At 44.5% G+C, this 225922-nt stretch overlaps 3 protein-coding genes across 7 annotated transcripts; 1 reads left to right on the forward strand and 2 right to left on the reverse strand.

The window, feature by feature from the left end:
- The first annotated feature begins 16917 nt into the window (after nucleotides 1–16917).
- On the forward strand, nucleotides 16918–119506 carry C8H1orf21 (chromosome 8 C1orf21 homolog). Of its 3 annotated transcripts, none has more exons than XM_030953607.1 (6): nucleotides 16918–16980; nucleotides 60330–60535; nucleotides 78590–78684; nucleotides 107564–107640; nucleotides 111370–111430; nucleotides 118729–119506. In XM_030953607.1, the coding sequence occupies exons 2-6, from the start codon at nucleotides 60442–60444 to the stop codon at nucleotides 118765–118767; spliced, it is 366 nt and encodes a 121-aa protein (XP_030809467.1). In that variant the 5' UTR covers nucleotides 16918–16980; nucleotides 60330–60441; the 3' UTR covers nucleotides 118768–119506. The 3 variants fall into 3 exon arrangements, with proteins under 3 accessions (XP_030809467.1, XP_030809470.1, XP_030809471.1); XM_030953610.1 differs by lacking the exon at nucleotides 16918–16980 and adding an exon at nucleotides 17335–17472; XM_030953611.1 differs by lacking the exon at nucleotides 16918–16980 and adding an exon at nucleotides 33265–33344.
- A 6206-nt stretch (nucleotides 119507–125712) lies between these two features.
- Nucleotides 125713–151475, reverse strand: EDEM3 (ER degradation enhancing alpha-mannosidase like protein 3). Of its 3 annotated transcripts, none has more exons than XM_030953475.1 (21): nucleotides 151227–151475; nucleotides 149486–149531; nucleotides 146163–146263; nucleotides 143675–143714; nucleotides 143131–143243; nucleotides 142360–142513; nucleotides 141738–141872; nucleotides 141243–141348; nucleotides 140396–140493; nucleotides 139029–139154; nucleotides 138236–138319; nucleotides 137204–137287; nucleotides 136897–137021; nucleotides 136217–136382; nucleotides 133796–133950; nucleotides 132870–133023; nucleotides 132176–132370; nucleotides 131268–131433; nucleotides 130697–130882; nucleotides 129876–129890; nucleotides 125713–129215 (listed from the first exon to the last, which is right to left on the reverse strand). In XM_030953475.1, the coding sequence occupies exons 1-21, from the start codon at nucleotides 151385–151387 to the stop codon at nucleotides 128806–128808; spliced, it is 2820 nt and encodes a 939-aa protein (XP_030809335.1). In that variant the 5' UTR covers nucleotides 151388–151475; the 3' UTR covers nucleotides 125713–128805. The 3 variants fall into 3 exon arrangements, with proteins under 3 accessions (XP_030809335.1, XP_030809334.1, XP_030809336.1); XM_030953474.1 differs by having other exon boundaries at nucleotides 129843–129890; XM_030953476.1 differs by lacking the exon at nucleotides 129876–129890.
- A 588-nt stretch (nucleotides 151476–152063) lies between these two features.
- On the reverse strand, nucleotides 152064–206100 carry NIBAN1 (niban apoptosis regulator 1). The gene is made up of 14 exons (XM_030953683.1): nucleotides 205951–206100; nucleotides 180565–180695; nucleotides 179374–179505; nucleotides 178510–178624; nucleotides 176923–177087; nucleotides 165075–165190; nucleotides 162642–162746; nucleotides 162385–162547; nucleotides 161404–161591; nucleotides 160996–161157; nucleotides 158871–158981; nucleotides 158217–158324; nucleotides 157223–157334; nucleotides 152064–156251 (listed from the first exon to the last, which is right to left on the reverse strand). Exons 1-14 carry the CDS (start codon nucleotides 206003–206005, stop codon nucleotides 154603–154605), a joined length of 3312 nt encoding a protein of 1103 aa, XP_030809543.1. The 5' UTR covers nucleotides 206006–206100; the 3' UTR covers nucleotides 152064–154602.
- Between the last annotated feature and the right edge of the window lie 19822 nt (nucleotides 206101–225922).

The raw sequence follows: 225922 nt of genomic DNA on the forward strand, positions 1-225922 counted from the left end.
GCAGCTGTGACTGGTGCCATTGGATCGTGGTGGCAGCTCTCCATTTCAAATAATTACTTTTGCTTCATGAGATCAATCCCTTCAGTAATTTGTTTTTCTGCCATTACTCCAGACAGCAATGATCAGAATATTTAAAATATTGGACTGCAGCTTTCCTGTAGTGGCCAACAAAAAGTAAATCTGGAATACCAGAAGGTGATGGCAAGGTGACTGGATATTAGGGTATTTTTGTGGTAGGCAGAGTTCATATTCCTGGCCATGATTTGGTTTATATTAGGCAGGGAAAATGAAGATTTAATTTAAAATTTGGAGGATTTGTGGTCTTGAAAGCTGAAAAGTTTCTTCTAACTCCATCTACCCTGAGAAAAGATATTCTCCCCATGTTTTGTGTTCCCTGCCCAAGCAGACAAATCTGAAGTTACTCAGACCATGATCTTTGTAACTGCCTGTGGCAGCAGATGGCAGCCCAAAAGCAGTGCTCATCCAGGGAGATGCACCTGAATAATTTCATTTTCTTTGGTCCTATCTTTGCATTGCAAAATTATCCAGTCTCGTCTATTTGTGGTCTAGGGCTTAACATGGCCCAAGTTTATATCTGAGTAATTACCAGGATTTGCTCTGTGAAGCAGAGGAGTTCTGGGCAGACATTTTAATTTCCATCAGCTGTCATACCCTGGGAAGATAATTAAACACTCTTAATTTTCCATTTTAAATGATATACAAATGCCGGACATTAAACCCAGAGAGCTCTCCAAAAGGGAACATGTGGGTAGCTTCAAACTTTCCTTTGGCACCCAGCCACCGGCGAGGGTCAGCCCAAGTTCACCATTTCCCATTGTGTAAGGCTATTTGTTTAACATTTCTTTTGTCTGAAGTGGCCTTGTCAAATGAGATCTCCACATAGTTTTCATTTGGCCCTTCACTCACATCTGAGCTGTCACTCCTGTGGAAGCAGTCTGACTTTGAGCTTAACAGGAATGCAGGCATAAGTAGACAAAACTTTAAGAAATTAATATAATTTTTCAGCTTAACCATAAAGGTATCCCTAAAAAAATGGAGTAGGCAGCTTCAGAATCTCATGGTGTAAAAATCCAAAGACACCTCCAAGGACCAAGGCTCGGTAACTTGGTTCACTCTGCTGTCGTAGACAGGCTGGCCCAGGTTTTGCAGCCAAATTTCAATCTCTGTATTTTGACTAGATTAAAAAAATAAGCCTCACATTGTTCTGAGTGGGGGACACATCCTCCTTCACATCCTGTCCTGCACGGCACTGCTGAGCAGGGCTGAAAGCTTCCCCTCCTGCAGCGTGAGGCCACCACGTGTCACAGGTGCCCTCAGGGTCCCTGTGACACACTGCATCCATGTGTTTGCTCCCTGTGATGCGAGGACATCCCCTGGAGCAAATTAATGTCATCTCCTGGCGGGTCTGTGCTCCAGGTTTTAGCTGGGGGCTGGAGCTGCCGTCGCTGTTGCCATTCTAGTTAATCCTCCTGGGCTGCAGCTGTGTTCCAGGATTTCCAGCTGGGCTCATACCTGCTCAGGTACTTGCTCACCAAGCTGCTACTGAACAGGAATGGTGGCAATTTCTCTTGTTTTAAATCTAAATGAAACACAATATGGGAAAGGATGTTGCTGAGCACTTTTATAATTACAGGTGATATCGCTGAACGCTGTACAGATCCACCTCTAGTGGTATTTGATGTAGAGATGAAAGAGACCACATTGCTGTTGGCACAGAACCACACAGGTTGGGAAGGGCCTCCAGAGGACCTCTACTCACTCCCCCTTCCTCATCAGTGCAGGCACAGAGAGCTGCTTAGAACCATGTCCAGTTAAATTTTGGATATCTCCAAAGATGGAGCTTTTACAGCCTCTCTGAGCAACTGATGTCAGTTTTTTTACCCTCATGGTAGAAAATTCTTTTCTTCTATAGAGCTGGAATTTTAAGCTGACACGTACAAGAGGAAAAAACATCATCTCTAGCTGCAACTAGAAGCTACACTCATTTCTGGTGTGGTTTGTAAACCATTCAAAATTTCTGCTTCCTCCTTAGCACTTTCCCACTGCTAACAAAATAACATTTCTCTAATCATCTCCATTGTCCATATACTCCATTTGTGTCCTGGAAACTGCCAAGGTTGTGTCTCATTTCAATTTCTTGATGGCCTTGCTCAAAGGCCAGTTGCCATTGTATGGAAGTCCAGTATATTTAAAATAATCAATTACAGAAAATGACACAGTTCCAGCTGTCTTCCAGAAAGCTCCTTTGGCAGGAGCTAAACACTGCAGCAGGAGCACATACAGGGCTGCCTTCTCATGGTAAATGCATAGAAATTTGAGAGTTAAATCAGGAATACATATTATTTCAATGAGATTTTTAAAAGACTTTTTCTAGTTAGTCATGGCATTATGGAGGAGCTTTGAACAATCCCTTCCCCACTCTAAATCCCAATCACATCTTCCAGACGTGATGTGGAGTAACAAGGATGATTCAGATTTCAAAAATCTGAAATTATCATTGAAAATGAAAGGTTTTATTCTTCACTTTTTTAAATGGGGAGAATAAAATACTATGCTAAAGCAAACCTTTAATGCAGCACATTTTTCATTTAACAAGAAAAACCAGGCAATAATTTCCACCCCAGTGGAAGAAGGGCAGCTCTCAAGCAGGCTCCCTCTGTGTTAACATGCACCACAAGCTGTAGCTATTTTGATGATTTTTAGCTTCAGCATTCCTACATGTCATTGAAAACATCCGGCTTTCCACTAAACAAATCTGTACTTTATTGAGGTATCTGCCTAGAATACATATTTCTTCCCATGCTATCAGATAGGAAGTTTGGAAATGGAACAATAAAATACACACAAAGCAGACCAAAGATGAACATCCTGCCTCCATGGTACAAGATTCTGCTTATGCCCAGTGTGCAAACTGTTCCTTCTCTTTCCACAGTTGTTTTATTATTCTCTGCCTTTTTTCAGGGCTGATCATAGAATCTGATCACTTCCCTGGTTCTCTATCTATGTGACTTTGCCTTGGGGCCGTGCCCATTCCCTGAGGAGCCTGGGCAGTGCCTGCCCAGTGAGGGACTGCAAAGATACCAGGGCATTTACAACATCATTCAAATTTCCAATGCTGCAGCAATAAAATCAGCTAAATGTGTAATTTTATGAAGAAATTCTCTCTTCAGGTCTCAATATGTGTATGTCTCTGCCAGTTCTTCTCTTCTTTGCAAATGAAATTTTAATCTTTGCATCGGTTTCTCCCACAGTTGGGTTCCAAAGAAGGATGCTCAGTTATCTAAACACTGAAGCTGGTTTGGGCGCTTGCCAGCTTTGAAGGCATCATGTTCACTACCCACTGGACTGCTTTGAAAGATGCTTTTCTTCTAAAATACTACATCCTTTAGAGGTATATTTTATTTCTATTTTATTGGGTCTTTATTTCTTGAAGTTTCTTTCACCCCTCACTGGCATCCAGAGGAAATTTTGTGGCAGGGATGAGGTAAATTAAAACCAACTATCAGAAGGGAAGGATTATTTCTGCTAATGAAATCAGCAAATGCCTCTGTCAGGAAGGTGTGGATTCCAGGAAGGACAGTTGATTCACATCAAGCAGGAATACTGTGTTTCCTTAGACAGCACATTTTAACCCTTGGGCAGTGGTCACAAGAGATGCCAGTGGACAATAACAGGGAGAGCTCAGGACACTTCTGGTGTGGCTCAGAGGAGATGCAGCATCCTGGGGCCATGGGAGGCAAGACTTCCTTGTTTTCCCTTTCAGCTGAAGATCAAGAAGCAGCAGCACGTTGCAGCCCCAAAGTGTGAACAAACACAGGCAGCCCCCTCACACCACGGACACAACCGAGAGCTCATCCACTGCAAGGCTGCCAAGGGAACTGCTTGAGCCAAGCCACCAGCCTTCCCTGCAATGAGCCAGAGCTGCTCTCCAGACTCAGCTGCCTGAGGTGCCCTGTCCTGAGGATTTACATTTGCCTCGTGTTCTGCTCTCTGCAGCTCAGAAGAGCTGCTGTGAAAGCATCTCTGCTCCCAGCCTGTAGCCCACTTGGGGACAGGAGCTGTCAGAGCTGTCCGCAGGGAAAACGCGCCTGCTCACATTTCACTGGGCTCTACTCATTCCTGTGGAGTCCCTGCTCCTCTGGGCACTGCTCTGCACCAAGGTGTCTGCTCTGCCAGCAGCTGGAAGGAAGGCACAAGTATGTTCTTCCAGTGCTGGGTGATCCAAGCCTGGAGTTTTCCTCACACCGTGCAATATTTCTTCATTAAGAGCACTGTGAAATATTTCTTCATTAAGAGCACTGTGAAATCCTGAAGCCAGTGAGAAAACAGTTGCTGAACTAGATCATTGATGACAGGAAATTTTCATCCTGTGCCTAAGACACGTTTTTTCTTTATTTTAGGAATGAAGTTTTTTCACTACATTGTGTTTTTCACTAGTTTTTTACTGTGTTGTTCACTATGATGTCTTTCATGACATCAGTGTGGATTACAGAACCTGGGGACACTGTTTCAAGCTGTGCCAAGGGAAATATAGGTTGGGTATTAGGAAGAAGTTTTTTACAGAAGGGTGATAAAGTTCTGGAATGGTCTGTCCAGGGCGGTGCTTGAGTTCCCATCCCTGAATGTATTTAAAAAAGCCTGCATGTGGCACTCAGTGCCATGGTTTAGTTGAGGTGTTGGGGCATGGGTTGGACTCGATGATCTTTGAGGTCTCTTCCAACCCAGTCATTCTGTGAATTCTGTGAATTATCCAGGAACTGAGTAGGAGCATCAGATGATGCAGAGGTCAAAGTGTGTTTTGGTGGTTGAATACAAAGATTGGAGTTAAGAGTTGAAATAATCTTCCTGGGAATTGTTTGCCTGGGAAATATTTGAAAAGTGAAAAACTACCATAGATGACTGATAGACTTTGTCCAGTGTAGATTAACTTTCTGAAATTCATATGAATAATTTGTGTCTGTAATTTTAGATTTCACCTAAATCTCTGCCACTATGCAAAAAAACCTGAATGATAAAAATGCTTAGGAACATGACAGAGGACTATTTTGCCATGACTTTTAAAGATAGAAAATATCAAAATATGTGAAGTAACATGAACTTAAGCCCAGTAACATACAACAGACAGAAACTGGCAATGGTTACTGGCTAGAAATGGAGAATTTTCAGTAGCAGAAGAACAAGTTCTTTCTTGTGACCCTGTCTAGCAACCTCTGCTGTGAACAGAACTATTGATCCAGGGAGGGTGTTTTGCTCAGGGGCTGGAATTCAGCCTCTCTGTGTGCAGGCAGCTCTGCTCCCAGCCTGCTGCCCAGCAGGGCTCCAGCCAAGTGGAGATGACCTTGCAGTTCACAGTCTCTGTTTTCTGGCTGATAAACCCAGGCCCAGCCCAGGCACTGGTTTCCCTTTCAGCTGCACATCTACAGGGGCTTTCTTGTGCATCATTTCAAAAAGGCAGCTCCTCTCCCTCACATTGATCCAGATTTCAGGCCAGCTTTCACTTGCATTTCAACCTTGCTATCATCTGCAGCTGAGTCATCTCCCACGTTTCCTGTAGTCTGGATTAATCCCTTCTTTGGCAGATGGGATTTCCACTCCCACTCTTCCTCCACAGACGACTCCTTGAGCAAGTCATCTTGCTTTTCTGCCTTAGTTTTTCCATCTCTAGCATGGGAATCAGGACACTTTCCTCCCCTGGACCAATTCTGAGAACAAATCCACTTCTGTCTATAGAGTGCTGTGATGACTGCCCCTGAAAACTGCAGCGTAATCAGCATCATCTATAATGTGCTTTCACAAGGGTACCCATGAATAAAGAAATCCACTGTGCTCCTCTTCCCAGCTAACCACACCCTAGGAATGGAGAATTACAGTCACAACTATATTATTATAACACAGATGCTGAAGGACAAGTATCAGCTGTACCACAGACAGGGGTGGTGTGGCAGGAAAAGGACAAAAATGGAGCTCTCCATGTGCAGCTGAGGATTTGTGGGGCTCAACCTGAGCACACAGAGAAGGAGGAGGAAGAGAAGGTGCTTAATGGACCAAGCACAGACATCTGGTTTCTGGGACAGAAGCAACAGTGATGGAGAATAAAGCTTGGAGGGCCTTTTAGCATCATTCAGGAGACAACCTGAGATTTTAGTAGACAGCCCTATAAGTGTCCTTCCTCCACAGCCTTGGTCACACTCTGGTGACAGAAAACAATCTCCTGGGGAAATCCACAGAGCTGTAGAGTGCTGAAGTTAATGAAAACATCATCCAGCTCTCCACCTGTCAATATTGACCAAATGGCTGATGATGTTAAACAGACTCCCTCTCATTTGAAATGCAAACAGGTAAATATTAGTGCTACCTCTAATGAGACTTGGAGAACGCACACAGCAACCCCTGCTCGTTACCCTTAGGCACAGCCTGGAGGGTACAGAGCAAGGGAGAGGCTGTGCTCTCTCACAACTCACTTAGACCCAGCTGGAGGAAAGCTAAAAGCAGAAAGAGCTCTCAGCTTATGCTGGACAAGAGCTCGTGCATTGGAAATTATTCCAGAGTGCTCTGTATTCATGTTTCATCTGTATTTTATCTGCTCAGAGTAAGGCCTGAACAACTCCTCCTGCAGTCAGAGGTGTGTGAGGACACTGCAGGATGGATGTGCCTGAGGAATCTCCCCATGGAGAGTGGGACCAGAGGTCACCTGAACTCCCTTGGCTTCCAGTAATGCTTCAATTTGTTTTCACAGCCACACCAAACCAAAGAAGACACAGCCCTGTACACCCTTTGTATACATTCTTTGGACTCCCTCTTTGGAGAGTAAATAAAATATTTACAGTCTATAAATCTAGGAAAATCGTTTCTCTTTCAGCAGCAGATTGACTTCCCTGGCCTGCTGCAGGGCAAATTGTGTACCAGTCTCCAACTCATCACCTTGCCTGCAAAATTTATGTATTTTTAGAGCATCTTGGAAAAGATTCTTGTGATTTACATATGATTTTTTTTTGCCAGAGAGGATACTAGGGGCTTGTCCTACAATACAAATTATATTCTGCAACTATTGTTATGAGAGTCTTTTGCAATACAACTTTGTAGGATGCAGACTTTCTTTTGCAGGCTTTATTTACATCTGCTGTGTTTTATGGGCTCTGCAGCACTCACATTTCTGAATCATTTGCATTGTTCCTCATACCCTTTTGGCTGAGAGCAGCGCTGGGTTTTACACAGCACTTTACAAGCAGGGCATGCATGTTGGAACAAATTGTAATGCTTGGCATTTGTATCCTTAAAGTCCTCTTCAAATACAGCCAAATACAGCTTTGCACCACTGGGGTAGGGAACCAAGAAGAGTTTATTGCTGTTTTAATGGAAATTGAGTAGCCAAAGTGACACTATGTCCCCACAAACCCAGTACGTGCCCAGGTGGGACACCAGTGCTGGCCCCCACCACGCCGAGGGAAGAACAGGCTCCTTTTATTTTGGAAATGGTTAGTCACACTCAAAGGAGACCTAATGCTATTTTGGACCATAGAAACACAACCTTTGGTGTATTTCCATGCAGTCTCAGAAGTTACTGGGCTGATTTCCTCCCTGTCCAACACCACAGAGTTGGGCGAGGCTGAACCTCCTCCAGTGTTTCTTTGGTTGTAAACACAAATACAGAATGAGATTATGCATGGTGTGCAGGCTCCTCTCTGGTCACAGTACACAAAATATAGATAACACTTAATCCAGTTAAATGGAATAAGATTAATGGGGCAGTTATTTTCCAAAAGGAAGTACAGGAGTGCAGGTGGTTGCAGAGATGAATCGAGTAGTCAGATTCCCCAGCTACTGGGATGTGTGTTGGGACATTTAGGAGCTTCATTTGATCCTCATTGAAACAAAAACAGAAAAACAGTCATCCTCTGCTTTTTTGATAACTGGAATGTGCTCAATCTCTTAGTTACTCTGTTTTTTCCTTCATTTAACTGCTCCACCACCAGCTAAAGTCACAAGCATGGGCATCTGCTAAAAGAGTAAAATAGGTGTGGCTTCTTCCTCCACCTTCTGCACATTAATGAACTAATGAAATACAAGGCCCTGCTCACCTAGACTCCTCAAAGCCTGACATGGAGTAGGCCAGCCTAAGGAAGATGTTTGAGGGCAGGCTGACACCTGCTATGACACCAGATGCCACTGCTGTCAGATGCCTTCAGACCCGTGTTTTCAGCTGGCCTTTACACTTCAGATTCAATCAGGCTTTGCACACCACTCAGACATATCTGGGAAAGGAGATGCACAAGGAGCTATGAGAAAGGTTTCCAACAAAGCTGATGGGACAGCGTTCTTCCATTTGTGAAAGGCTTTGCTGGACAGACACTGGGTACTGAGAACTGCCTTCCCTTTTTGGCTGAGGGCAGAAGTCACAAATGGCATGAGCTGTAGGTTCAGGTTTGCCCCACACTGGGGCAATGCCAACAGCAGGTCACAGAGGCTAGTACAGCCCCAAGGCCACCAAGGGAGGAAATAACACTTTGCATTTCCTTACCATAGTTGTGCAAAGATGGGAAATCTCCCTTTACCATTGCACAGATGATGAAAATCAAGGGTTTTTAGAAGCCAGATGAAGTGGTCCACCTCTGAACATTAGCAGAGTCTTGTTTAAGGATCTTTAAAGTGTTTTCTTTTACTGTGGTTCAATCCCACTTTTCTTTAGCATGGCACCTGGGCCTCAGAGTCACAGTGAGCTCCAGAGACTGGCAGTTCTTTCCTTCTCTAAAAAGCACACACACACAGACTCAAAACAAACAACAAACCAGTAACAGATGTTTGCATGGTCTCAGATGTAGCATACCCATAAAAAATGACACTGCCACAGTCCTTGGAGGCAGGTTAATATTTAGTTTAGCTTACAGTGTCTTCAGACTCCCAGGGCAAGAGTAACCTTAGGGGAGATGCCTCCATAATTTTTGGAGCCTGAAGCACCCCATCCCAGGAGCAGCAGACTGCAGATGCTATTGGAGCTGATGCAGAAGGGTTGCAGCTTTCCTTTCTTCTCCAGTATCTCTGTCAGTAAGACTTTCATCTCTTATCCCCAGCCAGAAAAGGCTGCATTATCTCTATATTTAGCTGGATCACCTAAAACACAGTCATGTACCCAACTCCTGCCTCTGCTGTGGCTCAGCAATTTAGGGAAGTTGTTGGTGACCCTCAGCTGGTTTTGTAAAACTACAATTAACATGGACTGTCACAGGCTCAGACTGTGGAGGAAATGTCTCTCTCTTTTATTCCTAAGGTCAGATTCCCTTCCAGTCCCCATGGTCACTGGTGACTGACATTCTCCTGGGTATCCATTGTCTTTTTGCCATGAAAAGCACCATTTGACCCACAGGCAGATTTGCATCTCTCCTACTTGCAGAGATGTTTTCTGAAGGGGGGACAGGAGATTGGCATCCTACTCAATGCATTTGGGACCCTGCTCAGGGATAAGGGACATCAGTAGATTTTCTGTGCAGTTCTTCAGAGACAGGTTGTACCAAAGCAGGCTCAGGGAGGGCTGGGCAAGATGTTCAGCCTTCTCCACATCATCCTGTGAACCAGTCCTGGCTTTCCCCTCAGCTCTCTTTATTGTTCAGCTGCAGAAGAAGCTGGTGAGAAGATCCCACTTCACAGAGGTCTTTGGACTTCAAAGAAAGAAATATAGTTGAATTTTGTGAAAACAAATAACACAGAACTGCATATTGCTACTGCCCTTCACTAGTTTTATAGTGGCCAGAATGTTTTCATATCATTTTTAACCAAACAGTCTCTCTCTCTCTCTCTAGGATGTATAAATCTTTGAAATGGACGTTGAATCTGAATTTCTCCGTCCAAAATGGTCTGCATTGCCCAGACATTATGATGGAAAGCACATTTGTTCATTCTGCTTAAACAAGCATAAATAACACCCAAACAATGTGTCATATATTGACACATTTCAATTTAAACACTTATTCTGACTTGTCCCCAAACCAACTAAACTTACCTGGAATGAACTCTTAAGTGATTTGCAACTTTAAATCAGCTTGAGTTTCTATTATGATTTTATGGAAGACTTGCCTTTTAATGTCTCCTATTGCCATCCCAGTTCCCCTCTCTGTGTCTAACCTACAGAGATGATTAAGACAAAACTGCTGGCAATACCGTCCCTGCATTTTATAAGGAACATGCTTCTCTACTAACTTTTTCCTTCTTCCTCACAGACAGAACCTTTTGAGCAGCCTAGGGAGCAAGGGAGTTTGTTTTGATAACGAATTGAAACCCCTTTTTTCAGTAGGTACTGCTGAAGTGGGAGCATTTTTACAGATATGCAAGTTGAAAATGACAAGGAGGAAGAAGGATAGATAGACACTAAAAATATAGGGGAGAAAGAAAGGTGAGATTTTTGATATGTTTATTGAGAGAAAGCTCCCAAAAATGATGAGGAAATTACTGTCTTCCTAAACACCATCAAATTGATCAAGGGTGGATTCACCTCACATGGCTTAGACATCAGGATGTAGGTGTCTGTGTCTGTGCCAGTTATCCCAGCTAAACACAAGGCTCTGGAAGGTCATTCACTTCATTTCAACACCAACCAGCCTTTGGAGGTCCTTGTTTCCCTTCACTGACTCTAAAGGGATCCACGGAGGAGTTGCTGCAGCACAGGTATCTCACCCTGAGATGTCAGGAGAAGGCAGGCAATTCCTAACCCACAGCTCTGTACCATCACCTGTATGTAAAAGCTATGATGAAAGTGCATTTGTGATTAATCACATATCCTTACAAGTTGGGGATTTCCATGCAATAGTTCCCTTATGAACCATAACACACACTTCCTGTCAGCTTAATGTTTTCTCTAAAGGTGTGCAGCAACAATTGCTCCAGAAGAGCTCAGTGTTTTGGACCAAGTTACAGTTTCTAAGGGAATCATAACTTTGCCTTGATTTGAATGCAATTAAATTCTCTGCCATAATAGCAGCATAATGACAAGAATATTTTTTCTTTATTTCCTCAGCTTGGAAATTAAAAGGGAATAACACACATTGGTGCACAAGGAAATAGACCTTCAATTCCATGCAGACAGCAGTATTCTTAAGGCAGTGTGTTCTCCTTTCTGCTATGGAAAGGGATGCAGGAAAACCCAATTATATATTTCTTTTTAATGCCCACTTCCTGTTCATGAAAAGGAGGAAGTTGTGCCAGCAGTTAGGACATGGACTCAGCCGTGGCTTGTAGCTTTTCTTAGCCCACTCTGGGCTTTAGGCTACTTAATGAATCCCTGTTTGCCAGCCTGAGATGTTGAGACCTGAGACTTGATCTGATAAAAGCTGTGTACAGGTTTAAGTTTGCACATGGCACGCAGTCCCTGGCTGTGATGCTGATAAATGCCCTGGGTAGAGCACAAATGATGACTCCACCCGTGTCAGTCCTCCTGCTCAAAGCCATCCTTCAACTAGTTATCAACTTAGCATGTTGTTTGTTGGGGGTTTTTTTTGTTTGTTTGGGTGGTTTTTGTGCATACAATGCATTTTAAAAATCCCCAAATTCTTCATTACTGTTATAGTCACCTGTTTTTGCTTTATGTTCTTGCAAGCAGTGTCTTTATGGGCCTCTGAAAGACTTATTTACATAAAATTTAACAGTGTTTGTCTTCTAATGTAGGAGACACAGTTGAGATCACAAGAATAAAATCGCTGTTATTGTTATAGGTTTTCTTTTTGTCACTTAAAACTGTGCTTTAACTTAAAGCTGTGTCTATTCCTGAGGGAGGTGAGGAGTGGGAGTGGTTCTGTGCTTTGCAAACGGCCGTGCCAGAGGAGAAATCACCAGTGGGCAGCGTCCCTCCCAACAGGAGATGTGCACCTCTCCCCAGGAGGAGGTAGAACAGCTCACACAAGTGTTCTCTGTATAATTTAGTGTCAGGATGAGCTGTGTTAAAGCATAAGAGGCTTAAAGAGAAAGTCATGCAAGCCTAACTGGTACTGAGAAACAAATGTGCAGCCTAGAAGAAAACGTTCTTGGCTTTTTTGCTGCTAACCCAGGAAGGAGCAGAACTCAGCCTGTGCTTTGCATCCAATTCTGCACCTTCAAAGGCAGAGGCACCTTCTGCTGGTGACCTGAACAGGACCACAGCACCCAGTGCTCACCTGCTACTCCTTCCCTGGGTTTTCAGACCATATATTGTCTGTTTAGAGAAGTGCCATAATAAAAGGGGGAGGGGTTCTGGTGAACTGGACCTTCAGGCACACAAATAAAAGTCGATCTTGGGAGTTGGATTTGATGATCCTTCTGGGTACTGCATGATTCTGTGGTTCTGTGATCTTCACTGATTTATCTTATTTTAGCACAGGCACATGGTGATTGCAGTCCCAGCATGAAGCATTCTTCAGGCTAAAACCCCAGTGTATGACTTTGGCAGTATCTGTGCTGCATCCAAATGTTGAACAGTTGACAATTAAAGTTCCTGCTTAGTCTTTCCTCTCTCAGCCCTTGCCTGAAACTAACAGACAGCTTTGCTAAACTGTTAATCTGGAATTAGAACCTCAGGATTGGATGCTCTGCCACAGACATTTTCTTCTTGTTTATACAGCTTCCAAAATGTGGGTGGTTTACTGGAGGGTTTATCTACCTATTTTGTCTTATCTTTCCTAATTGCAAGTTCAGGTATAAACAGAGTAATTGAATCTGCAGAGTAAATAAACAAGCACTGCACACAGAACTGGGATCAGTAAAGATTGCCTGAAAACTCCCAGATGTATCTGTAGGTTTCTCCTACAGCTGGGCTTGCTTTGTGTCCCAGGGTTTTGATGTAGGTCCTGTTCTGTGATGATGAAGTTGTGAAACAGAAAACTCTGGAGAATTATGCAGCGTTAAGTGACACAGAATAATCTTTGACTCTTTTAAAATATCTCATTCTCCTTTCTGCCCTCTGAACAGGTGTAGTGCTGGGTGAGGTGAATGAGAGCAGTTCCTACTTCCAAGGGCATTATTTATTCAGAGATAATTATTTATTGGTTAAAATGCATTCTCTTATATGCCCAGAATTTGCAGTCCATGTTTCTCTGTATTGCAGATTAACATCCATTTCCATTTTAATAATGACAGTGAATGCAACAAGCAGGGCCAGACTGTGCAAAACAAATGTCTGCTAATTTGTAGTCTTTTAAATATGTAAAGCTGGTCTTTGATGTTAATACACCATTAAAAAGGAGCTGGGAAGTTCACAAGTCTGTTCCTGTGTCACTTGTCAAGCAGCAGAGCAGCTCAAAGAGCAGCTTGTTGGTTTGCAGCATCAAACTCACCTCAACAACTTTGGCATCCTATAAAAAATTTTGGCACCTGACATCTTCAGATTTTATAGGACATGCAAAATCCATGGGAGGAAGCTGCATCTGCAGGGCTCATGCCTTTCTGCGCCCTTTATGCTTTCTCCAGCAGCAACAGCAATGTGAGCTCTGACTTGGCTTCTCCATGTGAGCTTGACTGGGCTTCTCCAGCAGTCCTGGGGGATGGAGGAATAGCCACATCACCCTGGCAGTCAGAGTCCAGGCACAGTGACCATACTGTCCTACACCAGGGACTTTATTTACAAAAATCCTTGAATATCAACGCAGTTAGGAAACTGTTCAATGGTTTGGGACTACAGTACTTGAAGGGAAAATGAATTTGTCATTGTGAGCTTTGCTATAGCCAGGGTCGAGGTGATAACAATTAATAAAAATCCTTAAACTGTTTCTGGCAGCAGCTTGTGCAGCATTTTAGTTTTTCTTCTGAAATCCTGTTAATTGGGAAAAATTTGCAGCAATTTCACTTATTCTTCTATAAGGTGAGCCATGACTGCTCTCATTTCTCCCATTTCTGAAGGGAAGAGCTTCACTGAAGTATCAGGAAATCATCAGTGCCTTTCAGAAAATAAAACAGGGTAACTTAGGCATTTGAAACAGTTTTCAGATTGAAACATAGTTGTGCTGATAGCAGCTACCTGATCCAAGAAATGGTCTATTTTTCACCCATAACAAGTAGGACACAGGTACAATACATATACTTTTGGCATAAACAATGAACTGCATTCCCATTTTTAGGGGAAGTCAGACTCTCATTAGCATTGCTGTACTGATATAACTGAGGCAACATGCAAGGCATGCACACACTGATTGCACTGCAGTACTGTGATGAAAGCCAAATCTTTTTTCCCCTCATAAATAGGCCAAATTGGTGCTTCTACACCACTGTTCTACCTGCTATCTTAAGAGGCTTGTTCTTTTCTTTTGGCACAGAGGTGGAGCTGCTTTCAAAAGAAGAAAACCAATCAAGGCATTGACTCTCCATACTCAAATATATCCTTATCTTTCCTCTTCCCAAGAGTTTTGAGGGGCTTATTATTATAAAAATAATGATAATTTCATCTTTGTAAATATTTGTCTCTGGCTACTTTTAGTCCATGACTCTCCCAGATCCGAGTCAATTCATTCCCACAGCAGCAGAAGAACTGAAGAAGGAAAGCCAATTTCTGTTTTCATGTACAAAAAAGTCAGGATGAAATTTGTCCTCCTCTTGCAGAAACAACCCCCAGCACTTGGTTTTGATATTAAACCTGTAATTTATTTGTGAGTTAATCAACAAATACCTAGTTTGAGCATCACTAGGCAGGGACAGAGCACAAGGCCCAGCTAATGGTACTCTTAGTATCAAAATTGTCCTAGATATCAGAAATTGTTTACACTGTTTATCATTTTTCAGCTTCTAAAAATAACTCTCCAGCATGCACTGTCTCATCTCAGAAATGAGTAAAACAAACAGCAGAACTCAGGGAAATAACTATTTTCTGCTTTTAAACATATTGTTGACTACATGAGAGTGGCAGACAAAGACTCCATCAACAAATTTCTGCATAAGGAAATGGATTTTCGTGTAAATCATTATTATGAATGTTAACTAGCTGCACACAGCATCAGGAAAACATCAGGGAAGTTTGTTTGTGGAGGCTAAACAAAATATGTTTGCTTCCTGCTGTTCTTTTATGTGCATTTTTATTGGAAGCAAAGTTTATAGAGGCATAGCAATCATATATGTTTCACTGTAAAAGCACCATGTTTCTTTGGAAACAGTATCAGGCTCTCTGCAGAAAAACAAAGTTGGCCAAACTTCACAGTTATCAACCTAGAGTTGAAAATATTCCCTCTTCTGGAATGTCTTGATGTTGTTTATGTGCACCTTTCTGGTAGTGATTTCCAGTGCAGGGAAAAATAATTAATTGCTAGAAAGTTGAAGGTAGAAATTACTTCAAATGGGATCTTGCCAAGGATTTGGCAAACAAACTGTTATTTATTTCAGCATTTTCATCATGGTGAAGGAAGAATGTCCTTAGATGAAAACTGATCTGCCTGGTTTATTGGATGATACTAAAACTGTAAGTGATGAAAAGGCTGTAGGCTTGCTTTCTAGTTCACATGGTAGCACTTCCTGGCAGGAACAGTCTGAGACAGCTTTTATAACCCAATCTTCAAAGAGGCCTCACCTCCATCTCCAGTTTTTCAGTTGTTTTCATGAAAATCTCTGCCTCTGTGAACAGAAAAACACAGGTTTCCAGTGAAATTTTGGGTGCATGGTGCCATAGAGCTGATAGGCATTGCATTCCCGGGAAAACAGCTTCCATGCTAAGGAAGAGAAGCACTCTTCTGTCCCCCTGCTGAGTGGGGCATGGACACCAAAGGCACAGGGGGCTGTGTTTGAGAGCCACATAAACATCTCAGAGGCAGGTGCCAAGAGGATGGTGCCAGACTCTTTCTGGTGGTGCGCAGTGGCAGGACGAGGAGCAATGGACAAAAAGTAAAACCCAAGAAGTTTAGCAACATGGAACCAAGGAATATCCAGAGTTGGAAGGATCCACATGATCCCCAGTTCAGCCCCTGGCCCTGGACAGACACCCCAACAATCCCATCCCTGGGAGTGTTGTCCAAACCGTCCTGGAGCTCTGGCAGCCTTGGGGCTGTGCCCATTCCCTGGGGAGCCTGGGCAGTGCCCAGCACTCTCTGGGGAAGAACCTTTTCCTGAGCTCCAGCCTGACCCTGCCCTGGCACAGCTCCAGCCATTCTCTGGGTCCTGTCCCTGGGCACAGAGATTGGAGCTTACTCTCCACTTCCATGGGGAAGAACTTCTTTCCATGGAGGGTGGCAGAACCCTGGAACAGCTGTCCAGGGAAGGTGCAGAGCCTCCAACTCTGAAATATCCCAAACCCACCTGTGTCACCTGCTCCGGGTGACCCTGCCTTGGTCAGGGGTTGGACTGCATCATCTCCAGAGGTTCCTCCTACCCCCACCGATTCCATGATGCTGTATTTGTGCATCGTGACCTCACCGGGCGCCTGCTTCCTCCTCGCTCAGAGCCCCTGCCCTGCGACACCGCTGATCCGCTGCGGGATGAGCATTCCCGGTACCCGGGATCCGTGTGCGGAATGAGCGGTGCGGTCCCCCGGGATCTGTGTGCGGGATGAGCGGGGCCGGTACCCCGGGATCCGTGTGCGGAATGAGCGGTGCCGGTACCCCGGGATCTGTGTGCGGGATGAGCGGGGCCGGTACCCCGGGATCCGTGTGCGGGATGAGCGGTGCCGGTACCCCGGGGTCCGAGCACTCCCGGTACCCTGGAATTTGAGTGCGGGATGAGCACTCCCGGTACCCCGGGGTCCGTGCGCGGGACGAGCATTCCCGGTGCCCTGGAATCAGAGTGCGGGATGAGCACTCCCGGTACCCCGCAGCCCGCGGGGACCCAGCGGGCGGGCGGGCGGCTCCTCCCCGCGGTGACGGCCCCGCTCCGCCCCGCCCCGCCCGCTCCGCCCCGCCCGCTCCCTGAGAGGCCGCTCGGCTCGGCTCCGCTCCCCGCCGCCGCCGCCGCACACCGCCCGGGAGCCGCAGCCGTCCGCGCCCGCCGCCCGCTCCGGCCCGGGGAGCCGCTCCGAGCGCGGCTGCCGAGGTGAGCGCCCGGGGCCGGGGCACCGCGGGTCAGGGGCCGGGTGGAGCCCCCCATCCTCCGCTCCCCTTTCCATTCCCCTTATTTCTCGTATCCCGACCCCCCTCGCCGCCGCCTCCGGGCGATGTTTTATTCATGGCCCGGCGGGCTTTGTGCGGAGCGGGCTCGCCGGGAGCGCCGGACCCGCGGCCGCGGCGGGGAAATGGCTGCGGGTGGGCGGCTCGGAGCCCCCCCGGCGCTGCCGGGCCGGGGCCGTCGCCACCGGGGGCTCGGCTGCGGCTCCACGGCCGGGGCGGGAGCGAGCCCTGCCAGCCGCTCTCGGCGGGTTTGTACGTATAGCTGTGTGTCAGTATCCGTGTCTATTTACGTTCTCTTTCGATGTTCGGCAGCAGCGTATTGCAACACCGAGCGCACCGTGCGCCGGGCGGCACTTACACCATCGCCGAGTTAACTGTAGATGTCAGACTGTGCTTGCTCTGGGGTGATGTCAGATTGGTAATAACGCGCAGAAATGGGGATTCGGTGCGGGCAGAGCGTGATGGGGACGGCACGGACCCAGCTGGCGCGGGCAGAGCCGGCGGAGCCGCTCCGCTCCCGGCGCAGGGCCTGCTGCGGGGGCAGTGCCCCGGCGCGGGCGGAGCGTGGGGGCACGGCGATAATTGGCGATTATTTGTGGGTAGCTGCGGACTCGGAGGAGCAGATATTTATGCCTGGAGCGGAGATACTTGGCTGGTTTTGCCTTATGAAGGTATTCAGGCGTATTTTGGTTAGAGAGTCGGCTGATGCCTGTCTTGTCTGCCAGTTGTGCCATAAGGCAGCCTCCTCGGCTATCGTCGGTCCAGAAGAGGAATTCTGCTGTGTGCTGTGGAGAGCTGGCTGTGATCAATAGGCACTGTAATGTTAGCTCCTGATACCGCCTCTTGATTTCTCCCAAGCTGATCATGGACCAGTGAACTAAAGCTGAGAGATGCTGAAACACGTCCCTCACCTATTCAGTTCCCCATTCGCCTGCCCTTCACTTTCCCTACGTCCTGGTTGGTTGGATTTCAATGGAAAGATTCTGATTCTGGGCCTGTTCAAAGAAGTCCGTGTGTTTTGATTTTGCTTGTCTAACTTGCTGTTTAATAATAGCTGTGAGGCTGAGGATCCCCTTGCCCAGGGGCTGGGGGGTGTTTGTCCTTCCGTACAAGTGAAGTTAACCGATACTGCTTGATGCTGTTTAACCTTGTATTATCTTAGGTGTCATATGATGAGGCAGCTTGATTTGTTTAAGGCTTTGTGATGATGCAATGCCATAATAATTATAAATCTTCTCATTGTCTGAAGAATCTTTAAATACTACTCTGTCTTGGGAGGTACTTCATGTGTGTTTATTCCCAAGAGGCATGGGCATGGACGAGCAGATGATATTAATCACGTTCATTTTGGGGTGGGAGCAGTTTTGGCACAGGTGCTTTAAGTTGTAATTTATGGGTGTGATGTCATGTGCTAGATAAGCTTTCATAGGATCTGCCGTGTAAATTACAGCCTTTGTTTATATACGTGCAATTTCATGTTTTGGAAATCCACGCTGTATGGTTTGCTCGCGAGCCTGCGCCCGAGCTGTGAGTGAGCTCCAGCAGAATGTGCTTCAGTTGCGCAGTGGAGCTCAGGGCTTGAGAACATTTTGCTTTGCCTTGTGCTCCCAGCCCGCTCCAGGTGTGAATGTGCCCCGTGGCATCTGTGTGCTGTGATGTGTCTGGTGGTTGGCTGTGAAAGCAGTGGCCAGGTACTTGGTTTGTTTTCTTCTTTCTCCATGATCTGGTCTGTTCCGTGTTTTAGAAGAAGCGGGGTGCTGAAATGACTGATTTCAACTAATGTGTGCTGGAGAGAGCAGCTTGGTTATTTCAGGCTGCTGTGGTTTGTTATGCAATCAGATTAACAAAGGCTGAAATGATCATTCAGCCTTGGGTAAACACGATCTATAGAACAGCGTGGATTAGGGCAGCTGTTTACATCGGGCAGATCTGCCGCACTTGGTGTATTGCAAATACTGGGTGGAAACACAATGAGTGGACACAGTAATGCACTAAACAAATTTTCAGCAATCTCTTTGGGATTATGATGTACTTGCTATTGATTGTTAGTGCTCCAGGAGCTTCTGCAGCGCCTTAGGTGCTGCCTGCATGCATGGGCAAACTTACTTTGGGCTTCATTTATTGACAACCCAAGGCCTCATGGAAAGGCTTTGTGCACAGCCCCTGGTGCCTGGGCTGCTGTGCAGCCTCTGGGTTACTGCAGTCCAGGGGTTGGGTCAAGCAAGATGACTGATGCTCAACTGGAAGCTTCCTGAATTAAACAAAAAATACAATTCCAGCCATGTTTGCTGAAGCTGGCAGCCCCTCAACTGGTCCATTATTAGCTGGCTGTTTCTTTTCGCTGTTGTGGCAGTGGCATTGCTGCAGGAGAGGTTCTCAGGGCTTGTCTCCCTGAATCTGCTCAGCGAGCAGGCAATGACATGCAAGCATTGCCACCGTGCTGGAGGTGGCAGGAGCTGAGAGGGGAAGGGGCAGGCTGGGAAGTGTCTGGAGCGTGGGGAGGAGAGGGAGGTGTTGGTCAGCATGGACCTCTCCATAGGTGTGTGCTGGGACCCCCATCTGCAGCTGCACTGTGATGGGCTCACCTGGGCTCTGCTGCTCCAGGAGGCAACTTCTAACCCAGAGCCCTGGCTAAAGTCTGCTCAGGGCTGGGTCAATACTCCACTTAAATCCCTCGGCACTGGCATCTCTTCACTCCAGAATTACCTTCCTTTGAAGCAAGCAAGAGGGCAACTTCTGAAAATACAGGGTGTGATGGCATTGAATGTTTGGGGGAAAGGAGGAGCAAGCAACTCCTGCAGTCAGTTTTCCAGAGGCCTTTGTGTTGATGTGGAGCCTGAGCCTTCCAATCTTCCCCTCATTCAGGGAAAGGTAAGGGACCCTAAAGGATGCTGCTTTTCATCCTCTAGCAGGGGATGGAACAGGGCTGCATTTTGAATACATGCCCAAAAATGCTCTGGAAAGAGTTTATTATTATTGTTGTTGTTTATTTCCTTGCTGGCTGTGTTTAATTCTATACAACCAGGAATGTAATTGCAAAGGGATTTCACAGGCACTTGCAAATGTCTGTCACTGTGCTGCTGGCTACTCTGTGTGCTGTATAACATTTGTGATAAATGTACCCAGGCACATTTTGGGTACACTGGAATCTAAGGAGGTACTTCAGGGAATAGGTAATGCTATTAAGGCTGTGTTGTAGGATGTTCAGAGGAGGCAGTGTGGAATGTGATATGCAGTCAGTCATGTTAAGGCTATTTCTTTCACTGGTACAAGTTTACTTCAGCTCTGATTTATGAACAGGTTGCTCTCTTGTCATCTTCAATCTTGTGAATGAAGTAAGAGCAGTTACTCTCTGACAGACTAGAAGTCTGTCTGGCTTGGTAGCTCTTCTGATGGGACCACTCCCAGGTGCATAGAAAAACTGGAACAGTGAAGTTCTCCTCCTGCTAAACCCTTGTAGCAGTCACCACCCTAGGAAACCTTTGGGCTGGCAAGCTCCAGGGAGGAATTAAACTGTGTTTAATAGCTGCTGATGGATTGTCTTCTCTAAAAAAAGGTCTTAATTAGTTTTGAAAAACTTCATGGCATTAGTGTTCACAACCTCCTCTGCTGGTGAACTTCTGGTCCAGTCTGAAAAGGATTTTTTAATTTTCATTTTACAATTTGATCTGAATTCTAGAAGAATATATTTCTTTTTAGATTTTCACACAGAAATTAACTCTATGTGGGGATGCTAAGTGATCTTAGAAGGTAAATGAAGATAAAGGCTTTATATTTGCAGTGAGGTGTAATCCCCGCCCTGTTTGCAGTCACATTTCATGCATAGGTACCATTATGACTGTCATATTTAGGTGACTGTATGCAAAAAATGTTCAAATACAAGAAGTGATTTCTGCAGCTGTGCATCCTTGACATAGATTGGGGTGAGTCTCGACTCAGAAATGCTCAGATGACAAAAGAGTTGCTGCAAGCCAAGGAGCAACTTCAGCAACATTGTTGGAAGATTTACCAAAGTAAATCTTAGCGAGGGATCTGGTGCAACATTTTAGGGCACGCGTAAGAATGCAGAGAACAGAATTTAAAAGTTGTATTAAAGAGCTTGAAGTTTAGTAATACAGAATCCAGTTAGTGCTGCATGATGCAGAAAAAGCAGTAGCTCAGTCCCTGAGCTGTTCTATAGGTTGGCTTCCACCACACCATCCTTGACCATTTCAAGAATAGATGGGTGGTAACAAAGTTGTGGTTTAAATTCCACTTTTTCTTTGTGCGGCAGGGAAGCAGGAGCCTTTGGCTGTCAATTGACCTACAGTATTTATTTTTGTGCTGGTGGTTCAGGAGTCTGTCTGGATTACAGGAGCCCTCTGGGTCCCAGACTTCTGGATACTGGTGGTAAAGTTGTGTTTGGTTTATTAAAAAAAGCTCTTCAAAGGTTGGTAATTTATTCAGGGTCATACAAAGGGTATCCTGAGCTGGAAGGGACCCATCAGGAGCATGGAGTCCAACCCTGTCCCTGCACAGATACCCTCCAGTCTCACCCTGTGCATCCCTGGGAGCATTATCCAAACTCTCCTGGAGCTCTGGCAGCCTTGGGACTGTGCCCATTCCCTGGGGAGCCTGGGCAGTGCCCTTATTGTGGTGGCTTCTGAAATCCTGTTGATAAAAAAGGGTAGAATTTTTGTGTTTCTAAAGCAAATAGAAATTCTTGATCTTGTCATTTCTACTACTTTTCCACCCTTAAGCCTGTAAATTTATGATTAAAGTGGGTGGAATTTCAGCCTGATGGTTTAGGGGTGGGATAATAGTAGAGACTGACCAGACAAATGTTTTGTTTTAAAAATAGAGAGGCTTACATAATGATGCTATACACAACAACGGTATATGGATATGGATAAGATCTCTAGAGCAGTGTTAATCCAACAGCATCCCTTGCCTACATGTCTGCTGTTGCTTGCTCAAAGGAAGGTAATTCTGGAGTGAAGAGATGCCAGTGCCAAGTGATTTAACTGCAGTATTGATCCAGTCCTGAGCAGACTTCAGGCAGGGCTCTGGGTTAGAAGTTTGGAGAAACAGGTTTTTAAACCATTGTGAGCTCCTAATTTGTTACCTGAATGAGAGAAAATTATTCTTCCTCTTTTTTTTTTGTGGAGCCCTGTCTGTCTCTTTGTGTTTTGAGTTGTTTACAGAGATTCGTGTCTTAATGTGGGGCATGTGCTTAGGAAACTGGAGGCCCTGTTTTGAAGAATGAAAAAAAAACAGTGAGCATGTCTGAAAGCATCAGGATGGGCTTAGAGGCCTTCCTCTTGCTATGAAAGTGGCCTCAGTTTCTTCTCCTTCTGTCTCTGAATCTCTAAGAGAAAAGCACAGGCTTTATCTGTCAAGTTTGGAAAAAGATAAAGTTCACTTGAAATCTGTGTTTCATAGGGAAAATTTCCCAGGATATATATATACAGGTGGGCATTTTCCCAAAAGTATGTTAGGTGTTGAGGCCATAAAAATGGTGCTGCTAACCAAAATTCTAGCCCTGAATGTACCTATAAATACCATAGCCTCACCCCCTTGGCTCTGTGCAATTATATGTAGCTGGAATAATTTCATACATCAGGACATAAAAGGACCTTGGTGAACTTGTGCTTTTATAATAAACAAGGAAAAGTTTATCTAGGTTGCCCAGTTTATTCACACAAAGACAGCTCTTTACTCGGGGAGAGGGAGGTACTTACCTCTTAGACTTTCCTCCTTGGGATTTTTATCTCATCCTGTCCCAAGATTTTATTAATAAAAGCAAAACAACTTTAATGTTTATGCATTTAGACAGACAGAGCTCTGCGTTTTGGAGTCGTAGCTAATTAGATTTGTGGAGCCTGTGCAGTTTTGGACATTGGGCAGGGAGGTTGTTTTTGCAGGAAGACACAGAGGAAGGAACGCGTTGCTCGTATTCCCTTTCTTACCGTGGCAGCAGCATTTTCCATGCCCTGTGCACGTTCATGATGTCGGTCTGCTGTTCGGGAAGCAGGCTTGTTGAAGTTCACCTCTGTGTTTGAAGAATTCCTTTTAAATTGCTATTCAGTAAAGCTCTGAGTAGCAGACATTTGCACTTCTCCAGTGGGAAACAGTCTGAGGGAAGAATTGACTGGTAAACCAAAACAAATGCTGTCTTTCTAAGGGCTGGCAGTGGGCTGTAAGCCCATTCTGCTTCAACTTGGAGGGATGACTAAGATGTTTCTGTGTTCTGGCAATATCCACTTAGGATCCTGCTGCTTCATTTCATCTACAGGCCTGCTTACCCCAGCTGCCTCTTGAAGGGAGCACAGCTGATGTGCAGCAAATGCACTGGCAGGCTGACTGCAGTGAATGCACTGACAGTGTGCAGGAGCTGCTCTTTTGTTAGCAGTGGCTGTGCCCAGCTCCAGGGCGTTCTCTGAGCCGGGCTGTTTCAGGCTGTGGTTTGGGCTGCTGAGCATGGCCAGCCATGTGATGCTGAAGGACAGGCTGCTGCTCTTCTCCTCCCGGTGCAGCCTATGTGCGTGCAGTAGTTGTGGTCTGGTGGATGCCCAGGGGCTCAGCTTTCCCTTCTGAGCCTTTCTTTTTGCAGGAATCTGAAATAGCGGAGCTGAAGCTGCTGAATAAGCCAGACTGAATCCAGGGGAGCAGATCTGGCTCTCCCCTTCGTCTGCCACAGAAATGTGTAGAGGAGAAACTCCTGCGAGTACTTCAGGGAATTGTTTGATTAGTGGGTGAAAGGAAAGTCAGCCAGGGTTTTCTAATCCCATCTCTATTTTTTTTACCACTCGAAGCTCTAATGGATATAATTGTTTTTTCTTATGATTTATGTTTTTAAATTACTCCCTAGTTTTCAGGTGTGGCAGTCTATCAGCCAGGGCTGCTGAAATTAAAATCAAAACCTCGTGATGAACAAGCTCCTGAGATGATCTCTGTTTAATAGTAAGAGGGAGCTGTATTCTTTCTGCTTTGGTCATGTTGGATAAGGTGTATCTTTGAGATTAAAAAGTCCTGATGCTCATGGGAGGAGGGGAGCGCTTCCTTCTTTTGTCTCCAGCATTGCAGCAGAGATGCTAATTAAGTACCAAACAAATTGGATTTGGGCAAGTTTGCCTTTGCTATGGCAGTGAAAATGTTTTGTTTGGGAGAGCTGCGCAAATTACACCGGCAGGCGTTCACACAGAGCTAAATCAGCCCCTGGCTGCCCCAAATCTTCCTGCTTCAGTCGGCAGAAACATGCCAGAGGAGCTTTGGGGATGGCAGGAGTCAGTGAGCATGTTCTGGAGCAGATTGCGTAGGGGCACAGCCCCGAGCAAAGACATCACAGCGAGGAGTGACTGTGATGCCAGCACAGAGAGCCTCTGTCAGCGGGACAGGCAGCTCCAAATGGGGGGCTGCTCTGCTGCTCTTCCCCAACAACAGGGCTCTGAGCTGGGTTTTCCTGGAACTACCATTCTGAGCTGTTTTCTGAAAAATCAGACCTTAAAACGTGGAATAAGTTTTAAGGCTTTTACTTGGGCTTAGTAATGACGTTTAGGAGAATAAGAAATGCTCAGCCTCGTGAAGCCGCATTTAGTTGTACATTTATTTGGGGATTTTTTACAAGCATAATGGAAAATTATGCACTCGACTCTTCTCAGAGTTGCCGTGGGATTCAGGGGACCTAATTTCCCTAAGACTATGAAAATCCCAGGCTTTGCCATGTAATTTTTGTTTGCCTTTACACTTCTGTGCTAGTCTCTGAGCCTTCTTTCATCCACAGCAAACGCTTGGGTGCTGCAACAGAAATAGTTTGAAAGCCAATGATTTGAGAGAAAAAGGGCTGGAGCTTCTTAGATGTCTGGGGAGTGGATGAAGTAGGATTAATCTGGCATTAAGGCAGAAATTTGTGAGAGAAGCGTGGTCAAGTGACTGGCTGGAGAGAGGGGGGATTCATGAAGTCAAAGTCACTTCTTCAGCCAAAGGGGGGATCAGGCTGATATATTTCTGACAGGGTGTTTTGCCTGGCCTTTCCCACAGACTCTGGGTAGCTGTCACATACTTTCTCTGCAATTGCTTGGTATTCTGAGAGATCATGCCTTAAAAAAGACTCTCAGAGTGAGCAGCTTTCTAGAAGGTCATTGGAAATTTAATGCTACAGTGTAATGAGGTTTGTGAGTTACCTGTAACACAAATAACAGTGCTGACGAGTTGCTTTTCAATTATTAATTCTTGTACAGTAAGCTGTGGCCATTAAGATGGGTTGTCTATGCAAAGTGGTTCCATAAAATGCAAATTATTAGCTTCTATGTGGGTCAGAAAACATTGCATACTTGGTGTAACTTGTAGTTAGACTCCTTTGCTAAGCAAATAATTTAAGCACTGGTTACTCTCAGCATCGTCAAAAACATACATGAGTTCTTGCTGAGTGTAAATAAAAGGGTTTCAGCTTTGAATGATGACTGCAGGATTTGGCTTAAAAGCTATTTTTGGGCCACGGGCACAGCCCAAAGCCGGGGGACGTATGTGGCTCTGCTTCTGGAATGGCGTCAGGATGGAGGATGACTAAGTCACCCCTGCAACTTCCTGCTTGCTCCAGAAAGGTGGTGATTTATTGCAGCTCTGTGTCAGCAGTAAATCGCTGTCCACCCGCGCTGATTCAGCCGCCCAACTTAGCTGGGAGTGAGGGCTGTGCCCCGGCTCCTTCCCACCCAGCAGCTGCCGGGGTGGGGATGGGGCCATCGCCCTTCCTGCCCTGTGTCCGTAGGGCCAGCCAGGCCCTGACTCCTGTCCTGGCGCAAATGCGGGATTGGGATGGCATTCCTGCCCACTGAGGGAAGATTGGCTGGGCAAAGCCTCGGGGTTTTGGGCTTCTGAAGGTGCTGAGGTTGAAGCAGTAGAAAATGTGGCTCCCTCCCAGCTCCTTCCCACCCAGCAGCTGCCAGGCTAGGGACAAGGCCATTGCCCTTCCTACCCCGTGTCTGAGCGCCAGCCAGGCCCTGACTCCTGTCCTGGCGCAAATGTGGGATTGGGATGGTGTTCCTGCCCGCTGAGGTAAGATTGGCTGGGCAAAGCCTCGGGGTTTTGGGCTTCTGAAGGTGCTGAGGTTGAAGCAATATCAAATGTGGCTCCCTCCTGGCTCCTTTCACCCAGCAGCTGCTGGGGTGGGGACGGGGCCATCGCCCCTCCTGCCCCGTGTCCATCAGGGTCTACCAGGCCCTGTCTCCTGTCCTGGTGCAGACATGGGATTGGGATGGCGTTCCTGCCATGGCGTTGGGATGGTGTTCCTGCCCAGTCAGGGAAGATTGGCTGGGCAAAGCCTCAGGGCTTTGGGCTTCTGAAGGTGCTGAGGTTGAAGCAATAGCAAATGTGGCAGCATCAGCACATAGCGATGTTGCTGCTTGGGGAAAAGTTGGTCCAAACCCTTCCAGGCCCTGCCCTGGCTTTCCTTTGTAGGCAGAACAGGTTGGGCAGCAGCACAGGGCTAGGGAGGCTGCACAAAACAAGGGGGAGTTCACTGAAGATGGTCATTAGGTGTATCATGCTGAGGGCTACTGTTTTTCTGGGGTTTACAATGCCTCCAGTGCATGAGGACAGATTTCTTTGCTCCTGTTGTGATGAGTAAGGCAAGTAGTTGTTTTACTGCTGCCTTTTCCCTCCTACCTGCCCTCCGAAAGAAAGCCCAAGGTGCAAACCCCCACCAGTCTAAACACCTAGTTTTGAAATAAAACATTTCAGGTACAGGAATGATCTGGCTGTGATGAAGACTGATGGCAATGCCTCCTCTCTTCTCTTCCACCCTGCTCTCCCAAGAGCTGCTGCTATCCTGGGAAAGCACATGAAGAACCCACTTGCTCGCTCTTGTCGTCACAGCCCTTATCTCTTTAGTGGAGTGTAAATAACCAGGATAATTGTTGTGTTCCTGTATGTTTTATGCCCTAAGCCAAATGCAGAAGAAACAACTCTTTTCTGGGGAGGTTTTGCATCATCCTGTGCTTTGAAAAGGCACAAACAGGCTGTTGTTGGCCACAGTCAGCATCAACTGCTTCCCGACGTGTCTCTGGCCAAGGCAAGTTTGATGCAGTCCTGGGCAGAGGCGGACGTGGGAGGGAAGATCCCAGGTGAATGAACCATGCCATAAGGATAAGGAAATTATCCCCCAAAATCTGTGAGCTTTCCTAGAGTGTGGGGTCAGCGCTGCTTTTGATCTTGGTTGTGATCGAATATTCTCAGGAATAAAAACTGCAGGTAAGAGTGGAGGCAGCTCTGAGGACTTCTGGATTTCTGTTTCATGGTTGCTACCTGGTGAATGGTGCTGTCTGGTTTGCTGATGGATTCTTTTAATTGGTAAATTGGTGACCTCTCTGCTTTCTTAAGTGTTCAATTTCCCATTCTTTTCCTCATCTATAGTTTTTCATTCATTACCTGCTGCCATCTCCCCTGACATGTCATGAACATGCCAGAATTTTTGTGTTGAAATGGTTTTATTGCTTTCAAAATACTAAGTGTGACTGGGTGTAAAAATGAAAGTAGCATGTGAGCTTCAGCCTGCTGCTTCAGTGCCAGTGAAATCAAACTCTGTGAGCTTGCATCCATATCCATAAGGTTTTTTCCAAGTGCAGACTAAGCTGTGGTGCTGACTGTGGGAATGCTGACCAATGTTGAGGGAGAAGAACTCCAGCACTGGAGGAGTGCAGGGACCTTTCTGTGTCATCAGACTGCAGGACGGGTTTGGGACCTTGATTTAAATGGCAAAGAAGTGATGGAAAGCAGAAGATGGGAATGACTTTGGCCCTTAAGGGCCTGGTGGTGGTGGGGGTTGGAAGCTGTCTCCAGTCCCTACCTGGTCATTAGCCATCAGGCTGAGTAGGTTGAAGGATTTGAGGTGCTCTTGGACTAAGTTTAAAACTGATGGAAATTACAGTGGCTCAGGGGCAGTGCCTTAGACCTTCAGTTGTTTGTGATTACCTGGAAATGTAGGAGTGCTGTGTGTATCTGTCTTTGGCAGTTCCCCTGGTTTCTCTCCTGTTTGCTGCTTTGTTTTAGGGAATATTGGGGGAAAAAGAGAACAAGCATGCACTGGTAAAACAGCTTCAAAGGCTGTGATAAGGAGGAGAAAATGGATGTGCTTCCAGATGTTGCTGGAATAGGAGAAAAATGACATGGGGTAGGGAATGGTGCCCTGGGATGGGAGTTGGGAGACCACAGCTCTCTTTCCCAGGGGCTGTGGAGCTGCTGTGATGGGAGTTGCCCAGCCAGGCTCTCTGCAGCCACAGCAGTGTCTTTGTGGTAAGGCTCTGAGCTTGTTCTGTGCTTTGTATCACAGAAATAAAAGTGGTTATTTTTCTCTCTTTTGAAGTGTTTTTGTTGGGGTTTTTTTTTGATCCAGAGTAAAATCTGGATTATTTTTCAAAATCCTTTGATCAACTTGAACCTCAGTATCTCAATTCTGTTCTTATAACAGATTTGTTTGTCAAATACTATTTTTAAGGTCAGAATTACGACAGAGAGTGTTTCCTCTTGCTGTGTATGACAGGTACTAATGCTCAGAGTGCAGTCCTGGGGCTGGGGTGTGCGTCCCCATTTCCTGATGTTTTTTGAAGCTTCACCTGCCTCCGCAGGGCGAAGGCAGTGCTGATGGACTGCAGGGTTGCATTGCTAATAACTGTAAACAGCAATTCTGACTCACTGGTCCTGGAAGACAGAAGTACAGTCATATATTGTGGCTATGTTAATTTGTTTACAAATAGGAAAATTTGTATAGATGAGGTTTAGCACATGTCTTTCTGGTTGCCCTTTTTAGAAGGTGTGTGGCTCCCCTGCACATCTGGTGTTTGGTTGTCCCCCAGCTTCAGCTCCCACCACCTTTCTGCACTCCCTACCTACCTCATACAGACTGGAGTCTTTAGGTACCTTGGGCTTAGCATGCACTAAAAATTAACTTTGAGGAAGAAGTTCAGAGTAATGGTTGGCCACCATGATGCCCAGCAAAGGAGATTTCACAGATATTCATAGCATGGCCTGGGTTGGAAGGCACCTTGAAGATTATATCATTCCAACCCCTGGAATGACAGGGACACCTTCTGCTAGACCAGATTGCTCCAAGCCTCATCCAGCCTGGCCTTGGGTATTTCATTTTGACTGACTCTTCATTTTGGGGTAAAGGCAGAGCCTGAGCATGTTGTGTTTGGGTTGTCACCATCCAGAGCTGGTGTCAGTGACCAGAAAAATGACAGGGAGAGTGGGAGTATAATGTTCATAAATGTAATGAACAAGGAGGTGGCAAGGTGGAGTGCTGAGATGGAATGTGAAGAGCTAAGCAGCTGATGGCATGAGGCTGGAAACGTGAGCAGGAGAAACTGAGGCATGGCCTGGCAAAACCAGAAGGAGGTACTTGGTGTTGGAAAGGACATTGTGTAAGGGCACATGTGTGCTTTGCATTGCTGTCCCAAGGTGTGTGGTCAGGGGCAGAAATGATCAAATGCTTCTTTCTCCCATCCTTCATATGGTGTGTGTTACGAATAAAAACTTTCTGAGTGAGTGCTCAGGGCCAGAGTTGATTTCTGTCGGCTGCCATGGCTTTGTGTTGCTGTTCTTCATTGTGCACCCTTCTCTTCTAATGGGTGACATAGAGTTGGGTTGGATCCAGACAGCAAATTTGTCACTGGAATCATGCTGAACAGCACCACTAGGTATGGGCAAGGCAGAAGAGGAAAGACTTGGTTTTTCTTCAATTTTGAAATACTAGAGATCAGCCAAAAAGCTTGTAAATATTCCAGTTGTGAACTGCAGTGATTCTGCTTAATGTGCTTTACTGATCTTCCTGTCATCTCTTCCATAGGGAAATGTTAATATTCCACTTAGGAGCAGTATTTCTTTTGATCTCTGGCTGCACCCCTTGTTTGTTCCCTAACCCATCTCTCTTTCTACCACAAACCACTTAGATAACTGGTGTTACAGCAAAATAATCACCACTTGTGTTAGTTCCCTGATTCTCAGTGGTGCTGCTTTGTATTCTGGGATTTGATTGCAAGACAGACAAGTAGCTAAGTAAGTAAAAGGCAAAGCAACAGCAGCAAGAAGAAAAAGGAACTGCATTTCATTAAAATGAATTTTACTGTGGTACCTTAACTGTAGCTAATCGAGCGTGTGTTTTTGGGGGAGAAATGAGGATATAGGTGAAATTTAATGGATAAACCTTCACTTGTTAAACTTGGGATGGGGTTGATGGAAGAAATCAGTCTCATTGTGGGCGCACTGTTGGGAAAGAGGGAGCACTAGCTGGCTGTGGGAATACAGAGATTTGTGATTCCAGTAGCTTTGCCTGGTTAAAGGCCCGGCTCTGTAGATGGAGGCTCGTTGGAATTTCTGGTTTTTGTCCCCACCCGTGCTGTGTGGTGTTGCAGTGACCTGCAAAAGCCAGAGCAGCACCAATTCTCGTGCAGTTTCATGTTGCCACTTGTGCTGGCCCACGGGATGTTTGACAGGAGAGGTCCTGGCAGGACACCAAGGAACAAGAGCTGGCTTGTCAGCAGAGGTAATGGAGGGAAGGCACAGAGGTAAGGGAGCTGCAGCAGGGCCTGGTGTCCAGGACAAAGAGCGCCAGTGCTGGTTTTGGGCAGGGAACCTCATGTGTGTGCTGTCTGCAAAGTCTTAGGCAGCATAAGGTTGTTCCATGGGGGTCTTTTTTATTGGCTTAAAATTTTAAGGTGTTTCTAAAACGCGCTTAAGAAATTCCTTGGTTAATTTTGCTTCCAAGTCTGGAGTTTCCTCTCTCCAGCACTGGCACCATTTCCCATTTCCTCTTCTTAAATTTCCCCTCACCACATTACCAGGTGTGTTACATTGGTGCAAGGAAACCCCAGATGAGGTCAGGTGTTGTTCTGGGAAGTGCAGTCATGCCTTTCAGCAAGGAGTTTGGTTTTCCAAAGCTCACAAGGTGGGGAAGAGGGAAGGAACGAGGAAATGGACAGGACAGGCCAACAGCTGTGATGGTCAGTCCATGCTGACTTGCTGCTTTGCTCTTCCTACAGCTTTAGCTACTCTTTGAGGAGAGAAGAGTTGCCCCTGTACTTGAGCTGGGGTAGGAGGGAGTGTTGCTACCTGATGGTTTCTGTATTCTACACCATTTCCCATGTATCTGCTTTTGGTTTCCCTTGAGTGCAAGATGAAATGGACTTCACAGACTGGGTGTAGTCGTTGGGAATAACTGTATTGTCAACTCACCTTCAAAGTCTTGGGTGAACTTGTGGGGTCTGTGTAGGATGGCTGGAGGCATTGGGGGATTCCTCTGAAGGCTTCCTAAGGAAGGAATTGCTTCTTTGTTTCTCTACATCCTCATCTGAGCTTTTGGGATAACAACAGTTTGGGAAAGCAAAGGAATATAATCAAAGTTTGCCATCAAATTTGAAAATGAAAAAGGCCTGTTCCTAAGAGCAGAGGGATGGAAAGGTGGAACTTTCTTTTGCCTCTGCTGTGCTACTTGCCCTTTGCTTTTCTGTCTGTGAAATGGTGTCAAAATGCCAACCAGCTCTGCTCAGCACAGGGGAATGAAGGTGTAAAGTGCATTCCCCATTGATGAAAAGGAGCAACTGTTCTGTTGGGTTTGGAGCAACAGGGGGGGTTGCCTGTCTTTAATTTCTTTTACATTGTTTTCTCATCTTCCTCTCCGATGAGTGCTGAAGGAAGTGCTGGTATTCCTGCAGTCTCTGAGGAATGATGGATTATCATCTGTTAAGGGACTGACAGTCCAATCCAAGTGGTGAATTTTGAGCACACTGTGAGTGCACTTGTTTCTTGTGTGTTGTTACTCAGTGTCTGTGGGGTACAAATGTTTGCTAGTGACAAAACTCACTTTCATGTTTATAGACTTAATGATTTGTTTTAGTGAAACTCCCTTAATTTAGTCTCTTTGAAGCCAGTAGAAAAATTCATTTACTTTCAGAGTTGGTCACTTTTTTTAAGATTGCATTTTTCCTCATGTTTTCTGCCTGCTCAACTATGCACAGCCAATCAGAATGTTTTCAATCCTACTATAATTTGTATGGTAAATAAGCAGTTTATGCTATTCTGCATCAGATTCCAGTATAAAATGGCTGAAGTGATTGGGCAGTGACCCTAAGAACAAAGGGTTTGCCATGTCCAGTCTCCTGAAGTGCCTCTGTGCAGATGTGGGAGCAGGGATGGTAGGAATGCACCTGTTCTTCTAAAGGAACTCTAATAAAAGGTGCAAGCATCCCTAACTGAAGGTATATTTGTAACACTGATAATAATAATCTATATTATTATGTAACTAAGCTCTTAAGTACAGTTTTAGAGTCACTGAAATTTGAAAAGAACTTTAAGATTGAGTCCTGCTGTTCCCCGAGCACTGCCAAGCCCATCACTAACCCATGGCCCCAAGTGCCACATCTACATGTCTTGTGAATGCCCCCAGGGATGGTGACTCCATCCCTGCCCTGGGCAGCCTGTTCCAGGGCCTGGCAGCCCTTTGAATGAAGACATTTTCCCTGATAGTCAATCCAGTATCCCCAATCTAAACCTTCCCTGGCACAGCCTGAGGCCGTTCCCTCTTGTCCCATCCCTGTTCCCTGGGATCAGAGCCTGACCTGTCAGGGAGCTGTGCAGAGCCAGAAGGTAATAGGGATAAATAAGAAAGTAATAGGGATAAATAAGAAGGTAATAGGGATAAATGAGTAGCAGGAGACATGCAGAGACAATGGGGCAGATTGCAGCATAGGACAGCTGTCCAGGTAAGCACCCAGTGTCCCCTGATGACCCTGAGATTAGGGTTGGTGACGGACAGGGACATTATCTGTGATTCTGGGTTGGGTACCTTCTGCGTGTTCTGAGTTAATTAGTGATCTGTGTGCAGATTGGATTGGGTGGCAGTAATTACTGTGGTGCCTGTGCCCAAGGAGAGTGTACAGGTCTGTCAGGATTTTGGGAGGGTGGATATTGTGCAGACAGACCATGGCAGCAGGAAGCTCTGGGTTTAGGTCGGGTTTTCTGCTGACTGCTTGGCACCAAAGCCTTACTAACCCCTACCTTTCACTCCCCCCCATTTTACATGTGTTAATTGGCTTTAGCCAAAAGATGTTCCTGCTGAACTTGTTACAAGTGGAAGCCAATCTAGACCACGTTGTGGCATTGTACATATTCAGGCAGTGGCAAATGTGCTGGAGCTTTGTCTGGAGGTGTGGAAATCTGTCCTGCCTGTGGGTTTGGTGTCAGCAGTCACCCTGCTCCTGGTGGCTTTCCATTCTCCTTTGTCAGCTTTGGGAGGAAGCAAACTTGAAGCGGGAGGAGAAGGTAAGCAGAGACTGAAATTAATATTAAGCACTTCTAGATTAATTTCACTGACAAAATCTCTGCTTGATTTCTGTGGGAGGAGCATTTGCCAGAACCTTGCCAAATTATCCCAGAAAGCAGCTAGAGAATGTTAAGCAGAAACCCCACAGCATTTCACAGGAGTTTATTCTGTTGTTTGAGTAGTGACTCATCTCCAGAATGATCCATCCTTTTTGCTGTGTATATGTGGGGGTAAAAAAAACACTGACAAAAGTCTCAGAGCCATCTCAGAGCTTTACAAAATGCAGTGTCCTGTTCAATTATTAGTTAAAACATCTGGGTGTCTCAAGCCCTTAGGCAATTTTGAGAGTTATCCTGGCAAAAGATGTTTGCAGTCAAAGCTGGTTCACTTTTTGTTAAACATCCTGAATTTTCTTAAGAATGTGGAATGAGGCAGAAGTGATAGGTATAGACAGAGGAGAAAGTGCTAGATGTGATTCTCTGAATGGACAGAATTGTTGTTTTTGAAACCTGAAGGATTGTTAGAACATCACTTTTTCCTTTCTGTACATCATGTTTTTAGCTAAATGACCTGAAAATTAAAGATCAGCATTCCAGTGTGTTTGTTAAATGCTTTGCTTCCTGAGGTTGCTGTTCAGAAAGCTGAGGGCTCTCCTCTCGATTTTTCATCCTGCCCCTGCTCAGCATCCTCAAAAGGCAACAGTGAGCACAAAAACAGGAAAGGGGAATGATAAAATGTGGGAATCAAGGGAATGCTGAGTTAGCAGTGCCAGGAGGAAACAGCCCTAACCACAGCCTTGCTGCTAGTGAAAAATAAGTGGAGGTGAACTGACTTAAAATACTTCTGAAAATGGAGTTTTCTTTCTTGTCACATTTTTCTGTGACTTCTTCTAACAATTTTTAACACAATAAAGTAGAAAGCAAACCTGTTGTAGTGACTGGATGCTGGCATTAGTGTTTTAGCAAACACCTACACAGCATGTATATGGACTAAATTATCTAAAGGGCTTGTTAGCATATCATCTGCATGCAGAAGAAAGTGATGGTGGTGATGCATGCTGCTTAGAAATCTTGTGAAGGATTCTAGCTCCGTCTTGCTTTCCTTTTTCTTTTCATTGTTTTCTCCATGATAAAAATGTCTGCTGCATTTGAGGAGGACTTTTTCTCTCTGTCATCATTTTTTGTTGTTGTTTTGAAGGCCTTGAGACATTTTCTCCTATTTTATCATAGGGAAATTTTGGAAGGTATACAGCCAGTGCTTTTGTGAAGTTCATAGAGCACATGAAATAGTGGAGAGCAAAACCATCTGCCAGTGACAGTATTTGATCTACAGAACAAGCTATTTCTGAGGGAAGTTGAGTAATGCTTGACTTGGTGTTGTTTTGTTTTGCTTTGGTTTCTTGGCTTCCAAATCAGTGTTGAAAAATACCTGCCAACTGTAATTATTTTACTGGAAGTTTAATGCAAGATCTAATTTTACTGGAAGCCTGGAGGAGAGGAGGAGACAGAGCTGGAGAATGGCATCTGATGTGGAGCAATGGTGATGTCAGGCATATTTAAGATAAGTGAACTTGCTGTTAATAAAATAAACACACAATGCTGCTTTTGGCCCACTATGGGCCATGGAAGTACTTGTGGCAAGCTGGGCACTTCACTACTGGAGCAAAAGTCTTGGCTGGTGGTTTTGGTTGTCTTTCACCAGACCCTCTTGGCACATGTGTAACTTTGAGCCCTCAAGCTTCTTGTGATTGAAGTATGTGTATGTTTGAAGTGCTTTGGCTGAAAAGAAAATCAGTACTATTCTGATAAGGAGATGGGAAATATTAAATTGCTGAAAATACTAGCTTTTCTCATGGGATTCAGGTTTTCTGTTAAAAACTCACTATTGTGCTGGTATTTTTCCATCAGGGAACCTTTGAAGCAATTTCAGCATTTTGAGATGGATCTGCTAAAACCTTCCTTGTCCAGCTTTTCTTTTAAGAAGGACAGAAAGTAAAGAGAAGAGAGAAAAAAGTGAATTTTTAGAGGGAATCAACATAAAGAGCAGGCTGTTTGGGGAGAATCCAATTTCTTCCACATTATGTGATGCTCCATGGTAGAGATTCCCAGATGTGCAGGCACTGATGTGTAGCTGGTGTGAGACAGGTGAGTTACACCTGGTGGCTTTGCATTCAGCAGAAACCCAGGGATTTGTCTTTGGTCCCAAAAGGAAGGATTTAGAGGAAACATCTGTTCCTCTTAGAACTTGAGGCTTTTTGATACAATCCTGGTCATCCCTCTGCAGTTCTCTTACCTGTGTTCAGAGTGAGCTGCATTCATCTTGTGGATCACTTATTTATTTGTTTATTTATTGAGTGAAAGATCAAACCCCCCTTTCAGACCCCCCAAATCTTTCATTTAACTTAGGTTGAGTAGTTGTACCACTGACTTCTGGTTTTGCTGCCCATCACAGAAGCATGTGAGGAGTTTTAACTGCAGGACTGATGCATTTCTGAAATTGGAGAGGTGATAAAGGATTGGTGGTTCAGATGTGCTTTGTGGGAAGTGTTTACAGAGCACAAGGGTTGTGGCAGGAGCAGTTAACATTGCCTTTTAATAATTTAGGCCAAGTGTTTGGGAAGAAAGCAGTGGGAAACTATTTTTATGTTGTTCTCAAAGGGAAAATAGAGTCCATCCTGTGAGTGCTGGGCAGGACAGTGACAGTGCTGGGCACAGTGCAGTTTTGTAGCTCACTATGAAAATGAAGAAGGATGAAGGGAAAGGCGATTTTCCTCCCTCACCTACTTTTTCTTCAGGGAAAAAACCCAGACCATAGATTTTCTCAATTTGCTGATTGAGAATAAACTTTTAAAGGTGTTTATAAACCACATGGTTTATGTGATTTTTCTGGTTAAGCAAATCAGCAGAATCTGCTTAGGCAAGGAGCTAGGGAGGGTATTGCTGCCTTTCTTTTAAATTTCAGGTAGAACCTTAAAATTAGAGGTTGCTACAAGTCCCTCCAGCGTGTTTCAGATAATTTGATATTTACACACTGAAAGCTTGTCTAGACTCTTCCCAGTTGTGTTTGTTATGTACAGCATCAATCACTGCGTGTCTCTCCTTGTCAGTTTGTGTATATGAGATTCATTATTGTCTCTCTCCATCTCCCTTTTCCCCATAAAACTCTCCCCAAAAGGCTTTATTCCCCTTCTCCCATAAAACTGCTCCTGTCAAGAGCCCAGCAGTGTCCTGAGCTTTGGTTCAGTCTATGAGCATGGAATCCAAACCTCAGCACTGTACCAGCTACTAGGGAGAAATTAACTCTCCCCCAGCCTCAGCCAGGACACCGTCTTCTAAGCTGAGGGTGATTCATTGTGCTCACAGGCTGAGGGCTGATCTATTTTTATGCAATTATGTTTAGGTGTCTCTTTGCACCTATGTAAGATGGGAATTGTGGTACCCTCCATCTTCTGTGTGGTACCCACCATATTCTGAAAACTTGGCCTGGTGGCTGGAATGAGCAGCATTTTATAGGGGCTGGGTGATAGTAGTTATAGTGTTTATTTGTTCATTGTTGTTTATTGTTAAACCCAGTTTGAGTTTTTTGTGTATACAGAAGTAAAATTAGTTTGAGTAGGACTTGCAAATTGTCTTCTGTGTGACCTTGTGTTAGTGTTTGTTTATCTTCTGTTTTATGCTTTAATCGCAGGCTTTCTGGGGGAGCCTGCTCTTGCTCCATTTTACAGTGTCCAGCACGGAGGGATTCTTTCTCATGCTGCTCCCACATACCACAGAAGTTGAAGTAATAATGAAATTGCATGCAGCTCTCTTTCCTCTCCTCCACAAACTGCTTTAAATTGTTCAACTCCTCCTTTCTTATCTGCAGGCCTGTGAATTGTGCCTAGAATTGTTCTGAGCTTGTCACAACTCCCTGCTGCCTGTTTGGTAACAAGGGACACTCTTTACTTGCATGGTGGTAAACCCTTTCTGTTAAACAGGAGCAGAAGCTGTTTGCTATGTTCTGAGGAATTCAAGAAATCTTGAGCAACAAACAGTTTTTCCTGTTTCTTTTCTAAATGCTGAAATATTTACTTCTTGTCTTAATCTTGCAGTGACATCCTTCACAGAACATGTGTTCAAAAAAGAAGCAAATCTGAAATTCGTAGACAGGAGATTAGAAAGTCAAATCCCAGTTTGGAAGGTAGATATATTTATTCTCTGTGTTCACACTTGTTTACAGTAGATGCAGCATTTGGTTTTGTTTTGTAGGTTTTTTTCCTATCCCTTGGTGCTTCTGCAAGAATTTTGCATATTTAATTAACAGTTTCACATTTGAATTACTCCCCACCAAATTTTTGCTTCCCATTATCAGTCTCTTCCCTTCTGCTGTCATCTGAATCAGTTCTTTCAAGTACAAGAATCAAGGGAATGCTGGAGCTCCTGATTCTGCTGAGGTGTGTGGATGCAGCCTTGAGAACATTAAGGGCAGAAAAAGTGCACAGAGTTCCTTGTCAATAATTGTGAGTGTGGGTGCTGGTCCTCCTGGTGCTGCAGGACAGAGCATCTTGTCCTGCACATCTGCGCAGAGCCTTGGCAAAGAGCTCCTCCCATTTCAGGTCTCACTCACCTGCCTGGCAGAGCTTCTTGTCTGTAGGATTGAAATGAAATCCCTTATTGCCAGATTGCCAGTGCATTCCTGTTGTACAATATACCAGAATTTGGGTTTGGTGAGTGGCTGAAAACGAAGCCTAATACTGAGAACTAAATCAGATCATTTTTTCATTTAATGGAGTTGTCTTCCTTCCTTTATGTATAAAGAAAACACATGCACATGGAAGGGGAAGATTTCATTGGCTTTTTGGGGGCTGGAATGCTACCAAAGCAGTGATAATTTCCTTTATTGACTTCTTTTCAATTGATTGGAAACAACACAATTTTTTTCCCCCCCTGATATGTTCACACTGTGCTCTGTGAACATTACATGACCTTTTTCTTCCTGACCCATGGTAGAGCAGATATCTCTGTTGCTGGATGTTTTCCCTGGTCTGTCCTGCCTTGCTGTGTCCCAGCCTTGGTGCAGTTTTCCTGGTCCTTGGTGCCTTTCAGGGTCCTGGTTCCAGCTGTGCAGTACCGGTGGTTTGTGGTAACTATTCCTGTTTGTGCCAGGGTCAGGATGCTTGGAGCATGAATCCATGTTCCCAGCTAGTCTGGAATTGAGACTTCCAAGTGCAGAGTGATAAATGTGTCATTGTGACCTGCATCTCTGCATCTTCACCTGGAGTCACAGCTCATGAAACTGAACTCAATTGTTAAAAAAAAAAAATTTAAAAAAAAAGTGGAGTGAGGAGTTGATAAGGGATACAATAAGCTGTTTCCCCTCCTCTCTGCAGGGAAGGTATCTTCACAGTTGTGGAAAAGTCTTGGTCAAAGCTGTCTTGTGTTTCTAGAGAAAAATTCCTGCTGAGGATGCAGAAACTTCTTCTAATTCAAATCAACAGGATTCTGGGTTGTTATTGGTATTTATCGACAGGACTACCCTGCAATAAAATCCTTCTGTAGATTTTAAGTTAAAAAAAGGCAGAGCACAGAGTTAAGGCTGGTGGGTTAGGGTTTTCTCCTCCCTTGGATTTTAATGTTGCTGAATGATAATGGTATCCATTTTTAAACCTGTTCTTGCAGCCTGCAGCCAATTTTTTTCATTGAATTTCATGCAGGTGGACTACCTATAAGTGCAATATTGTCATTAGTGATATGAGTAGCGTCCTAAATATCCTCATACGTGGTGTTTGCATGTTAAAAATGGTTAACCTTCACTTCAGTGGTCTGATGTTTCTTCAGCAAGAAGATAATTGAATAGTAGAGGAACATGCTCCTGCTAAATGCTGAAGGATGCCCTGTTGTAAGAGAAACTCGAGTGCATGTTAAACAACTGTAGGCTGATCTATTTTGTAATTTAATAGAGGAGCTCATTTGAATGTTTTCCTGAGGGAATGCCACTTCAGTGAGCGTGCTGGTTGGCTTGTAAGTACTAAACCACTTGCATCAGAAGGGAAGCCCTGTGGGATGTCGTGTTGAGAGGGGATGTTGAACAGGGTGAGTATTTGAATTTTTTGGATATGGATTCGCTGTCACAGTAAAGTTTTGGATGAGGCAGAAAATGAAGGTAATCCTTGGTTCAGGCCCAAAGCCCCTCTCCAGCTCTCCTGCAGCCCCTTTAGGCACTGGGAAGCATCTTTTCCGCAGAACTTTTTCTTTTCTTGCTTTTGCTTCTCTGAGCAATTGGGATACAGGAAATAAGACCAAAATGTTTTTTTCTTTTTTTAAAGCAAGTTAGAAAGTTCTTAACATTTTGCCCCTGTGCTTTGTTCCCCAAACCCCGTTCCTGCTGGCAGTGGGCACCTCTGGCTTGTGCCTGGAATCCAAATTCTGCCAGCTCCTACCCCAGATTTGAAGGTGGCTTCAGGAATCTGAGAAGATGTTAAATTTGCTATTTCAATTATCATTGTCTGCACAGAGCTTTTATTCTCTAGTCTATCTAGCTGTTAAATGCTTATTTTTTACAATTTGAACACCTCTGGCTCTGCAGTTGAAGTTAAGGCTGTTTGGTAGAGGAGGGGGGAGTTGGTTTTGTTTAGGCTTTTCTCCTGAAATACAAATGATTTTAAAAAGTGGATAATGTGCTGAAAAGTGCTTGTATGCCTCATGTACAATTTTATCTGTATATAGGGCAGGTTAGTAATGTTTGCAGAATAACAGCTCTGAAATCATTGTCATTTCCTGTAAAAGTGCTTTTTTATTCCATTAAGAGGTTGTGCCCCTTACGTGTCAGCAGTGATCACCCTTTAGGTCACTGCACTCCTGGCAATTGTTGGCTGCATAATCTCATACCTTTTGGTTTATGAGAGGTTATTCATGAAGCTATCATGATGCCTGGCAAGTATAATTTTTTTAAGATGCAGTGTTAAGATGCATTTTAGTGAGTCTGCTAAAATTTCTCTTTGGAAGGGTTTAGTGTTTGCATGGCAATAGCATTAAAACCTTTAATGCTCCTTGACTCTTTGCTTGCCTTCAGGAATAGTCAGGATTTTGCAAACTGAATAGGACATGATGCTTTTCCCCTGAAAAATTTCTGCTACAAGCTTTTTTTCTTGGCAGACAGCCAGCTTTTTCTTAAAAATTATACCTGCACTTAAACAGTGAAAAAAGCAACAAATTTTTCTTGATCTTTTTGTCCAAGTACTAATTATATGATTTGTGTAAAACCCTCAGACTTCAAATGCAGCATATCTCCATTTTGAAGGATAAACCTCAGGTACTGTTTTTTCCAAATGCCATTAAAAAAAGCCAGAAGTGAAGGTGTCTAACAGACACAGTTCTGTCAGAACACCATTCCAAGGATAGCCAAATCCCTAAAGCTTTAAGCTTCTCTTTGATCCCAGGGATTAGTGGAGGTTTCTGCTTTTGCATGGCAATTTTTTGGGCTGTTAGAGATGCCCAGAGGAGCTGTGTTTTCCAGGGAGATGAGTCAGGGAGGATCAATATTGCTCCCAGTCCTCCTCCAGTGCTTGGTAGAGCAGCTCCAGATGGGTTTGAATATTCCACCTGTGCTTTGTTAAAGCCAGGGATTTATGATGCAGCTGTTGATGGGGTCAGGGACAGTCAGACACATTCAGGTGGCATTGCCACACCGGCCCCATGTCACAGGCTTGGAGCAGAGGCTTTCTGAGAAAGACAAAGTTCTTCTTTGACCTTGGGTCAAACACTTGCAGTCTTTTTGGGTAATATAAGAGAATACATAGGGAATGTTTAAGTTCTGGTGGAATGATTCTCTAGCCCATGCAATAATACAATAATAATAATAATAATAATAATAATAATAAAACTCATGCTTGGGTAGGTGTGGTTGGTCTCACCTGTGAGGATGTTTCTAGAACAGGCTGCTGATGAGCAAAGGTTGCAGAGAACCAGGAGGGGATTTTCAGGTGCAAGGAGAAAGCTCTAAGGTGATATAATAACAGATATTCATGATATTTAGAAGATTATTGATGTTCTGTAGGCCAGCAACATCTCTATGTAAAAGAAGGACTGATTTGTATCATCCATTTGCAGTCTAAAATTAGTATTTACAGTATAAATACTGAAATGTGCTTGTAGCACCTCTTGTGGTGACAGTCCTGAGCAATGCAGGAATCCTGTTGAGTGGAGCCAGGGTTCAGCTGTCTGGGTGAACTGTGACTTCTCTCAGGCCAGAATGTTATAAATTTAAACCTTATCAATGACATAGCATCAGGCTAAAGAAATGCTCAAATAAAGAATGGGAGCTGTCTCAAAGGATTATCAAAACCATCATGTGGTGTTGTCCTGAGTCCTTCAAGAGCTTCAGGAGCAGCGTGGCTGTGGTCGGCTGTGACAGGGCTGCCATGCCAGGCTGACTCCTTCCTCCTGGGGTGACTGTGTGAGGGATGAGCCAGGTGGGTTTGGCTACACAGGAGTTTTAATTTGGGCTCACTCAGTGGTACAGTCACTCTTATCTTTACTGCTCACCCCCAGCTCAGCACCCTTGGTCAGACTCTCACTGGTGCAGTACCAGGTGAAATGAGACAAGTTCCTTTGGCAGCTGTGGTTGTTCAGATCCAGTTTTGTAAATAATTCACTTCTAGCAGGGCCTTGCAGCCTGAGCAGCTGCAGGTACGAATCGAGGAGGCCCTTGGTGAATATTTCATCATTTTTTGGAAGGGCTGTTTTTGGCTGGAACTAAAGCAAAGGAATTCAAGGTTGTAAAATATGTGCACTCAGAGACAAATGGTTTTGGGTGTAGAGAGAGGTCATGTGACAGCATCCTATCAAACTCCCAACTGTGTTTTTGTTATCTGAAGCAAGAAAACAAGATTCTGCTCAGCAGATGAGAGTAAAATTTAAAGCAGGTGTAAAACCAAGCAAGCAGGAGACTTTTAATACCTTTTTATGATTTAAAGTTGTACCATTCTCTTGTTGTTTTGATAGAATTATCTGTTTCTTGGTTTATCTTCTGCAGGGGATAGGATAGATCATGTTTATGAATGGCATGAGCAATTTAAAAAATTTATTTTATTTTTCATGTGTGTTGTTTCCCGTCACCATAGTGTGAAGCTCTAACAATAGAAGCCTACAATTATGAAAGGATTTTATTAGTATCTGAAGGCTTCTGACACTGTTCTTTATTGTAGGTTTGTCAACATTTCTACTTCGTCCTTGTCTCCTGCTTTCAAGTTTTTAGTAGTGTACAGCATGAAAAGCTTTGTTTTGCATAATAAGAATATTGTCAGTGCATAACAACTGCATTGTTTTTAGTGAAAAGCCCCAAACCCACCCTGAACAAAACAATTTCCAAGTGATGTACTTTCATAGCAGCTACCAAACTGACACTCCTGGAGCTGTATTTTAATTAAAACCTGTATTATTATTATTATTTGTTGCAACCAGAGATGTTTGCTCTGTTCCAAGACACTTTACTTTGTCCTGTGAATCTGCTGCTCAGCCAGACACTGAAAGTCTGAACATCTTTATATTTGTCATCCTATGTTTGGGAAGCCATGGAGAGCAGAGCCATTTCTTTGCTTGGCATCTGGAATTGTGCTGTGATTTCCTGGCTTATTCTAAACCTGAGCCATCAGAGCACAGCTCAGCAGAGGCTGCTGGCTGTTGCTTGGCATCAAGGAGAAATTACATAAATCTGGAGGCTGGGGCTGTTTCTGTCAGGAGTGAAGGCTCCCAGCATTACTGGAAATTCATCTGGAGTCCTTGGGAGTGCCTTGGCTTGGGGAGCTTGACATGCATGTGTCACAGGGGTGATGGGCCCTTCCTCCCCACCCCATCCTTCCTCTCCTGCAGGCAGTTCTTCCCAGCTTCTTGGAGGAGAGCTGCACAGTCCCAGAATACACTGCTTTTAATGTAGAACTTCCATACAGTGTTGTTATTTAGAGGAGGAGGTCTCATTTGGATTAATATTAATCAGCACCACTTGAGGTTTAGGTTAAAGGCAATAAATAAATGCAGCTTTTATAATCGGGGGAAGTATTTGCAATGGTTTTGGAAAATGTTTAAAAACCCAGTGTTGGGATAATTAACTGGAAAGTAGTTTTAAAGCTTGCCTTGCAGCCCCTCTGGAAAGCAGTTTTGATGTTTAAGAGGATGAGAGATGTTTTCTGTCCTGGAAACCAGTTGGCAGAAGCTCTGGCACAAAGTGCTCTTAAATCTGTGTGAGCTGAGAGAGCCTGGCACCATGGGGGAGGAGGAGGTAAGGACTGGCATTTTTAGGAAACCTGGTTTTGAAATGCAAAGATGTGTGTATTGGTGCCTTCTAGATGCTTTGTTTGCCTTTATGGGATATACACACATATTTATATATATATATATATGTATGTATGTACATATACTTTTTATATATATCTGTATGGGCAGATACACCTTTGTGACGTTTTCATGCCAGAGGGGAAGATGTAGGGGAGAACAGGAACACATATTCAGAGGTGCCCTCAGCTTGTGCTCACTTGCTCATTCATGACTTGTCCTACATTTGCCTCATTTACCTTGGGGAGTTGGAAGGTACAAATTCTGCTCTCTGAACCCAGGAGGGTATCTAGAGGAGCTGAAGGTGGCTGGGCTTTCCCCTGTAGCCAGCAGTAATTTGTTTGAAACATCTAATGAAGTTTCATAAAATGTCTAAGGAGAGAGGAAAAAAAAAGAAAAGCTCATGTAGGGTTTTACTCCAGAGGTAAAAAAGCAGTCCAAAATATATTATGGCAGCCCCAGCTGCACTGTGACAGAAATACTCCTTGAAAAAAGGAAATTCAAGTAACTCTTAGTGTGAGACGAGTGAAAATGTACGGACTCGGTGTGTGGGACCAACAGGAAATGATCCAAGTGGGAAGAGTGCATTGCCCTCAGTCTGGGGAAGTGGGAGGAAATGTGCCAGCCAGGATTGTTTTTCAGCTCTCCTTCTCTGCTGTTTTGACTGAGCCTCCTCGTACAAAATACTATGCTTCTTTACAGGGAGGGAAACATCCATTGACAGGGCAGCTGATGGAATGGGATGCTCAGGGTTGAGCTGAAGACTCAGTGAAGGGCTGTTGGCAAGGAGCTGTCTGGGAGCATGAGCTGCCTGTGATGCTGCTCTGGAATACAAATGCCTCCCTCTTAGGGAAGGCATCGGGGGCTGCATGTGGAGTCTCTCATGCTGAGCATGAAAATTTAATCTGGGTAAACAACATCCCCTGGCTGGTGGAAATTAGGGGAGAGGAGCTGCAGCTCATGGTAAAAGTGTCCCAGCAGTGAGGGGCTCATGGGGCTTTCACCAGAGATTGTTTGAGACAGGCATAATCTGCAAGAACTGCCTGGTGTTTTCTGATGCCACATCATGACACCTCTCCAGAGTGTTTTCCTGACTAGAACTTGCTGTGAAATGGGGCTGTGCATTCAAGAGGGCTTTTTAGAATTTGTGAGAGATCTACTGAATTACAGTCTATCAGGGTGAAGCCTTCTGCTGGTGGAACCAGTTGACTGTTGATGTGCATAAACAAAGTCTGTGTGGGGATGACTGTGAGATATAATTCTGATCACCAAAATAAAATGTGAGTGTCTGTTACTGCTCATCTTGTTATACAAATCAGTACACATGTTTTGCTGTAGCTTTTAAAAAGTATTTAAACTCAGTATTCAGAATATCCTATGGTAAATAATGAAATGAAGGCAAAAACCCAAAATACCACAGTGCTGATCTAGCTTTGTGTTGTTTTTTATCAGGTTTTCACTGCGTTTTCTGAATCCCAGTGAAACATTGTTATTAGTTGTCTACAGTAACACCCTCATCACAGTTGTACATTATTCCTTCTAATCTGTGTTACCTTGTGCTTGTCAAGATAAGTTTATTTCAAGTTCAGGCAGCTTAATTGTCTGGCTGCTCTCTGGCCCCTTGGGATTTTGCCAGTTTCTCTAGTCCGGATGAATTTGCAGTTTAGCACCACCCATGATATTCAGCTCTTCCTTGGCCACTCCTTGCAGGAAATGTGTTCTAGCCCATATCTGTATTCAAGGATGAATGCTGCTCTGGGGTTTTGGGGTGGTTTTTTGTCACTGAAGTTGATTGCTGTGGGATTGGAGTGGGATTAATGAGGACTAGGGAGGTCATAGGGCCACTCACCAGGCCCAGGTCAGGCTCTGGAGTGTTCCCAAAGGAGTTCCTCACTTACACTGACATTCAGTGAAGCCTTTTGAGGGTGAACTTGCTCTTGTAAAAAGCTCCCTCTTCCCTCTAGCAGGCCAGGTAACATTCTGGGGTTCCTTCCAAGCCACTTCCCAGATGTCTCCAGTAAAGCTCCTTGAAGTCACTGTCCCTGGCTTTTGAATGTGCAAGTAACATGACATTTTCTTTATTCCAAAAAACTAAGCACACTGACTTCTCTGACTGAAGCTTAGAATTTCTTGGTTTAACATCTTCCTCTAATTGCTTTCAAACACTATCATTAATTAATTCTGATTTCAAGCAAATTGTAAGGCTGATCAATCTATATTTTCAAGATCTTTCCAGAGTGTTTTCCACTCTAGCTGGCTTGGATGGGAAATGGAATACTTTTCCCAGGTAAATTGTGAGTAAAACCAATAATTTATGGCTTTATATCAAGCAATCAACCATGTTCTTGCTAAGTGGGGAGCAGGGAAGTGTCAGGGGCACAGCCTGCACCTCGAGCTCTGCCTTAGTGCACCCATTACTCCTCCTTGTGCACTGGGTGAGAAGGGACCAGGGCAGTGTATTTACCTCATGTCTTTAGTTTGATTTGCTAAAATAAACAGATTTTATTGCTGTACTGTGCTGGCCTGTTCTGGAGCCCCTGGTGTGGTTCCCAGTTGTCCCATCCCATGTCATTGGTATTCTGTGAGGGTGTGTGGCAGCTTGCAGGGAGAGAAAGAAGTGCTGGGGGCTCAGGGGGAAATTGCCAGCCTGGGCTGGCTTTTCACTCTCAAACCATTAAGGGAAGCTAAGTGCCATGGTGAAAATACAAAAGTTTGGGATTTTATCATGTCAAATTGGATTACCTACTCCTCTCCTTATGAATAAGTCTGCTGTGCTCTGAAATACCTGTCTTGGTTTTTATACACTGATAAAAAAAATCTGTTTATGTCCCTCTCTGAGGCTGTACTTTGGCTCATATAAAATCAGATCCTTCCCTCCTCCCCCCTCATAAGGCACTTAAACAACCCTAAATTAAGATTAATGTTCCGTTACATTTTATCAGTTATGTTATAGACTGAAATGCACTAGTCACATGCAGATTGATCCTCTGTGTCAAATAATAGCAAAAATCAATGCTTTTATTTTTCATTTTAAACCACTGTAGCTACACAAACACTCATTTGCATCAAGTTCTGTTGGATCTCAGCTGGGGGATCTGTGTGTTGCCCAGGCTGAAGCTGCTGGAAAGCCCAGCTTTGAGCCCTGGGATCTCTGGGCACCCACATCATTCCTCCTGCCACGTTTTAACTTAAATTATCATTTGTTCTTGGAATTCAGAGGCCTCTACAAGACCTTTTTATGGCCTAAAAAGAGAGGATTAACTGAGCTGTTGGGGTTACAGCCTCTGTTCCAGGTGGTGCTGGCTGGCAAATGCCCCATCCTGATTTGGCATCTTGGCTGTATTTAAAGTTTGATCTCTGGTGCTTGCTCAGAAACTCACTTTTTGGGCTGCTTGGGAGGAAGTTGTTGGCATTTGGGTATGGAAATCCAAGTGGCTGCTTTGTGTAGATCCTGATGCTGATCAAGTCTGCATTCCCCAGGTTTCTGCTGCTTTATTTCTTCACTGGGTAGCTGCTGATTCCTGTTATTTTTGCCCTACATCCACAACTGGCACAGGCTGATTTAGCCCATCTGAGTAATGTGACTCAGGTCAGCTGAGGACCTTTGGAGGAAACAAAATTTCTATGTTTAATTCCTTTCTTTTCAACTTCTTTCATCCAACTGGCTGTCAGAATAAGAGAGTTGCTAAGCAACTTCTTCCCATCTTCCCATGGCATTTCTCTCCTTCCCTGGTGTTTTGGTGGACTTTAGAGGGTCTCTTCCATCTCAGTAAGCAGTCACTTGCCATCATCCCACTTTGAGGGGGCAGGATGATACTGCTGCAACACAAAGCTGATTTCACCTGATTTCTTATCAGAACTGCTTCTTGTGCTGCTTGGATTCCCTGTGAGCTCCTGTGGCAGGTTCCAGCCAAGCCCTGGGTCTGGCTGTGTTGAAAAAGCCCTTCCAGGGGTGCTGGTGGTGCTGTCATAAATAGGGAGGGCTCAGGTGTTACCACACAGCAAAGGACATGAGGGAGTGGTGAATTACAGAAAGCTGCCTATCAGAAAGCAAAGGGAAATGATTTCTGGGCAGAATATCCTGAGGTTTTTTTTTAGTTTTGGTTTTAAACAGCATTTTTTGTAAACCAGAGCACTTGGACTTTGTTTCTCTTTTAGCCATGGGGAAGTAAGGAAAAAAAAAACCATAAAATTTTTAGTTTTAATTTCAACATCTTTTAAAACCTGTCATAGAGTCCTAGAATAGTTTGAGTTGGGAGGGATCACATCTCATTCTACCCACTGCCATGGGAGGGACATCTTTCACTAGCCCAAGTTGTTCCAAGCCCTGTCCAGCCTGGCTTTGAACAGAAACTGGTTGTTCTTGATGAACCAGAGACAGTGTTTCTGTCCTTGCTGTTTTTTAGCTTCAAGCTCTCACAATGACATTCTGGATTTAGCCTTTGGAGTTTTGAGGATGTCAGCTTCACCTGGATGCAGTAAGGGGTTTTTATGAGCACTGACATATGTATTAAATGATTCACTGGAGATGAGAAAGTAGTGGCTCTCTGTCACGTGATTTTTAATTATAAAACATGCAACTGAAGAGGAACAAAGTCAGGAGAGAAGAATCCAGTTAATATTTCTGGGGCGGATGCTCCTCTGCTGTCTTGAGGATGTGTTTTGCAGTGGGATAAAGGCACCTTTAAATAGTCTGTTTAAAATATCACTGGGAAGTGCTCAGCTACAGTATTATAATTCAGTTGCACAGAATTTGCTTATGACATGGGGATGGAAAAATACAGTAATAGTGAGAAGGATTTATGGTGTTTTGGTGCATATTGGTCTGGACGCTGATTTTCCTGAGCCTGGCTTTATCAGCTGTCTGGCAGTGGATGATTTACAGGTGCTATAAATGACACCAGCATTTACAGTTGTGTTGTTTTGAGTTAAAGGCTGTTCCAGGAACTGGACTCAGTTAAATGGTTTTTCTTGCAAATAATATTGAATCAGCTTCCAGCTGATTGTGCTCCTTGTACAGTCATGACCATCCCAGCATGGGTTTGGGAGGGAGGTGCTCAGTCTGCAGGACCTTGCACATTGCACTATTGGCTCTCCCATTTTCCTTTTTTCCCCCTCCTTCTTCTTTTTAATATCCAATTCAACGTTTTTTGAATTTAGTCTCAGTATTGCTTTCCTAACATAATAAAAGTGTATCTAAGAGAGCCAGCCTGACTCAGCCTGCATAAACTTATCTCTTTTTCTAATTTTAAAAAGGAATCCTCCTCACACTTGACCCTAAAAGAGGGAGAGAAAGCCCATAAAGGGATTGCAGAATTGACTCTCAGGAAAGCAGCTGCTATTTTCATGTGCAGAAAGCTAAATGTGGGAGTGAAGGGGCCTTTGAGCTCGACAGTTTCCAGCTGCTGGATGGCTGGCTGCCTTTTAACAGGGGATGCAGCTGTGTCCAAGTGTCTCTGTCATGGGGAATCACAGACCCTGGACAGTGGAATGGTCCTGCTGGACCTGCAGAGCTGGACTTGGAGACCTCAGGTTACTGCTGTTAGTCCTTGCTGGACACAGGGAGGGAAATAACAACAAGACAGTGAACAAAATATAAATGGAATTTAAACAACAGTGCGTCACTTCCCAAATTCATAAACGTGACAGGGTTAAAAAAAGCTTTAGAGACAAGTCCCTGGGGAAGGTTATGAAACCTTGACAACCTTTTTGAGAGGCTTTCAAAAATACTGAGCTGATTCTGTGCTCCTGAATCACAAAATCCCAGAACAGTTTGTATTGGAAAGGACCTTAAAGCTCATCTCATTCCATGCCCCTGCCATGGGCAGGGACATCCTCCACTAGACCAGGTTGTTAAGAACCCCATCCAGCCTGGCCTTGCACACTTGAGTATAAGCACCTTTGAAATGTGATGGTTTTCTGCCCAAATTATCAGCAGGCCAAAGTACACAAGGTTTGAAGGCTGTTGAAGGTGAATTCTTTATGGCTGTGTGGGTAGTTCACAGAGGTACATGTTCCTTGGCCCCTTCCCCAGTGACATTATGTAATAACTGGCACTATAGAATAACTAATTGAATTGGAAAAGCAGCAGTATTTGAACATTTGAATAATAAAGTAATTGTGAGGAGAATCCTTGTGGGCAGAAGGACTCAACTCCTAGAGGGTCAGCTCGGTTGATCCCCATGAAAATGGAGATCTGCTTGGAGTACACTGGAAGAACTTGGGAAATACTTTTGAGACAGTGTTGTCCTCAAGATGGTGAAAGCAGTATGGTGGGTGAAATTTTCACTGGCCTGTGGATGTTGTCCTCTGTTCTCAGGTATGAGTGAGGGTCCCAGGGTGGCCAGCCTGGGGGATGCATTGACACTCTCAGAGCCAGTCCCTGCTCTGTCCCTCCTCAAGCCAAACAGACTGTGCGCTCACATTGTCCTTGCTTTTCAAAGTTGCCTCAGTCTTTTGCAATCCATATTCCTGATTTCTTCAGGGGCCTTGTATAATTTTGTCCCACTGTCACAAATTGAGCAGTGTGGCATTGACTCTTCTCCCCATCAGTTTTCTCTTCATGAGGAAACTGCAGGAGCATCTGCAGAGCTGTGGCGTGTTTGGATGCCTGCTCTGGCCTATTTTGACCTGGGTTTTCCGCATGAATTATGATCCTGTAGCCATCTGTATTGTTCTGACACTACAATTCTTTAAAAAAATCCTATTGCATTTCAATTCCTACTGATTGTATTCAATGGTCTATGGAAGCCTTTTCAATTATTTATAATACGTTTTTTTTCTCCGCTCTTACAGCTGAGCAGAATTTGTATTTTTTCCCTGCTCTGTATGAGTTTTCTCCTTGCTTTGACTGCTCTGAGGCTCTTTCCAGCTGGACTCTTCCCCCCCTTCTATTCATGTGTTGATTTGGCAGGAAAATGCCACTGTGGTCTGGCCACAGTGTGGCTGTGAGGGGGCGTGGGAGAACGCTCCGTTTGTCCTGTGCTTTCAGGATTGTTTCCTGCAGCCTGCCCCTGCTCAGGGATGGACCTTTCACAGGCAGCCAGCGCTTCATCTCCCTGCAGCCAGAAGCTGGACTGACGTGGGACCCCCTGCTCCTTCCTCAGTGGGTTACTCTCTGTGTGCTGCCTAAAGGGAGTTGGAAGCAGGACCCAAAATAGTTTTGGGTGGTTCCTGCTTGCCAGGTCAGCTCCAGTTTCAGTTTCTGGTGATGAGCAGCCCAGATAAGTTTATACCCCTCATGCAGAGATGTGAAGGCACACACACACTTTGCAAGGATGGCTTACATTATTTAATGCCTTCTGCAGTTCCTGCATCCATGCTATGCATGCTGGAAACCCTGGCATGGTGTTTGCATGCAATGGGGCTGAATCTAACTCAATATCTAACCAATATCTAACAGACCTTTCCAAAAGGATGCTGTGTGCCTTTGCTGCATGGGTTTTGCTAAGCTGGGACTCATGGGTGAGGTGTAAATGCACTCAGGGTGGTTCTTAAACCTCTTTATGTACCAAAAATTGCTTCATCATTACTATTTTGCATGGTGTTTGGTTTGAATAAATTCAAGTGGTATCCAGGAAAAGTTTACACCATCAAACAGAAAGTTGTGCTTTATACACAGTTGGTTCTAAATGGTGGTTTTTGAGTTCAAACAGATGCTTAAACTGTGGCTCAAAGCTGAAGAGCACTATGCAGGTGTATGAAATGCAGAAAAGGGCCCAGCTCCCTATACACAGAAAATTTTCACTTTTGGGAAATGCAGCATTAAGTCAAAATACAGAGACAGGATGCTACCAGCTGGAATAAGATGTAGGTAGTTAAAAAAAGACAGAAGCTGGTTTCTGTGTTTTAAATCCTTGTGAGGGCTGTTGCTGTCTTGGCTGCTCCTTGTCATCAGTGGGAGGAGAGATCTGCAGCCCTCCCTGCTCCTGTGCCACTAATCCAGTTCTGCCCTGCCTGGTTGTGTTTGAGTTCTAACTCTGTTAACATGAACTGAAAATACTGCAATTGGTTGTGGCTAGTCTGCTGCTCATTTATTTGTGTCATAGGCTGAAACATGGTTTAGATGTTATTTTGTGAATATCTAGACTTGGTTATGGATGTATCCATTCAGCATCTCGCCATGGAGCTGTAACTGATGATGTTCTAAGACTTTTTTTAAAATAAAAGAAAAAAAGGAGAAATGCTGGGACTGGAGTAAACTCCTAAATCTGTGTTAAGGAACTGTTTTTCCTCCATCAGGGGTGTCCAGAAGCATCTGTGCCTGAGTACTGCATGGGAAGATGGGATAAAAATAGGGAATGTATCACAACAGGTTTTACAGGAGCAGAGCCTGGTTCCTCTCTCACCTGTGTTTTTCCATCTCCCTGTTTTGGGCTGGAGGTTTCTGAAGCCCTGCTGCTCTCAGAGCAGCTTTCTCAGCTCCCCTCCCAGCTGGGGAATCTCAGGGATAACCTCTGGGGTAGGGTGTAAGATTGAATAGAATATGGCATAGGGCTCTTGGATCAAACCATGCCAGCACAAACATTCAGGCACTGTGGCCTTCAGCACCAAAAATCCTGTGTTCTCCTTGATGCTGAGGAGTTATCCTGCCAAGCAGGAGGGAGCAGTCAGTAAGTGTCATTCTGGGAATGCAGATTGCAGTGTTCATCCTTTTCATTCCTGCTTGTGCCATTTCCACGGGACTACAGTTAGGAAATCATAAAAAAAACCCCAAAAAACAGGAGAAATACTATGCAGTTGTTCAGAAGAGCTAAGAGTGAAGTGAGCTGCTTTGTTAGCTCTTATCCTGAATTTTACCTGCTGATTTTTAGCAAGATTGCAGCTGCTGGTTGAGCCACGGAGGAGGCAGACGTGCATGGAATGGGTGCCTGTGCTGGGATTGCTCCTCAGCAGCCTGGATGAGTCACCTCCTGTGGTTTTGAGCAGCATCTCTGCACTTATTCTGTCATTTAAGTGTTATCAGGTTAGTGAAGAAAGATTTCTTATTTCTCTAGCTCATCTGCCAGAAGAGGAGGCCCCTTGAAGCCGCTCCATCCCCTAATTGCACAGCAGCAGCAGACGTGCATATGGCAAATGTTTCCTTGCTGACACATTGGCAGCAGGTCCCCAGCATCTCAGCCCCTTCAGTTGCTCTGTGTTGTGTTTATCCTCAGTGGCACATAAAGTAGCTCCTGCTGTAGCTCTTTGGATGAAAATGCCTTGGAAGTGAGCTGGGGGTGGGTTGTGGGCTCTGTGTGGGTGCAGACACATCCAGGGACATCCAGCCACCCCTCTCCAGCTGCAGCTGCTTTCCTCTTCCTCTGTGGGCAGGAATTTGGCCCAGATATATTGTTTGGCCAAGCTTACCAGCATGCAAGGAAAGGTGTCCATGTGGAAGCTGGAAGCTCACAGCATAACTGGAGAGTGTATATTCAAGGCAGAGTCAAAGCAGTTTTGTGAGGTGGGGTAATTCTGTGCTGGATTTTAGAGCAGAGAGGTGACTTGCTGCTGTGTATGAATTCATCATTCATTGATGGAGCTGGAGATGCCAGGGTCTCTCATCACATTTGTGAATATTTTAAAGAATTTTCTAGGGAATAACCAGTCAGCTGACTGTGGGGCTTCTTGTTGTAGAGCTGTTATGATAAATCAGTGGGTCTGAAGGGAGGTGAGACCCTGCAAATGTGCAATTACAGATAATTGCATTGGACCCATCTCAGAGTGGTTATTTCTACCTTCATGGTGGCGCACAGGAAAGATTAAGAAGTAGTTGGGGAAGGAAATCAAAGTGTGAAAGAACAAGAAATGAAAATCAGACATTTAAAGTTCCAGGTCTTCACTACCACACTTAGTGGGTGGTATTAGGTCCTTGATGCTTTTCCTGTTGAAATAAAGAAGTATGTGCTTCACATTTTTAGGAGAGACCTGTTAAACCACTGCTTTTTGTGGGAGAGGGGCAGTCTTTAAAAGAGCTCAGCTCCAGGCCAGAGTCAGTGTTGACATTTGGAGATTGATCCCTCAGCCCTGGTGGGAGGATGAGAGGAATTCAGGAGAACAAGGCTGTTTTTTCAGTGTGGTAATTATCCCTCAAGGTTTTCCTCCAAAGCAGCAGGGTCTTGTTGATGAAGCAGCTGCAGCTTCTACATCAATTATTTTAGTGTGGTTTGACATGATTGTGGTGACTGCCTAGATGTAATGGTTGCATCTTTAAATTATTTTATTAAGGCAGAGCAAGGGGAGTGACTCTTCAAAAGGGAGATGATGCTCAGACCTGTGCTTGGAGCGTATTAAATATTGTATAAATCTCTGTTCCTGTACCTCAGGGCCTTTTACTGTGTCCTGCTCAGTAAAGCACATCTTACTCTTAAACCATGAAGACAGAAATAAAATTAAATGGGAGAGCTTATTGCTTGCTTTTTTTAAACTTTAGAGGTGCTTGAGCTACCTTCCCATTACGGTAAATGCTGGAGATTATTCTTAGATACACAAGAAAGTCATATACTGAAAATGGAACTGGCTTTTCTGTAGTCCTGCCTAGTGTGTCACTTCACATCAGCCTGAGGTGCCACCACCAGCACTGCATTTTCAAGATCCCTTTGGAAATAAATCACAAAACAATCTTTGTTTCATGACACTGGAGGTTCAGGAAGTGACCTCAGGCCACCTAACATCAGTGGAAAGGTCTTGTTGCTTTTAATCAGATCCCTCACGGTGGTTGCTGGTGGGTTTTTAGTTATCTGGTGTTGACTGTAGTCTTTTTTAGTGAGGGTCAGATGGGCTATTGGGAAGGAATTGTTCCCTGTGAGGGTGGGCAGGCCCTGGCACAGGGTGCCCAGAGAAGCTGTGGCTGCCCCTGGATCCCTGGCAGTGCCCAAGGCCAGGTTGGACAGGGCTTGGAGCAGCCTGGGACAGTGGAAGGTGTCTGTCATGGGAGAGGTGGGATGGAATGGGCTTTAAAGTCCCTTCTCACCCAAACCATTCCATGGTTCTGTGGACATCTCTCTGCCATGTCCTTCTAACAACCACAGCAATCTCTGCTGTAGAAGCAGGAAGTATTTAGGTGTTCTCTGCATATTGTCATATAATCTTATTTTTTATGAAAACATCTTGGTTTTTTCTGAAAATATTGAGGATAAATGTCCTGAATCTTTGGAAACCTGATTGAGTAGTACCTGCTTCAGGCAGCCTTTGGTACTGCTGCAGGTTTGGAAGAGGTTGTGCAGATGAAATATGTTTGCAAAGTTTGGGTTCTCACCTGAAACAGGCCATCTCTGTGTGCAAACTAAAACTTCCCAGCCAGTTAAATCTCATCTATCTTCAGAATTTTGTCTATTAATTCTCACAGAGAGGGGAAAGTTATTAAATATTAGAACTGCATTCTGTAATGGTGGTGGTAATCTTTGTATCACTACTCCTAAAGTATTTGAGGGTAAAAGAAATTCAGAATGAAACGTAATTAATTGTCTTTGGAAAAATGGTAAGTTGTATGACTGACATCTCATGTGCTGTTGGTCTTTTCACACTGATTTTACTTTAACTCCACCCTGTGTGAATGAAGAGGATGATTGCAATGCAATTCCCTTTCCCTTCCATATTTGTATTTTACTCTGTGATGTTTGAAACCTTTTTCCATGGATTTACTGGTGGTATTTGTCCTCAAGAGTCTGAGCAAGGAGAAGATGCTTCCAGGAAGTATCATGATGCTGTTGAGAGCTTTTCTATTTGGAAATCACTTGTTGCTTTAATATATCAAACCCCATGTACTGGATCAGCAGAAATCCTGCTTGCAAGCAAAAGAAAATGAGATCAGCAAATTTGGCTGAAATTGCGATAAACACAGGACTTGAGCATCACAGGGGCAAACCTTTCATAGAGGGGCAGAAAATGCTTCATTTCCTGGCTGTTTGTACCAGTGGCTGAGGGCAGCACGTTCTGTCCATGGCTCCCAAGGAACAGAAGTCACCACTCACTTTGACTTTTCTTTTCCCCCTCGTGCCACTGGAAGATGTTGCTCCAGAGTGTTTGCACCACTCATTCTGCTGTTCATATAGCCCTGCTTGTTTAGCAAGTCAGTGGGTTAGTCAGTCAATATAACTGCACTATTCATGGCAATTTGAATAATTTGAAGAAGGAGAAAGAGACCTTACTGAACTTTTTTTATTTTTAATATTTTTTCCTTCCCTCCTTAGGCCATTGGTGCACTTCAAAGGCAAAAGTGATATCTTTTTGGGTCCAAAAATGCCTTTTGGCTGTTGAATAAAACCCAAGAAAAGCCATCTTTTGTGGTGGAGGGTAGCTGAGGTAGAGAGATGTTGCAGTGGAGAAGTCCCAGGTGCTAACTGTGAGCACCCCTTGTGCAGGACAAATTCCAGATTATTTTCTGCTTTCTTCTTCTTGGGAAAAAAAATGAAATGGAAATCAAACAGGCCTATTTCTTATAGGAAATAAATGTAGTTAGTAGCAGTAAGTGAAATCCTCAATTTCTGCCTGGAACAGGTTGTTTCATAGGAAAAGCCAAGGATGGCTTTTGTAGCTTGGGGGTTTTTCATGGTTGCATGAAACTTGTTGCTTTGATCTCTTGAGCACTGTGAAATTTTAACCTGATTTCCTATGTGGTCAGCACGGAAAGAAACTTGTGGATGTATCTGCAGCCTGAAGATGATGCAAGATCAGTTATCTCAATGCAATAAAGGTGAAAACAAATACACCTGTTGTAATGGAAGAATTAACATGCATTTGTTGTAAAATACTGGAAGTCCTGCATTTGTATGAAGTGTTTGTGGAAGCAAAACGTGTTTTGTCAAGGATGCAGCCTTTGACCATCAGAAATAATAGGTGAGGGCGTAATGAGTGGATTAATGAAGTGTTGACAGAGTTGGTAAAAGAAAAAACACATCATAGACATTGCTCAGAAGAAAGAAGAAAGGAATTGCTGAGGGTTTCCAAAGGTATTCTCTATTCCAAGAGTTGAGCTCCCCCATTTTTAGCTCAGAAGAAACGTGGGGTACAAAGCACAGCATCTGAGAGTGCCTCTAGTCTTCTTCTGACCCACGTGTAAGATGTTAATCCTCAACCTGCTGCATTTCATTTGGGGGTGGTGTAGACACTTTTGATCTGCCTGAGAGATTTTTCTCACCAGTGTTTTGCAGATTGGAGCCTGCAAATTGCCTCTCAAATCTTGATAATTAGTGATGGTGGGTGGTGAACATGAACTGCAAATGGTTTGAGGTTTTCTTCTTCTTTTTATTTTTGGCTTCTGAAAATTTGTGTGCCCCCAAAATGCTCTGGAAGACAAAAGGGAAGATTACATTTGTGCAGAAGTGGGGGAGGAGGAGGAGGAGCGGATGTGTTGTTCTGGTGCCCTGTGAAGTGCTGTGTTTCACATCCCCAAAGCTTTGCCAGGCATCCCACTGAGTGAGGACCAGCACTTCTCTTCTGAGTGATTCCCAGACCTCATTCCTGAGGGCTCTGGTCCTCAGGCAAGGGAGGTTTCCCAAGGCTGGGGAGCATCCTGCTGTCCTGTTCCATGGATTTCATCCCCTGTGAAATTAATGCTGCTTTCCTCCCACTCTGTTCTTGGTATTAAATCCTCTGCTGTCCCTGGGTTGTGTATAGTTACCTGTGTCTCACAGCACTATGTTAACAGCAGTCCAAGGAACATGCCTGGAAGTGTGTGTTAGACTCACCTTGGCGGTCATTTTTCAGTAGCTTTCTCAGCTCAGTTTATTGGCACCAGGAGAAGTTTCCCTCCATAACCCAACTGTTAATTGTATGGCTTTTTCAGGTGCTGCTGTGATTGCTGTTCTTTAATGTAAAAGGTAAAACTTCCAGTTCTTGTATCCCCATCTGTTTCCTTTAATCACAGTGTGCCTTCAAACGTGACCATATTTTAGAGGTTCATGTGTGCTACCAAAATGCTGCAGGAGAGATTTGACAGTGGATATTTTTCCCTTTCTTCCCCAAAGAGCTTTATCCTTCTGCATTCCTGTTCTGTATCCCCTTGTTCCTGATTGTTCATGCAGCTCAGTGATCCTGGGACCATCACCATCCTGGGCACTGATCAATAATTAAGTATTTTGCAATTTGTTGTGCTGCATGCTGGCTGTATAAAGCCTCATAAAAAATCTCCTTCCTAAACCCATCCCACTGCTCCTTTGTGAAATACATTTGGGTTTTATTACTAAGCAGCTGTTTTCCCTTTTGTAAACAGTCCCTGCTGAGAGGCAGAAAAGGAAACAGGAAAAATAATTGAATATGGCAGGAGCATAATTCATTCAACAGGTTCTTCTGTGCCTGCAGTTCTGCTCAGAGAGGCTGGGCTGTGGTGGGCAGTGACTCCCCCAGGACAGCCTCCTACCCAGGTGTCACCCAAACACCTCCACATCCTTTCCATGGTTACATCAAGCATTCCCTTGCTCCTTTTCCTATAGTTGGCCACACCCTTTTCCCTGGAATAATACTACTGGTTGTATTTTAAACCAGAAGTCAGTTGGTCAGTCAGACAGCCAGGCTCTGTTGGTCATGTTTACCCCCTCATTTGTTCCAGCTGGTCCATTAAAAGCTCTTGTCTTTAACCAGATTTATGTCCTCTGGGAAGATAAGTCCCTGTTTCATTTCCAATCCAGGTAGCAGTTCCCTCTCCCAGTTTGCTGTTTCTCCTCCATCTCCCACACCTCTGTGTGTTTACCTATCTCCAAGCACAGCCTGGCTGATGCTTTAAATCCTTTTGGATCCTTGTTTCCCCCCCACAGTGAGATGAAGACCTTAGTGCAGGCTGCCACTTGGACACAGGAGAGGATGAACTGTCAGCTGTGACCCTCCCTGAACTGCAAAAACTGAGGGACTTCCCTGGCTTTATAGTGACTTTTCCTGTAAAATCTGCATTTTCTGGGATGGGGGAAATTATGTAACCATATAGGGTTAAAAAATAGCTGCGGAGGGGTATGCTCACTCCCTTCCACTAACAGCAGCAATACCTGGTGTTAGTTGCCCAAAACATTGGCTGCCCCTGGGTCTCTGGAAGTGTCCAAGACCAGGCTGGATGAGGCTTGGAGCAGCCTGGGCTAGAGGATGGAGTCCCTGCCCATGGCAGAGGTTGCAGTGAGATGAGCTTAGAGGCCCTCCCAACCCCAACTTTTCTGTGATCCTATAAAATCCTGTGCTTTGGAGTGAGTAATTACCTTTGTCCAAGGGGGAAGAGAAGGATGGGGGAATGAGAAATTCAGGCTCAGGTGTGCATTTATAAGAAAAGGAAAAAAGGAACATAGCATGTAGGGGGATGTACTGAGATAAAACTAGGCAAGGGTGACTGCTGGGAGCAGGGGTCAGCAGATACACATTGTGTGTTCTGGAATGCCCTTGCCAAGTGGAGGAGAAACACTGCTCTGTGGAGAGAAGGGGGAAGCTGCCTGTGAGTAGGAGTTAGAGGTGGTTCTGCATCCAGACTCCTTCCCCTTGCTTGCTGAAAGCCATGGTCTGCTGAATGGAATCACTCTGAGCCTGGCTGCCACATCCTCATGTCTGTGGCTTTGGGGATGGGCAGGAAAATCCCTGCAGAGGCAGGAGCAGAACCCTCCTAGACCGTGTGCTGGTGTGTCACTGAGCTGCCCAGTGCTGAGTGCTCAGGGAAAGCAAAGCCACCATTTCCCTTGGGATTATCCATTTCTGCTGGAATGGGTACTGCTGTGTCACAGAATGCTTTGGGTTGGAAGGGACCTTAAAGATCATCTCACCCAGCTCTCCTTAGGTAAGAGTACTTGTCTGATGTTACACATGAACTTGTGGTCAGCATGGAGCAAAATGAGCCACAGCCTTGTAAAGTACATGCTCAGAAGTAATGAATTAAGAAATGGTGTGTATGATCTTATGCTACAGCTGAGCTAAAAAACTTGGCAAAAGAGAGAGTTTCTGACTTTTCTTCCTTCTGAAAAGTTTGGCTGGTGGAAAGGCAAACCAGGTTATCTCACCAAACTTTGAGGTAGCTTTTGTTCCAGTGCAGAACCATTTAGCAATAAACAGTTCATTAATTTAAATTTCTTTTTAACGTAAAATATTACAGTTCTGGATTCCATTTTTCTTTTCCCTTTTGTTTTATGTGACATCTGGACTGTTCAGGGAGTGTTATTCCATCTTAAAATGGGGGTGGTTGTCTTTTTGAGCGATGGAGGTTTTATGGATTGAGTAAAATAATGAACACGTAGAGAAAAGATAATACAGCTGACTATCGCCTTTCACATCTGGGAACATAAGATCTTTAATTGATTTAGAGAGGTTATTTTGTCCCAACACTTGCAATTAGCAGCTCTTAATCAGTAAAATGCTTTTAAGAAATCTGGCTCGATGGGTAGATAGGTAAAAGGAGCAGGAGTAGCAGATATTGATGTTTTTTATCTCCTCTCCCAAAACCCTCTGTATTCTGTGAGAATAGCTGGCTGGGTGGGAAACAGATCTGCATGCTGCTTTCTTCAAGCCATGGATTAAAGAATCAGGCTGGAGGAGGCTTTGAGTTCAACTGCTCTGTCCCAGGGCAGGCTGGAGGCACCTTTATCATGACAAGCTGTAATGGAATATGGTTTTAGCAGCCTAAAGCTGTGCCCTTGTGCTCCTCCTCACAAACTCCACTTTTTATCTCCTTGAAGCTCATCATGTGAAGGGTTCCCTGTGTGAACATTTTCCTCTCTCTCTGGCCGTGTTTAGGTGGAAGGCACGCGGGAGCCGAGCGGGGAGGTGGATTCCTCCTGCCAGGATGAGCGGGTGTCGCTAGAGATGATCTGTGGTTCGGTGCAGCTGGAGCTGTCTGAATGAAGCTATGGGCTGTGCCTCCGCCAAGCATGTGTCCACTGTTCAAAACGAAGAGGAAACTCAGAAGGGCAAGAACTACCAGAACGGAGATGTGTTTGGGGGTGAGTGTCGCAGGATTGTCTTTGTCCCAGTACCACAAGTGTCCTGGAAGGTGTACGAGGGAGTCTTAACCTTTCACCAAACACAAAGCAAAATGCCTGTTAAAATATGCCACAATGGCAGAGCAGTTGGCCCATCTGGGGGACGATATCATGACACTTGAAACAGGTGAAATCCTTAGTGAAAAAATAACATTTTAAGTGATGTACTGTCTTTACCTCCACAAGTCCTGGAATAGCTCAAAGACAACAAGTTGCACAACTCTCTCATGTATTTATATATATCTTTATATATGTATTTATATATATCTTTATATATGTATTTATATATATCTTTATATATGTATTTATATATATTTTAATATGTGTTTGTATATATATTTATATATATATTTTTACATATATATTTATATATGTATTTTTACATATATATTTATATATGTATTTATATGTGTGTGTCTCTGTTATACGTTTATATGCCATTGGGTAATAACATAGTTTACTCATTTCCTAAAAATTGAAAATCCGTTTGGGAGGAAAAGTAATTCCTCACTTCTGTAAAGCAATAAAACATTAGTTCTGAAGTCCTGTAGCAAACAGGGTTTGAAGGGACAGTGAAACTAGAAACTGAGGGATTTAGTGGTGCTGGGAAGCTGGGAATGTTGGATGAAAACATCTGGTTCACTGTGAAGACTGGTCTGTGATCCAGGTCTTGTGCATCAGGAGAGGTAAAATGATAGGAGATAAAATCATAGTCAGCTTCATGGTTTTTTGTCTGTTTTTTTTTTTTTGCCCCAGGTTCTGTCAGTATACACAAAGTTTTTCTTCGATAAAGATGTAAATCTTTCAATACAGATTTTAAAATGTCAGGAATTATCTGAAAGACTGTTCAGAAATGATATTTCTAGATCTGTGCAGATGTCTGCCTGAAAGTTAAGTCAGCTGTGACTAAGTTCTTTGGTGCTGTTATTCTCAAAACTGGTACCTTGGTAATGAGTACACCAAACCTCCCTGGTGCTTTTTCCAGCCTTTCTGAGGGCTGGCTTGGTCTCCCACTGGATCCCAGAGTAAGAATTCCCAGAGGTGTTACCTGAAGAGAAAGCAGTTGTTGAACAAATTTCAGGACTGTTCAGCCCTCTTTCTCATCCCTGGGAGATGCTGGGTTTGGAATTGTCAGCTCAGTACATTACTTTTGTTTAAATAGGCTTTAAGTGCTGTCATAAACAGAAAATTCTATCAGTTGCTCAGAGGAATTTGAGTTTAGATTTTAGCTTATACTTAGGGAGCAATTTTTGGCCAAATGTGAGTCTCAGTCTTTTTCTTTTTTTTTGGTGGTGGTTTAACCACATGCTGTGGGCCAAAGATCATAACTTCAACACAGGAAACTTAAAGTAGCTTCTGGAGTCAGAGGATCAAGAAGATTGAAGGGATTTTAAAAAGCTCCCATTTATAGAGCTGGACTGGTGTCAGCAGTATCATTTAGGTATTCTGGGATCCATTTGAGGGCTGTAAATCCTTCTGTATTGTACTGTGAGGAGTGCTTCCTGCTCTTAACCATTTCCTGGCCCATGCTTTAGTTTAGGTGTTGGATTTGTCATTCCTAAGGATCTGAGTCCATGACTGATTCCTTCTTAGCAGAGTTGGAGTCTGACTTAACTCATTGATTGGTAACCATAGAAGTCACATTTTCCCCTTGCTGTTGAAAGACAGCTTCTAGGTCAGGAGCTGGGTGCAGGAGGAGGTTGAGCTGGAGTTTTTACAGATCCTCCAGTGCCACCCCTGCCATGGGCAGGGACACCTCCCACTGCCCCAGGGTGCTCTAAGCCCCATCCATCCTGGGCTTGGGCACTTCCAGAGATCCAGGGGCAGCCACAGCTTCTCTGGGCACCCTGTGCCAGGGCATCCCCACCCGATGCTTCCATTCTTATTTTTAGGAAGGGACAGAAGTGTCTCACCCAGCCAGTGGCCATGAGCAGAGTATCTGTGCTGCCTCTGGGCATTGAAAATCCCCTGCAGTATGAATAGGCAGAGCTAAACCAAGGTGAGTGGTAGGGAAACAAGGAGCCAGGAGGTGATGGAGAGGGAATTAGAGGTTAGTTCTTGGCAAGGAGGCTGCAAAGTAAAGGAAGCAGAAGTCAGATGGGGTTGGAAGGTGGCTGATGTGTCAGTAACACCCTGAGAATATCAGTGAGCATGAGCCATGCTGGGTATGGGCAGGAGCACAGGCAGGGTTGGCACCTGGGGACCAAGGGGACATCAGGTGCCTGTGCAGAAGCAGCAGGGATGAGCCTCATGGCTGTGATGGCCACATTGCCTCAGATGTTTCACTAGGGGAGGAAGTCCTGAGGGATTTGCACAGCAGTGAGAGGATTAAAGGAAAAGAGCAGAGTGCTGGTGCTGCCTTCCCTGGGCAGGCAGTGGGCTCTGAGGGATGTGGCTGACAGGAAATTGCCCCTCACTGTGTGACTACACCCCACTGGAAGCAGCTCACCTTCCTTCCTCTAGCACCTGCCCCAGACAAGCTGCAGGCAGAAGGAGTCAATAGTAAGGATTGTACTTTCCAGTTAAGCAGTGTTTGGATTTTTTTTCCCCATGAGTAGTTTCTACTTGACTGACATTGAATCCAGAGAGAATTTTCTGAGCTTCTCAGAGTGGTGCAGTTCTGCTTTGGCTCTTCCTCAGAACCTCTGGATCTTTCTCTTCTTTCATGGTGGGATTGGTTGCAGTCAAGTGTATTGACTATTGGGAGATCATGGCTTCTGAGAGATTTCTTTTTTTGAACTTTTAGAAGTCACTGCAGGTTAAGATTGATCTCTAGTACCCTATTTCTTCCCCAGCTTTTAACCTTTTATTTTAGCTGAGCAGACACATTGAGCCAGGTGCTTGCTGTGAATTTGAAATCCTGGTGTTCAAAACCAAGAAACCCATTGTGAAACCCATGAATTTCTGTAAGGACAAATCCTGGTAAATGAAACCAAAACATAAAAATTTCCACCCTATCCCAAGCTGTAGAAGTCATGCTGCATTTTGCTGTAATATATATTTAAATAATTGAGTTAGCAGGCCTATCAAAGGAGATGTTCTAGAGAAGATTGAATATAATATGATTATTATGTCTGTTGGTCTCTAATGACTTTAAAATCCCTCTAATAAGGATAGTAATAATAAATCTTCATTTATTCATCATTCCACTTCAAAGCTGATTTCCAGGGCAATACATAAGAACTGTAATATGTAAATACCAATGAAGAACAAAATGCCATGATAGAGCCTTAAGCATTGTTGATTTCAGCATATGTTTTAATAATATAACATCTCCTGTAGATTAATTTTATTTGTGCCTTTATAAAAAATTATGGGATGTTCCGTTGAGGAGGAGGTCATTGAAGTAATTCTTTCTGTAAGAAAATAAGTGGTAATGTGATTTGGGAAAAAAATAAATTCTAGAATGTGTTCATTAGTCTGAGAGGCTTAATCCAGATGTTTCCATGGAGCTCCTTGGTGCTTTGCAAAAGGGGGAGTGAACATGTCAGGTCAGAATTTCCTGACAAAATGGGAATATCGTGGTGGGATTTCTGTTATTAGGAGCAGCTCAATTGCTAAACCTGTCTAAATAAAGCTGAACCCAAAGCACAATCGTTTATAAAGCAGTTTATCTCAGAACAGCTGAGAAGGCTAGGAAAGGAAATCTTCAGCAGTAAAGTATTATAATGAGATTGAAAAATTGATTCATGCACAAGGCCAGGCTGGATGGGGCTTGGAGCCACCTGGGCTAGTGGAAGGTGTTTGTGCCCATGGCAGGAGTGGGATAGTCTTTAAGGTCCCTTCCAACCCAAACCATTCTGTTGTTCTGTGATTCTCTTTCCTTGCCTTGTTTAGCAATTTGTTGATAGTCTGCTTCTTATCTAAGTAAACGGGGCAGCTCTAAACAAGTGCTTCAGGAAATGAGAGAAAGGAATAGAACAAAACCCTACCCACCAAGGTTATATTCTTGTGGGAAATGTAACAAAATTGCATGTGTTATCTGGGTTTATGATGTATTTATGATGTATTTGTGTAACTCTGAGAACACCCTTGGTAAGTCAATAATTTACTATTTTATTACCATAAGGAAGCAACAGAGTTTAAAGAAAATCAAAACAAAACTAAACCGCACCCCCAGGTTTTGTCTGGTTATGTTTTCATGATCAATATGTGCAAAAAAAGCATTTTCCACGTGAATTAAAACTGTATTTTCATGTACAGAAGTGGCTCATCTTTATAGCTCTTGGGAAAAGTGCTGCATTTGCAGAAGAGGGAAGAGGCTGCTCTGGACTATGGGTTGGCTCTGAGTAGTAACAAAACAAGCTCTTCCTCCCTCTCCAGCACAGAAATATAGATATATAAAGATTACAAAAAGAGCAGTCCTAGGCATGGCAATGAACCAGATCCAGGAAATGCAGTGAGGAGCACCAGGAGATAAGGCTGGAGACAGGAGAGATGGGAGAGAAGATATCTACAATGTGGGGCTGAGGTCCTTCCAGGAGATGGGACCAGATCCAGGAAATGCAGTGAGGAGCACCAGGAGATAAGGCTGGAGACAGGAGAGATGGGAGAGAAGATATCTACAATGTGGGGCTGAGGTCCTTCCAGGAGATGGGACCAGAGGCAGGCAGACCTGCTCTGGCAGGGACTGGAGGCCCAAGTCTCAGCAGAAGCAGAGCTCCTGGACCATGGGCAGGAGATGCAGGTGGGCTCTCAAGGGGCTGGTTGTGGCCTCTTAGTGCACTCAGGACTGACAGGGACTGACAGCAGCTGTCCATTAATTGTGGTCTGTGTGTAATGATGGTGGTTGAAATAGTTCTCCCTTCTCCTACTCTTTTCCCCATTTTTTCCCCCTTGGAAGTGCAGAAACACTGATCTGGTGTTCCTTTGGGGTGACATCCACGTCTGTGGAAAGGTTCCTACCGGCTCCAAGAATGTACCTTGCCTCTTTTGGCAAGATTGGTTTTCAGTGTCTATTTTCATTGATCCAGCAGAGAAGAAAACCAGTTCTGAAGTGATGGGAGAGTAGCTTTTTATATACCTGGGTGCTGGAAAATTACTTAGCTGTAAATGGTCCAGGCAGTAGAGCAACAGTGTTTGAAGATATTTCTCGGTGCCTATTTGAAAAAAGTAATTAGAAAGACCCAAAAAGAGATGTCTTTCCTGAATGGATAGAAGATCTTTGCCATGGAAAGGTTGCTGAGGTTTTCCTACCTGAAAGAGACCTGGGCTTGGAACAGGTATCCATAAATTAGACAGCCCTCACACTCTATAGTGACCTTCTTCTGGTGGTTAATCTTCTTGGACTGTTTTTACAACCCCTTGTCATGGTGTTAGATGAGGGAATTATTCTGCACAGTCATTCTCCTCAGTGGAAGGGAACTGTTTTTACCCAGATCTTTGCAGTGCTGGGTTTGGAACGATGCACACACAGTTGGACTCGCCACTTCCAGTGGGGATTTACAGTGCAGAGACAGAAGGTGAGCCAAGGTGGACAAACAGTTGATATCCCTGTTTTAGGAGCAGAAATTAATCACAGGCAGTCTTGGGGGTCTCAAGCTTGTCTGAGTGACCACAAGATACATTAGAAAGTCTCTTTTCCCAGCCCAGTGCTTGAAGAAGGAGCCAGAGCTCTTCATTTCTTGGTCTCAAGGTTGTTTATTGTTCCTTATCTATAAAATTCTTTCTCCTGTCCAGCTGAGGTCCGCTCAACAGGACAGTCAGAGGCACTCTGCCTGCCCTGGGGTGGTGCTGTCTTTTTATACAAAAAACTACGTATACAATATTTACAATAACTTTCCAATACCTATCACCTATGTTAGACAGTGAGCTTCTACTCTAAACCAATCTGTAAGTGCCACCATCACAGCAGAAGATGGAGGCCAAGAAGGAGAAAGGCTGGACATGCCCAGATTCCTCCATCTTGCCCCCTGAACCCCCATTCTAAAAAACCCATAAATCTATTTTTCACCCCGTGATAACTTCACTATCATTCCACTTAAACTGTTGTGGCTTGCAGATCTTCATATAAGGTTGCTAATTTGCTCCATGGGTCATAATCAAAACCACAGGTGTTTTGGGCTCTGTGCCAGGGTCTCTGAGCCCCCTGGCAGGGGTCCTGGCAGTCCAGGACAGCCAGAGGGATGTCCTGAATTCCGACAAGGCAGGTCATCACTTCCTTGCTGCTTATTTTCATGTGAGCTTTCCCCTTTTGCAAGCTCTCCATCAGCATCAGAGCACCCCAGAGGGCTCTGAGGGACCCCGAGTCTCTGCAGTCCCTGGAGGGAGGGCAGAGAGAACGTGGTGTTATTCTAGGAGTGACCTTTCCTCCAAGCTGCTTACCCCATGGAGAGTCCATTCCCAGCCCACAGAAATGGAGTGCAAGGGGTGTGGATTTCACAATTGCATTAGTGGGCTATAAATAGGGCCATACATCCGCCTTTGGAGCTGGCTAGGAAGGAGCCGGGATGTGTTTTCTGGCAGCCTTGGTGCTAAAGGAAATCCGTTTTGTTTATGGTACAGACACGCTTAGTTTTTCACTTAATCTTTTCAAGACGATCTCTGGCGTTCATTGCCTACCTGGACATGCAAACAAGGAAAAATCCTGGTAAAAATGCCATTTACTTTCAGTTACTGCAGTGTTCCTTTAGCCATTTTCCAAGTGTTTTATTACTGGGCCACAAATTTGGAGAACTAAAAAACCAAGAGAAAACCCCAAAGCCTGGAATTTGGGCAGAAAAGACTCACTCTAGGGAATAATTCCCAATTCCCCAGGTAAGCCTTGTGTAGCTGTATGGGTGTGTATTCATTTCAGCAACACAAAACTGAAATTTTTAAGGCTGTAATGTTATAGTAGGAAATATCTACTGGTAGAAATAGCTGTTAAATACAAAGAAAAGGTATGTAACCAATAAGTATTTGTGTATCTTTGGCACACACAGCCAGAGGTGCCTTTATAGGATAGAGGAATTGAACATAGAAGGCGTTTTTCCAGTAGGTAATTCTCAAAACCACTGTGCCATCATGGATATTTTCAATAAATATTACAACCAAGTGGTCTCATGTTCTCCTTGTGGAGAGGCCCAAGACTGACAGTGCTCTGCCTTGAGCTAGCACCAGAGAAAAATGGGAGCAAAATGGAAAATGTTAAGACTTTTTCTTCATGTGCTTGTGAAAAAAAAAGCCTGGCTTCTACTGAGGGCTGTCATTATTATGCCCTGCCATGCACTTTTTCTTCTTACCTGTATGAGTGGGGGCTCTGGCAGGAAGGATCAGGGTTAGGGTGCTTTTAAATTCTGTTTTTCCTTTCTGCTCTTGCCACAGGAGCACTGCAGGGGCTGTTCAGGCAGCTCGGGTGCAGAGCACTTTGTGTTCTGTGGTGCTGGAAGGAGCATGCAGTCACCTTTGTTCCAGGAGTTATGGCTCCATGAATGATCTCGAGCTATTCAGAGGAAAAAAGGGGGTGTAGTGGGTTGGGTTTTTTCCCACTGAAGTCACCTGAATTGTGTAATGCTTGTAGTTGTTATATTGCATGCATGTTATCCCCTGTATTTTGTTGTCAAGTGGTCACAGCCCCCAAGGCTGCCAGAGCTCCAGGAGCATTTGGACAATGCTCCCAGGCATGCACAGGGTGGGATTGTTGGTTTGTTTTGTGTTTTTTTTAGCTATTACTAAACTCTTTTCTTTCAGACATCAGTATTTTAAAAACTTTCTTTTAAAAAGCGTTGCCCAAAGGGAAGGGAAGAAGGCATGGAAAATCTGTAACCAGAGTAAAATATTAATCTTTCCAATAGGTTACTTTTGGAGCTGCTAGATGGTCTGTAAGTAAAATAATGTAATTAACTTCTGTATCTTTTGCATCTGCAAATGTGTGCTGTATTTTGTAAATCAAGTTTTCATTAGATCTCCCCTCTTGGTTTAAAGAAATACTGACAGTGAGGAGATGTTGCTGGTTCAAGGTATTTATTCAGTCCCTTCCATATTGGAATTAATAAAAATTAAATAGCTGCTGATTTACAAACACTCTTGGAGGCCCATGAGCATGGAAAATTTGATAGCCCAATATTAATAGGAAAAAGTTACTATCCCAGAAAGGGTATGAAAATCCATTTCAAGTCATACGTTGCGGGGCAACAATCTCATTTAATAGCTGACTGATTGAGAATGGCATTGCTTGTTAAGGAAAGAGGAATTGGCTTTTTTATTGACAAGGAAACTGAAGGCGCCTCATCCTGTGTTTGCAGTAATAGGAGATGTGTGATTTCGAGGGTGTGGAGTGGTAATGACTTATTTCCAGGGAATGCTTGGGGCAGCTCCGTTCAGGAGTTGCTTTTGGGTGGGTGGATAGCTTAGAGGGGCTGTAAAAGGCACAGCCTGCAGTGCTGCACGAGGGATGCTCACAGAAATGGTCAGTTAGGTGTTTTTCCTGGAACTGGATAGTCCCTGACAGGTTCTGTGCCAAAGTGAGGAATGTTCAGTGGAGTACGTAGACTGATGGGGGTGAAGGGAGGGTCAGCAGAGACTGGGAGTTTCATTAATGACATTGAAAAACCTGAAAAGAATTAAGTGTTTTGTGCTTGGTGGTTTTTTTTAAACTTACTGAGGGAGAATTTCAAACCAGAGCAGTGAAATGGAGTTGAAGGAGCCTTTCCAAGCTGGCCATGCTGTGCTGTGTTCAAGGCAGCCTGGATCCAGACACCCACCTGGGTACTTCATATGAACAGTCGTATTTTCAAGGCACAGACCCCTTGTTTTCCTCCTGTCCATTCCTTTAGTTAATCTCCCTGCTGCTTGTTCCCTCCCCGCTTTCATTTCTCAATTTCATCTTTTTAGTGGGCTAGATAATTGCATTTACTGGGTATCCTTCCTGCCAAACACTGTGGCTGTAATCTCCTCTACCTGAGAAATGGTTTCCTTTAAAAAAACCTAGTGTCTGCCTCGAAGTTGTGTTAATTAAATGAAAACAAAAAGGTAGAAAAAAAGTGTCTGTGTGTGTATATATATATTTATATATATATATGTATATATGAATTATATAGCTTCAGCAAGCAGAAATCTGGGTAGCTGAAAGATAGTTATGAGTGCACACCACCAGCACTCTTCTTTGGCTTTGTAATTACAGAGGAGTGCACAAAAGTCTTTAATTATATGATCACATGGCAGGTTTTTTCAATACCATCTCACATACGGTGTTTCCTCAGATCCTGAACACAAAGACAGTGGAAGCAAGGCAGAGATTGTGTGTTTAGCATTAACTGGATTTGGGGATGTTGAGGTTGTATTTTCAAATCTTCCCTGAGATAATGAAATGGCCTCTGAGGCTGTGGTTCCTCTGACCTACCTACAGCTAAGGTAGACCTGGCAGATACAGAGCAGTGGGGCTGTGCCCTGGTGTGAGGTTAGTTAAAACAATCCTTAACTCATAATGTGATGGAAAATTGTATGTACAACTCCAGGTTTCACAGGGCTTGGACTAGATGACAGCTCAAAACATAGAGTAGCCCTGGGTCTCGGGGTCGGCTGCTTGTTCTCTGCCCCCGAGGTGAGTTGGGTGGTCCAGGGAGCGACCCCAGGCTCTGAAGAATGAGACTGGACTCTTTGCTGTTCGGTCTTCAGGTTGTTTATTAAGTCTTATCTACAAAATTTTCTTCCTGGCAGACAGAGGTCTGACCAGCAAGGCAGCCACGACGCTCTCCGACCGCCCCCAAGGCTGCTCCGTCTCTTATACCACAAATTACGTATATCATATTTACCTTTACCTTCCAATACCTATCACCCATGTTGGACAGTGCACCCCTTCCCCAAACCAATCCCTGAGTGCCATCACCACAGCAGAAGATGGAGAACAAGAAGAAGAAGGAAGAAGGATGAGACACGCCCTGTTCCCTCCATCTTGTCCCCATTACCTTTATACAAAAATTTTTAAAACTTATATTTTCACCCTGTGTACACTTTATAAAAACACCCTTTAAACCTGTGACACCTTCCAGCCCTCATACCAAACTGGCAATTCATTTGCAGGATCGAAATCCAGCCACCAAGTGTTCCGGGCATCATGCCAAGATCTCCGAGCCCCCTGACGGGGTTTCGGCTCTCGACATGGTCTCGGGGGACTCCTCACATCCGAAGTGATGTGCAGAGTTCCCACACTGGGGACTTTTTGACCAAGAAGAAACCAAGTGGTGGAAGGAACCAAGAAGAAAAAACAAGTAGAGGGAGCTAAGAAGGAACCAAGTGAAGGTGGGAAGCAAGTAACCCCCTGCTTGATTTGGCTGCACATCTCCTGCTGTGACAGCTGATGTACAGTGATTTGTTTGTGCGAGTCACGTGCCAAATTTGAGAATTAAACCTATAGATTTAAACAAGGGAGCTGAATTATGGCTTCATCATCACCTGCCACCTTTAAACTGGGGGGAAAGTAATCAGAAAATGCAAGATAGACAAACTGAGGCACCCGAGGAGCAGCAGCAGTGCAGGGGTTGGTACAGCACCTTCTGCCACAGGCAGGCATCAGGCTGGGAGAGGACAGAGCTACCAAGGGATGGAGAGCTGTGAGCAGCTCTGGAAGCTGCTGACAGCACTGGGGAGGGATGGGGGGCTAATACAGAAACATGAGGGGTTGTGCTTCTCCAGCAGCAAAGACCAAGATCATGTCCAGGACAGTTAATGGAGCTGTGTTCTGTCAGACCTTTCGGCCTTAGGGATTGCTGCTGAAAGATGCCATGGCTTGGGCCTGCAGGAGGGAGGTTTGGTGAAGTAGAAGGGAAGTTGCTAAATTTCTTCAGGTAGGCATCACCCTTGAGGGAGTTAATGTTTCATGAAGCACTGGGTATGCCATGGGGCTGCTGGATAGCTTAGGAAAGAGTTCCTCTGTCTTGCTGAATGCCCTTCCAGTTCTGCAGGAATCCTCCACTTAGGGACTGGCTTTTGTTGCACTGAGTGTCTCAATCCCTTTTTTCCTCCAAAAACCCAGCCCTAGTGGCCACATCTGCAGAAGCAGTTGTTGGCATTCCTTGGGTATATGTCAGGGTTGTGTAGGAAGAAGGGAAAGTGCTTGAGGGTGGTCTTTGCAGATGTGCTGTGATCTGTGTGGTGTGTTGATTTTTAAAGAGCTGTTCTGTCAGAGGATTTGGATTTTGTTGGCAGAATTGGTGTGTTGCTCATGCACCTGTTCTCTGTTTAGTATCTTCTGGTGTCCACTGCCTCAACTCAGAGCAGTGGCTGTATTTTTAGATTGGATTAGGGTAAGGTAAATTAATTTGGGAAATCTGAATGAGCATTTTCAGATAATCCTTTGAGAAAAATGGGTTGGCTTATTTCCTAAGCTATTTTTATTATTCTATTCATGTTAGTAAAACCATGATCACTTGGATCAGGAATTGCCTGTGAATTGATAGCTTTGAGGGTTGGCAACAAGGAAAACAACAGGCTGCTCACCCAATACTGGTTGATCTCCAATGAAATTTCACTCCCAGCCCACATCCAAGTGGATCAGAAACCCACCCCCACAGCTGAGCAAATGCTTTAACCCTTTAGACTCAAATGAACCACAGAGCTGCTGCTTTCTGTGAGTGCTTGAAGCAGGACCTAAGAAGATAACTTAGATATCCTCCATTTCCTAATATTTAGTTCAAGAAATATTAATTTGCAGGATTTTTGCAACTACTTTCTCTGACTGTTGACTTTTTTGGGGGATTTTTGGCGTAACTTCTCTGGTATCTGGGCAGTTGATACCCACATACATAACAGGGTTGGAATAACCTGAGTAGCTCATCTCACCCTTCCAGTCCTCCAGACCAGATGCACATGAGCCCGTGGCACTCCAGGCTGATGACTCAGGTGCTGGAAGCTGCAGCCACCCAGGCAATCTAATTCTGCTCCTTGACTCTCCTGGTGCTCTGTGATTGTGTTTTTTCCCCTGGTGTGTAGCCTGGCTCTCTCTAGAGCTGGGCCCACCACTGCTCGTGTCCTCCCAGTGCAGCTGTGGATCTTGGAGTGTTCCTCCTTCCCCGTGGCACTGGGGATGGGCTCCAGGAGAGCTCGTCCAGCTCCAGCATCCCAGGACAGGGAGCTGTTGGAGCCAGTCCAGAGGAGGCCATCAAGATGATCAGAGGGATGGAGCAGCTTTGCTGTGAGGGAGGGCTGGGAGAATTAGGATTGATCAGCCTGGAGAAGCTTCAGGCCTTCAGTGCCTGTAGGGAGATGACAAAAAAGATGGAGTGACTGTTTACAAAGGATGGAGTGACAGGACAAGGGGGAATGGCTTCCCACTGCCAGAGGGCAGGGATAGATGGGATATTGGGAATTGTTGCCTGTGAGGGTGGTGAGGCCCTGGCACAGGGTGCCCAGAGAAGCTGTGGGTGCTCCTAGAAAATGTCCCTGCCCATGGCAGGGGGTGGAATTAGATGATTTTTAAGGTCCCTTCCCACCCAAACCATTCTGGGATGTTTGGCATGTTCTGTGCTCAGCATCTAAGTGGCTCACCTGCTGCTTTATGTTTCAGTTAAATTGCATCAAAATCTCTTACGGTTCTTAACAAATATTTTTAGAGAAAGCAATTCAGTCCTTTATCTAAATATAGCTTTGAGCTTTCAAGCCTTTGGGAGAGGGGAGCACGTGGAGCTTTGATCTGTGGCATTCACAGCAGTAGGAGCACTTTCTGCACCTGGCAGAACCAAGTGCAGTGCAGATGAATTTGTTAGACAGAAAGCTCCTATTTTACAGAACAGACCTGTGGTTTAGCAGGGATGGAGGATAAATCCTGGCATGTCGTGTGATAGAAAGGCAAGAGAGACTGCAGAAAAATATGTGGCACAGGGAGATAGATGAAGGTGTGTTTAGAAACTTCCCTCTTGGTGGTATCGCTGAAGTACCACTCACCTCCTGCCTGATACTTGATATTGTGCTAAAAATAGAGAAGAGGCTCACCCATCGTCCCTCTTGATGACAGCGGAACCAAATCTGTTTGTCCTTAGATGTCTGAAATGGGAATCAGTGTAAATCAGCTTTCTATTCATTTACTTATTTAAAGGCTTGCTGTTTAACCAAGTATTTCTCTGAAAGTCACAGTGACTCTAGATATATTTGACAAAGTTATGCTTTTCTGGTGTTGCTCTTTCCTTTAAACTGAGCTGGAATTGATGTCATTGCCCATATTCCTGTGGTAAAGGCACAGCCATGTCTGGAAGTGCTGAAGACATTTTTCTCATGGGAACCACCACGGTTTTGTGCCCCCCACCCAGTAATTGTTTCAATATTCTAAGTTGATATGCTCATTTATCACTGAAATTGTTATTAATGAGTGCTGTTTTTCTTTGTCACATTGCCATGGCAACTGGGTGACATGTTTGAGTGGAATTATCTGTTTCCAGATGGAGATCTTCATTCATAAGATTTGCCTGCTGAGAATTTTTGCAGCATATTCAACTTCAAAATTCTTCCTCCCTGTGCCTTTCCACAGTTTGGAGCTAGAAGCATTTCTGCTTTCTGGTTTATATCCTGTGATTTTGTGGTGGGTGTTATGCTTGCAATATTTCTGTCTTTTGTGGTTCATTTATGTTGTTTTTCTTTTGATTTAATTGAGTTGCTTCTCTTCAACTCAGGATTTGCTGTGACAGTCCTGTAAAGCCATTCCTCCCCCATATGAGTTATTGAAAATTTTCTCATTTTATGTAATACACCACACAGTGGAAGAGAGGACTTGATTTTGTTTTTACTCCTGAAAAGGAGCATAAGGATGCATGATATATCACATTCTGAGTGATAGTGTCCTTATTTTTTTAATCATATTCACTATTTGATTTTTAGTTCTATACAAGAAAGAAGCATGAACATGTTTCACTTTTCTTTTTGATATAAAACTGTATTTAGGGGAAAGACCAAGGTAAACACACATAGAGTACAGATTTCCTTGATCCTGAATGTCTTACAGTTTTAAAGGTCTTGTTGGCTGCCAGACTTAATTAGGTCCTGCTGGATCTCAGTCAACATTTCAGGATTTCTCTGGATTTGTTTCTGATCACTCACATCAAAATACCTGAAAATGCTGTGTTTGCTTCAGTAGGAATTAGAAGGTAAAACTTAAAATATGTTTTTTATCATCCTTTACTTCTTCGACTCCAGGCTACTCTTAACTTAGTGAGCAAAACCAAGTTAGCAGTTTTTTGCACATACCTACAGGAAAGGCATTAAGGGCCCCTTCATCCAACCCGTCTTTAATCCAATTTTCATATTCACTTCAAACTATTAATGACCATACACCTCATGATCTGCTTCAAGGTCTGTGTGTTGTGTAGACATCCCTTTTGCAATTGCAGAGCTTTCATCCTGACAGTAGGTTTAGAACAAGCACAAGCTCATAAATAGCTCAGAATCTGTAGTTTCTGAACACTTTGCCTTATGTGTAAAGTATCTATAGAAGACAAATTTTGTCTTCACCTAGTCAAAAGAAGTCTGTGTATCATTGTGTCCTCCCAAAAATAACAATGCAGTGCAAGACCCATCTTCTGAAAATAATTATTTTATTTTAATTCCTCTATTTAATATATTTGAAATAAAGGATGTTGTCTTACCTGTGAATAAGGTTCTCTGTTACACCAGCAAGCAGTGTCCTCCCTAGCTGTATAATTCTGTATAATTACTTAGCTGTTCTTTTCCCTTGCAAAGTGAAATCATATCTATTCATACCTCCCTCTAGCCAGAGACTACTCAATGCTAACAAATATTTCCAATGTATTATACCACTGCTCCTTGTTTTAAGGAAGGGATTTTGCCTGTGATACAGAACTAGGAGAGCTTATGAGTAATGATGTTGCTTCAAACATAACAAATCTCTGATCTGCTCCCTTCACTTCTGTGTGTAGCTGATAAAACAGTTGTTATGGCTCACTTATTAACCAAAATGAAGTTGATCCCTGCCTTTCCACAGGCCAGTGCTGCATTTGCCATTTGGTCTCACTGTGGTGTGTGCAGAGAGCCCCTGGATTGCTGGAGCTGGAGCTGCCTGGAGCTCTGGGCTGTTCATCACCCCTTGAGCCACTGGGAGCTGAGTGCCAGCCCCTCAAACCCTTCCCCAGTGGGTCTCACCCCAAGAGATAATCTCTTGGCCTTTAGGGCAGATCCTCAGCTTCAGATTGTGTCAAAGCTTTATTGCTTTTTGAGATACAAGCAGAGATTTCTTCTGCTCAAAGACAGACCATCTATTAGAGCCAGGACATTTATATTAATTTGCTAAGACATTTTCTATTACTAGGCTGATTCTGCCAACATCTGCAGGGGCTTCCTGATTTTTGTTTTTATCTTTATCCACAAAATCACAGAATGGTTTGGATTGGAAGGGATCTTAAAGCCCATCCAGTGCCACCCCCTGCCATGGACAGGGACACCTTCCACTGTCCCAGGTTCCTCCAAGCCCTGTCCAGCCTGGCCTTGGACACTGCCAGGGATCCAGGGGCAGCCACAGCTTCTCTGGGCACCCTGTGCCAGGGCCTGCCCACCCTCACAGGGAACAATTCCTTCCCAATTTCCCATCTAACCCTGCCCTGTGGCAGTGGGAAGCCATTCTCCTAAGGAGAAGTTGGATTTCTCCAGAGTAAGACTTGCTGTGGTGGATTCAACTTGTCCAGAAAATGTTATGACAAATTACTGGTTTATTTTTCAAAACCACCTTGCTGCTGCATATCTTGGGTGTAAATTATTCAGTTGTCTGCACTCCTGCTGTTGGTAGGATGGAGGGGACAGTAACACCAGCTGTGCCAGAGATAATCGAATACTTCTTGTGTCATCAGGAAAGTATTGACGTTTACTAACACTGTTGGAAATAGCTGTGGAAATATCATAAGAAATCTGTGCAAGGTTTTCTGCCACCAGTTCAGAGCTACTTAATGCATCTGGCAAGTGATGCAGCATTTGAAGGATCTGTGCCCATGTCCATTGTGAATTTAAACTTTTTGATCTCGAGAGAGACTCTGTCCTGTCCAGGTGTATCAGAATTTCACATGTCAGCCTGATTATCCTGCCTATCAGTCAGGGACTCCTTGGTGCCCTGGTTGAATTGCTCCAAGGGATGATGTGTCCAAGGAAGCACCATCCCCACAGGATCAGCTGCTGCCTGGATATGTGTTTAATCACAATTAATCTCTTGGAATAAGCAGCAGACACATTTCAGGGTTATTTTTGCCATGGAACATCAGCCTCTCCATGCCTTCCTCATTTTCCACAAGGCTGGGCTGAACTTCCTCTCTCCTCCAGTGCCCCTGGACTGGCTGTGGGTTGGGAAATGTCCTTTGTGCTGCTTTCTCTTGCTCATCTGTTTCCCCATTCAGATCCCTGCGTGCCTCTGTGGGAGTTTGATGCTTTTTCTGCGTGTGGGTTTTATTGCTAATCACAACACAGAGCACTGAGGCAGAGAGGAAAATGTAAGTTAGATAATTGCAGTCAATCAACTATTTCTAATTCTCAGGCTTTATTGTGTTCAACCCTTTTGGGCTTATGAATTGTCATCTCCAGACTAGCTGAATTACACTGGGAAAAAAGAATAAAAATAAAAAAACCTCAGAGTTGTTCACATTTACCAATCTGATAATATTGTCTTAAATTCTTCCATCTGATTTGAGGTTCTGTGTCTCAGATGCTTCTATTTGATAGATTCTATAATAAAGAAAATGTATAGATGTGGACTAGTCCAAATGCAAAACCATGATGTATTTTAAAAAATAAGATTGTTTTTTGAAACAAGTTTATTTTTAAAATAAGCCTTACTTTTCAAAGCAAGGCTTATTTAACTTCTAGACTCTGTGGTTAACAGTTCCCTGAAAACAGCTTTGTCCAGACAATATTGATTCTTTTTTTAACAACACGGTAACCCAGAAAAATCTGTTTGTGCTTTGTTTTTCCCTTAGTATAACTGAGAGAAATTGCTTGAAAACCCAAAGAAAAAGAGCAAAGTTGGTGCAGTATCTTCTAATTTGCCATGGTTTTGCCCTTTATTCCAAGTGTACTGTGTCTAATTTCACTTTGTATTAATATTTTCCACCTTTGTGGGATGGAGTTTCTCTTCTGCATTGTTTACCCTGGATGGAGGAGGGTGGATGCACAACTCTGGCTGGTTTTTTCCAATAGACTCACATGCTGCAAAGATAAGCAGAGCAAAAAGTGACTGAGCAAGGGCAGTGTTGGTCCTGCAAGAACTGGATTCACAGGCTGCAGGGAAGAATCATTCTTTGTGAAATCCAATCTTGTCCTACCAAGGGAAAAAAATCCCTTGTTGGAGCTTTGGGTTTACTGTGGTATAGCACCTGTATGTTAGGTAACATTTCCATACTGGCATTAGAGCTGGGAATTCTAGTACTTGAAGAGCTGATAAATATTGAGGACAAACCAAGAATCCTACTTTTCCTACTTATTTTCAGGCTGAATTTCTGTCTGGGTAACATTTGTGTGCAGGAAAAATGGTGGTTGGTGGGGGAGGTGGGAAGAGGAAGATGGTCAGCATGGGGCCTTTTCTCCAGAAATCATTCTATGACTGTGCATTGTGTCAGTAGGAAAAACAAAATTTAAAAAAGGACAAAGCGATTATGGTGTGGGTTGGCTTTTTTCCAGCTTTTAACCTACATTTTCAGTATGCTCTATCAGCTTTGCTGTGCAGGGAACACCCATGAGCAGCCTTCTCTTGAGTAGCCACTGTGAGTGAATATCCAGGGATGGTGCAGGAGCAAAGAACTTGTTTGTATTGAACATAATAAAGAGAAAACTATGGATTTGGGAGAGACGACACACCAAACATCCCTGTTTCCTTGTGCCATGGCTATACTAGACCAGAGAGTTACTGAAATTCTTACTGAAGCTTTAGGCAGGAGAAACTTCCTTTGCATTAGTCACATGTAAGCTTTTGACAAGATATACATGTAATTTTTAGTTGCTTTGCTTAACTAGGGTCTATTCTAGTCAGCTGTTTTGGTTTTAGTTTGGTTTTTATCCCAGCTGCTGAACTACACTGGTTCAATTTTTTTTCCTTTTTTTTTTCTTGGTGCTCAGATGAGTATAGGATCAAACCAGTGGAAGAGGTCAAATACATGAAAAATGGGGGAGAAGATGATCAGAAAATAGCAGCCAGGAACCAAGAAAACTTGGTAAGGATTGAACTTATCACTTCTCTAATGAACTAACGTGGCTCTGCTTTTGTAATGGAATATGCAGCACCCTCCAGCTCTGGCTTGTGCGCGGCAAGAGGATTTTCTCCAAAATGTCACAACTCCCTGCAAAGCTCTCATGGAAGGTGCAAAATGCAACTTTTTCCTGCTGGTTTTTCTGAATTAGACTCTACATGATCTTGGAGTGAGTGCCTCCATGATTTTAAGTCACTCCTCTTTCTTGCAGATCCGAAAATACTCTTTTTTTGGAAATACATGTGTCTGTGTTACAAACGAGCTGGAGTAAAACAGCACTTCTCTGCCATTAAGAAAATGACCTACTTATGTAGATACTTGCTGGTTTTCTGTATTTTAAAATTCCCAGGGAAGGCAATTTGGAACAGAAAAAAACAATATATTCATAACACAGCAGTCACAAAAATGGTGTGTGTTTCTTTTGCCCTGATTTGAGCGCTTTGCCAGCTCGTAGTTCCATTAAGGGAAGGCAATCACAGGCAAACTCTTAGGACTACTTGAAATAACTAAGATGCTGTTGAAGCAACTTAAAAATCATGGTTGAGTCACTTCTGGCATTTCTGAGAAGTTGTTTCTTCTCTTCCAAAGCTGAAGGGACTGTAGGTTTTGTTATTGGCTGGCTGGGGCTTTGACCAGTCGAAGTTTTCAAAGACATCCCACAGTTCTTGTAGCTGGGTGCAAGTTTTCACATCTGGTTCCACTCATTCAGTGCAGTTTTTCTTCACATGGAATGGTTGGGTTTCCTCCCCTCCAACTGTAGGTCCAGAGGGGAAACAGCAGCAGCAGATTCCAGTGGAACCATAACAATTATCACTACCTGAGGATTTGCCTTTTGCCATTATTGGGCAGCTGTAGAAAAAGCTGCTGTTTGGGATTTTTTACTTTTGATGAAGATGTGAGCTCCAGCAACTTGGCTACTTTATATTTCCTCTCCTAGACACACATTACACAACTACAGGTGCATTCCTGTAGCAAATGAAGTTTATTTTGCTGCCCTATCCTGTGGCTGAGCAGCAGGCAATATGATTTCTTCTTCAACCTCCAGATCAGCCATTTGCTACCTGCAATTTTGCATTGCTGGTGCTCCAGTGGGTGGTGCAACTTCAGCTTGGAGCAGGATTTAGAGGTTTTTAACAGATTGTTGGGGAGCCCTTTGCAGGGCTGGGAGTTGGAGTCAGTGATCCCTGTGAGTCCCTTCCAGCCCTGGTTATACTGTGATTTTGTGTTAGATTTTCAATTGAGCTTCAGCTGTAGTTAAATGAGAGTATTTGGAGAAGATCCCATGTCACTGCAGTGACAGCAGGGAAAGCTCAGATCTGCTGGGATGACACACTTGCTGAATGTCTATTCAAAACTAGCTCGAGCTGTTTTGCACTTTGGTGCTAGGTGTCTTGTAGCACCCAAGTGTTCACCTGATTAAATGTAGGAACAGCGCAGTGTTTCTCATTTTATTATTGGTGGGTCATGTGGAGCAGTGAGTTTGTTGGAAAATGTATCAGTAAGGATTTGGAGGCTAGTGTAGCTCTTCTGTCGTGTTTATCAGGAGAAAAAAAAGGCAATAACACAAGAAAGTCTTCAGCCAGACAGGATGGATATGCCTTAAAACAAAAACTGTCTTGCCCACCAAAAAGGCTTTATTTTCCTTTTCCTCATCTTTCTGTAAGGAGATTACCTTGTCTGTAATATATGCAGCTTTTTAATCCTGGGAATTGTCAAGTCCTCATCACTTCTGGTTTTTTTAAAGGGGTTTCACTATTTGAGTTCTCCTTAGTAAACATGTTTTAGCTCACTGCTTAGAGGATGGGTTAAGCTGCCCATCACTGAGGCTTTAATTTCCTCAGTGTGTGAGAAGTTGGCAAGCACTTACATAATCCCATCTTCTCATCAGCCATTTCCAGGCAACTGAAATTTTAGGAACAAGAAAAGGCGGTGGGAGAATCGACTGGCCCTTTTTCCTCCTCTCTTGTTTCTTAACCCCACATTTCTTTATTGTCACGGGGCTGCAAATTCACATTCCCTTCAGGAACACAGCCCAGATGAGATGTGTAACCTCAGTGTCTGGGTGGGTTATCTTATCCCCTGATTCTGCTGCTTGAATTGTGTTATTCAGATGCCATTGAATTTTTCAATCCCATGATCATCTCTGTTACTTTTTTAAGGTATTTTGAAGTCTTGCTTAAAAAAAAAAAATCGGCTCAAGTGAAAATAAACCTGCTTCCCTTGTATCTTAGGCTCTTTGATGTGCTGCCATCTCTGCCTTTGGTGCTGCAGTGTTTCTGAGTCAGGGCGATGAAGAGAATGGGAGGGCATGGCAGTCATCAGGGAAGCTGTCATTTCACCCTGGGTGCTGAGGCCAGACTCCCAGGCTTTGATTCTGCTTGAGGGAGAGCCAGAGAAGGGCTGGTACAATGTGGGTATCTGTAGGAGAGATGAGGCTCTGTCAGCGAATCACCACCTTCTCAGCTTCAGACTGAGCCTTAAGCAGGGCTCCACACTTGGGCAGCTCTGGCACGGTGAAGCAGAAATGCTCCCAAGACACAGTGCCAGCAGGAATGGCTGTGCTGGGGCTGCCTGCCAGGGGAAACACAAGATGCTCCATGGGAAGACATTTTCTGCTGGAATCAAAGGCCCCTTTGGATTAAAATGTAGACTTTTGACAAGGGGGAAAAAATAAGAAAATATAAACGAAGCTTGTTTTCCTGCTGTTCCTTTGTATCTGTAGGCCTGACTCACTTCTTTAGTCGGGTTGTTTCTCCAGTTCTCCACCTGCCACTGGGATCTCTCTGCTCCTGGTTTCATTCCAGGTACCTCTGACACCTTCCAGAGCATCTCCACCTTTAAAACAAAGCCAGAGTCATTGCACCTGAGCTGGCAGTCCCACATCCCATCCAAATCCCAGCCTGCAGGGTGGGAATGGGATGTAGCAGGATCAGCCACTGCAGAGCTGGGGCTACACTGGATGCTGTCACTGTACCACGTGCTTTGGTGCTGCTCAGATAAACCAGGAATGTTTGGAGTCAGAAGAGTGAAGATCTAGCAGATAGGTTGAAGACAGAAGTAATTAGTACTACATATTGTATGTATTTTGAAATCACAAGTGTTGCTTTGTGCATATATAATTTTTTATTTATTTTTTTACCCACGTGTAAGAAAACATGGGAGCTGTGCTAATTTTCATGTGAGATGATGCATGGAAGGTAATGTGTGTGCTGTGCTATTATTCCTGGAGGTAAATGAGCTGCTGGGATGGTTATTTGTGAGTTCAGAAGCAGAAGGCCTGCCTGGGATGGTTTGTTGGGATGCTGGGCTTTGTCTCCATGCCCAGCTTGGTGCCAGGGTCCCACATGTGGTGCTGAACTCCACCTTGTGTTAAAACCAAACTTCAGCTCCCCAGGACTCCACAGGGGCTCTACAAAACCTCTCCTGCATTTCCCCATCTTCTTGGAGGAAGGTTTTATGCTAAGCCTTCCCCAAAACAAAGGGAGTTTTGCCACTCAGCAGATCTGGATGGGTTTTTTTGGGCCTAAGGATTAGCCAGATCTTAGGGTGGATTTGTCACTGTGAAAGCTAAAATGCCAAAACTCAGGCAATATTAATATTTTACAAGCAGGTATGACCAAAATAAATAACATATTCATAAAGAACTGTTCACTTTTTGTTTGGAGGGGACTGTTTAGCTCTTATACCATCATGTTAAATATACAGAGTACAATTACATAACAGCCTTATTAATACTCATAATAGGGCAGATTTAATTGTCCTCATTTCCATACTCTCACAGCGCTCCTGGCTTTCCATTGTAAAATATTACTGCCAGAAGAGGTAAAATGAAAAGGTGTGTGGTATTCCTGCAGCTTAGCATTGCTTTGGCAAACTTCAGGAGCTGGATCAATTTTCCTCTGAACTGGGCTGTCATAGTACAGATATCCCTGAGAATACCAAATGCCTAAAGCTGCTTTTCTTTTCTGTTGGGTAGTTATCTTGATATTTATTGCAGTTCAGGTTTTGGATGTTTTTATAACTTTTATTCATCCTTTTCTGGGCTGTACTGGCACAAAAGGCCACTTACTGGGATTTTTATGCTTTGTTATCCAAACCCCTAAAACAATTAGATATAATCCTGTGTTTCATCCTGGAGCTCCGTGGTGAAATTGCATGTTAGAGCTTGAGATGAATTCCTGCTGGAGCTGGGAGAAAATTGCCTCTCTGTTGCTCTTGCTACCTCTCACTCCACCTTTAATAACAATGTTTTGCTTTTTGTTTTACCCAATTTCCACAAATTTCCACTCCACTTACCTGCAAATGTGATTTTTGTCTCTCTTGAGCTTCTCAGCCCAGCTGCTGTTCTCCCATTTATCACCCAGCTCCACATTACTTGGAATTGCAAACCCCCTGCCTCCCTGACTCTGTATTCAACACCAGTTATCATTTTCTGTCGTGATTTGTATAAAGTAGGCAGTAATATCTGATAGATGAAGTGTGTGAAATTAAAAGCCCTGCAGAAAATGCAGAATGAAACACCTTAATAACCATATAAAATGTAATATGTGAAAGGGAAGACCCCTATATTAATATATATATTACACACAAGATGTAAAATGCATCTTATGGATACATCAATCATAAATATTTTTGATGTGCAGTGCCAAGATTGGTATATGTTGAATTCCACATCAATTTAGGAAAATACATTTTAATTCTATTACCAACCTGCCAAATCTAGGTGCTAAAAAAGCTAAATAAAAAAGAAATAAGCCAGCTAAAAGAAATGGAGTAGCCACCACTGAGTTTATCAGGGATATTTGTGGTGTTTTCCTTTCTACAGATGTAAAATACCACAAGGGCAAATTTAAGCATGGAAATATAATAAATTTGATACTTTAAAATACTTAAAGCCAGTGCTGCTTATTACTGCTAGGTAAGCTTTGAATTACAGTGTTTTAAATGCATAACTGCATTTTTATTTCAGCACTGGTGCAGTACATCGGTGAAGAGCTTTTTAAAAACTGACGTTAGCACATATTAATGCATATTCCAGTGTGAGGATTTCTCTTCCTAATGTCCTAATTATTTATTTCAAACCATTGTGCCGTGGCAGTGTTTCAGAACACACAATTTCAGGATAGAACTTGCTCATGCTCTGCTTATAAGGGGAGAGAAACCAAAAATGCCTGAGAGCCTTCAAGCCCTGAGAAAGAAGAGGTTTTCCTGGGTTTTGTCCATCCTGAAGAGTTGGAGTGTGTTTGCTTTCCTTGCTGCTTGTGACATTCTCCAGGAGCCCTGTTCCACCAGCGCAGGGTCAGCTCCAGTTCAAGTGTTGGGAAAACTTCATCCTGTTGGTTCATTATCCACTCTAAAGGATGGATATCTAGAAATATTTTTTCTATATATAAAGGAGAGGCTATTAATTTCTCTGCATCTTGCCCCCCTTATTTTCCTGTCTGCTTTCAGATCACAGACTCCCAGGTTGGTTTAGTTTGGAAGGAACTTAAAGCCCATCCAGTGCCACCCCCTGCCGTGGGCAGGGACACCTTCCACTAGCCCAGGTTGCTCCAGGCCCCATCCAAGCAGGCCTTGGGCTCTTCCAGGGATAGGGCAACTGTGCCAGGGCCTCCCCACCCTCACAGAGAGGAGTCTCTGCATACACTCAGCTTAATGAAATACTTGGAGATGTTGTTGGCTCTTGCATCGGAGTCCAGGCAGGGTGAAACCCACAAAAAAATGCAGCTTGAGTCATTGTGGGAGGGGAAAAAGAAATTGAGACACCCTTTTTCTTTGGGTCCTGGGGCATAGGAGTGCTAAAAGGACAAAGTGAGCATCACCAGATCCCTGGAGGTGGGATCATGTGCAGAGGTTCCTGTGGTGTTCATCCATCCAGCTCCTGTGCTGCTGAGAGTTGGAGAGAGCAGGAATGGAGGGCTCCGAAGCCAGCCTGCTCCCCAGCACGTTTTCCACAGGGACAGGCATCCACTTTACCCAGGTGCTGTGTCAGCCAAAGCCCAGGGCCTGGGGCAGCTCTGTGGGAACAGGTCCCACAGGTTCCTCACAGCCCAGCATGGAGCTGCTCCGCATCTGGACTCTCCTCCCTCCACCCAAAGAAACAAACCACAAAACAAAAGCCGCCGCTGCAAAAGCGCAGCTCCAAAATCAGTGAGCAAAGGGAAACTAGGGATTAAAATTCAAAAGTAAGGAGGTGCAGGAGGGAGGGGTGTGACACCAAGCTCCTTCTGCCCGAGGTGGCAGGGTTCACCCTGGGATAAAGGAGGTGGGTGGGTGGGCACCCCTGCCCCGGGCACCTGCAGGGGCAAAGGTGGGGATTCCTCCAGGCAGAGCCACTCTGAGCAGTGCTGGGACACAGAGGGCAAAGCAGGGCTGGGCCCCACTGGGGGCAGGTGTATTCCAGACCCAGGGAGGAAAACACCTCTGTTCTGGATGCCTGGTACCCCATCCCTGGAATTGTCCAAGGCTGGGTTGGACTGGGCTTGGGGCAGTTGGTGATAGTGGAAGGTGTCCCTGCCCATGGCAGGGGGTGGGACTGGGATGAGCTTTAAGGTCCCTTCCAAGCCAAACCTTTGTAAGATACTAAGTGAAATTTGGCATTCTACTTTTATAAGCTGATACCCAGAAAACTCCCTGGGAATATACAGTATTTTCCTCTAGTCTTTGTTGACAGGGCCTGGGTTGGCACATTTCACACTCCATGCCATCTGAAGTTCCCTTTCTCAGAGAAATGAGAATTGTAGAATCATCCTTCTGATTTCTTTTTTTCCCCAGAGCCTGAGATCCTAAATGAATGCTGCCCTATCACTATCAGTACTAAGTAATTACAGCATTTCAATTTTCATAACCCAGCCTCTCCAGTGTTTTTTGCAGCTGAAATAGAAGTGCACAGAAAGGACATTGCTACTGGAGCCAGTTATTTTAAACGCTGTGCAATTAGCTCATTTCCATATTGCTCATTTCATTTCAAATTTGCATTGATATTCTTCAAAGAATGGTTTCTCATAATGAATTTATGACAGTTTTAGCTCATTCCACTTACGGGTCACTACATATTATATAGACATCAAAGTAAACGATTGCACTGGGTATTAATATTCTTCTTCTGGATTCCATTAAAATGGTTCTGGTGAGGAAGTATTCATTTTTCCTCCAGTATTTAATTTTGAAAATTTAGAAGATAAATGAACATCATTAATAAATATTTTTAGCAAGTCAGAAAATCATACAAAAGTTGTTGAGCTCCAGGTGCACTGCTTCAGACCAGACCTTGTTTCCTTCTTCCCCCTTTGTTGAATAAATCTGCACAGTGCCCTGTGGAGAGGTGGAATGATACGATTTTTCAAGTTCTTGATGAATGTGATTTTAAAGTAGGAAGCTTAAAAATATGTAATTCTATTTCTTTCAAAGTGTGTTAAAATAACAGTGTCCAGGAGCAACATGTAGTTGTGGGCTTGATGGTGGAGAAAATCTATCACTGATGGGCAGCTCTCAGGAACATGGTTCAGGACCAGCCCATATTGCTGGTGGAAAGGATTCTTGCAAAACCTGCAGAGACATTCCCACTGTCACTTGTGGAAGCAGGTAGTTTTCCATACAGCTTCAGTTGTTTCCATGCCTGTATCAATTTAACAGGTGAGTTTCTACCTGGGATTTCCCCCCCTCCTCTCCAGGAAAGCTGATGCTGTTGAGTAGGATGGACACAGGGCTGTTGGTGAAACAGAGTCAGCAGTCATGGCAAGGTGTCAAGTTCTTTTGATTTAAGAGTTTCTTCCATGATTGTGAGTTCCAGGAACCTTCAGCTTCTTTTTTATTCTTATTATTTTTTTTAAAGAACATGAGCATCTCCACACTTGCAAAATTGAAGCTTTAAGAAAGATGAGCTGTAGGATTTTGCAAGCTGTCAGCAAGAGAAGAGGATACAGAAGCTCTCTGTATCCTCTGTTTTGGTGCTTGCTATTCAGCAATTGCCTAGTAGCAATTGCCTAGTAGGTGTTAATTATTAACTCTGCTGTTTTGGAACAGAGGATGAGGCAGAATGGATCGTGCAGAAATACCTAAAATCATGAGAAGTCACTGATAGAGACTAAAGCTGTAAATCCAGGCAGCTGCTATGGCCTGAGAGTCTGAGTTTGGAGCACTCCTGGCCAGTGGTGAGCTGGGATCTCCTGACCTCCTTGTGACAGTGGCAAAGTAATTCAGCCTTTCATCTCTTCACCTATAATTACAGATATCATGTGGTCTGCTCACACTTTCTTTTCAGGGACTCCTTGAGTCAAAGTGGTTGTGGTGGAAATGTAGGGTCTGGGATTTCCATGTCTGGTGAGGTGCTAATTTCAGACTGTTGTAGAGCATGGAGATAACAACAAATTCATCCCTAGGTGCTTCATTAGATGTTTACCCCTCCAGCCTTTGTGATCTCTCAGTTTCAGTAGTCACTGCTTTGGTTAACTTTTCATCTATTAGGCAATTTTATGCTCACATCATGCTTGAGCAGGAGCATTCCCACCACTGCAAGCTGGAGTTTTGTGTTTGCTTGTTCCATGTTTTGGTGGTGCTTCACCACTAGATGTGAGCAAAGGTGGGAAATGTTTCACATTTGTTGTGGAGAAAATGGTGTTTTGCTCAAAATTACTTGAAACTGTGGTGAACATTTTTGAGTGGACTTCTTTTCTTCTTAATTCTCCCAGGGAAATGCAGTGGCTGGGCTACCCAGGCTGAGGCTTTTTGGGATGTGAGGGCACACATCAGCAGGAAAGGTCTTGATTTAATGGTGTCTTCTCTAGAGAAAGGAAAAGAGACCTGCTGGGGAAGCTCATTAGCTGCATTAACAGGTCCTTTAGCTCTTTAGCCTTAATTGCTGTGTGCTCAGGGTGACAGGGTTGGCAGATCCAGGTTTCCCCAGGAGCTGGTGTGAACTCTGGTGTGTTCTTGGAGCTCTGGGAAGGGCACAGCAGCCTCACCACAGCCAGCCCAGGGCTGCAGCCATGGCATGGCCCTCAGGGAGCTGGTGGGTGACCCAGGAGGGGGAATTTATCCCTGGTGGTGGATTAAAGCAGGATGGGTGTGCAACCCCCCCGAGGAAAAAGGAGCTGCTTCAGCCACCTCCAGGAATAAAACAGTGAGTGTGTCCATCCTTCTGCACTGTGTATTCCTGCAGCAGGGCTGGAAGGAGCTCAGCTTTGTCTGTTTTTCACTATAATTGAGCTTTTGGACTTTGGTTGTTTCCCTTTGATTTTGTGGATAGCCAAGACCAGCTGCTCTGCAGGCAGCTGGGAGACTCAAATGAGTGTTGGAAGGGATTTCTGCATTTCAGCTGGTGGAAACAAGAGTAAGAAATTGGACTGGGAGGACAGGAAACAATGTAAGAATATAATATTCAAGAGTTCAGGATTTTTTTTAAGTAAGAAAAAGTCAGGGATGGAAAGAAAATCTCTATGGAAATAAGTTGATGCCAGTAAAAGCAAGTACTTAAATATTCTGAAAAAGCTGGGCAGATAATTCAGACTCTTGTGTGTACAGAGTTTTGAATTACACATAGGTATGTTAAAAAATCTCCTGAATAATTCATGAATAATTTCTGATAGAAAGCAGTGGTTTATACAGATACCAAAGTAATACTGGCCTAAGTTAATATGCAGCTTCATGTTTGTTCTCACTGAGAAGAAAATCCTTTTTTTTTTCCCCTTTAAATTGTTTGTTCCTTGCACTGGAAGAAGCAGTGTTGGAGCTCAAACAGAGCTCTGGGTGCTCTGCTTTCATCTCCCACATTTGGTCTGTGTGGACCACGTGCTGCTCTATCTAATATGTAATCTTTCCATGAGATACCATCAAAGACAGGCAGCTGTAGAAAAAAAAACTAAGCCAACAGATAATCTCTGCATGGGAACACAAAGCCAGTGCTTCTTAATAAGATAATCATATTATAATTGTGTGTGTGTGTATGTATGTATTTAAATGTAGTTTGTATTGCAGCAGCACCTGAAGGCAAGTGTTGGGAACCAGAAGCAACTGCTGTGCCTGCAAACACAGCAAGAATGAGCCTGCATATTACCAGTTCTTCCCCAGAATTTCATCCAAACGAGTACTTTTATTCCAAAATCCTTGTACTTCCAGGACAGTGTGCTGGGGGGAGTTTCCAGAGCCCAGGGTGTTAAGAAAAAAGCACTTGGTGAGGGGAAAGTTCTGTGCCACAGGGGTGTTGTGCTGTTCTCTTCCCCCAGTATGGGCCTACAAGAGAGAGGGACCTGGCACTAGGGTCTGGTGACAGAACTGAAGGGGAATAGCCTTAAACTGCCAGAGGGCAGAGTTGGATTGGATAGTTGGAAGAAATTCTTCCTGGCACAGGTTGCCCAGAGAAGCTTTGGCTGCCCCTGGATCCCTGGCAGTGTCCAAGGCCAGGCTGGATGGGAACTGGAGCACCCTGGGATAGTGGGAAGTGTCCCTGCCCATGGAGGGGGGTGGAATCAGATAGATTTTAAAGTGCCTTCCAACCCAAACTCTGTGATTCTATGGACATTGGGATGTTGGGCTCCATGGTGCGGAGGGGCAGTTTGGGAGGGAGTGCCATCAGGCTGCCCTCTTCCCTTGGTTTTCTCCTTTCCTTTAGCCTTTAAAAGAAACAAAGCTGCTGTGGGAGAGAGGAGGGGCAGATTTGGCTTTCAAGTGTGGTGGAACACAGAGGGTGTTGTGGTTGGAGCAATGCTGGTGGTGTGGCACTTCTGCTGAAATGCTGTGGGTTTGCCACATTGCCCTTTCCTTTTCATGGGATCGTGGAATCACAGACTGGTTTGGGTGGGAAGGGACCTTAAACATTGTATAGTCCCACCCCCTGCCATGGGCAGGGACACCTTCTGCTATCCCAGTTTGCTCCAAGCCCTCTCTAACCTGGCCTTGGGCACTTCCAGGGATCCAGAGGTGTCAGCAACTTCTCTGGCATCAGCAACTTCCTTGTAGAGTTGGAGAGCTCGTTTCCTTAGACAAGCAGTCACCTGAGCTAGGCATAGGAAATCTCAGCCATCTCAGCTGACTGGTGGGGCTCTGCAATAACCAGCTTCAAGTTGCTTCACAGTGTCTGAGAGTGAGTCAAGGTCAAAACGTGCCTTGCTTTTTTCGTTAGAGCTTGGCTGCGTTCACAAGTTTAGCAGCTTGTATATTTGTGGGATTTGTTGCTGCTGGAGATCTCCTGGCTCTCTAAGTCACTGCATCCTGCCCAGCTTTTCCAAAGAATAACATCCGTATGGGAACGCTGCCTCTGAAGTGTTTACACTCATTTCCTTCCTGGGGAAAACATTCAGCCCTGAAACAGGCCTTGGGTGACAGCGAGGAGACAGTGGCACATCTTTCCAGAGTACAACTCGTTCTTACTGCTTCTGTATGGAGTTCTCTGCATCCTCTTTTCCTTTTCTTCATTAGGAAAGCAAGCAGAAATCTCTTCCCGAGCTAAGGCATCGCTCAGCCTCGCAGCAAACCCAGCCAGGGCTGGCCACCGGCCAAGCCTTCGCTCGCTGCAACCTGCACACCATGTAACTCCTCTAAGAATAGCCCTGGTGATCTTAAAAAAAAAAAAATCACAACATCAAAAAAAGGGCTATTTTAGCAATGTATTATCTTCATCCCTTCTGTGAAGCAGTGGAGTTTGGAGGGGATTTTTTCCCCCACGCCCGTGTCCGTTGTTCCTCCCGCAATGAGCTGTCGCTAATGCCGAGAAATATTTTCAGACTTAATGCAGTGAGTCAGGGCTTAGCTGTAAATTGGTCATGGGATGGGAGGGATTCAGATTGTCTGTTAGCCAGGGTCTGCTTTCAGCCGTTTCAGTAACATGAGCAGTGTCTCAACTGACGGTAATTACACTCATAACTCTCTCTGAGATGATTTAAGGCGAGGATTAATTATAAAAGTTTCTCGGTGTTAGAACATGTTTCTTTAGTTAAAGTTTGGCATGCTTTCGTTTTGTGATGGGCCTGAAAGAATGTTCCTCTACTTAAAATCTCTAAATGCACCATTCTGTCATGCTATGTAAATACCCATATTTGTGAGTTTATCTAAACAAATCTCTTAAATGGGAAAAATACATAGAAGGGCCAAGAGCCAGTTCAAGGGCTCGTGGAGTAGACTTGCATATTCCTGTGGGCCTGCTTGGGTTTTGGTAACTGTTTTTCTTTCTGGATTTCTCACTAAAATATACAAAATACAGTAGTTTTTTCTATCTTCATTGAAAGATAAGTGACCTGAATACCCTGATGTGCTTCTCCTTTTGTCTCCATAGATAGGGGCTTTGCCAGGCCCAGCTCAGTGGCTTCTTGATGGAGTTGGGGATCCAGTAGTCCAATGTCAAACCACCTCCTTTGGTTGTATTGCCTTAAAAAAAATATGTAAAATTGTCAGGTGTGAGAAGAGCCAGTTCACATCAACCTCGTCAGTCTGCCTTTTAGAAAACCTAAATAAAAGTGGTTGGATGGGATTATGGAAGGCTTGGCTTGACTTGATGGCATTCACAAAAGGCTAGATGCTATGACACATCTTTTCTATGCTCCTTATTTTCCTGGGGGTAAATTCCAGCCGATTCTCACAGCATAATAACAGAGTATTCCCAGTTAATATTTGAAAAACTTGTCCAAGTTTTCATTTTGTTCACTTTTTTTACTCATAAACCTATTTTCTTTTGATTCAGTCACATAGCCAAATAGTGATGTCATTTTTTTCCTTTTTGCTATTCTACTTCTGTGAGTACTTTTAAAAGATAAGAGATCCATATCTGGCTCCTTGGCTGCTGTGTTTGAAGTCTGTTTTTCTAGAAAAACACTGTGTTATTAGCCTGTCCTTCAGCTCCAGGAACAGAAAGTTGTTGAGGGGTTTTTGCTTGTAATAAATTTAGACTTAGATTCATATCATATGTTAATGTTTTTAATAACCTGACACTCCAGATCTCCCTTGCTTTATGGCCTGCACTTATGACTCCTGCATTATGGATGCTGATGATTACTATGAGCGTATAAGTTATTGAATTGATTTTATGAATGGTAGCATAGAGCATGAAGCTGAGTTCGCTTGAGGAAATAAAACAAGGCAAACAGACTAAAATATTAACAGTGTGTTTTGTGTCATGGTGGGTGGCTTGAAACCCTTTTGTGAAGTGGTGCTTCAGCATCACTCACCCTCCAGTTCCTAGTGTCCCCAAACTCAGCCCAGTTACCTTTGAGACCAAATGTATTGGATCCACTTTGAGTTTACAAGTGGTGACAGATTAATTTGGAAAGACAGATTGCAAACATGCATCATGGGCCCGGCCTGAGTCATAAAAATGTAATGTATGGCTGGTGCAGAATGATAAAAATTCATATCAGGGGAACAGCTTAATTAACTATTCTTGATTAAAGTAATACAGTATGTGAATTTAATAGCTTGCCTTCAAAAGCAGAATGTGAAATCACTTATTACTTTGGTGTATCTTGCTGGCAAATAGGGAGCTGCCAGCGGTTCTTCGTGATTAATTGAGTTTAGAGGAACTTAACTCTGGGGTGGGAGATACCAAATAATTATTCTGCTCTTGCTTCAAGCTCATTGCCTTACATGAATAAAGAAGTTGTCAGGAACAAAGTTGTGGGAGTGGACTAGGAAAAGGATCGAAAGTGCATGAAATAGGATTGATAGCTAGGAATAGGATTGATAGAGGAGGGAAGGCATGTTGGGATTGTGAAGAATACAGTGCAAGGGCTGGAGCTCTGCCACCACAGTATTAGTTAAACACTTTGCCATCCAGATCCCTGAGTTGCTGACCATTTGTTGGTCCTTGGGGTGGTGGTAGCTATGGATAGCAGGAGAACATTGTGTCTCGCTGCTGTCACCTTGGAGGCTGAGGAGCTCTACTTCATGGAGTGTTTTCTCCCCTTCATGTGGAGCCATTGTCATTCTTCTTTGACACCTTCCTGGTGCCTGTAGCCAAGTCACTCATTCTGCAGCCATCCCAGCTTCTAGATGCATCAGGATGAGGCCTGGCTTGTTTGCAAGAGCAGGATGCTGATGGCTAGTGTCCAGCAAGCTTCTAGATCCTGTCCAGCAGAGCTACTGCATAAGCTACTGCTTCCGTGTTGGCAATTTTATTATTGATATATCAATGTGTTATTGTACCCTGTTGGTTATTTCTCCTGGTGTACTACCTAGGACTCAGCCCTTGTTGGAATGATCTCCTGACGTTTTCAGGACATCTCTCCAAGTTGTCAGGATAACTTTGAATCCTGCAAAACCGAGCCTTTCCTGGCTTGGTGCTCTCTGGGGTTTTGGAAAGCAGTTGTAGTCTCCAGTTCATTATTATTCCAGTCCCTAGTGAAAATCCATCTCCAGGACAGATACCAGCAAAATCCTCCTTGATGTATTCCTCCATTTAAACAATGTTCCATTGTAAAGTACCTTCTTCTCAGCCAGCTTTGTGCTTTGGTATTGGTCACAGCTTAGATTCAGCCACTCTGATCAATTAGCACAGACGTGTAAGTAGTGAACTTTTGACATCATTATATTATGTCAAAATGAGCTTGGAGAAGGGTTTTCTCACCCTCTTTAAAATGGTGCACATATCCTGCTTTACATTTCTTCCAGAGTCAGTACCTTCAATATATTTACACATGGACTCATCTGAAGAACTTTCCTGATTCCAGTCATTGATAGTTTTCAGGGCATTTTTTTCACTTTAAGTAGATAAATATTCTAGTTGGACAGCTGAGCATTGCTGATGCTTTACAGTATGCTTTTACCCACAGGGAGGGTGAAAACAGGATCTTAGAGCAGCTTTCCTGGCTTGGAGGCTGGGCATCTGCACACCTGTGACTGAGCCAAGGTGCAGAATTCCAGTTTGGTCCTCATTTTTTCCTGATCCAAGATGAAGAAATAGGGTTCCTAATGTTTTCCTAGTTTGTTAGGTTCATACATGGGATTTACCTTGACTAGTGTTACTGAATGTCTGGGTTCTGAGTTACACAGCAAAGAAGTTTCTTTGGGAGACACTCATTCCTGCTGGTGTCTTTCTCCCGGGAGCAGGGCTCACTGCAGCAGGTGGGCAGGCTGAAATGAGAAGGACTGCCTGTGGCTGAAGATATTGTACCTGACAGTAAGGAAATACAAAGCCCAAACTTCTCAAGGGCATGTCTATGTCAACACATTCTCCTTGGAGACACACGTGTTGCAGAAGCTGCTGCTGCAATTACACCTCATTGTGAGACACCATGTTTTTTGTATTTTATGAGTGCTTTGAAAAAATTAGCAAAGTCCATTAATAACGTGGCCAGTGAACTGAAATTGCCTGACGATGCTGTTCTGTGCACACAGTGGAAAAATCGATCACTTTAATCCAAGGTAAAGCTGTCTGGCTCTCCAGAGGAGGAGGCTGCCTCGGTTGCTGAGGGCTGGAAATCTTTGCCTCACGCTAATTGAGTAACATCCAGCAATTGTGAGGCTGAATCTTCCAGACTGGTTTGACTCACGGGGGCTGAGTATCTAAATGAAGTGTATTTGTCATGCTGCAGTCCTACAGGATTAAGAGTACTTGGATTTGTTTGATCTGATGCATTCCAACAATATTAAGTAAGTCCATTTTTTATTGTCCTTTGCGCCTTGTCTTTTTCTGGCTGTAAAAGTCCAGCATCTTACTTTTTGGAAACTGAGCTGTGATACGACAAATATTTCTGGCTAGTATTTGTAGCTCTGGCAGGGCTTGAAGAATTCTTGGCTGGCTTTTACACTAGGCTGATAGCTGGGACCAGATATAACAAGAAGCAGAGTACTGCATGTAGAATTAAATCGTATTACTAGGTATTTTATTCGTTTTCTTGTCTTGAAATTATTCACTGTTCTCTGTTTTTTGTGATAAATAGTAACTCTACAGTGTTTAAAGCTATACTTTGATGTTAAAGAATTTTAAACAACACTTTGAGAGATCCTTTTGTCTTTCAGCAAGATAATTATGCTGCAGAATTTTCTTTCCAAATTCATTTGGGAAGTCCAGCTTATTGAATGTCTGGAATGAAGGACTTAGTCCTGATATATCTGTGGCTTCTCCTCTGCAGTCTTCTTTGTTTAGTGTCAGACCTCAGTCAAATGGCCATGAATTGTGGCTGCCCCACCCCTGGAAAAGTGTCCAAGGCCAGGTTGGATGGGCTTGGAGCACGCTGGGACAGTGGAAGGTGTCCCTGCCCATGGCAAGGGTTGGAACAGAATGAGTTTTAGGTCCCTTCCGACCCAAACCACTCCATGATTCCAAACTGACTGTGAAGTTGCACTCTTAATGAGAGAGGGACCTGCTGAGAGGAAAATAAATACCTTTAGATATTGAAAAATATTCTCAGAACACATATTGTGGTGTTAATGCTGGCCAGAGTTTCTGGTCAGTTCAGGAGAGCATGTGCTGAGTGTCCGTGGGGGTGGCTGTAGGGCCCAACATGCCTCATATAAAATTAATTGAAAGCAATTTTAAGCCCCAGGAATTTGAGGCTTAAACTAAACTCTGAATTTGAGGATTATGGAAAGACTAGCTAATCATCTAAGCACTTGTCTTCCCAGATAAGCCTTGACAACATCCTGAGCATTCCCTGCACCCCAGCTGCTGAGTGAGCTGCTTGATGTGGCCTTTCAGAAGTGAGGGGATGGGGAAGAGAGCTGAGGACCATCCCAGTCTGAGGCTGCATGGTCACAGATTGCTCACTTGGTGCTGCCAAGCAGCAGGAAAGTCCATGGGAAGGCTGGAGAAGAGAGTCCACAGGTGCAGGAGCTCAGGTTTGAGGCAGGAACTCGGGTGAGCAGCGCATGGCAAGGCCTTGCAATGGCTGAGGCACAGCAGCAAGCCCTGTGCATGGGAACAGAAAGGATGTAATGACCCTAGAACTTAATTAGGACAGTGCAATATTACCACCTGCTTATTTATAGCTGTAAGTTTAGGCCATGTGTGACTCTTCATTTAGAAAAAATGAGTACAGGAGCCTTGGCTGAAAGGAACGAATTTCCTTCTGCTCATTACACTCAGATGATCACTGTTGTTTAAGCGAAGTTTAAACATCATAAAATGTGCCCTCATCTTGTGATCCCCATCTGCTGCTCGCCCTTTTTTTCTCTGCTGAAGGTTATTTCAGCAATTTTGCCAGTGGCACAGGATGCTGTTCCTGGGGCGGGTTGTTCACCCATCTTCCCCCTCAGCCTTCCCTCCCTGCAGGCCTTACCCAGCTGTTCTAAACAGAGTCCTTCCAGCATGGAGTCATTCCTGTCATCATCCTGTTTAATGACTGCCAGATAACTCTTCAGCACATGCTGGAGGACTGGTGCAGGGCATGATTCAGGAGAGCAGCGAGTGGGCCTGTGCGCCATTGACCTACAGGGGATTTAGGCACCTCCATGTTTAGGGACGTTTAAGGACCTCTGGTCCTTCTGGTGCTTTGCAGATCCAGGAGCAAAGTGTTGAAGTTCACATCAGGAAAACTGTGAGCAGTGAGTTTAGGCCTGTTTTGTTAAGGACATACTCCACTGTATCCCAAAGCCTTGGTGATGTGGAAGGCTTTGCTCTTCGTGAAGAGTGAGGGAATTAGAGCAGTTCTGCATTTCACTGGTGGGGGAGACACACGATCCTCACACACATTTCGTGCCTCTTTTTTTGTTTGTTTCAAAAGTGCTTTTGCAGTCCTTCAGTTTGGGAAGATTAGGGTTTGTCAGATAGATTTGGCTGCTATGAGCCAAGCATGATGTTTCCAGTTATCTTTGTAAAGTTACGTGATCTGTTTGTTGTTGGTGTTTCTTATGGAGTTGAAGAGCCTGCTGGAAGGTCAAGTGAGCTCCTTGCTGGGTCTGGATGTTCTGGGTTTGGTAGGTCTCTGGTCTGGTTTTGAGTGTTTATGAAGCGTGAGGCATGGAAGGGCCAAGAGAGGGATTCATATCATGGGATCTCTGCTGTGGGTTGTTCAAAAGGTGAAAGTTCTGCCAGAATGAATGATCTAACCAGGTACTTGAACATACATACATGATCTCCAGAGAGCCTCGATCACCATCTCTGCTGCTCTTCAGTTTGCAGATAGATGAACAAGTGAGAACTATTAATCACAGCCAACTGATTTTGATTTCAAAATAGATTTTGTTAATCTTTTTAGTGGCAATCGTGGAAGATTCTTGTCCTGATGCATCTGCTGTGTTTTTATATGAATCACAGTGTTATAAAAAGGAAGAGGAATTATGGGGCTTGGGTGACTTAAATAAAATCTATTTTTGCTGTTAGGATCATAGCATTGACATGGTATATGGTTTGAATTAAAGTTCTCATTATCACATTAAGATTCAACAAGGAGTTAATTAAGTGTAGGGAAGTAATTGAATGCTAATAGTACAACATTGCAGTGAAAAATGAGGCCACATCTCCATACTAAACTCTAGTTTTTTCCTCATTTTAAGTAGTATGCCTATGACCATGCATTGGAATTAATTTCTGACTCAGGCAGAGAGCTTTCTTGTTTGGGACATGCTGGTCCATCCCTTTTCAACATTCCTGTGATGGGACAACCCTTTAAATTTTAGAGGTGCTTATCTTTTCACTCACCTCACTTGAAAAGAAAATAGAGCTTTTGTTAAAACTTGATGTCTGCAAATGGCTGGAAATCAACTATAGACTTGGAAGCCAGTTTTGCTTAGATAGGAAAATTGAAATGATTTAAGAACACCTGTTTTGCATGTTGCACGTGATTTTGGTTAATTTTAAGGAGACCTGATGAACTGTGAGTCATAGAACATGTGGATTTTTTACTTCCTGATATTTATGTTAGCACCAAATTGTTTTGTTTAATATGTCAAGCATTGAGGCAGGAAGACAGACCATCCCCACCAACTTTTTTGGTGTGAGAGACATCTTGAGCACTGTACCACAAACATTTTGTAGCCATTAGAGAAGGTGAGCTTAGCTAATTTCTCCCTCAACATTCTTTTACCTTAGGTTTTTTTTAGTACGAATGCATAGTTTACAGGTGCACTCTGTATCTGTTGTAGGTCAACCTTGCTTGTTTGAGGTAATGAATTAAAAACAGGAATTAAAAAAATACATATGGCAATGCATGCGATCCATCCTGACTTCAGAGGGGCTTTAAATACTGTGGCTGAAATTGGAAATGCGCACAGTAGAAAAGATGTGGGCAAATGGGGAAGAGCCAGAGGGGAGTGACAAGAATAGGACACTTAGTAAATGTAAGCTGTAATGGAAGATGGAAGGAATTGATTTGTTTAGCCTAAAAATACAGAAGGAAACGAGTCATCCAGTATAGGAAAGGTTGCTTTAAAAAGCACCACAATCGTATTTTCTCCATGAGAGAGGCAGGAAGGCACCAGGCAAGGATTAAAGCTGGGTAGTAGGTTAAACGTTTGAACTTTCAGGGAAGTGGTGAAATGAAAGACAGACTCTTGGGAAAACCTGTGGGATGGGAGTTTGGAGAACAGGTTAGACAGAAATCTGTTGAAGTGGTTTGGGTCCATGCCCTGGGGTGGTGCAATTGGGTGGTATTTTGAAATATCTTACTTTTGTGATGGTTGATACCAGGTGAAGATCTGAGGAGACTGATCTTGTAGGGTTTCACTGTGCTATTTCATGTTCTGATCAAGAGAGACATTGAAATTCTGTGGGTGAACGATGGATCCCTCCCTGCTTGCCTGATCTTGCACAGCATGGTGTCTTCTTTTCCATGGCTGGTCGCTCCCAAGGGAGCTGACACCTCATTCTGAGCCTTTCCTGGAGGAAAGATTTGCTGCCTTCTGGAAGAGGAGGGCAGAGCTCATTTTGAGTCTCCTCCATGTCCTCTCCCACCTACGAGGAGTGGTTTGGGGAAGAGGGGATGAGGTGAGAGGATGGAAAAGCGGAGTGGACATTAAAGGCTATAACAGGCATACAGTCATTTTGGGACTCTGAAATACTGGTCATCTTAGGTTGATAGAATCATAGAATTGCTAAGGTTGGAAAAGGCCTCTAAGATAATTGAATCTAACCATTAATGTCCTAAATGATGGACTTGAGTATTTCAAGGCCTATAATTGAATTTTAGGCTAGTAGTTCTCCCAGTATTGGTTTGGATATCATCTAACCTGCACCACCCTAAGCATCAGAGATATATTTCTGTATCCTCATTGGAATATACTGGTGCCTCATTTTGCCAGCACTTAAAAGTTACATTTATTTATCTGCTCTTCTTCCAAGGAAACTTAGAGGAGATAAACACTTAAAACCCAGCCTCCATTACTGATTTAAATGGCTTATAAAATTTTTAAGCCGTTTATGATTGTCTTCCATTCTGACGTATATGGTTTCCCTTCTCAGTATTACTCTCAGATAAATGTGTTGGGAGAATCCAGGCAAAATCCATGCTTATACAGCTGAGGATTGGAAATGCAGTAAGTGAGCAGGCCACTGTACTCTGTGAAACCATAATGGTTCTTTCTGCTGTTCAAAAGTAACTGCTAACTAAAACAAGGAGGAGGTGGTACAAAATACAGAGATCAGATGTAAGGCTTCTCCTGCAGTTCTGATGTTTCTCATGTGAGTCATAGTACATATGTGATACTTAATAATATTCCAACTATTACGTCCTTTAAAATGCACATTTTACCCAAGCATGCTGGAATTTGCCATGTAGCAAGAGCTGTTATTCATTCTCTTGGGTCTTAAATCTTACGCCTGGTGCAAATTTGAGAATTAATGCAAATAAAACAGACGTTGCAAGGAGCAAAATACAGACATTGAAAATATGTTCCAGCAATGGCATTTACATAATTGCAATTACTGAAAATCTCAAAATTAGGGCCTTGGACAGTACTGGGAGAATGAGAGCTTATTGTAGGGAACTCTCGCTGGTTTGGAACACACAAACCCTTCCTGAAGTTAATGTATGTGTATTGCTGAGTAGCACCACTCTTGGTTTTCTGTTATCTCACTTCTCAGGGTTACATCATTCCTAATTTCTTGCTACCATTTGATTCTGCTTACCTATGTTGTAACAGTATCTTTTCATTTGCACCACATCTTTAATTAGTTTTTGTCTTAATCATAAGCAACAAACCCAGAAGGAGTTGGTCTTTGTTTTCCCTTGTTCCATCCTTTGTAAATCCCAGGTTAGAACAAGATGGGGAAAAGTATCTTCATAGGATCATAGAGTGGTTTGGGTTGAAGGAGCCTTTAAGCTCATCTCATCCCACTCCTGCCATGGGCAGGGACACCTTCCACTGTCCCAGCTTGCTCCAACTCCTGTCCAACCTGGCCTTGGACACTGCCAGGGATCCAGGAACAGCCACAGCTTCTCTGGGCACCCTGTGCCAGGGCCTGTCCACCCTCACAGGGAACAATTCCTTCCCAATATCCCATCTAACCCTGCCCTCTGGCAGTGGGAAGCCATTTCACCTTGTCCTGGCACTCCATTTCTTGTAAACACTCTCTCTCTGTGTTTTCCTTTGGCTCCTTCAGACACTGGAAGGCCACAATTAGGTCACCCTGAAGCTTCTCTTCTCCAGGCTGAACAATCCCAAGTCTCTCAGCCTTTCCTCATGGCCAAGCTGTTCCATCTCACATGTATCCTGCTAAATTCCCTGTTAAGACTTGGTTAATGTCAGTGCACTTTATGGAACTGCTTGGATGTAATAAGAAAAATGCAATAAGCATAGTCAGCCCAAACCTTCAGTTGACAGATCAAAGCCAGTGACCACCCTAACTCCAGAGGAAGCACCATCACCATGCTGTTGTTTGCAGGTGGGGAGAACCAACTGCTATTTTTACCACCTCCTCAGTGTGGCTGTTTGGTGGTCACCATCATTTCCATGAGCCCACCCTACAGTGTAACCCCAAATGTTGTATTAAGGCAGTGAGGGAGGAGCTGTGTGCATCTGCGTCAGTCGTGTTTGGTTTTGACAGCACAGGAATATCTCAGGAGGCTTTGCTTGCATGAGAAGGCATCTCTCAGGAAACTGATTTTACAGAGGGTTGAAGTAGAGCATGTTCCAAAAACACGCTGAAAAAGACCAGTTTTGGCTCTAGGAAAGCAGCTTAAGAATTTGCTACGGCTGCTGAAAATGTAGACCCAGCTATTTAACCAGGGCACACCCCTTTCTCTAGCTAGGTTCTCTCATATGTGTTTGAAGGGCATAAAACTCTTCAAAACCATTCCAGCAAAAGGTTCTGCAAAACTGTGGTGCTATGACCCTCCTGCCATTCCAGCAAGGAGCCTTCATGGAGCAGGAGGCTCCATGACACCTGGACCACGTGGCCCTGACACCCCGACTCCCTCTCACACCATCTGTCCCTGGCTGTCAATGTTTCACAGACTTTACCCAGTGCTGTTGTTTCATGCTCATTGCCAGCTCTTTCTGTGCTGCTGCACTTGGTGGAAAAAGGCCTTCAGGAGACACGCATGAGGAACTGGGAGCATGAGTAATATCTACATTTACTATAAATAAGTGTATTTCTGTAAGAGCTGGTTCAGTGAGAGGGACAGAATAGATGATGGCACAAAAAATTATTAAGCAGAAAATTAATTTTTGAGCCAGGTTTTGTTATCTAGGGTGGCTCTACAATCCAGAAGAGCAACATACCTGCAGAAGTGCAAGGTTGCCAAGTGCTTTTTGTTGCCAAATGTTCCCTGAGGTTTCCTCAAGAGTCAGCCTAGTCTTGCAAGTCATCAGCAATGGAGTTTTAAACGTTTTTCTATCTGTTTTTTATTTGCTAGATAAAAGTTTCAACCAGTCTGATGTACCCAAGCCATTGAAGACCAGGTGTATTAATGAGAGCTGGAGAGCAGGTTGCTTTCCTGCCCTTCCTGCATTTCGTTTGCAGTATTTTGGATGTCTTCTGGTGCCACTGTTCTTTGTGCCCTAAGGCACCTTGCCGCCTGGATTTCTGGGGCATACAGCAGTCAGTTTTCAGCCTCCTGCCAAGGAGAGGGGGTGTTCCCCATCTTCATTTTGCAAATCCCCTCCTCCTGGCAGTCCTGCAGATGTGTCCGTTCCTCTGCTTCCTGCCCGTGCTCTCTGGGGTTATTATTACATGGATGGGCAGGGCTCCTTGCAGGAGCCAGGCAATTTCCCATGTGACCTGAAACTTCATGCACCTTTGGAGACAAGTGTTCTGGCTTTATTTGTCTCTGCTATGCTCATTTTCTTATCCTGGTTGACCTTTCAGAGTGCTGCAGAGGCTGAAGGAACCAGAAAACCCTGATTGTCAGGGCAGCATAATCCTCATATTTCACAACAGAGGCATTTCACCAGTGATTACTCCTCTTGTTTTCTCCAGGGGGGCACCTTGAGGTCTGTCAGTCCGGCTGCAGAAAGGAACTTTGAGATAGAAATCCAGATTTTGTTTTTCTGGACCTTAGTGTCCCAAGCTATAAAGAACCCCAAGGATTCACCCATGTGGATTGATAAAAGCTCAGAGCTCTGAGAGGGAGCAGGATGGCAAGGTGCAGGGAAGAGTTTCCCTGCAGAATTTATTGGTAGGACTTATTTATCATTTATGTGCCTTATTTGTAATTTCATCTGTTTACCTGGCCTAATTCCCTGTCATCAGGCCAGCTGCTGCTCCCATGTCTGCTTTTCACACAAAGCCCCCCAGTGTTTGGCTGCTACTCTACAGAATTAACTGGAATTACTGTAACTAATTAGCCCAGACTTTCTCATATTGCCTGGGAGAAAAGATGATGAGGATGCTTAGAAAGTTGTAGCCATTAGACTTAGTAAATACATGCTCTGTGAGAACCCTTCTGTGCTGGGAATTGCCCTCTTTGTTTTATCCCCTGCTCTTCAGTGATGTCCTCCATCAAAGCTCAAAGGCCACTGACTTGGGCTGAGGGTGAGCTATATTTAGGTACTGCAGGAGAAGCCCTGCAACTCACTCCAGAGGGAGCTTTTCCCTTCATCTTCCTTTGTTTTCTTCTTTATTTTTCCCCTCACTCTATATTTTTGGCTGGATTTTTCTGATTTTTGAGGTCTTGCAGCTTGAGTTGAGTGTAAAGAGCGTGTTAGATGTTCTTCTGGAAATAATCCCTTCATAGTTTTTAACATCTCAAAAGCATTTAAAAATAATTATCAAAGTCTTACTGCACCACTGTGTGTGCCTCTCTGCATGACTGGTAAATAAACACTGAAAGCAGCATTCCCTGTCTTCTCAGCAATGGAAGCCTTTTGGTGGGCTGCAGAAAGCTGCTCAGGATTTACACATTTCTCTTTTTTTTTTAACCTGTTTTTATCCCATTTTGAGTAATGATTTGGGTTTTTATAGGCTTTATGAATCCTGCTTTTCCATATTGCATTCCAGGAGCTGGAGTTCCTACAGCAGAATTTCCCAGCAGTTTCCCTGGGAAGGAGGAGCTCCATTGAGTGGCTGGTTTCAGGATGAGGTCTGCCCTCTGGAACACGTTTTGGATCCCTGATGAAAGCACAGGAATTTCCCCTGCCAAGCCTGGGTTACACTCCCTGTGTCAGTGCAGACTCACTGCGTGGTGCTGGCTGGGTTTGCAGAATCAGGGTTTTTTCTTAAAATGAATGCCAGGCACTGTGTCTGCTGCTGCCTTCCCTTTGCATGCCTGAATGGCCTCAGTCTCTCCCACTGCTGCTTGGGGATAATACTCAACAAACCTACTCAAAACTGGGTTTTATCCAGGCTCTGTTTATACCTTATCACGGAACTAAAGGCTGGATGAGGTTGGAAGCAACCTCTGGATGTCCATGGTCCAGCCCCATGACTCAAGCAGGGCTATCTAGAACCTCCTGCCCAGGGTCAAGTGCAGGCAGCTTTTAGACATCTCCAAGGATGGGGATACTGGCAGGGGTGGGGCATCGTGGGCAGCTCCTTCACGCTGGGCTGAGGAGATACTGACCTGCCACAGCAAGAGTATTTAATAGAATATTCTGTTTCAGACACCCTCCTGGGCTCGATGCCTGTACACATTCTGGCAGGGCTAATGTGATTCCTCTGATGAAATTGCATCCAAGAATAATCTCCTTTGACTAGTATCTGAGATTTTTCCATATTTGATTTGCCCCTTCGTTATAAAGTTACCCTAAATAATGTTTTCAGGTGGTTTTGCTTCCAGGTCGGTAGAGGAAAGAAGAGAAGCTCTCTTCCTGCCAAAGGATAGCACGAAAAATGAGCCCTTAGGTACATATAAAGCAAGGAAACCTGAGTAAATCTCATGGGTCACTGCTTCTCCCTTGTTCATCCTGATGGATGCAGACAACCCATGTGAGATATTACTACCTGAGCCTGGTGCTCATGACTGAGTGAGGTTAAAAAGTGCTGGGCTGGCACATTGAAATGTAACATCTCATCATTCAGTCCATTTCTAACTGATGCATTTGCTTCCTCCTTTTCAAATACAATTATTTTTAAGAATATTTTATGGCATAAAAAGGAAACAAATACTTCATTTTTCCTCTAACTGACTTTAATGATGATTTGCTCAGGTCTAGAAAGCAGCTAAAGGTGCTGTTGGCTCCTTTGAAGAAAAGTGCCATCTTGATATAAATCAGGAATATTATTTTACAAGGACTGTTAGCAGCTTACCTGAGTCAATCTGTGGCAGCCTTATGAAGAAAAGCAAAATACTTCAAATGAAGTTCACATGTCTCCAGAAATGGGCTCGTCAGAGGGGAGGCATCAAGGGAAATGTTGACAGATATTTAATTATAATGGCAGTAGTGGCTGTTGCTGTGTTAATAGCATCTGGCAGCAGAGTCACTGCCATCTGTTAGTGCCCTGAAATCCTGGAGATGGTGCATCTTTTATGGAGGAATTAACAATAATTAACAAATCTATCACATGAAATCACCTTGATTGGATGACAGCCCTACCTTGATAATGATTAATTGCAAAAAAAATGTGGAATAAAATGTCCACTCTTCTCCTTTTTTGCTACTGCTGCTCTGCAAATGCAGCATGCTGGGGGATTTCCTTTCAAGCCTGTGGGGTGAGGCAGCATTTACTGCATTTATTGTAAATAATCCTTAGAAGCAGAGCTAGATTAAAACCAAACTTCTGCATATTCATTTCAATTTGCAACAGATTAGATCTCTAAAACCAGTTCTTTTGGTGCATGGTAACTTACTTAATGTTAAATAAGGGAGAAAATGAGGTTGGACTGCCAGAAGTGACCCTTCAGCCCAAGTCAAGTCAGTCTGGAAGAACAATCTGACTGCATTAAAGCATTTCAAGGTGTTTTTGTTAGCTCAGTATTAGAAGCCAAGCCATTAATTTCTGATGAGTCAGTTTGTCTTCAGAGCTATGAGGAAAAAATATTGTATTTGTTTGCATTTGGAAGAATTATTTTTGAATATCTATTTTTATCCAAGCCAATATTTCGATCAGTGCTGTAATGAAATATCACTGCTGTAAATAAGAGTTACAAACAAAGCAGTGAGCCAATTTGAGACCTGCTTGGGTTTTATTTTTCTCTTAACTCTTCCTTTTCTGTCTGTTCCTGCTGAGCAACAGATGGAGAAGGTAACATACTCTTTGCTTAAATAGGAGAATTGTAATAGATAATTGAGGTGTGGTAATTAACATAAGCAATAGGAGGGAAAGAGTAAACTCTGGAATCTGGAAGTCAACTAAACAGGAATTTTCTTTCTCTTTTCCCATGTGTGCCAGTTAATATTCTGAATATTGCTCTGGGACCCACAGTGAGAAAGCAACATACACTTTTCTTGTGTCTTTCTATTTGTTGCTAAGTGCCAGAAGTTTCTTTAGGCTGGGATTTGGACTGACTCCAGCTCCTGATAGAGCTGCACTGACACCAAACCACGAGCAGACATGTGGGAAGCTGAGTTTGTGCTGCCTTGATTTATCACAGCTTCCAACACAGGAGCTGTAGATCAGAGTCTTCCCTTCCCCTTCCCGTCCCATGGAGTAGATCTGAGGATGAAGGCTCAGGAGGCTGGGGTTCAGCTGATTTATGGCTTTGTTCTCTTCTCCACAAGACCCATCCCTCTCTTTTTGTTCTGCTCTGACAGCCATGTGAGTCAGACATGAGCTCATGGGTTGTGTGTCTGTGTACACATGTGTTCATCACACACAACATGTACATGTCACCCCCTCCTAGCACTGTTGAGAATGGAAGATGCTTTGAAAAAAGTGATTTTGTGTTTTGTTCTGCTGCTCTGGCATGATATCACAGCAGGCAGTGGCTGGTGGGGTGCAGCAAACACAGACACCCTTGTTAAGGCTTGGAAGAAGGGCTTGTTTCTCTCTCACTGCTATTTTCATGCAAGGCACTGTTCCCTGGTTAGGAGGATTAGAAGATATGCATTAAACAGTGTTAAATATGCTGAGGCAGTTGATGTTTACAGCCCTTGTAGAATTATTCATTAAAATATTAACTGCTAGACAGCCTCCTTTTTTTTTTAATTCAGTGATTTAGTAGCCCTTTCCAAAATCTTGTGTGATTCAGACATTCAAAGACTAAATAAGGCTAAATAAAACCACCAAAATTACCCACAAAAACACTGATTCTTGGGTTTATGTTTCTTAAACTGCCATGGGTGTGATGTGCCTAAGGAATACAGAGGGATTTTTGGGGAGGGTGAGCTCTGAGATTTGACTCAGACCTCTCCCATCTGCACCAGCAGCTTTCCCTAACACATGGCACTGGGAAGATCTGGAAGGGGCTGCATTCCTCTGAAGGATTTTGGAGATAATAGATACATGTTTGCACTAAGTTTTGGGTTACAGAAGCTCGTGATGTGATGAGGTCTTACCAAGCAGTGCTGGCTCTCAACTCTCCCCTCCCAGGCCTTTTTAAAGATGTTTTTAATGGTTCTGGTCCTCTGCAGAGGACAGGGTTGTGTTCTTGTCTGTAAACACAGACTGGTTTGTCTTGGATGGAACCTTAAAGCCCATCCAGTGCCACCCCTGCCATGGGCAGGGACACCTTCCACTGTCCCAGGGTGCTCCAAGCCCCATCCAGCCTGGCCTTGGGCAATTCCACGGATCCAGGGCAGCCACAGCTTCTCTGGGCACCCTGTGCCAGGGCCTGCCCACCCTCACAGGAAAGAATTCCTTCCCAATATCCCATCTAACCCTGCCCTCTGGCAGTGGGAAGCCATTTCCCCTTGTCTTTTCCCTCCATCTCTTGTCCCAAATCCCTCTCCAGCTCTGCAGGAGCCCCTTTAGGCACTGGAAGGGGCTCTGAGGTCTCCTGGAGCCTTCTCCAGGTGAGCACCCCCAACTCTCCCAGCCTGGCTCCAGAGCAGAAGGGCTCCAGCCCTTGACACATCTCTGTGGCCTTCTCTAGACTCTCTCCAGCAGCCCCACATCCTTATTTTTGGGATCTTCAGAGCTGATTTGCTTCTTTGGGCCCCCTGTGCCCAGTTTTATGGCTGAGCAGTTGCTGCTCTTGCCCAGCACATCTGACACGTGCTTCCTCCTGCAGACATTCCTTGATGCTGATGTTTCCCCCCTCTGCTCTGAGGCAGCCTGGGGTGCTGGCTGACTCTGGGACTGCCTTCCCAGTGCTCTGCCTTGCTCTGGGGGAGGTGGAGCCTGCTGTTGTTATTGATTTATATGAGCACCCCCTATTTTCCATGGACCGCTGGAGAGTTACCGGCCAGCCTGGAGTTTGATCCTTGGATTTCATCCAGTGACCCAGAGGCAATTCCACATGCCACCGAGCCCAGGGTGTTTAAAAATTGCCCACCTGGGGTCATTTCATCTCTTGTGTTACCTTTAATTTCATTTTTGCTGAGCTTTTCTCATTCAGCTGAGCCTGGACCCAGCCGAGTGTGACCCCCTGATGACAAATGCCTGTCACCTTTGTGTGCTTCATAAATACTGATGCTGTTGTGTGCTCTTTGTGTGTTTCAGGAAAAAAGTGCCAGTTCAAATTCAAGACTTAAATCTAATAAAGAGATCCCAGGATTAGTACATCAACCCAGAGCAAAGTAAGTTCAATTTCTGTTGTTTAAATTAAAATACAAATAACACAAGCAGTGTTTGTGAGGTTCACAATTACTGCCTAGGCAAAGACCAAATGACCCAGCAGCCCTAAAGTCATGCTGAGTACTAGAGGTAAGATCACCTGTGTCTCAAGGTTGGGAAAGCATCCTCTCCTTTGCACAGCAAAGATGCAGGACTTGAAAAAAGGTGAGATGCATCCTATTGTGCCCAAGAGAAGACCCTGTGCTATTTCTCAGCTTTCTATACAACTTACACAGAACAGACTTCTCATATCCACTGATGTTCCTAAATACAGCTGGGTCAGTCCCAGGGAGGTTTTTGCTAGCCCCTGGTTTAGATTAGCAGCTGATCTGCTTGGGACTGGGAATGGTCAGGTTGTTAAAATGAACTTGTTCTGTAGCTGCTTGGTTGGCAGTTCTGTGCCCATGCTCTGCCTGGGGTCAGTCAGTGTTACATGAAATATTTGCCTCTTGTGGCAGAGCTGGTTATTGATGGTAGTAACTCTTTTCTTTTCTAACTCAGTGTTACATTTTAATCACTAATTGGCTGAGGAATAACTGGTTACACAGAGCCACATATTGGGTTCGTGAAGAACTCGTGATAAAGGTTTGTGATTTGGGTTTTGGACACCAGTGGAAATGCTGTTCCTTGTGCCCTGGGTTTTGAACACCAGTGGAAATGCTGTTCCTTGTGCCCTGCCCTCAGGGCACTTACTAACCTAAACTTGCTGCCTCTCAAATGTCTTGAACACAGTTTAAAGTCTGGAAACTTCAGTTATTTCCTAATCAACTGACAGTGTAATTCAGCCTCTTTTCAAAGGGAAAAGCGAAGTGCTTTGGATGTAGTTGCAAAGAAATTCATGGTAGGGAGGTGGAGGTAGAAGCACTCTTCAGCAAAGCTCTGCTTCATTATTGTGGCTCAGTCCTTGCCAGCAGGGTCAGAGATGTATTTAAGATGCTCTAACATGAGGTTAATTACTCTGGGATAAAAAAGGGCTGTTCTTTCATTGGGTCGTTTTTTGGTACATCCACAGCAGAGGAATTGCATGGGGCCATGGCTTCCATTCCTTCATAAAACTCTAATTTGAAAAGTCCCCACAGAAATCAGAACTGACCAAAAAGCCTGTTTTTACATTGCATTGAGAGAGATAAATATTTCTGTCACAGACCTGCAAAAATAAGGAGACTTCCCAGAGAGGTGCAGAATGTAACATAAGGTTGTTGGGTACATCCTCCAGTGTTTGCCCAAGGCTCTGCTGTTTGCCCAACCTACCCCTGCATTTCTGTTTGTAAAGTGGCCACATGTGTTTGAGTTGCTAATTGCCAAGTCAGCAAACAGCTGTTATAATGTACAACTTCTATTTTAAGGTTTATCATCTAAAAGCCATGACAATTCTGACTGCAGGGTGGAGTGGCATTGGGTGGAAAAGGTGCACTCAGCTGGAAGAGCAAAAATTAATAGACAGATCATTAGATGCATCTTACACTACTGTTCTGGTACAATGGATGTTACTTCTAAACAAAACATGGACTAAGTGCCAAATTATAAATTCCTTTACAATATTTGGATGTCAGCTGAAAAGTAAGATTGTGAGGGCTCTTCCCCCTGCAGGAGGATTTAGAGTTTTCCATCCAGAGCCCTGGACTGTAAAACCAGGGGATGTAGGGAGCGAGCAGTAGCTTTATGGGGGTCTTTGGCAGAGGGAGAAGGGTTGGTCCTTCCTCTTCACACCCAGTCCTGGTACCTGCCACACCTTCAGGGCTTCCCCTGCACTCTGCTCTGACCTCACAAGCACTTGGTCTGTCTGTTCATCACCAAACTCACCCCCCTGACACCTTGAATGATCAAACAGCCACCAAGTACCCTGGGACAGGTTCATAACTCAGGGAGTGATAGCAGCCTGAAGCATCAAATGAAAGTGGTTATTTCAGACCAGTTTTACCCTGCCAGATCACAAACTCTCAGAATGGTTAGGGTTGGCTCATGAAAAATCAGCTAACCCAGCCTCTCTGCCATGGGCAGGGACACCTTCCACTGGACCAGATCTGGAGGATTATCCTGTAGGAATTTTCAGGGATATGACTACACAATACTCCTTTTTTTCCCCTGCCTTCTTTTAGTTCTCATACAAATTATGGCTGGGGTGAGTCACTACAGTATTATCTCATTTTATTAGAAACTGGATTTATGATGTTGTAAAGGCAAGACTATTTTTCAAGCACTTTCCTGCTCAGAAAGAGCTGCACTGCCCTAAAATCCCTCTGCAAGGCACCTGAATGTGCAGGTGATGGGGTCAGCTGTCCCAAAAAAAGCATCTCTTCCCCATCTGAGGAGGAGGTGGGAACCTGAGGAACAGGCAGACAGCTGGGGACAGGAACTCCCTCAACCACTGAAAGGTGAATTGTTCCTGCTCCTGAATCACCAGCTTTAGGTTTTAATGCCATTTCTGAGCCCTCCTGGTGTGAACTGAGCTCCATTTATGTCCCACATAAGCAGATCTTTGTATACGTTCAGCCCATAGCAGGGAGGGCTCAATGCTGAGCTTTGTGGGGAAGTGCAGCCCGTTGTTGGGCACTTGGGGAGAGCATTAACTCATTTCAGCTGAAAGGATCACTCTGAGGAAGAGGGGATGGGTGGGAATTCAGCAAGCCAAACCAGCTTTGTGTGCTGGGGAACAGCTCCAAGAGCTGTGTGTCCTTCTGACCGTTTGGCATCATTGTCACCGCTGGCTCCGGTCCCCATCCTCCCCTTTCTGCATCTTTTTGTGCTGCACATGGAGTCCCTGGCACATTTCCCTGGGAGCCCAGTGCTCCTCCCTGCTGCTGGTCCAGAGGATGCTCCAGCCTCACTTTCCTGGAGGGGTTTTGCTCCTGCAGGAGGGAGGCTCTCACCATCCCCTAGCATAAATAAACACCCCAAAAAAACATAAACACCTGCCCCATAAATAAACACCTGCCATCCATCCTCACCCTTGGCTCCTCAACCTTTCTGCATTCTTTGCTTGCACGTTCCCCATGGGGAAGGACCTGTGGTCTTGTGTGACCATCAGCATTTTATAGACAATGAAAAAAGACTGTTTTCCAGCACCTCTTTACTAATGCAAAATCATGTCACTGAGCCTCTTGGTGCTGGAGAATTGGTTAAAGTGAAGGGTCTGGAGCACCAGGAGGGGCTGAGGGAGCTGGGAAAGGGGCTCAGCCTGGAGCAAAGGAGGCTCAGGGGGGACCTCCTGGCTCTGCACAGCTCCTGACAGGAGGGGACAGCAGTTGTCAGTATCTTCTCCCCCATTACAAGTGGCAGGACGAGAGGACAGACATGTTGTGGGTGTCTCATTCTGTGGTGGTGAGGTTGGCAGTCCTGGAAAACCTCCTGTCCTGAAGGAGAGGGGTCACTCTCCCTCTCAGAGGAGAGGTACTGTGCTATCAACTTCCCTGCAGTCAGCCTGGACAAGGGAACAGTCTCCTCTGGATGCATGAGGATCCCAGATACCACCCCAAGTGTTGCACATGTACACAGAAATAAATGCAGTAATTTTTCGTGGGCAGACAAAAAACCGGGGGGAAAAAAGATTAAAAATTGGCATTGTAGATGAAAGCGTAGAGTGATTTATTTTTCACAGTGGTGGAAGCTGACAGCTGGGCCCCCAACAACCCTGGGCTGTTCTATAATGGAATAAATCCTGTTGGTATTGACACTGTTCCTTTGCCTTCCAGCATGCACATCTCTGAAAGCCAACAAGAATTCTTCAGAATGCTTGATGAAAAAATTGAAAAGGTAAGGCACAGTAATGTGAGCCTCCAGTGTCCCTCAGGGGTGGCACAGCTGCATGGGGAGGACAGTGCCCTGCCTGCTGCAGCTCTCTGTGTCCTCCATGCTTTGGTGGGGTCTGGCCCAAGATTTCCCTTCCAGCTCCTTGGTTAGGTAGCTCAAGGTGCAAAGAAGGCCAGGAAGGTGAAGAGTTTGCAGGAGGTACTGAGAGAATCCTTTGTTTTGGGGGAATGTCACCAGTCTGGGGTTCATGGCAGGCTAACTCAGATGTTCAGGACATACGTACTGGGTAAAAGTGGGATTTTACATCATTGCTGATTTGATCTTTCATTTAACTGGGAGACAGCTGGAGTGTTAATGCTGTAGTAGCTGGGATAGCCCAGGAATTCTTGCTGAATCTCCTCGAAACAGCCACTGGCTGCAAGGGATGGTGTGGCTGTGAGTGTGGGTAACCCTGCCCCAGGGCTGTGCCACTGAAATAATGGTGCTGGAGATGTTTGGAAGAAGAGGATGAATAATTCTTTGCATATCTCAGCTGTCCTGAGAGCAGCTTTTGTGTGTTTCAGAAAGCTTTTAAATGGCATGCTTGGCTTCTTTGTGAGACAGCAGTGAAGGAGCTGGAGCACAGCTCATCCTGGGAGTCTGAGGGAGGGAAATGGGGGAGCTGATGTTCACACACCAATTTACTCTTTACTCTGCCTGTTTGGGAGTTGTGCATCTTGTTTAAGTACTTTATATTAAATATTTGCTTCCTCAGTAGCAGTACACTGAGGAACTGATTTGTTCTGAGTACAGTACACTGAGTACTAATTTGTACTCCCAGTTTCAGACTGGATATTTCAGTCTGGATTCCTTTATGGAGAGGGAAGTGAGACACTGGAACAGGCTTCCCAGAGAGCTGCTGGATGCCCCAGGCCTGTCAGTGTTTGAGACATTTGCACAATGCCCTTAACAACATACTGTAATTTCTGGTCAGCCCTGGAGTGCTCAGGCAGTTGATGATTGTAGGTCCCCTCCAAGTGAAATAGTTCTAGTCTAGTCTAGTCTACTCTTCTGTTCTTTTCTGTTCTGTTCTATTAAGTTGTCATGTTGGGTTGTGGAGTGGAAGGGAATTTTTTACTTGCATGGCTCTGAACTTCTGCCAGCACTCCTGGTCCCAGGAGTCAGAGTGCTCCAGTGAGTGCATCTCGTATTTGTCCCAAGGAACACACATTTGTTACTTTCCTCTTAAAAAATAAAAATTATGAAAACAAAAGAAGACATAAAGGGGAAGAGTAAAAGTGAGGAGTTCATAGATTCCTGAGAAGAATATTTCTGTACCCAGTGTTTCACAGGGGTAAGATTTTATGTAACCTAATGCATTTAAAATGAGAATTTCTACATATCCATAATACAGCTATGTCTTGTTTGAATAAATGCATTCACCCTATGAATATTCAGATTGCTTTTCCTGGACGTCATCACCTTCCAGAATGTTGAGCACAGAATCTCCAATAAAATGGATTTTCCAAAGTATCTTATCTGCTCACCAGACAATGCCATCAGGCTGTATCTAATCATGTATTTTGGTTAATTTTTGTTCCTGAGGTCAGTGGCAGGGCACTAACACCCTCATTCCCCAGCTGCCACACTGAGGTGCAGCTGACCCTGTCTCCTGTGTTTGGAGCTGTTTGGATCCTCTTTGAGCTGTTCCCAGGTGATCTCCAGGGCTAATTTATCTTGGGGATAATTTATCCTGGGGATCAGGAGATTGTCTGTTCTGAGGAAATCCACAGTTTGTCTGTCAAAGAGACCAAGTTGCTGACAGCTGATGGGATTGGCAGGAGTTAATGTGCAGCTGAATGTGGGATTTGTGTTCCCTGGGGACCTCCTGTGCCTGAGGAAATAATCTTCATTGGAGAACTTTTGGGGTTTTTAATTCATCTTTGCTCAGAATGCATTTTTTTCTAAGTGTTGTCACAAATGCCAAAAAAAATTGGAAAATTTGAGGGGCTTTTGTCTGATCCTTAAATGGCATTTTTAGTGCCTTCTGCAGGGACATGGAGGACAGCAGTGAGACATTGAGCAGGATTGTATCAGCGGCAGCTGGAGAGGCCCGTGGAGGTGTGGGGGGTGTTGCCTGTGGCTGGTGAGGTCCCAAACCTTGTGATGTTCCCATGGTTACCAGGGCTCTTGGATGTGTGATGGAGACTCCAGTCAGGAGCAAAACACCCTCAGCTCCACTGAGATCCCCAGGGCTGCTGGGTCACCAAATCCAAGTGCCCAGCAGCAGCTCTGACCTGTGAGCATTGGGCAGCAGCATGACATGGGGGCTTGGAGCTGGCACAGCCATTCTGTGAATAAAACTCTGCAGCCAGGGTGGGAAATGGAGAGAACACGGGCTGGTGTTCTGTCAGCTGCACGCAGGAAGTGTTTGTGAGTCCTGGAGATCAAAAAAGCCTTTTTGAAACAGTCTGGAGAGCTTCTGCCCCCAGCAGTGCATTCCTGGCTGCCCCTACAAAGCTCCACTGCCTCCTGCAAATGTCACCCGAAGGTAAAAAACAGAATGTCAGGAAGCATGGAGCTTCTGTCTACCAAAATTCAGTGTCAAAACACTGTGAGTCGTTCAGAGGGGGACATCTGCTCTGTCTCTGAGTGAGTCTGTCCCTGCTTCAGGAGCTGGGGCTGAACTGGCACGTACAGAGCTGCCTGTGGTGGTGGTGATGCCATTCAAAGGGTTTGCTGGAATGAAGAAATACTGGGATGAGGGCTGGCTGAGAATGTGGAAGTCAGCCTCCAGTGTAGGCTTGGGTATTGGTTCTGCTGGAGTCAGCCCAGTCCTTTCAGTAATGGGAGAATTTGAGGTAAAAATATTCCCAAATTCTCACCAGAATTCTGATGAGAAGCCAGGGTTAGAGGTTAGATGGGAGCAGCTGGAGAGAGCTGAGCAGAGGACAGCACAAGAAGCTGTAGTTACTGCACTGTGTAGTTCGAATATCCTGAGCTGGCAGAGACCCACAGGGACCGTGGAGTCCAGCTCACAGGACAAGCCCAGGAATCCCACCACGTGCCTGAAAACCTTGTCCAAACACTTTCTGACCTGTGGCAGAGCCTGGAGAGGAGAGCAGAGGGGAACACCAAGGAGCTGTGTGCAGCACAAGGCCCTGAGTGGTGGCAGAGCAGGCTCAGAAATGTTCCCAACATCTGGCAGCAGCTGCAGAGAGTCCTCCTGGGGCTTCCCACTCACTGAGGTTATTGGGAATAGAGTCACAGGCTTTGCTTTGGGAGACAAAAAGCACCTGTGTTCCAGAGTTCAGGGGGAAATGGAACAGACACAGGCAGTGCGAAGGAGGCAGCTCATCTGCTGTCAGCATTATCATCATTTATTGAAAATTAGCCTGAAATCACAGAAATATGTTCCAGTGGAGGATGAGCAACAGGTAATAGCAGCAATTAAGCTCGAGGAGAGCATTCCCCAGAGTAAATTAGAAAGATGTGGGTCAGGAGTACAAGTGATTTGCTTGACCTGAGAGATGAAGGCAGAAATACACAGAAATGTGGCTTTGGAGAACAGAGGAGGCAGAGAGTGACTGAACAGTCCTCCTAAAGAGAACTCTGCTGGATAAATCTGAGATCTGCTGTGCCCAGCAGAGGAGAAGTGGGCTCCACTGGCTGCAGCTGGGACTGGGACAATCACTGCACTCCTGTGGTGGGATAAATCTGCTTTTGAACTGTCAGCTCTGATCAAGAAGATAGAAACATGTCTTGGTATCAGCCATTTGTGTTGGTATTCGGACAAGTAAAGGAATGACCTGGGTTCTCTCCTGGGTCAGCTTGGTGCTGAGCACCAGCAGTTGTGTTGGGGTGGGTGTGCAGGGATTGCTGCACCAATCCACTCACCTGGAGCTGGTGGGAGAGCAGCCAGCCCGTGGGAAGGATGGCTGGCAGCAGCTCCTGCATCCCTGGTTAGTGATGCTGGCCATGGCAGCAGGGAGGGGGCACAGAGCAGCTCCCTGTGTGGCATGGAGGGAAGGGAGTGCCCTTGGGAGAGGGCTGCCAGCCCCACGTACCCAGGCCACGGCGATTAGGCTGAAACTCATTAGCGAAGTGGATTGCTCTTAATGACTCCATTGATTTTTCCCTAACCAAATGAGAAAGGGACAGAAATTAGCACAGTCCGCAGTGATTTAGTGCCGCCTCCCGGCACTTTGTTCCCGTCCTCTCTGCCAGCTGTAAACAAAACCAGCCTGGTGAAAAGGGTTCCCAGCCTGGCCCCTCAAAGGGGCCACTGTGTCCCCAGCCCCTCAGCCCACCGGAGAAAGGGCTGATGCTGGCCCTCTCCATCTCTGCCTCCTCTCCATCCTCTGCCTCTCCTGCCTCCTTTTCCTCCCCTCCCACCTCTCCCCTTCCTTCTCTGCTTCCCCTGCATCCCCTCCATCCTCATCCTCCTGTCCCTCCCCTGCCTGCCCAGTCCTCAGGCACAAGGGGCCATTGAGCCAGGTTGTTTGTTGGCCTGTCACCGACACAATGGGGAAAAGGCTTTTTTCCTGCGAATTTTTATTCCCTAAAAGGATACCATGAGCATCCCCTGGAGGGGCATCAGGAGGGGAGAGCTTTGGAGGTACAGCAAGAGGAGAGATGGGGGATGAAGCCCTTCTGGTTTGGGTGCAGGCAGCAGGAAGGGAACAATCAGGCTGCTCTTTAATTCACCTTAAATTCACTCACTCATTTAGAAACACCAGTGGTGTTCTGTGGGCATCTACAGAAGCTGACAGTTGTATTTTGAAACTGCAGAGGTGGGAGATGGGATTCCTCAGGGATTAGCTGGACTTGGAGGCACATATTACAGTTCTCATCTTCCTCAGCATAGTTCATTTACACTTTCAATCATTAAAACTTCTCAGAAATCACAGAATTGGAAGGGACCCACAAGAATCATTGAGTCCAACTTTGAAGTGAATGGCCCATGCAGATTGAACCCACAACTTGCTTAGTCCATGGGTGGCCCATACATTCCTTTAGCAGCCACCTGCTCCCTGCCTCTGGCCCCTCTGGATGCAGGAGCCTGCTCCCCCAGACAGAATTTGACTGCCAGCCATGGAATTGTAGAATCAGAGAGAGGTTTGGGCTGGAAGGGACCTTTAAAGGCCACCTGGTCCAGCCCCTGCAACGAGCAGGGACCTTTCCACTGGAGCAGCGTGGTTTCTGCCAGCTCTGAGCTGACCATTTCCCATCAGGGGTTCCCAGGCCCATCTCAGGCACTGCAGCCTCTCACTGATCAAGGGATCATCTCCTCCAGCATCTGGGAGGCATCCTGTGAAACAACCCACAGGCCCAAAATGGACATTTTAGAGTATTTCACTGGATTGTGGCTGAGGCTGCCTTTCCTCTGCCAGCAGGGAGTGGCAGCCCCTTCCAAGGAGCACCAAGCACCCTTCTGTTGCATTTCTGGTGTAGCAGGGAATGCTGTGACAACAGGGCCCTTCATTCCTTCTGTGATCTTCCTGAGCAGTGCCGACCTTGTTGTTACTGACAGAAATGCATTTGGGGTGTGACATTTATACCAAAGCTCTGTCGGGCACCACTGGGACTCACCAGAGTCTGGGCATCACCTGAGCTGCTGGGCCACCAGAAGGTGTGTGTGATGTGTCCCCATGCCCAGCAGAGTGCAGCTGGAGGTGATGTGTCTGGAAAGACCAGCCCAGCTCCTGGTGGCCTTCAGGCCTTGCTGTGAGCTGGTGTGTGTGTGTGCCATGGCCAGGACTGGCTCAGCACCTTGGTTTGGAGCAGTTCTTGGTGTCCATTTGAGAACTGGTGCACTTGGCAGCCAGGGAGCACACCCAGAAGCAGGAGGAGTAGGAGGGGAAAGTGCAGGATGGCTTTTCCTCTGTCAGATTTGGGTCTGCTCCAGGCTTTAATAGCAGTGATGGCCTCCAGTGGGGAGTGCTGGGCCATGGGGCTCCCTCTTGAGTAAAGGGATGTCCTGGAGATGCTCTGAGCTCAGCCCTCAGCCACTGCTGCTGCCTTTCACAGCTCTGAAGCATTTTGGACAAAGCCTTCATCACCACCAGCTCAGTCTCCTGGATTTATCCACATGTGGTCCCTGGCTTGGAGAAAACCAAGATTTGAGCTTCACTGCAAAGAATTTCGGTGTTCCTTCTTTTTGAGTTACAGCTTTTAGTTCAAAAAATGTAATTTTTTTTCCCTTCTTTCTGGGTCAGTGATAGCTGAGTTGGAATTTGGGCTGATGAGTCTCTTGGGGGTTATTTTACTGTACTTAGAAAACCCTTCTGGTCTCAGTGCTGGGCCACTGGGAGTTGTCAGAGCCCTGTACATTCCTGGGTCTGGGCTCCAGCAAAGCCAGCTCTGCTGTCCCACCATCAGCACTGGGACTGCAGAGATGTTTTGGAGCCTTTGTTCCAGATGTGTGTCCCAAATCAACTGATCACTCCTACAAAACATCTCCCCCTTTTTTTGTGTCTTCCTGGCTCTCCTCCTCCAGGTGCCCAGGTGATGCCCCCAGCCCTCAGGAGCAATGGGAAATAGTCCAGAGGTGCAGATGTTGGGTCCTGCACTTGAGGCCCTTGTTTGAGGCAGGATGCCCTGTGTGGCTTGTGCTGAGCAGCTCAGCTCCAGCTGGTTTTGTGCAGGGCAGCAGGGACAGTGGCTCCCTCTGGTCCTTCCCTGCTCTCTGCAGGAGCTGGGTAGGGAGGGATGGGATGTGCCTGCTCCAGGCCGTCCCAAAGGGAATAAACATCCAGAGAGATGCTGCTGCACACCTGTGTTTGGGATGGGATGGAAGGCATTACATGGCTGGCCTGATAAGAAATCCATGTTTGGTGAAGCTTAGGCTGAATCCCCTGTAGTACAAGCTTCATTTCAGTACCAATGGCATCTTTTGCTCTGGGGTTAAACTTCTGCTGGGGTTATCAGATGAGGGATTCTTGCTCACAGCAGCTGCCTTGTGCTGCTCATAGGATTATGTGCTTTGTTGCTTTTGCCTCGGAGATTATCCTTTCACAACAGATCTCGGGGCTGTGTCCATCAAGGTGGATCTTTGCATAAAGCTGGTTTGTAAATCAGTTTGTTGGAGCCCCCCCTGGAATTCACTGTATGGGGGATGATGTTTATGAGATTAATAGTGACAGAAAGGGAAGTGTCTCCTATCCTGGTTTTCCTGCCAATTCCCCCTGTCTGAGGTTTCTACCCAGCTCTGAATTTAAAGCCCCCAGGTTCAGAGAACTGAACAACTCTCAGAAAGTGTTGCCTGGATTTATTCCTGTGTGCTTCTCTAAGTACCAACTGCCTGGCCTTTGTCCCTGCAGGGTCGTGACTACTGTTCAGAGGAGGAGGATGTCACATAGTGCCAGCTCTGCCCTCGCCCCGGGAGCACCTCCAGTGTAAATAGATCCAACCCAGCCTTCTGGATACAACCTTTGGGACGTCTGCTCGAGTGAACAGCACTCCATAAACAGAAGAAGACCATTTCCACATTATATGCTCCATTCAGTTACAGTGTTTCCTAATGAACACATGAGGAATATTGCTAAGAAGTCGTAAGGAACTGTTTTTGTTGCTGCTAGTTAAAACTTGTTGCAACTTCTCACTTTTTTCTGTGTCCAGATACGCAGCAAATCCTTAAAAGTTAATCCAAAAGACGTTGTTGATTTTATTGAGGCTTCTGGCCCGTTTTCTATCAGATGAGGTAGTGTTATTACCAAGCTTCCATAAGTGACCATCCAAGCATCTAAGAAACACCCCTGAGCTGTGTGTCCGTCCGTGTTGGGGCCAGAGTGCTTGTTAGTGCTGGTGATTCCAAGCTTTGGAGATGGGATGTTTTTTTGCCATGGCAGGCCTTGTTTCTCAGCTGGGAAGAAGCTGAGAAACTATTATCCATTAAAAGCATGTTATCACTGAAATACTGGAAGTGATACAGGAGCAGGAACTTGTATTTTAAGAGGAAAAAAAGTTTCATTTAAAAGGTATCTTAATCAAGGACTAAGCTTGCAGTATTGGCTTTGCTGAGCACGAATGGGAGTGTGATCACAATCATTTTGAATCTCTTTTTTTCTAAGAAAATAAACATTTTACTGTTTTTATGTATTCTTGTCTTTTACCATTCCTACAACACGATGTTTTAAGAGTCTGGGGACAAGGAAGACCAAGCCTCTCCTCTGCCTTGATGTGTCCCATGGATCTGATCTCTTAAACCAGCTCTGTGCCAACTGGGGGGATGTGTTGTGTGTCCTGTAGAGTTTATTTTTCCATATTAAATGGAGAGGATATTACCTTCTCAAAAGCAGATGTAATATTTTTAACTAATGCTGTCATGAGTTAAAAAAAAAAAGGAAAAAAATACAGCTTTTGTATTTATTATTTCAAAGAAGATTGTTACCTGTGCTGATATTTCTTCCAGCTTTGATGCCATATGGGGGCAGGGTTTGCCCTGCAGTCAGTGGAGAAGCTTTGTCAGGGTAGTTTGCAGTCACTGTGTTGATTTCATTTGTGGAGTGGGTGTGGACCAGACTGAGGGTGCATTAACAGCATCTCCTAGGATGTGGCTGACACTGGAGTGGGGCACTCAGCCCAAATATTGGCCATTTTTCACTGGGCTTTCTGAAAATCAGATCCCTCTAAAGGATCTAAGTCCCTCAAAGATCACTTGTGACCTCTGCAAATCTCTAAGTTACTGCTGAATTTCCTGACTAACGAGGTTTCCCTGAATGTGGGCTCTGAGTGGGGCTGGACGGTCCACATCAGAAGATTTCATTCCCCACCAGTACTGTGCTGTACCTGGAATGTCTCCAGAAACCCCCAGCTCCCTCTGCTGCCATCCCTGCCCTGGATTTACCTTTGGATTTTGGGGAGGAGCAGTGGGGACAGGCCTGGCAGCTGCTCCTGAAGGGCTGGGTGTGAGCCCATCCAGCAGCAGCAGCTGTGAGGCTGCAAACCAACCTGTTCCTAAAGGTTTGTGAGGCTGCAAACCAACCTGTTTCTAAAGGCAGAAGCTCTTTCTGAGCTCTGCAGGCTGCCTCAGTCTATGCCCAGTGGTTGCTGTGTCCCAGGATTCAGACAACCCAAGAGCTCCAGCAGCTTCCCCTACAAAAGCTCAGTGCCAGGGCTCTCTATGGTGTATTCATCTGTATCCCATTAATGGTCAAAAACCACCAGCCAGCTCTGATTTCCCTAAATCCTTGCTCATTTGAGCAGCTGCATTGGCCAGGCAGCCCCTCCCAAGTATCCTGACCTCCCTGGAGACCAAGTTTCTCTGCCTCCCTCCCATCCCATGGCTGTTCCTGGGGCTGTGGCATCTCTCAGTGCTACGGAGCCATTGGATTTTGGGATGAATTCTTCAAGGTGATGTCTCTCTCTTCCTGGATATGATTTTTTTTCCATAATTTATGCCAGCTCTTGAGCAGGTGACTACACTTGGGAGAGTTGAGAGACTGTGCATTTCGATTATTTAAAACACTTTAATTAATAAAGAGTCCTGGGGCTTGGTCCCACAAACCCTTCTGTGCAAAGCACTTTGGAAAAGCTTCCGCAGTAGCGCAGGAGTGATGGGCTTGGGTCTGTTGTTTTGGAACGTTTCCTTGCCCAAGGGCTGAACATGTTGTGTGTAAATGTCCCACACAAACACTGTGTTAGACACATTGTGGTCTTTCTTTCAGCCACCTCTTTGTTTTAATAATTCTTTTATTTAACATTTTCCTTGCTGCTGCTGGCACTGGAGACCTGCGCTTCGCTGGACGTTTTGTGAGAGAGGAGAAGCAATTCCCATCTTACCTGTGCTCGTATTCCAGCCAGCAGCAGGTGCTTTAGACTTCTGGATGAGTTAGAGCATCCCTGCTGGACCTGTGGATGGCAATATTTGGGAAGGCCTGGGTGGGCTGTGGTGCTGCTGGCTGGGAGGCTCTGGGGTGGGCAGGAGGTTTGGAATTCTTCCACCCTTGCAAAATCTGCTGGAATTCTGGGATTCTTCTACCTTTGCAAAACCCTGGCAGATTTTGTTAGAAGTCTAAATATATGTGGCAGCTGAAGGTCTGTAATAATACAAGCAGATTACTCTGGCTGAAAATGTATCTCTCCTTGGAGCTCTACCTCCCCATTGCTTTGCTCTGCTCAAATACATTCAGCAGTGTGGAAAAGAGGAGGCTGGGAAGAGAAGGAGAACTTGCTCCTGTCTGGTATGCTATGCTGGGCTGTAAATGGGATTTCAAGGTTCCTCTCAAAATGCCAGGGAAGTGATTTGAGGCCCAAGCTTCTCTTCAGGAGGCTGATGCAGTATTTCCTGAGCTCCATGTCATATTCTGGGATCTTGGAGAAAATGGTGGTGGAGGAGTTTTGCAATCAACCTTGTCCCTTGGAGTGCATTTTCCTTTGTCCAGAGCCTTTTGAGTGGTGCTGGTTTTCCTCCTTGGAGCCTGCCCCAAGCATTGGGAGGGGAACTGAGGAGCTGCTGCCCACCTCAGGCCCAGCCTTGGGCCCTGTTGTATCTCTTGTTTAATTACTGGCAGTTCCACCTCACCTGTGCCCGCTCCCAGCCCCTTCCAGCCCCCAATTGACACTGATTTCTTCCCGTGCATTCAATCACAGGTTTGGTTCTTTTGAATTAGGTCTCCCTGCCAGGATCCAGCAGAGCCACCTGTATCCTCCCCTGTCACAAGCCCTTTGTGGCCATGGATGGGCCACCAGCTCCAGGCTGGCTCACTGCCCCTCTCCATGCCCTGTAAACAGCAGGAGCAGCAGGGCTTCAACAATCCCAGGATTTTTTGCAGAGTGCGTCTTTCTTGGTGTAACAACACCCAGGCTGGTGACTGCCCCAGAGTACAGCAGGATTTAAAACTCTGGATGATGAGATGGGAGCACAGGGATCCATGAAGCACCAGGGAGTCGTGTTTGAACTCTGAAGACATCACTGTCATCGCATGAGAATGGGCCTGGAGAGAAATATTCTGTTCCCAGCTATTTTGGTTTTACCAGGTCTGTAAAACAGTAATTTCCTGTCACTTCCATTTGGAGTCAGCAATGACTCAACTCCAGATCAGCCTGGCTGACACACCAGACCTTCAGGATAGGAGAGGCTGGGTGAGGTATGTGTCTGTCAAAGAGCAGATGTCAGATGGGCTTTGCACAAAAAGGTGGTTTCCAGTTCCACCATGGTGGTGGGACACTGGCACAGGGTGCCCAGAGAAGCTGTGGCTGCCCCTGGATCCCTGGCAGTGTCCCAGGCCAGGCTGGATGGGGCTTGGAGCAACCTGGGACAGTGGAAGGTGTCCCTGCCCATGCCTTGTTCCAGGTTGCCCATGGAACAAGATGATTTTTAAGGTCCCTTCCAATCCGAACCATTCTGGGATTCCATGACTATAGAACCAGTGCCCTGACTCAGTTCCTTTGTGAGCTGTTGGGGAATCTGAGCAACATCCCCTGTGCTAGAGAAGCTTTTACCTGTCTGGGGCAACCCCAGCCCAGGGGGGAAGTAATGGCATTGCACTGTGGAAAATCAAAAGCTTTGATCTCAGCCAAGGTCACTGTGTGGTACTGGCAATTTTTAGGGTGTTCACTGAGAAAGCAGAGATTTATGGCATTTCTGCCAGTGTGGCTTTATGGAAGATGCTTTTGGGTCCTGGTACTGCTGGGCAACTCTCTTTTTTCAGGCTGAAATCTCCCTCTGTTCAGTTTAATTCTGTAGGAGTTCGGGGAAGAGGAGACGAGAAATGCAGGGATGGCTTTGGAAGGGCACCTTATTTGCTTTGCTGTTGGGGAGATGAGACATCCAAAAAGTTGGGTAAGCCCTGAGTGAAATTCCTATTATTGTTACTGTGCTGTGGTGGCAAAGGGAAAGAAGCCCCAGCTCAGGGTACTTCAAGATGGGAATGTTGATAGAATTCAAAGATGTTCATGTCTTTGCTTTTTAAAAATTCATGTAATTTTCTTTCAATTTAGCTGCACACATCTACTCATGACATCCAGGGAAGTGCTCACTCTGAGTTTGAAGATGGGAGGGTCACCATCATCATCCTCAGGATCATCATCATCATCATCAACACATGTGGGACTGTGGGACCTCCTTCACAGAAGCCAACTCCAGCACCAGCCCCATGGACACCCAGGGCAGCAAAAGGAGAAGTCTGTGAATCTTCCCTCTTCAAATGACTCCCTTTCTCCACGCTGCCATCCCAGATGGAGGCTGGCACCCTGGAGCACCCATCCTTCATCCCTGCAGAGCAGCCCCTGCCAGAGCCTCCGAGGTGCGAGCTCAACAGAACATTTATACATTTAATTCTTTTAATGTATCTGTATATTGAATTAAATTTTGAGACAAAAAGTTCTCAAGAGCAGTTGCTGCAAGAAGCTAGAAAGCTCCATGTGGGAACAGAGCATATTCCTGGGGTTTTGGCATTCTGCTTTTGTGTCTATTAATAATCCCCCGGAGTGAGTCATATGGAGCTGCATTTATTCACTGACTCGGAGAGAGCTGCTACCCAAAATAGCAGCTCTGTAATTTTTTATGATGCTGTAATGCCAGTGCAGTGAAGATTGACATCATTTGAGGGAGATGCTCCAGCCTGGCAGCCAGAGAACCCGTGTCCAGCCCCACAAGGAACGTGGGGAGCCACGTGCTCCATTACATAAAAGCACCGGAGAGCCAGCACGGGGCGGAGATGTCTTTTCTGTCCTCACCTGAGCATCTCTTCCCCAGATTTTTCATCTATTTTAGGCCTTTCTAAGCCTTTTTTGCTCATTTTCTTCAATCATGAGGAGCACTGGGCCAGAGGATGATGAGGAAATGGCTTTTGCTGCAGAGGGGAGCCTCAAGCACATCTCAAACCATCAACCTGCCTGCCAGGAAGTCCATAGGGAAATCTCGAAATGCATCAAATTCAGCATCACCAGCTCATCCTTTTTCTCACCCATGTTGCTGCTCTGTGTCCCTTCCTGAACCCCTGAGTGTCCCCTGGGCCCAAAATCTGCCAGTCCCTTCCCAGCCCCGTGTTCCTGAGTGATGGCAGCCCCAGGCAAAAGGCAGAGAAACGCTGGGGCAGGGTTTGGGCTGGATTTCTAAAGGATCAATCTGATTTTCTGGATTGCTTCTCATTCTCTGCCCTGCACTGCTGCCATCAGGTCTGTCCTGGAGTGGCAGCCAGTGGGGCATCCAAGACATCCTGGGGTGGCCCCACTGCTCCCCAGAAACACCTCTGGGTACCACACAGGCTTTTTGGCACAATTCTGGCTAAAATCCCTCTGCAGGAGCCCCAGCCCATCACTGTGTGCTCTCCATCAAAGCATTAGGCGAGATGAATTTGCCAACGCTGGGCATTAATAGCCTGGGTGAACTTTTGCAGATCGAACAGTGTTTTAACAGGCTCCATTCCAGCTGGAAATGTTTATTAACTTTACCTTTTCATGGAGCACCTGGGGAGCAAATGGAACTCCTGCCACAGCAGCTTTGAGCCAGTGTGACTGATGGGATGAGCAGCAGCTGTGGCTGAATTTTGGTCAGAGCAGCTCAAGTGCTTTGGGTGAGGGGTGTCACACCTTTGGGAAAATGGAAATGTGACAGTTGAGGTACAGGCCCTCAATACAACCACTGGCATAAATTAATAAATATAGTTTTAATAGGAAGCATGAGGACTTGGTGTCCCCTGTTTCCTGAAGGAGGCACAAAGGGCCTTTGCTCCAAAATACTCCAGTCCCTAAGCCCTGATGTTCCCAGAAAATGGGAAACAGTAGGCTGAAGGAATTTAACACTTTCCTAGCAAGGCTGGCAGTGGTTTCTACTTCATATCATAAACACTGCTCTGCACTTGAACAAAGACTTGAATTTAGGACTCCTGGATTTTAATCATAATTTTCTTAATCCTGACTTCCAGAGAGCAAAAATTTACAGGAATAGAGGTGCTGGAGGAGAGTTCATAACAGAGGAAGAATGAGGGATACACCCCTCAAAGACTCACCTTGTCAGGCCCAAGTGAGACCTGTTTTTTTCATTCTAAATATAACAGATGCAGCAGCCAAAAAGAACTTTTGAGGATCTGGATCTTAAACATAAAACAATAATGCCCAAGTCATAAAGAAAAGAGGTTGAAATAGTCCCATTAGATCTGGTTGCTGAGAGCCTGTCCAGTTTCAGTTCTAGACTGAAAAGGTGGTGTTTGGTTATTACAATACCTTTGGGTTCAGCCAACTTCCCAGGCAAAAATTCCAGGCTTTTCCAGCACTGAGGCTGCCAGTGAAGGACTGGTGTGACTGCCTTGCTGAAAGTGACAGCCAACAGCAATGCAGAAATGAGCATCAGTTCAGCACAGCTTGACCAGAATATTTACATTTTATTAAATCTTTACAATCAGCAGTTATAATCAAGTACACAATTATGTACACGGATTATGTACATTTTAGCCCAGACTTTTACATCACAGTACATAGTTGCCCTTAGAAATATTGGGTACATTTATCACCAGAGAGTAAAACCCAACAATAGTGTTACAGCACCTGTTATTAGACATCTTCCATAAGAAAATATACGGCTGTAAATTGGTCTGGCTAAAAAAAAAAAAACAAACCAAAAATTTTATAAAATCTGAACATACAATTTTCATTCACAGAATGGTTTGTTTTCTATGTTCTGACTGATGCCTGTTGCATAAGATGTCCTGTTTTTCACCTCTCAACACACACTCATTGGTGCCTACTCAGGGACACTGGCAGGAGGAGGAGAACCAGAGCTGGGCTCATTCTCAAAGTTCATTAAGAAACAATAAATGTAAACAATTAAGAAGATTCCTCTAAGATCAAATGAGAAATTAATTGGCTGATCTGAATTGCATGGCATGGAATAAGTGCTAGTTGCAGCTGTGATTCCTGAATTCTTCAGTTTTCAATACCATACAAAGAAATTCACAATGCTATACACTAAGGGTGATTCCTGATTAATGATGAGCAATATTCCATATGCAGGGAGCAGACTTCCAAACATTTGGGAAGAACACTCTCTCCCCTTTCCAAAAGGGTTCTTCTTTTTGATGAATACATTCTTTTTGCTTTTTAAGATGATAGTAACAGAAAACTGAATTCTTTTTAGAATGATATGAACAGGTTAAACCAAAGCCTATGTCCTCATAAGGAGAAACAAAGTGAAAATAACCTGAATAAAACTGTCCCCCCAATTTAATCCTCTTTCCCAAAAGGTCAACCTTGCCTGATTCAGTTCTGTAAACAAAGCTATGGCTCTTGTGATGGTTTCAAAGGTGAAGCAGAACTAAATGAAACAAAAACCACTTCAAAATTAAGGAGGCAACAGTAATCTGAGGTAGGCCACCACCAAAATGCTGCCCCTAAATCCATATGGAGTTCTGGGATCCCTGAAAGGTAATGCCTGCTGCTCTAGTAACAGGTGGAGAAAGCAGTTACTAAAAATGAGCTGGTGATGGCAAGGAAAGTTAACCTTTTAATAAAATTTGACATCTACACCTAAATTTGCAAGTAAAAAAAAAAGAAAACCTTTAGCTGCTATTTTGAGATAGTAATGACCAGAGGCCTCTAGGATATAAAAATAACTCTATTTCCACCAAAAGAGCTACCAAGAAGGAAGATGATGTCCATGTCAAAAAGCATGGGAACAAAGATGCTCCTTTTGTGGCACTGAGCACTGACAGATCAATGGAATTCTCTGAGTGAAAACGTTTGATCTGCACCTCATGGTTTGATCCTGCACTTGGCCATGTCCTGGCACTCCCAGGGCTCCAAGGAACCAAGGACACTTACAAGGCTCCCATGGTCAAATGCCTTCTATGAACTCATGTAACAAAACCCATAAATAAAAACATTCCCAACTGAAAACCCCAGCTGCTTCAAGTCCAAGCCTCCAGACAGTTACTTGTGCAAAGGAATGACAACTCCATTTAAGAGCTAATTTCTTTCAAAGGACACTTATTCACTATTTCTCCTCAAATTCCCTCCTACCCTGGTGATTTAAAGTTCTGGATGATATTTAGATGGACTGCCATGCTCTCAAAAGGTGCCTGTGCATTCTGAGACTTTTGAAAGCAAGTGTGGCTGAGTACATGGACCCAACATGCCTGGGATTGCCCTGCTCACTGTACAGAGTATAAATACAGAGTATGGCTGTGCTAATTAACAGTTGCATATTCAGCACGTGTCATTTCACCAGCTAAATCAAAGGTGCAGTCCAGAGTGGGGCTTCCTGTTTATTTACTCCATTGCAATGATGAACATAAACCTGCATTTTTTAGCCTGGTGCAGCATATAGGCAGTGTTCATTTTGTCTTTAATATAAAACCATTTTTTGAACCACAAGTCACTAAAAGCAGTTTATATAAATCAAGTTAATTAGTTTTTGGCAGTTTCTTTGGACACAGTCAAAATGCCTCTATGTTTGTTTAAACTTCCCCATTTCTACTTAAATATAATGTGGATAACAAATTTGGACTCCCACTTACCTGAAACAAACTCCAGAGCCTGGGATAACACCCCTGGACTCTGAACTATCAACCCATCAGCCAGAATTGTTGCTCTTCCTCACTGGCCCTGGCCTCCCTGCCTGAAACACCACACACACAAGTTGGATATAAAAAGAACATGGAGTCAAGCTGTTGGAAGTCAAACTTGTAGAAAAAGGTTTTGCTACAGCTGATGGAGCTGTGTCCTTTTAGAGACTGTTCCAGATTTTGGGGCTGACTGGAGTTCTTCCACCTGGGAGGCCAAGGGAAACACCTGGGACTCAACACCTGCCTTGTGTGCTTCCCTCAGCCTCCAGCAGGACCGTCCCACACCTTTCCCCAGTGGCCCCATGGCTGGCCCAGCCTCCCTGGCAGGACCTGCTCACACTCTGCCTTTGGTTTGTACAATTCCTGCAGCTGCAAGCAGAGCAGGAGGGGAACTCCCAGCTCCCCTTGTGGTTCCTCGCGGCAAGGGGTGCAAGGAGTGATGAGCAGCACTGTGATATGTCAGACAAAACCAGACTGCTTCCAGCTGTGCAAACACCTGGAAACAATTCCCCTGCTGCTGTAAGGAAGGCTTTCAGCTGGGGAGGGGTGGGTGCCCCATCAAGAACCATTCCATGGTGTGTCACCCCACCCTGCTCAACTGCTTCCCAGAGCCCCAGGAGTCCCCTCAGAGCCTGGAAGGCAGGAGTCAGGCTCGTCCCTACCTGGGGCACAGCACCAGCCACGGGGCCACCCAAATGCTTTGATTGCACGTTCCCATTTTTAAACAGGAAAAATTAAAACATACAAAGAGCCTGTGCTGGAATTCTGTGTTGTTTTCCAGGTGACACCTGGTTGCTCATCCCAATACTGAATATGTTTTCTTGGATATCAGGGCCTCACTTCTACCCAAAGAGGTCTCCATTTGTTTATTAACAAATAAGTTATTATTACAAGTCATAGCTCATCCTTTTCCATCATTTCAAATGCTTCTATATCTTCATTCCAGTCTGCTAATATGGATTCCATAGGCTGGACTTTACTATCCCAGTGAGCTTTGGAAGTGGCCTCTGTCTGGGTGTTTTGTTCCTGAGGCTGGCTGTCCCCTGGTGTGCATGCTGGCTCTGGAGCACTGGCCTCTGCAGGTCCAGAGGTGTGGGGATCCTCCTCTGCCATGGAAACACTGGCACTGGCTGTGCTGGCAGGAGACAAAGGATCAGGGTCACCAACAGCAGAGCTCTCTCCTCCTCCTTCGGGCTCCTCACTGACTGCTCCAGCATCCTGAGAGTCTGAAGGAGCTTCCTCGGAATTTGGTTTGTGTGCATCACTTTCAGATGATTTCTGGTCCATATTCTCCATTTCCAAGTCTTTGAAAGGGAAGGAAAAAAGAAAAAAAGAAAGTTAAAACAACCGTAGGAATGCAACGTTTTAGTACGTATTTCAAAATCAAGGTCACTTCCCTTGGCCTTATTTCTTGAAGGAAGAGCAGACTTTCCAGTGATATGAAACTTTAATGGTACTGAAGAATATAATTTACAGAGGGACAGGAGGGAAGCCTTTTAAACACGTTTTAAAGGAGGGCAAACAATACATTGAGGCTCATTATGGTTCCTCAAACTTCAGGAGTGACTTGTGGGTCAGTGCCAGTTACCCTCCTTCAGCCTTAAGCAAATATCCACTGCGTGCACTGAACTTTAATGCTGGATTTTAAAGCACTCCCAGATCCACCAGGATCCCACATCTGAGCACTTGGGAGCTGGACAGAGTTTCCTGAGTTTGCTGAACTGTGCATTTGAGAGAGCCAAAGCCAGAGCCTCCCCAATCAAAGCAAGGAACACACGTCTCCCACGTCCCAGCTCAGCTCCCAACAACTGCCCAATTTAGTCATGCACATTTCCCTGGGTCTGATGTTTATGGCTATAAGTAGGACACTGATATTTCAGGATTTTTAGGGAATTTAACTGCACATGCCACTGCTGACATGGGATACTTACTGCTATCAATAATGTAGTTTGGAATCATTTTACCTTTAAAGATTGTTGCTGGGATTCCAAACGGAAGCACGAGGAGGGGGAAGAAGCAGATATGGATTACAAACTCTCAAAGGCAGAGCTATCCTGTATTCAGCATTTTGTCAGAGCACTTAGCACAGTTATAAACAGGAGGGATTTGTACATTAGGAAGAAACACGACAAGATTTTGGCATATCCCCTTTGCAAACAGGCTGATTTTCTAGATACTTGTTCTTACCTACTCTGCCTGGACACAGCAGTGCTACAAGGAAGGCTTACAAGAGGAAAATCTGGAATTTTCCGCTGCATTCAAACATTTCAACTGGGAATGTATTAGCTTGCAATTTTCTTGCATTATACAAGAACACCCACGGAACATCTGAGGTCAGCAGCCTTATTTCTCATGTTTACCACTTCTCCTTAGATAGGCAAAATAGTTCCAGCACTTGTCTCTCTCCTTTTGGGTCCCAGGAATGTCACTGGGGATCTTGCGGAGGGAGGGATGCTCACAATGTAGGACACTGGAAACATGCTGTTCCTGATGCTGCTTCAAAGCAGCTGATGACAAAAAGGGTTCAAAAGGAATCCAAAAGGCTGGAGTTTCTCATAAGCCAAAGTGACATTTAGGAACAGCATTTCTGGATGTTACCTTGTGGGGGGAGTGGATATCAATGATATCTCTCAGAATTTTTTTTTTTTTAAATAAAAAACTAATTCCAGTGTCAAACAGAAAACCACAGCACCTCTGGGCTGCAGTGCAAATCATTCCTGTCCATTTTGCACTGTGCCACAGCACAGAGGGGAGCTAGATTTACATAAATCACCTCAAACCTTACCTCTGTCTTTTGCTTTATCAGAAAGGAGCACCTCCACAGCCTCATACTCCCGGATGGCATCCAGGATGATGTTCCCTTCCTTGTTGAAGAGGAAGAGCATGGGAATGGTGATGTCATCTGTGTTCTTGCCATCCCCAGCCATTTGGAAGAGAGGGGCTGTGTCACTGCTGCTGCCCTCGTTGTCATCTAGGCAGAGTACCAAGGGAAGGGCAAATTTCCTGTTAGATCAGCTGAACTTGGAACAGCCTCCCCTGCCCAGTCACTTCACAGCAAACCCCAACCTGGCGTGTTTGCCTCCACTTTTCATTTCTATCCCCATTCTACCTCAGCAGTTGGTACTGACAACACCCTGCAATCCTTTAAGTAACAACTTTTAGTCTGCAAAAACACTGACAACCCCTCATCCCAATTTGTGTCTGCACAGAACCTGACAAACCCCAAATATCTCTTCATCTTCTGAAAGCACAATTGCTGTGCTTTCTCAGCTTAAAGCTTGTCAGCTTCCCTGTATCTTCAAATCTGTAAAATTAGGTTACAATTACACAAATTAAGAACTTGGAATTATATTTACCAATGACAATGCCTCCTATTGCTCCAGCTTTCTGAATGTTTCGTGCCTTTTCAGCAAACATGCACTGGCCTCTCTGCATCAAAGCAATTTTCTCTTTCACTGCCTCAGGATTAGTGATCTCTGAGCATCCATTATATGGCTTAATGGTTGCAACAAATCCTCTTGTCTGTTTGGAGAAAACAAAAATAAAGAGAGAATTAGAGCACTGTGGTCATGCTTGTGAAAGATTCCCGTGTATTTTTGTTCCTTCAGTCATTCTACTGCATTTAGTGTTGTCTTGTGTCAGTGCAGACAACCTGTGCCCTGAAACTGGAGCTCTAGAAGCAAAGAGTGATTGAATGAAAGCCTAATTCTCATCATCACTGTGGTTTGTCTACACCTGGGAAGTGCTGTCTCTGGAAATTTTTCTCCTGTGAACTGCTAGTCTGGAACTCCTCTTTGGGGCTGCAACATGGGTTTTCCTACTGCTTCCCATGGGGACCCCTGCCTCTGTGGATTGCTCTCTTCCTCTACACAGAGCCTTCTAGAAAAGCTCTCCTTAGAACAACTTGCTCTAACTCTAAAAAGCTTCTGCCAGCTCCTGGCTGACATGGGAGGAAAACTTCTCCTAAATCACCATCTCCTTAGCTGTGCACTGCAGACTGGATGAGCTTGATTTGCAACTCATGCTGTGCATGTGTTTTAAATCCTAAAGCATGGCTGATGACTCAGGAGCAGAGCACAGACAGATAAGCCACTCACCCCACAACTGTAACCCCTGTCTTTGTCACCACTGGGCCTGTCATTTTAAGCCCTGTAATTAACTGATCACCTGGAGGATCAGCTGGATGCCCTCAAACAACAGCAGTACTGTAAAGCTGAAGCTTGTGCAACAGAGAAAGGAACAGACACACCCACATCTCACATACCCCTGCTTTGTGTTTGGACAAGTCCATCCCAAACTGTGCTGGCCCAGCAGTCAAGACTACCCTGCCAAAGAAGGGATGGGAAACAATCTGGACAGCACGAGGAGGGAGCTGCTGCTCCTTCTGCTGCTGGCTGGAGAGCTCAATCATTTCCTGCATGAACCGTAAGCCATCCTCAGCATCCAGGGAGCTTGCTGCCTGCAGAGAAAAGAATCAATAAACAATTTTATCTTAAACGTTTGAGGAATTTGGGGGAAAAGAAACTCAAGTTGTGTTTGCCTGGACCACTGCTACAAAGGCTTTAACACACAGGGTAGTTGCTCACTTCCACTCAAGCATCATTTCACAAAAGGTTTAGCACCTGCACCACCCAGGAAATTGAAAATATACAAATATATAGACCTCATAAAGAGCTGGAAGTATCTCACACTGAAAGCAGTGTTTTCAGCCAAGATGCTGTTGGCTACATCACTTCAACCTGAGCAGCCTCTACTTAATTTAGTGGAAGATTAGTTAAAAGTGTTGCTGAGGCAAAATATTAACAAGCATCAGCCTGCTAAATCTAGCTACAATATCCAGCTCATGCGCCTCCTTCCCCAGGGTGGCTGTCCCTCCTGAAGCTCCAGGTGTGAAGTATCATTGCTGGGAGGACTTTGCTGAGAGCTCTAGAAAATAAAACCCTGCTGGGTCATCTTACTTGCACTGCGTGCTGCACTAGTTGTACTCGTCCATCTTTCAGATGGATCAAACTGACTCCCATCTTCTTCAGGATCTCCAGGTGCTCAGGATTACTGGCCATGAAGTCTCTGGCTCTCAACGGTGGTTTTGGTCCACTTCCCAAACTCTCCTCTCTGCCAAAAGACATCAGAGATCAAAGCTTTAAAAATCAGATTATCCTTGAAACAGAACTCTAGTGTTCTAGAGTTCTCTGCCATCACAAGATTGGAATTCTTGGTACACTGAGTGCAAGCTTCAGTGGAATGCAACTTCTCAATCAAGTTATCTTTTTTATCAAGTTGTCTTTATATAAGCAATAATTTTATAGTGCAAAACCTCCCTCCCAAGTATTGATAACAAAACTGCCATATACTTTCTCTCATTTGTAAATAGTCTGCATTATTGAAACACTGACCAAACCCAGTTTGCCCCATACAGTTCCAACTCAGTTTTATTTATGAAATACAAATATAGAAGAGGTGGTGAGGAGGACAAACTTCCTCAGCCTTAACACTGCCCTGAATTCCTCCAAATGGGTGCAGTTATGTGTGGCAGCATCATTTCCTTACTACAAAGAAGACTTTCAGAATTGTTCAGGAAACTGCAGAAATCATTTTACAAATCAGAGAGACACACTTCCTGCAATACTCCAAGTGTTAGCTGCAGCCAAGGTATGCAGCCCATTCACCTCCTTTTGCTTTGAAAGACTTGCTAATTCCACCTGGAAACAAACTAAGTTTTGCTGAGAGAAATCCAAAGCGATTTTTCCTGCGGCCAGGAATCATCCCTTTGGCCCATCCCAAAAGGAATGCCAGCTCCAGCACACCTCATGGCTCTCCTTCCCTGCAGAGCAGAGCCTGTTCCACTTAGTCCTGAGCTAACAAAGAGAGGAAAGATCCATCTTACGCCCTGGAAATGCCCCGGGGACAGCTCTTATCCACCACGTTCTTCAGAGGCTCGCGGATGCTCTGGGCAAACATGGGGTCATTTGGGAAGAGGATCTGGGTGTTTGGACAGGTCCAGTCAAAGTTGCTGTCGTCCAGCTCTGTGTACTCTGTGCTCTAAAAGCAATTTGCAGGTTATAATAAATAATAATAATAATAATATATTATTAATAATAATAATATAATAAACAAAATGCAGGTTATGTTTTTACATAAAGAACATCAAAAGATAGTCCTAACTTAAGTCATCTGTGCTCTGGGGACATGTAGCAGCTGAGTGCAATGGGGGGGAGCCAGTGCACTGCAACCCCTTGGACACATGAATACAACACTCATGCTAATTTGTAATTTACTAAATTTATATATAGTTTCTAGATTTTTTTTTTTTTTTAAAAACAGCTAATCCTCTGCTGGTAGACAGTACTTGTCAAGTCTGCTCATGACAAAACCAGTGCCCTGTATTTTATGTGCTGGACAAGTAAAGGGAGTAGTTCTGGTTTCACCTAATATTGGCTTTACAGTGAGTAACCAGCTGCAGGTTTTAGGTCATTCTTACTAAAAATGTCACATCTTTTCATGTGAACAAAAGATTCTCCTCCTCAGGAGCCACACAGACTTGCAAGTCTGGATGAGCAAGGATGAATCTCTATATAATTCAAACAATTTCTATTTTCAGGAAAGATGGCAGAGTGAACATCTGCACAAATTGCAGGTTTGTAACATGTGAAACCATGTGGAACATGTCTGGTGGTCTGGAGCCACATTTAGCATGTCCTTAACTTAGCAAATAACTGGCTATAGATAACTGGCAAGCTCATTGCATAACCCATAAAAATTAATGTAGTATTTATCTACCTAAAAAGACTCACCCCTCCTGTTTGTAACATATTGGCCAAGGAAAAATCAAGTATTTAAAGGCTCCCTAAAACCCAAGACCTAAAGGGCTGTTCCTAAGACATGACCTTCCTTGTTTATGAGAGCAAATACAAACAGGATGTTGGGTTGATAGTACCAAGTATCTCTCTCACAGTTTGTTTAAATAGCACTGTATTTATGTTAAAAATCATTTACACATTCCATCTGTTCAGATAAAATTCCATAAAAGAGGAACACCCAATGTCACAGCCTTTCAGCCACCTGACACCATTTTCAATGGGTTTTGCTTACTTGGATTATGCCCATTTGCAGCTTTGACTCAAAGAGCTTAAAAAACTGCATTTGAGCAATTTATTCTATCCTCTCTAGTGGCTTTTCATTAACATTTGCAGTTCTCAAAAGAACAAACCAAGTTAGGCCAGCACTTAGAACAGCACCAGCTGTGGGAACCCTGCCTGTCTCTAAGGTATTAAATTCTTATATTGGGAACAAAAGTTACTTAAAATGCTCCATCAGACCCTTCAGAAAACTTCTTGCTTAGTTCAGAAACCAGCCTGTTTCCAAAACCCAAAGAGGAAATATAAGTTCTCAGGGAAGGAACACTTCAGAGAGGATGTGGAATTTCCACCCTGAAGGAACATTTAACACCAAACCTATGACCCATTAAAACATAACCAGTGTCTGACATTAAGATGAAATAACTGAAAATTTGTCACTGCTTAATGCTAAAGTCCATCAAACAGTGATTTTTCCAGGATATATGGCTTGACACACAATATAAGCCTTTTCCTCTGATCCAGGCATTATTCTAAAACTCTTAGAAAATGTTAAAAATAGAAGCACAAATAAGGGAATTGGTATCCTTGATGTCTCAGGGATCATTTTCTCTTTCTCTTCTTCCTTTTTCTTATTGCCCACAGACAAATTATGTCACCTTGTTGACCACAAAATCAAAAAAAATGAGGACTTATGATGCTTCATGGCACAGCTGTATCACTCCAGGTTATTTTGGAAGGTTAAGTAATTTATAAACCCACAACTGTTCTCATATTTATGCAATAGGTGCCTACTGCATGGACTAAAGTGATTAAACATCCCTAATCTGTCTGTAGCTCTGTATCTTGTCAAATTAATTCCACAGCTGTCTCAAAAAACCTTTCAAAATTTGTTCACAAGAACAAACAAGAAAATCTTAGGTTTTAGAAAAAAATAATAAAAAATAAAGATGGGGACAAAAATATCCTACTGTTTTATCTTCCAATTTATACAGAAGTGGGGAATGATTTTTTAAAAATCCTGCTAATAATTCCTATCTTTTATCTCAAGGTTCAGCAGTGCAGAACCCACTCTTGTGGCTGCACTGTTAATATGAAATAGTGCCTATTAAACAACGTGTTCAAACTGCTGCACTTCCTGAAACTATGATCTTTCCTGATTTTATTTCCATTTCCCCTCAAAAAAAGGAAGTGTATCACTGAAACTGATTTAGACTGGAGCTGTTACATACTGTATTTTTTTTAGAGATGGTTTGGTTTGTAGTGGAGAGCCAGAGTGGCAACAGATGAGCTTCTGTGGTGAAGATATAGTCTTCAATGTCAAAAATCATGTCCTCCTTATCAGCAAACAGCAGGTACAGATATTTAAACATCTCAGCCAGAAAGAATGAGTCCATCCTATGGAGAAAAAAGGTATGTCCTTTAGGGAGAGCTCATTTCTAGAACATCAGTAGAATAAATATTCCTAGTTCTCCATCTCTGAAGACTTCATGACTATTAGTGCTGGACATAATTCCATTAGCATTCCTTCTGCTTGGAAGAAGCTGTGTTTGGAGGGAAATGATTCAGCACATTCAGTACAAAACAGCATTAGAGAAAAAAACCAAATAAACATCCTGACAAACGTATAGATTTGAAGTATATTTAGCTTGAAAGTAACTCATCTATTGCTCTCAGACAAATGAAAGGTTATTAAACTGAAAATATTCTTCTAGAGCACCCTATAACTCTACTGAAACACTGCACAGATTATTTCAATGCGTTAACAGTTCAATGCAATTACAAACAAGTAATTTAAGGCTTGGTTATCAGACTGATGACAGACACCTTCTCAAATCTTAATTCAATTACACAGGGAAATTTGATTTTTTCTGTATTTTTATATTTTAAAAAGTAATTGTACAAACTTTACCTGTCTTCATGACTTCCTGTACGAACATCCTTCATTGCAGCAAACCCACAGGGAACTCTGGCATACTTGTTCAAGTTTTCAATGAGGGTTTTTCCTACTTCTAGGTAGTAAGGGTCTCCTGTAGCCTATGAAATAAAACAAAAAAAAAATTTTAGAACCACTACATCTTGTTTATATCTTAAACTGGCTCCAGAGGATAAGTTAAGCTGGAGATATGCTACTCAATTCTGTATTGAAATAAAACAGCAACAAAACTCTAGGTGCAAGAAAAAGTGCTCAAAGGTCAGAGGAGTGCATGTGACTGTACCTTATACAAGAAGTAGGTGCTTTCAGCAAATTCAGGCCTCAGAGGATGCTGAGCCCAGTGAACTCTGAAGTCTGTTGTGAATGCCTGAGGATGAAAAAGAACAGACAAAAATAAAATAAATGCAGGAATACAAACCAAACACAGGTTTACTTGAACTCTGTGTTAACTGTATAACCAGCCTAGCTTTGCTAAACACCATTTTGCAAACATACCTACCACCTGACACCTCCAGTGCAGTCAAGTGTCACTGCACACTGACAGATGGTTAAGCAGCTGTTTCTAAATTAATACCACAGGCTAGAAGTCAGATATCTAAAAATTTCCTACTCTATCTATTCACTCTTAACGTGCACTGGGAAAAGCCATTTCTGTCATATATTCACTACTATTTCACACTAAGATTTAAACCAAGTCTTTGCTTAGGGGATGGTCTGTTGGCTTAAATACAGCTACCTGCCCTTTTAAAGTTTCCTTCATAAGTACAAAACACAAAAAAATCAACCAAAAACCCATAAAGAGCCAAATTGCACCATTTTAAAAGCCCACAAAAAATTAATTCCAGTGCTTAGCATTCTTTGCTCTCAATAACCACACTAGGTGAATGTGATGTTAATTAAAATGTTCTCTAACAGAAATAAGCTTACACTGGAGGAAAGTCAGAATTAAACCCAGAGTCAGAACATTTCAAATATAATCTGAGTCATCACAGATTAAAGACACACACTTCAGCAGGTAAACAAGCTTTTCTGTGCACAATGGACTGGCTCAAAGACTTGCAGCATCTGCAGTAAGTTTGTGCGCTGACTTTCAAAGTCATTATACAAAATTTCACAACATCCTCTCAGCTGTCAGACCTGCAGAACTGCAAATCACATAAGAATGCTGTGGAAATGAAGCTCTGATTTTAATAACATATATACCTGCTGGCTTTTCAAATGGGCATCTGCAACTGCTCAAACTGAGGTAAGAATCAGTTTACACAATCAAAAATACAAATTTTTGATTTACAAAATCAAAAAACTACTACTTTACCTCTGGAAGGAAGTTATGCTTTTTTATAACCTGGTACAGCATCTCATGTGTTTCAATAGCAGGTCTAATATCACCCTTCAACACCTAAAATTAAATAATAAAAACATCACTGATTCACCAAGCATAGGACTAATACTCAAGGTTAAAAACACTCATGGTGTGTTCATGTAAAGCTACAGAGCAGTCACTACATATTGCAATTATTAATCCCTATCAGTGTAAGTCACAGCTACTCCTTAAGAGTTTTTTAAGCAAAATCATTGAACTCATTAAAATTATTGCCCATGTAGAACAAGGACTTCTGACATTTACAGAGAACTGGGGTGAAAGTGTCATTTAGTTGATCTCAAAGATGTCAATGGCACACAAAGTAGAAAACCAGTTACTAGCACAAAGGCAGCTTAATTGGAGTATTTTCATGACTAGGAGTGAAGGAAGCAAATTACAGGAACATACTTGTCCTGATACTCAACACAGCCAGAAAAGAACATTAACTTGCATCATGGCACTGAAGTGACTGGAAGACTAAATACAGAAATCATGGAATCAGAAAGGTTTAGGTTGGAAGGGACCTTAAAGCCCATCCAGTGCCACCCCTGCCATTGGCAGGGACACCTTCCACTGTCCCAGGTTGATCCAAGCCCTGTCCAGCCTGGCCTTGGACACTCCCAGGGATGTTCCCTCAGTATTTCTGAAAATCAAATTACTACACTTGACTTGAAAATCATATATCCAAGCCAGTTAATAATTTCTTTGTTATTAAAACCAACTCTACCTGGGTTTTACACCTTACCTGCAATCCAGGGAAGAAAGCAAGCAGAGAATCCATCCACGTCCGAGCATTTAGCATTGGTTTGTGAATATGAACATCAAGGAGAAGAGGTGGCTGGCTGATGTATCTCATTATGGCATCATAGTGCTGCCAAACACCAGGAAAAGCAGGAGTTTGTATCAATTCATTCCCCAAAAGAGAGACAGATCACCAGACTGGCATTGTATTTGAACGGAAAAGCCAGTACTACATCCCCAATCACTACTACATTTGGCAGTGCCTCTAATCTTTAGTTTTGCAAACAAAAACCAAGTGTAGTAAATACTGAAAAGCTCCACAGTATTACACTTGCAAAGCTTACCACATTTCCAAGGAATACACATACACAAAAGTACACCCAGCAGCCACGTGATTAACCAGGAATATCACAGTTAAGGCACATTTGTTTTGGCTGAATTTTAAAGCACACTCTAAAGAAAGCTGAAATGGCTTTCTCTGAACAACAGAATTCCAAAGCATATGGATCTCAGGAGGAAAAGAAGGTTAAAAAACCCACACAAAGCAGCTAGACTGCATGGCTCAGAAGAACTTCTAAACCCACTTAGGTCACTTGCCATGTTGCTGACTTCCAATCCTAAACTTTGTTTTCAGAAGGTGCAATACTGAGCACATGAGCCAAACTGACAGTAAACACTTAACAGATGTAGCTCAAGGAAAATGTAACACTTAGGACCATGAAATCATCATTACACCTAAAGTATTACAACTTTAACTACAGAATTATTCACTTCTAATAAAAAAATCATGCTATATGATATAAAATCATTTTATGATTTAAGATGTTTTTCATGGATATTGCTATTTTCAAAATAAATAATGCTTTTATGAAAGAATTATGATGCTAACCAAGTTGCTCAGTAATTTATGAATTTTATAAAAAACCTAAGTGTGGTTTTCAGCTTGTATACTTAAATGTATCCTGGACATGAAGATCTGCAGTGCAAAGCAAGATCCACGCTTTGATTTTTTGTTGCTCCAGGACAGAATGAAATTGTACAATGGTTTGGAAGAAGAGAAGAAGAGGCCCTTGTGTTCTTTTACAGAAGCATTTGCTGTATTGGCTTGGAAATACAGCTTCTCCCATGCTGGGAACATGGATAAAGGCCTAGTAGGTCCTGATTTTTACTGGATGGGGTTAAAATAACTGCTCAGGTGACAGCTAATCACCCAAGATTAGCAAAAACCCCCAGTAAAAAGAGCTGGCACTAAACACAGCAGAAGTCACAGAAATTCTACTAAAGATCCCTTCTCAGGCTAACAGCTGACAACACAATTACTCTGAAATTTGTATTGCAGAAGGCACAAACCTGAGCAAGGTGTTAACTTACCGTGTTAAATCTTTCCAGGAAACTGTCATCTCCCAGCAAGACATAGGCTTTTAATAAATATTCATAGTATGAATCTATTCCTGCTCCAACTCCACTATCTAGGAACAGGTGAAAATAAAAAGGAGGGTTTACTTTATGTAGCAATATGGGTATTTTCCACATTTTCCCACTCTGATTTTAAAGGCTCTTCCAGTGAAAGGAAAAGCCTCCTTTCACTGGGATTAAGGCACAGATGGAAGCAGAGACACAATACTGTGTGTCTGTGCCAAAGGCTTTGCACTATCAATGCACATAATAACACGGACAGACATGCATTGAAGACACTTATTTCACACGACATCACTTCTCCCATCCTATTTATATTTTTCCCATGTATTTATAGCAAAGTCTCTGAAAATTCATCCCAAGGCACTTCCCTCTTGGTGTTGAAGAGGATCAGGGAACACTTTGCCGTGAATAAAACCACTTTCTCTACCAGAGAGGGCTTTGGGGCAGCACGTTCCTCCACTGCCTATCCCACTGACATCTTTCAGTAGTCCAGGTAAGCTGGGGGCTGGTGAGGCCCCCCTGGCTGTGGCTCAGCCCCACCTTTGCAGACCCAGTCTCCAGTGTGGATGTTAATGGTGACCCCCACTAAGTTGCTGCTGCGCTGCCTCTTCTCCCAGATAAAGGGAACACTTTGCCATGAACAAAACCACTTTCTCTACCAGAGAGGGCTTTGCTGTCTCAGATCAGAGCCAGGCTTTGGGGCATCATGTACCTCCACTACCTATCCCACTAATAACTTTCAAGAGTCCAGGTAAGCTGGGGGTTGGTGAGATCCCCCCTGGCTGTGGCTCAGCCCCACCTTTGCGGACCCAGTCCCCAGTGTGGATGTTGATGGTGACCCCCACTAAGTTGCTGCTGCGCTGCCTCTTCTCCCAGATAAAATCCAGCGCCTTCCGGGCATACTCCTGCAACAACAGCAACAACAACAGGGAATTAGGGAAACACAGACACTCAACTCTCTGATTCTTCTGGCTATTTCAATTAAGATGCTAGGAAAGGAATAGGATGTTTCATGTCTAACAATTTCAGAACTCCTTCTGATCTTCAGAATATTTATTTTGTTTACTTCTGTATTGCTCTAACTACTTTCAACCAAATTTATTTCCTGTGATTAAAAAAATTATTTTAAAAAATCAAACCTTAAAAGAAAGCCCACAAACACCACAATCTCAACATATAGAAATGTTTTTGTGCAGCACAACTAAGACATCCATATCATGAACTCAGAATTGCTTTTCCAAAATTACAAACTGTAAACACTAAGACAAAAAATAAGTTATCATGGAAAGCAAACCTCAAATATAGATGTTCCTGTGAATCTGCTTAAAGCTGCAAACTCAAGGATCAAGGTACCAGCACAAGCTGTACACGTATCAGTTTCTGTTCCTGTTCGTGCTTCTGGATGTCTTACACCAAATTTTAAGTTAACCTAGAGAAAAACAGAGATTAACATATTTATTTTTCCTAGCTGAAAGAGTTTACATTCCTATGATTGTACAGCAAGTATATAATCTATGCTCTTTCTAAAGACAAGAAAAAACAGATCTCTTTGGTTTTGCTCTGCCAACTTAGACATGCACAGAGAACTATCCACAAATATCCAAAATCTCAACCCTCCCAAACAAGAACCTGTTGCCTGGTTCACTAGACATTTGAATAAGAGAATACACTCTAAAAATCTAATCTGAGCAATTTTTTTAGCAACAAATCAGGAACTCAGAACATCACAAGTGCTCCTGGAAATTTAGTTTTGTAAATATCTCACTACTCCTGGCTCTTAGAGTACCTGGAATTTATCAGCTTTTGATTTTCTGGCCACTTAATAAATACAGAAATGAGTCTGGAAACAGATATAAAATCAAAACAACAGAAGTCATGATTACAGTATAATCCAGCATTACAGAAACAGAACTTACTCTTGGGTAAGGGAGACCACTAGTGGTGTTAAAAGCAGGTAAAAGCTTGTAGCCCAGTTCCTTGGCCATGTGCAGGAGTTCACCATTGTACCACTGCATATATTCACCTTTTTCCTTCAGCATAATTGCCACTGAGTGCCCACCTAGGAGACCTCTAAACACAAGAGAAATCATCCACATCTCAAAAGGTATGTTCATCTGAACAGCAAGGACAACTCTCTACAATTAGCTGACATGTACATAACTGTGACCCAAGTTTTTAGACTGCTGATCTAATTCCCATTATAATCAAGGTTAGCTACCAGGATTTTGGAAGCAATTCTTCTTGTTTATCATTGGATTCAAAAATTCATCAATATTAGACAGGAATAGCAACCAAGACCTCCAAAATGGCATATAATAACTTAAAATTACATACTCTGATCCAGTATTGAGCCCCAGAGGTCCCTTCAAAGCTGAAATAATCTATGACCCCAGGTATCAAAATGTGGTAAATCAAGTATTGAACATTTGCAAGCCTGTTTCTCTAAAGCAAGCCCCCTGCTCCCTCAGCATGCTCATGGGGCTCTAAATCAGCAAAGCTGTGCCTGCAGCAGTGAGATGGGGCAGCTTGATCCAGTACCACTGCAGCAAGTCCTGCCTTGCATTTTAAAACCACTCTCTGACAAAGGCACAACTATTTCAAACAGATGGGATAGCACAGAAAGGTGTCTTAAAGACACACTGCCTAAAATCCACATTTTAGGAGCTTTGAAAACAAAAGTTACTCACCCAAGGACTCTTATGTTGGTTTCAAAGACAGACACAACTATGTCATTATCTAAATTAACATCCTTTATTACTTTTTTTACAGCCTCTTCAAACTCTTTGGTTTTATTTAACACCTGGAATACAACAGTGAGCAGGTGTTCAGTACCAGTATAGCTAATGCAGTCACAGTGTATTTGCATACAGGATATTTCAGTGCACACAAAGTTACCCAAGAAACATGAACATACAGTTTAAACCAGAAATACATCAGCAGTTATTAAGAGGTGCCCACCACTAACTGAACCTCTTGCTCTAGACTGTAAGTGACAGCAAACTCTTTTGTGTTAAGTTAGGGCCAAAAAAAAGCAATATAAAAAATATCAATGAAATGTGAAGGAACTGCTGTAGTCATTACAGCCAACTCCAAACTCCATTCTCACAGCACTTCAGAGTTCCCACAAGCAACAGTCACCTCCAGTCATGAAAAAGAAATCTAAAAATAAGTCTGAACATCAGAAGACAATCTCTTTTGTTTTATCAAATCTTATCAACAGATTAAGCTTACCACAAGAGTGTCCAAGGTATCAATTAAGGTCAGTGAAAACCTATGAAAGAAAATTTAAAGCAGATTTACTATAGGTCTGTATGTGTAGGAATTAAGTGATTTTTAATAGTAACTGATACCAGGGAAGAAACTAAATTCTCACAGACCACCAGCTGCAAAACAATCAGCTGTACTCAACATGTTTAATATCAAAACCTCTTTCTAAGTTTTCCCCCTTTGCTAGCAACCAGAATAGGAGCTGACAAAGAAGTTATGATTACAGATACATTTATTTACTGCAAAGCTTTCTAACTTCTGGTAAGCAAATTTAATTTTTATTTCTTGTCTCCAGTCAAATCTATTAAGAAACCCAGCATAAAAGTTTAAGTCGTTTTCCAACATCTGTTTCACTTGTTTTGTTTTTTTTTAAAAAAAGGGAAAAACGTTGAGATCAAAAGCCATTCCAAGCGAAATTTCTCATACCAGAAACTGTTCCAACACTAGCAAGTGGCAGGCTTAAAATAAAGAACTACTTTATTTATTCTAAAATAAAGAACTATTTTAGCAGTGTCCAAGGCCAGGCTGGACAAGGCTTGGATCAACCTGGGCTAGTGGAAGGTGTCCCTGCCCATGGCATTGGATGGCTTTAAGGGCTCTTCCAACCCAAACCAGGCTGGGATTCTGTGATTATTCCATGAAGAGAGAACATCAAGTCAGCTCCACAGTGTTTGAAACAAGAAGATCCTAATGAGGATCAGAGGTTTTCTCCAGGGCTGTTCCAGTGCATCCCAAGCTGAGGAAGCCTTTCCCCATCCCAGGAATTATATCTATAATTGTATCTTAAATATATCTAATTCCAACAACTGCTCCTATGCTAAGACACACCCACAACACAGAATAGAATTTACAGAACATGATGGTGTTAAAACTGAACACTTTGGAACAGTTAAAATTGCCTACTGAGGAGCACACACCAAGAATTTCAATAAGAGCCCAATGTTTGAAACCTTGTAGGCAACATGTGACAACCAAAATTCCAATTGAGTGTTCTTATATTATAATTCTCTTGAATTTGTAAAGGTATAAAAAAGCATTCACAAAATGCCCTTACAGGAGACAGAGGTTAATTAATGACTGTGCACAACTGCCTAACAAATTCACAACTTTTTCTGTACAAGAGGAGGGAAATGATGCATTTCACATCTATATGGAAGGCTCCCAAGTTCTCCAGGGAAACAGAACTGACCCAGCTGCCTCACCCTGTCATTCTGTGATTGCACAGACTGGCAGAGAACACAACTGATAAGGCAGCTGGCAAGAAAAAGGATTAGATAAGAAATCTGCTACATAATAATGTAACTAATTGTAAGGTACAGAATAAAGCCTGTATATAGAAAAAGAATAAATACATAAAATAATTTAATGCATCTAAGGGTACATGGTAGCTGGGAAGGTATTTTTACTCAAATGGGCTAGAAGGTATTTTTACTCATATGCTAGTATGTTACTTTTAAAAAAGGTCATTAAAAAGAATGGATTGAAAATACATTTTCATTACACTTTTCATATGCTGTGTCTCTGGATACTTCCAAGGCAGCAGGATTATATGGAAATCTCTAGACTAAAAAATATTTGTACATAATAAAACATAGCCAAAATAACATGCTCAATATCCTACAGACAATTAGTAGCAATATTTAAGAGAAGGATTTCAGCTTTGATTAACACTATTGTGTTCAGAGACATTAAACAGTGCTATTAAAAAAAATCAGCTATTTGTTATTAAAGAATTTGATCTATAAACTGCACATATTCAAAGGTATCAATTACAACTGCATTTAGAGTAGGTCAATTTTGCCTTTGATTATTCCATTTAACATGGAAAAAAACAGTCCTTAAATCTACATTTTGCTAGCCAAAGGATCAGTATTTTGTACTACCAGCTCCCTTGAAAGAAAGAGTAGAAAACATTTCCATGTCTAAAATAATGTTTTATACTTCAGCAAAGGCCTCAGGCTATCATACACATGATAATCATTTGACTGCTTGTTTTCAGAAAACTTTCTACTTAAAAAAAGCACTTTAAATATCACTTATTAGGGCAGCATCATGGATAAGAGTTTATTGTTCTGTTCAGCACAACATTAACCCTTATAACCTGTACTACTAACACCAAAAATGTCAGACCACATTTGGAAGGTTTTCCTATGGAAAATACTTGGAGAATGATTTAAAAAAATTATTTTTGGATCTCATTCACTGGTCAATTATTTTCTTCTAATTAAGGTACAATTTCACAGGAGTTAACTTCATAATAATAACAACACAAGTGTAAGTTAAGTTAATAATAATAAAAACACTTCTTTCAAGTGTAAGGTAACCTCGTAATAATAAAAACTCTTCTTCCAAGTGTAAGTTTCTGGCCAAATCAACTGAACAAACAAGTTTTATGGGCTGCCAATTGTACTTCTATTCCTAGATGTTTACAGTGACCATTTCAGACACTAACTTTCCCAAGGCATCATCCACATCCCCTCGACTTGGCTCCTGACCCCGCACTCGTCCACGACAAGTTAAAGGCATGAGTTCATCAGCTGGATACGCATGCTCCTGTTGGGAACAAAACAGGGGAATCAGTTACAGTGCTCACTGCCACCCTTGGGAGCCTGTAAAAGGAATCCTCATCATGCTGCTCTTCAGAAAACCTGCATGGCCATCACAGAGCCCTGCAGGTGGGAAGGGACCTCCAAAGTTCATCTTGTCCAAGCCCTCTGCTGGAGCAGGGCCACCCAGACCCAGCTGCCCTGTACCATGTCCAGGTAACTCCTGAGCATCTGCAAGGAGGAGACTCCCTGGCCTCTCTGGGCACCCTGTGCCAGTACCTGGTCAACTCCACAGAGAAAAAGTGTTTCCTCCTGTTCAGAGAGAACCTCCCATGGTTCAGTTTATGCCCATTTCCTCTGAGCACTCCTGAGAAGAGCCTGGCTCTGTCTTCTTGACAGCCTCCCCTGTTAAACTCCCTGGAGTTTTCCATTCTCCAGGCTGAACAGCTCCAGCTCTCTCCCTTGTTAAACTCCCTGGAGCTTTCACTTCTCCAGGTTGAACAGCACCAGTTCTCTTCCCTGTAAATTCCCTGGAGCTTTCCCTTCTCCAGGCTGAACAGCCCCAGCTCCCTCAGCCTTTCTTTACAGGGAAGATGCTCCAGCCTCTCCATCACCTTGATGGCCTTCACTGGACTCTGCACAATGAACTCACCTGGCTGAGGGTGACAGTGACAGGTAAGAGAACTCAGAAATTCAAACAAAACATTGATGAATTACTACACAAGACATAAAAGATGACATTCACCAAAAAAAAAAAACTAACAAGACTGAGCCTTTTACAAATATAAAAAATATAAGACTGACATCAGACAATGAATCTTAAATAGATCTAATTCAAATGAAGATGAAATTGCCTCCTTTAGAAGCTTAAAACAAGTGGTTTGGGATAGAGCTTTTCTCTTGATTTCAGCAGGAAACTGGCTGCTGTACTGAGGTCTCCAGTTTGACTTCTAGTGGAGAACTAACATGTGGCAGGAGAAAAAACTTCAATTGCTGCACTGAAACTGCAAGTAAACACATGCAAAATCTTTCCAAATATATGGTACAAAAATAATCTGTATTCAAGCATGAAATAAAAATAAAAAAGGAACATTCCTCTATAAATAAACAGCTCTTACAGCAACTTCTTTTGAAACTGATGGTTTGTTTCTCTGTATACCATCCTCCTGAGTGTTTTGGTCCTTGCTCAAGTCTTTGTTCTCCTCAAGTTTAACTACAAAAGGCAGAATCTAGATCATTTTAATACAGCTTAGATGTTTCTGAATACCTCTGCAAAGTATTCAGAAAAACAGATTAAAGAAGTACACAACAAAAACAATGTCAAAACTGAGATCTCTGGCTTAAATTTTGGATAAGAGAAGTGATAAAAGTCTGGAAAAATAAACTTTTAGCTTTACAAATAAAGAACTTGAAGCATTTTGAAAAATAAAAGTTCACTTATTCTCTGCCTGCAGCAGAGAATAAGAAGCTATTGCATTGAGTTATTTCCCAGCTTGTCACTGGCCTCAAGTGACTGACATGTCATTTTCACATGTTCTGACAGCCAAGAAGAAAAATATCCCCATTATTACAAATGTAGTCCAAGGACTGAAAAAATCCAGCAGCTTTTTCTAAGCTTCTGTTAACAACTTAAAAAAAAAAAAAAGGCAAGGGAATTTCCCTCGCAATCAAACGTGAATTTTCAGTCTTCTAAATACATATGTCTAAAATATGTATTAATAGAAACAGAAAATCAAAACTTTTCAGCTGGCTGTTTCAAAAACACCTGCAAAAACACTTCATTCTCCTGTTACCAGAATCAAGTCTGATACTCTAATCTTTTCTTCAGCTTTAAACAAGCAAGTCACATTTCTCTGTTTGTTTAGTGCTCCAGCATACGTGGCAAATAAATATCCTTTTGGCTTCAAAGTTTCCAGGATAGCTGAAGTTTTCTCTCTCCTTCAAACAGAATTTTGTTGCTTCAGATGTGGCAAGACCCCTACCAGTTGCCAATTTATCACACAATGAACAGTAGAAGCACAGATCCTTGTAATATTTTGTCCAATTTTGCCAAACATGTAAGTTTTCCATTGAGAAAATCCAAGCCAAGTGTTTTTCATGGAACCAGATTACAAAAATTACGAGTAAAAAGCCTTGATGTTTACCTGCTAAAGGTTTCAAAAGTACAGAGCTTAAGTTAAAAGGAGAAACTGCACCCCTTTGAAAATCCTCTTGGCTTGACTGTCCACTCTACAGTCCTGTATCTCTCCCATGCTGTATAAAGTTTTAACTCCTGAGAGTTTAAGTTTTAATTACATATTAAAGTTTAACCCATAACACAGAACCTGGGACATGTGGCAAGTTCTGCAAGGAAACAGCAGTTTGGGCTGCAGGAACTGATGCAACTTCAAGAGGGGTTTCTGTAACAGCCACAAAGAATGTGCAAGAATGTTCACATGAAGCCAGTAAGAATTAATCTTTTATATTTATCTTAGCCACATCCAACACTTTCTCCTCAGAAGTGTATTACTTATAGAATATTTGAAAGTAATTTTTACTTGAGGAAGTGCACTCCAAGTAACCATTTATTGTTAAGCTTTTGTAATCAGAGCCAGACCAGGGTGTGTGGGATGGCTCAGAGATGCAGAACAGGAGGATACCCGCACAGGAATCACAAGTCAGAGCAAAAGAAACCACAGCCAGCATGGCCCATGGTCATGTGACAGTTACACCCTGGGCACAGCCTGGAATGCATGCCCGGATATGGCACCAGATTCCCTTTCTCTTCTACAAACAGTTTGTAGAAGAACGCCCAAACTGCATCTGACATGGCTTACCACTGAAGAAATATTAAATGTCATTTTTACCTACAAAATAAGAAAGATCAGCTTGTGGTCTCCAGAGTCTAACACCCATAGACAGCTCTCCCAAACTTCCTTTTCCTGGAGTTTCAAACCAAATGCTTTACTGTTGATAGCCTGACATGAGATGAACTGGTTTGGGAAAAGTCAGGCATGGGTTAGGAGTTACCACAAGCAATTCTTAGTTACCACTCTAAAAGCCATCACAACCTTCCTGAAAGTAACACTTGTGGTCTTTTTAAAGGCTTTACAGGTGCTGTAATTAATTTTAGCTCTGTTTTCACCCCTCCTTCCCAGATATTTCTATAGAATATCATGTACTGTAGGTTGCTTTCTCCCTAGGTCAGCAACAACTCCTCTGAAAAAAACTAAGCAAGTACTTGACTTACCATATAATTGCTATATGCATGATCAAACATCTCAAGCACTTGATTTCTAAAAAGGAAAAAAGAAAAAGCATTAGTGGTCTGTCTCCCAGTGGCCTTTAATATACCACCTTACATGCATCACACTTTAATATCTGAATGTCAGGCACAGGTCCTCTGCTAACATAGTCCACTCAAGTAAATGAAATACAGAATAATAATTTTTCTTGATTCAGCTACTCTTGTCCACTCCAGAAAGGAAAGACTCTTTCTTCACCTAACACGAAATTATTTGGGGATCTCTTGGCAAGCAAACACTTAAGAAAACCCTTACGTTTGTTTCATATGTTTGAAAGGGCAGAAATGCTTCTACACATAGAAACTCCCAAAAAAACCCACATTGTTTTTTTAAGACATGGCACTACTTCTGATCATTCCTAACAGTTTCACTAAGGAGCCTTGCAAGGAAAAAAGGATGCTAATTTCTACCATCAACATAATTCACAATCTCTGCTGATAAGACAGAACATAAAGGAGCCAGGAACACCACAATTATATTGTAAATATCCAATTTAGTTCAATGACTTGGAAATTCAAGAAGTAGTTTTAACTCATCAAGTGCATTAAGGCATGACAAGAGCAGAGGATGGTGCTTTTCCCAGGTGCCTCTCAGGTTGCAGCAGGCAAAAAACCCCAGATAAACACACAGAGCTGCTGGGTGGTGCAGCACACAGACAACTGCTTAAAACTTACACTTACAGGCAAACACAAACCACAGCAGGACATGGTCTGCACATGCCTGGGGCATCAGATGATATTTTAAGTGCAATGCAAAAATTTTAAAACAAATTGGGGAATGAAATTTCAACTCCTTGTGTAGCCCTCATGAAGAAAACATATAAAAGATTGCACACACAAATTACCCAGAGAATCTATGATGGAAAACCCCAGTAATTGTAAACACTGGAGTTAAATATCAACTTATACCTGACAGCTGGACTTGATGATCTTGGAGGCCTTTTCCAACCTTAACAACTGTGTGAGTATCCACACCGCTTCTCCAGCAGACTTTTTGTATTATTGTTCTGTACAACTGATCACTGGATGGGAAGACGACGATGAAACTGCCCCCAGAAATACTAACACAAAATACCCTTGATTGCAAATTTGTTTTAAAAATTCCCACTCCATGCAGGAAAATGTATTTCCACATATGTTGTATATTTACTCTTCAACTAAAAACTACAATAAAGTAATCAGCCTCTTACACGTACGTGCACGGGGACCGGAGCAGTTTAGCTTACATACAGGAACTGGGCAGAACACACGTAAACATTTACCTTTTTTACGACTCCCGCACTCTCCCAGAGGCACGGCCATAATTACACCAACCGAGCGGGGATTTACACTCACCTTTGCTCACTTTCACCCCCAGCCCCTTTTCAGCAAGCCCTGGCTGAAGCCTCCAAGGCGAGCTCCAAGTTCCCAGAGCACACGGCTCGATCCCTGAGCGGAGCAGGGGCCGCGTGTGCCCCGCAGCCGGCGGGGCTGGCCCGGACACCGCCACGCTCCGGCACACGCAGCCCCAGCACGGCCGGGCACCGACACCGCGCGGCCCCCGGAGCGTTCGGGGGCAGACGGACGGACAGACAGGGGACGCCGTCCCGAAGCTCTGCAGTCACCCAGCCCATCCCCGCCCCGGGGGCAGCGCACACGCCGGCCTGGCCCGCCGTCCGTCCCTCCCTCCGTCCGTCCCTGCGCTCACCCCAGCCGGCGCTTCTCCTCCCTGCTCATGGCCCCGGCGCCCGGGGCGGCCGCCAGCACGGAGGAGGCGGAGAGCAGGCCAAGGGCCAGGAGCTTCCAGGGCCTCCTCCAGCGGGGCCCCCGCTCCCCGGCGCGGCAGCCCGGAGCTGCGCTGAGGGCCATGGCGGCCGGCCGGGTGCCCGCTAGTCCCGCTGCGGGCCCATCGCCGCTCCCGCGGCTCCCGGGGCAGGAAGGGCCCGGCCCGGCCCCTCCGCGCGCGCCCGCGGGGGCGTAGCCAAGGAAACGGCCTCGCGCCGCCGCCGCTTCCGGCACCGCCCCCCCTCCAGCGCGCGCCTCCGGGCCAATGGGGGAGCGCGGAGCGCGGGTCACGTGAGCCGCGGGCAGGGAACGCGTAACGAGAGGGTCGACGTGGACAAAGGGTGGGGAACCACAGCTCCCAGCGTGCCCCGCGCTCCGACAGCACACAGCTCCCGGCGTGCCCCGCGCGCCGCGGCTCCGGACGGAAGGGGCCGAGCAGAGCAGCTCATGGTGGGCAGGGACGTAATCAGAGCCCCGTCCAGCCTGGCCCTGCACACTCCCACGGATGGGGCAGCCACGGCTTCTGTGGGCACTCTGTGACGGGGCCTCACCACCCTCACGGCGAAGGACTTCCTCCTAAATACCCAATCCAACGCTCAGTGAGAAGCCGGTCCCCCTCACGCTGTCACTCCCTGCTCCCCTAAAAACTCCACTCTCCGTGCTGGGAACACCGCCGTCACGGCCAGCTGCCTGAGGAACGTTTCTTTAATAAAATCCCCCAAGTTATCACACCCTCATAAAAACAGCCAGCAGTGGAAGGGAAGAGCGTCTTTATTTCCGTGACAAGCGTTTGTACAAAGTTCCAAGCAAATACAAATAAATGTGTTTCATGTCCTGGCCCTTAACAGGGGGAAGGAACGCCAGGGAGCTCCACACCCCAGCCCGCTCCCCTCAGGGCACCCGACTCTCGGCCGTGGGCCGTGAAAAGCGATTTATTTATTACAGTTCCCGGTTTGTGAAGGAAACTAAGAAAGCAACAAAAACAACGGAATGGCTCCATTATTATAATTTCTGATCAGTGGTCCCACATAACCTTGCTGATTGCTGAGCTCTGCTAACCAAGCTGTCGCTGCTAACCAATTGTGGTAAAGACTAGGAAAGCACTACTTTATCCATTTGCAAATGGACAGAAAATACCCCAAACCAGGAAAAAAGTCCCATGGCCACAAGGAACTGCAATTTAAATTATATAGGCTGAATTTCCCCCATCCTTACCCATCTCACTGGTGAAAAACATCTGAGCATCTGCATTCAGCAATGCAACACGTATCACAGGAAAATATTAACCAGATCTAGGCCTGCCACAGAAATAACTCCAATATTACCATTATGGAAATACTTATGCAAAATGCTCTCTGTACAGATGTATCTAATTCATATTAGAATGAATTAGTTTCCTTTTGCAGGAGGCTGCAGTCTTTTTTGCTGCCATGCTGTCTTTCATACAAAAAAAGTATTAAAACCACATAATGTCCCTTAATTTTAGCATAAAAGGGCTGCTTGCTGCTGCTTAACTCTAGAGCACTTTATAAATTTGAAATCACTTAACACTCAGTACCAATTTAAGATAGTTAATGATTTGTAAAAGTGAAGCAGCTGACAGTGAAATAACCAATGATTCGTAAAAAAAAATATGCTGGCAGTGGTTTGTATGTTTCCAAATTCGTATTTCTGCATGAAATATAAGGAGGAAACGAGTCAAAGTACTTCTGCAAGAAAAATGTCTGTGACCTTCACGTTTCCATACCACAGTACAGCTTCTAGAATAAATAGGAACTGCATTTATTTTACTGTAGTGACAGAGTAGTTAATCCAGTTACTCAGCAAGGTTCCTTCCTCACACAGTAATATTTGCCTGTTCCTCTAGTGTCAATTTTCTCTTAGTAATAAAGAATATTTTGATAGCATTAAAAGACTTTGCACAGTTTGCTGAAGTTAAATGCTAACACATATTATATTACTAGGACTTTGTTATTTCTTCCCATGTCTTTATGGGCATAAATCCTACAGTCCTTGCTGCAATTATAATTAATCTTTGCTGTCCTGCACTGTATGACATTCAGAAACAGGCTCAAAATACCGGCCCAGATTTTCAAGGTGCTTTAAACTGACCTCTAAAGTGAGGTCTTGCATTTGAAAGGCCAATTTACTAAAATACTGGGTTTCATCTCCAAGCTTTGCTGTGCAAACTGAGATGCAAAAAACACATTTAAGCAACTCTGTGCCAAGATCATGGCTTGATACAGATCGTGTGTATGAAAGCAACTGTCTCATTTTAATAACTGCTTTTGTAATGTGATTCTGCCCTCCAAAATCTAAGCACATGAAAAACAACCTCTGGCTGCCTGGTCACTTCAGTTAACATCTGCATTAGAAATTAGATGCAATGATTCTAGTATTTCACAATTGTTGCCACTTATTACATGACTTCCACACCTAAAAAGGTCTACAGACCTGAGTAACTCAGTGGGAATGGGAATGGCAGGACTCAATATTCTCTATGAAACAGCTGTAAGTGAATCTATTTTATGGTGGGATTTAAACCAGAGAAATGCTGCCCAATGGTTATAGTTATTGTAAACATTCTCTTCTCTCCCTTCCATAAAACAAAACAAAACAAAATAGCCATAAAGTGCTCTGGAAGGCTAAATAACCCCGAAGTGCAGAGTGGGACTGAGAAACCTGCTCCCATACTTTCCCCTTTTTAAATACAGCAATAAGAGAAAAAAAAAATCAGAATATTTGCTTGTCTTTGATATCTGCCAAAACTTGAAAATAATTAAGTAATGAGTTTGCAGATTTTGCACAGTGTGGCTTTTCAGCAATCTACTAAATCAACTATTTGGTTCTGTTTACTACTAAAAAATGTTTTTGTTTCCTGTATACTGCATGCAAATACTAAAAGCATCCTCGAGTATGTATGTACCAACCACCAGAATCAGAGCGGTACTTGTCAAAACCATGCATTTAAAAATCAAGAGGATCCCTAAGAACAGCTAAGTTGTTAAAATAGGTTGATGATAGTTGGGCATTTGAAGCATTCAGTGGTCACATTTCCAAACTTTTTCTCTAGCTTTAAAAGGGAGCAGATTTGAAGTGACAGATGAGATTCCTCAGCAGTAATCTGGTTTTAACCAGAACGAAACCCATCACCCATGCTTCAGGAAGGGATTTGTGGGAAACCTGCAGGAGCCACAACAAAGCGCATTTCCTCCAGCCCCGACCTGAACAAATATTCAAAACTGAACAGGGATTACTGGAGCGAATAGGTCCTGCAGGGCTGGGCTGAAAGCTGCTCTTTACTCCTCAGAGTTTTGCTGTGCAGGACCATCTTCTCGATGCTCTTCTGGGAGAATCGCTTTTCCTCTGCTGCTCTGAATTCCTGCGTGTAAAGATTGATCTCCCGGCTCCCCCTCTGGCCGCCCAGGCTCTGTGTCTGCCCTGGGCTGCTCCCGGCGCTGCTGCGGCTCCAGGGACACCGGCTCCAGCAGTCCTGGGTTGGCTCTATCCAGGATGGGCACGTCCCCCGTGGCTGCATCTGCAGCAGGGCTCGGAAAGGGGCTCTGTGTCCCACCGTCCTCCGGGACAGCGGGGCTGTTCCTTGTTCCTTCCTCCCCATACATCGCAATTCCCGTCTGTTCCTCTGGCTGCAACCTCTCACCTCCCGCCCCTGCGTACCGCACACCTGGTTTGCTCTCCACCTCTGCCTTTGCCTCCTGAGGGGGAGCCCAGCTCTCCACCAGCCACGGTGCTTGTGCCCCCCTGGGCACACTCTCTACCCTCGTACCATCGGTCCCCAGGCTGGCTGAGGACGGTCGCTCCTCCTTGAACTCCACACATTCCGCTGCATCTTCACTTTTCATCTTCTGGCTCACCTGAATTTCTGCCACAGCCACTTCGCTCAACTCGTAGATCCCATTATGGTGCTCCTGCAACTTCAGCAGCTCACCCTCACAGACCTCCTTTATGTTCTCAGCTGGAGTATCTGCTGGGATCTCAACTGTCAGCGTCAGCAAACTCCTTATCTCATTCACATCATCGGGGGATTTACAACTCTTTTCTTCTGACTGGCTTTCTTTTTTAGGACCATCCCCAAACTCTGCTTTCCCTGTCTTTTCATCCTGGGAAACAATCTTCGTCTCAGTACTTACACCGCTTCCTTTTTTACTATCCCCTTCAAACCCTGTTCCTACTGCATTTTCACTCTGAGATAATTTTCCCATAGTTTCATTTTCTACCTTACTTTTCTTTTCTGCACTCCCTAAAATCTCTGTATCTGTTACACTCTCAGGTGGGAAAGTGAGCTTTATCTCAGAAACTTTTTCCTGTGCGGTGCTTGCTTTCTCAGTGCTGCTGGCAGACACAGCAGTTACTGTTTGACTCCCTGAAGTCACGTCTTCCTCCACGGCTCCTTCAGGTACCTTCAGTTCTTTTTTAGGGCTGGCTTCAAAATTTTTTACTGCAGTGTCAGTCCCAGAAGCCACTTTTTCCTCCACAGTTTTTTGTTGTGCCTTGAGTTCTCCCTCAGTGCTCACTACACACTCTGATACATTCTCCAATGCACTTTTTCCCTCTCCAGCTCCTTGTTTAGTGTGGCCAGCCAAAGGGGACTCCTGTTTGTCACCAATGTCTGTAACAGCCACTGCTTCCCTCCTGCTGGCCTGATCACCAGCTGCACCAGCAAAGGCGCTTGCCTCTTTGTCTGGTGACTTTCCCTCCTCAGCATCCTTCTCCCAGACGATTTTCCCTGTCACGACGAGCGTTTCGTCCCCGTGGCTCTCGGTGTCCGAGCCCTCGGCCCGGGGAGCTGGGGGTGCCTTGGCGGGGGTGCCCTGTGCTGATCCCACGGGGGTCCTCAGCTCCGTCAGGCTGGACACGCTCTCGCAGGGCACATTCAGGTTATCCTCAAACAGGTTGTGCTTCCTCAGAACGGCAGCTTCGTTGATCACTGAATAAAACAGAAACACCAAACTGCTTTGGGAAGGCTGACAGAGGCACAGGGAAGAACATACAGTGCTTTCCCAAGTTTATGTTGTACATTTTGATATTAAAGACAACACTAATGTTAATTTTCAGCTTCCTTTTACTTCACATTTCTTTTCTGGGGATGGGGATTTTATTTTTTGAATAATGGCACTTTAGTATTGACCCAAGCATTTCTGAAGCAGAGGACCCACAATGCACAAGGGTAATGCTTGAGTGCAGAAGGATTTACATTGAATATGCCAATAGAAGTATGCTGGTTACAATTATTATACTGCTGTTTTGGAACAGGAGTGCCTATGGTCTGTGAAAACATCCTGTGCAGTACATCTGCCTGTCTTTTATCCAGGGTATAGACAGACAGGCACATATACAGAAATACAAGTAAAGTATTGATTTATATATACATTTATATAGGTATATATGTAGTATTTATTAAGAATGGTCTCGTTTTCTGACACAGAAGCAAAGAGATCTGCAAGGAGTACTGCACTGGCATCAGTGAGTACTGGAAACTGAATCCAGCTATTCATTTCATTTGAGGAAATTAATCTCTGTTACCATTAGTCTTTGCAATTCTCTTAGTCTTGCAATTGGCATACTCTTGCCATTTAGTCATCACCAAATCTGCACAAGTAAGGATAGGGAATCGAGATCAAGTGAAGTTGCCATAATTATATTTTGTTAGAAAAAGGCTTGTGCCAAGCCATCACTCTTGAGTTCCATGGATTTAGTAAAGCTGCCCCATAAATCAGATTTTAGGGCTTGCAACATATCTTCAGTGAGCCAAATGAAAAAACACTGTAGGGATGTAACCATCAGTGTTGGAGAAAGCGGGACAGGAGCAGCCAGGTGAGGGCTCTGGGAAGCTCTGAAGGAACAGCTCATGGGCCACAGGCTGCAATGTTATTCCTGTCACCTCAGAAATGTTCTCACCTTTCAGGGCCTCTTCAAGCAGCATCTGATGTAAAATCTCTTCATACACGTTCTCTACTTGGATCACACTTGTGTAATCAGCAAAAATGTACTGCTCATATCTCTGCAGCTCCTGTGCAGGTAGGGAAGAAAAGAACAGATGGAGAAAACTGAGGACTTCTGAGTCCTACTGCAGCCAAACAGCTCAGAGATGCCATGGAGCAGGTCTTGCCACACCCCGTGACAGCTCCTGGGGTGCCCTGTTTGAACTATGACTCCATGAGCTACGTGTGTCCACAATCAATTATGTATTTACCACACAGTGTTCCTGCAGTACAACCACAGTTAAAAGCACTGCAGATCACTGCCTGCTGAAACAAACAGCTGCTGAGGAAATGCCTCACAACTTGTTTGTCCAAGGAGGCAAGTCCACGGTACATGGGAGATGCGGGGTTTGGTTTTGTTTTTCTAATAGGTGTGTAACACGTTGAGCTCCCTGATTTATACCCATCTGTCTAAATGAATCACTATCATCAAGCAGCTGCTTGGTGGTCTATAAAAAAGTAAATTAAGTGACCTCTGCTCATTTCTAGAAGAGGCACCTACATAAATCACCTGGAGGTTTTCAAGTAAAAGATCAGGACTTGGCGGGGCCTGTCAGCTGTGCCACACTTTGGCTTCTCGAGCTGGCTGCTCATCTCTGCAGAGGCACAAATACAAAAGGCTGGTGGGAAACTAAACAGAAAGGGCTTGTGGAGGTTTGTTCCACCACTGCTTCCTCTGTGACAGAGACATGAGGTGTCTGCACACATATACCAGGTGATAAAATGCTTGTCCCTGTGCTCCACACCTACCCAACCCATGAAGTGGCACATCTAAGCACCGAGCAGGCAGGAAATCTGCACAGTCCTTTGAGAGAAAACAGCCTGACAGTGTTAAGGAATTACTGCCAAGGTGCTGTTCCTCTCCTGCCTTCCATTATTGGTTTTTGAGGTTTTTAGTCCCAGACACCTACTGGTTTGCATGTTGAAGCCAGTGTCTTCTGCATTGTGGGCAAGGTAATCTGCACCAGTGCCTCTTGGAATATCTTCTTGCGGATGGTGCTGCTGTCGTAGTCATATTGCTGCCAAAACACACCAGACAGAAACAAGCCCACACGTGCCTGGGGTTATTCACCACTCCCACAGGGAACTGCTTCCTGCCAGCCTGTAGCTGCTGCATCACAGGTGCACAGGGTTGGGATGGCCATGCAGGTTAATCCAGCTTCTATAAAGTCACTCTAAAATCTACTGTTCTAGGATCTCTTTTGCTTCTTTTAACTCTTAGGCTAGAAACAGCCCCTGATTGCCCTCCCCGGGTGTTTCAGCACTGCCCATTCTGAGAGTAATGAATTCCAGTGGCAGGCTAATTATAAAGTTAATTAAAAATTATTTATCCAGATACACAGCATATTAATAATCTGATTTACCTACAATTAAAGGGACTGCAAATGCAAATACTTCTATAAGTGTCTGCCCAGAACTAGGTTTTATATCCCAAATGGGCAGATTTGCTAGTGCCACCAAATCAGTATTTTCAGCTCATCCTCTTTCAAATACTGACATACGTTCATATAAAATATATTCTGTTTCCAGAAAGGCAGCCTGCAAATGTGCTACATGACATTTACCTTCAGCACTCTCAGCTTGACTTTTTCAATGGTTGTTGCAACTTTGGCTGAGTCTGCCTGGTGGCTTGGAGAGAACAAGTGCTCAAATGTATAAACTGCATTTTCCATCAGCTAAAAATAGTAATTAAAAAAAAAACTGTTAAAGACCAGTAACATCAAATTCCTGCAAACATGATACGTGCAACTGTTAATTTAAATTGTGTTTCTGAGAAGGTGCTCTAAAGACCACTGAAATGCTGCAATAAATAAATAAAATTAAAAGCTGTGGTATCATTATCATGCTGTCCCAGCTTTCTTGTACAGATTTGATCTCATGTCCCCACCCAAACTGATGGTGGTAGAGCCAAAATGTAGAATTGATTATCTGTGTATACAGACCACAGTCAAAACTTATTATCCCTAATAAGAAGACTCCCATTGACTTCTATCATTAATCATTAATAAACAGTATTTAATCATACTGCACATCATTTTTAGTAGTTGTCATTATAATACAAATAAATAATCAGCAAAAATCACACAGAGTGCAATCATTTCTCACAGAATTATGCTAAGCTGGCATTTACCATATTTTCAGCTTATCATTAAGAATATTATGCTTCTACTCTGAAGATATTTCAGACAAACAGTTCTGCAAGCGGTAATTGAATCTATTTAATGAGGCTTTGCCATCTTTTGCTGTTTCCATTCAAATTTTAACGTTTTCTTATTGGAGAAGTACCGGGAGATATGCAGGGGGGGCATTCCTTCAGCCAGTTGAGCACCGTGCTCCCAGATTTCCTGAAATTGGCCACTAGAGGATGCCAGGCTCCCAAGGCAAGGAACCCTGCTCCACCCTCCACCCGAGGTACATTTTAGCCAAATACTTCACTAACACAGACATGTCTGATTTCACTTATTTATGAAATAAACGTCCATGGACAAAAAAGGGAAACTACACAATATTTTTATGAGGAAAATACCAGCCTCTTAAAGAGGAAGATGCAATAACAGCATGTTTAGAACAACTACTATTATAATTTAACTTATTTATTGTTAATTTTGACTCATGTTCTGTTCAGAAAAAAAGCGACCTCCTGGTTTATATGGGATTTATTTTCTGTCTACTTCTTTGTCTTGACTCATGGTCTTCACTCAGTGAAAGACACTTTATTTGGCAGCATTTTGGAATGGTCCCCCCTGAAAGACCCAGACATGAAATCAGAATTTTATTTCTGAGTAATTCCTTGGCTGCTGGTCCTGGCTGTACTCAGAAGAGCTGCTTTTAGGAAAACCCTATCCCAGCACTGTCCTAGACACTTGTTTTCCATATTCATAACTTCTACTTCATAGATCTGGACCAGCTCCATTTCACAAGATTACTGAGCAGATTAGTAAATTTCCCAAATACACATTAAAATCACAGGGTTCAATTTAGAGCTCCAAGGCCAAATCTGCCTTGTGATCTGGCAACTGAAATCAGTCTGCTGGCCAGCTCCTCAGACACTTCTGGCCAGGCATCCAGGAGGAATCCAGGCAAAGCAGAGCCTGTACCAGCACACACAAGAGAGGGACAAAGAGGTGGAGTTCAGTATCTGGAATGATATTGTCACCTCCACCAGTCCCCTGAAAAGTGAGGCTGGATGAAGCACCTACACCCTGAAACATCTGTCTCTGAGTTCTAACATTAATTGCTTTACTTTATATTAGTGAGAAAATCAACTACCAAGGAGCAGACATTCCATTTTGGTAAAATTGGAATGTCTGGAATTGGAACACATTTAATAGTGTTCACCCTTCCTGAAAAATCAAGCCTTGAGAAAGGGAATCAGGTGAATTTAGCCACTCCACTAGTTACACAACTTTCTTGGGTGCTGAGACACTGGGAATTCAGAATCTGAAAGTTCAGGGGAACAGATGATCCATGCAAAATTTTCATGCCTTGCTGAACAACTCACATACACAGAGTCTCACGAATATAAGTGTCAAGCAGCTTCTAGCTGGTTTTCTCAGGTTTTGTTACTTGTACCTTGCCTGAGAGACACTCTGAGGCTCTTTCACAGCTCTTATCAAGATTACTTTGAAGCAGATTAGCAGGACAAACCTAACCTGTTCTCCCAGGAGGAAAAACTGGATCTTACAGTACCTCTTGCATGAAGTTCTGTGTCCTCTGAATCACAAAATCGATGTGATAGACCTTGAAGCGACTCTTGAGGTCCTGCAGGAGTTCCTGGAGCAGGTTCACTTTCAGATAGCAGGGCTCCATTTTCAAAGAGTTGAAGGGCAGGGTCATGAGCTGATCCACATTCTGCATTCCCATGCAGGTTGAAAGAAAGCAACCAGAAGTGAATTTTTAATAGAGAATGTAACAATTTGGCTTTAACCCAAATCCTGGTATCTGCACTCCAGTTACACAAATACCACAAGACTTTCTAAATTACAAAACCAGGTGCTCACGTGCTTGCACCTGGGAAAGCAAATCCTGCAGCCAGCTAAGGCCTAGCCCAGAACATCCTTGTGCTGATATAAAGGCTCCAGCTCTGTTTTGTCTTACCTCTTTTAGCCTGGTCATGTCATTGGTCTTCTGGAAGTCCTGGATGATTTCAGTCACTTCCTTGTCAAAAAGCGCGCGCACTTCCGTGAATCCGGAACTGACAGGGCCCATGAGCTCCTCCAGGATGGAGGTGAGGAATGGCTGGATATTCTCTGTGCAGCACTTCTGGGCAGGCTCAGAAACACTGGCTGGAGAGTAACACAGGACAACAGTTGCATTTAGAGACAGTGAAACAATTAATTGGAACTTACCTCTTTACAGTTAATTCAATGGTTTTTGTATTTTTCCCTGGAGTCACACCTCCACAGAGCTGATGAGGGTGTGAAAGGAGTTCACAGTTGTATGAGTGACAATGAAAACTCTTGTGCCAAGCCTCACCTAAGCAAACACTGCAAATGGGGGCACTGTGAGGGTGGAGAAAAGGGCAGCTCTGAGTATCATTACCAGCTATTTATTTATTTATTTATTTGCCAGCTTAAGCAACACAACAACATTTTTCCTGCTCTTTACATTCCTTTTTATATTCATAACAAAATTATGATTACTTCACATTAAATAAAAAACACCTAAGAAGCCCTTTGGCTTAAATATTCTTTGAAAGCCCACGGACTTGTCACATTACCAGAACCTGGTTTTGTGGTGCATTCCTAGAGATCAGGTCTTTCAATTATGCTCACGTGACCTGTATCTTCACTACCTAAGACTGTGTAAGTGAAAATGAAAGCAGAAGGAACAACTCTGATCAGGGTACTCAAAACCTGTCAGCTCCAATTTGAGAAGACCTGGTATTTGCACAGACAGTGGCTACAGGTATCAGTTCCCACCAAAGGCAGCAGAGGCTCGTTTGTGTTCTTAAAATTGGTGTCTCCAGTTGCGTTTCTCAAAACACACAAGGATTTCAAAACAAGCACATCTGGTAATTTGAGCAACAATGGGAGACATTGGAGAATTGCTCCAAAGCACAGCTGCTCCTCTACCAACCTTTGATTTTTCCAGCTAAGAAGTTCTTGGAGTTCAGAATCTGATCCATGTCTGAACGAATGGTCCCTTCAAGAGTTTTTGCAAATTCTCTGCATTCTTCTTTCAAGGTGCTTAATCCTTCTGCCACCTGCTGCTGGACTAAGCCATAGGTTTCCTCTACAATCTGGAACCAAATAAAATTGAAAAGCAGAGATCAGAATCTGCACCCACAGAGAGCTACCATGAGCAACAGCTACTCTGCAAGTGTCAGTCCTTACCCCAAACCAGGCCCGTTTCCTGTCATTTCTCTTTCCCTTCATTTTAGGCAGGATCATTGTCTGCAGGTTAGGCAGCAGTTCCTCCATCACCAGGTTGCTCAGGATCTGTATGGTCAGGAGATGAAAATGCCAAGTTCTCACCCTGTTCTTTACCTGAAGGCTGAGCACTGCAGCACAGAGTGATGTGTGCAGGCAGTGGCTCAGCTGTCCCTCCCTCCCAGCTGCCAGGACTTACCCACAGAGGCTTTGCACTCTCTCTGCCTAGATTTGAACTGCAACTCCTTCTTTACCCATCCCATCCCACTCAAATGCACCAAATGAATATGCAAGACTTAATAAACATCTGATTTGGGGAGTCTAGGCCTCCCTCTCCACGTTTTTATTTATGGACACTGTCTCTGGCCTGAGAAAGCTGCACCAATAGCCCAAGCACAATCTACATTCAGGATCACATCCCTGCTGTACCCAGCTGCTGGCTGAGGCAATACAGAGTGCAAAAAGACCCCTCAACTTTCCATTTTCATCATGCCAGGGCTTGTTTCACTCATGTCCGTGCTCCCAGACCCTGCACCTCATGTATTAAAGCAGCCAGAGGGATCTGAGACATGCACCAACACCAGCCAAGGGAACTGGCATGAACTAGAGCAGCACAAGTAAAGAAGGACTCTGACTGCATGCCAGTGCAAAACAGGGCATAAACAGCCCCTATGGAAATACAACACTCAATAATGTACCTCAATAACACTGCCATAATATACCTCTAATATACTCAAATATGCAATACACTTTTATTGGAGTTTCATTTAAGTACTTAAAGATAATGCCACAGCAGCACTTCATATTCAGCACTGCTGACTCAAATGCCTGTCAAAAGCAATTCACTAATTCAGGTCCTAAACTAATGGCTCCCTTAAAAAAGATCTCATGAATAACCCAAACTATCACAAATAATAAACGTGAGAACGGATCAGATAGATTAAGAGCCAAGGGAAAGGCATGAAGCTGTGTCAGGGGAGGGTTAGGTTGGCTGTCAGGGAAAGGTTCTTCCCTCAAAGGTCCTGGGGCACTGCCCAGGCTCCCCAGGGAATGGGCACAGCCCCAAGGCTGCCAGAGCTCCAGGAGGGTTTGGACAAAGCTCCCAGGGATGCACAGGGTGGGATTGTTGGGGTGTCTGGGCAGGGCCAGGGGCTGGACTGAATGGTCCCTGTGAGTCCCTTCCAGCTCAGGATATTCTGTGATTCCATGATTTTATATTGTGAAGAATCTTGAGTTCTCTGGGAACATTTTTAAGGCATTGGTGGATCTTCCTTCAGGTGCCTGGGCTCATGCTCCCACTCCAGCCATGCTGCAGCCCCAGTGTGCACTGACCTGGTGGGGACTCAGCCACCACAAATAAGTGTCAGCAAATACATTTCTTGGCATTCTTCAGGGACTTTTACAGCAACAAATTTCAGCCTGCTTGCTCCAAACCACTCACTTAGCTTGGATATTTGCCTAAAATAATTATTATGTTTGGTCCAAGCAGGCCATGAGAACACACTATACTTACAGAATGAATTATTGCTAAGAAGATAATAGTGGAACTAGGCTGGATGTCTTCTGATTACAGCTCTCTTGAGACATATGGGCTATGAGTAAGATGTTGGCAAGCAATAGGAAAAATAAAACATGAAATGAAACTAGCACTAAAATAGCCCCATAACATGAAGGAGGAAGGGAGAATAGAAAACCCCTCATGTAACTCCTTAAAGTAAGAATTTATTATCAGATGTTAGCAGGGAACTTCAATCACTGACATGATGGCAGTGGGAAAGACACTGTTTATAGATTTTTCTCCAGATTCCACATTTCTCAGCATTTCAAAGGTAGGCTTCTTCTAAAACAATAATCTGCTTCCTTAAAACAAACCACTCTCCTTAAGGTTTTTTCCGTTTTTCCAAAGGGAAGCCAGATTTCATCAAGGAAAACAGCCAGGAGTTGGCACTAAAGTAAATAAGTAAACATGTGCTGCTGAGTGCTCAGTGTTTGGAAAAAAACCCTAGAAATCAGGGTGTAAATAATGCCCTAAAAGCCATGTGGAGTGATGCCAGTGGGGTTGTGGGGTAATCTCAGCTACCATGAGTGCTCCAAAGCCAGGTGCCTAAGGATGGACCCAGACTCTGGCCTTAGCATTTCTTTTCTGCAGAACTGAAGTACACAGATTTTTGGGGTTTACGTGTAACTGCTACTCTACAAGACTCTGTTTTAGAAGTTTTTATTGAGAAAGAATTATCACTTACATATGAGTAGGAGATGTCTTAAAATCTCAGGTATTTCTATCTACAAAATTTTCTTTTTTAAGATGCCCTTTTTGCTAAGAGAATTTATAATCTTCACTGTCCTCAGAGCTGCAATACCCAAAGCCAAAACCCCATCAGGAATATATTCTTTTACCTCTTTTTCATTGCCAGTTATCATCTCCCACGTGCCATAGTGGCCTTTCTCCTGCCGGAAGAACTGGATGGCCTCTAAGAACGCCTCCACTTCATACGTGGTCTGTTTGAGAAAGTCTGGAGAAAACAAAAAGTAACATAAAGGATTTACCCAGAAATCATCTTTAAAAATAACCATCCTTTTCTGAGCCATTTCCCACTCCACATGCACCTAGCAGTAATATTTTTAAATAATTTATTAAGCCTGGATGCCTGGAGACCCTGGGTGTTCACTAAGATTTAGAAGTGCATTAACATAGGAAAGCTCATTCCTTGCCTTTACACCTGTGAGCCATGTAAGGTGGCACACAGAGAGACTGACAGCATGTGGTAGGGCCAACAGATGGGAATTCCTCTTTAGTTTACAAAAATGACAGGCAGCTCATTGGATAAATTGCTAAACCCCGAGTTAACACTGTTTTACTTCTTTTGTTTTGTTAAGAAACTGAGGGTCAAGATGGTTTTTCATGGATATACAACAAAACAGATCTCAACAAACAAAGCACCATGCTTGTACCAGTTAAGAACAAAAACTCCTGACAAGATCATGCTGATTTCCCTAAATATTTCAGGAATGTTCAACCAGAGCTCTGGAATATCTGGTTATTGTGCAAGGCCACTTCTGCCTGATGGGAGCTCTTCTTGAGAACAGTGTGGTGGCCTGGGGACACCTTGGCCTCAAGACATGAAGCAGAGTGGCTGCTTGGCAAACCTGAGAAAACCATCCCCAAACACTTCAGTGACTGAAGTGCTGTGTCTGCACTATCAGAGAGTCAGGATTACTTTCTTGTGGGAAAGCAAAGCCACAAAGGTTTATTGTCCCCTCTCCAAGACTATCTGCTGCAGCCTTGAGCAGCTGAAGTCCTGTTGTGCACTCTGAGAACAAAGGAGGGAAGAACAAGAATGCTGATTCTCTCAAAGGGAATTATGCTGCTTTAGAAGGTACTGATACATACAAATAATTGTGATGAGAAGAGTCAGGAGGAAGTCCTCAAGCCTTGCTTGTCAAGCAATACTTCTTTGGGCTTGTTCATGAGACTGCTCAAGAGAGAAGCTTTACAGGAGCCTCGCATAAATGCCAAGGGCAACGCAGGGATTAGAGAAATTATGGGAAACATGGAGGATTAACACCACAGTAATGTCTGAAATATCTCCTCCATGCACTTTAACAAAAACAAAAGCTACAGAAACCTACAATTAACTTCATCAGGCCTTTATCCCTGAAGCTTGAAAACTGCTTGAAAACGGCATGGTTTCAGATCTGCTCAGAGCCCAAATATCAAAATTTGCCCTTTCAGAGTTTCACCTGGCTGCAATGACTGCAGGAAGGTTTGTTAAACACACTAAGGGGCAAAAAACACTCTCTTGATACTGTTCTTCATCTGCAGATATTTGGAGATCCAAAGACATAACACAAATTCTCCAAGCTCATACAATGATCAAACAACAACAACAAAAAAAATCAGCCGGGTAAAATCCCAACCCTACCTTCACTGCTGCCTCCAGGATTTATAGCATTTGTCATGGCAAGTCACAAACCAGTATTAGTTGTAAATTAGGCTGTTCAGTGTTGAGAGAACATCCTCTGACCACAGTTTTAATGAAATAAGGGAGTGTTCCACCTGAGCAACTGAGGTGGAGCATTGCATTCAAAAACTTTTGTCCTCCCAAAATAAAACTGAAAAGATTTTGATGAGAAGAGGGCCTGGTTTGGCTGCAGGGAAGGAAAACTGCAGCTCCCACAGCCCTCCAATCATGACTCACATGTTTTCCTCCTTCACAGCTGTGCTCCCTCCTAACCCAAAGGGACAACAGACCATCCAAGAGGCTGGATCTTGGAGCTGCTGAGATGGTGATGCACCAGTGCTGACAGGAGTCTGCCCTCTAAGATCACCAAGTTTTAAATCCATGCTCAAGGGAGCATTCTCTCTCTATTCTGACTGTCCCCAAGCCCGTACTGCAGTGGGAAGAAGGTGCTAAAAATCCAAGAGTGATTCATCTGAATAGCTCATGGGAAAAACATTAAACTGCAAGTGCCATAAAATCCCAATCCCACATTCTTTCCTATGCCAGTAAACACAGGACACAAACACAATCATGGCAGTCTTGCTACAAAAACAACTCCAAGCAGAAAGAAAGCTTTATCCTTCAAGGCTGCTGCAACTGCTTAATTTAGGCAATTCCATCCTCACTTTCCATAGGAGGAAAAGATTGCCTCAGTGATAAGGCTTTGAACAAGCAGATCCATCCAGTGCCGGGCTGTGCAGAAGCTGCTGGCGAGGCACTCGAGACAGAAGCACATTCATGCACAGGGCTCAAGAAAAGGCAATTGTACCCAGCTGAAAGGAGCTGCCATGCACATTCTGCCAGAGTTCTGCCCATCCCATGCAGCAATCCATGGAAGGGCTGGAGGAGGGGGTGGCTTGGCAGCCACACCAAGGCCAGGGAAACAAGGGCTGGGCTGTTGGGGGAGCCCCGCTGGCGTGCGAGGGAGCAGCTGGGCTGTGGGCCATGGCAGCAGAGCTGCAGCTGCAAACGGGGCAGGTGGCAAAGCCCAGTGGTGCCAGGGACGAGTGTTCACCAGGGGAAAGCGTGATCAGTGCTCCCCTCTCCTGAAGCCCTCACAGGGGCTTCCCCTCAGCCATCCTGTCCTGAGTGATCCACGTGTCCTGCTGCTTGTACAGAGGGGAGCAGCTTAGGGCAGCTTGGTGCAGTGCTGGCTGCATTATTCCTCACCCAAATCTCACACAAAGCCAGGAAGGTTGCTGAGTGTTCTCCAGCAAAAGGCCAGCGAGGCTTTACAGGCACCCAGACTGATACTGTGTGCTTAATGCAGGATGCCTTGCACTTGGAAAATCACCCAAGCTGCTAATGAACAAAACATCCCTGATGTGTGGAGATTACAACAAAATTCTGTTTGTTCTGTTTATTTTTTTAAAATAGAAAACCTACCTAGAGACCCTACATATCCAAGCACAGAGCCCAGATATTGCTAACCACAGATTCCTTTCATAAATGCAAGAGTAACTGCTATAAAGCTCCCTTTGACTTTGGGAGATGGAAGGACAACTGGAAGCACTATACCTTTATAAATCTTCCCAAACGTGCACGTCTCAATGGTATGGCTCAGTTAGTTCAGGACTGCAGAAAGCGAAGGAGCTTTCATGCAGAGAATTCCTCTTTTAAAAAACATAATTATGTCAAACCTTAACTCACCAAAATGACACCCAGAGGACCAGGCTACTGGACACCCTCTGAGAGCACCTGCACGTGTGCAGAAGGGTTAACTTAGAGGGTCCTGTTCCCAGTCTCAGCTGTCTCCCATGCTTGGGCTGCCCTGGGAATGGCAGCCTTCTAACAGGGTGCCCGGGACTATGAGCTGCTCCTTCTGTCCCTTGGCAGGTGAATGTTTGGGGAGTGATGAGCAAATCTTCATTGCCAAGGTCCTGTGGGCCCTCCCAGCCCTGTCCATGGCAGGACAGCTGCACCCTTGGAGATGGACATGGCTCCAGCCCCTCAGGACAGGCTGTCCATTTGTGACTCACCAACACTTCCCATGTGTCCGATGACAGCAGCAGGAATTAACTGCCCTCATGGATTTGGTCTCAGCCACAGATCAACTGGTCTTACACTGGAGAGCTCTGTGCAAGAACTTCTGCAGATGGGCCTCGTTACCAGAGAGGGTGAGTGTTCCAGCTGCCTCTGGCTCAAACCGGATTTCCAGCAAACCCAGACAACATGAAATCTGCATTTGAACATTCCAGTTCAAACTGTGTATCTGTCTGTGCTGCACACCGCTGCCTTGGGGCTGCTGCTGAGGAGGCTTAATCACTCAGATGATGATTTTTCTTAATTACAAGCAAAGGAAGATGCCTTCATAACACTAGCATAGCTGTTAAAAAGTGATTATTTCCACATCCCATTTAAACTGTCCCTCTGAACAGTAACTGTCACTAATGGCACTTGGGGACACAGTTTAATGGTGGAACTCAGCTGCAGTCCACTAACAGTGAAGGGGTCTGTTGACTGTGGATAAAGTGCTTCCCTGAAGGGAGCTCCACCATGAAGAATAACCTCAGCCTTTTGGCTGACATTTCACACAAGGCTGAGGCCCAAAGACACAGCTGAACAAGTGTTAAGCCAGAATCCAGAAGTCTGAGCTCACGGAGCACAAGTTTTAATTAAAGAAATGCTGACTCTGACATAACGCCCTTCATCTGACCACCAAAACTCAGGAGCAATCCACCCTGGCTTCATCTGTTTCCTGCAGCATCCCAGCCAGATTCTGCATGCAGGGAACAAAATTTATATGATCCTGGAATTCTTCCTGCAGGTAATTAATTGATATTAGCAATGTGGCACCCAGTGATGGCAGTTTGTGCAGGAGATGATCATGTCAGAGCCCACAGACCTTGCCAGGCTCAGGAACTGCAGCTCTCTCTTCCCAACACAAGACATTCACAACCAATACAAAAATTCATGACTTTTTAGTTCCCTCATAAAAGACAGCAGGGCCCACGAATATCCTCTCAAATAATTCAAAGCAACAGGCTTTGGACAAAGACTGGAGAAGGCAGGAGAACAATCACTGGAAGGAGATGAAGATGACCAAGGAGTCTGGTGGCCTTTCACTGAGGAGGAGAATGTCACTTACTATTAATTTTTGGAATATGATAAATGAGTAAAAAACTGCATTTGATTTTAGGTGATCTCACAATATTATTTCCTTGCTTCCTCATCTATTTGACGGAGTGCTGGCTCTGGTGAAGGCAGTGCCAAAGCATCTCTCGTAACTCCTTGTTGGGCACTTTACAGAGCCTTTTCCTGGGACACAAGAAATCTCAGTACAGGTATTGGTGCAGGGCCTTCCTTCTTGTGATGTTACAAATAGATAATAAGAGGCAGATAAAGAAATATTTGGAATTTTAAGTGCAGTCTCAAAAGCTGGTGCTTCCACCCCTTCTTATTTCCACTAGACACTGCTGCCCTCAAGAGAATAGATTTCATGCTAAGAAATGCAAATTACATTTTCCCAATTTTCTCATCCTTCCAAGTCATTCCCCTCACACCTTGTCATCGGTTTCTTTTGTATATATAATTAGACTTGCTTTTCCCCTGCTTTTCACTATACACACACTGTAATTTAAAATTTTTTTAAGTTCTTAAAAATTTAGTTCTTTTAAAACAAAAGCTGGTAAAAAAAAGGAAAATACACAATCCCAAACCAACTAAAGAGACAGGACAGTGCTCCTGACACCTCAAAGACAGTACTCCCACTCCTCCAGCCCCCAAGGATTTGGGGTGGAGGCAGCTGGAGACCATGAGGGAACAAGAGACATTCCTGCAGGGAAGGAATCACTCTGCCAGCCATCTAGCACCACAATTAGGGAACGCCCTTCAAATAAAAATAAATGAGCACAATAAAAATTATTTCCCTTTCTAAGAGCTCATGTGAGCTCCAGCATGTTTTAAGAGCTGCTGCATTTAGATACCACAGACAGCTGGTGAAAAAGCCATGGCCATCAACCCCAACAAAATTAAACTGCGGAAATTCTGTCTCCAAAAAAATAAGCAATGGTCCCAGCCCACCGGGATGGCAGGTAAGAGAAGGAACATGCTTTGAACCTGGGGAGATGAGGAAAGCTCAGGAACTGCACCTCAGGAAAAGGGAGGTTACCTGGGGCCTGGGACATTGCTTGAGATGACCCTCTCAGTTACCCTCACAAAATGCTGTCCTGTGTTGTAAGCATCCAAACTGAGAACAAAGTGAGATATATATGGTGCTCTGGGGCTGAGAGGCATCAACCTCCCAGCTCTGGGGATTTCCTGTGAGCAGTGTGCTGTCACATTATCCACAGAGCATGTGGCGTGAAGCTGCTAACCACCAACAGAAGTGAGATGAGGTCACTTCCAAACATGATACAGCCCTGAAAAAATACTCTGTACTTATAGCAAATAAAGCTTTGCAGCACAAGTTCCTTCCGTGGCCGCCAAACCAACACTGAGCAGGGTTAACTGTTTGCTTATCAGCACACAGCACCCAGACTGAAGCTGTTCAAAGCAGCACCAGACAGGACACAATCAACCTCCAGTGGGAAGCCCAGCAGGTGTGGGTTTTATAATCCAAAAAAATTAATGAGCACTGCATAAACACACACAGAGGATCACAGTATCACTTATTTCTGACATTTTCCAAGTGCTTTCCAAACCAGCTACTGTATTCCTGGAACAGGTGGGAATTTGGAGAAGAAATGGCTCTAGGGTGACTTCATTGTGGCCTTTCAGTACCTACAGGGGCTCCAAGAGAGCTGGAGAGGGACTCTGGACAAAGGATGGAGTGACAGGACACAGGGAATGGCTTCCCACTGCCAGAGGGCAGGGACAGATGGGATACTGGGAAGGAATCCTTTCCTGTGAGGGTGGGCAGGCCCTGGCACAGGGTGCCCAGAGAAGCTGTGGCTGCCCCTGGATCCCTGGAAGCATCCAAGGCCAGGTTGGACAGGGGTTGGAGCAACCTGGGACAGTGGAAGATGTTCCACCCAAACCATTTCATGATTCTGTGATTTCTCTGCTGCAGAACTTCGAAGCTGGAGCCTGAACACCACCTTACTCTGCATAGCTCCTAAATGAGTCTTCACAGCTCCGAAAACAGGCTGGGCTGGGGTGGTGGGCTCAGGGCAGTGGCTCCCCTGCACCACCCCACACCTGGTAGTCTGTAAGAAGAAGATAATCAGCCTGAGATGGGAGGGATAGGAAGAACATAATGGCAATTATGAATTTAGCACATTCATCATCTTGCTGTTTCAGAATGAATGTCACACCTACAGACTGAAAATCCTCACCACAGTGTAAGAAATCAGTCTGGCAGGAAAGGCAAAAGCCATGCTGACTGAATGAACTCATGCTGTAGAGTAAAAACATCCTAGAAAGAGGATAAATAGTCTTATTTCAAGCAAAATACCCTAAATTATACCAAAAAACCCTCTATATCATGTCCTGAAAGTTTTAGTGAGTTTTTTTTAACACCCTATAAACCTCATCAACGGTATTTCTAGTGAAATGGACTGGTGAAAGAACAGCCACAGTCTCAGCCACTCATGTGGATCACAGGTGGTCTTATCTTATTAACCAAAAAGGGGTTTAATTAACCCAAGTACAGCAGCTGCTTGAGAGGAGCCAAGACACAAGTCTTGGTAGATGAAGGGATAAATATTATCTCCATTTGTACTTTCTCCCACCCCAAATTACCACACAAACTTTCCAAAAGGCTTCACTTTCATCCCAGTGCACAAAGACATTTTTCTTTAATGTCATAAAAAGCAATTTCCTCCTCAGTTCTCCTCTAATTGCTCCCTCCACATCCATTGGAAACAGGCAACAAGAAAATCCTTCCCTTCATCTCCCTCTCTGGGGAAGAAAGGCCACCCTGTTTGTGGCATGAAGTCTCAGAAACCCTTCCAAAGTGGTATCTGGACTCCTGACAGCTGCTCTGCTGTGTACATAGAGATATATGGACACATTCATCCCTCAGCTCAAGGATTTCATGTCAGCTTCTCAACCTTTATCAGTGCTCCCAGAATTATTCTGAATTCTGGTCCAAGAGTTGGCAAGTCCTATACAGGTACTATAGACGTGTAACATAGGAAATTTAGAAATAACTATGAGGAAAACATCTGTCAGATAAATTCAGAGCTGAAAAAGGAAATGCAGACACCAATAATGGCAATCCTGAAAGTCAGAGATGGAGGAAAAAAATCTGCCCTCCACAAGCTTTTGTCTTTCTCTCTTGCCTAATGCCTTTTTATACTTCTTTAATATATTTATTGCTCAAAATAATTTCTGTTGTTGTTTCTGTTGAAACTGGAGATGACAGGATATGGTTCTGAAAGTCCCTCAGCTTCCCGTGTCAGGAGGGTGATTGTCAAGATGTGGATGTGAAATCAAACCAGACGAAAAAAACTAAAATCACGAAGTGAAACTCCGTGTCTCCCAGAATGAGCTAGTTGTCATTTCCTTCCCATCATGCAGACTTCCCTCTATCCCAGCACCAAGTGGTCAGGGTTCTCCACTTCCAACAGCAAATACTGAATGAAACTCAAATAGGAAGCAAGAAGATATAAAAAATGAAGTAATTTAAGAAGTACTCAGAAGAAACTTCAGTCTGATTTTCAAGGCATGCAAACATAAAGGATTCAAACCTGGAAAATAACTTACATTAGAGCCCTGTGAATATTTTGAGCCTTTCCCTCACTGTTGCCATTGCGGGACTGATAGAACATCCCCACTGGGGGCTAGGTGGCCATTTCAGCACCAGATTCCCCCCAGATTTGAGGTGTGCCCTTCTCAGCATTTCACTAAGGAAACAGGGAGCAAGATGGAATGTGGTAAGTCCAGGTTGTGGATCCAAGTGGATCATGGAGCTAAGGCAAACCAAAGAATCCCATGCTGCCACCCCCATCTAACCTGGCAGGAGCAGCTTGGAAAATCAGAGGAAAATGCTAAACCACTTCCTCCACCCTCCGCCTAAACTCAAGCACAGCTTCTTTAGAAAGCTGAGGAGTGTTAAAAATCCTACACTGCTGGAGGTCTGCCACTTGGGAAGCACAGGCTGCCCAGAAGCAGCAGAGAACAGCCAGCAGTGCCCACCAGGGACGCCCTGCACCCACCAGGCTGTTGGGGTTCCTCTGCTGCTCCCTGGGTACTTGTCTTCTCACTGATTAGCCCTAATCACACCACCTCACAAATTAAAACCCAAAAAGCATTTGATCTTCATGTTCCATTGCTGCTGAAGGCAGGAGATCATTGTCTCCTCAAACCACCAAGCCCTCATCAATGAGTATAAAGGGCTAAGACAAGAGGACAGTCAAGATGGGAACGACACAACAACCCACACTCCAAACATCTGAATGCCATTTCCCAGTGGTGCTCACTAAATCCCAATGCTTTTGCTGTGCCCAGAAATCCCAGAAACACAGGCTGGGCTGGGTATTTATACCACAGGGGGACAGGAAGCAGCTGAATGCCAGGGCGGCTCCCAGCGCTGATTCACTCCAGCTTTCCCTGTTTAACTCCGCTTCTTGGGAGAAAGAAAACACATTGGAGCCACGAACTCTTCCAAGTCCTTGGCTAAAGCCCAGTGCAATACATTCCTTTTCAGGAGTGGCAGATCACAGCAGGGACAGAAAGGCTACCTCTGATCAGACATGACATTTGTCTTTGTCCTGCCCTTGTAAATAGGAGCTCAGCACTTTGGGAAGAGGTGGAGTGAGTATTGCCCTGGTCCATGCTCCTTATCCCACTAAATTATATTTCACAATCAAACATGAAGGATTTTTGCCAGTTCTTTTCTCTTTTCAACTATTTTTTAATAAAAGAGCGCAGTCAAATTTTCTACCACAATCCTTACTACACATTGTTTTGCTGCACATAGCTCATAGCTGTAGCTTTGTAAGATTGCTCAGACACCTGTTTTTGTCAGCAGAAGTGTCTGCAAGAAAGACTTTAAGAAGTATTAATAAACTAATATTTTTCAGTGATGTGCAAATGAATAGGAATCAAGACGAAGCCCTTGGGAAAAAAATTCTCTCCAAGGGCAGAGTTCAGGTTACTGAGGTGCTTGTCAGTGATCATTTTTCCACTTGCAGCACCCAGAGCTCCAGGGGAGAACTCCAAGAAATGCACACAAAAGGGGCTCCTGCTTCCTTGACAGTTGTTGAAACTCATTTCCTGGTTCAACAGTAGATCCTAATCCAGACTGTCTTTATCTGCTTCTCACCCCGCTGGGCAGAAGTAAGGATGAGCCTTGAGGCAGTGTCTGTCAGATAAAAACTGGACCACAGGAAAAGCTGAGAGGGATAAATCCTGGAACAGATGCCTAAATGAGCAACAGCTAAGCCATATGAAATATAATGAAGTGCAGACTCACAGGCTTTGGAGATGGAAAAGACCTCTTAGGTCATCCTAACACAGCTTCTGCCAGTTCAGGATTGGCCCCTAGAGTGATGTGATGAACTTTAAGAAAAAAACAGGCTGCCAAAAGCTTTGTCAAACCCATTACACTTGTTCCAGAAGAGAAATGAAAATCCCCAAACATCGTGAACAGGTTTCAAGTCATGGAGTGCCAGGAAAACTTGATTGTGTCCCCATTTCCCTACCAAATCTAAGTGAGGAGCCAAGTCCAGAGTGTCAGGGCACTGTACACCACCTGGATAGCTGGGAAGGGGGACTGTACACCACCTGGATAGCACTGGAAATGCAGTTAGGGATTGTACAGCACCTGGACAGCATTGGGACCAGCAATGGGGAGTGTGCACCACCTGGGATAGCATCAAGATTGGGAATCTCATATTTCCTGCGAAGAAGGCCCCTGAGACCAGCCAGCCCTGAGCACCACACAAGTAACTGCACATCTTGGGAAACTGCCTAGAAATGCAGTCATGCGTTTTCCTCATGGGAATGGAGTCCTAAAGGAAACCTAAAGGAATGTCTTTGGCAGTGGAGACCAGGGAAAAAAGATGGTAGCCTAGAATGATCCAGGGAGGACAGCAGGAGAAAGCTGTCTGAGGGCAATGGGATGAAGCTGATGACCAGGAGACTAAAGTGGCAGCTAAAAAACATTCACCAGGAGCCACTTCTGTAAATAAAAGGGACTGTTCACACCCTGCACTGACATTCATTGACCCACAAGCCTGGGCTTCAGACCCAAGCAGCTGAGTTTAGTGGAGAAGTTGCTGAGTTTTCCCATCTCCCACCAAGGGCAGCAGGAGCAGATGGGACTCCAAAGTGACAGTATAGGCATGCAAGACCCTGGAGACCAGTGGGGAACTGAGGGCATCTTGGTAGAAAAAAAGTCATCTGAAAATCAGGAAAGCATTTATTTTTCTGAAGGATCCAACTCATGAACGATCTTCCAATTTCATGGGAGCAAAGCTGTTTTTACAACCCTAGCAAGTCACACATTAGGGTTTTCTTTAAAGTTTTCTAGTCTAACCTGCTCAGAAAGTGACGTTTATAATTTATCGTTGTGCAGACAATCAATACTGTGTCCTACACACCATTCATGGACCAGCTACAAGGCTTAACCATGGCTGGGGCTTGAGCTGCCATTGAAACATCTGCAGAAAGGCCAAATGTTTGATCAGGAGTGGTGTGTGTGTAACAACATGGGAATGTACTGGGGGAATATACTCCCTCCATGTTGCACACACCTCGTCTCCTGTATGACACAGGGTGGGATTCTTGGGATTGTCTGTGCAGGGCTGTGAGTTGGACTCCGTGATCTTTGTGGGTCCCTTCCAATTCAGGATATTCCATGATTCCTGCCTCTATGGCTGTGATGCATTAGCCAGCTTGCAAATGCAGGTGAGGGTTTGCTGTGCCTTAGTAATAAACACCTCTTAGGGATTTTGGATCACTGCACAACTTCCAAAACAATTCCCATGTTTTCTCCCCAAGCTCACACCCACTGCATCCCAAACCCTACCTAACTGCGCTCCCAGCACAGCAAGCAGCAGGGCTGTGTTGATTCATTCCTCGGGGTGCTGAAGCCAAGCATCTTTCATGAGTGACTTGCATTTTCCCATAGCTGGGTGGGTGGGTGGGTGACACCGTCCCAGGCTGAGCCCTTCCAGCACTCACTGTGGTTGGAATGTCCCACACATCCCCATCTCTCACTCACCATGGTTGGAATGTCCCACACGATCCCATCCCTCACTCACCGTGGTTGGAATGTCCCTCAGGTCCCATCCCTCACTCACCGTGGTTGGAATGGCGCACGCAGTCCCTTCCCTCAGGTCCCATCCCTCACTCACCGTGGTTGGAATGGCGCACGCAGTCGCCCAGCACGGCGCTGAAGCGGCGCTGTGCCCCCGGCTCCGGGAAGCAGTAGTAGCTGTGCCGGGAGAAGGGCTGCCACAGGTACACCGGGAACTCCTTTGGGAGCGGCACGAAGGCTGCAGCCGCCTCCTCGCTTGAGCCTGCACAGAAACACCTCTGTTTGAGAGCTGCACATTTCCTCAGGGCCGGCTCTGTGCCACACCTTTGCCAGCAGGGTAATCTCCTTCCCAGTCCAGGAGATTGGGCACAGAGGGCAGGGGGACACAGCTGGGATGGGCACACTCAGCTGGCATCAACCACCTCTCTGTGTTAGACCCCAGCAACTTGATGGCCTCTTGCTTTGTCGTCAAGATGGCAAAAATCTAATTTTGGTAAAATTTCAAAGAAACTATTTCATTGGATCGCAGCCGGTAGGGAAATGGTTTTCATGACAGATAAGTAAATTACTGGGGAGCTCTGGTCTGTTCCACATAAAGACCATTTAGGAGCATATTGACTTTCTTATAGAAACCAGCTGCATTAAACAAACTGTGTTGGAACAGCTTTCACTGGTTCCAGGACTTCCACACACAACTGCCCTTAAAAACTGTCACTTCAAGCCCTTGCAGGTGATGTGAAGAAAGCACCAAGTACCTCCAGCTCCCACCTGCCCCGGGTCCCTGCACACAGGGGATGCTGGACAGCACGTTTAGGGATGACCAAACCCAATCTGGAGTCACCGACATGAACTGAGAGCCCAGACATGTGAGGTTCACCTTGGAGGGTCTTCAGCACCACACAGATGGAGAGTAGTGCCATAAAGATGAAGTGATGATGTTTTTGAAGGGAGAGCCATGGGAAGTCCATGAGCACCCTTGGGGTGTTGCACATCACTCAACCCCACCTGCTGCAGAGCTGTGCTGACACACACAGGACACCTCCAAGCCCCTCTGACCACCCTGGGCCTTGGGAAAGGGTGTGAGAGGGCACCTAACTTTTAAATCCTAGGGATTTAAAGGACTCAAAAAACAAATCCTTGTCTTCAAATTCCCCTTATCCCTTTTGTTATGTGGCATCCCATTCTCCAAATCTGACAGTGCAATGTGAGACCCGCTTCCACAAAGCCTGAATTTTCTCCATCTTGGTGGAGTGGGGGCAGGCAGGACCACAGCAGTTCCTGACCCAGAAACAACAAACTCAGAAGCAGCCACCTTCCTGTCCTCTCTGTGGGACTTATTATCAGCTGTGAGTCAACACAGACAGCTGGCATCTAAAAATGGAAACAAATAAACCAGGAATATTAACAAAGCCCGGGAACAATGGTGCTGTGGTTCCTGCCCTGCTTCTGCACAGCTTCCAGCAGCTTTGTGCTGGTGTGATGGGAAGAAAGGGAGCCAGCATTTCTCTGAATGTTGGCTTACAGCACCTGCTTTGTTCATCCATTCTGGAGCTGTGCTTGAACTTGGGAAAAGGGCTGTGGGCATCTTCTGTACCCCATTTTAAACTGGAGCCTAAAAGCCTTCCCAGGGCAGAGTAAGGAACAGAGCCTGGGCTTTGGCAGTTCAGCTTTGAACAGGACTTACCAACAGGGTCTGGAAAATGTTTATCAGAAAGCAAATTGTAATCTTCTTCTGAAGTCAGGACTTTGCCTCCTGCAGGAAGAACGTGATATTTAGGGCTAGCTCCCTTCTGGTAGGCCTGGAAAATCAACAAGAGAGGAAGCATTGTCAAATAGAGATTTAAGGAGAGAGAAAAAATAAAATACACAATTCACTGACAAAGCCAGGAGCTGACTTCATGATCCTTGTGGGTCCCTTGGATATTCTATTATTCTAATAGAACTCAGGATATTCTATTATTCTAATGCATGGGAATATTGCACAAAGGGAGAATCTTTTTGCCAGGCTGAATTTTGGAAATGTTCCCTAGGCATGTCAAATCTAAAACAAATCTAATCTCTCAGTGCTTATCTGCTGTGGTGGGGAGTCAGACATGGAAGGGAGTGAAAAAGGATGGGATTTCCTCTTGAGCCCAATTTGTTGGATTTGTCAGCCAGGACTAGCTTGACTATGCCAGCTTCCCAGCAAAAACCTCCACTGTAGCCAGCCTGGAGCCGCCCAAACCTGCCGGAGCACAGGGATGTATTACAGGGATGTAGAGGTGAGAAGTGCTCTGGGACAGGCACAGGAAGGCTCAAGTGCTGTTAAAAGGATTTGTTAGTTCTTGCTGACGTATCTGGCCAAGGAATGTCTCATTTGTTAGTTCTGGCCACAAATCTGACCAAGGCAGGGCACTTGACTGTACCCTCAGCCATCCCACCCCACTGGAGCCACCCTAACAAGGACAAGGTTTCACTTCCTATTGCTGAAGGCAAAGCAGCAGCAGCAAATCCATTTACTATTGGTTTGTTTGGAGTGTACAAGCAGATCCACAGAAGCAGCACTCACCTCTTTGGTCTCAAAGCAATTCACAGTGTAGTCATTTTTGATCACAACATATCTGTCCTTCCACTTCTTCAGGTCCTCAGCAAAGTGCAGCAGCTCTGCTTCGTACAGAACTGTCCCGGCTTCCCTTGCAGGCTACAGGACAATTGGTGACATTTGAGACCCCTCTGCACCACTGACCACCTTGAAGCTTTATTTCTACATTTCCATAATGCTGCTCTGAGGGCTTTTGAGCCTTCAAATGCAATTTGGAGTCATAAACATCTCTGATTTCAGAAGGCTCTACAGACACAAGCAAATTCTTGTAGCTGAGGTGAGGAAGCAGAAGAAGAGCTCCGCCTTCCAAAACACTGCCAGATTTCTGAGACACAGATTTATTCACTTTTCAGCTGACAGGCTGAATGCAACATCAGAGAATCCTACAGTGGCTTGGGTTGGAAGGGAGCTTAAAGATCATTTAGTTCCAACCCCTGCAGGATGACTTGGAGTTCACCAACTCCCATTTTCCACTACAGATTATAAATATTTCATTGATATGAAAAACAGGGGTTTGTTATGATATAGTAAATTGTTTCCCATTTCTTTGTAATGCTTTTGCATCTGCACTGTAGTAACTGATATCCCCCTTCTGAAAGACACAGATCTTCTGTTGTCCCACCTCACTGCTTTACTTACTCATTTCAAGAGATTGGAAATCCATAATTTCCAGTATGCTTCGAACATTTAATTTTTTATCTTCTTAATCTTGAAGGCTGGTTCTCTGCATTTTCCTCTAATAAAGAGACTTTTGTCTCTCTTTTTGTCCCCCCTCTAATAAAAACCAGCTTTCCATGGTTCACTCCACAAAGGGAATTATTGCCATCTTCTTTAAGTCACCCTGACCCATGGATGACAGGATTAATTACATTTCCTACATAATCTCTTCCCTAGAAGCATGATATCTATCCCCAGATTTTGCAGAACCTTGCAACCAGCAAGAAGGAACCAGTTTGGTCCAAATGTCCAACTCCTTGTACCAGAAACTCAGGTCATGGTTCTCCTCATGCCATGATAAACAACTAAACCAGACCAAAATAAAGATGAATTTTCAAAAATTAAACTTCAAACCTGCACTCAGCTGCACCTTTTCCATCCCAAACCAAAATGACCCAAATCCAACATGGGTCATGGACAGGAGAATGAGTGTCCTCCTACCCTGGTTTTCAGGAAGCGGGACTGGGAGTGGCGGTGCTGCTCCAGCTCCTCCTGCACGTGCCTGCAGAAAGCCACGGCGTACTGGCGGCGGTAGTGGGGGCTGAAGTTCTTGATGGTGGCCTCTGTTTTCCCTGAGGTGGAACAGAGATTTAAAGGTATTTAATGCACATGGCTTCACAGCCTGAAACACAGAACCAAGGCAGTTCTCACCAGTGACCCGAATTCTTCTCTTTGGAGAAGAGGCAGTTCCAGGGTCACCCAATAGTGACCTTCCAGTACCTGAAGGGAGCCCACAGGAAAGATGGAGAGAGAGTCAGGACAAGGGATGGAGTGACAGGACGAGGAGGAATGGCTGCCCATTGACAGTAGGCTTAGATTGGATATTGGGAAGGAATTGTTCCCTGTGAGGGTGGGCAGGCCCTGGCACAGGGTGCCCAGAGAAGCTGTGGCTGCCCCTGGATCCCTGGCTGTGTCCAAGCCAGGCTGGACAGGGCTTGGAGCCACCTGGGATGGTGGAAGATGTCCCTGCTCAGAGCAGGGTATAGAACTGGATGGGCTTTAAGGTCCATCTAACCCAAACCATTCCATGATTCCATGAGAAGACCTCCTGAGTGTACCAAGGGCCACTTGCTGCACAGATCAGGAAACCCTTGGAGATGCATTCAGACGGAATTTGTCCAGGAAAATATTGGGTTTGGGACTTCGTTTTTTCTTCTAAGATCAAGCAAAGAATTCCCCAAATCCATTTCTCTAAGGAAAGATGCTCTCTGCCTCTCCCTGGGGCATGCTGCCCCAGAGCCAGGGATGGTCAAGGGGTGAAAGGGTTTTCAAAGACAACCAGTGATACTGGCTAATGTTCAGCCATAGGAGCCAATTTGATCACTTACTGAGATTTGAAAGATGACTCAAAGCTCTACAAAATTTTTTTCTGGGCTTGGGCACTACAGTCTCATCTTTGTTTTAATGTAAACATATCCTCAGTCATGCTGCAATAAACACTAATCTGTTATTGTCTCGCTGTGATCAAGATCTCATGGGTAATGGCAATAAACACACTGAGGTCTCACTTCTGAGAATCTTAAAACAATTTACAAGCAATTAACTCATTAACCCTACCACAGAAATAATGGTGCTTTGCAGACAGGGAGGTGAAGCTGAAATTAAAGGCATGTGCATTTATGTGACTGAAAGAATCTGTAGCAATGCAAAAACCACAGCCTGGCCTATGATCTAGAGAGCATCCCAAACACCCTGGATACTGGAGAGATCCCTTTCTTCTTGGTATTAGGGAGCTCCATGCCAAAGGGCATTTCTGAGCATACAACAGAGAAATGCAATTTCACATCTCAAGCAACTTTGATGCTTTCAAAATTTCATTTTGTTCTGCTTGCTGGAGAAAAAACATCATATTTTCAGTATGAGAAAAAAATGGTGATTCCCAAACTAAGACTTCTCAGGACTCCTAGACCAGGACTGGCACACAGCATTCCTGAAATGGAATTCATGGAAGTGTTCAAGGCCAGGGGTGAGGAGCAATCTGGTTTAGTGGAAGGTGTCACTGCCCATGGCAGGGCGTGGGACTGGATGGGTTTGAAGATCCCTCCCAATCCAAACCATTGTGGATTTCTAGGAATTATTCCCTAATTTCCTAACACAAGACATGCATGAGAAGACAAACCTACATACCACCTCCTCTGCTTCTGCAGGTGAATTTGCAGTGTGGTGCAAAATAAGATGCACCCCCCAAGTTCAGGGGCAATGCCAATGATGCTGTTCCATGACACCACCTTTCATTCCAGCCACTCCTGTGTCACCAGAACAGCTCAGAGGGGTGAGCTGCAGCCTTCTCCTCCATAAGCACCAATGTGCTGCCCTCCACTGAACTGGCAGCCCCTCTTGCCCCACTGCTGCCCCATTCCAATCCCACACCAGCACTGGGAGGCAGCCCTGACACCCTGGAGCCCTCTCCAGGCACATGGAGGAGCTGGCTCAGCACTGGCGCAGCCATCCCACTCAGCTGGAGGGATGTCACTGGAAGCAGAGCCAGTTCACCACTCATGTAAGGCTTTCACAGAGTTATTGTGGGACAGCACCCTGTGACAATCTGGACTCCAAATCTTCAGCTTTAAGATGGATTTTTAGAGACATACTGATTATAGGATGTGCTTGGGTATAATAGCAGGATATGGTGCTGCTAAAGCAGAATATCCCAGCCCTATAAAACTTAGCCTGCTTTGGGCAGAGGCATAGATTTATTCTCCAAATAAGGACAAAGTTTCCCAAAACCTTCCTCACAGCATTTTTTTTCCTCCTGGACCCAGCCAGCAGTAGGATGTTGTTGGCCCCAGCCCCAGCAGAGTTTCCTGCTCAGGGTTTGCCCCTGTTTTACACTGTGACTTTTTCTTTTCCAGCTCGCATCATCCTCTCAATTTGTTAGAGACGGCTCTGGGAGACTGCACCTCACTTGGCTACTGCCTGCATCCTGCAGTAAAAGTTTGTAGAGGAAGTGGGACAAAGAATAAAATTCTGATGTTGGGAAAAAAATTGCAACAATCACAGGAAATACCTGTAATTTTGGCAAAGTCTCTCAATTAAGGCTAAATGGCCTCAGAAGTGTCATTCTTCACTGTCAGCACTGCTTAGATCAGCTTAAAGCACAATGACTGAAGAGAAAGAAACTCTGCAGTTCACAACATACACGTCAGAAATAGGACATTGATGATGTAATTCTTATGTGCAGGCTGTATTTATGACAACCCAAACCAAGAATCAAGAGGCAAATGTTTCTGGCTGTTTCTTCCAATCTTCACACTACTTGTTGCAAAGGAGCATTAAAAATACTCCCCCCTCTTAAAATGAGAAGAAAAGTTTATTTAAGGAGAGTGTGAGTGGCCCCATATGAGGACCTGGCCTTGCAGGGTTCAGCTGAACAGGAATTTCCTACCTGAAGGTGAGAAGAGAAGCAGACAGACCCTTGACCCATTGTTCCTCAATGGATATTTAAACTCTTTTGGTTTACAGAAAATAAAAATGTGCTATCTGAAAATAAACATGATGGAAACAGTCCTGAGTAACAGAAACTCTTCCCATGAAATGATAACATGGGGCAACTGGAGATAAAATACTCCAGGGCAGTTGAAAAATGAGTTCCCCTAATTCTTTTCCAAATTTAGTGTGGCTGGCTTCGTCAGAGCTGTTTGTATGGAGCACAGCCAATGCTCCCACTTGGCTGGTCTGGCAGTGGCACAGCTCCAGCCCATAGAAATGGGACGTGGAGCCCAGCAGCTGGGATGTTTATCCTGGGAGAATGAGGAGTCTGATCAGCTCCAGGAGGAGCCTGCATGCAACCTCCTGCTCCTGTGCTGGAGATGGACTCAATGACTGATCCCTGTGGGTTCCTTCTAGCTTGGGATATTCTGTGATTCCAAAATTACCAACAGGAAAAAACAACTGTGATGGAGGTGGAAGGATTTCCATCAAATTAACATGGCAAGGGTCTGTTCCTCCTTTGCTGAGGGTTTAGATCTTGCTCCAGAATAAACTTTGCTAATACTTCATGATGCACCTCCTGCTCTGCAGAACGGCCCCTGCACATGAGCACAAAACTTTAGCATGAGCTATGATACCTCTTTTAAGAATTAAAACAAATGTTGCTGCACTGAGAAACAAGAAACATCTACCTGCTGCTCCCCTGGAATTCAGTAATCACCCCCAGATTTTTTTTCCATGCTTCTCCCCTGTCTTTGACTTTCTTAATTGTGTCGCCCATGTTGGACACTTGTATGTAACTCCAAATCATCAGGCCCACAGAATGGCCTCAAAAACCCAATTTTAGAGTGGCAGTTTCACTGCTTTTATTGAAATAACTGACATTCAGCTTTTCCAAACAAGGGCACTCTTCAGCAAGTTCTCCCAGGAATGAATTCCTGCTGGTCTGGCTCCCATTGCAGCCTATCCAGCTCACCCTGCCACATCTCCCTGCTCTCAACAACACTGCCACGTGAGCAGTCCAGGTGCAGGTCAGGAAAACTCAGGAAAAAAAGGTCAGAAAACAATAACTTCTTGGCTGTCATACAAGAGAGTGATTGCTCACACTCCCAGAACTTCAGCCATTTGGAAGTGAAGAATGGAAAGAGGGAAGGATTTGCCATAAAAGCTATTTCACTTAAATATTGGTGTTTGGCAGTAAGAAGACCCTTCCAAGAGCAGGAAAATGTTCACAATCCCCCTCACAGCACAACTGCCTACACTCAGCACCTTTTGGAAAGGGTTTTCCAAATATACCACGAGCAGCGATATAAATCTCTTTGGAGGTCTGGGGGCTGATGTATATTCTTACACCATATAAGCCCCAGGGGACATAAATGTAAAGGAAGTCGATTATTTGCTGCATAAAACAAATCCTGGACAAAATAAAACCTAAAAGAAATAGGCACTGTGTGTGCTTAATGTCAGTACACCCAGCACTTCAAACAAATAAAGCAGTGAGACAGAACAGGAACAAATCACTTTGTCTTATTTCCTCCACCAGACCATGAGAAAAGCTGTCAGAAAACAATCTAAAATGCTCAGCTGATCATACCCACACAGTGCTCCACAAACCAGGATGGAACCCACAGCTGGGAGCAAACTTTTCCATTATAAACCAGAAACCAGTTAATCTAGATGTGCTGTATGCCTAAATGTAAATTGAGCTTTAAAATCACTACTGTCTGTCCATCCGTCCATCCATCCACTTTTCTATCCATAAACACAGTCTTATTCTCATAGCCCATCATGGTAGCAGCAAAATGAGTTAACAAAATAATTCCATTGTTCTGCTCCTGGGCCAACTTCATCCCAAGTGCAAAAAAAGCACAGCTCTGATTGAGGTAAATGTCTGAAACTGCAGATGCTCTATGTAAGCCCTGAAAGCTGGATGTCACTACTGGCACCTCTGAAATGGGCTGGACGCTCAACAGGAAGAGAAGGAAGCAGAAACTCCCCATAAAAACTGCTTTTCCTCAGATCACCCCTTCACTGCAAACATCATTATCAGTTGTTAAATGCATCTGATAGCCAGAAAACCTGTGAAAGTGATTCTGTTTGGCACATCCTGACAGTGCCCACCACCTTCCAGTGCTCTGGGGTATAGAACAGAGGGATTACAAGTGATTCCCTCTTTCCTACAGTCTTCTTCCCTGTGCAGTACTTACAATACCACCCAGGAGGTGTTTAAGTTCAACTGCTCCCAGACTTCATCTAGGAAGGCAATGTAAACTACTCTCATTGTTGCTGAAAGCAGAACTCATTTTGATCTTTATTTGTAGAAATAGTATTTCAATTAATCTGAGTCATGACTTAATACCTGTTATGACAAAAAGGGATGGCAGACACAAAGGCTCTGATCTGGCTGGATCACCTCTCACAGGTTTTGTTTGCACTCAGCCAAACCCAGCAGCTCTGGTTGGTGGAGCCACCCCTCTTTCCCATGCAGGAACATGTGGTTTGCACCTGGTAAAATACTGAAACCAATTATTTATCCCAGCCTTGGTTTATATTAATGGAGACTGCTCTCAATAAAACCTTACAATTCTGTGACTCCAGTGGTGTGCACACACCTTCAAATCACCTGTTTGCCATGCTGGCAAAATCCCTGTTAGTCACCCAAAACTCAGTGCAGAGCAGTGGGTAACACCCATCACACCTCGGATCAACCCCTCCTCACATCTCAGCGTATAGCACTCCTCAGGTGCTTTCTCCATCTTCTCTATAAGGAAAAAACTGATGCTGTCTGGTGAAAAAATCAGATTTTTTCACAAGTTTGGCAGCTGAGACCGTGGGTGTGATATTTGTGCACCATCAGAAGCGAAGCTTTTGTTTCACAGCAAGCTAAACAAACACGTTTGTAAGGTCATCCAGACGTGAGCCCTGGCAAAAGAGGTGCCAAAAGTAACAGGCTCCATTCCAGCCTTGTAGATCTTCCCTTCTACAATCTGGCTCCTATACTCTGCTCTTCCTCAAGTGCCCTGCTACACGACGCTGAATTTTGTACTGAGATGGACAATTATCCCATAGATTTCCAAAAGTTTCAATAGTTATGTTGTTCCCAGGCAGCTTCAGGAGCATCTCTCAATTCAGAGGGAGCAGATTGAGCTGAGCGAGACCTCATGCACTCTATAAAAAATGTTTGTTTCGTGAAGAGAAGCTTGTGATCTAACTATGGAGCTTGCTGGTTTAAGTTAATTCTGAATGATGAATGATTATTGAAATTGAAGAACAAACAGCACAGATCCTGCACAAACACAGAGTGGCTCTTGGGTCAAACCCACAGACTCATTCCTGCAGCTCATTCCCCTGCTCCCACTGCCCAATCCTTATTTATGGGAGAAAGAAGATTTCACAAATTGCCTTTGCACTTCTGTCAGGCTAAAAAATCCTAATAATAATGAATTACATAAAGGCCAGTGCTTGTGGTTGATCAGGCTGGAACAAGCCAAGGGTTTGATTAACACTGTGTCAGATAAGCTTATCTCAAAGGCTGCTAAAATCCACCCTTTCTTGGTAATGGGGTGAGAAGCAGCAACCCTGTCTAGAAACAATTACTCATGGTCAGATTCAACTAGAGTAAGTTCTGACAAGACTTTATTTATAAGCTTCTTTCACAGCACCAGAAGGATTTGGGATTTAAAAACCAAATGAACCCAATCTAATTCCTGGGGGGGTCACATGAAACTAAACTATGATCTGTGATAAATAAATTTGGTGAAGGTCAATGATTTTCAAGTTTTGGGGGTTTTTTCAACTCCCTGAGCCACAAGTTGAGCCACTCCTGGGGACACAGACACCAGGCATGCCTTGAGCAGCTTTCTCCAATCCAGATCTCAGCACCACGTTACACGTCACTGGAGGTCACACAAAAATGTTTCTTGGGAACATTTAAACAGCATTCCAAAAATGTAAGCCGGTGATGCATCACCCTTTAAATCAGGATGATGTATTCCCCCTTCCCTCCCTTTTGGGTGACAGTTACCTCACTGCCCAGCCATCCACAAATGACAAAATGCCCAAGACAAAATGACAAAAAGACACAGAGACATAGATAACAGAAATAACCATCTTCATTACATTAGTTGAAGCTTTTTTCTGAATATAATCATATTTATACTTATACAGACACACACCTTCAAAAGATTATTTCCATGCAATGCTTGGCATTTGCTCATACAAATCTGGGAGATGTTTTTACTAATTTCTTTTTTTCTTAATTGCTTTGCCAGATTATACCACTCTACATGGCCCTATCACAAAATTACTCCAGGGAGTACAGGACATTAGCCAAAGCTATGAGTACACACACATCTTTCCATGAGGAGCTTCATTTATGCTGAGGTTTCCTTACCTAAATTCCCTTTATTCCCTCACCATTCCAACTCCTGTCAGCATCAGCCCAGATGGACTCCTCAGAGTACCACATTTCCCACCAAGTAATCACTTTTTAAGCACTGTACCAGAAGGCCATTATTCCATGGCAGGATTTTATTCCACTTCTCTCCAACAAACACACAAACTGCACAAAACAGAGTAACAAAATGAAAATAATGGTAACACTGGAGCCTCTTTTCTTACAATTTTCCTCATCATTTCTAAGGCGTTTGCTTCTCTTTTGGCTCCTGTGTACACTGAAAATGAGTAAATACCGTGATTTGCAAAGGATTTTCTTTCACCCTATGTGCAAGAAGGGTAAAACCAAGACTAATCTCTAAACTAAACAGAAGTCTCAAAGCAAGGACATTTACTTTAATGATCTCCAATACAATCACATCACTTGATTTTACCACAGGAAATAATTTCAGCCTCAGAGCCCCTTCTCGCCATTCTGAACTCCACAAGAACACCTGGGTGAATACACAGATTTTAACCCAAACATGCACCATTCAGATTTTTGAAGCCCAAGGCCGTACCCGTGTCACATTTGTGCCAGTTGGGACGATTTTCCATTTTCACCTGGTTTGCTTTGCTTGTGCCAACACCTCCTCACCTTGGTTCTCTGTAGGGCAGCAACTGTGAAAGGGCATTTTGAGGGGCACAAACAGCCAACTTCTGGTGAAAATCAATAATTGGTTTTATTCCTCTTCCCCCTCTTTTTAAAAGGGCAAAAATTTATACATACATATATGTATGTATATAATATTAAGCTTCCAATAAAACTTTATAATACAAGGAGTACGTAAAATGCAATTCACATTCCAAATAATTTTAAATTTTCTTTTTACCTGACTTCCCACTTTTATTGTTCAGCTTGAACAATAAAAATGGAAACATTTTTCCTTTGCAGTGCATATTTAGTCATTTGTCCAGGCTCTCACTAGTTTCAGGTTATAATACTGGAATATGACTGCAGGAAAATGTAACTTGTCAGAGCAAAACCTTGGGCAGAGGATGGGAGAATTTTATGAAACTTAGTAGTTCGAGTGAAGCTTATAAAATCTCTTTAATGTGTCATGTATTTTGTTGTTACAAAGCTTATAAAATCTCTTTGATCTGTTATGTATTTTGTTGTTACACAGCAGGGCGATACAATGGGATCCCTTTCTGACGTCGCGTGGACTTTGTTGGCCATGCAGATGCTACAGCATTGGAATTGTTCAAATAATTGTTCAAGGAATTGTTCAAGGCTGACACAACCTACAAGACAAAAATGTTCCACAGCTCTACACTGTGGTCAATCCTTCAAAGCCTTAGCTAAGACAAACTAGACAAACTCTCCTCGCTGGTAGTCTGTCCTCATGTTCAGAAAAATAACATAATAGCTCTAAAAACGTTCGCTAAATCTTCAGAAATAAATTGATTTAAAAAGAGGATTGGATTGCATTCATTCCTTTGCAAGGGATACTGCCAGGCATTAAAAGGGTCTGTACTCATGCAACTGAAGGTCTCCCCTTTCACAAACAAACCCTTCTCTACCCCTCCGTGGATGGTAGTGTCCCTCAGGAAATCCACACTGTTCACTTTTCACTCTGCACGAGAGACAGGAGGAAGCGCTGGTGCCTCATCCTGTGGGAAAGGTTTCTCCACACAACTGCTAAAAAGCATCAATTAGGGTAGAGTTTAAAAGACAAGTGTATAATTATTACATGGAGCTGCTCACCCAACCCTGTGTAAGACAGCTTTTTCTGTGCTTATTACAGATGGGGAAGGGAAACTACAGCTCTGTGATGCAACAGATCAGATTTATAATTCAAATTAGTGCAGAAGTGGCACCAGAGCATCAGCCCCTGATCCAGCTCCTTCAAGAAAGGGCAGCAGGAATGGAGCAAGATGCACTGAGGCTGCTGGAAGGGGAGACCTTGACCACATCTCCTCTCACTCCTCAGCCTTGGTTTGGTTCTCTCTCTCACACTTTACTCTGACACTCCCATAGCAGCTGTGGCTGCCCCAAAGTCCCACTTCAGGATAGGTCACAGCCTTTTGCTCTCTTCCAGCTGTGAAATGGGTGCAAAGGAAACAGAATGGGCCTCTTCCCTTGTGAAACCAATGAAACCACTCCAAAAGCCCCTACTAAATCTGGCCCAGGGACAATTCAAGGGAAGAAGCAGAGAAAATGAGGCAAATGAAAACAAAATGAATGGGAAACGACAATCAGAAGATGGGAGATGGCCCTCTGACTGCCTGGGGGTTCTCAACATGGGAGACCTCCCAGTGGCCTCCTTTCCCCTCTTTTCTCCCATTCAAAGTTGAACAAGGCCATAATCAAGATCCCAGTATTTCCAAAGCACTGTAAAAGAATAAAACAAAGTGATCTAATAATTTTGGGGTTTTTCTCTGGCAAAACTAAAAGGACCTATTAAACTTCAATAATCATTCCTTACTTGGCGGAATTCATGCCTTTGATTCCTTCTAAATTAAAGCTGCTAATAAAAATACACCTTCTGCCACCAAATCGAGAATAATTCCCGAAATTTTATCCTGAAAAGAGGTCAAGTAAAAATCCAAACAACCCCTAACTTTCTGCAGCTGTATCAAAGATGAAGGATCACCTTTATATTCCCCAGGTTTGCTGTTCCTATAGTCCATATCACCAGAGGCAGAAATACTCCCAGGTGACAAGGGCACAGGTCAGGGGAATTTAAGGAAAAAGGGAAACGAAAGAACTGTGCTCAGAAAGAATTTGTTGTAAATGCCACAGAGGACACACACAAAGGAACACTCCTCTCACAGTCTCTCCTGTGCAGACGTGGGGGTTTGAGGCCTCTCTGTTCCGGCACACTGTTCAAAAGTATTTATTTTCTTTTTCAGGCTGCTATTTTTAACCATAACTCAGAGACAGGCCAAAGCACAGAGTGTCTGACTGCACTCCCAGACAGGCACAGCCACAGTGTCACTTGCTGTGACAGGAAGGTGGTGACACACAGCTCTGCAGGTCCCAGTTGCCTTGTTTCCTCCACGGGGCTGGTTTCACCAAAGCTCCCTTTTGTTCAGTGAAATCAGCTCAGAGGGGTTCCATCCAGCCACCTGGCATGCCAAGTGCTGTGCATTATTCTTCTTCCTCCTAGATCACTTTCAGATCCTCAAACACTCATGAAAGCATCGCTGGGAGGACAATAGCTACCACTGGTGCTTGTTTTCTCCATTTCTAAGAGGACTTCCCAGGAAGAAGCTCCATTCAGCCATAGCCCCTCTCACTGTGCTTGAGGCTCCTTGGCTTTTCCACCCCTATGTTTCAAGGCTCCTTCCTTCTTGGAAAAAAAAAAAAGGGAGATAAGCTGCCTCATTTCCTCTCCATTTATCCTTCAGGTTCAAAAGGACTTGTGACAACATGACATGAAAGGAAAAAACCAAATCCAAACCACCTTCTCCCTGTGCTGTGTTTGTACAGCGGGGCCACGTGAGGTCTGGGCTCAGAAAGGCAGCTGTGCAGGTCATTATTAAGAAAAGGCATTTTGTTCCTGAGCATTTATTGGGAAGTGGGTTAGTGAGAGCTCTGCTGCTGTTCACAGTGACCCTGTGCCTCTGGAGGCCTTCATGGCCCTCCATGTACAAACTCTCCTGCCTGCACACCAGGACCTGCGGCTACACAGAACCACCCAGAAGGTGTTCAAGGCTTGGGTTTATATCCATGGTGGCAATGCTTCAGCCAGTGCATTTAGCAGTTTCCTTTCATCTCTCACACCTTTGTATGACTGGTTATGCAGCTCCAGTTTTCTAAGTCTCAGCTCTTCCATCAAAGGTCTCTGAAGTTCTCCCCATCAATCCAATCTGAGCTCCTGCACTGTGGATGCTGATACATTCCCTCTTTCTGAAGAAGAGCATGTTTCACTTGTCTGTATCAAAACTTAAATTCTTCATCTTTCTGTGTTTTGCAAAATGCTTTATTTATGGCACCAAGAAAAGAGCAGCCCTAAGAATGCAATAGGCAAGAGCTGTGCCATAAGGGTTTTATTTGGCAAATTTATGTAAATCAGATCATATTTTCACTTTGTGAATGCAGAAGTAATCACTAGTAATGTGACTTTAAACATATTTAGCCCCTGTCTAACAATGCTCATTCTGAGTCTCATCCAAACCTGAATTCCTCCAAAAGCCGCCTGCATTTCCTCACTGGAGCTATATTTCAAGCCATGTTTGCATTCTTCAAGGGTGCCTTAAAGGCAGCCTGTGGCTTTCTGAGAAACAAATGCAGGGGAAACCACATAAACCCATTTTCTATCTTCATTTGGGTCGATGGGACTTCACCAGCCTGATGAGTTGAGAGATGAGCCCTGAATTTATACGAAATATTTTCTCACTTAACAGCATCCAGTGTGGCTTCAAAACACCCTGAAGAACTCCTGAATCCAGCACAACATTTCTGAGACTTTTCCGCCCCTTATTAATACTCCCAAGGACCTTTGCTAAACAATCAATCATCCCTGCCAACCAGATGCTACTCCTGCAGCAGCAGAACTTTTTGCTGCCCTGAGACACTGTTTCTCTGCTATTTGCCCTTTCAAGCATCTCTGAGCCAACCGTTTCACCAACTGTTTCACCACAGCTTTTGCATAAACCCAGCAGCTTCACACAAACAGGCAGGCTCTTGATTAAGGAAAAAGCAGAGCAGTGAAAAGTGTAATAGAACAAGAATTCTGGAAAAGTGTATTCAAAAAACCCACCAATAAGATTCATGGAGTTTTTGGGTTTTTTTTCCAGTGAAAAAACATATAGACAGTGTTGAATAAATGGATCTTGTGGTCTCTGCCCTTCTCTGAGCTTTACTAGCAGAAGTGCACCAAACCTTCATAAACAAGTCAGGCAGGCTGAACCTTCTGGCTCCAAAGGTTTGGGCTTAAATGGAGTCAGGACCTTTTCTTTGCCAGTCCCAGAAATGCTGAGGTCAGGACAACAGAACACAGATTTAACATCCTGGTTTCCAATTCTGTTCCCTCTGAGGGACACGTGCCTTAGCCAACAGCCACAAATCCATCGTTCAGGAGATGACAGTCTTCTTACAACCCCTTCTGAACAAGAAATGAGGTCAGGTCCTTCTGTTGTAATTACTTCCCCTTTAGAAGCACCCCTGGCACTAAGAAGACACGGACACTGAAAATTCAAAGGCATTTTTTTCAAAGTTACTTTGCTGCCACTGGTGTGAGGCAGCTCCTCCTGTTTCCAGAACAGCTGGTACCAACCACCAGTTGCCAGGTGGGTGCTCAGCGCCTCTGAAGCCAAGCTGAAGCTCTAAATGCCAGCTGCAGTTCTAAAAATTACAATTTTTGTTTGGATGTATTAAAAATATCTGCTTAATGTGCTTAAGAAGAAGCTGCTGAGAGAAACACAAAAGCATCAGGTCTTATTCAAGAATGCCTAGTACAGAGCAACACCAACAAAGTCAGAGGAGATCATGCAGCCCTGGCTTCCAGACTGAGCAGATACCCTGACATGCTCTTTAAACTCCTGATCTCTGAGGGTTCCTCTGATTTGTAAAACATCATGTCTTGAAATTGAAATAAAACACAGAAATGTAGTCAAGACACCCACCATAGAGAAGTAAAACTTTCCTGAGGCAGCAAACATGATTTGTTTTTTTAAAAAAGATATTCAAAAGAAAATAGAAATCTCTTAAGTGGATTAGATCCACTTTTATTGCAAATCTGCTCTGGCAAACTAATTTTTTAAACATACACTCTACTCTTTGCTTACCTACTGTATATAAATTGCATATATTCTGATGAGCATTATTCAGCCCAGAATAATTACACATCAGAGAGATGCCTAATAAGCTCATCTTTAAACTCTGCAGAACTAAGAAAAGATCCTAAGCATATTTTATGAATATAGGATGGCATCAGCTGACAAATATATGGCACAATCCATTTTATTGTGGTTGCAAACAAGAACCACATGAATGAATGTTATGGGGCTTGTCTTTGCATTATTCAGGATGATAGGACTTCTGAAGGAAAGCAAAAGTGTGTTCTGGAATTGTGAGACTGTGAAGATAAAAGAAAATTAGTCACACACAAGATGGTAAAGAAAATACACAAAATAAGCAAAACTGCATTTTACCAGCAGCGGGCACTTCACTGTAAGATTCCATAAGGTTTTCTGAATCAAACAGCTGCTACAAGAAGTAGCAATGAATCAAAACACTTGGATTTACAACTAGAATTGACAAAGAAATATTTTCAGTTACTAGAACCATATTGTTTTAGACTTACTTCAGACAAAAGCTATTTCAACAGGAAAACCTGTCTTAGCCAACAGCTGGAAAGCTCATAGCCTAATTCTGGAAGGAAGGGGGCCTGTTACTTTTTACAGATGTCTGCATTCTCATCATCCAAACAGAGTTAAACCTCTGAATAGAGAGATGGGCCCCATCTGAAATGCAGCTCTCACATCCTCCAAGGCTGTGCACACACACGCCTGGCACCGATTCAGCCAAGGCACCGAACACAACAACCCCAGAAACTCAGCCCTGTGCAGTTGTCACTCAAAGTCAGCCTGAGTTTTGGGGCAGCCCCTCAACAGCAGAACTCCAGACACTCAGCTGTCAGAGAGGCTGGGCTTTATTTAAAAGCAGCTCTTTTGCAGATGGGAACAATCAAACCCAGCCAGTGCTTCCCTCCAGCACTCAGCCCCAACGCCCTGTGAGATCCAGGTTTAGGAGCACCCCCCAAGGCAAGCATGAATTTGGTTTATGGTCACAAAAGTAACACCTGCCAATGCCAAGTGCTACAGGAAGAGCAACTTTTCAGTTGACCACACTTCCTGCTGCCTGCATATTTAAGGCACGCGAAGAAAAAGCCGTGTAGCAAGAGATGAGTAACTAACAAACCACAAACTCTTGCTCAAAATTACCACGTAGTATTTTACATGAGCAACACAGCGGTGTGGGACGTTTGTTTACTCTGGTAACTCCTCTGTCTCCCAGTGTGGTATCAGCTTTAGTCGCCCCCATTCTGGTATGGGATGTGCTGGGCTGCTTCATGTTTTTTCCAGTTGTAAGGGAAGCTGGTGCTCAGTTCAGATGGGGCCTTCCTCCTTCATTCACTCAGAACTCAGCTTCCTCCTTGAACAAACCCAGTGCTGCCTCAGTTTTTGATGTCACCACTACATGGCCACAGCTCCTAAGGGATCACCATGAACACACCAAGCCCAGGCTCCAAAGTCTCCCCCTGAAGCTTCTTTTGTCACAGCTCTTGGGTGTGTGTCACACCAAATACAGCCTCAATTTTGTTCTGGGCACTCCTCCTCCCCACTGCTTCCCTTGGGTTTGGTAGGACATGATGGAAACACAGAATACTAGAATAATTCAGGTTGGAAAACCCTCCCAGACCATCAAATCCAACCTCTGCCCATGCCCACTGTGTTACTAGCCCAGAGCACTGAGTGCCATGCCCAGACACAAGCAGCAGTAATTAAAGTTACTTTCCTTCACAATCACACCTAAAAATACCATCTTCTACCTCATATGTACCTGTCCCATTCATTGCAGAGCTCTGAAAGTTTGTGGCACAGTGAGCTGGAAATAGCAAGAACTTCATTTATATTTAAAAGCAGGTAAACACCACCCCAGAGAAACAGATTTGTCTCTACTGCAGAATGTAGATCTGGACAAAACACGTGGCACTTACAGCAGAAGTTCACACATGGCTCCTGCCACCTTCTTTTCCTGATTTAGAGAAGGGTTGAGTGCCTGAGCACAGTAAGAACCTGGCTGGAAACTTGGGAGAGCATCAAAATCGTCAGTTCCCAAAAAAATTAGGCACCAGGGTTGTCCAGCCCCAAATTAACAGCCATAACTCCTCGTGCATGAAATCAAACAGCACCAAGATCAGCTAAGCAAAGGCTGCACAGCACTTTGCAGCTTGGCAGGTGCACAGGAAATCCCAGAAGGAAAGAAAAAAACCCAAGCAATGAATCTGGGGTTTCCTACTGAATGAAGCAGCAGAAAAACACACCGAAGATAAGCCTTTGCACCCTGGTCTCCTTCAAGTATCAGCAATGAGTTCAGGGCTTCAGAGCCATGGAGCTTTTCCACTCGCCCTGAAGCCTGTGAGGTACAAAGCTGTGCTTGCTTTGCCCATGGCTGTGAACAGCTGCTGGGAGCTGTGGCAGCTTTTTCTGGCCTGCACCGAGGGCAAACATGGAAACAGCAGGGTTTAGTCCAGCAGGAGAACATGGGCAGTGCCTGGAAACCTCTCTCACTCACCTCCAGTTTCCCTCATTCTACCTCTATGGCCCCCAAACCCTTCCCTTGCCTGCAGGCCACGCCTGACCTGCTCAAAAGAAGACAAAAGCATGGTTTCTTTAGCTTAATTCACAAAAAAAAAACCCCAAAACTTCCCCCAAAACCCCAAAAAACACAAACCAAAACCAACCAAACAAAAAACCCAAATGAAAAAAAAAAAACCCTCATCCATTTTAGCTGCAGTTTTCTCAAAATGGCAATCTGGGGCAGATGCTCAGCATGGAAACTTCAGTTGGACAGCTGAAGGCTGGCAAAGCCTCATCTGCAACAGCAAACACTGGAAAGTGTCTGGCAGACTAAATTACAGTGATACTATTTTACAGAATAACCTTAAAAAGCAAAAAAAGCCTTTTTGTCCTTTCTTTTGCACAGACCCAGCCATTACATCTTTGCCTGGGGATGATGAGAACTTGCCTTTCCTCTTGTGTGACCACTGCAATATTGGAATATCAAGTGAAAACACATAAAGATCCTCTGAATCATGCTCAGTAAAAGCAAGCTGGTCTTTAGACAAGGTTCACCCAAGGTATTTAACATCCCAAATCCTGCTCCAGAAGTGGTGTCTCCAACATCACAACAACGCCCTGCAGAGAGCCACAGCACAAACAGCAGCTGTGGTTTCATGCAGAGGAAGGGAAATACCATGTAAAGCTTTAGAAATGCCTTCCTGAGACAGGAGATGAGAGGGGCTGAGTGAGTTGGATACTGAGTGGGATGGAGCTGGTATCTTCTGTAAATCTGAAGCAGCAACACCCATGTACCTCCTTGGCAGACAGCGAAATTTCCAGATACAGCACACGAGGGTATTTTTTTTAGCTGAGGTCCCAAGCACAATGAACCAAAAATCAGTAGTGAATGGGCTATCCCAGGAAAGGGATCTGGTATGCATGGCCAGAGGTGGCCTCTGAGCCCTGCAAAACCTGCAGCTCCCTCCACAGGGAACATAAACCTCCAGGGGAAACCCCAGATGGATTTATAACACACAGAAGCTGTGGGTATTTCTTTCTAAGGTTGGATGTGAAAGCACTTAGTGACAGGCTGAGAGAGCTGGGATTGTTCACTCTGGAGAAGAGGAGGCTTCAGGGAGACCTTGTTGAAGCCTTTCAGAACTTATGGGGGGCTTATAAAAAAATGAAGGACAGGGCAGATAGTGACAGAACAAGGAAGAGTGATTTTGAACTGCCAGAGAGCAGGGATAGATGGGATGTCTGGAAGAAATTCTTCCTTGTGAGGGTGGGGAGGCCCTGGCACAGATTACCCAGAGAAGCTGTGGCTGCCCCATCCTTGGAAGTGTCCCTGGCCAGGTTGGACAGGGCTTGGAACAACCTGGGCAGTGGAAGGTGCCCCTGCCCATGCAGGGGGTGGAACTGGATGGGCTTTAAGGCGCCTTCCCATGGAATGACCCTGGTAAAACACCAGCATTTTGGGGAGCTATGAACATGGAATGAACCTGGAAAAACACCAGCATTTTGGGGAGCTATGAACATGGAATGAACCTGGAAAAACACCAGCATTTTGGGGAACTATGAACAAGACTGACTGTCTTACAGCATTACCAAAGATCTCCTTACAAGCTCTCTGTGGTTTGAAAAGGCATCACTGGCGCTGAGGTGTTGGGGAGAGCCCACAGCCTGCCAGGCACTGCTGTGGGTGGCTTTTCTCAGCAGAAACCACTAACAGGAGGGTGCTTCACAGGTCCTTCAGCAGTGATGTGTAAAAAAGCCCAGCCTGGAGATCAGCTGGCACGTTCACTTTGCCAAAAGCTCCAAAGCAGAATTCCTTCTGGAGGACAGATCGTGGCTTGCTCCTGGCAAGGTACAGAAAGTGGGCAGCAAGCCAAAACCCTGCTGCTCTTTTCCACCAAGGAGTGGAGTGGCTGCTGCTGTGACAGCCCTGGAGCAGCTTGGCTTGAGGTGTCCTACACCCAAGGGAGGCACAGCCCAGGTCCCTCTGAGGGTGACCAGGCACCTGCAGCAGCACCCACCTCTCTCTGGTGGCTGTAGGGGTGCCTCCCCCATTGACACCCCAAAAACCACCTGGGAGACCCTGGGCTGGTGGGCTCCCAGCCAGGAGCGCACAACAGCACTGATGGTGCCACACAACAACCTGGGTGTCACCCCTGGCACTCCTCAGGAGCCACAGGGTGCAGGGCATGGCACAGCTACAGGCTTGGAACCAATCTCATCACAAACAGCGCCCAAAAGGTCACTTGAATCGCTGGTTTTGGCTTAAAATGTTTACTTAGAAAAGAACTACTCTACTCCTGATCTCACTCGTTTCCTAGAAGAATTTCAACCATACAAAAACTATCCACATGCTTTTGCAAAGTGTACTGCTTTTAACCTCTTACTCATGTATTCAGAAAAGCCCAAGAGTCAGCCTTGCTTTTGTTTTCTGCTTCCTGCACTGCAGCTAAGACAACTCCCTAGCTTTTAAAAACATGCAATAAAAAAGATGCAATAACTACAAAACAACTTTGGTAGTACTACAATGACCTAAATATTTTGGCTTAAAGCTTCAGTGCTAGCCAAAGTGTAACAGCAACTACTTGGTCAGACCTATTAACAAATATCACAGAAGCATGAAAATTAAAGGCTTATGAATTCAAGATATAACACTTAATTAAATATGCAGAGAAACAAAGTCACTAAAAATCTTAGGTTATCCATACCAAAATAAGCTTCAGTGCAGAATCAGCAGCAAACATTTTTTTTATATATACAAGACTACTACAAAGACACAGGACAATGATTTTAGGAGACCCAGGCAGGAGAACCCTTTCCTCACAGAAGTTTGAGCCATTTGCACAAGCTTTAATCTTGCTTTGATGTAAGAGTTGGCCTTGTTTCATTACTGTCCTTTAACTGCAAAGGCAAGTCAAATGCTTGCAAGTATGATCAAAACCTTGAAACAACTTTCAGTTGTTCTCCACGTGTGAAGAGAACAGCGTGGTTGTTCCATGCAAAGGAGAAAGCTGTACTTTAAAAGCACATTCCTTATGAATATCACCCTTCCCCACCTAGACACTGGCTCTGCAGCTGCCACTGCCCAAAGGCACCACCAACAAAGATGCTTTCATCATCTCAGAGCTTTTTCTCCCTTTCATACCAATAAAATGTCTATCAGATGCAAAGATTGTCTTAGAATTTGTGGCCAAGCTGCACTAATTTAAGAACTTTCAGTATTCAAGATTTTGGAAAACATCAAGTACAGCACACCTACAGTGTGTCTCTCAATTACAGATTTGGGGCAAGGATGAGCCTGTTTCTCACTTTTTCTATTGAGATATTCTTTCCACTGACCCCTAATTCAACACTGTACGTAGTTTCTTCTACAGTGACAAGAAAAGCATGAAAAATACCACATGCTTCCCCTACAACCCTGTGGTTTCCCTCCCCTCACACTACCCAAAAAAAGACCAGAGAAAAGCCACCTTTCCTTTTCCAGACCCAGTGATGCTGCACATCATCTTCAGGGGTAGTTCCTGTATGTGGGTTGCTGTGGTGCAGGGCCTTGAGATGATCCTGCTGAACAGGCACAGAGCCTAATGCACCTCTGAGACACAAATTGGGCAACTGGGATTTCTGGGTTTAGGAAAACCTCAAGCCACATACAGAAGGCAAATGGGCTGTGACCACAGACAATACTTCTACTGACAAACTAACTAAGGAAAACTGAAAAATTTCACCTCCTGCTTTGATTAGGGAAATTTTGACCGTACCTGCTGCAAGACAACATGGTTGGAAACTTCCAAAATTGCTCGTGGAGCTTTTGAGAGAAGTTAATAAGGGACTATTTGAGCAATGGAAATGGAACAGAGAAGGTATTATATCCTTCCTTAGTCTCCCAAAGCTGAATCTGAAAGTTACCAAGGACAGCAAATTCTGTCCATGTGGGTGGCAAGTACCTTCCCCATCCAATCACATCCCTGGATGCCTTTTGCTTGCATTCACTCAAAAGGTAAGAAAAAGCACTTGGCCCCTTGAATTAAAGGCCATAAAACCCAAAGAGAAGCTTCCTCTCCTTTCCAGCAAGGCAGGCACCATTTATTAAAACTATGGGATGAAAATCTGCTACTGGCTCCAAAAGCAACAATCTCTCTGAGCACTAAAACAAGGAAAGCCAGAAGGATTTTCCTATAAAAATCTCATTTTTTACAGTCTTCAAGAACTTGGAAACTTTGCAAGGTGCATATAATAGAATCTTACATGCTTATTGAAATCTGAATTTCCTGTGTGCTTTACCTCACTTCTTCCTTCCGTGGGTATTTATCCCTGTTTGGCTTGGATTAGATGGTACTATCAGGAATTCTGGATTTAATACATGCTTCTGAATGGAAATATTATTCTGCCTCTTCCTTAGATTTTGGGAGTTGCAGACAGATCCAACCAGCTTTTACCATAAACCTCACCAGGTGAAAAGGAAAAGCAGCCTCTAAGATGCTGTTAAGTCCAGAGAGACCCCACACTTGTACAATTTGGTTGGAATGATTTTAAAGCCCATCTCATTCCATCCCCTTCCAGGGATGGGGCACTCCTGCTCTGCATGATGTCCCAGCCATGCTCACCTACAGAAAATGGAAGGGAGAATTTCTGGAACTCAGAACAACCCAGCTTGGAACAGGCTGGAAGCAAAGGCAGGGAGCGCAGCAAGACTTGTACAGAGCCCTGCTGTACTCGCAGTCACACACCAAATTAAAACCAGGAGGATGAGGGACAGTTTAAAGCAGAAACATCCAGCCTGAGTGCCTGTCCAAAAAAAGGCCAGCTTTTCCACAATTAATTCCAAGTCATTCCTCCATCCTGCAGCACTCCTCCTGCAGCTCTGTGCACGCTGGCTGAGGCTTTCACTCCAGAGCTGCATCAGGGCTCTGTCCCTCTGAGCTGGTGGCACTCATCTCTGTACCACCACTGGAATTTTATTCAGCAGGTTTCCTGGAAAGCTGACAGCCCATTTCCTATCTTGTCTTTCAAGTGAAGGGTAAAGCAGGCTCCTCTTCAGCCTCTACAATGGGACAGAATAGGAGTCTCTGCTTTTTCAAGTATGCTGCATCTTGTAGGATCACACCTACAGTGTGTGATTGCTGTGCAAAATCCTGACCTAATTACCAGCACACTGAAAGTCCCAAGTAAAACAAATGGCTAGAAATAAGTGTCTTACTGACATTAAGTAATAGCTTTCACTGTCACCTCGAAAGAACAACAAAGGTCTGCCTGGAAAACCTTCCTAAACAATGAGGAAATCCACAGGGTGAATGAATTCCTGGGTGCCACAGGGTCAAATAATCAAATGTTCACTGTCCCACCTGCCTGGGGGAGGAAAGAGATGGAAGAGAAGGGAAGGAAGAACCTGCATTTAAACAAACAAATCCAAAGCAAATGACTACAAAGCCTCATCCTCTAGACAGATGTCTGTTTATAGAAATGGGTAGCCAGGATACAGTCAAGCATACCAAGTATCTTTATGAAAAAACAACCTTCAGAGAAGTTCATATGCTGAACTGTTTTGGAGATGCACCTGTGGTGTTAGGTGCTTGAAATCTTCCCACTTCTGCAAATTTAAAAAATATCAGTCCTGACACACGACTCATGGCAGAGCAGAGCTTGGTCACCTAACATTTCTGCTGCTGGGATTGCAGAAATGGAAAATCACCAAGACTTTAAGGGCATTTCCATCTGTGCCAGCTGTAAGATCCTCATCCTCGATTGCTTCCCGTCTGCTAGCAGGGACACTAAGCAGCACTTTTCCCCCAGCAGTGATGACACCTCTGGCACACTCTCTCAGTGGCATCTCTCAGGACACAGCACTGGGCTGCTTTAGAGGCACTTTGAGCTGATTCCTGAGTCTCATGACTGCACCCCGAGCCCAGAACTCCCCAGCACCGCCCTGGGCCGCTCCCTCTTGGGTGTAGCACTGCTCAAGCATCATTAGACAATTCACCCAACAAACAACTCCCATCAGAAGGTTAGCCCATGCCTCAGCAAACTGAGAGCACAAATTTTTTTAATAAACTCCTTTCACATGACCGATTCCCAGTCCCCTAATTATTACTGCCATGTTTTAAACTCTGCTTTACTCACATCCTGAATAATCCCCATGTAGTCCCACCAAAATCCCACAAAGCAGGATTATCTCTGCCACAAGTCATCTTTTTCAAGGCCCCAGTCCAAAACCTAGAGGAATTGCTATAAAATTTTCTTTTCATTTTGGAGGGCTTTAAATCATTTTACTGCTTACAATGTGTGTGCATTTAAAATATCTTATGGATTTAAAGAGGTGGAAAAATGTATTTTTCCATAGGTCTGGTTAGAAAAACAGACCTGTGCTGCACAACACAGAAAAACACCTTTGAAACTGCTAAGGTTTCCAGACTAGTAATGCTGCAGTGCATGTGGTCTGGCTTTCTCCCACTTCCCCCTAAATATCCTCCACACACCTTCTCCCAGAGGACACAAACTGTCCCCACTGCTCACAGGAGTCTCTGCTGACTCATTTTTCCAGTATTTCATTCATTTCCTTCAGGTAGGAGCAAGGAATGTCAAGTCCTGACATTTTATTCACGAGTTCATCCCCCAACAGTGACCAATTTTCCTTAATTTCTACTCAACAAAGACAAAAGATGTTGCAATGGCTTGCAAAATGTAACTTCACAAGACATAAACATATACAGAGATTTTCTGAGTGTAAAAATTGTTTTGCAAAGCATTTTCACCCCTAACTAAGTGTTTAGGCAGTTGATTCAAACTTCACAAGGAAGATCCCTGTCCTTGCAGTTTCGAACACAGCCTCAACTTCCCTGTGAAGACCGCCTGGAAAATCACACATTGGCATTGTCTGTTCTCTTCTTAGGCATTGTTTGAGGCAGGGGATGGACATTACCAGGTCAATAATTACATTTTCTGCCTTTCAGGTCATGATATTGCCAAAGTATTTGCCCCATGTACAGCAACACACAGCTGTGTGTGTTCAGTGCTACCCCATTTTCTCTAAGAGGATGGAAGCTGGAAGCATTTTTAGGTGGAAATCCCAGGCTTTGCATTCAGTAACTGAGACTCTGCGTGGGATGCCTTCCTGGTTTTCTCTGGGATTCATTTCTCCAGCTGGTGTGACAAGGCTCACCCCATTCACCAGGGGAAAGCAGAGAGCAAAGCAGCTCCCAGGCTCTACCTGGGGGTGCCTGTGCTGAGGGCAGGCTCCTGAGGGGTTACAGAGCCACCTGGCTGGCTGGGTTTGCATATTTCCAACAGAATTTTACATCTCACGTAATTCCTGTCCTCATTTGGTTCTCCTCTCATCCCACATCAACGTGAGCAGACTTTCAGAAGGCAGAAAACCTGCAGAACTGTACCTGTGTTGATGCAGAAGCTGTAACATGGAATTGTGGAGCAGACCCACAAGAACCATCAAGTCCAACTCCTGCCCTGCACAGGACATCCACTGCCTTTAATGCTCAGCCCCTCATTTCCATTCATTACATTGTGCTTCAGCTTACATGTTGTCTGAGTAAAGTACAAGGCTTTACAATCCATTTAATGCCAGACAAATTAAATTATCATTACGGCAACAAGAAATTAAATTACACCATCATGAAAACAACTATGATCTACACCAAGCTCTCACTTGAAGCAATACTCAGGATTTCCTGTCTTGAGGCTACTGTTATTTGGGCCAGTGTGAGGGAGCATCCCAAAATGCACAAAGTTTGGAGAGTGTTGCTGGCTTGCTGTCTCCCCATCTCCCCCCCCACCAGTGCTGTCCCATTCCAGCACCTCTGGACTGACAATTCCTCTGACAAAAAGCAAGTCTTTCCCTTTCCTTTTTACTGAGGACACCCCTGCATCACCTGTGGAGGAAAGGAACCCCAAAAGCTGCCATCCCACTAGAAAAATCCACCCAAAATTCGCAAAGCCAGCTGAAAAACAGACTGCTTAATCAAGCTACAGACTCAGTGCTTGCACATGGTTCTTCCTCACCACGGAGCTCCCCTGCAAATAAATCACACCCAGGTGTGTAAGACAGCCAGCCAGGCCTGGCTCTCACAGACTCCAGCCTAACATCAGCAGTAGGTTTGGTGAGCTGGCTCCATCTCGCCCTGTTCCCATTTAAGATGCTCTTCACAATTCTTTTTCCTCCTTGGAAGTGCTGATTCACAGGCAGCCTCAGTATGAAGTGCCTCATTAATTATTTTTCCATCCAGGAGCTTTGAGTGGGGGATCCTCACAGCACCAAGAGCAGATTGAGCCAGGGGATGAGCACAGATTTAATTCCTTCTTCCACAGTGACTTCCCTCTGGCTCTCGCCTGTGCAAAGATGAGACGGGCAAACAAGAACTGTGTCTGGAGTGCTGCAGAGCTCTCAGCACGACCAAGGCACCCTCCCTGTGAGCAGCAGGCACTGAATGCTGAACTGTGAAAATGCAATTTTGGCTGCAGTGTGGGGATGAATGTAAAGAAAAACAGAAATCCACGGGGACTGCGCCCCCACGGCTCGGATGGGAGTTGAAACCACCCTCAATGGGGCAGGAAAAACTGACAGTACTGACAGGAGGACTCTGTTGGAAAATCTCGGTGTGTGAGGCCAGTAGCTCTGCTGACCGCTTTTTGGGTAAAAACCATTTACTAACTGAACATCCTTCCCAATATGGGAATCTCTTGAAAGACCCACTGTGATTTCAAAGGAGTCCTAACAGAGCAGCAGCTCAATGTTTGCACTCCCTCTGCACCACACAAACATCCCAAAGCACAGAAATCCAAGGACAGGCTGGGCTGTGGGCATCACCCAGGAGTCCCCCTCGAGCCCAAATCCTCAGCACAGTTTGATCTCCAATAGAGGGCTCTCGCAGGCTCTGCATGCATCACACATCAAGCGCTAGAACTGGGCTTCCTTTTCTCATGCAAACTTTTATCCCACTTGTAAATCTTCGGCCTTAAAATTTGCTTTGCAAATACTCTACCTGCCGGCTGAGCGATAAGCAGCACAGGTAAGAGTGAGCTGTGCTTCATACCAAACCGCTCAAGTAACAAAAAAACACCCCAAACCCCAGAATTACACTTTTCCTCCGTAGTTTAACAGCCATATACATAACTCAAAGCCTAATTTTTTTTGTTTGCTCTCTCTCCTAACATTTTAATGGATAAAGAGCTGCACTTACACAGTCAGATTGTGTAAGGTACCCACCTTTTTTACCTCGGCACCCACCAGCAGCGTTGCCACTGCCTCCAACGGGCTTGGCAAAGCATCAGCACATATGGTGCTGGTTGGGTTCACCCTGGCAAAGCCCGGCGTCTGCCGGGTGCGGAGAGCCGGGCTCTGTCACACGGGCAGGCTCAGCCGCAGCGCTCCACACTCTCTCAAGTTTCACATTCTACTTACAACTAACTCCCGCAGTGGAAACTCTGAAAGCATCGCCCTTGAGAAACTGCTCCAAACTCCATGGGACGCTGCGAACCAGCTCAACCCGCGCTGTCCCGCCGGCTGCCAGCGCTGCCCGGGATGCGCGGGGCACTCCCAGAGGCTTTCCCGAGCCCGGGGTACCCGGAGCGCTCCGGGAGTCTTTTCCCGATCCCCGGGGACACCCCGAGCGCTGCCAGCGGCTTTCCCGAGCCCGGGGATACCCGGGGCGCTCCCGGAGGCTTTCCGGAGCCCGGGGCTACCCGGTCTGCTGCCCCAGCCCGTACCTCGGATGTAGGCGCACTTGCTGTCGTCCAGCGGCGCGGAGGCAGAGGCGCCCATGGCTCGGTGCGGAGCTGCGGCAGCACCGCGCTCCCGCCGAGCCCGGAGCGCTCCCGCCGCTTCCTCCGCAGGCACCGCCCCCGGCCCGGCCCTGCCCCGCCCCGCCCCGCCCGGCACGGCACGGCACGGCACGGCACGGACCCAACAGGGACCCAACAGGGACCCGCGGCAGCTCTGGGCTCCAGGCACGCCCGTCCCCGGCCGCTCGTTGTGCCCCCACTCCGCCCTGCCCCGCTGTCACTCATCACCGCAAAATCCACATCCCCACCGAGACACGGCTGGAGTTTCTGTCCGGAGTTTCTCCCCGGAGTTTCTAGCCGGAGTTTCTCCAGGGGTCACGTTCAAGACCGTGCCGCAGTAAAAGCACGGTTAAACAGGACCAAAATGCCTCTCCTGGAGGTGTCCAGGAGACAGCGGGCTCTGGCGCTGGGTGATGTGTGCGGTGGTTTAGGGGTGACAGTGGCAGGGCTGAGGTGACGTTGAACTCCCTGATTTTAGAGGTCTGTTCCAACCTTGATGGTTCTGTGATAAAGGCAGTGGCCCAGAGAAGCTGTGGCCCCATCCCTGGAGGAGTCCAAGGCCAGGTTGGACAGGGCTTGGAGCAACCTGGGAGACTGGAAGGTGTCCATGTCCATGGCAGGGAGTGGGATGAGATGATTTTAAGGTCCCTTCCAACCCATCCCACTCCATCCTTCTGTGATTCTGTGATTTATGGCTCAGTCTTCAGGGCCATATTGTCCCACTCTTCCCAGGAATATTGCCAATTGCTATTGTATATTTCATTCCAGGATGAACAAACCTACACAAATCTACACAAGCAGGCACTAAAATACACATCACTTCAGTAAATATTGTCCAGGCATTGAAACAACTTTCTAAAACAGGCAAGCACACCAGTCTGCAGATCCTCAACACAGCAAAGTAAGACAGTATGGAACAGATATCTGAATTCTCCTGCCCCTGAACAATAATTTCACATCATACCCAGATGTGACTTTCTAAAGTACTTCCTTCTTTTTTGCTGTTTTTATAACATTAATCCAGCTGACTGGCCATGGGCAGGGTGCCATCCCTTATTGGGCCTCATATGTTTTGTATGGAGCTGATGAGTTGCAATGAATGTGGATTTTGCTGACACGCTGGAGGTTCACAGTGACTGGAAGTTACTCATTTTACCATTAAATACTTCTCATTCAGCTTGTACACATCTGCCACTCACTGTGAAATTGCTTTCACATATTCCAGCTTTGCTGACCTGGGCTGTGGGGTGGGGAGGTTTATCCTATGCCACTGAGCTGATCACAGAATGGTGAAACAGGTTGGGCTGAATAAACCAACCATTTTGGTGTTCAATAAACCAACCATTTTGGGGTTGAATAAATCAATCATTTTGGGGTTGAATAAACCAATCATTTTGGGGTTTTTAATGAGGTTTTTAAACCAACACTGAACTTGATCAGATTTGAAATATTGCAGATGATATGTGACATCAAGGTCAGTATTGTGCTAAACAACCTTCCTCCTTCCAAAATTCATGTTCTCTGGGCACACACTGGTTGTATCTAAGTGTGATGGAGCAATTGCTTCACTACCTTGAGGAGAGCAGGCTCATCCGGAGCATCACTGAGCCAGTCACAAATCTATGGAGACCTCAGCTGAGCTAAAACATTAAATCAACAGCACTTCCAGAGGTCAGTTGTGAACCAGGCTCTGCTTTAAATACATTTGAGAGCTCTCAGCAAGGTGGCTGCTGTGGTTTTCTCACTGCATCTCTGTGAGCTGTGTGAGCAGACACCAGTGAGGAATTACTGGTTGCTAGTGTGCCTTTTGAAGGCACTAACTCAGAGGAGAATTCAGGCTCTGCTCAGTGCAGTGTATCTTTTATCAAATGTAGCTGAGGAGCTTTTCATCGCGTGAAATGGGCAAGTCAGCTCCAGGAGTCTGGAGAGATAAACCTTGGAGAATTCATGAGCCATGAAGTGGATTGCAGTTCTGTCCCATCATTAAGCAGATGAAAATGTGCCAAATCCCAGAAGCCTCATACCCCACAACAGATGACAGAACGTGCACTGAGTGGGAAACCCCCCCTGTCTAATTACAGCTAGGGTAAAAACAAAAGGAGAGCTGAGGAGTTTATCTAGTTATAACATTCTATACTTTGGTACTACCTGATCCCCAAGATCCCCAGGCATCTCATAAATGCTTGCTAATTAAAGACTGTGATTTCCTTTTTAAGATAGGGAAATGCTGTGTTTTAATGGCAAAGCTTGTGTCTTTATCATCTTAAAAAGACACCGTGAGAAACATGAGCCAAATCAGGAACAAAGATAAAGGATCCTATTTATGTTCTGCTTAAAACAAAAACCATCCTTAAGATAAGAAATTTGCCACATTAAATTTTAAGCTGATATGACACACCTGCACTGCAGCTATCCATGATAAAGTAATACAATCAAAACAAGTATTTTCCCACTTTTTCTCCTATGAAATCTTGATCTTTAAGGGTTGTGTTTATCTTTACACACCCCAAAATTCCTTCTCTAAACACCTATTTTGTACTATATCCTAAAGGCTGTATTATATCCTAAAGGGCAAAATGAAAGTGAATTCCTGAATGAAGAGGATCAGGAGAAATCCTTCTTTCCAAACAAAGGGGTGAAGATCTACCTCTGCTGCCTCTGTGAGTTCACTTGTGGCACAGTGACGTTTCTTACATCACCACAGTCTTCCTCATGCTCTGAACCCATGAGGCAGCCAGTGGAAGTACAAGGAGCTCTAGTACCCAAAAAGTGCAGTGCACTGTCACCGCCAAATTCTGCTTTGGGAGGGTGAGAGGGGTGAGAGGAAGGGAGGAAGGGAAAGAAGGCAGGGAGAGAGGGAGGGAGGAGGAGTCTTGTCTCCACAATCTCATCTATTTGATCTCCCGCTGCAGTGGAACCCTGGTGTGCCCCAGACATGACAAGATCCATTCCCAGCCCCACGGGCTCACCATGGAATGAGCTTCCAGGGGCTGTCAGTCAAACACACAGTCCCTAACACAACCACAGGGCTGACAGCCTGCAGAGGCGTCCTCAGAGGCACTGATAACATCTTGGCCACCTTGCTGGCTGCTGCTCCTTGTGTGATGTAAAGGGGCCATGCCAAGGAACCAGCTTGTTTGTTTGCCAGGCTGCACAAGAGCACTTGGCTGTGCCCTTCGCTCCAGAGGGAGGGCAGGTTCACCCTGTGTGTGCTCCCCCACAGCCCTCCTGGTTGCCTCAGAGACATGGTTTGTTATCAAACAGAAGCACTGAAGTGAAAGGTGTGTGAAATCCATTGGGAGAGATGATTCATTATCCAAAAGTACCTTCTAGGATTTCTCCAAGGGAAAGGAGCCATTTTAAGGCCGCTGGCTTTGTAGGCAGGATAACAATGTGCTGTTGACACAGCCAGCTGCAAATGCAATAAAACTGTAATGAATAAATAATAATCATCTATTGCTAGAGGAAACTCTTAATCATTATTGTCTGAAAGTCAAAATCAGGTTGCAGACAGTGTGAGGGATGTGTGACAAAATAAAACCAGCCCTTTTCTCAGGACAGATTGTTGGCTGAAGTATATTCTGAATCCTTTCCCTGTAAGTAAAACAAAAAATGTTATTCTTATGAGTTATTTTCAAAAGGTTAGAAGGAAGTCTTAAAATATAGCTACAGAAGATACTCTAAGAGAATGACAGCTGTTCTGTCTGGAAAAGCAAAAATAACATTTTGATAAAATAGCCTTAAAAAAAAGTTAAGAGTTGGTCGTGCTTTAGCTACTGCCCTAACTCTGAGAGAGCAACCAGCACTGAAAACCCACACACAGGAGAGTGGATTTGGACAAGTTCCTAATCCCAGAATCATGGAGCAGCCCAGGTTTGGAAGGGACCTCAAAATGTCCTCAAACCTCCCCTGGGAAGGGAGTCTAAGGAGATTATCTAACACCCTGTGCCACTGCACCTTGAGAACTTCAGCCACAGAGACCCTGAGGAGGCTGTGCCAGTGAATTGCTGTTCTTGCTAGAGAAAGTCTCTTTCTTACACCAAGGTAAAATGGAACAGCATGGTCTGGAGATGATGTACTGACAGTATATGATGTACTGCTTCATTTATGAACTGAATGTTCCAGGAGAGAGGTAAAAAAGGTGTTTATGGTCATTATTCAAATGAAAGAATCAGATAAAACCTTTTACTTTTGTAACTGAAAAGTATGGATGACAGTCTGAACCACTCATGAAGGAGGGAAGGCAAGGCAAAGGAATATTTCAGTAGCAAATGGTGGTAAAATGATATAATTATATCTGTAGTTCTACCTTTCAAAGGTTATGTAGATCAAGATATAATCAAGCTGCTGAGTGCACAGTTCAAAGCAGGAGGAGGCTTTGCTGGTTGCCTTTCTCACTCCTTATTTTCTTCCCAATTATGTTTTATGTTCACATTCAACACGTGAACAACATTCATTGGAAAACTCTTTGAAAAACAGTGCTCATAAAAAACCAAATTACAAATGACACTCATTATTTTATGACAGTATCAACCTGCTTGGTCGCAAATTGTTTAGGTCTGTCGATTTTGCCCACAGAATTGAACGGGACACATAATCTGAGAGGTTTTTGAAACTCCTGCAGTAGAATGTTCTGATAATGCATTGATGGTGATATGGCAGAGTTCTGTAGTTCTCTACTTGCATTTAGTAAATATATGCACACAAACATAGCCCTAGCCCATAGCAGGGCTCAGCTAGATACCAGTATTGCTACAAATTGAGCATTTCCACCCTCAATATCCAAACAACACACATCTTGTTCCTCAAACACTAAATACTGCTGAGTGGAAAGGTAGAAAACTTGAGGTTAAAAAACTCTTTTTCCTTTGTTGTCCAAGAGTGTGGTGGGGTGATGAAAACTTCCCAGTAATGACAACGAGAAGCTGCTCTCTCTTCTGACCCCTGAGGTTCTGGAGCGGGAGGATTTGAGCAGCTGGGCCTTTTAGACACCAGGTCAGCCCAACAAAAGAATGCTGCTCCCCTAGAATTCCTTCTCAGAGCTGAAGGGAGCAGCACAGTGCTCGGGGTGCTCACTGCAGAGAGCTCTGCTCTTTTGGTTTCTGTCCACAAGGGCCCTTCAGTGGCTCTCAGGTTCCCAGTTCTCATGGAGTGCAACCAAACCCTTGCCAATCCATCCTGAGCAAGTGAAACTCCTCACAACCAAACACACAATCTGTTAGTACTTAGGGCACATTACCAACTGGCATGTCAAGACTGCTTTTTAAAACAGAGTCTAAAATTGATTTATTACAAATAAACAGATTGTCCCAAGTACAGCTCCAGGCAGCAGCTGTGGAGAGGGGAAAGCACTGCACACCTGGAGTGAAAAAATCCTCTCAAATCAGTAACCCCACAAGAACAAGAGACTCTGCCTTACCTTAATGTGAAGTAATTTCTTTTTCAGCCCTGTGAAAATTTCCCCTGGATTGGTCTCCTCCCCTCCCCAGCTTTCCTGGGGCAGTGCTGCTGGTCCTGTCATTGCCATGTCAGGAACCTGATGGGAGCACAGTTTCAAGCTTGTTTGTTCTTTTGATGTCAGCCCTGTGGCTCTTTGAAGTTGGAGTCTCCTTCTGGAAGGCTGGGGGGGCAATGCTGGATCTAGAAGAACAGGAAAGGAAGGAGGTGCAGCAAACCCAGCCCCCCTGGGAATGGGTAAGGGAGTGAAATGGAGTGTGAGGACATGCCACGGGGCTGAGGGACAGGAATAAACATCTGGGACAGGAATAAAAACCCTGAACAGGGATGCAAAACTCAGAAACTTGAAGATACAGTTCTGGATTTTATTTCCTATAAAGTAAGGAATCCTAGAGTTAAGAATCACCTCCAGCTGTGGCACACTCCATTTGCCTGCCCCACTGGCCAAGAAATGGCATGGTTTTGTGTATGTGTAAATTAAAATAAAATACATGCATTGAACTTTCCTGGTTTTTAAATACACAAAACGTATTTGGTAAATTCAAACACCACTTCCTTCTCTGCTTAGTCACTAGTTATGAAATCTGTTAAATGACAAATGAGGTGATCATTCCTGCTCAGCTGCCATTAGAGGCTGTAATTTAATTAGTTGGGACATTCATGTCAAAACAACTAATGCACAGGCCCTCACAGATCCATTGTTGGAGTTCCCTCGTTGTCAAACAAGACCCATGGGGTTGTTCCCTCACGTGAAAACAGAGGTGGTGCTCAGGAAACAGGGAATAAAGCACAGCTCAGTGCCCTGCCCACTGCCCGCTGCTCCCACGGGCGCAGAGCAGCAAACACTGCCCATTCTGCTGATCTCAGCAGAAAATCCAGATTAAAAAGCCATCTGGTGGAGGTCCAGTGGGTTCTTTACTGCTTCAAGTGGGCAGCCACACCTGCCTGGGAAGACCAAAACCTTCCTGAGTGGTAGAAATAAGTTTATAGGGAGGTTTTTGTAGGAGGCAGCCTGGTAAGAAGGGAAAGCTGAGGCATCTCACTGCCTCTGAAGAGTTTAGTGAGGCAAGATGCCAAATCCAGAAATTAAACTTGTCATTTTCCCATCTTAACTAAGGAAATCATGGTGACTCTGCTTAGAGGAGTAAGAAATTCGACTTCCATTTGATTATCAAAGATGTGACTGAAACTCTCCTCCCAAGTGAGCTGCTGTTCCTGTATTATTAACAACCCCTCAAAAGTCCAGCAGGCGTGGGCTGCAGCAGCTGAATGATCCTGCAGACATGATTAATGAAGGAGAGGGCTAAATCCCCACGACATCTGGATTTGCTTCTTCTGGCCACAGATGGTTTTGGTTGCTTTTTATTCCAAGGATATTCGTTGGGACCAAGCATGGGGTTTAAACACAGCTTTCCTGTTCCAAGTCTCCATTTTCCATGGAGGAGCTTCTCCTCAGGACCCTGTCCAGGGAGGCATGTGTAACAAATAAAGTGGGCTTTGCTAAACCATCCTGCACACTGAAGGGGCTGCAAAAGTTCAAAAGGAGACACACAAAGGAAAGCAGAATAGTTTGGATTTTTGATGTATTTTCCCCTCTCTGAAGTGATTGTCTTGTCTGCTTCATCTTCGTTCCAGATGATTTTATAAAAAACTTATCCCTCCGAGGTTTTGAACTTGCAGTGGATGGATCACAAAGTGTTTACAAGTTTTTCTGTTCACTTAGTGTAGATGCTGAGAGCACAAGGCTGGCTGCTGGGCTGGGAAAGCCACCCAGCGAGCAGCCTGACAGCAATCCCACACTGAGCCCACCAGTGGGTGAGGAACCCCCATCCCTGGGATCCTGTCAGCCCCTGCTCCTCTCCAGCTCACCTGCACTCACCCCAAGTGTGCCTGGGCAGGAGGACATCACCTCCTCAGCAGCACCAGCACATCCTCGTGGTGGAGCAAAAATCTTTCAAATTAATTATCATCATAATTTATTTGTGTGATAAAACCTGGGCACAAGGCCTTTCAGTGTCCATTAGGAGTGCAGATGTAGTTAATTAGTGTACTAGTAATTTTCTTACACTCTGTTGCTTCTCCAGTTGTTAACCTGGGTAACAATTAATCTGCTTTTCTAGCGCGGTACCTGCCTTGGTTCTCTTTTGGTTCTCTCTTGGTTCTCTTGGGTTCACTCTTGCCTCTCTAAATAAGCAACAGAAGAAACAGCAGTGGCCTTGATTATGTAGTAATGATCTACTTAGAATTTATAAACTCTATCAAATCTCTAGTACTATTGAGAATTGATAGAATTTATAAACTCTATCAAATTACTCTAGTAATTCTGTGGGTTTTTTTCAAAGCATTCTAAATGCCAGTGCTTATTTGGCTGTTATAAGAAAGCATAATACTGGTTTAAAAACTTGCTTGCATTCAGACACATCCACCATCACAGTCCCGGCTGTTTTGCTGTGCAGTACTGAACACACTGTCATATCTACTGCATTAAAACCGCTCTCTGCAGATCAAAAGAGATTATTTTATTCCTTTTTTTGATGATGTTTAGCAGAAACCTATGTTCTCCTGGTTACCTACTCTGTTCAGCTTTACCAGACTGGTTTTGACCACAGTCAGTTGCACTAATGTTTGTACGTGAAACGCAACTATTGCTTTTCCTTCCTTTTCTATTTCATAATAAAGTCAGTATTTCCGTAGACACTGGAATCCTCATTTTCCTTACATAAGAGAAAATAACAGCATTCTTCTGTTATCCCAACTTTGAAACATGATGATTAAAAGTATTATCATAGATCACAGAAAAATCCAGTTTGGAAGGGACTTCTGGAGCCCATCTGCTCCAAACTTCTGCTGGAAGCAGGACCCTTGTGTCAGGCTGTCCAGGGCTCTGTCAAGCCAAACCTTGAATATTTCCAGTGAGGGAATTTTTACCACTTCCCTGGCAATGTTTAATTGTTCTCACAGTGATTTTCTTCCACTTAAACCCAGACAGAATTTCTCCTTGGGGCAAGTTGTTTGTATTAGCCTTAATGTGTTTTCCCTTGATGTGTTCAGATGCACAAATGAGCTCTTGCCTGTCAAAATAACCAGCAGAAGAAGCAGCAGTGGCCTTGCTCCATTTCTGATGGCACACTGGATGTTCAGCAGTTGAGTTACCTTGAGGCTGGCTTTTGCCACATCTTGCAGTAACTGCTGGATGGAACTGGGGGGTCTTTGATTCCTCTGTCAAGGACCAGAGAGCCCAGAAACACAGAAGTGGGCAGGAGGCTGAAATCAGGGGTGTTAGGTTCTCTAACAGCCGCTCAGCCCATTTGAAAATGAAGCTTTTTGAGCATTCTGTCTGTGCAGAATAATTGAGCTGTAAGGATCCCTGCTGTGGACTGAAAGCAGCACGCAAAGCAAACCTCGGAGTCTTGCCAACAATTACCTTTCACTTGGCACACTGCCCAGAATTAAAACCTTGCAAAATTTTAGTCTCCATTTCTCTGGTATATTTCTGTAGCTGTTTAAACAACCAATAAAATAAAGGGGGAAAAAGCAAAAAAAGAGATTATAAAAATGTGCAGATTATGGACTAAGCACACATAATGGTCTGGCTTTGGTCCCCTTCTCTTTCCCCAAATGCCTAAAGAATAACAAGAGGAAATACTAAAAAGAACCAGCAATTTAAACAAAAGCTGTGAGGTCAAACTCTCCCTTGCTCCTCCTTCCTTCTCTTTATCGCTGCTCTCCACTTGGCTCCTGGCTCCCAGCTGAAGGCACTGCCTGCATTGTTAGCCCATGGACCAGAACAATGCACCACAACAAAGGCTGGGGGAGCTCACTTGAGCCCTTCCAGCGTTCTGCCTTGTGCAAAGCGAAAATCCTCTGAAAAGAAGGAGAAATAAACTGAAATTCGTGTGGAATCATAGAATCATGGGATGGTTTGGGCAGTGAGCCCATCCAGTGCCACCTGTGCCATGGACACCTTCCACTATCCCAGGTCACTCCAAGCCCTGTCCAGCCTGGCCTTGGACACTTCCAGGGATGGAGGGAATTTCTGCCCAATATCCCATTTGCCCCTGCCCTCTGGCAGTGGGAAGCCATTCCCTGTGTTCTGCCCCTCCCTTCCTCCCTTGTTCCAAGTCCCTCTCCAGCTTTCTTGGAGTCCCTTTAGGCACTGCAAGGTGCTCTGAGGTGTCCCCAGAGCCTCTTTTTCTTCAGGTGAACTCCCCAGCTCCCCCAGCCTGAGGGGCTCCAGCCCTGGGAGCATCTCTGAGGCCTCCTCAGGCTCCAAGAGGGCCACATCGTCCCTGAGCTGTGCTCCCAGAGCTGGATGCAGCTCTCCAGGTGGAGCCCACGAAGCACCAGCCCCACGTGTGGCCACCACAGATGACAAGTGTCACTAGAATGAGCTGCCCCAACCACAGCTGTGTCTGTATTAGGTGTATCTGCAAAGGAGGGTGAGGAGAAGCAACCTGGCAGGGCTGTGGGTGCAGCTGTGGGTGAGGCAGCAGTGCAGGAGAGGCACCAAGAGGGGTTATGGACCTTCTCACTGGTGGTGCACAGGGCTCTGCTTGCCAGAGAGCTCTCACAGCAGTGAAGCAGGGTTGGAGTGTGAATTTTCAGTTTAAAGAGAGCCCAGTGGCAGCTTGGCCTCAAGTGAGCACCTGCACCAGCATGTGGAAGGTGCTTAGGAAGAACACTGTGTTTGAGGAGAGCATGGGCAGAAGTAGCTGCCACTCAGTGCAGCTCCCCTAAGTGCTGGATTTGCCGTGGAAAAATGACTTGGTAGATCCTGACAGTGCTCCAGTGTCCAGGCTTCTGGATGTTTGTGCTATCTGCAGAAGCCTTGCATGGCTACAGCCCTGAAAACAAACACAGCCCAAGCTGAAACCTCATCCAGCATTCTGGGAGCGCAGGCAACCCACACTAAGTGCAGCCATGTGGAGGCTTTGTAAGGGGATTTTCTGGTTTAACAAGGAACTGGCTCACTGTGGAGGCTGGTATCCATGGCTAGGATTGAGGTAGTGCTGTGACACGAGAAATAAAGGAAGCTCTACACTTCCTACCCTGTATTCTCACACATCGAATTAGAGAGGACTGTAAAGATTGTACTCCTCACTGACTGAAGGCTGGAGTTGCTGACACGAGTGACAGCACTCAGATTTTCACTCCTGTTGAACGCACTAGCTACCAAAACCACGGATGCTCAGGTGGCCACTCTGACTCTCGGAGGTTATGCAAAACATAACATCGACCAAAACTTTAAACCAGCTCTTCTGCCCCTGTTTTAATGAGATGTTTTCACACCAGAAGTTACTCCTTGCTGTCGGGCGCCCTCTCCTGCATGTTCACCTCTGTAGCTGTTCTGGTGACAGAGTATCCTTCCTCCTCCTCCTGGAAAATCCTTCCACACAAAAGTCCCTCTGACCCCGCACACCTCCCTGGTTTTCAGATACCCAACTCGCGGCCGCTCACTACACTCCAGAAAGCTCCCAGGCAATCTCGGCTTTGCTAATAAAGAGTTACCAGGAAATTCGTTTTCTTTACAAAGCAAATTAATTCCAAGCGCCCACAACTTAAAATCATAGACTCCCAGGCTGGTTTGGGTTGGGAGGGACCTTAAGGATCGTCTTATTCCACCCTCCACCACGGGCAGGGACACCTTCTGCTAAAGTCAGGTTGCTCCAATACTCAAACACTTCCTCCGCTCACGGGCTGATTACCAAACCACTTTCTCTCCTGCTTCCTGCCTTCTTCTTGTCTTTTCTACACTCTGTCAAGTTGTTCACACGGCTTCCTCATCCCCACTCTCTGTTCCAAGACTTCTCTTTATCATATTTTCCTAGTTCATCACCAAAAAACTGCCAGAAATGAAGAGAAATTATGTCCTAGAGAACACCAGACAGGGCTTTGACTTTTGGCCAATGCTCTGCTGCAACATTTATGCGATTTGATGCACATGTTTTAGAAAACTTTTTATTGTAGGTTGGGGATGAGGAGTAGGTGCCTGTTTTCTGTAAAATTTCATAGATACTCTCTGTTCATGGTGTGTAGGTGCCTTTGACAAATCCTCCTGCAGGGTGGCCTGTGTGAGTCTTCTCTGATCAACGGCTACACAGTACTGCTGCCATTTATTCCACAAGAAAGGACATTAAAAAGCTGGGTTTGGTTGCTTTGTGAAATCAAGTGTGTGCTCTACAGTCCATTGTGCAACAGCTCTGTATCCCTGACTGTTCAGACACAGATTATTTTTTTTCCTCTGTTCCTGCTGGAGGTGTTCAGGACCAGGATACGTGCCCGGCCTGAAGTTTGCGAAAGTTGTTCCTCCACTTGTGGACCTTGTGGATTTAGGTGCCCCCTCCCCATGCACACCAACCCACCAGACTTCTGCAAAATCAGCCACTGAAAGCAGTGGGAAAAGGAAGCCCTCATGTTTCATGAATTGAAACTGCCTCCTGTGAGATTTACTTCAGCATACCTGTTCCTGGAACACAGCAGGGAGTTCTCTAAAGAACACAGAAGTGTGGAACAAAGCTCCCAAAAATGCCCACATTTTTATGGTAGTCAAAGCTTTGGTATCTATTGACAGTTTCATCCCACTGCCCCTTACCTTATCACTGGAGATGCCTGGAACCCCTTTCAAACAGTACTACTTAAATTGCTTCCAAACTTTGAAGTAGGCTTGTTTAACTTGTTTTTTCAAGGTAGTGTTTCCTATTGTTGCTAAATTATCACAAAAAAAAAAACGGATTATTTTTTAGCTCCTGGAAAAACGAAGACATTTAGATTGAATTTTAAAAGTTTTTTTTCAATGGGGGTGGTGAGGCCCTGGCACAGGGTGCCCAGAGCAGCTGTGGCTGCCCCTGGATCTCTCTGGAAGGGTCCAAGGCCAGGCTGGATGGGGCTTGGAGCAGCCCAGGATAGTGGGAGGTGTCCCTGCCCATGGCAGGGGGTGGGACTGGGATAGCTTTAAGGTCTCTTCCACCCCAAACCAGTCTGGGTTCTCTGACCAGAGCTATCTTGCCAGCCAGTTCAGAGAGCAGAGCAGGCAATGCAGAACACCTGGAGTGGGTGCTCACAGCAGTGTAGGAAAAAAAATAAACCTCAGCTTAATGGCATCAGTACAAAAAAAGGTTTCTTTGAGCAGTAGTCACCCTTTAACATCCTCCTGTTGTGCACTCATTGTAATGTCTGTCATTCCCAGTCACACCAGCCACATAATAGAGTTCTTCAGTGCTTCTAATTTTTATTGTCATTGTGCTCCCACTGTTATGGTAATTAGATTAAACCAGACTCCCACTGAGGCTGTAACAATGATAAACATTGTAGTAATCTGTCAGCTCTCTCTGAAACCACTTTCCACAGCTTAGGAAACGTGCTGCTCCAACAGACCACACTGCTGTGTATTGTAAATAATCAGCTTTGATCACACTTGCTCACATACATTGTAATAATCAACACTGAAAAATAAGCTGCTAATGACTCACAACCTGAGGCACATTATTGATCTTTCCAATCAGCCACCATGAAGGGGCTCATGGAAGCAGAATGTATTAATGCTGCCATTTTTAACTACTCAAGACAAATATTGTGGGGTGGGGGGTCTTGCCAGAAACCTAAAATGACCACACATTAATACTCATAATTTTCTTTGTCTGGAAAAAAAATTGCCTTATTCCATCTTTCCCTCTTTGCCTGAAGTAGGTTCTACCCTTTCCAGTAATGGTTTTAAAGATAGCAGTAAATTCTGACAGCTTTTTACATAGACACTCAGTTCTGTGGGATTTTGCTTCCAGACCATTAACTCCTAAATCCATATTCTGACTGATTTCTTTTGAGGAACAAAGAACAGTGTAGAAATAAGGCCTGAACTGCTTTTCTTGTCTTACTGTACAGAGACACTCAGCAACAAAGCTCTCCTCATTATAGAACCTGTGGACAATTAGGACTTCACAAATCCAGGTTCTGTACAAGTGCTGTGGAAACCATTATTGCAGATGGTTCTGTACTTCTCACTAGCCCTGTGCCTCATTGCAGTGAATCCCAAAAGGTTAAATCTTCTTTATTCAGTGTGTGTGTGTGTGCTGATGTATGGACATCTGCTGTGTCCATAAATCAGCATTGCACATCCCATTTCTCCTCCTGCTGCAAATCTGAAGCAGATGTGTGAGGCTGCAGAAAATAGGTGTAAGCTGGATTTCTCCAAACTGTGTTCTTGCTGCTGTTTAGAAGGCAGCAATTTGCCAAATAGCAGAACCAGAGACTTTAGCAGCAAGTAGCAACATACAGCCACAATCTCACTTTTCCATCCCTTGGCCTGAAAATAATCAAAGAAGAGTGAAAATAGAACCCAAAAAGAGAAATTATTTATTTTTTTAGACCTCTACCCTAATATAATGCCTGTCCCCAGCACCTACCAAAGTCCACTGCAGATCCTTAATTCATAAGGCTGGCACCTGTGATCTTGGAAAGAGACTCCAAATGCAAAGTCCTACCTAATATGCTGGGCTGAAATATGTGATCAATATGCTCCAGCACCCCCAGATAAATCAGAGCTCAGATCTGCAGAAGCCAAGGGCTGTCCAGGCTGGAGCAGCACAGTCAGGGAACTCCCAGCATTTGGAGAGCAGAGCTGGGTTCTGAAGAAATGGGCACAGCTGCTCTGGTGAGTCACATGTGGGTTTGGAGCAGGGACCCAGCTGGCAAACACCTATTTTCCATCCTTTCTTGAGGTCACCGCTGAAGTTCAAGTAATGCAAAAACCAGATGAGTTAAAAGCAAACCTCCCTAAGCTATATTTGAAACACCCAGCTCAGGGATAGCCTTGCACAATTTAAGCAGCCTCTGGAAAGTGTGGCACAATCATCCCCTGAGCTTCTCCACTCGGGGAAACAGTCGGGTTGAGGATTGCAGGCTTTGCCCAGCTACAAAACAAGGTAAGTCTGTGCTACAGGAAAACTTCCAAAATAAGATATCAAATAGAGAAGGAATAGTCATTAACTTCCTGTAACAGATGCTTAAGCCAAAAACCATTAAAACATATCCTGATTTTTTTCTCAGTATTCCCCCAGTTTTTAAAAATCCTCCTGCCCTCTTGTCTTTTTGCCTTTTCCTTATCCTTGTCTCTTTAAAAATATGCTTTTGGTCACTGGTTTTTAAATTTTGATCTTTACACTACTTGTAAAGATCAGCACAACAGACCAAGTCATCCTCATTTATTTACCTTTTCCACGATTTTCAATGCAAGCACAAGCCTTCAATGATTCCAGGAAAGGTTCTTGGTTGGGCCATTCACTGGAAGAAAAATAAATCTGTCTTTTCAAGAAAAAAAAAAAATCTGATTTTATCTGTCTCGTGCTCCACTAGAGGGCACCAGATAATTATCTTAAATATCACCCAGGCGGCTGTTGTGTGCGGGCTGTTAATTGCACCTAATTAGCGATCAGTCGATTTATTAATCAACTACAAGTCAGGCCTCAATACAGAAACACTCGGTTTCCATCTACAATCGGCCTCCAGCTCCTATTTGGGTCCCAAGGAGTTGTGTGCAGGTATTGCTTCTCCCTCCCAATAGTCTCCTGTTTCTAACCCTGCTGCTGTGCTGTCTTGTGTCACACACTGAAAATATTGCACATATTTAAAATATTGCCCACAGCCCTAGGATGAGAACAGCCGAACAGTGCTAAATTTGTTTTGCAGGGCACAGCACATTCTTTTCACCACAAATGAAAAGTTCATCAGTGCAAGAAACAGCTTTGCTGTGGGTTAGTCTCAGCCTGTAGTTCATCCCACAAACACCTTATACGCCTCATAAATCTTTGACTTCATCTTTCCAACACTTTCTATGTAGTTATTCCTTTAAAAACTATTTCCAAACACTGTACACAGAACTTCCCTTCATTTGGCAGGCTTTAAATACCCTTGTTTCCTTACTGCAGAGGGCAGGATGTTGTTTGCTGAATGACAGATTAAAAAGCTGTAAACAGGGTTTAATCATGTCCCTGTTTCAGTTCAAACCACCCCTGCTAGGCACCAGAGCTGGAGCATTCTGCTTTCTTTGCCCTGACACTACTTAGACCCTTCTGAAAGGATGTGCAAAATCTTCTGAGGAAGCAAGGTAAAACACAATATTTCTTTATCTTCAATCCACTTACTGCAATAAAAGTAGTAAACAAGGAGTTACAAGAAAAACAGTTTGATACCAAAGCTGGGTTCTGTCTTACTCACTGTCCCCTTTGCAGAGCACACAAGCAACTTGCTTTCCCCAAGTTACTTATAATGAGATCCCACTCTTTGGCCTTTATCTCTGGGCCCTGGATTTCTGGGAATGGAAGGAATTAGCTTATCTTTTGCAGCCTGATTTGGGAATATGCACTGGCTGCAGGGGACAGACCATGCACACAGCACCCCTCAGGGAGAAGGCAGCCACGTGCTCAGTGTGCTACTCCCACCCTGTGGAACAAGCTGCCCACATTTCATGGCTGGGAAGTCCCACCTGTGTTTTGTAGTGGCTGAACAACAAGTTTTAGATGAGTGGAATTAATTGTCTTGCTGCATTAAAGGGATATAGGTACAGCCTAAAATAAAAATCTCAACAAATGAAAATATTTGTAATAAGCTAATTAGCTGATTAAATGATTACATGCTCTGTCATCCTACACCTGTTAAATACACTATTGTAAATATCAAATGCAGAATTAATACCAGGCATTAAGTGCATGCTACCCCTCTCCAAAAGCCCAATTAAGCACGTGTTTACAAATGATGCCACTAATTATCCACCTCTTCTATTTCAGTCCAATGTCTTAATGTGCCTTGGAGACATTTCAAAGCTAAGGAGATATAAAATGTCTTCTCAAAGAACCATACTCTGAAAACATAGTGAATTTCTGAGGTAAGCCCTAAGGCTATTGATTTTGTAAACACGGGTTTTTTTCAGTCTAAGTGAGTTTGGGGTTTTGCCTCATGACTGTTGAAGAATGTGCATTTCAGATACTTTTTCAGTTGCATAGCCATTTCTGTGATTTGGGGATGTACAACTTGGAACTATCCTTCATTTATTAAACTGGCAAAACCCTTTGATCACTGTCTGAAACTTCACTTCATGAAGCAGATAATAAATAGTATCTTGCAGCTACTTCTCCAATTCTTGGCCAGTTTTGACCTCTGTTTTTACTTTGCTGATACAATCACTTTCTGAACCCTGCAGTTGAATGCTGCTATGAAAACACTTCTGAATTACTACCAGTCACTGATAGCAGTGTCCTGCTGTTGTTCCCCAGCTGTGATTGTGGGACTGTTCTGTTTGTGCCTACACTGGAATGCTTCCTGCCCCTGAAGCTGCCAACATCATCATCATCATCATCATTATTATTATTATTATTATTATTATTATTATTATTATTATTATTATTATTATTATACTGTTATAGTGCAAGTTTAGAGTTATTTGAGATATATTTTCCCCTGCCTTTTTATAGGCAATTTACATCAAAGAACTTTGCCTGGCACTGTTCCCATCAAAGGTGGAAGATTTTATGTCCCTGCATGCTCACTGCCTGGGCAGTGCATTTCTCCACTAAAGCTCTGTTGGGATCAAGTACATTGAAATTTTTGGGATACGCTGTAGGGGTAAAAATAAGTCTTTGACCCTTCCTAAATGAGATCCACTCTTTTACTACCTGCTCCTATCTGTTCCACTCCCAGCTCATTCTGGATTTACCAGCTGCTGTTTTTAGCAGTAGCTTTCCCTCTAGGGTCACCACTGACTGTCCAAATGCTGGCTACAACAGACTGATTTTAAATTACTTTTTTGAAAGCAAATACTTAATAATGGCAGGGCCTGAATGCTGAAGAGCCTGTAATGTCTCATGCCAAGCTTCTTTTCCAGAGGAATCCAGTGAATAGAATCCCTAATTTGTACATCTTGATCCTTGAGCAACATGGATTCTGTTCCAATTTGCCTTTATTCATGTTACCTCTGTGAGTAGTTAATCTGCCCCAACTCTCTCCCTCTCACTTATTTTGTCTACAAGCCTCAAAATAAAGCCACAATCTGCAAAGATCTGCAGATATATCACTGGGGTATTATCTTGCAGGTCTCTTATGATTTAGAAAAGGGTTTTTCCTCTTGATTGCCACTGGACATTCTGACCAGACTGCTACAGCTCTGGCAGGAGGAAGAGGCACATCACAGTTACCACCACAATGCCAATCTGTGCCGAGCAATCTTGGTTAATTTCCCTTCTTTCCCATTCATAACATCAAACATTTTTCATTAAAGATCAGGCAGCTTGCTTGCTCTGCTTTATTTTTAAGGAACCGAAATCTTAAACTGTAGCAAAGCCATTGGTCCTGAGCCAGAGTTGGTTCAGAACAACCTCAGTGCCTTTTCCTCCTGCCCCACGGTACCTGAGTTGATCCTGAGCAAAGCTGCTCTGCACACAGTTTGTACCCTACACAAAGGGTAAATGCCTCAGAAATCCCTCCTGCTCTGTCTGCCATGGGAAAAGGATTATTTTACTACTGCTAGGGCAGACCTCACCTCATCCTACCAATGCCCATTTAGTTTTCATTTGCTATCATTTATTTATACTCTTATCTTGCTTTACTGTAATGTACTGTAATGTTTCAGTGGAGTAATGCACCAACATGGACATTTTCTCCTGATTTTCCCCATCTTTTGCCTCCTATTTAGAGTTCTCTGCCTCCAGATTTTTAAAACATGAGTATTTTCTCTTCCTTCCCTCTCTATGCTGGTTTCTGAAAGGAAATGAACAGGTGACCTTCAATCACTTTAACAGGTAATAAATATTTTACCTGAAAGGACAACATGGAAACAACATGTCTCAGTTGACTGGAGTAATTTTCTTTACTATTATTTTGCTGCTGCAAGGAGCAGAAGAATTGTTTCCATTACAGCAGGAGCAGTGGAAAGCAGGAGCTGATGAAAGCTCTCTCAGCTCTCATGCTGCATGGTTTTGCTACCTGCTGCAGAGAACAAAAATGGTCCCAACACAGAGCATTGTATTGTATTGAAATACAATATTATCCATCTCCCAGGCTTTCTTGACTTGCACCCAAGTGCAGAATCACAGGATGATGGGATAACTTGGGCTGGAGGGGCCCTCAGAGGTCCCTGTCCCAGCTGCAGCTCAGAGCAGGTCAGCTCTGGGGTCACTCAGGGCTTGAACTGCCTGCATTTGGAAAACTTCCAAGGAGCGAGATGGCACAACTTGGCTAGGCAGCTGTTGCTGTTGAGTGTCCTCATGGGGAATAGGTTTTCCCTGTATTCATCTAGAACTTCTTGTTTTGGCTTCTTGTCACCCCTCACCTTGGCTCAGTAACCTCACAGGAAGGGCTGGATGTGTAGGGTCCCCAAAGCCCTGCCTGCCCCAGGCTGAGCAAGCCCTGCTCCCATGGCCTTTTCTCCCAGGGTTACTCCTCCAGCCCCAGCCATCCTGGGGGCCTCCCTTGCCTTCCCTTCCTCCAGTCTGTCAATGCCTTTCCTGCAGGGAGAGCCCCAAACTGGGCACAGTATCTGGACATGACCTAGGGAGTGCTGAGCATGAGGGACATGGTCCCCAATCCCCTGGGCATGGCAGCAGTGTCCCTGTGCCAGCAGGGCTCCTGCTGGGGAGCACAGCTCTGCATCTGCACCACAGCTGCCCTGAGCACAAACCCTCGTGCTGACGGCTTGGCAGGAGGACAGCCTGCACTTGGAAAGCACTTGGCAGCCTTTTCTCACATCCTTAAAAGCAGCAAGAGCACCACATTGCACAGGAGATCCATGGTGCCACTATTAAATCATACAGGAAATATAAAACAGAATCAAGCAAATATTCCTAGAAATACAGTGAGCTGGACACCATTAGCACAGCTGAAATGTGTTCAATTTCTTTTTGCATCTCTTTCAGCAAAAGGTTCCTAGAAATGTTGACAGTTTGTTAATTTACATGCCAGTGTGTAGTTTTGCACTTTACCAGATTTCTTCCTGTAAGGGTGGGCAGGCCCTGGCACAGGGTGCCCAGAGAAGCTGTGGCTGTCCCTGAAAAAGTCCTTCCTGTCCCTGGAAGTGTCCAAGGCCAGGCTGGATGGGGCTTGGAGCAACCTGGGATAGTGGAAGGTGTCCCTGCCCATGGCAGGGGGTTGGAACAAGATGAATTTAAGGTCCCTTCCAACCTAAACCATTCTGGGATTCTGTGATTCCAACACTTGCACTCCATCTGCCTTTGGAGATCTGCCTTCCTGACAACTGCATGCATATCTCTTTTTTTGCAGCATTGAGCTTTTCTCACATAGAACAAATTTTACTAACAGTGATACATTAGTATCAGAACTTCTTCACTCACCTCAGTGCTGCAGGCAATTAACAAGAGAAGCAATTTTTACCAAAGGGCACTTCTGGTACCACAATAACTTGCCAGACAACATTTTCCTTTCCTTGGCACCGATGAAT

Source organism: Camarhynchus parvulus, chromosome 8 (assembly GCF_901933205.1).
Source record: "Camarhynchus parvulus chromosome 8, STF_HiC, whole genome shotgun sequence".
NCBI classification, from domain to species: Eukaryota; Metazoa; Chordata; class Aves; order Passeriformes; family Thraupidae; genus Camarhynchus; species Camarhynchus parvulus.

Coding starts and splice junctions, on each gene's coding strand:
- NIBAN1 (XM_030953683.1), bottom strand. CDS start 206,005: ATGGGCGCCTCTGCCTCCGCGCCGCTGGACGACAGCAAGTGCGCCTAC. Junction 180,696..205,950: donor CAAGTGCGCCTACATCCGAG/GTACGGGCTGGG, acceptor GTTCCACCTCAG/GGAAAACAGAGGCCACCATC. Junction 177,088..178,509: donor ACATTTTCCAGACCCTGTTG/GTAAGTCCTGTT, acceptor GTTTCTGTGCAG/GCTCAAGCGAGGAGGCGGCT.
- C8H1orf21 (XM_030953607.1), top strand. CDS start 60,442: ATGGGCTGTGCCTCCGCCAAGCATGTGTCCACTGTTCAAAACGAAGAG. Junction 78,685..107,563: donor CCAGGAACCAAGAAAACTTG/GTAAGGATTGAA, acceptor TGTGTGTTTCAG/GAAAAAAGTGCCAGTTCAAA. Junction 107,641..111,369: donor GTACATCAACCCAGAGCAAA/GTAAGTTCAATT, acceptor TTTGCCTTCCAG/CATGCACATCTCTGAAAGCC.
- EDEM3 (XM_030953474.1), bottom strand. CDS start 151,387: ATGGCCCTCAGCGCAGCTCCGGGCTGCCGCGCCGGGGAGCGGGGGCCC. Junction 141,349..141,737: donor CAGGAACATCTATATTTGAG/GTTTGCTTTCCA, acceptor CTGTTGTTGCAG/GAGTATGCCCGGAAGGCGCT. Junction 137,022..137,203: donor GCACCTACTTCTTGTATAAG/GTACAGTCACAT, acceptor TTTATTTCATAG/GCTACAGGAGACCCTTACTA.